Source organism: Dunckerocampus dactyliophorus, chromosome 19 (genome assembly GCF_027744805.1).
Source record: "Dunckerocampus dactyliophorus isolate RoL2022-P2 chromosome 19, RoL_Ddac_1.1, whole genome shotgun sequence".
Taxonomy (NCBI): domain Eukaryota; kingdom Metazoa; phylum Chordata; class Actinopteri; order Syngnathiformes; family Syngnathidae; genus Dunckerocampus; species Dunckerocampus dactyliophorus.
In genome coordinates, this window is record NC_072837.1 from 4,137,636 (window position 1) to 4,408,374 (window position 270,739).

Sequence of the window (270,739 nt, forward strand, 5' to 3'; positions counted from 1 at the left end):
GACAAGATGTCAGGATTAGGAATATATCCGCATCATTTGTGGCACGTGGCACAATATACGGTACTTGTGTCAAATTCCGATTAAATGCTGCACCCCAGGAGAAACGGTGCGTTCCTCACACGACAGTTCTTGTAGAGTGGCAGATGGCATTAGAGATATTATCTGTGGGAAAATAGCAGCGACAGCACAGTACTTCCTGTACTAAAGCTCATTGTGTACAGAGAAGGGATATGGTATGTTTTTATCAGTTGTACATGATAAATATCAGGATCACACTTGGCTGAATGAGCACAGTTAGCATAAAGTTAGGTCACTAGTTACTGTCACTTGTTTTTAAACATGTTTAACATTTTACATTAGCTTGTGTGACAGTTAATATTATATATACTCTATATTAGGGGTGTCACGAAACCCCTGATAAGACATTCATAAGACAAGACGATACACGAGATTGGTTCTACCAGAACGAGACGGGATGAGATTTTAACATTACTTAAGAAAAGTGCAATGAAAAAATATAATATATTGCAATCTAGTAATTAAATTTCTACTACGTTACCTTGCATTGCTCTTCCCGAGGCGACACTCTTCTGCATTCTGTGTGTGTGCTATAGCGGCCCCGCCTCCACCCACCGAGACAAAGAGACTGTAAGACTGCCTAAAGGGCTCACTCCGTTCATGGTGTTGTTCTATGGAACAAACGCGGCAAGGTGCTGAAACCAATGCACAGCGTGATCTTAGAGGCAGGAGATGAGGAAAACAGACACGCGTGCACATGGCAATATCAAGTTCATTTTCATTTATTGTGTGATTAATTGGTTTACAGTATTTATGATCATCCCAGGCCTAGTGCCCATGAGACAGTTTTTTTCTCTGAACGAGAAATCGTGTCACGTTTTAATCTCGCGAGATCCTGTGACATGAGACCTTGTGACACCCCTAATATATCTACACTGTATGTAATTGTAAACAATGACATCGTCGGCTTCATTGTTAAGTAAAACGCATGTTGAAATGTTACGTTTTTACACTCGTATGACGATAATGACTTTTAAAATGTTCCTGTACAATCCACTTTGCATGAATTCTCACTGTGGTTTGCCAAGTATCTGGAGATGTACTAGTTTAATTGACTTAACTGACATCTAGACATTTTAATCCATAGTCATAATTTGAAAATTAGATTCTGGGCCGTGCGGTGGCCTAGTTAGTTAGCATGTTGGCCGCGCAGTCAGAAGATCTGGGATCTCCGTTGGACATCTCTGTGTTGAGTTTGCATGTTCTCCCCGTGCGTGGGTTTTCTCCGGGTACTCCGCTTTCCTCCCGCATTCCAAAAATATGCATCGTAGGTTAACGGGCGACTCTAAATTGTCCATAGGTATGACTGTGAGTGCGAATGATTGTTTGTCTCTATGTGCCCTGCGATTGGCTGGCAGCCAGTCCAGGGTGTACCCCGCCTCTCACCTGAAGTCACATGGAATAGGCTACAGCATACCTCCGATTAAGCGGCACAGAAAATGAATGAATGAATTACTGAATTTAGATTGTACCTTCAAAGTTGTTGGTTTAGCATACTACCGGTAGAATGACTGCAACCAACAACGTAGGATTCTTTTTATCCGCGCAGCCGTCAGGGGTAATAATTTGGCTCATTATAGGCCGGCTGTAATGAGTCGGTGCAGACAAAGCGGCCAGTTTCCAGTGTGTCCCAGTCTCTCCCCCCAGGGAGCTGTGATCATAATGACAGCACTGTTTGTTGCCTGGTATCATAATCACATAAACCATAACACTCCTCTCACCAAAATAAATGCACACCGTTTAGTATATTAGAAGCCTGCCCTTTTGTTGGTTTAAACAGGTGCATCTCAATAAATTAGACTATTTTTGGAAAGTTAGTTTGTTTCAGTAGTTCATTTCAGAAAGTGAAACTTATATTTTATAGATTCAGCATGAACTGAACCTCTGAAATCAAATAACATGCCTGATACTCTAATTTATTGAGTGCATTCAAATTTAAGATAATAAAATGTTTTCATTTGTTTTTCTATAATGATTTGAAATAGTTGTGGTTAATTAAATTGTTTCTGCCACCATTATAAACATGAATAATGTTACATAATTGAGAGGGACAACAGTATCTAATACAGTACTGTACAATGTAACTCAAATGCGGTGACGTCAGAGCCAAACCCGCGACTCCATTGGTCAGAATATCAACATCGCGAAATCTGATTCGCTGTTGCATGGAGGTCAGAGGTTACATTGTTATGTAGCCACCTAGCTAGCAAAGGGCTGTTGTTGTTTGTTTTAACACCGCGACACCATAATTTATCTGTCGTATACACGCTTAAGTGTTTATCGGATGTTGCTATTTATTTAATGCTATATTATTGACAATACAATGTTCCCTGGAAGTTAATGTTAGCTAGTTAGGTGGCTAGCTCTTAAAGGGGAAAGCGTCTTCCATGTCGGCAGTGTCATGTCTCAAAAATTGACCTTGTTGTTAGCTGAAGAACGGCTTTAGAGTCGCTAGTAATGGCGTCAACTAGACTGCTTCGCTTATTCAGGGTTAGGACAGCGACTTGGTCCCGAGCCTGGTGCCTCCGAAGACATGTCAGCTCTTCACCTTGGCGCCTGCAGAGCACCATGTCTGCCTGGGTCATCGATCATTTTGGTACTAACGAAGTTCTCAGGTACTCTGAGGATATGCCCGTCCCCACGATCACGTCCTCCAATCAAGTAATGGTCAGAGTCCACGCTGCCAGTCTCAACCCTCTGGATGTGTCGATGAGGGGTAGGTGGGATATCACAATAGCAGGCACCTGCTGTAGTGTAACCATAAGTGTCACTTTGCTTCATTTTAGGAGGGTATGGAGCTAAGCTGCTCAAGCTACGAAAGAACCCATTATCGATGATGGACAATGACGGTGAATTTCCTCTGATCCTGGGTCGGGATGTGTCTGGAGTGGTGGTGGACTGTGGATCTGAGGTTGCCCACTTTACACCAGGAGATGAGGTACACAATGGAAAAAGTTCACTGGAATGCACTAACTTGTAGCAATTTTCTTTTAGAACAAGTAACTGGCTTTGTATTGTTGCTTAGGAAATGATGTAAATAGAATTCTCTGTTCTAGGATGAAAACTGTCACGATCATACAACCTTTATTAACCACACAGGCAGTGTAAGTGCAAGTGTGAAAAATAGTATCGCTAGCAGCTAACGCAAGCAGCAGCAGTTATGCAAATTGAAACGTGATGTATCTGTAATATGTGCTCATATAATATAGTTTTTATTTTGTATAATTCTGGTTTTCCCATCGTGAGGAGTTCAAGGTTCTTAATATTAGTGTCTGCATGACACAGGAATGAATGTGATACAATTATCGTTGTAAATATATCTCAATGAATGACGAACGAGCTTTCACGATCAGTCGATAACTAATAAGTGAGATTTAAAGTACCATGTGAAATGTTATGCTGTAGGTTTGGGCTGCTGTACCCCCATGGAAACAAGGCAGTCTGGCAGAATATGTCAATCTAACAGAGTTTGAGGTGAGCTGCAGAGTCAGGCACGGTTGTAATATGTTCTTAATGAGTTGCCACATCAACTGTTAATGTTTTTGTGTGGGTGTTACTTACAGGTTTCCCATAAGCCCAAATGCGTGAGTCACATGGAGGCGGCGTCCATCCCTTATGTCGCCAGCACTGTTTTGTCTGCGCTTGTTAATGCAGGTGGTCTTTGCAGAGACAGCTCCTCCAATAAAAGGCAAGCATCCACCTGAACGTGGGCACTCAGCTCCTTCCCTCAGCATTCACACACAGAACACTGTACGAACTAAACGGCGTAAGTCCATCGCCTCCTTACAGTTCCTTCAAATCAAACCAGTTGATTACACACACCTAATTTCTACTCATATAAATTTCCCTTTTTCACCTATTTTTGTTAGTGCCATCACTTCCTCAAGTTGCAGTCATTTAATGTGCTTTCTGGGGTTTCTTCTAGAGTTTTGATCACTGGAGGATCAGGAGGTGTTGGAACATTTGCTATACAGGTAAATCACAAGCTCTTTAACGCCTGCTGTGTCTTTGTGTATATACGTATCAGTGTTTTTTTCCCCCGTTTTCTGCCAGTTGGCAAAGGCCTGGGGTGCCCATGTTACGGTCACTTGCTCCCACAATGCAGAGGGCCTCGTTCGAGGACTGGGGGCCGATGAGGTGGTGGACTACGCTGCAGAAGATGCAGCAGACCAACTCGAAATGATGGAGAGGTATGTGACATTGCTACCATGTACTGCAGTAGGTGGTGTTTTTGGTGTACAGTAGATCTGTGCTTTTCGTGGGCGTTACTCTTTGGGACCTCCAGCGAATGATGAAAAAACGCAAGTAATTGATATGCCCATACAAATGTCATGAATGGGTTAACTTTTCCACCAACTGTAAGCAAGTTTGGGTGGATTTCTCAAGGATGTCCCTTGCAAATAATGGAATTAATAAAGCTAAAGGTAATGCCTGCTGTTGCGTGGTGTCACGCGGGACACAGTTGGACCGAATAACACCACTAACCGGAGGTGGACGTTAACCGATGTACCATTGTATACTGTAATATGTATAGGCACTCACTACTAATGAATGCCTGTTGTATTTCCTGTATGTTGTATTTTCAGTAATGACTTAGGATAATACAGTATATTAACTTGTGTTCACCATGCTGTAGGTTTTCAGGCTGGATGGACTGTCGAAGCCAGTGCTTCCATAGCCAAACTAACTTTTGCGTCTCGGCACACAATTATGGTGCATTCAAGAACCGGCAAACAAAGTGCGCAACCTCAAATCTTGACGAAAAAATATCAGTGAAGCATAAAGACAAACATGTAAAAGTTTAGGGCTTTCTAACTGTGGTGCACGTATGCTGTACATTTCACGTGTATTGTCATATATTTATAAATTATTACCAACTTACGGTGAATGAGTTGTGTTTTCTGTGGTTTATTTTTGGAGGAATTTGTGAATGTTGAATCGCGATTGTGCGAGGAGCCACTGTAATCATGTCTCCACCAGGACCATGAACATTATATTTAATTATTTTCTTCCATTTTTACAAATATTGTAATGTACTTATTATTAGTACAGTGGAAACTCTATGGCCAAACACAGTCCATTCCGGGACATCAGATGGCCCATAAGAAATAATGTATATTTCCCTAATATGACCCTAATGAGGAGAAGCGGTATAGAAAATGGATGGATGGATGGTTGGCCCATAAAACAGAAAATCCATCCATCCATTTTCTATACCGCTTCTCCTCTTTAGGGTCGCGGGGGCATGCTGGAGCCTATCCCAGCTGACTTCGGGCGACAGGCGGGGTACACCCTGGACTAGTCGCCAGACAATCGCAGGGCACATGTAGACAAACAACCATTCACACTCACATTCATACCTATGGACAATATAGAGTCGTCAATTAACCTAACCTGCAAGTTTTTTTTGGGATGTGGGAGGAAACCGGAGTACCCGGAGAAAACCCACGCACGGGTAAAACGGAACAATCCACAGAAAAAAAGCAATACACTTGTGAGCTGAAGTCTCTCAAAATGAGTTGAAGTCGCCACGGCAATGTTTCCTGTAGGTTTTTGAAGCATATTTTTTCTGAAAATGTCTTTCTTCATCTTAGGAAGACGATCAGAATGTTATTTTACTGCATGCTCAAACCTTTTCCTTTCAGATATACAGTAATAAACACATGTCTAACGTTTGTGGCAATTATAACAACAGGAGGAGGATTCCATTTAAACAGCCTCAATGTTCTTTGCGGTCACTGTCTAGTTTCCATGGCTACCAAGGCTTCAGGCCAGTGTGGTTGCTCCTTTAACCATCTCATTGCCCTCGCTGCAATATTGGTGAACTCTGGTTTAAGCTTTGAAGACAAAAATAATGAGTGGTGTTTTTCCTGATGTTGTAATTTTCTGCTCTTGCGTCACCAGATTTGATGTGGTTTTGGATGGCGTGGGTGGAGATACAGAGGAGTGGGTGGTGGGCCTGCTGAAGTCCTGGTCTGGGGCTAAATACGTCACACTGGTAACCCCTTTACTCTTCAAAACGGATTCCCTTGGCCTGCTGGATGGGCTCGTTCACGCTGGATCCAGCCTGCACACGAAGGCCATACAGGTGATGTCAACACAAATCACACAAGATATGATTTGTGGAGCTGCTTTATGTGCTGAGTCCACTTGTGCTGGTCAAACAAAGTATGTGTTGTAAGTGGGGGCATTAGTGTGGGTGCGGCGAGTGCGAGCCTAGTTGCCGGCTGCTGAAGCAGCAGTATTTGCTGTTTTTTTTGCAGCCAACTGTCTCCCACCCCCTCCCCAACAAATACCAGTGTTTGTGTGTTTCTTGCCAAGCCTCCGAGCCCCTTTTGTCCACGGCAGCAGCCGCCGTGTCAGTTTTGAGGGGCTCAGCTATCAGCAGCCACACCCCCGGAGCTTCACAGAAACAACTCAAGAGCGACATCACAGCTCAACTGAGCCCTCTAGTGTTCAACTACTTGGCAACATGAATAAAAAGGCTTCTAAGCACGCTTTCCTATACGTTTCTGCATGACCCAAATTACAAATGTGGTTTCCCCTCTGGACTCAGACATGAATCAAATGTGCTCCTGCTTGTCTTCATAACTATTTTAATTACATCCACTAGTCACAAAATTAGGTACAGTATACCTGCACAAATGATTGAGATCCTGTTCTTCCAGTATAAGCTCAATGTCACCACATAGAATATTGTTCCTAATACAAAATGTTGCTAAATACAAATAAGTGAAGAGAAAAAAGAAGCACTCCCTTCTCCTTAATGCAAAAACACCCGTAATTGGATTGTCATGGAAGTACCCCTTTACGCAATGTGAATTTTGTTAATTAATTGCTTTCCTTTGCTCACTTTTATAGAATCTAATATCAAATGGCGTCTTCTACCGCTGGGGATTCTACGCCCCAGATGGGCCGGCCCTGGATGAGGTCAGCAAGCTGGTGGATGCCGGGAAGGTACCCGAATGACTCACTACGGATAACATCACTTGCATTTGAAATTAAAGCAGGACTGGTGGTTGTAAAGGAGACTGAGCATAAACAAGTAGACGTTTCCTATACTCCTGTATTAGATTCTCCCCGCAGTTTTGTTTAGGAATGCACATGACATTCCTGCTGTGTAGGTCAGTTGGTGTCTGATGGAATCGGACGCTGAATGGATTTGTACACGGTGCTGAGCAGCCATTCGCACAGGCGTGTTGGACCTCAGTGCTTTTGTCCTGGAGGCTTAGGCTACAGCAAGCAGCCGATTTAGACCGGTGGCGGGAAGCTATGGACTCACCCACACACACACACACATACACACACAAGTCCCTCTCTCAGTCAGAAGTGTTTCCAGTGTGTCATCACCACCGCGCTGTCCATTCATTGTTAATGACGAGAGATGCTGACCAGAATAACAAGCCTGGCTGCGTATGTGCCCGGACCTGCTCAGGATTGTCCAGCCTCATCACATTCTATACCCCATCCCCCCCTCACTTTTCCCACATTTGAAGCTCTGGAATTCTGGGTATTTAGGCATAAACCTGTGCCCTGTAAACCTATAAAAACACATTGTATTCTCCCAAACACAAACATAATAAGCTAGTATAAAGAGCATCATGCCATCCATCTTTATCATCAGATAATGTGATGACGTAAAATGAGTATTTTATTATTTGACCATAATACAGAAAAAGAGCGGCGTCCGTTTTAATAGACTCCATTCAATTTTTAAAATAAATGAAATATCGGATGCCTCGGTACCACTAGGTGGCTCTAATTACCTTTACGGTGCTAGGACAAATACAGCCGAGTGTAGCAGTAGATGTTATTACCATTGTACATTGTGCATAGATGGCATATGTAACGCTGGTATTTTATGGTGGGGCTTAAGGCGGAAGTGCCACTTCATGCTCCGGACTTTGTTGTAGTAGTACGTGTTACACCTGATAGATGCTTTTGTAAACTTGTCAGTTGAGTAAAGCGAGTACATTCAGTTTTTCTACATCTTCTCCACGGACAACACTCTAGAAAGTGAACTCGTATATACTTTAGAGTAGCTTGCTTGTCTTTTAAAAGATGAACAGTCACCTTTTTAGAGTGTTTTCCTCACCGTGTCAGCCATGTTTTTGTTGACAGATCTTACCAGTGGTGGAGGCCACGTTTCCATTCAGCCAGGTTCCCCAGGCTTTTCAGAAGTTGGAGCACGGTCACGCCAGAGGCAAGACAGTCATTAGCATGACAGACGACCATGAGAAAGGGGAGGAGGAAATGGTCCAGAACAGTCGCCCTGAACAAACGGCACAAACGCAGAACTAACGACAGCGATGCCAAGGGAGTGATGCTGCACTGTTTGTCTTTACAAGGTCACATTGGGCAGAGAGAACCTGATTCTGCCAAATCCAATGACCATTCTTGAAGACTTCACAAGGTACCCTGAATTCTGATGCTTAAATGTTTATCTTATGGACAAACAAGCAATGATGCAGCTATCGTGTTGCTCTGATGTCAGAACGATACTGCGCACAGACACTAGGGGGGTATATTTGCACAGTATCTGGGATGTGCTGTGGTATGTGGTGGTCAAAATACTCCATTTTTTTGCCTACATGTCAGAGGTTATTATTGCAGGGAACACAATTAATCCAAAAACATTTAGGGAACAACATTTTGTATGTATGCTCTAAATTTATCTTCATTTGGTGCATGTCATTATACTGTAAAAATTACTTCCTTTATTGTGTCGTATAGTCATGGACAAAATGTTTCTTCAGTTTATTGATCCATTTTAATGCCTGATACAGCTAAAGGTACATTTCTTTGGACAAATATAATGATGATAACAAATACAGCTCATAAGAGTTTAATTGAAGAGCTGATATCTAGCAGCTTCCTTGGTTTTCTTGATAATAACCAAAATCACTTATGTTATTACATGAATAGCTATAGCGTTGTACTGCCAAAATTGTAACTCTTATGAGCTATTTTTGTTGTCATTGTTAATAAACAAAAGTACCTTTTAGTTGTACCAGGCATTAAAATGAACAAGAAACTGAAGAAATAAGGGCGGCCTTATCATTTTTTCCCTGACTGTGTGTTTGCACAAATGAAAAGTCATACAATGCAAAGTAAAGTAGATTTGTTTTATTGCTGGATACAAAGCAAAATTACATTTGAATAAAAATACATGAGGTGTTAACACTGTTTAAGTTAATTACAATGAAAAGACAAATATATAAAACCTTGAGCTCTGTGACTGGAAGCATGAATAAGGTTCTTTTTTTATTCAAGTTCAAACCTCACTGCTTGTATGTTAAGTGGGTGGTAATACATTCGTAAGAATTCTTTCGGCGGCTCTCCACAAAAAGGCAAAAAAGTTGCAGGAAAAGTGCACGTAGTCCTTGAACCTTTGTATGTCTTAGCAGCTGCACATGTGAGCCTCCTGCTAGCCTTTTAAATAATCTCCACATCCCACATCTGGTGTAGTTTATTTGGATCGAGGGTGTTGAGAATCACTTGGTTTTTGTCGTAATGATGCCCCCCTGTAAAAGATAGATGTGTTACTATCGCTTTAAAGCATTTGGGCACAGTTGCAACATTTAACCATACAGTACTGTACAAAAGTATGAAACCACATTTAGAAGTGTTTCATTATATTATTAGCAATGCTATAGTAGTTCTATACAACTAGAGTATACCTAATTGAATGATAATAGCCTGTGTGCCAGTATAGTTTCGTCCACAAGGTGTCACTGTGGACAATGATGCACAATAATGCATAATAATAATTTACAATTAAACTATTTCTCCAATGTTGCCTGAGTAAAAGCTTACCTTTCACCTCCAAGACCAAATTGGAGTTCGGCATGTAGCGAATGAAGCCCTCAGGGGTGATGCTCCACACATGGTTGTCCTGCTCGGGTGTGAGACCCATGCGGCACCCTGCGATAGTGACGCTACCGCTGGGGCTCAGGCAGCACTCCTCCAGCATCTGCAAAAAAAAAAAAATGCAACCTCAGTTGTATTTGAGCACATTTACGGTCACAGTGTCCAATAGGTATTCTAAATAACAGTACCTTGCAATGGAGATGCCCGCCGCGGTAGACCCAGACCTGCTCAAAACCGTCCGTCTCCTCGGCCTCTTGAATCCGCAGCAGTTTGACCTCCTCTAGATCGCCGGTCACTGACATCATAAGCCGTGTCTGTCTGTTCCTTAGACGGAAGTGCACTTGCCTCTACACACACACACACACACACACACACATACACACAATAATAAAACAAAGTTGGCATTATTATCTATTATTAGGATGTGCCCCCCCCCCCCACACACACACACACACACAAACACAATGTTTATTCAAGGATGATGCAATTGCAAATGAATTGGGGTGTTGTGTCTATTCAGACGCAGACCAATATTTCACTATTTAAGGAAATACTGCCAAATGCATTTCTTGAATAATATTTCATTTATTTTTCAATTAAAAAAAAATACAGTTTGATGCCTCTAGCAGTTAATCAGGCCATGGCATTTGTTAGAGTAGAGGCCACTATTTGAGGAAATATACACCAATGCAACAATGGTGCCATTGAAGAGTACTGTTGGGATCAGCAAGTGTCCCTAATGTTGTGGCAAATGAGTACTGTATTTCCTTATACTGTGGGTAGAGGGCACCAGACTATTAGGGGTAAGCCCTTCATTATAAGGGATAGTAGTGCTTTATTTGCACAAATGCATTTTAATTATACTGTTTTGTAATTTCACCAATATGATTTCTTCAAGGATGATGCACTTGGTCATTAATTGATGCATGACATCTGTTAGAGTGGAGGCCTCTAATTGAGAAAACACTAAATCCAAATTGTTGCATACCTGCAAAAGGGGACGGAGGGATCCAATATTATTCCACTTGCTGAAGTGACGCCAGTCAGGCATCTCACCAGGTTTCACCAAAATCTGAGCCCCCCGGTAGTTGTTCCCCTCGTATAATATCCACCTGACAAGACGGGAAGTAAACACAAATATCAGCGACTGGGTTTGACCTGTTAAATATAGTCTTCAACTGTTTTCTGCGTTTCCCTAGTCGGACGTTGTGAAAGGTAGTGAAATAACCATATTACTGGCACGCTTGTTCAGGTACCAATTACAGTAGCACCATCAGGGCTCAGTTAAACCATAACATGCCAAACTGAACCCAATTGTACTACTTGGGTTGGTTCCCTCACACACTGTAAGCTCTGTTCTTCCTCAAAGTTGGGCTCACACCCGACGTCTGAATGTCGCACATCAGCAGCGCGTTTCCATCATCATCATAAATCAACAGTTTTTACCTACACATAAAAATGTCCTCAACATCGAATGGATAAAGGTAGTATGATGGTGACAAGCTGACCCTGGAACAGATTATTTCCATTATTTCTTATGGGAGAAATGATTGTGAAATCAGACCTTAGGGGCTCCACGCTGTTTCTCTTAAATGAAGGTATAGTTTTACTTGTCTACTGTGTGAGTCACTCTTCCACGCCGATTTTTTTGCAGGGATCACTAAAGTATTTAGGTTGGCTCTCCAGTGATGCAATCTTCAGTTCTGAATTGCTTGTGTGTTAAAAAATAAAAAAGGGGGGAATACAAATGGAATATAAACAGTGCACACACTGCATGGAGCTGTCAAATTCACACCATGCCGAGATCTTGTACAGGCGTGGATGTATGACTCACATGCCCCCCTCCACCAGCACCGACTGGACCCGAGCGCAGCCTTCAGCCAGCTGAAGGTTGACACAGCCGTCTGTCAGAACCACCCGCTTTCCACGCAGACCGCAGCGCTCAAAAAGAATGATGGAGGGCTGCGAGAACTCCTGCCAAGGGGGAGAGAAGCGTTTAAGAACCTCGTGGTGGGTGGAGCGCAGCAGTCGGCCATGCTAAATCAAAGGGAGTTTTTAATCTAAGCGTTACCATGACAACAGACAACACTGACCTTTGTACCCACTGTTGTCTAGCAGAGGGGTGGCTAAGGACTTTATAGTAAATCATTTGTAATTTATTTCTATGCAACTGTTTTTGAAAAGAGGCAGAAAGAAACAAGAGTGTTCTAGTAGCATGAATGCCTGTATCCTAGCATGTACCCAATAGCATAAAAATACACATACACAATCCAGAATAGCACTCATTTAGCATTAAGTGAAAACATATTGATTTGCAGTAACAAAAATAAACAAGTGGGGAAATATACATTTTGCAGTAACAACGAAAACCAAAAAGCAGGGAAAATATTCACATTGAGGTTTAAAAAAAACGCAAAAATATAAATATTGTGTAAAAAAAAAGAATAGAAAAAAAAGATATTGCATGAAAGAAGTATGCCGTAAAAACAAATAACAAAGATTCTGAAAAATATTGAAATTGCAGTTAAAAAAAAGTAGAGAAAACCCTAGAAAATATATCAGTATTGCTTGAAAGAAATATAAGAAAAATCTGGAAAAATATTGATAATGCAGGTGAAAAAATTGGGAAAAAGATTGATATTACAGTGGAAAAAAATGCAAAAAATTGGGAAAATACAACAGTACATTGATATGATATTACAAAAAATAGAGAAACTGAAAAATATTGATATGATAAAAAAAATATAGGAAAAACACTGATGTTGATATAGTAAAAAAAAATGGAAAAATACTGGCAAAAGTACTGATACCACAGGAAAAAAATACATACCGTATACCATATACGAAATGCATTTGAAAAAATCTTTTAACAGTACAGTATTGATACACCAGCATCAAATACCAAATGTTGCTGCATTCTGGTGAAAATGTATAAATTAGCTCTGCCAATTTCAATGTAAAGTATCAATACAAGTGTGAACTTTGTGCAAATGTGGCATATTTTTATGGTAGTATGAGGGGAAATGATGTGTTATCGTTGGCAAAATATGGGGATAATATCATTACTGCATGTTGTAATCTAAACATCCACAATAGCTCACATTGAGTAGATTTATTTGAAGTATGTGGTAAGAGGTACAATAAAAGAATCATTAACTTACAAAGCCAACTGTCTGTAATGATTGGATGGCGGCGCTCGCGTTGACGCAACCCATCGCCCTCAGGTCGGGGTACTTTCCCTCCTCCAGCAGATACATCCTGCCAGTGAAGTCCTGGCCGTCAAACGCCAGCCAACTGAGGGACATTAACACAATAAGCTAAAAGGAGTCATGTGGATGATTTAAGTTGAATGCTGTATATGTTCCTCACCTGCCTACCAGGACCTTGCAGGAGGCCACAGTGAAGCCTTGCTGCACGGTGGCCATGCTGTCCTCCAAAGAAAGGATGCTGCCTTGAAAAGCTGGCTCGGAGAAAAGCTGCACCTGAGGCGCGAAAAGCATAGCAACAAGCATGAGTCATCACTGCCAGCCCCTCTCATGTTTCTCTGCTACATAAGCAGGTGTCACCTACCTTGAACTTGGCCATATTCTCAAAGTCATCCTGAAATACAATGAAAAAATGTCATTCCTCACTTTTTGTTTCTACAATAATTCAATAACAGGAACTTGTATGATTTTTTTATTTCTTGTACTTTGCTTTCATTGCCAAACAACTTTGGTTTGGAAACTATGCCAGTTCATCATCATGTGCTTTATAAAAAAGCCCCCGTGATGAGTCACGAAGAGCATATGACAGATATTTTCCTCTAACATTGTTTCATTTCTTCTGGAATTTTTAGTGTCACGTGCTCCAAAAGATATAAACAACTTGTTGCTTCCTGACCTCGGACTGCATGAGACACAAGCACGGACAATGTGACTCATGCACTCACTGAATCCCAATGTGTCATATACCTTTCAATTAATCATTATTTAAAAGATATGTGTCATATTTGGACAGCTAGCATGACATATACAACATAAACACTTCCGTACGCCTCGGTTTTCGTATGGCCAAACAAAGCATCCACGCGCGGGTGACTCGGTCTCTGTTAACAATGGATTGTGGTTCTTTCAGAGCTGGAACGCTATTGACAGATTTCCGCCAACTCGTATTTGTCTCCATTCTTTCTTCTAATACCAAGCGCTGAGAGGCGTTCAAAGGTAGCAACGTCTTGCAGAAGGAACAACTGAATGGAGCAGACAGTGAGCAGCCCTTCATTTTTGGGTGTCTGTAGCAGATTGATTGGATTTACATTATTGCATATGGAAAATAATGCTTTAATATTCTTACGGTTCGATTTTCGTCGGACCTTTCGGAACAACTAATGACGAATACCGTGATAAAACTTAACTTATCCGACGTAAAGCAAGTCTTTAAATGCATCACAAACCCGGAAGTGAATTTCCTGCACTGTTACAAAATAGCGCGCCGAACAAGGACAACAGTTTTTTAAATAGCCGCAAAATGGACTTTAATTAACAGCTTCTACGACGCCCAAATGTGGTAGACGGTAACCGAACCTAAAGTGACATTTGTGGAGATTAAGTTTTCGCAGCGTTTGTTTACGTTCGTTTGGCGCCAAATTTGAGTGTCTGCGGGGAATTGCACCCGCCAGACACTTCGATAGGCACACATGCGCAAACAAAATCGAAATTGTTCATTCTCATGCAGCCAGATAACGCAATAAATACTACATCCAGTGTTAATAGTTTTAATTTTTGAGTTGTTTCCGCTGCTTGGATAAATGCTGGCTCAGTGTGAGGAGCTGCACACTGTCTTACCAGCACAACGGGCATGGCAGAGGCGATCCGGTCCTGTAGTGCCCCCCAGTCTTCTGGACTTCCATAGAGGCCTTTTTCAAGGATGTAGGACTCGCCACAAAAGGCAGGCTCTTCAAACACAACCCATCTACGAGAGAAAACATTTCATTTGAATTTATTGAGTCTTTCTAATCCCCTATTATGCAAATGTGACTTTTTAATGATTCAAACTTTAATGTGTCCCTGCAGCCTGTCTATGAGCACCAAATGTGAGAAAAAGGTCATCATCTTCACTTGTTTTCCTCACTTTTTTGAGAAGAGGCACTGAAACGGACGTTTCATGACATCCTTCTTCATGGAGATGATACCGCCTCTGACACCAGAAGGTAGGTCAGAATCCAGGTAGTAAGCACCTCCCTCGTGCATGCTTCAACTGGCGAATGTTTGGCGTAGCAGTGTGTGCTTTGTGGGTGACACATGCAAGCGCTATGTTTGCATTCGTTGGCCTTTTGTGCTTGCTAACATACAAGACTAGTCTCGCAGAGATCAGCAAATAAGCTGCCACAGACAGGGTGTGGCGGCGTGACCTAAATGGCAACCTGTTCACCCGGGCTAATAAACACATTATAACGACACCGTTTGTGAAGATTGTCGTTACATCTCCGTACAGTCGATGGTAACTCTACGTCTAACACACCTCATATGCCATCAGAAGCCTGAAAAATCAACCACAGTTGACTTGGTGGTGCATTGTAACACATCTGCTCATCAATTTGGTGAGATATTGCCGCCTCATGCGACGTGAGTCATGACCAATTATGCAAATTAGACGATGACCCCCCTCCCCCCGACATGTGTCCTTTCACTGAGGAGATGACAGTCAGCATTGCCTGATCTGAATGCCGTTATCCGTATTATCTTATTGATTTGTTGTGCAGGCAGATAATAGCTGTAAAATAAGATTTTGCAGTTAAGGTCACCCCACGTTCATATTTCAATTTAAGACTGACATAAAGTTCAGTGCACCATCGTCACCCCCCAGACGCCTTCTGACGTGTGTTCCCATGGTAAGAGGGTGTAATAGAGCAAGCCCCGTGGCCAGCTTACACAGACAGGAAGCTGAGGTGTGGCATGTCGAAGCTGTGCAAATGAGCTAGCCTTACATGTGTTGACATGTTGGCATGGGTGTGTTGTTGCACACCTGCGCTATCCTTACAAAGCACGACAGCAAAGCACGAGCGTCTGCTGGAACTGTGGCTAATTATTGAGTTGAAATGCAGAATGTACAGGGTGTCCCAAAATAATGTATACACTTGCTGCAACAGTCTGCCATGACATTTTTTTAGAGTTTTATTTTCAGCAAGATGGAGCACACCTGCCCTACCATCGCAATGTTACATCCTTCCTTGATGACATCTGTAGACAGTAGTCTACTTTAAAAGAATACAGTACACTCCGCACAATTTGAGCGGTGACCGGCTTGTGTTGTAATGTTCATGTTCAGAATCCCGGGGTTCGCTGGCCGTCGGTGTGATTGATGGATAACGAGGAAGTGTTGTGTTGTGTTTTGGTGTGGAGACGACTGAGGAACGTGTGCGAGTTTGCAGCGTTGGAATTGAGCACTGCCGTTTGTGCATTAAGGTTGGCAATAAAGTTTAAAACGAGCGTCATGCTCAAGGCGTTACATGCACAATATCACCTTCAAGCACTTGTTGCAGGTAGCTGAGTCTGCGTTACTTTAGCACCGAAATAAGGTACAGAAAGCTACTTAGTATTTCGGTCCAATTACTACAATTTACGTTGGCACTGGTGCCATTATGATCCAGAGTTTCGGTACGCATCCCGACCCAGGAACTCCCAAATAACTTTTGAACGCACACTTACATGCCACTGATGACTTCAATAGACTGCGTCTTGATGCCGTAACCGGTGTGGTCCATGTTCATGACCGGCACAATCAGGTCGATGTTGACCCCTCGGTTGCTGAAATCTCTGTTGCTGAACATTTTGAGGTGCGGTGAGATGAAATCCTGCGACAGACGTCAAAGCATTTGTTAGGATTTCCGGCAAACTTTATGACCTTGTTTGTTGTTGATAGATTTCACACGCAGTTTGTTCAATTGCTTTGCATCACAGCAAACCACCTAAAGTCTCTTCACGGTCTCAAGGATGTAAAAAGGAATGTTTGGCACACAGACTACACAACCACCTTTGTACCACGGTTAATGCTGAACCGAAGACATGTTTGGTCTTATCTTTTTAGTACCCTTAGTCACATCTCCATTTAGAAACAAACCGAGTGGATCAAGGTTAGATGGCTTCTTCCTACAAAAGAACTGCACCAGAGTTTGTTTGGAAGCGTACAAAGATGGTGCAGATCGGTGGACCCTAGTTCAATACTGTGTTTAGATCTAACCCAACGAACTGCACCAAGGGTGAAAAATGAACTAGAATTCGATTAAAAGAGACCAGAGAGAAACCGTGTGTGAGCTGCCTAAAAAGTAGAAATCCCATGAAAGTTATTCCATTGATTTGTACTCTGCTGATGATCCTGAGGAACTTTTGGTGATTTTGACGTTAGCCCATGCATATCAGAATGGTACTCACAGCCAGGATGGGTCGCAGTGACAGTATCTGCCCCGAGCCTCCCCAGTCACTACAGTCCAGGTACTCTCCTTCCTCCAGCATGTACTGCTGCCCTTCAAACCCTGCTTCGTTGTAGCCGACCCAGCTGGATGCAAATATGTGCAGTTGGGTTGTTTTGTTAATGGATGAATTTTGTCTTAAAATATTATCACCAAAAGTCCCAAAAAATATATACTCACAATCCTCCGATTATCTTCAGAGAACCCACAGATTGTAGCTTGGGGGTGTCCGTGTTCGCGTCGTCTTCTTCGCCATTTCCAAAGCTGAAAACATCGCAGTCGATTTCCAAACAGGAGCCTTCAAATCCGGGTTTCTCGTACACCACCGCCTGTAAGAACATCAAAGCAAAGGTTTGTTAGCGAAGTTGATCAAGCGTGAGTACACTCCACCTTTCAAAAACCATTTTATGATGGGACAAATGTGGGTATAACTCAGAGTAGGCAGTTTACAGCATGGAAAGCAGAAGAATACCAGCCACTGGAATAGACATTAACCGATAAGTATCGGACCACAAGTTATCGTTCAGTATCTTGAAAATCTTACCAAGCCAAAACCTTTTTCATGTGGTTTCTGGTTCCCCTAGTCAAAGTGTTGATGATGTAGCTCCTGTCATCTCTAAATCTCTAAAATGCATTGTTAAACATTTTAAGGCAAAAACATCAACTGATTGTCATGGAATCGAAATGGAAACAGTTAAAAGGGCCATCAATGAGATCGCAGACCCGTTAACATATATCAGTAATTTATCATTTCAGACTGGAATATTTCCTAGCAAAATGAGAACAGCCAAGGTGGTTCCAATTTTCAAAAACGGCCACTTTCCTTGTTACCACAATTCTCTAAAATTGTGGAGAAGCTATTTAATAATAGGTTGGACAAATTTATTAATAAGAATGAATTATTTGCTAGCAGTCAATATGGATACAGAGCCAACATTTCAACTTCTATGGCACTGATCGAAATCACGGAGGAAATCACTACTGCTATAGACAATAGTAGATGCGCAGCAGCTGTATTCATGGATCTGACAAAAGCCTTCGATACAATTAATCACAATATCTTAATTTCAAAATTAGAAAGTTACGGAATTAGAGGATTAGTTTTGAATTGGGTTAAAAGCTACCTAGCAAAGAGGAAACAATTTGTAAAGCTAGGAGAATATACATCTGGGAGTTTATACACCACGTGTGGAGTACCCCAGGGGTCCATACTGGGACCAAAACTGTTTAATTTGTACATCAACGACATTTGTAAAGTAACAAAGGACTTAAAATTGGTATTATTCGTAGATGATACCACCGCTTTCTGTTCTGGTGAAAGCACACAAGAACTCATTAAAAAGGTCAAGGATGAAATGGTCATATTAAAATCATGGTTTGACAGGAACAGATTATCCCTGAATTTAAGTAAAACTAAAATAATGCTATTTGGTAATAGTAGAAAGGACACGTACGACCAAATACAAATTAATGGAGTGGATATTGAAAAAGTGGAAGAATATAAATTCCTGGGGGTTGTAATAGATGAAAAAATGAGTTGGAAATGTCATATTAAAAATATACAACAAAAGGTGGCGAGAAATATCTCTATATTGAATAAAGCAAAATATCTTCTTGATCAAAAATCACTCCACACTCTGTACTGTTCCTTAGTATTAGCATATCTAACGTATTGTGTGGAGATATGGGTAATAATTACAAAAGTCATCTTCACTCACTCACTGTACTGCAAAAAAGATCTGTGAGGATCATTCATAATGCCAAGTATAGAGAACATACAAACCCTTTATTTTTAAAATCGCAGATATTAAAATTTGCAGATTTAGTACACTTTCAAATCGCTAGAGTAATGTTTAAAGTTAATAACAACTCGTTACCCAAAAACCTAATAAAGTATTTCTTAATCAGAGAGGAGAAATATGATCTTAGAGGAAAATTAAACTTAAAACATTTATACGCGAGAACTACGCTGAAAACCCACAGCATTTCCGTGTGTGGAATTAAATTATGGAACGGATTGAGTAAAGAACTCAAACAATGTACAGAGATGAGCAAATTCAAAAAACAATACAAGCAGTTGATGTTTGCTAAATACAAGGCAGAAGAGTCCTGATTGTTCTGTCAGGTTTGTTATGTTTTTGTTTTTTTTGTTTATAAAAAAAATCCTCTTTATTTATTTATTTATTATTATTATTATTATTATTATTATTATTATTATTATTATTATTAATGTATATGTATATGTATATATATATATTTAATTTTTTATTTTATTTTTTGGGAGGGCTTTCTTACCGTTATCTATTGTGTATTATCCTGACTATCACAGAAAACACGACATGGAATGCAGGAAGTGAACTACATGTACTGTACTAGATGTAGAATGGAAGGGGGGTAGGATTAAATAAGCTTTGCTTCATCCTACTCCTTTTGGACATGTGGAACTGTCAAAGAATGATTCATGAGATGTATTCCATTGTAACCTTCATGTTCAAATAAACTAAACCAAACCAAACCAAACCAAAATGTTCTAAAAATCTGAAGGCTGCTGTTCTTTTTGAAAATGTACCAGTCAAGAGGAGTGACTCACAAGGAGACTGAAAGAAGTATTGTCTCATTCTTTAAAATGTCCAAGGTAAAAACACATTTTGAGTTTGACATTAAAATGAAGTATAACATTGGTCTTACCTTGACTTCATTTGGATTCTCCACTTTAAAACCACCCTGAAACATTGACACATTAACATGTGCAAATCAGAAACACATTGAACCAACATTTAAAGTTGGAAATACTACAAACCATCTTAAGGGGTTTGAGAGAGCCTACAAACGGTGACGGGAAGCCCCATGTCTCCGGAAATGGGTACACTCCTGTTTCCAGAACAGCAAGCATTCCCTGGAAACCCGGATCGCTGAACACCAGCCACCTGAAGGCAGGGAAAGCAGCCTTGTTGTTGTCCGAGTACAACAATTTGCTTCTCTGACGTCTTTCAAGATCTCACATTACTTAAATTTGCATCATTTTAAATAAGTCTCACAGGTCCCACAATAGTGTTTTGAAAGCGTGTTGGCCACCATCTAGCCTTCATGTTGGAATTTAGACAGTTTAAAAGTGTTTTAGTAAGCCCTACTGGGTACACGCCAGCTTGTGTGTCTGTAGCTTTAAATGGTGGTTCAGATTTTTTGACATGAAGTTGTATGACATCCCCATCAGCAGTGGAGTGTATCAGCGGTGACTTACCCCCCACTTTGCTCCGTGTGCGGAGTTCTGGTCGGGTTTCGGTGAGGAGGAACGTAGTTCCAGTGACTTGCTGGGGTCACTTAGGTGAAGAGTTTGGCTTCGCATATTGTTTTGAGAAGCCAAACTCTTTACCGGCACTACGTCCCTTTAACGCAAATGAGCTGTGTTTGTCCACGCCCGTCTCTGTGCTATTGTGCTCGTAATTCACTTTTGACGTATCCAACGTAACAGATGCCGTATACCACATACAACAACGTAACATTAATGAGTGGGAGAGGAGGACACAAACGTTAGCTGCTGTCGGCCACTCTCGACACCGCTAACCTGCTGCTAGCACTCAGGTAACAGTCAACTCTAACTAGCTGACGTCACACACACGTCACTTTCCAGGCCCCGCTTCTTAAAAGGCCACAGATACTGTGTTACACTTCATATCACTTCTTGTGAATGCCTTATCTTTCTATTTTTGTTCGTTTAGCCATTTTTACGCTTGAAAATGCTTAATTCAGGGCATAAATGCTTACAATTTTCTTAAATATGCAATTTTTAAGTAATAAAAGACTATACTCGACCACTTAACAGCGATCATTTATTAATTAATAATTAAAAAAAAAAAAATCAGTGCTATAGTGAGGGCCCAGACTGTAGTGTTCGATAACCCCCTCTCTGATGTAAATATGCACTTTATATGTCCATCACTGCTGTAAATACACACTCAATGTTTGCAAAAACAAAACTAAATCAAAGATGCCAAGCCAAAAAAAAAAAAACCCTTGTCATTAACTTCCTTTAGGCGTCAGGCACAAAATGTCCTGCGTGTCTCTCTCACGTGGTGAAACATTTTCCTTTTCACCACACCTTTCGTCTGTAGCTCTCATTCCACTGCGCTTTCAAAGTGGCTCCCACCCCTCAAGCACCCCCCTCCCCCACCACCACCACTAACAAGCCTGCTGTCTTCTAACAGGCGTGAGCACGAAGGACATTCCTGAGCGAGGACAAGTGAGAGTCAGCGCGACAACCAAGAATGAGGAAGCTCGGCGATGACTATGAGCTATTTGTCACACACACTGGCAAACATCCCATCATTCAAGGCCAAGTCTACCTTGAGCACAGCATGCCAGGCTTTCTGCTAGTCCTACAAGCAAAAACAACCCTCTAGGATTATTTCCCCCTTGAAATAGACCACCTTTCTACCATGGATCAATCTCAATAAGAAAGCTATGTGAGAGTTGGAAGCATTGGTCAATACATCCCACTCTCCGCTCTCTCCGATCTGACTTATAGATGAGCTTCACTTACAACCCGGAGTGCACTTGGATGGAAGCGGTGCTCAGCGGGATTCCGAAGGAGCCCGTCTCTATGGTGTCGTCATGGTAAGGCGTCACTCTACCGTGACCCTCCGGTTCTGTGAACAGATCAATATGGGGGGTGCTGTAATCCTGCAGAGAAAGGAAACAAAACACAGTCAACGAGTCTGTTTGTCCATTTCTCTCTCCGGGAGCCAGCAGTGAATACAAATGTAGCAGTAACACGTACAGTATTAGCAATGATGCCTGGAACAATGTGTGGCGATAGTGCCGATTATTAAAACAGCAAAAAGGTCAGAAAAGGCGGAATCATTTAAGCAGTGCACACTCACACAGACGGCAAGTCGAATGGAGCCAATTAGCATTGGCGGGGTGTTGTTTGGCCCCGGTTCTGCCCACTCGTTTGTCAATTCGAGGTCCCCCTCCTCCAAGGCGATACAGCGGCCCTGAAAGTCCGGCTTTTCGTAGAGGATCCAGCTAGGGAGAACAAAAGTCATAAATCAATGGAGAAAATACGTGATTGTATCGTTTTGATTTTGGCTATCTTAAACTGTCTCATTCGTGTGCTAACAACTGTTTTGGTTTACTGGGTTGACTGGGCTCAACGCCACTGTTAGACTCTATTGGTTGCCTCAGCAAAGGGCTGGAGTTTGCCAGACATGCTCTTTACCTCTGTTTATCTTTAAAAACATGTTTTGGATAGATACAGACAAACCTCGGTATTCGAACGGCCGCGTTTTCCTATGATTCAGTTTTGCCTCGTTTCTCATACAATATTGTGCGCAACTAACTGTTGTATTTTACCTTTTGTGATGTTGAGTCTTGTGGTATTAATAATGATGTGGATGGAGGATCCTCACAGCATTGCTTGTTTCTTCAGCCATTTTAGATCGCACACTTGCGATACTTAGTATATACAATAATACGGGATACTGGAAGGTTCTTTCATTTGGCAAACTCAAATGAAAATGTGACAGAAAGGAGCCCGTTCGCCTAGGGCACTACGATTTCCGCGTTAATGGAATCGCGGAATTGGCCAACAAAAACAGAATCTACCGTTAAAAGCGGAATCTTGCTGAAATTGACGTAATGTGAATCAGACGCTTTCGTCGTGAGAAGAACCATTTGGGTGAGGAAGCATTTCCCTGACGGACCGCTCAATTGTGGTGGAATCTCATCACAAACACTAACCCGCCACCTCCCGAAATAAACACATCGAAACGGTGACCTGAAACACCAGCGAAAGTTGGCGGAAAAACTCCTGTTAGGGAGCGTGAATGGAAGCTAGCTGGGTTAGCTGAGTTTAACAGAGCCTTCTAGTGCGACTGTGTGTGAGTGTTTCAGACTGTGTGTTTTAACCACTAATTAATGTAACCGTCAACAGACATTCTCCACACACACAACACACTTACGGCCTTCAAAATAAGAGCACCGTTCGCCACATCCTGTCTAATTGTGTAAACAAAATCAGGGTGTCTTAAAATATATGTTATTGGAATTGCATCGGTGAGTATGTCTTCCTTAACCACACGCATGGACATTACAGTTTGTTGAGGATTTTGTAGCAATGTGTGCAGAGGCTGACATCCCATTAGAAAAGTTATTGAAGTTTCTGAAGCACTGGGCAATTTTCCAATGATGTATTGCATCAATACAGTAAAGGGAAGGATCTTTGCATTTAATTAAAGGACACTTTATTTACTGTCACAAAAGTACACACTCTATGCTGGTAAAAATGTTCATTTATCCATTTTGTTTGTCACTTAGAATTATTTTTGCTTTGTTTTCTGCATGTAAAACTATATTTATTCCCTATAAAATGTTATTTTGTTAATATTTTGGGTGTCTGGATGGGATTAATTGGATTTACATTCTTTCATATGGGAAAAATCGCTTTGGCTTTTGTACGTTTCAGTTTCCGGCTGACCGAGGTACTGCTGTATTTCAGCAAACTTCATCTCTTAACTCGAAACAAGCCTTGCTTTTGCTTGTTCTCTCAGCCTTCGCACGTCCTACGTTTTTGCGATTGGGCATTAGGAACGATAATCATTTCCAAAACCCTGTACTACACAAGGCCAAAACAACTGCTTTTAGTTGGAAAACATAAATAAAATGGTCAAAAATTGTGTTAGTAACGCTGTCTTTTATTGATAACGTGTTTGTTATAGATGAAGCTGGGAGAGTGCGCATATTTTATGATTACGTAAGCCCAGAATCTGCTTCACTTGCTTACATTTCATTTGATTATGCATCACATTGTTTTGCGAAGCCTCGAGGCAACACTGCTTGCTGTCTGCCAACTACTAATTAGAGCACCACTACAGTAAACATTTAGTCTTTGATTTATTGTATCAAAAAAAGTCTTACCATCCTCTGATGACCTTCACAGATATGATGTTTGAGAGCTGCAGGTGAGTGGCATCTGCCATGTCCCTGTAAATCTCGTAGGCTTGGCCGCTGAACTGAGCTTTGGAGAACAGTACGATCTGTGGAGAGACACAAGAGGTCCATACAAAATGAATATGAGAATATATAGCAAGAACAGGCAAGTATGGAAAGTTTGTGTTTAGTGAAACCGAAATCTACAAACAATGGGTGACTCAAGAAAAAAAGTCTGGAAAAATACAGGTCGTCTTAGATTCCGAAATCAACATGTAGAGATAAACACAGCTTTTCCTCCGGTCACGCTCACACACCGGTGGCTGAGAGGTACGATGCTAATCTTAAATTAAACATAACCTTGAAGAAGAGGGTTTGTCTTGTTATCAGGGTCATATTGTGTAAAAACAAAGTAAATAAACAATGCTGATGAAATTCTCAACCTCCAAGTAGGAAAGACCTCCACTGATGGATAAATTTATTGTCTTCATGGGAGCCAAAGCTCTCTTCATATAATTCAAACCTTAGCTATATCTTCTCTGCAAAACAGTGTTTTGTAATTTAAAACAATATCAGGTACTTTTTTAATTTACGTTTAAACTGGAATGCTTTAAAGAGGAACTTTGTCCTGAAGGCAGTACGAGAACTTACTGGTTCCTGTGCCACTACATGTCAAAAGTTGCCGACTCATTCAAGTGTAACATAGGCAAATAAATAAGTGGGCAAACTATGGTATTTACTTCTATTTTAATGATGTATTGTGTGTTTAGCGGTGCACTGTCAGCCCTGATTGCCATGACAGTAATCACATCCAGTTGCGCTAAAATGTTCTTATTTATTTTTACCCCCAAGTACAACATATGAAAAGCAGATGTTTTCACTGCACAGAGTCAGGCTTTCCAGAGTTCCTTCCAAACACAGCACAATTACATGCGGGCAGCCGTTGCAAGTACTGTACCTTTCCAGGTCGCTTATGAAAACCCTTGGCAGTCCTCACCTAGGAGGGTAAAAGCACACAGGTATTATCATGACACATTGTGTGGAGGTTGACAGATATCTGCTGAAGAGGCTGGTCTGCATTTTTCTTGTGCTTCATTGATTGTTCCGACCTTTTCATTCTACCGCCTGGGACACATGTAGGCTGTCTTTATACAAGATGGCATTATTCTCAGTTTAAGTGACTTCCATGTATTTCCCACTGATTCTTAAATGGAGAAGTCTGAATTGAAGCTGATTGCCAGAGTAATAATATGTTAGCATGAGTTTGGAACACTGTGATTCACAAAGATTTGTAATGTAAATGCTTGAGAACTGCTGCGGGCTACACAGAGCAGTCTTTGTCAGATACCCAAAAGGCATCCCCCTGGACAATAGCTCCACTGTTTGTGTAATAGAGAAGCTTACACTGCAGCTAATGATGACTCTTGGCACACGACCTACACAGTGAACGGTGTGCAAATTCTAACTGCCTACTCATCTTACATTATGGACGGCAGATCATGTTCCCGGGGAAATATTATATGCGGCAGACTTACATTATTACTAAGAATCCTCTGGGGAAGAGGCTGCCGAAGCTCCGACTGTGCTGGGTAAATGCTTGGCGGATTCACAGGAAAAGATGAAGGCACACTATGAGGGTGGTTCGAACCTGGTTTTACAACCAGATCTGGTTCAAAGACGGGGGATGTAGTTTTTGCAGTAACCTGGCACATCAACAAAGAACATCAGAGGACTGGAGGGTTGTCACTAGTACGTACATTTAGTTATTAATGGGTTTAAAAACCTTGAAATAGTGTAGAAAACTAACCTCAGTTTTCATTTGCGCCTGTTCCTGCATACTTTGCCCTGTTTTTGCAGGTTCCAGAGGGAGGTACTTCTCCAAATAGTCAGGCAGCTTGATGTCGTTAAAGGAGGGAAATGGAGGACCTGAGTCACCGACCACAGCCCCTGTAGGCTGAATTTGGTCTTCCCTAACTTTGGTGAAATTGTCTGCAGTGGGTGAGGCTGACTCGGATAAAGGGCTAAGCTGCGGTGATACATCACCAAAGTTAGTGCCCTCTGACTGTGCCTGAACCCCCCCATTTCTCCTCCCCTTAGGGCTAGGGGCGGTGAGAATGTTAAGGACACAGCTTCCCTCTAAGCGAGACTTCCTGATCATGGGATCGTCTTTCTCTTCCTTGGTGTCCTCTTCATCTTTGTTAGACGTCATATCTTTTAGATGAGAAGTATCCAGACTACTAATCAACAGACATCTATCTACTATGCTCGCCCGAGCAGGCTTTGTGACAGTTTTGGCCTCTGGGTTCTGAAGTTTGGCCAAGAGGCTCGGACCTGTGTCAAAGGAGCGATTCCTCCTCCTAAGGCCAAATTTAAACTCCTCGGGGTCAAACGTCTTCTCAAAGTGGTCTTCCTTGATGGCCGGCATCGCAAAAGGGGGCTGAGGTGGCCGGATTTGGTTGTGTTTCCGTGGTGGGAGGGAAAAGGGAGCGCAAAGTTTCTGGATCTTCTCAATGAAATTTTCATCATCTAGCTCATCAGATGTGTCCAGAAGATTGCTTTCGCTCACCGAGGCGCTCAGTTTGGGCCCGGGGAGTTTAAGTCTTTGCTTTGGGAAGTCCACATCGAGCCAACTAGAGGGCGCGTCCTGCTGATGAAATGAAGAATCATCTCTGCTTAGTCCTCGTGGTGAATGCAGCTTCTTAGGGGATGAATGCTGGATTGGCTCTGTGGCTAGTTTTTTAGCCTTTGGGGATGGGGGGGCCTCTAAAGATTGTTTGTTATTGTCTGGGTAGTCTTTGATCGTGTCAAGTTGTGAAGAGAGATCCTCGTTAATGGCAGGGGGAAGCTCAATAATCCCTGGCGCATCAATCCCTTCATCTGTCTTGTTTATCACATTAACTGCGGCACAAGAAAGAACATCATCAGAGCGGTTCTGATCTGTTTTGTCTGAGCCTCTCCCTGAAGTGAGATCGACAGTGTTATTTACTTCCCCACACTGTGGTTTTGTTAGTGATATTTTATCTGTAGATGAGTTTGCCGCTGAGCTTTGTGTCTCACTGCCCTGGCTTTTCCCCTCAACAGAAATACAAGTCGTCTCTTTAACAGCTCCCATAGTGTCAGTGTGAGCCCTTATCAGCACGGGGGGGTCATGAGAGACTGCTTCTTGCTCAGGCTTTGCACTAAAGTCACCACCCAAATTGGGTTCATGCTTATGTGAGTCAGTGACTGCGCCCTCTAATTGTTCCACAGATGCAAAATTAGGCTGGTGTTCTTGTGTTGCAATAATTACTGGATCTTGTTCTGTCCTGACTCTTTCTAGTGACTTTACCTTCTCAGACACATCTACAGCTGTCTCTTCAAGGGAAGACCCTTGATCACTATCTTTTGCAGTCTCTTTAGTCTGAATGACGGAACACACTATAGCCTTCTCTAGGTTTGTAGTTAGTGTTTGAGTCGGGAACGTTAAGGATCCTTCTGAGTCTGCTTTATTTACATCTCTTATAGGCTGTGTTTTCTCTTGTGTCTCAGTCGGATTTGTCTGATTATCCATAGCAACACTTTCCTCTGTCCTCAAAATGTCTCGTCTATGCTGCAAAACTGTGTTCTGTGTCATGTTTGTATCTGGATTGATGAGTTTTTTTGGTGTTTCTTTGTCTTTTTTCTCAAGCTGTTTTTTATCCTGACATTCTAATTTCGCAACGTCGTTAGTTTTACCCTGACTTGTTGGCTTTGTGTCTATGATTTGGTGCTGCCTTACTTTTAGTCTGCTTCTCGAGCCAGGTTGCTTTGGTGGTTCTTCATCTAGTTTTGGGCTTTCACCAAGTGGTTTCTTGACGACTGGGGGAGTCTTCTCAATAAGATGTTCTACTGACTGCGACGGAGAAGGTTTGTGCTCTGCTGCAGTTTTGACCTCCTGTTTGGGTCGACGAGTTTCCCCCGCAGTTTTGTCCTCCTTTTGGGACGAACTAACAGAGACCTCGTCAATAGGTTTCTTTGTTTTCCTGATAGAAGCAGCAGTATCGAGTTCGTCTTTGTCGACTGATGATTCGGGTACTTCCTCCATTCTGTTGACTAGGTTATCAGTCTCTTTTCCAAAATGCGACTCCAACTGTTTATCAGAAATGTCAGACTCCTTTACAAATTTGCGTTTATCGGATATAGTGCCTTCTACGTCATCGGGTGGTAGAAAGACCACATCATCAACTTGTTTTACAGCAGTGACCTCTTGCTTACTAGAGTCTGCCTTGTTTTCCCGATTTTCGCCAACAGGACTAGTCGGCTCCTTACTTTTTCTTCGTTTAGACCGAGACCCTGATCTGCTAGGGACTTTGTAACGTGTGCTTATGTTATTGGTCAGTTCTGCTGTGTCACTTGTGCTTTTCGTTGCAACACTGTTAGGTTTTGTACCCTGGCCTGCTGCCTGTAAGGTCTGTGTGCCATATTGTTCTATAGGAGTGGAACGTTTCACCCCACCAGCAGCGGTATCCTGTCCATCTGGTTTTAGTGTTACTTTTGTCATTGCTTCAGTATCCAGTTTACCCTGACTGTCGGGTTCTGATGACTTTGATGCAGCAGATGCTATAGATTTTTTAGTAATTCCTGTCTTGGCTGACTTTTGAGGCAGCACTGATTTAAAATTTCTTGTAGCTCCCTCTGTAAAGTTCCTCGCCCTCTCTTTAACCGTCAGCATACTGTCCTGTTGGGGTGGCACAGGGCTGGAAGTTGCAGTGCCGTATCGCTCAGCTGATTTTGACCTCTGCGCCGGTGGCAGACAATCAGCTTTGAGTATTCCTGTCGGTTTCCTAGCGGGAGAGACATCGGCGCTCCTCGGGATTTTAAAGGTCCTTTTGAGGTCCGTCGTGGCCGCCTGGTGCTCAAATAGGCTGATCTTATCTGCAATCCGGCCGGCTGCTGGCTTCTCGGGTTTCTTCATATCTTGCTGTCTGCATGTGATGGTAAAATGTGGACTTTAATAATAATGGATTTTTATATATAATACATACACAATTGCTCCAGTTCTGTCTCCTTATCTAAGCTTATCTGAGCTATACATTCCGAATGCATAAAATACCATTGTACTGTAAGACTACCTTTACAATATTCTATGCCTCCCAGTCATTTTCTGTTGTGAGCACAAAGTTATGTGAAGACAACTGGATTGTATATAACATGTCATCTTTATAAATCACTGTTAAGCCTTCCTCATGAAACTATGATGCATCATTGACTGTTTTTTGGACAAATTACACACTCAAATAAAAACTTACCCTTTATCAGTCTCTGCATGGGGCCCGTCCTTTGTTACATTGTTGTGGTCCGGTGCAGACTCCAGGTCCACCTCCACTATTCTTTTCTCAGTGTTCAAAGGCACATTTTTAGGAAAAAGCTTCACTTCGCTCCGAGAAACTTTAATACTCCTACGTTTGGACTCCGGTGTCTCCGTCTTCCGTTCCACTTTGTAATAACTTTCGTCGTCCTCCATGTCTGCACCTCCATCAGCCGTTGCAGTGACTGCATTTGAGCCCAGGAATTTGTCTGCATTCTTGGCGGCATCAGGACAGGAAGTTTCGTTTTCCCCACCTCCAGGTGAGGTGAGGCTGTGCTTGGAGGAGGAGTCACTAGGTTGCTCTTCAACGTGACTCTGTGGACTTTCACCCTGTGGGCTGGTTGCTGAGCTTTCGGGGGGAAGGGATCCTTCTGGAACAGGTGGGACATTGACAGGCATTTTTCCCTGAGGCCTGCTCTCGCCATCTCCCTGAGAGTTTTTCCTCGTTTTCTTCTTAGCTGAGTTTTTACGTCCCATGCTGCCAGCCTCTGTTTGGTCTTGTTCAAGCTCCAACTGCCAGTCTTTGTGTAATTTCTGTGACACTCCCTGCTGTGTCGCTGTGCAATAACTTTGTGGTCCAACCGCAGGCCTTAAATGTACACTTTTGTTCTCCTCTGCTTTTGAACTTGAGCTTCTTGAGAGATCAATACTTGGCAACTTTGGTGATTTAGGCTTTGGGAAGACGGGTATCGTCTTCTCAATTTTGGTGAGGATCACTTCCTGTCCTGTTAAGGTGTCTTGGCCACAGTGAGTCACGCTGGTCTCCTCCACGTACACATGAAGCCTCCTTCCTGCCTGGACCTGTGGGTCTTTCTGGGCTAAAGGCTGGGTGTGGACCTGGTCAGAGTTCCATACCACACCCTGCTCAGTGGAGGATGAGGCAACAGAGAGATCTGTCAGATGACTGGCAACCCTGTCATAATTCCCGCCCGCCAAAGAAGCATGGCTGCCCTCCCTTGCCTGCTCTAGTGTCTTCTTTTTGCTGCCTAAAAACTCCTCCTCTCTTGGCCCTCCTCCTGCAGCCTCACTGCTGCTCACAACAGAGCGTTCTCTGTGGGCAGACTGCGTGGCGTCCACTTCTTCAAAGCGGAAAATGTCTCTTGAGGGACCCAGTGGCTTGGTATTGGAGCGTTGTTCCTTCTCCCCCCACTGGTGTTTCGTTGCCTCGGCCCTGGCAGGTTCCTCACTCTTGTCTTCCTCTGAGTTGAGCGCCTGATCGTGAGTTTGGGATGAATTTTCAGCGGGACTCTTGGGACTCCTTCCCCTCCATGGAGAGAACCAGCTCCCGATCCGGCCCAAGACCCCAGGACTCTGCTGCTCCTCCGGATTCTCAGACTAGAGCAAAGAAAAGAAATCAGTACATGGAATTTGAACACAGAAGCATCATAAAACATGCACTTTCATACAGTATATGCATTATTTGGAAAGAGCATAGAGCGCATTCAGTCTTTGATATATATATTGCCTATGATCCAATGAAGGCAGTGCAGGTTTAGGAGAATATAAGCAGAGATTTATTTTGTCCATAGACCATTTTTTTAGTATGGCCATGCATCTCTCAGCACAGCAATGACATGCAGGAGAGCAGATAACCTGAAAGCTTACCGTGGTAAATACCATATCATTCAGACTCTTTATGTAGGTTGTGAACATTTTGCTTTAGAATTTACAATCCTACAGAGCAAAGACAATAGAAAGAGCAGAAAATAATCCCAAACAGGATATTTTGCCAGAGCAAAGTGACAAATCGTTCCATAACTTTTGCCGCCCAGAGCAACTCACCCTTTTATCAGACTTGAGTCGTAAACTTTTCCTTCCTCTGGAAACAGATTAGCCGCCAGCATGCATGCCTAAACGACGAACGTTTAGTCCCGCGTCCAGCAAAAACATCCACAACTGTACAAGGACGGCAGTAAGTGTGGCATGTGAGAAATGCACCGCTGCTAGAAGTTCTGCCCCCTTTTCCAGCTCAGCAGCTGTGTGGTAACATGATGCATTCAGTGCTCCTTGTTAAACGGCTTGCAAGAATTAAAACCGGTCAGGTAACAAGAAATCACTTTTTCACTCCGTCGTCAGAAAAGAGACTAAGTTGATGTGTTGTTTGTGTTGATCAAAACAGTCAGCAAGCTGGTCTCTTATTTTACATCAATGCTAGCATTTGTTGTTGCTGTTGTTTTGTTTTGTTTTTTGCTTTTTTCTTCCCTGCTAAGTTGAGCCAAAAACTAATTTCATTTCAGCCTATTTTGCCTATAAGAGTTTTAAAAATGTTTTTTCATTTTAGTGAACTGTTAATGATGCAAAGCTTCAAGTGTGAGGCAGGTGTCCCCTGGGCGCAGCCGCTTGAGAAAAATTTAGCAAAACCAAGGCAAACTTCAAGCAAAAATCATTTATTTTCAGTTCCTATGATGACAGAGTAAACAAAGTTTGGCATGAGCAGGAAACTCTACAAGATACACTCCACAAAATCAGAGAAGGGATAGGATTAAATAAGCTCTGCTTCTTCCTACTCCTTTTCAGCCATGTAGAATTGTGCAAGTGTAAATGTGATGTTCTTTAATGTTTGTTAAGCACGTTGGAAATAAACTAAACCATGACGTTCCCGTTCCCATTCTCTGCCACCTGTGAAATACCCCTCAGATACAGTATGTAACATTTCACATCTCTCATTTTGCAGTAAATCCGGACTGCAGTTTTAACTGGAAGCAGTGGTTTTATCAAAATCAACGGCACGCTGTATAATAATAATAATAACTTGAATAAATTTGTAGCCCAATCCAAGCCAGCCATTGGAGATGTCCAGTGCTGCTTGCATGCCCTGATAAACGGGAGCGTTGCACCAGGAAGGTCAATAGGCATAAAAAGTAAGCCATAGAAATCATACGATCGATGCAAATGCAATTTTGTTGCATTTATGTATATTTGTCAACTGTGGAAACGACATAATAGGAGACCTGGGAAGCAAAGATGTACTGTTTATACATTTTTTTTTAATGTTTTCTGTTAAATTATCCTTGAGTACGCCAAAAAGTGCAGCCCGAGGGCCATTTGCTTTATTAAATTGGCTTGAGGCACTTTGTAGAAATAAATAATAATTTAAAAAAACAGCAGCACAATAACTATCAATAACACAAAGCTTTGTCTTTAAATATGTATATTTTTTAAGCCGTTTTACAAAATAAAAATTATATATTAAAATGTCAAAGTGGCCCCCACATTCTTTTGATTTTTCAGTATGTGGTCCTCGGTTGAAAAACTTTGGACCCCTGGCTTAGAATATGTTTAACGAGTTCTAGTGTCATAGTCATAAATAACTGAGAAACTAACAATTCCTATTTTTCCCTCAGCATGTGAACGCAGCATGGTGTCTCTCCAAAGGGGGGAAATGACGCAGTGGCTTGTGCCCTCCTGCCGCCTTTCCGAATCTGCTCGAGTTTGTTTTATCGGCCTGGTTTGTAACGACTACAAAAGTAACCCTTTAACGACCAACTGGATTTATTAATGAAACCTCGCACCAACGGCGGGGGGTGGTTTTCATTTTCAATGTAAATGAGGCTGACACCCTGCCTTTCGGGGTGGGAGCTGCTAATTTATTGCTCCATGTTTATTCTTCAAACAACAACTTTGCTCCGGTGACATTACTTGACGACTGCGCCTGAAAAACGGGATTATCCAACTTCCATACGAGGTCCCTTTAGGCAATCCTCCTCCAAAGTTGATTTTGCAGACTTTTCATGCAAAAAAAAAAAAAAAAGAAGTAACGGTTGTCTTACCATGATCACGGTGTTCTCGTGCCGTCTCCAGCAAGTCCCCTCATGGATTCAAAACAAGCCCACCGCTGCTTTATAAGAACGTGTGCAAAGCTGCTGTGTGTCATTAGGAGTGTATATCTTGGAAGGAGTGTTACTGTGATGTGTGTTGTTCCGTGGTAATGAGGAGCGCGGCTGACTGAGGAATCTGGCCTGCCCAGCTTAACACACCCCGGGGCGTCTAGCATGCGGCTCCAACAACCCACAACACACACACACACTTTGTTGTGCAACTAAAAGCAGACACACGGTGACGTGTTGTTTTACTTACTGTTGGTGCTGTATATATGCATGCAACAAGACACGTACAGTCTGATCATGTTATCAGACCGTAAAGAACATGAGAGATGGGTGGATCCAGTCAAAGTTCGATACCAAGGTTCGATCAGTATCGGAGCTATGCTACTGTATATGATGAGATGCATATTTTATGAGCGATCCATTTTTTCCCCGTACGAAATAATGTAAATCCAGTTATGCCAAAATATAATCAAAATACTAATTTTACAGAGAATATTTATAGTTTCACGTGCAGAATCAAACGTGAAATGACTATAAATGATGAATGAAATCTTCATTCTCTGCCCGGATGGAACTTACCGTTGATGTGCAGTTCCCATACACCATGGCAAGATCGGCCACACGGCATTTCATACTTCGTCTTTCTTCAATTCATTCGTGTTTCTCACCTTCTTTATCAAATTCCAGGCGTTTGCAATCATTTTGGCTCCGTGGTGGGTTGTTTTAGCAGTTGCACTCAATAAAAGGTATAACAAGTTGCCCCCATATTGTGATTCACACCAAAATAATAATCCTACATTTTTTGGAACAGTCTGTGATATTTTGTAGAACCTGTCAGGAGTTATATGCACAAATGCCGAAAACAGTCCGATGTCGCAATGTTAAAAAGAATCCGGGATCCAGACGGTGAGCTGGATCACCCCCAAAATCTAATCATTTCTTCCATATCCCATTTCTGACAATTCCTGAAAATTTCATCCAAATCTCTTCAGAAGTTATTTTGAACACAAACAACAGATAAACGCCAGCAATAAGGTAAGAATAATAATAATCATCATATGAAAACGGGTGTTCTATAAGCGAGGTTTGCCGATATTTCTATATTGTTATACTGTTCCCAAACGCAGGGAATACGTCATTGGACACAAAATAATGACAGAACCCCTGATCTAAAGTGAGTCCCTAAAAAGCACATGACTCCCAACATAAAGAAAACAAGGTCAGTTTGCGTGGGTGCATGCAAAGCATCTCTTTGTCCCTCATGACTTATTGACGTGAAATGGACACCTGACCCACTGTACACCTATTTAAACATTTAAGCGCTTCTAGCTCACACACAACCTATTATTTGTTGAAATGTTCGACTCGCAACATGCTTGGAAGTAGCTCTGACTGTGGAAGGAGAGAATGTACAAATCAATCGTTAAGAATGAACCAACCAACAGAGGCGCTGTCGATTCTGCAATATAATCCTAATTGCAACGTGAACGCTCATGAAGTCAGGGAGCCATCATGAGTCATGCGTATGCACAGTACGGGTATCTGTGAAAGTGCAGAATTGTTCTCATTTAGCCTTGGCGGAGGTCTGCTTTTATAAAATATCGATCTATTAAAAAGATGTCATAAAAAATGCTCCACGCATTAACCAATATAACAGACATCATCTGCATCATGAGAAGCACTGATTCAGCCTGGAAGGAGTTTCCTTTCTTTTCAGCGCCTCCCTGTGACACATCAGAGCAGTCAATGCTATCTTAACGCCTTTTTTCACCTCCACTGTGTGCTTAAAAAGATAGCTGTTAAATTTGGTTGTTTCTGTCTTTTTACAAGCGCAGACTTCACTTGCTGTTGTTATACTAGTTGGTCCATAGTAACCAGGTGTGTGATGTCAAGTGATAATTTAATGCCGTAGCTCAAGTGCCTCCTCACCATGAACACAGCAGTAGCTACGAAAATATTCTTTTTATAAAGAAGGAATCCTACTTTGCCGAAATTCATACGTTATTGTCATACATCTTTCATACAGCTTTACCTTGAAATACATACACTTACATATTTTCCTGAATATGTAATGAAACTAAATATTTAGTTAAGCTAATATCTCAGTTGTCTACTAATTCCAGTGCACCATATAGACAGCACACTAGTTCCTTGTGAGAACAGCCACATAGCGCAGGAAATGTGTCTGGAGAGGAGAAAGGTACGGGTATGTAAATGGTATGCCAAGAATTTTATAATTAATACTGGCTCGTCTGTCACATGTGAAAGCCTCTTTAGACCGACATAATTAAGGTTGATGGAGCATTCAGCGTTCCCAGCACATCCTTCCTGCCAGACAATGACGATAACATGCGCCGTGTTCCTTCACATAATAATGGCCACCTGATCATTTTTTGCAAGCGTGAAGGACTTGAAAATTGTATACATGAGAAAAATATCTTATATGTTACACAAGTGTTAAGACACAGGTTGGAACATAAGATATTCTAATTAGAATAAGAACAATTAACAAATTGGGGAAAAAAGATGATTGACATTGATTGACATTTCAACACATTTCAAGAAATTGTCTTTGTTCGCAGAGGAGACATGTCCCCATCCCGCAACATGTCGGGCCTCAAATTTTGTCACAGTTGAGGTGGAAACTGGTTCCAGAGCATTCCCCTCAGTCACGGACCCATGAGCGATCCCACTTCTGACACCAAATTCTTGTGGAAAATTTCTCTCAGCACCGGTGGAAAGAAGAAATAAAACTGCTCATCGACAAAGCTGCCTTTTGCCAATTTTATTCTGCGCAGAAGAAGACAGTTGAAACACACTCACAGCAGTCTGACACAAGTGTTTCCCGAAAGGAGGCACAGTTATTCAAACTTTATCAGGAGGGAAAAACTGGTGCAGGGGTGTATAAAGGCTTTTTCATAGCCCGTTGACGCAGAAACAGCATTTAAAAAACCCGTATTTTATTATTTTATTTTAAATAAGTTTTAAAATAAAATGTGTGCGTGGTACTTTGAGTCGGTCAACTCTTCGGTCACAGTGTTTTGTACTCCAGTTTCCCATCGAGAGGGCCAACATGCTGTTTAGCGTCTTCCACATTGAGATGTTTGGTTATGCAGCCTGTCACCACCTGCCAACTGCCCATCCGAGCATGCACGCCGGTCACGCTACTTGAACAAACTGTCCAAAATGCATTGCCAGAGACGTTTGAAGGATTTTGAGTCAGATGGGTTGATTGCATTGCAGATTTTAATCAGATTGATAATGACGTTGGATGAATCTGCATTAACGTGTCAATTTTGACAACCTGTTCTATCCTATTCTCGTAACTCTGACTTTATCCTTGCAATTCCCTCACTGTATATTTGTAGTATTACTGTATTTTTCCACTGCAACCCTTGTAGTCCTTTGTATGATTGGACAGGATGGCGTCACCATCAATAACTAGCAAGAGGACGATGGTGTCTATTTTAAAAAACGCCTACCGGTACATTGTGTGGTCATGATTGAACACCTACTGTGTACTGTCCTAAGGGCAGCTGTGAAATCATTTCTGGTGCTTTTATTTTCTTGCTGTTCAACAGGAAGCAAATGAAATACTCTAAATTATTTTCCCAATGAAAGCGTCATAGTTGTATTTTGATCCAAAATGGCCCCTAGATGCTATCGTAAGTAAATATTTGCAAGATGGTTGTTGGAAAAAATCATTTAATCAAGTTCTGAGGTTAAGCAGGTTCCCAGGCTCCTGTGATGTCCTCCAAGGAAGGCGTCCATGCTCTTTTTAAAGATTGTCTGTGGCTGTCACTGTGTGGATCACGCTTGTTCTGGCCGAGTGTCAGGGGCGGCTCACACAGGAGCTCATCCTCTCCCACCGAGGAGTTGTGCTCAAAGTTGATAAAGTTTGGGATGTTGAAGTGGGACAAGAATGCGCAGTCTCTGTCTGTCGTCCTCTCATCTACTAGACCAACGTCTTCGTCCTCCTGATCCATCACGAGAGGGGTGGCACCTCCTGCCTTTTGTGCCCCGGTCTGCTTCTCGTCTGGCTTTTGCCTCCTCTTACCATCTTCATCCTCACTGATGTAGAAGTTGAAGTAGGGGCGGGACTCTGGCAGGAAGGGACGAGAAAAGGCTTTGTCGTTGTCATCTCTTGGACCAGTGATGTCCACAAGACCACTTCGTGGACCATGGATGTTCTCAAAGTCAGGATTTCTGGCAGGAAACAGGGAATACTGTTGACTGATTGCAGCAGTCTCCAATTAACCTAACAAATAAGACATATTAGACATAAATAATATAACAGACTCATGCATTAGCAGTTCCTTGTTGTTTTTTTCTGATCAGTGTACTTCCTGTGGTGGCTATTGTCTCATCAGTGTATTGTAATGACGGCTGTAAATGGCTTTACACTCATAGTAGACCCAATATAGTAGACATAATAAGAGTAAATGATGTAAATAAAACTCCTGCTCGCGTGTCACGGTAAATGTGTTCCCTAGGGGACCCTTAGTGGTGGGTGGACAGATGTGTAGAGGACAGGAAGTGACGTCGGAGGTTCAGAGTTGAGTTTTAGCTTATCATGGGTTATGGCCCCAACAGTAGCCCGTGTTATTTTTATGATTATTATGTTATTATTATCTCGCCTGTTGTGGCACAATTTAAACTTGCAATAAATGCCTTCTGGCGATCACACCTAACACTGACACCTAGTGGCCAAGGTAGAATACTACATTGACAATTAGAACGCTTTTCCTGCCTTGTATTTCTATTTTAGTTCTTTAGTTGATTCATTTAGCCATTTTTATGCTTGAAAAGGCTTTATTTAGGCCATGAATAAGTACAATTTGCTTAAATATACATTTTTTTAAAACTAATAATAGGACGTATTCAATCCTGAAACAGTGATCATTTATTAATTCCTTTGTGGAAAAAAGCGATAGAGTGAGGGTGCAATGTTCGATCCGCAATGTAGCGAGACACGACTGTATTCATCTTTTGATGTCAAACCCAAATGTTGTCATTCTACAGCAGAAATAAAGGAATTGGCGTCACCGTTCCAATACTTCTGGAGTGAACTGTACTTTATCTTCAGCTTTTAAAGTCCGCAGGGAGGGTTTTGGCATTTTTATGAACTTTTATGTTTTCCTTTATAAAACGGTTTATATTTCCTTGGTTGGTTCTCTTTTTTTTCCATACCTCACATGCGGGAGGGTAGTTGTTTTTTTATTTTTACAAAGTACATTAGCACATTGGGCCTAAAATCACCCCAAAACCTTAAATCCAGGTGCATGTGTCATGAACCCTTCTTAAAATGTACAATTCAGAAACTCATGTACGAATTTAGCAAAAAACAAAGTCGAATGTAAAGAAAAATAATGACCTTAAACGCCTGGATTAATGACATATTTGCTGTTTGCAAATGTTTTTTATGCAAATGCATGCAAAAGAAGCCAAATTACGATAGTGTTGACATTTTGTTTAGTTTTCCCCTCGCAGGATAGCAAAGCATTTAACAATTCCGTAACGACAGATGAAAAAGTGTTTTTTGGGGGGAGGGGGTTTACTCACTCTTGGTGTGGCGCTCCTGTCTTGGTTAGCAGTGTGAGAACAAAAAACATAAAAATAACAAACACTGCAAGTCCAACCCAGAATCCGATTACTATGGAGTCTGCAATGACAAAAAAATACATACATAGGAATATATGAAACATAAACAAGTCCATTTTTGGCTTGGAGCCGCGTGCGTGAAGATGATGTCTTGGTTATCTGAAGCAAACGCCGGATTACTTGCGTGTTCCGATGAAAGCATGAGTGAATTTCTTGCAGAAATCTTACATCTGTGTGCTTTGAGTCCCTCAAAAGAGACGGGCTCCTCGTCATAATATTCATATTGCCACACGTAGTCGCTGCGCCGCGCACTGCTTTGGCTCCGGTTGTGCGAGCTCATGTCATCCAGCCTCGAGACAGGCGACAGGATGTCATTAAATTCAAATGAAACCAGCACGAAACAAAACCAAAAAACAACGGCGGGATGGACAAAATGACACACATAAAGCTTACCTTTCTCCTGTAGGGTCCTCCCTGTGCTGATGATTTTTTATCTGGTTAAGAATGAGGACATTTATGCGTGAAGATCATGAAAAACAAAAGGTCCGTAGGTGAAAATGAGTCACGTCATGCGTATCCTCCATTGGTCCCGCTTAGGTGAGATGCATGGAAGCAGATGCATCTCAGTGTGCATCAAAGTGGCGTGCAACAACTCATCCACCACGCTCAATGTGGGCGGGCAAAGACAATTACCTTAATGTGTCATACCGCTGGTTAACACATCAGAACATATCATAGCAGTCCCCAGATATGTGACAAACATTAGAAATTGGCACTTTATTATGAATTATATCAACAGATCATTCCCATCCTTTTGTTACAGACTTTAATCTATTGAAAATAGTGCACTGATCCAAATATAATACCCTTTAAAAAAAAAAGATACTTTCAATATCAGTGATTGCAACAAAAAAAAGATATATTTACAGTATTCGTTCAGGCATGGCCAAATATTTTTGTATACAATCATCCCTCATTTATCGCAGATAATTGGTTCCAAAAAAGTGAATTTCCACAAAGAAGGATTCAATATCAAATGGATATTAAATAGAAGACCTGTTTATGACTTTCTAAATACAATCTTTACCATTATTAGAGCCCTGTAGACATGAAATAACACCCCTATAGTCATCTTTGCGCTCCTATTATTTTTTCAGTGGCTTTAATCTTTAGCAAGCTAGCGAGTTAACTAGTTAGCCTCCAATTTATTGACTGTATTCTAAACTTAAGAAAGGGTTTAAAACTGAGTGGGAAGAAGGACAAAGAAGCCCAAAACTAACCACTTTCACACTGGATGGGAGGAGAACTTCTTTTCACTCTATCACGTTGGACGTGTCATGGCTGACTCCGTGCAGTGTAAGAATTGTGCAATGTGGTGTAAACAATAAATAGTAGGAGTGTAAAGGTGACTATGGCCGTGTTATTTCACGTCTACAGGGCTCTAATACTGTTAGAGATAGATTGATACTTTATTATAGTTATATTCTATATTATTAGTGTCCTTTGCTCTGCCACAAATGTATTTAGAAAGTCATAAACAAGTTTTCTTTGCTCCAACTACGAAAATATTCCATTTATTAACATTAAATCCTATATCGCGGAAATTCATTTATTGCGGTTGGGTTCCAAACCAATTAACCGCCATAAACGAGGGACAACTGTCTATCTATATGCATACATACTGTATAAATAAAAAAAAAAATCAAAATATTTTGAAACCTTTTCATGGAAAACATTGATCATATCGATAGGCCGATATTATCGGACATCCCTAGTTTTTCTTACAGAATGGTATGAAAATAATGCACATGACTCTTTGAAATGATGGCAGTTTACTTGTCCGTGTCCTTCGTGGGGTACCACCAGGCCATAAATAACACATTGTCTCACGCTGGTTCAGTGTTTTCTACCTTGCACACATTTCTCTTGGATCCCTTCCTATGCCGGTGGTTTGTGCAGGTGGTTTCCAAGGTAACACTCGGAACTTGAGTTAAAGCGGGATGTGGCGCAGCCCGACCCTAGCATGAGTCTTTTAGAAGCAGTCATCAGCTCTCCAGTGGATGCGTCAGTACATCATGCCCGGGTGGCATGTTGGCTTCATGTTCATCTGTTGTTTTTGTGCAGAACAAACTCTTTGGATGACAGCAGAATATCAGAGGAATCATTTGCCTCCAGTTTGAGGAGCCCATTTTGTGTTTGGAAAGATCACAGAGACACATTTGTTAGCTCGAAACGTCGATGAGGGATGGCTCATTTGTTGACCAAGCGCCCATTTGTTGTAAACAAAATGATATTTCTTTTTCATTTCTGCATCTGCTCATGTTTACATATGACCCCCACATCCCCAGCCCCTCCCACACCCACAAAGCTGACACATGTCAACATGTCATCACCCCCACCCCCACCCCCATCCCATTCCTTCTTCCATCATCCCAACCGCAGGGAGTGACAGGAGGACATGTGTGTCTTTACACCTAACTCTTAACACCCAAATGGCTCTCTGTCTGTCCGCCCATCTACAGTATCTATCAATCCATCCATCTGTCCATCCAGCGCTCATAAGGAAATGAAATGGACGACGCGTAATCAATATTAGGAACATCCAACTTCGGTTTCTTCAAAAAAAAGCCTCGTACATTGCTTTTCTTTATTCCCATCCAATTACAAACGATCACGTCTGACTCATTCATGGCAAACAAAGGGTCAGAGTTTGCCTTCAGATTTAACCTTCAGAAGGATATTGTGAGTCTACAAAGGAGTGAAAATAAAAGTAACATTTTTACAGTATTTGTGAATAATGTCATCATGTTAAAAGACGAAGTCATAATGCCAAGTTGAAAAAAGGTGGTTGTGTTGTAAGAACGTTCAAGTGGTAAATTTGCAAAGGAAAAAGTTGCAAGGTTACAAGAATAAAGGACAAAAAAGTGCATAATTCTGCACCAATAAAGTTGTAGTATAAGAAAATGTATTTTTAAAAAAATCATGAACATGTCATAATAGTACTAGTCGATATTTGAACACTTTAAATTACATCATATTGGTAATTTTAGGGGAAGAGTTGTAACGTTATGGAAAAAAAGGTTGTCATGTTATAAGAATAAAGTTAAAGTTGCAAAAATATCTTACAAGAAAACGGTTGAAATGTTATGGAAGCCACATATACTCATGGTAAGTCATAATTATGAGACACAAAAGCCATAAAGGAAATAAAAAAGTCGGAATTACGAGATGCTAACTTTGCCGAGTGCCATGTGACAAAGGCTCCGGGGAAGAAGACGGCACATGCAGTTTGTATTTGGTAATTTTGACTTTTTATCTCGTAAATTTGACTTTTTATGTCATAATTTCGAGTTTTTATCTCATGGTTATGACTTTGTCTCATAATTATGACATTTTATCTCATAATTATGACTTGCCTACCTCATAGTCAGGACTTTTTATCTCGTAATTTTTACATTTTATCTCATTTTTTACTTTCTTATCTCACAACTATGACAATTTATCTCACAATTTCAACTTTTTATCTCATAATTATTATGACTTGCCTATCTCATGATTATGACTATATCGTAGTTTTGACTTTTTGTCACACAATTATGACTTTCTTATCACAAGTGACTTTTTTTTGTGACTGTCATGATACTACAAGTAAATATTTGGAAATGTATTCATCGAATGACAAGAAAAAAATGGCAATTTTATGAGAAGACTTGTAACGTTATGAGAATGAAGTTAAAGTCATAATTTTGCAAAAACGTCTGTCAAGAAAAATGTTGAAATTAGGGATGTCCTGATCCCATCTTCAGGATCGGGATCGCCTGCCGATCCGCTGTATTTTCAAGATCGGATAAGATCCGCTTGCGCCACGTGATCGGGCCGATCCGGTTGCCGTATAACGTTCGTAACTCTGGGTTCTGTTTTTCAGTACAAGTATAACACTGCGAGGAAAAAAAAGAATTGTATAGAAGTTGTTATAATATTCCGAACAGAAAGAATTAAATCGCAACACTGTTGCGCGAGTAAAGCTTTAAAAATATATATTATTATTCTGTTTTTTATTTTTACAGTAACTCGTAATATTACAAGAAAAAGGTTGTAATGTTTTAAGGTGAGAAAGTCATAATTTAACAGGAATAAAGTTATAATATTACAAATGTGCAAATATGTTGTGATACAAGAAAAGGTCATGCGTATTAAATGAAAAAATGCAAAGAAATAGAAAAAAACTAATCCTGCCATTAGTCGCACTATTATGAGAAATGATTCATGAATAATGTTATCTTGTGCAAAGGACATTGTAATATTATGAGGAAGAAGTTGCTGAAATGAAGGTGCGTGCGACAAATCATGCTTATTTCATTGGGCAAACAATGCAATGTAACAATACAAGTGGCTTGTGGACTTTAATGTTAAACTTGTGCTGTTTTTGTCCGCAGATGCTGCAAGCTGGAAGACTCGCCTTGAAACACACACACACACACACACACACACACACACACAGTCCTCACCGCAGGACGTCCCGCAAATGTGGCAACCATTAACTCTGAATGAGGTGAGACACACACTGGCATAAACACACACGCACACTTATCTAGCCATCAATCACCTCCTATCCCAGCATGTAGCTTTGCACTGCCCCCTACTGATGCGCTGGGAGAAAACACCGCCATTCAACTCCAAATGGGACTTAATTAAATCAGTAGATTACACTTTGTTTTTATTTGTTAAACAGCTTTGCATCAATCCAAAATGTCATTACAGACTAATGAGGTGTGTGTGTGAAATGTTATATAAACACTCAACTTTTGATTACAAATCAGCAAAAATTTTGTTTTTAACACCGTAAAAGCAAATAGCAGATAAAATATAAATATATAACATTAATAAAGATATACACGATAAAAATGCAAAAGTGCAAATCTATCCTCTGCTGTTTCAAACAATAAAACACTTTAGTAACGCATTAAGAAAAACCTTTATGTGTATCGATTTCTTCAAAGCACACATCAGGACACCACCTTCGTGTTTTTTTGGTACATCTTGAATTCAGCAATGTTTCTCACCGCAAGTCGCCTCTTTTCTTATTGACTGCGGCTGCAAAGTAACCCAAAATGGAGCCAAAGGCAGTTGCAAGTGCCAACATTTTGATAAAGAAGGTGAGAAACACGACTGAATTGGAGAAATAACTCACGGCAAAACACAAAGGTGGTGTCTGTGTTGATCGTGCTGCCGCATTGTGTTTGTCTCGCGTCTTCAGTGAAGGTAAAAGCAAACTTAAATGTTCATTTATCGCTTTCATTCATCATTTGTATGAATGTATAATTGCTTTCCGCATGTAAAAATATAATTTAAAAGTATAAAAATGTGTTTCGTGTTAACATTTTTGTGGCATAACGGTGTTAGTTAGCAAAGAACCACACAATCAACCACTGATGACATCATAGACAGGTGACGGAGCTGACTTCTGCTTTCCGTTTCATTTGTGATCCAAAATACATTAAAAGCACAACTGCACTCACGCAGTGTATTAATAACACGACAAGTCGCACGCCATGTTGTACGGTAATCGGAAAATGTAATCTTCGGTACATGGAGGACTACAAGGAGGAGTAAAATACTACAACAGGAGCAATATGTTTTAACAAGGATACAAAAACGCCACAGCTGAACGGCGCCGGGACGAGGCACGTCAGAGGAGTGAATACGGTAAGTCACTTAATAACTTCTTGTGTCCGAGAGAGTGATCATTAAAATTCCAACGAAATTTGAACTTTGAGAGTGTTTAAACAAGAAAGAAATGTGAGAAAATGTGTGCCTGTCTCTGAAAAGTCTATGAAGTGTATGGTGAGGGCTTTTACAGCCTTAAAAGTTATTTTGGGACCCTATCCCCCGCGATAAACGAGGGAACACTACTACGTTACATCGACGTTTTGCTTAATGCGTTATTGAAGTGTTTTATTGCTTGAAACAGCATAGGATAGATTATTTGTACACGTTGAGTTGTGACGTTATGTGAATAAAGTCGCAATATTGTGCAAGTAATGTATTTTTGCCCTAGTATGACTGAATGAATGAATGCTGCGAAGTTGATGATGGCTTGACACTGGTCACAGGTTGACTCTGGAACGGATTATTTCCATTTCCACTACTTCCTATGGGAAAATAAATTCAACTCAGGAAAAAAATAAACTCTCTACAGTATGTATATATAGATTTATGTATCTAGCTATCTGATGGACGATTTTAGATCATCTATCCATCATGAAATAATATTTATGACCTATTAAGGAACCACCAGCCTCCTCGCTGCATCTCCACGCGGCTTTAATTAATGAGTTTTTTTTTGTTTTTTGCATTGGTGCTTGTGTACACAAAGGCTGACGCGTGTCGCCCCCCCTTCCATCACCCACACAGCTGGGGGGTCTGTCAAGTGGGAAGCGTGTGTCTTCACACCTTCCACCCAAATGGTTAGCAGATCGGCATCACGCAGCTTTTAATGGAAGGGAAAAGCTTGCAAATGTACTTTCATGCTTGGCTTTAAACATTTAAATGTAGCTGGGAGTCGGGGCACAGTTGGTAGTTTGTGACTTCATTGACGCTTTTAAGTAAGCGAGTTTTTTTTTGGCAAACTTTACAGTGGTGCACTGCAAATTGCGCAATTGCAACGCGCAAAAACGCACTCTAAGCGCTTTTAGAGCATGTCTTCATTTCATTTTGGTTAAAAAATGATGGATTTCCCTCCTAAAAACAACCCCACATCCTCAAAATGAAGCAAGTTTGGTCCATATGGTGTGAGGTTTGCTCAAGTGTGACCTCACACCTCCGCACTGTGGCGCATGGAGACGCGCCAAAAGCCCAATTTGGCGCTCGGCCCTGACCTGCTCTGATAAATAGGAGGATCCGACATCCGGCCTCACATTGCAGCACAACCTCTGGGGAAAACATCTCTCTATACTTACTGCAGCCATGGACATCGGTGGATTTAATCTTTTGGCTCCTCACAACAACAATGCGAACCAACAAGCTCACTTGTGGAGACCGTGGACCGGAACCGAGACCGGAACTGCCACGTTCACGGTAAATGTCACTTTCGTTTCACATTTGACTTACTTCTTAACTGTAACACACTGGATGTTTGTCCAATTAATATATATGTTCAACTTTAAGGCTTCTGCTGAACCGCAACCACCGAAACCAGCCATGTTCGTTCACCCAGTCAAGTAAGTTTATTTCATTCTGTTAAATATTCTATTAATTATCCTGCATGTTTCAGCTATATTTTCATATTTTTTTGTATTTAATAATGTATTTTCCTTTTCTTTTTAAAGGTTATACTGGCCAAAAACCAAATGCTTCGACTACCTGTACCGAGAAGCGGAGATGCTCCTTCGGAACTACCCGGTCCAAGCGACCATCTGCCCCTTTGACGACTCCTCCAGCAGTGAGGAAGACAGCGAGGAAGAGGAGGATGACTATGACGATGACGATTATGAGGAGGAGACGGAGATGGGGAAGGAACAGAACTAAAAGAACAACAAACGGACGTGCATAATGCCTTAATATATTTTTTATATTTATTTCTATGTAAATAACTGTAAATAGATCCTATGTCGTTTTCTTAAAACCCAACAAAAAAGTCTATAATGCGTTTAAGTTATTTTTTCAACGTGTCTACCTCTTTCGTATTTTCTGCTACTTTGCAATAAAATGCGTTCAATGAACCTCGTTTTTCTCGCCTTCTTTTGTGTGACGCTGTCAAACAAGCTGTGTTTATCCTTGTGAATAAAAAAAATAGTAATTAACGGCGAGTCTTTCTGCACGCATGGACCACCCTACAGTCCGTTGCTTTCTACTGAAGCAGCTATTTTCCCACCGAATAAGTGCCAGGTCGTAAACGCACCATTTCCTTCCTGAGCCACGTCGCCTGAGGTGTGCCAAGTCCGTGACAAACAGGAGGTGTCCCCCACAGGAGAAGGCTCCAAGATGGGGCTGAAGTGCATCGCACTAAGAGCTGTTTCTATTATTGTGGTTCAACGTTTTTCATGATTCACAAAATTCCCTTTCTCTCTGTTATCCAAACGTTACACCATCGTTTTATGCACAATAACCGTCAAAAGACTACACAAAGTACAAATTAGCATGTTGACATTTCTTTGGATGCGTTACAAATAATGTGTATTGTTATTGTTAAAGTTGTTTTAAATGTATAAATGACAAATGTAGCCCTTTTTTGTTGTTTTCTATTTATACTGTACATAATATAAATGACTGTAATCAACTATAGTTTAGAACCGTTTGTGGCTCGTGGCACATCTTTTTTTTTTATCAGCCCTTGGCAAAAATTACAATTAAACAAGAAATCAAACAAAAACAACAACAAAAAGGAGTAGTCATTTCACAAGAATAACGTAGAAATATTAAAACAAAAAAGTCACTTTAGCTCATAATTTGTCTAGAGCGTGAATCCTTCTCATGTAAACAGCCACGTGGGCCAATGAGGCAAGTTCACCGTGTCAATTTTGGGGCCCGCCACAGACAATGTACCCACAATCCAGCCCATATTATTACATAATGAAAATGCATGTTTATCGCTCTCATTTTAACGCAACCTTAAGAATTTTTTTCTGTCCATACAGTTGGGAACAGCATTTTAGCCTTTTGTCATCGTGGTAAAGTTAATATAGTAAAGACACAAAGTTATCAGCATGAGAGGTGTCCTGGCTGGTCCAACAATATTATCGCCTACTGAAGTAGAGCGTTGCCATGGTAACCGCACAGACAGGATTCTCCTTATTATAAGCCAGTGTAGCATCAGACACGTTCCAAAACAGACTAGGGAGACCTGCACTCACTCACATCTCATGCTAACTAATGCAAGACAGTAACCTATTCATGTAACAATATGTGTATTATACTGGTGTACGCATGTTTCAAATATTTTGGTAGCCTTATTTTGCTCCTGCACATAGACACACGTTCCTAATGTTGTGTTTTATACACTTGTGCCACTTATAGTAACAGTTACAAATTCAGGAATATATAATTAGCATATTGTTTAGCTCTTGTGCTGTTCTGACCTCATGACCTGAACTTTCCTGGCATCCCTAGCTGTGCCGCGGGAACCCTCAGGGTCCACGGTACGTGTTTCGGAGGGTGCCAACTCTACACACCTTTGTCCAGAGACTCTGTGTCCCCTGAATGCACCATTGCCACTGAACTCATGACCCTACTAGTGTGTGGACTAAATTCTTACCACAAAAAATCCCTTCAAATATAATTTTCACTCATTTTCATATCAGGCACTTTGAAGACTATCTTTCAAAGTCTGCAAATTCATGCTGGACATTTTGGATTAAACTTGCATTCATTTATTAGCAAGCTTCCATGTGCAAGCTGTGCAATTTGGTGTTTAGAAATAAACACAAAGGTTTCATTTCCAGTCCCAAACAGAATGTTTGAATGCAGTTTAATGACGCTCTGATAACCTCTTCAACTCAAGGCTGCCCTGCCTGGAACTTTCCCAGGACCGGGTGTCAGACTTGATGCTATCAGCGGTGTCACCTACTTGGGTGTGAAATGTGCTCACCTCTGCAGTTAAATATAAAACCAAGAGCCGATGCCCTGCCTGATGAACTTTAGGCCCCTTTAATACAGCTGCATGTTTTAAGATGAAATAGTAGTTGATTGTATGTTTGAACATCACTTGCAAACACATGAAATAAAAGCGATGGTGTAGTGTAGGTGTAGTTTCTTTGCTCTTGTGTAATATTGACAGTGTGATGCGTCGGGTTGTTAGCTCTCGCTGTACATAATCTTGTTGCTATTGCGGTTACAATGCGGTTACAATGACTTTTTAACGTTTGGCTTTGAGGGATTGCTTTAATAAACCTACTGTACACACACTTCAAAAATGACTAATATTGCTATGAACAATACAAGTATTTTCACTGCTCCGGAGGCCAAAATTGATATTTGCCATAAACCTAAAATATAGACACACAAGATAGATTGACTTTTCTGTTCCTATAAATCTGCAAAATGACTGTTGTTTGTGTTGTTCTTGTGTAATACTGTATTTAGTAGGGATGTCCGATAATATCGGCCCACCGATATTGGCATACAAATGTAATATCGGTATCATTTTTTCCCCCCTATAATAAAAGCTGATATAGCCCTTTAAGTGCCAAAGTCGCACCATGAATTTGCTGCTGTGATGCCTCGTGTAGTTAATACTTTACACCAGGAAATGGTAGACATCACTGTAACTTTAATCTGATAGATAGATAGAGCTGAAAGTCTTGTATGGTATGGTGAAGTCGAGTCCAAAGTCATCAAAATTGTTGCTCCAGTCTGACTCTAAAACCAATCCAATACAAGTCAATATTTGCTCAATACATTTCAATAAAAGACAGTCTACATCTCTGCTTTTTGTTCGGTGACAAATCAAATAGTAATAAAAGTCAACATTTCAACTTTTTTTCCTAAAGTTCTAATTTTGCTAGTAATGTTTCTTTTTTTTCATCATTTTTTTTTTATAGTTCTTTTAGTTTTAGGATATGTTATGGACCAGAGGAAAACGAGATGTGGGCCTCAAACGGCCCCTTGCCCGGAATTTGGACCCTGCTAGTTACTAACTGTAAAGTGTAAATGTTAAACCATCATTTTCAATAACTGCGGTTTGATCAGCAATTGTAGCTCAATTCAAAAGACTGGCGGTGGAGCCTTCCCCAGCGTGACATTGACACCGTGGGTGAACTCAGATTTAACCCTGGCGGCACATGCTGGCCTTTCTCAGGGGTGGGTGTGAATTAGCAAGGTGTCAGGAAGGCACACCTTTAGGGGTGAACAGACCTCCATAGACCGGTGCATGTGCCACGATGGCCACCAAGCATTGCCCCCTAAATTGTCCCCTGTTCTGTTAACTATTTTGCGTATGAAAACATTCAAGAAAAATTTGGTTCAACCCAGGATCTGCACACCATCTCGGTGTTTGGACTGCACATGGTCCGTTTGCCCGCGTATCATTTCACTGAATTCTGTCTGACTTTTTGCAACAGATTACTATCGGACACTGACGTTTCCCTGTAAATGGAGGTACTTGGTTTTCATAATAAAACATGGATGTCTGTCACCACCTACATTTTGGATCTGGTTGAAATCCTGAGTGACAAGCGTTTATGTGCGTTTGAGGAGGGAGCGTGGCGGCATGCTCCCGGTGAACTTTGTGACCGAGGCGGTCGGTGTGAGCAGTGACACCTGCGCAGAGGTGATGAAGTGTGACCCAAAGGAGCTGAAGACGCTTCTCACAGTCACACCTCTGTCTCTTCGTCGGTCTGAGGTCGAAGCAGGCGCGCTCGCCTTGAGTAGTTTGTTTGGACGCGTCAGCTTGCACGCACAAATGCGTTGAATGTCTTCACTTATCTCCAGTTGGAGTAGTTATCGTTAGCCTGAAGGGGGCGGTGTCACGTAGACGCCATAGAAGTGCTACTTGAACGTTGTCTTCATTTTGATAACATTAATGTTACTTTTGCATAGAAAGATAACCACGATTATTGCATTTCAGCAGCATAGAAGCCTCGTTGTGTTCATAACACTTAAGATTACACTTTTTTGCCATTTTTAGCCATTTTTTTGGTTTTGTGCAATAATGTAGGAAAACCCAAGTACAAATACAAATGTGTTGCCCAAAAGATGTGCTGAAATTGAATGTTGCTTTGCTGAAATATTAAGGTTTGACACACCTCGTATGCTAGAAGCCAATTCCCTACCAGTACAAGTCGCATATTGGTCGAGGTAGCAAAGCTAAATATTTTGGAGGTGCTGCTCGGTGCAAACAGCTTGAGAATCATTGGGATTTATGTTCTTTTATTTTATACTGTGTGCTGCTTTTATCTGTTTTTTCACCAATGGCCACCCCGTAGCTCCGCCACTGTTGTGTGCTGCAGTGAAATGCGTCCAAGCGGAAACGGCGGTTAGGCTGAACTAATGTTCCGCACCACAGATCCGGGTTTGTCAAAATTGACCTCCAGCCGCGGGGGTGGCCACTCGGGTGGCTGGGGAGTGACCAAGGGTGGCCACGCCGTAGCTCCGCCACTGCTCTAAATAAACAGAAATACAAAAAAAACATGACTTTGTGACTCTTAATGCGGAAGTACAGTACAATTTGCTGCATTTAAGTATGCTCGGAAATCCCAGAGAGTACACGCAACACATGTGAATTCAACTTAAATGATGTGGTGTCTTTGAACACAACCCCCCCATTGCTCATAATAACACGGTTAAAGTGTGAATCAGATGTTCTGCTATTAAAGAAACTACGTAAATACATTGTCAGACATGTGGGCTATATTTTAGCTTGATTTAAATTTTCAGTTAATTTGGAGCGGTTAATAAATGCAAGTTTATGTTATCCCGTCCTGTCATTTATCTTTCTTTCTTTAATCATTGGACAGCCCTATTTATAACATATAAGATAAAAATATCATATACGTTACATTACCAAGGATTATTTGCTTTTAATTATAACACAATTAATCTTCTTCAGTATTAACATTCTGGAGACAAATATATTGTTTGAATCATCCGGAAAATGTGTATTTATTGTTTAGAATGAAAACAGAAACAAATATTTCTTTACAGCAAACTAATGAAGATGAGATTTGATGATGCAACCTGATGTAACTCTGCACTCATTCCGCTTGGGGGCAGTGTTGCACTGCTACACCGTTTGGAGGCACTCTGGTTACAGAAAATATTAAATTAAAAGGAGAATACAAGTCACTTGGCTGAGTGGAAAAACATAGTTTATCATTTCAAGAAAACCCAACCTTTTTTTTGTATTTAGGCAGTCCACTGGTGTTTCCTGATCTCCATCCGTATCATGGAGCACAATTAAATGAAACAAATAGAGGCTGTCAAAGAGACATATCCTCCATTTAAAGAGTTAGTTTTCTCTCCTGCTCTCTTTGAGATGTGTTCACTGGAGATAATTACAATTTCAGCAACATTTGCTAGGTGATTACCTCATAATCCCCAATTTCATTTGATAAGTCACGCATTGATTTAACTGTGAGTTGGACCTAATGGAGTAGCTCGTGTGCCGCCACAGTCATTTGTATTCCGGGGCGAAAGGACAACAGCGGATTGAAGGCAGAAAAACAGTCGCTCGCCATCGCCTCTTCCTCTCAGTTAGCAATGAAAGCTTTAATCAAAGCAGCCTGAGTCCAAACAGTAAATCAGTGCTGATACAATGACGTGATACATAAAAGCTGTTCTTTTTTTTAAATATATTATTTTTATTTAATAGTGGCTTCTGTCTCCTCCTGAAGAGGGATGGATGGAATGATAAAAACATTGCATGAAGGGGAGAGCGAGACCTGCTTTGTATTCACCTGCCTCTCTGGATCAATAAAAGATAATTTGGGCTGATTCCTCCCCGTAGGCCTCTTAGCAGACAGGAGGCGAGAGGGGTCAGCCGCCGCTGGGCTGCCAGGAGCTGGAATAACTTAGAAACACACTGCAAATTACTGGCCCTTGTTTGACAATCTCTCATTCAGCTCTTCCTCTGCAGGGAGAAACAACATGGTGCAAAGTCCCCACTCTAATGTGATTGGAGGGAAAGGCTCTATAAGATCCAACACAAACCCCATTTCAATCGAAGGAGAAATAATCTGTTTCTGGGTCCTAAAACCTTTATTTACCATCCAGGCAATGTTTTAAACCGTCATGCCATAATTGGTTTCCTGTAAACTGTAAACACAATGCTGCAATGCGAGGAAGACATGTAGAAACAGTTTACTTGCACATTAAGACCACTAAACTGGAAATTGATGTTTTCTTTCCAAGGGGTGAACAAAAATACACATTCCATGCTTTTATTATAACAAAAAACAAAGGGTTATAATATAGATTTGCCATTAGAAAACTCGTCATTACGGGCGGCTGTGTAATGTTGGTGTGGCGATACTGAGATGCTTTCAAAGTTCGCAGTTTCCCAACTTTGACTTAAAAAAGAACATCATTGTCCTCACCTTTTGGACCTTGTAAAAGCCACACTGGTGCCCAAAAACAGTCAAAAAGGAGGGCTTGTAATACTCAGGAGAAAGTTGATGTTCTAAAGTGTTTTGCTTCACAGGTCAGGTGTTATAAATGAGCTGAGAAGCAGGTTGAAGGTGGAGGAATCTCAGCAGTCCGTCTCGCGCTGGGTTTGATTTTCGGCCTGTTTGCAAACTTCTGGTCCGACTCCTTGAACATTCCTTGATCCAAACCTGGGCCTTTTGTGTCTCTGGGGATGGCGCAGGGGTTTCAACGTTGGCTTTATAGGCATGGAGGTTGCCGTCCATCATGGAGGGTCACCAGTCTGAGAGGAATGCTCCATGTCAGGGATGTCAGGGTTGGAAGGGGTGTCCCTAGGGAGACCCAATACCCAAAATTTCTGCTTGATCACTACTACACGTGTGGTGCTCTCCCATCAAAGCAAACGTTCTCTTGCTATTTGATTAGATCCTTGTGTGTGGGCACAGGTGTAACCTGTTACCAGACACACTCACTGCATGATTCAGTCCTGGGCCATCACTTCATAATACAATGCTTCACTACTGCAACTTTTGTGGCTTTTTTTCGAGTCGTTGCGACGAGGCAAAGTGGTGGTTGTCATTGACAACTGGTGGGAGGAGACAGCACATTAGTGATATGACACGGCACAGATGTCGAGCATGCCCTCAAGTGAAGAGCTAAACACAGCAAATGAATACATTTTTGGATTTTTCAATGACTTAATTTGTAATATTTAACATTTTTTTTAATGTTGTAACGAAACTGAAACATGAGGCAGAATGATTGCAAAATGAAAAATATAAAAAAGGCAGTTCAAGTGCTTTAACACACAGTTGATCTGGATGACCTACTTTCCAGCTTTCTAATATTGGTGGACCAGCCTGGAAACCTGTTACATTGTGTTAGCATTAGCATTAGCAGAGTTGTACTCTACAGTCGTCCCTAAAACCTTTTTATGACCTTCTAAATACGTTTTTTTTTTTTTTTTACCATTATTAGAGATCTAGACATGAAATAACACCCCTACAGTCACTTTACACTTGTGTTACTCAATATAGTAAACATAATAATAGGAAATAAGCCATCTTAGACATAAATAATATGAGATAGAATCATACATTAGCACTGATAGCTCCTGTGGTGGCTATTGTCTCATCAATGTAACGCTACAACTCGAGACCAGTCTGGAGAACCCATGCAGTGAACATTCACACAGGAGCTGCTGTCGGCCACTCTCCACACTGCTAACCTGCTGCTCGCACTCAGCTACAGTCAACTCTAGAGCTGACGTCACACACGTCACTTCCCAGGCCCCATGTTACACTTCATATCACATCTTCTGAATGCTTTATTTTTTTTATTTTCGTTCATTTTGCCATTTTTATGCTTGAAAATGCTTAATTTAGGCCAAGAACACCTACAATCTGCTTAAATATGCATTTTTTAAAATACTAATAATATTCAACCACGAAACAGTGATCATTTATTAATTCATTAAGTTGGGAAAAACTGCAACAGAGTGAGGGCGCGATGTTGGAACCGCAACGTATCGAAGGACGACTGCATTCGTCTTTACAATTTATTATTATTATTATTTTACTGGATTTTTTTTCGTTTGCAGTAAAAGCTGGAATCTTCCATTTTATTATTTTTACTATTTAATGTATAATTTTGTCTGTAAAGTCTTTTTTTTAAAATGACACATGATTTTTTCATATGGTTTTCTTCAAATTACAATGTAGTGCATCCACTTTTATATAAAATCCCACTAAATTCCATTCAGCAAAGTACAGAAATATGTGAAAAGAGCAAAAAAAACAAAACAAAACCCAAAAACCTGACAAATAAATAAAACAAACAAACAAAAAATATCCAGAACTTGTCGGTTGCTGATTTGATTATTATTTTAACAATAATAATGAAAGCAATTGACATCATTTCAGGCAATCTACTTGCAACTGCACCTTATTCTCAGGATGAGGAGCGTCCTGTGCAGTGGTCACCACTAACACTAATGTAGCGTTTGCCTCAGGAGAAAAGCCACAGTGGGTTCAAAAGTCCTTTTTCAATTACGTCTTTGATGGAAAAATAACTATGTAATAAAGAATCACCTCAGAAATCTGATTAATGCTCTCCTTTTGCCTTTCATATCGCAGCTATCAAACATCAATTATATTTCAGCATCAGTCATTGTTTCTGGAGGGAGCGCTTATTAATAGTCCGACGCTCGGGGGCCCGGGCGGGGGGGCTGTTTGAGGCCCGACTTAGCCATCGAGTCATTTCCATTCTAGTAACCCCGGGTAATCACCATATCATATTAGCATTCACATGAAAACACTAATTACAAAGACAGGGTGAACCGGATTTATGCTAATGGAAACGTGAATGTGTGGCAGCCACATTCATCTGGAGTATCGGACCCTACGACGGTGTTAACTGTGATTAGCATGGCATTAGCATAGCATGGGTTAGCTCTACCGGAAGCAAACGGCGACTTAAACGAGAATGCGACTCTCTGACTCTCCAACTTTGAGTCTTGTTAATCAGTCAAAGTGGGTGATTTCGACTCATTTGTAGCTAAACAAAAATGTGAGGGGATGTGAGACAGGAAGAGATTTGAACTCTGTAGTTAATCGGATTGTCGCTGTCAAGTGACAAACATGTACTGTATGTCCATTATAATGATATAACAATGTATAACCATTGTAATCATATAGCAAAGAAAAACAAATAAAAATGGAGATACAGGCCAAAGACAGCTGGGATAGGCTCCAGCATACTCAACTCAACATTCTTATTCTCATCTTATTATGCTGTGCTACTTTATCAATTATGCTTTTATTCTAGCCTGTTTTTAGGAAGTGTAAAAAAATGTACACATATTTTCAATGAAAGAAAAAAGCTTTGATGTAGTTATGGATCTCTTAGCCTTCAAATATTTATATAGCCTGTTTTTGCACAATTTTAGTAGGATTTTAAACAAAACCACACTGCAATTAGTAGAACATTTGCATAAGAATCTTTGTTTTGTTATTATCAATACATATTATAGTTATGTTATGGTATTTTAGGTTATTTTATATGTTGTATTTTTATTCTAGCCTGTTTTCACATCATTTCTAGTAGGATTTTATACAAAGAGACAGTCAAACTTATTAGTGGTAACAGTAATAATAACAAACATTAACCGTAGTATCCATATGATTGGCAATAACTTCTTATTTGTTTGTTTTTTTAACATTAAGTCTGTATATGTTGAGCTATTTTATTTATTAGGCCCGTTTTCACACAATTATTGTTTGATTTGATTTATTTAATTACACTTAATTACACGGAAATGTACAAAAGAAGCTTTATTTTGTTATTAATAGGGATGTCTGATACTATCGGTCACAGATAATTATATGTTATTAGTTTTTTATTATTATTAATTAGTTATTATGGTTAGTTACTATTCCACATACACAGCAAAGCATGCTGGGAAACAGGAAGTGCTATTGTCAAAACCATATACGTAGACGCAGCATCGCTGAGCCGTAAACGTAAAAAAAAGTTATCAATCAAAATAATAATCAGCAATCAGCAATAATCAGTCCCTTTAACTAAAAATAAATGAAATCTTTCCAAAAATAACACAAATCAAAGCAAAACACAAATGTATTCTTATGTAAAATATGTAATACATGAATGATCTACTCAGAGATTGGTGGAGAAGCCAACAAAACAACTGTACTACTACTATTTAAGAGTATTGTTACTTTAGAACCATTTTACTCAAGAAAAAGATATGTGATGTTACATCGGTATCGGCTGATATCGGTATCGCAAATTGAGAGTTGGACGATATCGGCATATCGGTTAACGGCAACAAAGCCAATATCGGACATCCCTAGTTATTATCCATGAATGATATGAAGATATCACGTCTTGGTGTGAAACTGTTACAGCTGATACTGAACGCTGACTTAATGATTGTTTATTAGACCTGTAAAGCCTTCAAAGAGTGACATTTTCAACAGGGTATCAAAGCATGTCAGCAGTACGTGTTGCGTTACACGGAGTAAGGCCTTAAGCAGACGTGCAGATGTGTTAGCTTTTCCAAAGGAGTCTCCTGGTGGCGCTCCTCCGCGCCATCTGTTCCAAGCGCCAAGACCACCTCTGCGGTCTCTCGCCAACAAGAGGATGCGTTTGTTTTGGGAGACACGAGAGCACAAAGAGATGGGCCCCATCCTTCTATCCCTGCTTTGATCCCTCCAATGAAAGGAGCCGGGCGTCTCCCTCTCTCGGCAAGCCCACCACGGCCACGACCAGTCCCCCCCACCCCCAACCCCTGTCTGCGGCTGGTGGCTGACTTTGTTGCGCCAGTCACTACGCACATGGCACTCCAGCAGAATGAGCCCATTGACGAGGCAACAGATTGCCTTTGAGTGTACCTGATGGTTATCCCCCCCCCACTTCTCCCTGCCGCCCGCTTGCAAGCAAGCAAAGACAATCCCCGTGCTCTGTCATTCTCATACAAATCGCCAGTGTGTAGTGGATTTAAGAGAGTGGCAGAAGCCATTGTTGGCCAATCTGTATCAAAAGGGAGAGGTGATGTTGAGTGTGATCCTTTTCTTAGTCGGGATTAGGGTTGGTTTTGCTCCGCAAGCTGCCCTCTTTGGGGGTGCATTTGAGTGAAGCCTGCCAGAAATGTACATGCAGCTATTGATTCAGAAAAACGATCAATGGAATCAAAATATATGACTTTGTCATCGGGCGAGCGCAGGGTCATTTGGCTTTAATAGGCCTTCTCAGGTGTCTGCAGAGCGTTGGTGTCTGCAGCCACGCTGTTGTTTGCTGTTGGGAATCAGTGTCTGGCCCTGACCCTACAAGCCCCCCCACTTACACCTCCCCGACCACCCCCTCGGCCTCCTCCTCCTGCCCTCCTTCTGCCCTGCTCTGGTCCCTCATCACCCCAGCTAATACCAGGCTCATTACAGCGCTATCGATCGCCTCTCAATGCACACCAAGAGGGCGAAAGAACTTCTCTCTCCTGTGATCATTTTCCACCCTTTTTAATCATCCGGCCTTTTCTTCCCTGGTAACATGTTCCAGAGATCCGAGGATTGATACATCGGTAAATATTTGGATTCACGATTTTTACTTTTTATGGGGGGGGACACAAATTCTAAACATGAATGGTTTCAACAAAAGCAACATGGCGAAACGACGGAACAGACTGGCGCAGGGAAAACTAACATTCAAGCTAACATTTTCCCCTTCAAAAAACTTCAGCTCGCTGATTCTTGTTGAGAAATGAATGTTTCTACTTCCGAACGCAGCCTAGTCCAGCGCTAGCTTTTCACACGCTAACTTTGTTAGCCGGGGGAACCTCGCTCCATTTACTCTCCAGTAGTCTCTAACTTTGGTCTTTGTTTGTTTAGCATCTACATTTATTGTTGGAGCCCTTTTTTTTTTTTTTTTTTTTTTAGATCAAATACCGTATTGATCCAACTGTAAAATGAACCCTCTTAATGTCATATGTCTAAAGACTCTCCCAACGAAGTCAAACGTTTTCTGAACATTTGTATTCGTTTTTCAGCTGGACGGATCTCGATGTTGACAGATGGCGCTAGCCGTTCCAAACTTCGACATGCTTAGCTTTGGAAAGCCAGTGGCGGCTCTCATAATTGACTCTGCCGTTTTTTTTGCTTGGGTTTCACCATTACTTGAGTGGACTCAAGACTTAGACTTGGACTTAGACTTCTATAGCGGTTTGGCAGGTGGACAGCTCGTCCTCCTCCAGCCACGGAACTCACCATACGTAACACACAACGTTTTGACAATACTAGGATAACAAAATTAATGTTTTCACAGCCTACTCATACTCAAACAGACGTTACTCTGGTGTGCAGTGTTCTGTAAGCTGGGCTGAATGAAGATGTTATTCATACTTAAGTTTCCGAGACGTCTTTGAACGTTACTCATGATGTTCTATCTACCACCCATGGCCCAAAAATTTGAATTTGCCGCTGTGTGACACCGTCTTACCTAAATATTTAGACAGATGCAGATTGGATCGCTAAACGGCAGTATGGGACGGAGCCTTTAGCTGCTCGACAGGTGTTTGACGACTCATCAACTTCACTGGTCGCCATTGTTTTTTTTAAATCAGCATCATAACTCCTCCTCTGTTGTTTGTTAACTTTCCTTACAGACTCTTTCCCGGTTGCATTTCTCCCGGTCACTGGTGTGTGAGTGACAGGAAGAAAAGCACCTGCTGGTTTGCATAAATAAATGTCCAGACTTGGAATGTAAGGCGCTCTGTCAGGCTTTCTTCTCGGGAGCAAATGTCATCTGATGTTCGGGTCAATGCGGTAATTTCTAATTTCTGGTCCTCTATTGCGAAAGAAGCGGCCTTTGTTGTTTGCAATGTTAGATACATTTTTCATGTTTAATAGCGATTTAGCATCCCCTTTCCACATACATCATGACATATGTTGTGATAAAGTTAGCGCAATATTCTTGAAGGCAAATGTGCATTGCACCGCTCACTGTTGTAAAGCAATGAAATCAAAATCACATCCATCCACCCACTCACCCATCCCCTGCAGTCCAACCCCTTCATGCCGCTTTTATCCCCTCTATTACCGGTGATTTGGCGCCTCATATAATAATACCCAATTTATTATCCAAATCTCTATAGTTGTACGCAGCCGTGTGTGGGCTGAAGTATAAACACTGCGGTGGCGGCTTTGAGGGGAAAGCAGGTGTTGAATTACAACACTTCCTAGGGCAGCGGGCAGCATATTTCACGCAGATGCACTTAACACATGTATGGCGGCGTTCTGAAGACGGTTGTATCAGGAATTCACTCGGGAACATCCAAATAAGTCCAATTTAAGAAAGGTGAATCAAGCCACAGTAGAGTTTGTTGCCGTTTTCCTCATCCGTAAGGCATGTCCTCGTTGTTTTAGATCTTTCTGGCATTTCCTGTATCGTTTGTGTTCCTTCTATTACATTCCCAAATCTACCAATGCCCTTTAAGTACCCGACAATGAAAGAGAGAAAAAAAAATGGTACGATTTGGTTATTTTCATAGTCTCACCACCTTACCTTAACGCTAAAGCTAAAAACTACTGTTTTTTTCCCGCCCCCAGTTTCCAACATTATCTATAACAGTCTTCATCCAACACACGCGAGGACCAGTTGACATTGTCTATTATGTATGAATTAGGCATTGTTGTGTTCCAGCTAGTTAAGTGGTTCCCAGGTGAATCTTGGAGAAGGGTGCGTCAACGTTAGCTAGTAGCATTGTCAAGAGATGAAAACAACTTGCGCATTCCTAAAGGTTACTGATTTGATCCCCCAACTCGTTGGCTTTCGAGTGTACCTGAATAAAAGCGCACATGGTGCTGTGTCACTACAACTCTGAGGACCGTTTTGGGTCGTTCTGTTTATTTACACAGTGGAACCTCTGTTAGCGTCATTAATCCAATTCCAGAAGGGCTGACTCACACCGAAACAGACTCTAACCAAATTAAGTTTTCTCATATGAAATAATCCCATTAAACCGTTCTGGACTAACAAAAATGTTTTAGTTTACATGCAGTTTTACATGCAGAAAACAATTTGAAATGCACATAAATGATGAAAGGGATAAATGAACTTTTGAAGACTTGATTGAAGACTTGATTGTTGACAAAGACGCGGACGAGGCAGTGAGAGAATAAGTCCATCTCCGCAAAATAGGATTCCTTATTTATAAATGGAATATTTTTGAAGTCAGCGCATAGAAAACCTGTTTACGACCTTCTAAATGCGTTTATTTAACATTATTAGAGCCCTCTACGCATGATAATAACACACCTGTCGTCACCTTTACACTCGTATTACCCAATATAGTAAACCGTTTACGACGTAAATAAGACTAGTGCTCATGTGTGTTGCTGTAAATGTGTTCCCTAGGGGAGCCGAGTGGACAGGAAGTGACTTCAGCGGTTCAGAGTTGAGTTTTAGCTTGGCGTGGGTTGCAGCCGTGTTGAGGTTTTATCGTGCCTGTCGTGAGATAATGCGAACCTGCAATAAAAGCCTGCTGTTCCGGCGATCAAGTCTGGTGCTTGCGTGTCTCAACGAACATTGCAGTAACATTACTGACACCAAGTGACCAGTGTAGAATGTCTTTGAATCCGTCTTCTGAATGCCTTATAGTTGTGTTTTTACTTTTTTAGCCATTTTTATTCTTTAAAATGTTTAATTTAGGAGAAAACATGTAAAATTGACTTAAATATCTATATTTTTAGGCTGTATTCAACCACAAAACAGCATGATTTAATAATTAATATATTTAAAAAAAAAATGTGATAGGGTGAAGCCGCCAAATTTGAAGCACACAATGGCGAGAGATTACTTTATATTTATGGATGAGATACCGTCCACCTCTACTTGTTCAACACATTTGTAAGCTATTATTACACAACATACTGTGTGACACATGACAATCTAGTGGTCTAATTTTGCTTCAAAGAACAAGAGAAACATTTCAATCTGGAACTAAATATCCATTATAAATTTTCCATTATTGACTTCATATGTTTGAGCCAAAAAAAAAAAAAAAGATTAAAGTACTTTGTGTCTTTCTGGAGTCAGAATTATTTGCATTTCCTCCGCTACAGTAACTCAGCAAGGGGTTGTCTGTCCTCTGACCCCGCCGCTCACAATCTGCGAGGCCCTTTTTAAGGATAATTGCTTACATACCCTGGTACACCACCTCTTGACTCTGCATTTGCATCGCTCCCTCTGCAGCTTTAATAGGCAGCGTACAGTAGACGTTTCAAATAGTAGGGCCACAATATATGAGGTTCTGCTTGGTGTACCTTTAAGACACCCCCACCTATCGCTACCTCCACCTCCACCCAGCCCCTGTACCTCTACATCTTTGTTTCACGGCTGACAGAAGAAGTGCCAGGGCTCCTCCGGCTCGAGTGATTTATGACCAGCAGCTGCTTTTGCAGCCCGTGACCCACACAGCTGGGTGTCAGATGTGGTCTCCCCCTGTAAGCAGAAACTTATCTGGCAACCCGACATCAGTGGAGGGCTGGATGGAGGGAGCGAGAAAGAGGAGTTGAAGAGGAGAGTGGGAGGAAGATGGAGTGACCAGGCGGAAAATGCTGATGAGTGTGCTAGCTGAAGAAAAAGCACCTATTTGATCGTGATTGAAACAAGGAGGCATTAAGTCGTTTTCCAGTGAAAAGCAAACCGTGTGGCTCAGGACAATCGATTTGAATGCAGCAGCTTAGCTCTGCATTGATTTCCGCTGGTGTAGAGAAAGCAAAATGTTTGTATTATTTCATAAGCCAATTAGGTGCAAGGATACTCCTCTCCCTGTGTGCCTATTGACCCGCAGCCTGTGGCCGCGGCTTTATTGTCCGGGGGGAGCTCTATAAAAGATCAATAACAGGCGAGTGATTGGATTATGGGCTAATCAATGCATTGTGCTAATATATCACCAGAGTGATTACAGAGCACTGTCTAATAGGAGAGCGCTCAGGACATCACACTGCTTCTGGTAGTTGAAGAGAAAAGTCAGACGCTGCAGGGAGCAAAGTTGATGCATGTGCAGGTGCCTGTCACATGTGTACATGCGATGGTGTGTTTATACGGTGTGTGTGTGTGTGTGTGTGTCAAGTGGGGGGGTTGACTGCTAATTCTTTCATGATTCTTAAAGCAGCTGAAGACAACCAGATGGTGCATGATAGCTTCCTTAAAAGAAGCCATCATCACATCCTTGCAGTAATAGTGCCTCCTTGGGCCCATTGTGATGATGAACACATATGGAAGCTGCATTAGGATGGATGTGAAAAATGACCTCTTAGATATCTTGTGGCATTTCAGATTGCAAGTAGCATAAGATAGAACTTTAGACATCATCTTATTATTTTACAATTACAGGGTATTTCCTGAAATAGTGGCCCGGGGCTTTGATTTTCTCATCTGCAAAGAACACAGTCAATCCTTGGTTTTTGTACCCCAGTTTTTGTATGATTTGTTTTTTTGTCAAAAGTTTCTATTGTCGTACAATGTTTTGTTTTTCGTACAATATTGCACGTAGCAAACTAGTCCGTTTGCCCTGTGCTGTATCGTTCCGCGAAACAAAGCATCCTGCGCGTTGCTCACTTGCTGTCCGTGCTTTTTTTTAAATTGAGTGCGACTGCTAAATAACCTGCCATGGGGCCAAAGAAGGTTTGCATCAACAACAAGTTCCATCAATAGATTAGATTGTTTTCTGAATGTAAAATTATTATTATTCCCTATGAAATTAATTTTTGTTATTATTTTTTGGTGACAGGAATAGATTAATTGGCAGATGCAGATGGAATCGCTAAACTATGCATTATAATAAATTTATATAATGTGCAGTATTATATTATATACATCTTCATCTTATATACATCTTCCATAATTTTTTTCTCCTTTCTCTTGTTGTCCGGCTCCATACCATTCTCCCATTGAATCATTTGTGGGTTGTATCCTCCATTTCCCTTGTTGTCAGGGTGATGTGATCTTTAATATTTATCCAAATCATTGATATCTTTGACAACAAGCACTCTTGCCCCTGCTGGTTCTCCATTTAGCTTGATGTAGATTTTGCCATTGGTGTTCCAAGTGCTTTGTATCTTTCACTGCTTCCTCAAGGCTCATGCTTTCTTGGCGATGTCAGCATAAAAAAAAATGGCTAAAAGATAGTTCAAAATATAAAAAGATAGAAATAATAATAAAGTAATACTGTGATAAAATGTCTTTGATGTTTATTAATAAATAATAATAAATAATGACAAAAAACATTTGAAGTAAATCTATAAACACTGCAATACAAATGTGATATTTTTAAAAATCACAAAAAAACCCATAAGTTTTCTAAACTAAAAAATTTGAAATACATTAATTTCCTGTTAAAATATGGCCACATCTTTCACCCTCCTTGCTTTGAAATGATGATGATTATTATTTAATATACTGTGTCATGTCCACCATGTTTTAGAGATCAGCAAGTTCTAAAAAAAACTCATTATAGGGTGCTTAATATTTGTTGCTTTTTCAGGAGTAAATACTCCTGAGAACTCTCTCAACAGTAATGTTAGCACTACTGTCAGCACTAATACAAAATGACACGTGTCCTGGCTGGTCCACCAATTGGACATAAAGTAGCTATAGCTAAAGTAGTTGATCTGAGGTTGCCGTAGCGATGAGGGAGACACTGTTTTCCTTCGTGCAAGACAGCGAGCCATTGAAATGATTTAAAAGTTGCTTGCATAATGTCGTGTTATTACATATTGCTGCTTTAGAAGTCCATCGCGCTTGTGATAAAACACTTTTTCCCCCGGTGTGGTACAAATTCTTCAGGTCCCAAAGAGCCGACAGCTGCTAAAATTGTCCATTGTCTGCTGGGCTGAGAGGAGAAACGTGACTGGCAGGTTAATCTTGTTAGACTCTTAGCACCAGAAAGTCAGAAAATAATAATGTAATTATAATGATGAACCCTGAAGTAATTATCCTCGTTTAACAACACGTGTCAGGTCATTTATTATCAGCGAGTCAGCGATAGCCTCCAATCATCCTTGCTGACGTTTTTAATTTCTCTTTAATTTTTTTGAAATGATATAAACAATGAACGAAACCTTCCGCCTCTGAGGCTGTGTGGAAAGACTAGTGCTTTTGTTCCGCCTCTTTATCCATCTTTATTCGTGGAGACACAGGAGAAAGTGGGCGACTGAATGAGATGTGGTTAAACATCTCAAATCCTTTTTAAGGTGTCTTTGTTTGGTTTCTTCTTAGCTGCTTTGTCCCCGCGTCTCTTGCTCAAACACGAGCCCGAGACATCATCTGGTCCTGTGAGGCTCACACTGAGGAGCTTTGCTAAAGTTCCTGTTTGCTGAAGAGTTTAGGGGGGCTTCCATGTGACAAATTGTAAAAGAGCTTTTATGGAGCGTAATGAAAAGGCAAAACAGGCTAGAATAAAGGCAGGCATGAGCATGGAGTTGCTGCACAGTGGAATGTTTTGGTCAAATTAGGGACATTTTCATTGACTTGCGTCTTTAAATTAATCTTATCAGGACAAGGAATGACTTTTAATTAAATTTACCAAACAAATACACACTTGGAGTTCTAAACAATAATCTAAAAAAGCCTCCCATGCCTCTCCGTCCATACATTTCAAAGTTTTTGGTGCAATTTCTTAGCATTTTTATGTCTGTACCCTTTCACAAAGGCATCCGTCATCATATGCTGCATTCAAGAACACATGGATCATGTTGGCAGTTTGTGTGCTTAGCGGTGTTTACACTTGCACATGTTTTGCCTTCGCATTATCCCAAAATTTGCCGTGGCAATGCAGTAATTATTGTACGCTTGAAAAGCGTCAAGACTGCTAGTTTGCACACGGTTTACGTTGTGTTTGTGCATAAATTACGCACTCGGTGCGCAATTCGTGACTGAAAATGGCGCGCATTGGCACAAAATAACCACGCTCTCACACGACTTATTTACACCTTGTCAAGTGCACGGCAAAAGTACTGCGACACGCACTGCTCCTGCATGGATATGCATTGTCACCACCACTTCCCGCATCCGTGAAGCAGTCGTGGCATTATTTGATTCCACTCAACAGCAGGCACCACCCCTAGCTTAATGAATTCCTCTATTTGCAAATGACCTTCAAGATATTGAGCTGCAGAAAAGAAAGGTAAGTATATATTATCTTGCAGCTGCGCAAAGAGCAGGAAGGAGGCATAGACTAGAAAAAAGGAGGCACGGACAGTGTGGGACAGAGAATTGCTGTCTAGAAGACATCACTTTGGGCATTATGGTCACTTATGAACAGAAATTCACAAGGAAGATCTAAGAGGCTTCAGACATTACTTGAGAATTCCGACTTGCTCCATGACGTGGAATGAGACACGCTTTGGCGCTCACCTCCCGCATTGTTTAGGCGCAAGCCGCGGTGTGTTCACGCCTACTTCACGGAAATTATATGTGCCACAAAATTTTGAACGTTTCAAAATTTCCTGGGGGCACACATTCTGCACGTCTGCACGACTGATTACGACCAATTTACTTATTGGCACGCAAAATTGTGTACCACTGCGGGGACAAAATGTGTGCAAGTGTAAATGAGGCTTTTGTAACAGTACTTGATATTTCAACATGAGCCAAAAACCTTGTGTCTTTCTTTTTGATTTTTTGATGACCTTATGACATTTTTGCTAATAGATTCAATGCCATTTGAAATACAGTTCTGGGTTTTATTTGAGCTGACCTTATTGTTATTGGAACATAATTCATTGGTTGGTTGAACCTTTATGATTCATATTTAGTGTTGTACATAACTGGTGCCTTATGAGGAACGATTTTGGAACCAGAACAAATCAAAGTCTCCTCTAATTGATTGTGTACGACTTCTGAGGGTCCATTTTAAAAAAGGATTAGGATTTTTGATGAAAAAATAAAGGCATCAGGTGGTGGTTTCCATTTCATTCTATTTCCACAAGCTCCTAAAGTCTGAGGTGTGGAATTACACGCTCTATATGACACGTATCTATATGCTAAATCCTCCTCTTCTCTTTTCTTGCCTGGTTTCCTCACCGCTGTCACTTCCCTTGCTGTTTAAGTGTCCGTTTAAAAAGCCTCCTCCGTCCCCGAGGACGTGTCTTTTACCCATCAGCCTCGTTGAAAGCGCTAATCAGCCACCAAGCTGAAGGTGCGCGGCGTGCGCTTGTTAGCCGTCGTCCCAATCTTCCGCCGCATCCCCTTTGACATCCACACAGGCACTTAATTCCCCCCTATTATGTTCTTATGTTTCTATAGCCTCCTAATGAGACAAGAAAGGGGAGTATCAGGTTGTGTCCATTGATGCGGCCTGTGTTGAATGTGAGCGGAACCTCGGAGCCATCTGCCTGTTACAAGAAACGTGGCGGGTCATAGCAGAACCATGACCGTGGAGATCAGCGCCCCGGCAGGGAGTCTTGTATTCATGGAGCTTTGAAGGCAGCCAGCCAGCACTGATCTGACACGCCCCATCTCGTCCAACCCCCCTCCTTTCTATTCCCACTTTTTTACGTGCACCCCAAATCCAATGCACCCACTGATTCCTTCCCCGGGCTTCAGAATCCATGTTGCCATGGGTGATGCGGGGTGCAGGGTCAGAGGTTGCTTGTCTGAGGTGAGGTCCAGACTGCGGGCCCATCTGAGAGGACCATCTGGACGAGTGACCTGACATAATTAGTTATTAATTCTTCTGGAGGGGCGACAAGAGGGGAGACGTGTGCAATGGGCTAACCTGCAGAGCTGCTGTTAGCATCGCAACCACAATTTATACATATATAAGCACCCTCATTAAACACATAATGAAGCTTCTGACATGCTTGCTGGAGCGTCCAACCTTACATTACCACTTCCATTCATCCTGTATGCACAGTGACATCATATTGATAACTCATGCACGAAGCAGACATTACAACCCTTTTGGAACAGAAGCCACCTGTGCTACGAGTTCTTTCTCGACTTCAGTCGTGTTTCTCACCTTCTTTAGCAATGTTCTGGCACTTGCAGCTTTCTTTCTTTCTTCAATAAAAGAGGCACGCGGAACACTCGGAAATATGCGGAGCGCTTGGGCGCCTCGTCAGCGCTTGACGCACAGTTCTTATTAGAAGGAAGAAGAAAGGAGAAATGTGTTTTTGGAGAATATGTTGTTAAAAATAATCATCACGTGACTGTATGTGTGTTCATCAAACATACTTATGACACGCATTATATGATGCTAGGTGGTTGTGTAGAGTAAATGATTTAGTGGACAACGAAGAGACACCACTACTTAAACGATTGTAACAAGAGAAGGCCGGAGAGACCTCTGGTGTGGGCCAACTATTGTTATTCCTAAGTTACAACTGTGTTTAGTCTTGAGTAGTAATTTGATGCTATTCCTAACGTGACAAGCTCCCGTAAATAGTTGAAGTGTGAAATAAAACTGAAGAAAATCTACTGGAGTTGAGTTGAAAAAGCGTCCTCAAAGATCTTCTCAGTCTTTCCAAGTGCAGGCTGGCTTAAGTCCAAAAGAACTTGACAATGTGTGTTCTGTGAACAAATAAACCACCCACCCGCGCGTAATAAAGATGGCCCGAATCTGTCCATGGTGTCCACCATGTCTCATGTCCATAGCGTCCCAACTCCAACACAACAGAGGCTTCGGCTTTGTTCACACTGCACGTCAATTCCAATTTTTTTTGCTCACATGTAACCTGTATCTGTGAAACCTGTTTCATGTCAGTGTGAACAGTACAATTGCAGTTTTTCAGGCCTCGTTCGGATGTGGATAAAAATCCCATATGTATCCGATCTAGTGCAGTCTGAACGGTCAGGTCGCGGATGTCCGTCGTATACGTTAATGAAAGGCGTGGTTTGCCGTGCGAGACTTCAGTGAAGGTACTCACAGATGCAGAGGCAAAAGTTCTTCTTTTCATCCAAAGATTTTTAAAAAGTGTCAGTGAAGCAGCTCACGTCACCCACCACGTCTTGCTCCAGCATCCCCCCACGCGCTCCTTGATTGGAACAGGTGTTGCAATAAGTTCTGCACAAACTGCCATAGCCACAAGTCTTGCCCTCTTCCTTCTTAATCTTTGTGGAATCATTTGGTTAAGAAAATGTTGACTCCCGTTGCACAAAATCGTTGAAATTGCCTGACAGACGTGGCCAAGAGAGCGCAAACTGGGGCAATGTTTACCTCCGTAAACACGCAGCAATGCGCGTGACGTCATGATTTGCGCATCCTCCTAAATCGACATGCAGTGAGAGCAGCCTCCACCACTGCATTCACCTTGAATTCATGTGCCTGCAGTGTTCTGGTGCCGAGCTTTCCCAGTCCAAGCATACGGTTGTACAGTGTCAGCACCGCGCCCCCTCCTGCTGCTCTGCCCACCCCCCACCATCACCACCACTGTTGCTGCTGTCACTGCAGGGGAATCTCCTCATTGGCATGCAGGCGGCGACTAGGAGCTGCAGAGCACCGGCGCCCTCGCTCTCTGGGGACGCTCTTCTCCTCTCTCGCCTTCTTTCTCCTTGTCTGTTTCCTTCTCGCTCCCTCTTGGCCCCCCATCATGCATCTGTCACAATATCTAGCGGAGATGGCGGGGTTGGGGGCACAGGCACAGGAACAAGAGGCCGACTGATGTGTCGCTTTGAGTATTTTCTAAGCAAACGTCTCATGACAGCTATCTAAGTGATGCATGGTGTAGTCGCTGCGGCACCATGGGATTGTTCGTACAGCGCTGGGAAATCATTTAATCACGCTTTATTTTTATCCTGCTCAAGTATGACCAGCGGGCTTATTGTGCGTACATCCGCCGCAGATTGCTGAGATGTTTGCAGAGAGAGAGTGTAGGGGTGTGTGTGTGTGTGTGTGTGTGTGTGTGTGTGTGTGTGTGTGATGCAAACAAACAAACAAACACAGTTCCAAGACATGTGTCGGCGGCTTTTCAAAAAAGAGATGCGGCACAGATCCAGTGTGGTTCTGTTGATTTTGGCACGAGCGAAAGAAGTGAGAGGAAGAAGATCGCTGATAGCAGCCAGACTCAAGCTGTGGGCAAATCAAGCATGAAATCAGGAACAAAGGGATTCATGGGGATTGGAGGGCATTAGACTCACACTTTGTGAGCCCTGCTAGTGTGTGTGTGTGTGTGTGTGTGTGTGTGTGCGTGTGTGTGAGACTCAAGATATTGTAGTATTTCTTTAATAGCCTCATCAAGTTTCAAATCAGGCTGCTTTTGGAAAGGTGATAAAGCTTTGGTGCTTGATTTTGGGGAGTTGGTCGCTGGGCTATGTCATGTGAGCCCATAATGTAGTCGGCCTCTTGCCCAAAGACAGCTGGGATAGGCTCCAGCTCCCCATGAGCAGGACAAGCAGTGTAGAAAATGCATGCATGAATGAATGGCTGGACAGGAAGTTGTGTACACTAGATGGTAAAAACGTATCTGTACACGAGTCCTTGGTGCCCCATCCATTTATCCATCAATTTTGTTGCGCTTATCCAAGTCTGGGTCTCAGTAGGAAGTTCAGACTTCCTGGTCCCTGGCCACCTCTTCCAGGTCAGCTGTGAGACATAATCCCTCCAGCGTGTCCTATGTCTGCCCCGGGGATCTCCTCTCCACGCTGTCCAGGAGGCATCCGGACTCGATGCCCGAGCCACCTCAACTGGCTCCTCTCGATCTGAAGGAGCAGCGGCTGTGCTCTGAGTTCCTCCCAGATGACCGAGCTCATCGCCTCTGTGCGCCCTCTATTTTAATTTGTCATCTTCTCGACACATTTTTGACACTTCTTTGCCTTTGGGATGAAGAGCAACAGAGGTTGTGACATCCAGAAAGCCTTAGCAGAAGAGTGGAAGCTCTTAAAGCCGCAAAGATGGGGCAATGCCCACATTTCCATCCATCATGTAGGTCAGGTTTTCTATTGGGTTGTTGGTAGTTGTACTAAAACAAACGCTGTTGATTGTTCTCTTTTTAATTCATGTCTTGCAGTCAGTAGGTTTACATGCACTAAAAGAAATAATTATTGCATGAATTCGGTTGAAACCAGCTTTTTAGACCGTGTTTGACTTGTTCAGGGTTGGATTAACATACTAGATTAGGCGGTTGGAAACAAGTTCCCTCCCACATGAACAGTATGCACGAGCATCACCCGATCATCGGAGCCGGGCTGGCGACCAGTCCGGGGTGTCCCCCGCCTCTTGCCCAAAGTCAGCTGGGATAGGCTCCAGCATACTCCCACGACACTCGTGAGGACAAGTGGCACAGAATATGAATGAATGAAAAAATCAAATCTGACCAAAAATCTGCACATTTGCAGGGCGGTGAATGCTAAATGTGGGGAGAGCCCCGGTCTTCTTGTTTGGGAGAAAAACTAAACACTAATTATGGAGATACAAGCCTTTTATTGGACAGCTAAGACTATGGATATAAGTGGTACACTAACATCATGTGATCTGGTCTTTGTGCAAGCACTGCACGCAGCTGTAATATGGAATTAGGGCTAACAAAATATGGGAGGTGTCCTGGCTGGTCCACTAATATCATAGATCACTACAGGAGGTGGTTTGAGGTCCCCATGTCAGTTATTCCAAGCCACTTTACTATCCAAATTATTTGGAAACTGTTATTAGAATGTCAAACTATTACAGATTGTTGCTTTAAATTCAAAGCGTCGCTTTAATGTCTGCAAGGGGATTACTGTGTGTTTTTCTTAAGAGGCTGTCAGCATAGCTTCACAGCCGTAACTCAGGTGCTCCGACACAGTGAGGAACCTTATTTCCCCTCCACTTTGCAGCATGACCCCCAGTTTCCTGGCTCAGCCAATTAGATCGACCGTATGACCTCAATATCCTGCTCCAGCCAATCAGAACATCTAAATGTGCTCGGGTCCAGTGAGCTCTGCAGCCGGGGTGTCACTAGCTACCCCGACTGAATGTTTATTCAAGTCCCGCTGGCTTGATTCATTTACAAGCGGCTGACCACCACCAGGGGTGAACATGTGGAATAATTGGATGCACATTGGCTTCATTTTCAGTCCGGGCGCTCGTGTTTTACGACACTCTACTTAAGCTATCAGAAAGCGATGCGGAGGAATTAAACAATCGTAAAGTTTACGCTCACGGAGGTCGTAAAGTTCACACGAAACATGTTGAAACATTTTCCTTCTCGGAGGACGACTCCTTGCCAAGCAGCAGGCAGAGGAACACTTTAATTGGCGTATGAATATGCAAATGTGCCTCAATGCTAGACCTGAAATCAATCAAGTCGACACTGGGGGCTACTCTGACACTTGCCACCTGCACACACACTTTGTGTGGCTGAAACCTTGCCGTCTTGCCTCTTAGTTTAGCCATTAGAGGCGTTTTAAGGTGCCATCATGTTTATTTGCCTATTTACTGCTAGTAAACTACGCTGATGCATGCATAATTAAGACGGAGAATTACATCATATAGCAGGGCTGGTTTGCTAAATTGTTCAGGGGTGCGGGGGTCACATTTTCAGAAAGCTAGGGGTTGGAGAGCAGGGTTTGTTTTTTATATCTTAAAACTTATATCTTACAATATTGTAGTCAAAAATAAAAAATGAACAGAACCACTATGTTAACGCTTGTCAAAGATCTTATATATGACAGGAGCACTTCACAGTACTGCTTATAAGGACCCACTGCAAAAAACGCTAGTCACAGATCCGATATAGGACAGGAGTGCTTTGCTGTTTTTTAAGGACCTACTACAAATACACTATGCAAAGATTGTTTATATAACAGGAACATTTTTGTTTTTAAGGGCCAATTGCAAAAAAAACACTAGTCAAAGTTCATATATACAAAAGGAGTGCTCTGCTGGGAAAAAAACAGTAGTCGAAGATCTTATATATGACGGGAGTGTTCTGCTGTGTTTAAGGACCTACTAGGAAAAAACCCACACTAGTCAATGATTTGTTTTACATGACAGGAGTGCTCTGCGTTTTTAAGGACCTACTACGGTACAAAAAACACTAGTCAAAGATCCTTTATATGACAGACGCATGCTCGTGTTTTTAATGATTAGTCAAAGATCTTTTTATATTTCAAGAGCCACTGTTTTTAATGTCCTACAACAAAAACACTAATCAAAGATTGTTTATAGGACAGTAGTTCTCTTTTTTTTAAAGACCTAGTGCAAAAAAAAAACACAAGTCAGAGATTCTTTATATGACAGAAGCACAATACTGTTTTTCATGACCTTCTGCCAAAATGTTAGTCAAAGATGTTTTACGTGACAAGAGCGCCCTGCTGTTTTTGAAGTACCTACTACAAACACACTAGTCAAAGATCTTTTACATGTTTGCTATGCTGTTTTTTTTTAATGACCTGCTGCAAAAAACGCGAGTCAAAGATTTCTGTAACACAGGAGCGCTCTGCTGTTTTTAGGAATCTGCAGGAATGCGGGTCGCTCGCAAGTTTAGAACTGAACTCGCCCCCGGTCCGCCAGCTGAATAGCGCTGTCATGTCGTGTTTTATTATTATATCATATACTGTACTGTATAATATTACAGCGCTTAGCTTATTTTTACACTTGTGTGGCTAAAGGTTTGATGATGGTGAATTCATCTAATCGATGTTATTCTGTATTGTTTTTAAATGCACATTTATCGTGTTTACAATAGAGGACTTGCAGTGGTGGTGCATTCAAGTGCGTCTGGGCAAAAGGCCCATGTTGGGCCCCTCGTGAAGCCAACTGTGAAAGCCCCCAGGGCACATCAGTCAAAAACACCATTTGCCAAAAAGCAAAGAAGAGGTTTCGCAGTATTTAAACAAATCAACTGAAATACACATAAACACACAACTCTCTTAAACACACACACACACATTTTTTAGCATCTGTGAAGCAAAGAGCAGAGCGTTGCTGCTCCTGGAATCAGAGCAGCAGCGATGTCTGGCAGAGCTTCACATGACCACGTCAGACGTGACTGATGGGAGATGTGCATCCAGACTGTGTCCGGGTCCAGACAACCTGCACACATTCATAGAAATGCAGGGAAAACATATGCGACTTTAACGCTTCGGAGCGTATTTCTGCAGAAGTATTTAAGGCCTGCCAGCTGTGGTAGATATTTTACATTCAATATATTATCTTCTGTTTCAACTTTACAGCATATTCTTCTTACTGTTAACAAATCCCCCTGAAATGACCCTGTATATAAAAGCCTTATTCATGTCTCCCTCTATGCCATTCAAACCCATTGAACGTTTTTTCTTACTTTATTACTACTTTTTACCTAAAAAAAATGTTTAATTCTCATATCATGCCTCTTTTTTAGCAAATATGAAGAAATGAGGCACACTTGGCATTAAAAAAACAAACCCTCTTGGCCACGTAGGAGACGTGGCAGCATGCAACCATCATCCACGGTTGGAAAGTGAATGCAAAGACGTCAGCTTCCTGTCTGCTACCACATCTTAGCCCCGCCGCTCCTTTCAGACATGTTGGGAGCAGCACTTGTGGTGTCGTGAGCCAAACATAGTCGTATGATTATGTAAATCAAAGCACTTGATGTCATGGAAACTGAGAGCGCAAGGAGGCAGACAGACGTGTCGTCTTAATAGTCACATGATATAAATGATCAGTAAAGTACACTTAAAAATAGACTTGATAAAAGTGGAAGGGGTTGTTTTACAGCTACGACACCAAGGCCGGTAGTTGAAAGCATTTGTCCAGTTCAACTGACATATTGGAAATGAAGAAAAATAATAATAAAAAGATAATATTAATAATAATATAAAAGAGTTATAATAAAAAGAGTATTTTTTTATTTACTTATTTAATTTTATTTTATTATTATTATTATTTTTTTACAAACAATCAATTATGTGTATTAATAATAAAATAAAATTTTAAAAAGCAGTTGTGGGGCCACACTGACCATAAAATAATATAAAATAGAACCACAACAGAAAAAGTCCTATTTTTCTGAAAATATAAGTCAAAAATTTGTAAATCATTCAAGAATAAAGTGATAATTTGACAACAATTTTCTGAAATTTGAAAATGAAAGAGAAAAAAGTACGAATATTAGTTTTCTATTATTTTGTTGTATCAGGTTGGCAGTCATAATTTCACCCAAAATTCAACATTTTAACTCCAGAAAATTCGAAAGACTATTATATATGACTATTACTGTATATAAAAACCTTTAAAAATAAATCAATAAACATATATTTTCTTAGTTTTTAATTAATATCATGATATGTATTAATACTGCTATTTTTTCTATACAACACTACATCAAGTCAATATAATATACTGTAAATATAAGTAAATCCAAATAATAGAAATACATACTCACCAACTACTTCATTAGTTACATCTAATAAATTCAATAATTATGAATTCTGTCTTTAAGGAGATTATACTGCTCAGTTTTGATGGACATGTGCTCTACTGTGAGCGATATGGTGAGCATTGTGTGCCAGGGACAGGAGAATAAAATCAACACAGACATAAGGCTTTTTTTCCCAACTGTATTCAGATTGAAGCAACCTTTTTAAACCAATAAATAATCTCATCACTTCTTGTCCAAAGATTGTGAGATATTTACATTATAAATTAAATAGAAGAGAAGACATTCAGCACATTTTAGTTATGACAAACAAGTTGCGTGTGAAGCAGGATTTCAAAGCATGTTGCACTGCTATGCTAACGAGGTAAAAACATGGGGAGGTTTATATCCTGATATGTAAACATTGTTGTTTTAAAGTGATATATACATGAATAATGTCTCGGACGCTACGTTTGAAAGTTTTACAATCAGAAGCATTTCGCCTGCTGTGTTTCCACTGTTAGCCAAACACCGAAACTACTCTGTTTGGACAGGAAATTACCTAAAGACAAAAAAATACAAAGAACCATCAACATTATACACTAGTGAAACGCTTTCCCATGTTGCGTCAAACATTATTCCTACTCTTCTGTGCAATGGAGTTCTTAGGAGAAAGGGCGATGGAGCAACACATTCTCTTACAGCCACTGGAAATCCAAGATAGATTAACCAACAAAGCCAATAGCGCATGAGACATTCGTGCTGCAAAGATCAGCTTGATGTTTAACCAGACTCAGCACCTCGGTCGCCTCTGCAGGAAGAAGGGAATTCAGTTCACCGCCATTAAAATAACACTCTTCTCCCCATATTGTGGAAAAAACCTCGACCTTTGCCTCTTGGCTTTGTGAACATGAGTTCATGAACATTCTTGGAAAAGAGCATGCTCCAGTGTCAAGAACAATCCCTCAGCGTAGATAATATTCCCATGCTTTAGAGAATAGGACCTATCAGCATCAGATATTGTCAGCTCCCGTTGGTTATAATCACAGAGGTGGCTTTGTGTCCCTGCATCTGCTCCGCCTGCATCCTCATGTGTGTCGCCACATCGTACTGGACTCCTCCACAAGCAAGTCCGGAGTAACTCCGTAGGCTCTCTGGGTCATACAGGTGTTCCAGGGAGTACCCAGTCAATGCGTATGCCGCTTGCCTGTCTGGAGGCTGCCTCTCCTGGGATGGATAGAGCAGAAGGCTCCCTTGTGGTTGCGACGGATGCGGGGACAGATCGGTCTGCATGTAGTCTTTGGTGAGGGACAGACCAGACCTGGGGATGCCATCAGAGCTGGGGCTGCTGAGGCGAGACAGGGAGCCAGGACTGGTTGTGTTTTCATCATTGTTTTCATGAGAACCTGGCGGTTTGATCCGATGATGGAGGCGTTCAGAGGGAAGGTCGATGCTCGGGGCTCCCGGGCCTCGGCAGACCACGCTGCTGGGCATGCTGAGCTGCGACTGATGAGGTAGGGAGGAGGTAAAACACGGACTGTGAGCCTTTGTGAGGCTTGAAACGTCCAAAGGGGGTTTGTGCTGCTGCAAGCGACTCTCTTCCTCTTTGATCATCTGCTGTGTGGCACGAATGAGGGTCTCCATCTTGCTGGGCTCTCGAGGACTACCTTGGAAGTGGTCCTGGTGGTAGCGCTCACCCGAATCACTGGTGGACCCTCCGCCATCCGGAGAACTCATGACGCTGTCTTCATCCCAGTGGCCTCGTCCTATTTAAACAAGAGAAAGACATGAGTACATAGTGATAGATTACTTCCAGTCTGTATGTCTACATGGAATCGAATGGAATAGAATGTTTGCAATAGTAGTTACAAGGTATGCATTGTGAAATTACTTGGCTTTCAATTTGAGGTAATTTTTCAACAGATGGTAGCAATCGACACACTGGCAAGAGACAGCATAAACAACTTAGCATGTCCCATAATAACATTTGGAAAACAGCTACCAGGGCCATTGAGGCCAGAGCTATTTTCAGAGACAGATGGTTGCGGCCTCAACCCTAACACCTCACCGTGAAAGGCTCCGTGGTAGGACGTGATTTCGTAGCCTTCGCTGTTCTCTGCAGATGGTTTCGGTAGGGACAGCACGGAACGGGTGGCGTCCCACCACATCTCTCTCCCCGATTGGGGAGCTCCCAAAAAGTAGCGCCCGCTTTGACATCGAGCCCGATCGCAGGCGGTCGGGTGAGGGCGGGTCTGGGCGTGCGCGAGATCCTCCTCCAGCAGACCCAGACCGTAGCACAGGGAGCCCGACTCTGGATACAGTCTGTAGGCGCACGATGCCTCGGCGGCTTCGCTCGGATCTAACAACTGAGGCGAGGCCGACTCCGTCAGCGGGCTCCCTCCCCATTGGCTGTCCTGGTCTGACTCGGAACGCTCTGGGTTGAACGCTGAGAACTGCTGTAGAGACGCAAGGAAATTTTGATTGGAAGTTCTCTGGCTTGATTCCCTTCTCTAGTCTAGTCAGTTCTATAAAAGAGACTGTTTATTACCTGCGGGTAGGGTGACACTCGGGCTTTGGCCTTTGCTTGGGTCAGACGTGACTTTGTGCTCTTCCTGTCTTCATTCAGACTGTCAATGTAAGGGAAAGCAGGCTTGGTGGGGCTCATTTGGTCCAGGGACAGCTGCATTCCCTTGTATTCTGTGTCCCTTTATGCAAAATGATGGCAAACAATGTTAGAAATAGAGAAGGAAAGCCGATATTTATCCTAATATTCTGCGATGAATTGACTCTGTGAAGTGATGGGATAACATACCCTTAGTCCAGAACCCCTCTAAATGGGCGACAACTTTGTAAAATAATGCAACAATCAGGCTTCACTACACATCTTAAAATAAAGCTTGGTACTCTGCCAGCTGTCTGTCTGCTACAGACGTGGCTGCTGTAATTCTTATCTTGTTTTTCTTCAGCAAATAGGCTAACCTCGCATGATGTTGCTGTTCAAATGTGACTGTTAAGTTAGCGCAGTAGCTCACATACAGTATACAGTATATCTATGGTAGTGTTGCTAATGTTTCTGTCCTCACTTCTCACTCGTTGAACAAGTGCAGACTTACAGTGTATTTCTAAAAAGTGCACAATAGCGCTTTTTGGAGCCACACACTCTTGTCAGAGACACAGCTTATTAGCATTAAAGCTACATAGAAAACGGTGTGGTCTAAGTCGGGCTTACTAAAGGCAAACGGTCTAAATTCCAACATCAAGGCTAGATTTTGGGCGACACACTTCCAATACACGAATATCCTAACCCCAACTCTAACCTCCAAACCTTCTGAAACCCATTTAAACGTGCTGAGAAATTGTATACTGTTGGACTTTTAAAGGCTAACAGACCCAAAGATGGCGGACATGAATAATAATGATAATACGGTAAAACAGGGGTGTCACCAGACACTCAGTTCACGAGACGAGACGATACACGAGATTGGGTTTACGAGAGCAAGGCGAGATGTTAACGTTACTTTTGAGAAGTACAACTTAATTCCTTCTACGTTACACTCTTCTGCACTCTGTGTGTATGCTAGTGGCCCCGACAAAGAGGCTGTGTGACTGACAAAACGGCTCACTCCGATCATGCCGTTGTTCTATGGAACAAATGTGCAAAGGTGCTGAAACCAATGCACAGTGTGAACCCTCCTCCTGCCTGTTTGGAGGTGAGACACACATGGCAATACAGTACATTAAGGCCGGCATAATTATCGAGATTACTTTCATTTATTGTGTGATTGATTCATTAATTGATTATCGTCCCAGGCCTGGTGCCCATGAGACTTTTTTACTGAACGAGAAATCTTGCGAGACCTTGTGACACCCCTACAGTACTGTAAAGTAATCGCAATGATCATTTTCTACGATGCAGCCATTGCCACACTGTAACCAAAGGAGACCGTGGCTAATTTTCATCCAGTAGTTTTCGGGCTCGTGTAGATTTCATGTACGTGTATTTATACGTGCAAACTCGTTCACTGCTTTGGACGATTTAATCCAGCATCCTGAGGCGGAACTCAAGCCGAGGTGTCAGTGCAGGAGGGAGCGACAAGGCTCCTGTGTCAAGTGCTCAGCAAACATGAGCCTATTATAACTTATCACATCAACAGTATGTAACAGCAGCTGCCTGGCATTTTAAACCCTGCGCCCCATCGCTGACCCCGTGCAGCCACCCTCTTTAATAGAACTCTAAATACAACCCATTCTTTATGTGCAACACCTTGGGAGAAAGGCTGTGTTTGGATAGCCACCAGCGAGTGAGTGTTATTTGCTCTTGCAAGGTATAGTTGCTTTGGGGCTGCATCCTATCTGTGCCCTGCTGACTCCGTGGCTGAGCCAATAATGTCGGGCCATTGTGCAAACTCAGCTGTGTTAGCCAAATTCCACCTCGGGGTCAATGTCAGAGCACCTCAAACCACCAGTGAAACCTTCCATGTTTTTTTTTTTTTTAATGAGCCCTTGCATGTAATTGTTTTTTTTCCTTTCTAATGTTAAAATGCTGCTTAAGTTGCTTAAAATGGCATACATGCACACACTGACTAAAGAGAAACACGTGGATCAGGCAAACCTAACAACATGTGCACTAGCTGGGAGATGGCTATTGATTCCCAGTTCACCGTTCGATCGACTTTGCTTTCTTTACACTGCGGATCGATGGCCGCAATAGAGCTTTTTTGATGGGGTTCAACCCTGATGTTTGTCTTGCTGCCTCTGAGGCTCTGAGTTTGATTTGTGCTCTCATAACAACAACTTCCCTGAGCCCGCGGCTGCAGTGTTTTGTGGATTTGTTTCAAGAGGGCTACATATATAAATACACTCTATGTATGGGTGTTGTGCAGTGAGGTATTTCTCTGCTGGCCCAATTCCATTTTTTGGACGAGCTGTTTACATTTACTTTGAAGTGACCCACATTTGATATCACTGTGCTGACATTCACTGAAAAACCTGAAATAAACTGCATGGCCACACGCAGGTAAAACAACTACATGCCGGTAGTGCAGAAACAGAAGTGACATGGGCTTCGACACCAAGGGAGTAAATAAACAGAAATGGTTCAGCCTTTGTTTTCTTGTTTTTGCATGACTGTTTGCTCTAAATTTGATATATCATGGGGGCGTGTGTCACTGACATTCTAATCACGTCCTGTTAGGCAAAAATCTGATTCATATCCGATTTTTATCCATATACACTACCAGTCAAGTTTGGCCACATGCACGCTCTCATTCAGTAGCATGAGGAAGTGTGTCCAAACCAGACCTAATTTGAATCCCTGCATTCTTTTTCCCTGCGTACACTACCAGAACAGATACTCAAACCGTAGATTGGATGTAACATGAACGGGAGCGCTGCTTGTGTGTTTATACGCCATAGATTGTTGCTTGAAAACGATACATATCCAATTTATCATCTTACACTGCAGTCCCATACGCAGCTATCCTCGTCATATCTGTATTATATCCACGTATGATCACCTGTTTTCATGTATTATTTCCTCAAACGCACCACGTGCTGGTACAGAAATGTGCTATCAGATAGCGACAACACGGAAGTAAACAACCATTATAGTAAACATTATGTATATTGTATTCCTTATAGTCTATGCACCTCTGAGATTTTGCTGCTTTTGGATTTTTATATATCCGGTCCGTTTACTTACACTGCGTTCACATTGGAAGATTTGCATCGGTTTATTTGGCTCTCCGTGCATTTTTTTGTTCTGCTTACGCTGCCGTGATGTCTACCCAACACAGGCCTAAATCTGAATTGGGTCAGACAAAACAAGTCCACACAAGTGGAACACACAATGCAACTGCACCACACGGACTATGCAGGTATCAAAATAACGCTTACACGGTAACATGCATGCAAAACAATACCCGCATCTACGACACGCAAAGCATGCTGGGTAATCTTGTGGTAGCTACTCTTCACCTACCCTCCCCTTTCCAAGTACACCGTCCGTTCATTGAATATAACACATTTGAGACGTTTGAGTTAACAAAATTGCCTGACTTAAAGCATGTAGTGTAAATGCAGCCTCTGTCATAGCACGCGTTCTGATATGATGCCACTCGAGCCAGTTGCATCTCGACTGTTATTTATGTATAATTGTATAGTAACGCCATAACCATTGTCCATCCAGTCACTTTCCATAGTCACTTAACCTGCTCACGATAGATAAACTATCACGATAGGTAAACTACACCTCGGACTGGTCACCAGTCACTCACCAGACGGCCCCACGTCAATGCCAACTATGTTAAACACTACGCTACGTCTGGCTCCATAAACATCAGCTAGAATTCTTACGGCTTTAGGGTTACATCCTCGTACACAAATCACTGCGCAGACTCACGTAAGGACGTAGTTGACGCTGACTATGCAGTGGGGTCTCGACGACCTGCTGTTGTGGACGATAGTTGCGTAACTCTGCACCCACACCCATCCGCCTTGCTTGGCCAGGAACCGGTAATACTTAGTGGTGACTTGGCCCTTTACCAGCACTGAGGGGGGGATAAAAAGAATCACAGATGAAAAAGATTAGCCTGTTTGTGTGTGTAATGGTACACATGTGTCGACGCGTGTAGGTAACTCACGGAGGTGGTGGGCACAGCGGAGGTGGAAGATGTCACAGCTGTGGACGTGATGGTAAAGAGTTTTCTCAATCAGGTCTTGTGGCTCGTAACCTGTCAGCTCGGCAACCCTGCGGAGAAATAATTGCATTGGGTTTAAAAACTCCCCATATTTATTATTGTTTTAATAATATCTGGTTTTAAGTTGCCCGGTGATGCAAACTGAATTAGTGATCTTAAATGCAGTGAATAAAGCTCACCTGGAGTCAAGGAAGATGAGCTTCATGTCCAAACTGGCTCTGAACATGAACATGTTGCTGTGCAGTTTGATTTCTGTGACAGCGCTGGGGGGTAGAGAGTGTCCCACGGCCACCAGGCCCACGTTCTGGTAGCAGCCCTCAAAAGGTGCCATGTCCAAACTATACTGACGAATCTTCAGGTAGCCACTGCAGTGGATCACCTGTTGTAAAACAGCCAGTATTATATCGAAATTAGATTTGAAAACATGAAAACTACACTTTGTGTGAACGCAAATCCTGCTTTAAAAATGTTCACAGTTCTACTTTTTCATTATTGCTAATTTATGACATGAGAATACAGTATGTTGATAATAATAATAATACATTTTAAAAACTACAAAGATACTACTAATAACAATAGCATATAGTAATAATGTAAATGATTAAATCATGTAATCATTTAAAAAACAATTAATACAATGAATTCGCACCTTGTATCCACCACTGGTGAGGCCTGCGTTTCTTTTGGCCAGCACACATTTCATTCTCAGGAAAAAAGAGCGCTCCACTTCATACTCTGCAATAACAAATAAAATAAAAACACATTTTAAATACCCCATTATTTTCTGCAAATTAAAAAAAAGTTAAAGAAAAAAGTCAATTTTATAAAAAACATACATAGTAAAATTCTAAACAAAAATAGAAGAAAAAATACGACATATTAAATATAAAACGTTGCCCGTGTATTTACTGAGCCTATATAACACAAATATATCCAGAAAAAAATGTAACTAAATACTTCCAGATGTGTACATATGCTGTTGCGCTGACATTTGCGCACACTATGCGTCAATCATGCGTCACTTTAACACTGACTCTTCTGTTCCAGTGGTTGCAGCCCCTTGCCACGCTCATGACACAGTAAATAGACACGAATAATTACTTTGAATATGATTAGTTGTTGGATAATTACAATGTTTCATGTTTTTTTTTTTTTTTACCTTGTACAAAATGTGAGTGGTAGGGCTGATGTGGCGTCAGAACTGCTGTCATCTCGTCATGGTCGGCAGGGTGCACGTATTCATAAATACTGTTTCCGGTCAACTCTACCTGTGGAGAACAAGTCAAATTGTGAACACCGTCGATGGTTTAGCGCAATATAAAATGAAAAAGGCATAAATAGAATAAATAAAAATAGAAGCAGACCTGGGACAGTCCTAAGTGGACAGAAGCTGTCTCTGAAATGTACATTATTTTCCCATCTGGAGCTACAACGAATATAAAGCCGTCCAATGTCTGTGAATAAACACGAAGCAACAACAGTTACACCACATTTATTGATAATAATATGAATTAATGAGAATAATTCATCACGTTAGACCTGCAGTAAATGAGAGCCCAGCTCACGTCCAATGTTATCCAAAGATCTTGTTCGATTTGTAACACCCCAAGCTTCGCCCAAACCTGCAAAAACAAAATAAAACAATAGTAAGAATAATGACAAAACATGAATATAAAAAAACGCACAACAGTATGACTATTTTAAAAAACGAAAAAAAAACCCAGAATATCCGCAATGCAGAAATACATATGAGTAAAAATAATATTTATAAAGAAGTAAAAGGCTCACATTGTCGACCTTACTAAATGAACACAAGACGACCTCGAGTCGTCCATTTAATGGTCCTATTGAAGGAAATAGCACACAGTTTTGCGTTTACGGAGCGTGTCTATCGCGTTAAGACAGGACAGTCGTTTTTCACTAAATTACAATTAAGAGAATTATGAATAGCACAATTAAAAATAACCCTGCGCACAAGTAAACGACATAAAGTACAATATCACAATTTTTAAAATGTATTCAATAATTATTTTTGGTGGCAGGTTATTATTTTTCCATTATTAGCATACTTAGAATTTATTATCATCTTTTTTTTCTCAGGCTATATATTCTTCTGACTAAAATGAGGCCTGTATTAAAATGCCCCCATCTGTTTTCATGCGCAAAAAAAAAAAAAAATTAAATATCTATAAATCCACCGTAATGGTCCTGTCTGGGGGGGGGCTGCGTGTTATGTCGCGTGTTGATTGAATGTCATGAGCTATGTTATGTTTTTTTGTATATATAGAGCCATGGGGCCGAGCTTATATAGCACTGATGGTGTGGTTCCCTCCTGCTCGCAAGGCTTAAGGTGATTAGAAGCCCTGCAGGGCCTCGCCATAATAGCTGCGTCTTGTTCGCAGTCACGCAGCAGCGTGCAGCCTGCAGAGAGCTGCTTCACCATACAGCCAGGAAAAAAAGATGAGGATGGAGGTCTTTTTCTTGCTCCTCGATCAATGTCATATAGGGCATTTAGTCTTCATGCACTGATGGTATAATGCATTTTTTTCCATACGCCATTGCTGTATTAAAAAACGGTTACGTTTTGATTGACACCACCAGAGATGTTTTGTTGTTCCATGAATGCCTGTCTTTCAAAATCTAGCATTATTGTCTGTTTTTTTAAAATATATTTCTAGTATTGGGCCTTGTTGTATTAGAATAAGTGTCTATATTATTATTTTTAAAGTATTGTATTGAGTTTTCTCATGTCTTTGTTGGTGTTAATTGTTTTTTTTAAATATAAACGTGGGGGGAAAACTAAACTGTGGCTGCAGGAATAATATATAAAACGTGAATACAATGAATGGGTGCATGGTGGCTCACCCTGCGGGAAGACTATCCTCATCTTCAGGTAGCTTGTGGTCAGTCTAATGATGGACGCTTTGTCCAGTTGGGATGTGATGGCCGACGGTAAAGGCAGCATTTTGGCCAGTTCATAAAATTCACTGTTCTCCTTTTCCCGTCTAGTCCTTGCTGCCGTTTTGGACTTCTCCTTCATTTCTGTGCTGGTGGTCACTGGTGGCTCTTGGCTTGCATGCGGCTATGTTGCTCCTTCACATCAGCCTCTTCGTCATGGTGACTGTATTCTTTTTTTAATTGCTCTTGTCGAGAGGAAAGGTGTGCATTAAATATCGAATCCAGTGTGTTTGGTATTCCTTAGATGGGCTGTAAAGTCATGCATCCTAAGTGGCGGCTTGCATCCATCACCTGCAGCATAGAAACACAATATTATTGCTGCACCTGTGCGTTGCATGTTATTTAAAGTGCACGTGTGTATGGAGAAAAACAGGAATTTACATTATAAATGTTTTTTTTTTTTCTATAAAACACAACAATATAGCCCATGTCAAATCTCCAAATTGTAATACAGAAAAACAGTAAAGGTGTGGCGGGTAATATATGAAAAGAAACACTGAAATATAAAAAAATAAAAATAAAAATATCCCATTATCGTAAAATACACTCTATTTATTTTACTCAAATATTGCAATAAAAATAACATACACACACATTCGCTGATATACAAATATATTTTGTTAAAAAAACGCAATAATTGATATAGTTTAAAGGTGTATAAATAAGTTAATTTGGAATAAAAACAGCATCAGCAATGGTCGTCTACTTGGCATGGTTGCCGAGCAAGACGGTCCCTCGTCATGTGAATCGATCTTACAGCGCAGCCTGCTGGGAATTTCACCTGTCCTGATCCAGGTTGGCCGAGTCGTCCCAGTTAAGTTCCCCCCTCTTTTCAGCTCCTCCTGGAGTTCCACCTGGAAAGGCGAACACGGGGCCGTGCGCTGCATACACCTCCCCAAATTATAGGGACGCGCAACGAGTGGCATTCGTGCCCCAAACAAGCCTCCTCTCCTCCACTTCCTCAACGTCCCTCTCAGGAGCGGCTCCGGGCACGCCCCCTCCTCGCTCTGATTGGCCCCAAGCCCTGAACCCCCGTTTCTGATTGGATACTTCCTCGTGGGCGTCAGCGTTAAATGCTGCAAAGCGCGTTCACGACACTTGTGGCCATGTCACATCAGCACACGAGTGAGATTATCTTGACTTTTTTTTTTTTTTTTTTTTAGTATTTTTGTCATTATGTGGAATAAATAAATAAATACATGTGCAACAGGGGGAACTGGCGACTATAAAGGCTTTAAAAGCACGTCCTGTTATTAAAGGAGGGAAACATAAATAAGTGAGCATGATTCATACCTCATTTAATGAGCTTATTATTATTCATATGTATGCGTACTAATCGTGGTTGTTAGTGATGGAACTGGACCTGTGCAATAATAAAGAAAGCCAGCATTTTGTCACACGAGCATCGAGAAAATGTATAAAATATACTAGCATCATCAGTACGAAGAATAACAAAAATGTACAAATGTAACAGCAAACTCTTGACACGTGCGCGCACTTTTTCAAATATAACCTCATGCGAATACATCGTTCAACACGCACGTACTGTATATGTCCCAACCACGTGTTTTGTCTTATGCAGTTGGATTGTTGCGTGTAACAATACGTGCGATTTTAAATTTGCAATGTAAATCTTAAAAGTGGCTCACTATTATCCACCACATAAGACATTGTAATCCTGCAATATGCATAATTGAACTCTTGGCATAACCTTGTTTATGTAGTTGGGTTGTTGTGTGTAACAAGTGTAACATGACGCATGCATGCAATTTTAAGTTTGCGATATAAATGTTAGTTGTTGCACACACTGAGTTGCACACTGATACCCACCACATCAAAAAAAAAAAACTAACCTTGAATGGTATGAATAATTTAACCTCTGATTTTAATGTCACAACCTTGTTTTGTCTCCTGCAGTTGGGTTGTTGTGTGTAACGAGTGCTACATATTCACTTTGAAGTTTGCAATAGAAAGCTTAAAGTCACACCACATCAAATAATGCACTCTTGTAATCTATACACGATTTAACTTCATATTTTAACGTCACAAACGCTTGCTATGCCGTTTTGATGGGTTACAAGTGTAATGCAATCAATCTGTTTGCAATGTACAGTACGGTCAATCTTAAAGCAGCATAGCCACCACATAAAACAATATCATATCATATTGCAGACATGTCTCATTAGACCTCTGATTTTAAAGTTAATTTTGAGTTGTTGTTTTTTTTTGCCTTCAAAGTCTGAAATGCAAAAGAGTATGGAGACAGTGTGGGCCGGGTCCGGATCCCCTGCACTATAGCTGGGCCTCCGGCAAACACGTTTATGTGAGGATTAATTTCCACGGCGGGAATCAGATGAGAGCGCCGCTGTGCATGGACATTTTTAATTAGATAGCTGGCGCTCAGATGGAGAGATGGTGTGTGAGCACGGGGAGGGGGTGAGTGGAGGTGGAGGGGAAGGTGGAGGGGGGAGGGGGGTCTGTGACGGGGGCGCGGACGCATGATGGTGAGCTCATTACGCACATAATTAGCCCTGAAATTGATGCTGCATTGTGCCATAATTGGAGATTTCTCCTTCTGCCTCATTCTACACTTGTGCGCATGCGCGGGTGCACCTCGTTAAATGACTTCTACTGGTCTCGCAAGGATTCACCCCCTTTATTATTTTCTCATTTCTGTCACATAAATCAAACCATAAATTGGAAATTAGAAGAAGGCCCTGCTGATGCTGAGTGGACGAATGATTATTTCTTTGGCTACACGTCCACTCGTGCTCAACTCATTCTTTTTTATCAGAATATTTTTTTCCCATAATATTTTGACTTTATTGTATTTTTTCTAGCCTAATATTATCACTGTAGTTTTATTTCTTTCACTTATTTTTTCTTGAATATTTTAATTTTTAAAATAAAATGTGTTCCCTCCTATTGTTCAACTTTATTCTTGTAAAACTACGACTTTTGTCTCGCAAGCTTACCACTTGTTTCCCTTCATATTATGCTGTAATTCTCCTAATATCTAAATTTTATTCTCAAAAAATTAATGCTTTTTTCTTGTTTTCTTGTTTAAGTGTTTAAAAAAAAAAAAATTCCAATAGCCAGTAAAATAACAGCCACAGGCCGCAAATGGCCCTCAGGTCACACTTTGGACACACCTGATGTGAATACATTTACACTGTCAATTGTGTGCCAAAGCAACAGGTAGCGCTGTGACCCAGAACCATAATGCCATTTTAGAAAAAGAAAATTGATCCTGAATATCAGACTTAAAAATAAAAATCATGTATGTATTATTGTGTATTTATTTATTTTATTTTATTTAACTATTTATCTGTGATTGTGCAACTAATATAATATATTATTATTATTATTATTATTATTATTACTATTGAATAAATATATATATGTTATATTTAATTTTTTGAATTTGTTTTTCAAGTAACATCAATCAGTAGTTTTTGAAAACAGCTAGTTGATTGTTGACCCCCCCCGTCCCCCCCCCAAAAATAGTTAAAATATATATTTTGTAAAATATGCTTTAGTCAGCATGGCTGTTATGGCCACAAATCCCTCCGCTGCCGCGCTAATATCCCTGCTAATTTCTTACATGACTCACAGGTCATAGGTCACCCTAGTGAGTTGACTTCACTAGGTTCCTCACGATGCAAATGATTTGTTCCGGTTGCTTTTCCAAGCCCACTGAGCTGGCTGTTCTAAAAACAGTATTTTTTCTGATAAACAAAGCTGCGTCGGCAGGCTGAAAAGAGGTCGTATGAGCTGCAGGAGGCGGCCGCGTGGCTGAAGATTCACTCTCCCTGGACGTCCTGTTAGTGTCCCACCGCGGGGGAGCTTGCCTTGCTGCTTGTCCAATCCCACCCCCTCCACCCCTCTCCCTGTTTTGATTGTGTTTTTACAAATCGTGCTTCCCAGCAGGAGTCCACACCTGACATATCTGCCCAGCACGAGGGAGAAGCGATGGTATGGTGTATGAAGGTTATTTATCTTTATGTGTGCCTGTGTGTGGTTGTATTTGGTCTTAGAACGCACACAGAACAATGAAAAAGTCTGTTCCTGCACTCTGTGTGTATGCTACCCGCCCCGCCTCCACCCACCGAGACAAAGACTGTATGACCGACAAAAGGGCTCTCTCCGTTCATGCCGTTGTTTTATGCCAAGCGTGGACCCTCTCTTCTTCCTGCCAGTTTGGAGTCGAGAGACGAGGAAAACACAACGCATGCACATGGCAATGTATGGAGGCCAGCAAAGTCAAGGTCATTTTCATTTATTGTGTGATTAATTCATTTCTTTTTTTATCGTCCCAGGCCTAGTGCCAATCGTGTCAGTTTTGGATCTCACGAGATCTTTGACACCGCTATTCTCTTTCCTTCCTTTCGAACACCGTGCCGTGCGCTGATGGGCATTCAAGTGCGCTGGTATTTCTGAGAAACAGAACTTGTCGCAAAGTATGAAGGTAGCGTCTGTCCCAATAGGACTGTAATATAAAGGTAGGAACCTCCCTCCAGTCAACACGTTTTCAGTAAACTTAAAAGTAGGGACGTCCGATATTATCCGATGGATATAAATACTTTATATATATATAAATACTATATATAAATACTTTATAAATACTTTATTTACCTCCAAGAGAAATCCGCAATCTCCAAGCGTTCGGTAACTTCTATTATCATGGGAAACGTGAATTCACTACGGAACAAGATTGCCGAGCTGACAAAGAGCGTCGGGACCTTCAGGGATTGCAGCTTATTGGCTTCATGAAACATGGCTAACAGCTAGCGTCCCAGATGCTAACGTGGGGGGCTGGCGGACTTTAGCGCAGTCAGAGCGGACAAGGACACGAGAGCCTGTGGAAAGCGCAAATGAGATGAGCTCGCACTGTTTAAACAACTGGATGTGTCATCTGTACAGCATTTATAAATCGGTTTTCATTATTGGGAAAAAACCCGATACCGATATCTACGATATCACGTGTTTATGCCAATATCGAGCATAAAAAAGTGATGTTAAACGTTCATTTATCCATCATTTGTCATTTATATGTATTTCACATTGTTTTCTGCATGTAAAACTACCATTATTCTCCATAAAATGTTTTTTATTCATATTTTTGAGTGTCTGGAACGGGTTTATTGCATTTGCAATATTTGCAGTGACGAATTGGTTTTGTAGGTTTCTGATTTCCTTGGACCTTTTTGAACGAATTCATGATGAAAATTGAGGTTCCTATACTATAAAATCAATATCCTCATACATGCTCCTCATAAGATGATTCAGGGCTGGCATATGAATATTACACTGCCAGATACTGTAATGCTAGCATAAACATAGCGCTAATATGCCATGGTGTCCTGGCTGGTCCACAAATACAGTGTACCTTCTAAGGTCTGGTCGACACTTGAAACAATTTTTCCGACCGGACAGTCACCATCATAAATCCGTAAGTAAGATTTATATTTTCTGAACGGTCATGCAAGTGTAAAAGTAAGTCAAGCACTGTTAATATTTAAACATGAAAACATTGCCAATGTAATGCAAAAGCTTGCTTTGCCGATGCGACTCACGCATCTCAATCAGTGGCTCTTGATTGTCATACAAGTGTAAAAAGAAGTTAACCGCTGTTGTAATTAAGATGCGCTCTCTACCGTCAGTGTGCTAACAAGTGACGACGCATAGGCCGACGCGAGAGTCGCAAACTTCACGGAACTTTCTTCTTCTCTTGTTTGGGAACAGGTGTCGCAAAAGACAAAGACAGAGCAAAACATGCAGTAGATGTTGACATTTTGACGTCATGCATGACAACCTAGCGCCCCCAAATGTTGTCATTTTACAGGCGGAGAGCCTTGGACTGTTGGCATTCCATTGTATTTAGTTACTTGTAGTTACTTTTTAATGAAAATAATGGCCTACCACTTCCTGCTCTGCGTTTTTGGTCCAGCATTGGCCCGACTTTGAGCGTAAACTTGAAATTCTTGTGAGATCCTGCTGCTCACACGATGCCTTGTGCATATGAATGCATCTGTTGACCTACAGTGTCACATCACTTGCACAACGTGTTCCTATGTTGCACTTGTAAGCTCATGATGAAGAGGTGGGCATAAGCTAACGAGACGTTAGTGGAGGATGTGAAGAGAATTCATTCCAGTGAAAAGAGAATGAGAGCAAAGCGCCATGTTGAGTTCCACTCTGTGCTCTGAGATTGGAACAGTTGGGAATATGTAAACAGGCTGCCTGTGTGACCGAAGCTGTGTTCTGTGAGTTTTTACTGCCTCCATTTCCACCAAACGACTCAAATGTTGTTGAGAATTCCCTGTTCAATGCAACACTTGGCTTCTCCTCCAGCCATTTTATTTGGGGAGTGGTGTTTGGAAATGTCCTCTAATATGTTATTTTCCTCACATTAGCAGTGACTCTCAGCCACCTATTGTGGTTGTGTGTGTGTGTGTGTGTGTGTGTGTGTGTGTGTGTGTGTGTGTGTGTGTGTGCGCCAGCCAGGCCCTCCAATGAGCCCATCTGCTGTGTGCAAGCGTTAATTAAGCACGCTGCCATTTCCTACGTGCAGGCTCCATTTGAAGTTGCTTAGAGTGCACGAGTCAGACGCGCAAGTTCATCAAAATGCTAATTCCGCCCAAATTAAAGTTGTGATTAACATTACACAGTTTCCTTCCTGGGCGGACAAATTGATCCCTCCGTGAACTCTTCTCTCCTTCTGCGGGAGCAACGAGTGTCTCGGGGGGGGTGAGGAAGGAGATACTTTCCTCGGGGGTGCTCTTGTCCTCGTAGCCAAAGTGCAAAGACAACACAAATGTCCACATGGATCTTGAAGATAATTCTTTACTTTTCTCAAGACACAGTCTCTTTTTTTTCTAACAAAGAAAAATGTATTTTTTTCCTTACATTTCTCACGATTTAGCGTCTCCCCTGCTGTGCCTCACCTTTTTTGGGGGGTCAAAACAACAACAAAAAGTCTTCAAGCAGCTGTGCATCTGCTGAAGTCCACTGTTAAAACAACTAAACAATGCAAAAACCAAACCTTTTTCTTTATTTTTCTTAAACTGCTGCTCCTCCCCCACCCTGAAAAAGTATTTTCTCTTTATTTTTATTTGCCTGACATCCTCTGGAAATAGAAAATTTGTTTTTCTTTATTTTTCTCAAGCATCTAAGCCTTCACTGAAGATGTCCGATAATTGAAAAAAAACAAACATTTCACGCTGCTGTGGAAAAAACTATATTTGACAAGTTTTTGGTAATAATAATATTTGATCAATCTGCTGGACCTACACCTGCCCTGAAAAAGTGTTCTGTCTTTATTTTTCTCAAGCACTTGAGCCTGAAGTCCTCTGAAGTCATCTGTGGGGAAAAAAAAACATTTAAAAGAATTATTTGATTTTTCTTCATTTTTCTCAATATGCTGAGCCTTCTCTGAGGTCCTAATTAATAATTTTTTAAAAATCCTCAGACGGCAGCACCTACCCTACCCTCTTTATTATTTTCAGGCATTTAAGCCTCCCCTGAAGTCCATTTTTCTTTATTTTTCCTCCTCTGAAGTCTTAAGAAAATGCATTTACCTCGAGCTGCTGGGGTCCTCCAGTAATGAAAATAACAATAATCATTTTCTTAATTATTCTGAAGCTGCTTCACCTCCCTTTATACATTACACTTACTGGCCACAGCTGCTCCTGGCACAACTGTAACGCTTGTTTTGTGATAAAATCATGTATTAGTAGAAGCTCTCAGTAATGACACATGAACGCATAATGGATTATTTTTATTGCCGTTAGTGGAGAGCAGTGTCATTTTTGTGTGTCCCTTTTAATTACCATGAAAAAACTAAAACAAGTAAAACAACAGTGGGGATCAAATCATGTGAAAGGAGTATTTAATAACACCAGAAGTGTAACTAAAAAGAGCTTTTAACAACGACTTGAACAGTCTTTATCTCATTAAAATGTTGGATAATTGTGTTCTGTTCATTTTTTTTTTTTTTTAAACATCCACACACGTCCCTGCTGTCAACAAGCTGTGAAAATGTTAACCACAAAATAAATCTGTAATGTTGAAAAGCGGATTAGTATCATCTCTGGCTGGGCTATGTGTATTAATTCATGAGAGCCAATCATTGCACCATATGTTCCCGCTAGAGCAGAGGGGGTGCCGTATGCATTTGTGTTAAAACAACAGCAGCTTGACATTCCCGATGGGCAAATGACAAAGGAGGACTTATTTGCGTACGCACTATAGTCACACACACACGCGTATGAAGTTCTTGCGGTAATGAAAGCCCCTGACGTTCATCACTCAGTCTTAGCAGTGGTTATTGAGGCATTAAATATGTCTACACAGGGCTCAGTGAAAGGCTGCCAGATCACTGTTCTCCTCTGAGAGGGGGCTCTGTTTGCATACAGACAGCTTGGCTGGGTAGGTGTGGGGGGGGAGTTGAGGCATACGTGCGCCGAATGGAGCCTGGGAGTCATAACTGGGTGCCCACCACTCCGGCGTTAGTGCCATTATGGGATGTCAGTGCGGGAGAACCGCAGCTCTTCAGCGGGATTACGGGAGATTCTAGCTGGAAATTGAGTGGAATTGGAAATGTGGTCGTACGCGTCTGTCGGCGATGTGTGTGCAGACACACACACTGACGCAGATTTAAGTAGAACTTTTAAGTCCACTTTAGCATGGTACATTAGTGTTGTTTAAATGTGTGAAGAAGGCCGCCCGAATCGCTAAATACGTCTGCTTTTTTGGTACCTCAATGGTGGTCTTTTGGTGTCAGAAGTTGTTCGGCAAACTACTTTTTTCTGGCACTTGATAATTAACGCTAGTCTATTGCTATTCTATCACAACAGATAATGATACAATACTTTCCTGTATTGATATCTTGTCCCACCCCTTGCACCAATCGCGGCTGTCTGGTAATACAGTTCGTCCATTGGTCGACATTTGGTTTCAGAAGTTGCATGCTGACGTGACTAATCTCATTGGCCTTTAAAACAAGTTCTTTCCTGGCTTTTTCATCTCCCATGCAGGATGGCTTGTTAGAAATCCACCAAAATTCCCACTCTGGAGATATTATGCCGATGCTGATCTCACATATGTGATCTCACACATCTAATTATCGTAAATTCCAGACTATTAAGTGCACGTGAATATGAGCCAAATTTAAGGATTTTTTTTGTTGTATATGTATGTGTATATATATATATATATATATATATATATATATATATATATATATATATATATATATATATATATATATATATATATATATATAGGCCACACAAGCTGCAGGTGCAGGATAATTACCCTGAAAGTCACACTATAAACCTTGCAATCCTACCTACACTCTATGTTCCCAGCGTCACTAGCTTTAGCTCCGATGAGTGTAGTACAGACGTCCCTCGCTACATCGCAGTTCGAACATCGCGCTCTCACTCTGTTGTGGTTTTTCAAAAATTAATGAATAGATAATTGATCACTGTCTTGTGGTTGAATTGGTTGAATTCGAATTAGTCAAAACATGCATATATATATATATATATATATATAAGCAAATTGTACGTTTTCTATCATAAAAATGGCTAAATGAACCAAAATACAAATAGAAGATGATATATGTAGTGTAATATTTGTGTGCACCTTTAAGAGGCGGGGCCTGGGAAGTGGTGTGTGTGATGTCAGCTGAGTTGCTGGGTGTTTGCATGGTTAGCAGAGTGGAGAGTGCCAGTGACTGGCGTGAGTTGTGGCTGACAGCAGCTCCTGTGTGACTGTTCACAGCATATGTGTTTTCTGCGCCACTATTATGTCTAAGATTGTGTAATACAAGTGTAAAAGTGACTATGTGTTGGTATTTTACTGTAGGTCTAGAGGGTTCTATGAATGTTAAAAAATATTTTTTAGACATTCTTAAACGGTTTTTCTATGTTCTCACTACGACAATATTCTATTTATAAATAAGGATTCCTACTTCGTGTAAATTCACTTATCGCGGTCAGGTATGGAACCAATTAGCCGCAATAAACGAGGGACGACTGTAACTCGACACTTGATCAAACTTACTTAAGATTTGTCACATCAAAACGCGATCACTGCATAAGACTTGAAACCATGATATGTGCGTCAACTCGACTGCTTGTAGTTTTGTTATTTTAAACATTGACTATCAGATGTTTACACATGGCCTGTACAATCAAAGGCTACAAGGAAAAACCCTTGTCATGATACGGCAGGCATAGGCAAGCACAGCCTGTAAGCCACACGAGGATTTACTGTTCCTAACAGTACCGTGACAAGCTGAACTGGACCGTACCACTTGTTGCAAACATGGCTTCACAGCCACGCTCCAACAGACACACGTGCAGCTTTTAAACAAACATTTTACGACAACTTTCTTTCAATCGCTGCTTCTAAACATAGCCCGCCGTGGGCTTTTCGCAGCAAACGCCTCATCAACCAGCTCACAGCGTGATGGCAAAATGCAAAACAGCAGCGGTGCGCACCTCAGCAAGCTCCACCGGCCCCGTGCGCACGTTTGCATATAAAATGTGGCGGTTTGCTGTGTGTACAAAAGCAAATTCCCTTCATGCAGCATTACACATTTGAATTGCATTGAAATGAAGCAAATCCACAATAAAAGACTGAACGAATGATAATAGAATGAGTAGAGTGTATGCATTCTTCTCCAAAAACACTTATATTTACCTTGCGTAATAACACTGTAGTCTAAATACGTCTTGTCCGTGTTCCTACAGCAGCTTCCACGTAAGAAAAAGCCTTGCAGGTCAGCCGAGTCCATTCTAATGGGCTTTGGCCGGGGTCACACACCCCTGTGTGGGTGACTCTCCTGCGTCCATAAAACAAACATGCGGGGTGCGACCCTGGTCAGGGTGAACATTAACACCCAGCCACTGGCCCAGCAGGTCAGCCAGGGGTCAGCAGCCTGTGGTGGACAAGAAGGATGGGGATCACTCTTCCATCCTGGCAGCCAGTCAGGCTGCTACACTACCCTAATCTGTCTGTTTGACAGATTAAAGCAACAGTACGTAACAACGTCACTTTAACGTAACTGCTTTAAAATCGTGTCGGTGTTAAACTGGCTTTCAGTGAAGAAGACTATAGTCTCTGTCATTGCCATGGCAACTCTGCATCACCTCTTTTGTGGTGGACCAGCCAGGACATCTCCGGTGCATTATGCAAAATGTTGGCAAAACTTTTTGTGGAAAACTGGGGCGTTCAAAAACCGAGGTTCCACTGTATAAACAATTGGATGACTGAGCGGAATATGTTGCGGGAGTTTACAGTCATGTTTTTCTAGCTAAAGTGGAGCGCGGAATGTTTTGTCCATATTCAGTAACAATTTTTATTCACGTATATCTTCTCAACTGACAATACTACTGTATATACATGAAACTTAGATATATTATAGCAGTATACATTTACTGTCCACTGAGAATGACTCAACAGACAGCCATTACTGTCTGTTGTTTGAGTTACGGTGGAACCTCGGTTTTTGCTATTAGTCCGTGCCAAAAGGTCCGTCTAAAACTGAATCGTATGAAAACTGATTCGTTGGCGCACACAGTCAGGAGATCGAGAAGACGTGGGTTCGAATCTCCGCTTGGGCGTCTCTGTATGGAGTTGGTATGTTCTCCCCGAGCATGCGTGGGTTTTCTCCGGGTACTCCGGTCTCCTCCCACATTCCACAAATATGCATGTTAGGTTAATTCAACTCTAAATTGTCCAGAGGCATGAATGTGAGCATGAATGGTTGTTTGTCGATATATGCTCTGCCTTTGGCTGGCGAACAGTCCAGGGTGGACTGGGATAGACTCTGGCACACTCCCGCGACCCTAATGACGATAAGCGGCTAGAAAATGGATGGATGGAAGTATTATGTAGTATTCTGGCCCTGAGGCATCAGTAATGATAGCAAACATTGATGAGACATGACATTAGATTACATTAACACTGAATGAAGTGAGCCATAGCATGTCCGACATGATAGAGTGAAAAAAGTTCTCCCGTTTTAAAGTTTTTGGATTCTTATTTTGTCCTGCTTCCCCACTCCGTTTGAAACCTTTTCTTAAGCTTAGAATAGATAAATTTGAGGCTAACCAGTTAGCTCACTAGCATGCTATGCTAGCCATGGCTGTCTCTTGTGTCCCTGTAGTGATCCCGTAGCCTGTGCGTTAGCAATGTGTTGTAAACAAAAAATAATAGGAGTGTAAAGATGATTATCTATATATATGTTTTCTATTTCAAACAGGTTTTCTATGCTCTAACTATGAAAATATTCCATTTATTAATACTGAATCCTACTTGGTGGAAATTCACTTATCGTTGTCGGATCTGCAACCAATTAACCGCTATAAATGAGGGACAACTGTATGTCCAAGTTTCATTTCTATAGCATCGTATCTTGAGAAGGTAGAACAAAATGATGTGATGGGTGTACTTGCTTTTGTGAGATACTTTCGTTTGCGTGTTGATATCTCTATCTTATTTGGAAAGGATGCCACTTCCTTTTAATACAATATAATTGTGAAACAGCTTATACAGTATACTTGACACAGGCTATTGTGTGATGGCAGGGCTGACTAATGTGAGCTAGCAAGCTAAGTCCAATAAAGGGCGTTTGTGCACCTCGTGTGAACTATAGCCAGTGTAACATAAGACGTCTACAAAGACTTATATGGAGGCCAATTAATGGCAGCCAGTCAAGCATATAGCTTTAAAGTTTGCCATGTTTTGCACTGATATACTATAGTGATCCCTGTCAGCTCAACTCACATCAACCCATTCTCTTTTTATTTCTCACTTGTTGTTCCCCTGCTAATGTGAACAATGATTTATCTGTCCTATAAAACATCCCCCTGCTGCAATTAGGCTGGCGTAGATCACATTCTCGCTTCCACAGTGACCAGACAACGCCATAAGGCTCGGGGTCGTCTCATTGGCATCAGAAGATGCTTCCCCGGATGGATTTATATGTGCCTCCCGCTCTGCCTCGCCGCCGGTGATTGAATGTCTGTGTGCATGTGCTGAGCCGACGCTGTGTGAATGCGTCCGGGGACTCATAAGGCGGCTTTGAATTAGGCATGAGATTGGCTGAAGGTGTGTGACTGCCAGTGCTTTATGGTGTAAGAGCGTGTTAATAGTGAATGAGACATACGTGGTCTCATATGGGAGGAAAGAAATGATTGGGAGAAAAGGCAGAGTGGTGTTTTGCATACTGGAAGGTGAATAAGTCAAAACATATGTTGCACATTTCAATATTTAGTCATTTTAGTGGTATCACCGTCCACTTGCACACAGTGAAATCAAATCTGGGAAAAGTTCACCCAATCTTTTTCATGGCGCAGCTTTATACCTACGGCTTTAAACACCACGCACGCCATAAAACACGAGCTGGAGAGTTGTGGGAGACATAAAAGGAGCTCCTTTTAATGTAATATTGATTTACAAACCGCCACCCAGTCACGGGTTGTTACGCTGGGCCCGTAAAAGGGTTGCGCGGGGGGTTGCTCAACTTGGAGCCATGACTCGGGGAAAGTTTGAGACCCGCAGGCACTGGTTTTGGGTGTCCTCAAGTCTAGACAGTAGCATGAGCTTCAACAATGGACAGACACAGCGCATATTTACAGTATACAAATGATGTAGGTCCAATTAACCGCAATATCAAATCAAGATACAGATCTCCAAGCTTCAGCACATGTTGATTAGTGCAATTACAACAATCATCAAGTGTTTTCACAACAGGGAACATTTGACTCATTTCTTTAGTGGGTCTATAAAAAGGAAATAAGCACAGATTGAAAACGGGGTTTGCGCCACAGTACATCTTTAGAAAATGAAACAATAGCAGTACAGTATATAGTCAGTGACTACAGAAAAGCACATATCTCCAATACACAAAGGAAGATGTTTTTTTGTTGTTGTTTTTGGGATTAAAAAGATAAAAAGAAAAATCTAAATTTTCTGTTTTTGAGTCATTTTTCTGTCATTTTGCTGCATTTTGGATTTCGGGGTAGTTAATTCAGTGATATTATATTTTGTAAAATATATATATATATATATATATTAGTCATTATTATTGGATTATTACCTATTAATGAATTTATAATTTCCTACAATTTGGCAGTTATTTGAAAATATTTTTAAAATGATTATAAATATACTGTTTAATATTTAATATTTAACATTTAATATATACAGCATATTTAAAAATATAGCATATAACAAGCGTGTCCAAACTTTTTCCACCAAGTTTTTTTCATAAAGGCTTAAAAAAAACTGTACAGTCGTCCTGAGCAATATCGCAGTTCGGTTATCGTGCCCTAACAGATTTTCAGAAATGAATGATTTAATAAATGGTTGCTGTTTGGTGGTAGACTATGGTCTATTATGAAGTCAAACATATTGGAATACAAGTGATGTGTAGTATTCTGGTCACTAAGCGGCCTAAACTTTACATTACATTACGTTACCGTGACACAGCATGAAGTCAGCTATGGCATGTCCGACATGATAGAGTGAAAAAAAGTTCTCCTCCCATTCCATGTGGAAGTGGTAGGATTTTGCCGTCTTACGTTTAGAAGAAATCAATTTGATGGTAACTGGTTAGCTCGCTAGGCCGTCTTGAGTCCCTGCCGCCTAAGAGTTGCGCACGGTGATGTAAACAATGAATAATAGGAGCGTGAAGGTGACTGTAGGTGTGTTATTTCATGTCGACAGGGCTCTAATAATGTTAAAACACGTATTTAGAAAGCCACAAACAGGTTTTCTACCTCCGAAAATATTAAATTTATTAACATTGAATCCTGTATCGTGGAAATTCATTTTATCGGGGTTGGGTCTGGAGCCAGTTAACCGCGACAAACGAGGGACGTCTGTATGTATGTTTCAAGACAAAGCTTTGTTTCGTTACCAGTTGTTATCATCAGAATTTCAGCTTCTTCTCCTTCCATTTTGCCTTTTTGCTCTATTTTTCCCATTGTTGCTGTTTTTTTTTTATTTCCACAATGAGCCAACAATAAAACAAGCTGTGGGCCGCCAACAAACCCCCCCCCCCCCCCCCCCCCCCGGGCCGCACTATGGGCACCCCTGGCATTTATGACTATTTTGGAAAAAGTTGATTTCAAATGATCAAGTTGTTATTATTATTTATTTTATTTGTTTCATCTAAAATAAAACTTTAGATATCAATATAAGATTGATGCAAAAAATAATTAAAAAGAACGATTTTCTAATTTGAAAATGAGTTACACCTGCTCCCAGTAGTTTACAATAATATATATTTTATTTATTTATGCATGTACAGTTGCCTCGTGTCTTAAATATGTGCATTCATGTAAAAATATCTCAATGTTGTGATATTCTCTAGTCTATTCTACTATAAGCCTGTTCTGCTCACTTTACAGTGGAGGCCCACTGACCTGGCCTCATGCGCTCATGGAGGCATGCAAGATGCTGCAACAAATATGGCTTCCATTTACATTTCATCCCACCTTCAGGCTAAACGCTTCCATGTGCGATCACGCCACGAGGGAGACCGTGTGTTCCATATTGTCGACAAGCGCTTTATTTATATGCTTTCTATACAAATATGTCGTTATTTGAGATTCATTTATAGGCAGTAGCCCACTATAAACAGCAACTGGCAACAATAACAACCTCTCCCGTGTGTCATGCAAATCTGCGAAGGGGTTCACCTCGCTCTTCACGCTCTTGTTTTCTCTGCGGGCACAATAGCATTTCCATTTCATGAGCTCGCTAACCTTTTTTCCCCCGCGCCCCCTTTCGCATTGACTTGTCACCAGGCTGATTTAGTGGAGCGGTCATTTCCATGCAGGCCGCTGGCTTGCAGACGCTGTCCCTTTGCTTGCAGATGAATATTTACATGGCAGTTAACAGGTGGCGAGTAGTTTAATGGCGGTAATAGCTCCATGGCACGTGGAGCATGAGCGGAAGTATTTTACTCGGGGTTGTCCCACTCCTGCAACGATGCATCCCTGGGGATGCATATGCATGCGAAGCTGTGTGTTTAATGCGTGTGCAACATATTTCACACATTCAGTGCAATATTGTTTTTTTTTCCATTTTATATCTATTATGTTTTTATTGATGATTCAAATAACAAGTAATCCTTCTTTGCGTGTTTTTATAAATACTTTTAAGTAGTAGCAATAATGATTTTGCAACTTTTATGATTAATTTTTTATGATCTAAGCAAAATTAGGGGTTATCGGCCGTCCGACAGCCGTGCAAAGTGTTGGAATGTTCCGCAAACAGGAACAGATGCATTTCCACTTCAAGCCCCTCCCCCTCACTCTGGCACATGACATCACCACATATGGTCGCAGTGATTGTTCTCTCATTATGGAGGGGGGGGGCGGAGGGTGACTGGTTGAGTGGTAATAATGGGGAAGGCTTGGAGCAACAAGCGTCATGTTTTCCCCGAGCAAAATACATGAAGCCACATGTACATGTGTGTACATGTGTGTACATGTGTGTACATGTGTGTACATGTTTGTACATGTGTCTATGGGGCGACTGTGGGTTGCATTTTTTTCCCACTCGCCTAAGGCTTAGGCATCTAGAGAAAACCAAAAATCAACCTTGGCAATTTTATTTGACCGTTTCACATGTTTAAGTTGATTATTATTACAGATTTGCTCAGAATTCTATTAAATCTACTGGCTAGTCATGCACGTGATTACAAAAACACACATTTGCAAGAGATGCAAAGGCCTTCATAGGGCAAGGAGCCTAGAACCATGTGATTTCTCCCAGCCAATCAGTGAAGACAGCTAATAACATTCATGAAAAAGTTAGCGTTAATTAAATAAATGGAAGACGTTTATATTTGCCACTGAGTATTAGAGACACGTTGACAAAAAAAAAAAAATTGAGATTCCGAGAATAAAGTCGTACATTTACGTGAAAAATGTCAGAATTTTAACCTTTCACATAGGTCACATAAGCCCCCCCTTTTCATAGCTGTCTCAGGCAATGCCCGTTACGACAGAATATTAAAATAATCTGAGAGTTAGAGAATAAAGTAGTAGTATAAAGTAGTAGTATAAAGAGTATAAAGACTTTATTCTCATAAATTTACGACTTTTTTTGGGTCGTAAATGTACGACTTTTTTTCTCGGAAATGTATGACTTTATTCTTGTAAATTTACAACTTTATTCTCATAATATTACAACTTTATTCTCGTAAATTCACGACTTTATTCTTGTAAATTTACAACTTTATTCTCGAAATCTCATATATTTTTTTTTCAATGTGGTTCTAATACTCTGTCGTATATATTTTACTGGAAAATAAAATAAATAAAATCAAATACAATAAATAAATATAACTATAGTCAAATACGATACAATGCAAAGAAAATGCAGTAAAATTAAATTTAATTAAATTATTAATGTTCACTTTTCCTACTGTATTATTTTCTCTATTATTTATTTACGACTATTGTTTTCTCATCTATCTAACATAATATTCATTATCACTGAACAAATTAGCCACAAGGTCAAACTCTACTATCATACTGTTTCATTGTTTTCATTTACCATAAAAAAGGTCAAGTGGTACATGCTAAACACAGGAAGTGAACAACTATCGGTAATGGCTGAAAAACAGAGCAGGGGTAGGATTATCGGACATGTTGGATTGTGCATGGAGTTAGATTGTTTTGCCAATAAACCAAACCATTACCATTACCATGTATGATCAAAGCCATTATTAAAATCCAATTTTCCAAATATTTCAGTTTAAATGGTAAAATGAATAATAAGGAACAATCTGGCTTGCAAAAGGAGGAACAACATCTCGGTTGGATCACCTGCTTTTGTGGTGTTTAATAATGGTGGACCAGGCAGGACACCACTCATGTTGTGTGATTGCTATTTATGCTGTAATGCATGAACAAACTCTGCTGGGCATTGAAGTGATCAGAAGCAACATCCATACAACAGTTTCCCTTTTTTTTTTTTTACATTCGTCCAATTCCAATATTTGTTTATTATAAAGCACCAACCGACAACAAAAGTCATCTCAACACACAGCTAAACAAATCCAAACAAACACAAAAAGCAATTATCCCATATCACCGCTTTAGTCTCTGAAAAGTCATACGCCGCGACTGTGCAGCCGTAAGCCAAAACAAATGCAAACCCTGAATCCATGCATTCAAGCAAGCAAGTAAGCCAGCCAGTCAGCCAAGGGGATGGAGGAGGTTCAGGAGAAAAGCAATATGGTGGATATTCAGCTCCACAGGCCAGAATGGAAGCGGGGCGCTTGTCTTCTCCTGCTGTGTGTCTGGCAGCTTGCTATGGAGCCTGTCATTGCCAGCAGCGGGGTGTCCAGCCACTACATGGCATTCAGCAGCATGGGAGCTGAATAAATCACTGGAACACACACACACACACACACACACACACACACACACACACACACACACACACACAGACCAGTTGACAATTTGTTTGACAAAGCCCAGACTTGGCCTCTTGTTACAGCTGACGTTACACTCTCTGTTTAATTGACTTCACACGTCCACTTGTGTCACTACGAGGCTTTTGACAACCTCATAGCTTAACATCGTACCGACAGTGTAAACCAGGGCTTTTCTTACTCTAGCAAGTTGAAAAATATTAGTCTTTATTTTTGTTAAGCTGCCGCGCCTCCCTTGACGTTCTGTGGTCCCTCCCCATGACCCAAACATGCAAAAATATATATACTGACATATGAATGAGTGAGTTAATTGTCCCTCTATGTTATCTATAAAATGATACCTCGTCTGATCATTTCAATATGCATAATAGAACTTTTGCACCAGCAGCGAACACACCCTCAGAGGTGTCCTGGTGTCCACGTCCACGTCTTTTACCACTAAATTAGTGATCCAAGGTTGTGACAGCGACAGAGACGCTGTTCTACCGATTACAAAGCAGTGTATCGTCCAAATGGTGCATTGGTGTTAGGATTCCAAAATGTGTGAGGTATTTGTAGGGCAGTCGTTTGTAGTCATCTTGAAGATGCGTCAGTGCACATTAATCATTGGAAGAGGCAAAGAAAATATGGTAAACGTTAGTTTATAGTCATGGCAATAATGAGCATGCTGGGGGTCATCAAGTATAAATCAGTGAGTTCTGTTTTGCCTCACAAAGCAGGAAGTTGACTAAAATAAAGAGTTGATTGTCGAGAGAGGTATTTGAAAAGTTGCTTTTAGAGTTGGACGCTCTATTCAGACCGGTTGTTAACCACTGAAACTAGCTTGCAGCTAATAGTTTCACTTGCCGCTGTATGCAGTTCCAGTTTAAAATGTTAAAAGGACACGGGGATGCACATGTGCAATTGTGGCCATAAAATAATAGACTGCTGTCTTGGTTTGGATTAAGACATGTCTGTGATGACGAAGACAAAGCATGCATTTATATGAGACACGCACAGAAGACCTCCATAATCAATCTCTCTCTCAGTGTGCAAGAAGCTGCGTGTGGCATGGAAGTCACCCCTTTTAAAACCTTTATTTATCCACGGGCCGACTGAACCGACAATCCTTTCCTGCAGTGTCATGTGAAACACAACAGGCAAGCGCAGGCAACTATTTCCTCGTGAAAAAGAAAAAACAAAACGACATGCTGTTGCCTCAAAATCCTCTTTCCTCTGGAAAATATGCCAGTCATGGGAAGAATCCATTGTGCGATCAGTGAAGTAAAAACGAGGTATGTCCGATAATATCAACGCACCGATATTATCGGACGTACCTCGTTTTTGCCATAAAAATGTAATATGTTTTTTTTCCCCCTATAATGAAAGCCGATATGCGGCAAAGTTGCAAAACATTGCTGAATTTGCTGCTTCGTGTAGTTAATACGTCACACCAGGAGATGGCGGGCATCTGTAACTTCCAATCTGAGCAACATTTGTGGGCGTTTCTACGACTTGATAGACTTTGAGCCCCGCGTGCCTGCAGCTGCCGCAGCACCGAGTCCGCTCGACATAAAGTCCGCACGCAGCACATACCTGTACTTGAGCTGATGCTTTGCTGAGCTGGGTTTGTGACGGGTTGTCAAAACACCGCTAACGGTGAGGAGGGTAGCGGGAATGTAAACAAACATGCGGAAATAGCGTCAGGCAGACGCGGCAGGCTAGGCTCCTGCCATGCCCGATCGCAGTGTTTGCTTAGCAAGCAGCCACGGGGAGGAGCTAACTGCTGATGCTGTATCCATTAACTTCACGACAGATATGTGTTCAAATAGATATGAGACATGAGCGATAAGAAAAATAAGAAAACACGCACAAACGCAACAGATCACGTCAAATTTGTAGTGCAATAACACATAATGAATAATAATACACACATAATAAGGTAAGAAATCCAGTCCCGTCCAATCCAGTGCTTCCACGACAGGAGATATGTGATGTCACACTTATCGGTAGCAGTATCGGTTGATATCGGAATCGGAAATTGAGAGTTGGCCAACATCAGCATATCGGTTATCGGCAAAAAAAAAAGCCAATATAAAAAACCCCTTAAAAATGAAAAACACAGAGTTAAAACTTTAGAGGCCGTAGTTTTTAGTGTTGGACATTAGATTGACGATGAGGATTTTTTTTTTTTTAATTACGGGGATGGGGCACTCTACCTCTGAATGTACTGAACTCCTGTTTCCGTACAAAATAATGTTGCCATAGTGTGGATGTCAACTTCCCAGCGCTGACATCATGTTGCTCTATTTTCATTCAAAACATGATTAATCAACAAGAATTAATCCGTTCCACCCAATCGACCACATTCTGATCAATCAATTGATGGATTATTATTATTAATTATTATGCCCATCCCTGATTCATTTAGCAACAATTGATGAGTTGTACAACCACCAGCGACATGTGATTTTACAGTTTCCACGATAGTCTTTAAATCCCGTATTGTCGCTAAAACAACCTCCAAAGGCCTCAAATGAAATGCGCTGGGAGTTCTCTGCGTTTTTCGAGCGCGAGCGTGATGGTGAGACAGCACGGCGCTAATGTATGAGAAATGCATGAGCAAGGAACAAGTGGCGCTTTGGAATGACCAGTCATGAAGAGGTTTAGCTTGAGTGAGCGCTCAGGTGCCGTTTGCAAGCGGCTTCAGGCGTGACTCACGTGGGAAGCTGGCTTTTTCCGTGTGCAACGAGGAGGGAAACGTGAGATGTTGAGGCGTTAACGAGTGTTTTTATTCGCGTTAAGGACAAGCGGAAAGTGGTTCCAGCAGGTTTTTTGCTGTCACACGTTTCCAAAACGAGCTTTAAGAGCGACTACATTCGCCGATGCTCATGATACTGTGTGGATTATGTATTTGTGGACTGCAGAGAGTACTTGGCATCAGTTCTCTGTTCAATCATTTCTATTTAAAAAAAACCCATTTGACTATTAAACACAACATTATTCAAAAATAAAACTGACTGCCTTCAAAAACAGAGGGAGCGTTGCTTCCCTTTGTTTACTCAAGTGCAGAGAGTGGCAGACTTATTTAGGAGGAAGGCCTGTAAACATGTTTTCAAATAATAATAATGATTATTATAACAACACATCATATGTTGATAGCACTTTTCTTGTTTCCCCCCAAAGTCAAAATATTACAAAAATGAAAGTGTCATTTTACAAAAGTGAAGTCCTCATTTTAGAGAGAAAAATGTTTTACTGTTCTAAAGAAATAAAGTTGTCATTTACAAAAATAAAGCCAAACTTTTACAAGATGAATAATTTAACATTAAGAATATTTTTATTTTATTCTTAATAAATAATAATTCGTATATAATACAATTAATTTAAAAAAACTATAATAATGTTTCAGTATTACTGGAAATAAATGACATTTTTCATTAGGTTAATCATTTTCAACTTTTTGTATGAAGGAGTTAAAAATATATAATACTCTAGCCTAGAATAAAGTACAGAAATGATAAAAAATGAAGTTAACGTTTTACGAAAATAATCTCAAAATCTTCTGCTCGTGGTTTGGTTTTATTTGGAGCTCGAGTTTAAGCTGAATGACATCACATGAGTACACCTGCAGTAATGAAGACAGTACTGGACGTACAGTAATAAAATGACATCACATGAGTACACCTGCAGTAATGATGACAGTACTGGACGTACAGTAATAAAATGACATCACATGAGTACACCTGCAGTAATGAAGACAGTACTGGACGTACAGTAATATAGATCAAGTGAAACTGGAATTAAAACAAAAATAAAAAGGAAAATGTAGAGAAACATGAGAACCTCGACCGGCCAATGAGACAGAGACTGTTTACATGCCTCGGTAGGCGCTGCTGTTTTGGCTGGCAACACAGTTAGCAACGTAGTACGAGAGGCTTCACGCTTTACTGTCTGTGTGTGAGCACCAGTGTCTGTGAACTTGGTTATTTTTTGTGCTCTGTGACGTGAATATGAGCCTTGTATGTTGGCAGTATTGTTTTTGGTACTTCTTGCTGTTGTTTGAAGTATTTTTCACATACGTGTGCATGTGAATTCATCAAGGACTCGCCGCACCTTATCCAGCCTAGCGTGCTTCCAGATGGACCCTTGTCTGACACGTAAGGCGTTCGCTACAAAACGCAGCTGTGTAGATTGTTAATTTTGAATCAGTAAACAAAAAAGGCGAGTTGTCCACCTAGGCAAATATGATAATTGTTTGCGGATTATGGAGATCTGGCCGGCAGCTCGGGCCGAGGCTGTGAGTAAACGGGAAGAAAGCTCAGCTCAAACAAATGTACTCACTCCGCCAATGGAGCCGTAAGCCCGATGGCACACACGGCGACGTGATCCACGGGAGGGCGGGGTGCGGGGATACCCGGCCGCCGGGTCCCTGAGGGCCTCGGCAGGAAAAGGTCGGCAGAATCGTTAAGACAAACCCCATCGTTTGTACATAAATATGAGCCACTGAAAACAAAGTGTGGAAGAGGATTGGTGTTGACGTTGAAATGGAGTTCAGAATCCAACAGGAAGACTTTGGGGGAACCATATTTGGTTAAATGAAGGTTCTTTGACATGAGAAAGTGGAAAGAACACATATAATCCACACGTAATGTACGCATTATATTACATTCTTCTGTATTTACATCCATTCAATTTCATATGAAATGAATAACTTCAATCAGTGCCATAATTTTGGGGTAATTTTGTATTTTCTTCAAACTACTACTAGTCCTAATCACTGGAACCAGCAGGGGGCGTCTGTTTCATGAACTTTCACATGAAAGAGAATGTTTAGGGCAGGGGTGTCCAAACCTTTTCCATCAAGGGCCCGCATACTGAAAAATCAAAGGATGAACGGGCCACTTGGCTGTTTTACGTTCTGTAAATTAACCCATGCGGCTATTTTAACTGCTTTTACTGTGCATATGACAATAAAAGTCTTGAATCTATGCTAATAAGTTCAATGCATTGAAAGAAAAACAGCCTGCTTTGCGACATACGTGGTGAAGAAGACAAACTTTGCACTTTTTTGCTTGTTTTTCCATTTCTACAGTTGAGGTTTTTTTGCAAATATTTCAACATTTTCTTTTCCTTGTAATTTTATGACTTTATTCCCACAATATTTTATATCTTATAATATTCATAACCTTTTCCTTATTTGCAAAAATTTCAACTTTATTCTTTGGTTTCTCTTAATATTAGAACTTTAAAAACTATTTTCTTTCAAAAATAAAATTTTTAGCCTTATATTACGACTTAATTCCTGTAAAATGACTAATAACTTTTGTTCCCCTTGAGATGACAACATTTTCTCCTCATATTGTGACATTCGTCTCCTAGTATCATCACTTTTTCCCAACCTAATCTTCCAAAATGTGCAACTTTGTTCTTCTGTTTTGCTACAACTTTAGAAAATAAGGTGTTTTTTCTTTAATATTTCGATGTCAAACGTGTCACAATTCCATGTATTTTCCTCATAATGTTACAACTTTATTCTCAAATAAAATTATGGCTTTTTCTCGTAATATTCCTCTTAATATTATGACTTTATTCTGCTAATATTTCAACTTTATGCTTAATTGTATTTTTAGAATGTGGCATGGGCCAAGACATAAAGCAACTTTGGACACCCCTGGTTCAGGGGCGACGAGAGGCCGTATTTCTTGAACCGTATGGTGCAGATGGCGACTCATAATGGTGTTTTAATGGGCTAATAAATCGCTCTCACTAGTTGCCATCGAGCAGAGTGGGCATGGCTTTTGTGGGGCGTGGCCTACACATCCAGATGCAAGCAGCTTGATGGCTGTTAGCGCTCTCCCCTTTAGCAGATTCAACAAGTTCTCCCAGGCTGAAGCGTCCATTGCGACGTTAATGCACAACTTCTGTGCTCGTTAGCATCTTAATGCACGAGGACTGTGCTGGGAGCGTCCCCACAGGTTTGGATTAGTGTGCGAAAGGCTGCAAAATGCAAACGTTCCAGCACGACACGTCATCTTCTTAGTCTGCGCCGACCTGAAGTGCTGGCTGGAAATTGCTTCTCTGTTGCTTTTCGTTCCAATGAATGGCCCATCATTCTGGTCAGTGTGATAATCTGCAGATCAAAGCCTGCCAACATGGCGCACCCCCTCACAAGCCTCTTCCAAGCCTAAGAACAAAACGCCCCTCCCAACCCTCCCTCGACCAGATAATGGGAAAAGGAGATTTTAATGTGCGGAACGACGACGCTTGATTTGCAGGCCGCTCCTGTCATTGATACACACCCGTGTGTTGCGGAGCAGCGGCCTTCAAGGATGGGTGGTCCGTATGGGGCTGCCATCGGACGTGTGTGTGAGCCGCTTTTGTGTCAGGGGAGAGGGGCCTTTGTTCTCCTAACCAGGGAGGTGGGACCGGCAGATTAAGCCTTTAGAAGTGCAGCCGACCACCATGAGGGCGCGCCACAAGGGAGACAATGTGCTAGCATGTTTACGGCTCTCCGCGCACACGATTGGGAAGTTTTTGCGCACCGTGTGTGAATATGAGACGTAGCGGAGAAGCCAAATCTGCCTCGGATGGACGTTAAGGCAAAAGAAGAAAGTCAAAGTGGGTATTTGTAGCAATTTGCATGAGAATTAGCGTGAGCGAGGGAGAGAGTGATGCAGGTCAGTGGGTCAATAGTTCTTATCCATCTGTCCTTCTGATGGCATGCCTCCCAGGTCAGTTTGATTTCTCTGTGAGCGAGCTTAATCTTACCCCAGTGCTCAGTGAGCCTCTTCAGCATACTTAGATCGGCTCCTTCAAAACCCTCTCGTACACACACACACACACACCCCCCCACACACACACACACACGCACACACAAACCAGGATGGGCTAGTATACGGCAAGATTACAAATCAATGCTTGCTTCCTGCGTTACTTTTTATTACTACTCTAAGAGATTAACGTCATAGAATTACGAGAATGAAGTGGAAGTGTTCCGAGAATAAAGATGGCATTTTACCAGAATAAAATTGGTATAGTAGAAGAAAAAAGTTGTGATTTACTGTTACAATCTTATGACGTGTTATCCATTTTCATTGGCCTTTTTCACACACATTGTAATATGGAAGATAATCATTTTACCAGATTTTATTTGACCATTTTACCAGAAGAAAAGAGAAGATTTTTTTATTTAAATATGAGAATGTAATAAAAGATAAAGTTTTAATGTTATGAGAATAAAGTCCTAACTTTTCAGGAATAAAGCTGCAGTTTTACAAGAATAAAGTCCAACTATCAACACAAAAAAGTCACAATTCCATGTTGTGATATTATAAGAAATACATGATCATTTATGATGTGATTATACTCTTATTTACTGTATGTCCACTTTCATTAGTAGTACTACAAGAATAAAGTCATTTTACAGAAATAAACATGAAATAATAGAATCGCGTTGCCACCTCCGTACAATACTCTTGTAAATCTGTCCCATCGTGTCCAACAGATGGCGCTGTGATAAGCGTTGTTACAGTCGCTGGACACAGCGACACAATACACACCGTTTGCAAGGCAGACGGCACCTGTAAAGCTGATGTTTTCGAGAGAAGGTCCTGCCTCCACAGCAAGAAGCGACAATCATTTCAACACCCAAGAATTAGGAATTAGAAGGAAAGAAGAGATCTTCTATTCCTTCTAATAGCCTGGCAAGGTGGTCATTGAGGACAAAGCACTCCTCCATGTCTTGCTATCAATTCCCAGATTGGCCAACCTAAAATATTCTGTCAGTGTTTGTGAACGACCCCCCCATATCCCCTCCCCGTTGTCTTCTGCGGTGCATTTTGTTTGTGAGGCAGGCTAGGACATGTGCTAAAGATTAGCTTTAAATACTGTTTGACCCGTGTCTGCACACAGCAAAGCTTTGGGAATTGGACAAGCGCACCATCTGTGGTGGTGTATAGTCCGCCATCCATCCTCTATCTCATGAAAGAGCACCCCCTCAACCACCACCACCTCCTCTTCCTCAACTCTCTGCCCTTCATCAGTCTTCTGCCTTCCCAGTGTTCCTCCATGGCGGCCGTCTGAACAAACAAACCCGCTCGTGTTCGGTGGCCGAGGCAGACGGCGTTGATGCGGCGTTGTTTGCTTTCGGCCGCTCCGGTGTGGGAGACAGTTTTCTTACCAAGGAGGACCCACAAGACAAATATTTACCCCTCCTCACCCCCTCGCTGCCAACACCTGGAGCTTTCCTGTCTCCCTGACAGGAGACCCACCTTTGGTTCTGATAAAGTGCTGATGCTGTTTTTTGGTTCTTAATAGCCAAAACATGCACCAGGATGACCTCTGACCCCGAGCATCGTGGCTGTCAGTGAGCATTAATCCCAGTTTGTTTGTTTTTTAAAGTTGCATCATTAACAATCAAAAGGGACCTTGCTATGTCCACAACCTCACAGTTGGCACAGAAACAGCGTCAAACTGCCATCATAAAACCCTGAAGGCTACGTTTTACCTCAGTAACATTCGAAGAATAAGCTAGCCGCTGTTCTCTCTGTGTTCATCTTCTCTGATTGTTGTTGTCAAGTCAGACATATTGTGCTGAGCAGCCAGGACAGAGAGGTGTTTATTTATATTTATATGTTCCTTTTTATGGTTATTATCATATCCTTCCTCTTGTCCACCACTGGCACCCTTCTGTGGTAAAAAAAAAATCATTCTAAGTCTCTTTAAGGGACATTAGAGAAGTATTTTCCTCAAATTTCAATAGAATTCCAAAGTGTAAAACCTTTGGAGTCGCTTTCCTACGTCACATTACGTTCCGTTTCCAGTTCTATGGTTATCATCGCAATCATCCTCTTTGCGTTTTGCCGACAAAATTAGCGAAAGAAACGCCAAAGCACACTTGTCAAGTTCATTAAAACTATAGAAATGCTTTTCCCCCATGAGAAATAATGGCAATAGAAGTGATCTGTACCAGGGTCAAACTGTGCCATCATAAAACCTGTACATTCTTGGCTGGCATACAAGTGTAAAAAGAAGTTAACCGCTGTTCCAACTGTGTTCAATGTACTTTATTTTCCGGACTATAAGTCACACTTTTTTCATGGTTTGGCTGGTCCTGCGACTTACACTCCAGAGCGACTTATATATATATATATATATATATATATATATATATATATATATATATATATATACTGTATATATATATATATATATATATATATTTGAGCCGCTAGAGGGCGCTCTAGGCTTGTGTGCCAGTATCTGCCAGTCCTATCTCTCCCGTACCACTGAAAACGGACAATGTAAACATCAGCTTATAAAGACGCAACACAAACGCCCCCAAAAAGAAAATCTAAATTAGTTATGTTATGTTGTTTGGGCTGTAGTTACCTGAATAACTGTTAACATACCACCTATTCACGCCGCCTGGTGTTCTCCATTTTAGTGTTCTCACTATAACTTGCCTTTCAAGATGACATGTCTGTTGTTGTCTCGGATTTGATCAGATTAAATTTCTCCCCTAAAAGTGCAATTTATACTCCGGAGCGACTTATAGTACGGAAAATACGTACATAGCCTGAGGCCATATTGTAGCATCCGGGACAGAGAGTGTTTATTGTTTTTCTATGTTTCGTTTCTGTGGTTATTATCATATCTTTCCTCTTTTCCACCACTACACATTTAATTCAGACTTTGGATTTTTAAGCTTCAAAGTCTAAAGAATATTCCCTCGGAAAAAGTGATCAGCTCACACCAAACCATTTGTAGTCCCATCACTCTGCTTTGACTACAGTGATGGCTGCAGCTCCTGTTCACTTATCAAAGAAGCAACTTTTGGATTCTTGTCCGTTGTTGCAACCCCGCCATGATGCTCCCCTCCCGTGGAGCATCTTGTGCGTCTCCCTGCCTTCCTGAAGCCATCATGTCCAAATCAACGGACATAAGCCATCCCTCCGATGCCGTCATTAAGCTTTGCTCTTTTTTCAACAATTGAAAGGCGCCTCAGCCACTAAATATGCACATGTTTGACTGGGGGGTCATCCAGGAAGCACAGACATTGTCGGATGCACGCCGCCGCACATCACAGATGATCAATAAAAGTGGAGAATGTTGGTGGCAGGAAGTGGATGATTTCACGTGTTGATATCCTGCAGGAAAGGAAATAGTTGCGCACATTGCTGACCTCCAACGAGGAAGGGGCTGTCCTCAAGTTGGGCTTTGAATTCTTAACAGCACACAATAGTAATAGAGCGGAGATGACTTATTTGACTCACATGACAAAAGTGTATCATATAAATGCTTTTTTAGTGGCTGCATTCAAGTAAATGGTGAAGCAGGCCTGACTTGCTCTGTGGCAAACTGATGACAGTTGAGCAATGGCGCCCTCTTGTGGCCCAACTCAATACAGCAACATCATTATGGGACGCCGCTCGTCACTGATCTTTAACGGTAATTAAACAGCAATATAGAAATGATACTGCGGTTACCTTTTGTAAAATCTCATGTCAAAACATTTTTTAGGATGTTGTCGTGATGACTGATGATTGATTGTGCTTTGAAAATACAAAATCAAAATGAACTTAAAATGAAATACAGGGGGCCAGGGGCCATCTGTGGAGCGTGGTTCATTGTGGAAATAAAATACAAACAAAAACGCATAAAAAGTAGGGAAATAGAGCAAAAAGGCATATTCTAACTATAAAAATCTAAAAAGTCGATACCAATAACTAACAATACATTGAGAGACGAATTGCCTGTGAGAAAATACTTCGTCACAAACGCCAATTCCAACTTTACAGAGTAAAAGATGACATACTAAATGAAACATTGTAGTACAGTATTATGATATATTATTATTTATTATCATAACAGTGGCTTATTTGGTCTCAAAAAATGTAGACAATAATATTTAGCGTCGATTTGTGGGACATCTCATGTATAATCTCGTCTCGTGATTTGGGTGTCGCATGACACCCCAAACAAATATATATATATACTGTACATATATATATAGTTGTGTTGCTAAATAAAAAAAAGATAAGAAATACATTAAAAATGTAAATAAAATAAGATCACATTTAATAAAAGTGATAAAATCACTAGGGTCGCGGGGGCACTTCTTGGTATAATTAAGCCAACCAATGACATTCAATGGAAATATGCCTTGTAAAAAAAAAAAGGACTGTCTGCAGGAATGCATTTTTACCACTAGATGCCACTACAGTCTTAAAAAACGTTGCATGCACAACAACGCACGCCCACGCTTCCAGATGCATAATGTATATTTCTTTACGTAATACAGTAACTGTGTGATTTATGCTTACTCATTCGAATGGTGTTTTATGAACACTACTGAAAATGAGGATCCTGCTTATTGTAAACAACATATGGAAGTGTGACATGCGTGAGTTTCACACCAACAGCTGAGGAGTGCAACCAACATTTTAAAGTGCATACAGAGGTAGACAAGTCTACTGGATGCTGACCCTCATGATACTTCAAATGCAACTACTGCCATCTTGTGGAGCTTGTAAGAATAACCACAACAGGGGTTTTCCTACAGCCACAGCGGCTAATGCCAGTGAATGAATGGAGTAGAGATTTTAATTGGAGCGCTTCAGGTATTTGACTAGAGTTTTTTTTTTTTTATTCTGATATTATTTTTTTTCTCAAAGCGCACCACATCAAGCAGCGGTTTCAATACGGCAACAAAGTAGATTGGGGACGGGGAAACCGTCTCATCAAAGTTGTTTACAAGGATCACAGTGCTGGCTGGGATTCATTTAGAAAACAGCACCACCGCCATCTTTATCAGTCATGATTCACAGGAAGCGCAGACAATAGTTGTGAGTCGAATGAGGTGAGGACGGCTTGACATGAATATCAAGAAGACAGGAAATGATGAGTTACTCCGTTGCAAGAATACAAAAATACAGTTGTTGAGCGCTAACACAATGGAAGGGACTGCTTGGACTAAAGTTTAGGGACACCTGGCCATTACACCTTGGACGGAAACAGGGTAAAAAAAAAACATGGCGTTTGGAAGTATGATAGGGTAGAAACTTCCCCTCTTCTGTGATGTTGGAGGTCAAAGGTCGCTGATGTTGAGAGACTGGAGTCTAATAAGACAGAGAAAGACGTGCTGCAGATTGAAATTAAGATATTCAACAGTCAGTTCTCGTCATCTCTCATATGTCCCCGTCATCATTAGCAGGGAAATCATGAGCTGCATAATGTAACGTGCTCTATCGTGTGATTATCTATGTATCTATATATCTATCTGTCTGGCCATTCATCCATCCATGCGGCTTAAAAAGTGTTACTAGCCTCTAAACCACAAGAGGGCGTGATTTCCCACACTACTAAGCCATTTCATATAAAAAGACTCCAGCGTCATCACAGGATTTCTAATCAATCTTCTGATTAGATGATTTTATTGTTTGTTTGTTTTTTATTGTATAGCGGGGGTGAACTTCTTTTTACACTTGTTTAAGGAGTAAGAAAACAAAAGATCTGCGCACGTGACTCATCTTTGCAATGTGCCTCTTTAAAGACAGAGAGAAAGAGTGTTTGGTTGTTTTTGCGTTTTAATATTTTACAGTAGTTAACTTTTTTTTACACTTGCATGCCAGTTAATAATATTAAAATGTTGTAACGGCTAAAAAAAGAGAGAGTTCATGACGGCGGCAGTTTGACCCTGGAACTGATTGTTTTCCCATCATTTCCTGGGGGGAAATGCACCAACTTCCCCTCTAGGTACTGTAATTGGGCCTTCATCCGTAGCCTGGCATACATTGTGGTCATCTACAACCAAACATTTCTAGTTTAACAAACTCTCCAATCCCCGTGACCCTGTCCCAACCCGCTCGGTCGCTCCACCTCCCTGGGAGCCAGCGTGTGCCCGTCGGACTGCTTTTAGGCTGTCAGCTCATATGTACGCTTCCAGAGCTCATTAAAAGGGCTGTCGGAGTCATGCCGAGCCGTAAGAGACAGAGCCGGAGATAGAAAGCGGCATCACACAGGAATTCCATCCATCACGTTCCTCCATGACATTAATATCTATCACAGAGCTCTGACAATGCAATTCTGCATCCCTGGAGTGAGACGTTCTGCTGTCACTGAGCTGAAACATGAGCTTGCAAGGTTACTAAAATGTGTGTGTTCTTCTGTACTTACTTACATCCTGTATGTGCTCTAAGGAGAGACAGTGGCTTCTAATAAAACATTGACTCTGATGTTATTACAAGTGTGTTTGCGTTTGCAGGACAGAGAAGCTTCACACAATGCAGCATGTTTACAATGTGAGGGGGGTGCAGCCTTATTAAGGTGAAGGCACCGCACTCAGAGTCCTTGCTGCAGGAAGCGCCACAAAAACAGAACTGTCTCCAAAAATTATTGGTGAATTATTTTCTCCTGACACTTGATTCTCCGAGGGAGTGGTTAACTTTTGCGTGACTTTGCAAAGCCGTCTGTATTTTGGGCATTTTATATGTGTTTGGCTCAGACAATTTGTGTAGTACAGCCAGCTGCTTGAATGTAACGTTTTAATTTATGCAGATGCAAGGAATTCAATGGAAGGGGTCTCCAAAACCTTTCCAACAAGGCTGGCATGGAGTATTGACCCAAATATAAGCGTTCAAAAGCGGAGGTTCCACTGCATCAGCGTCACATGTATCTGGTAGATTGCAATTAAGAAGCATATCATTTACATTTCTTAGACGGTGGTTGTTTGACGGGATGCATGGTGGCGAGCGGTTACCATGTTGGCCTCACAGTCAGGACACTGAGGGTTCGAATCTCCAGTCGGGCATCTCGGTGTGGAGTTTGCATGTCCTCCCTGTGCGTGCGTGGGTTTTCTCCGGGTATTCCGGCTTCCTGCCACATTCCCAAAAACATGCTTGTTGGGTTAATTGGAGACTCTAAATTGTCTGTAGGTGTGAATGGTTGTTTGTATTAAGGTTGTCACAATGCCAAGATGCCCTGATGAGGACCAAGCGGCAATGAATAATGCCAAAATTTCAGTAGTTCATACCGATACCTGTCAATTTCCACGATTCTCAATTTTTATTTGATACCATGATACAAATAAAAAACAGAACTTATGTATTTTTAAATTCATCACTTGTCAGTTATTATTAAGATCATTTTGCCTCAACGTCTTTTTGTACAGAATTTACACAGCGGTACCAGTTGCTAAGAGGTAACTAATGGGGGTGCCATGAGACACTCAGTTCATGAGACGCCACGATACATGAAATTGGGTCTACGGGAACGAGACAAGATTTTCACGTTACTTTTAAGAAAAGTAAAATGAAAAAATATATGATAATATATTGCAGTCTACTAGTTTAATTTCTACTACGTTACACTCTTCTGCACTCTGTGTGTATGCTAGCCACCCCGCCTCCACCCACTGAGACAGAGAGACTGTATGACTGACAAAAAGGCTCATTCCGTTCATGCTGTTGTTCCATGGAAGAAAAGCGCCAAGGTTCTGAAACCAATGCACAGAGTGAACTCTCTTCCTGCCTGTTTAGCGGCGGGAGACGAGGAAAACAGACACGCATGCACATGGCAATATATTGAGCCCGGCAAAATGATCAAGTTCATTTTTATTTATTGTGTGATTAATTAATTAATTAATTAATGTTTCTAAATGAAGCTTTAGTTCAAATAACATAGGCTCAGAGAAAGTTTGATAATGTTGCGTATCATGACAGTATCGCACTTTGTTCAGTGGCCCTGAAACGCACCGTTGTGTGCTGCAAAGCGAAAGTGAAACTTTCGTAAAACTTACTCTGATGGAGTAAACCTTGGGCGGGGAGTGAACAGCGGCAGGCGGGTTTGGTGCAGTGAACGACTTCTACATTGCTTGCAGTTTAAGCCCCAAATAGGCAATAAATACATGAACTAATGGAATAATACAGTTAAAAAATAACTAGATAAATAATAGATTCCATTTGAAAAATAATAAACAGCGTGGCATCTTCATCAGATCAGCCATGACTGTCTGTTTGTGTTGCGGTTTCATACGGAGGGGAACACGCTCTTTAAGACATAATCGTTGCAGTTTTTCTGAGAAAAGCCAGGCCTAACTTATATTCTAATTCTACTCCACCAGGGTGCCGATTGGCAGCGGGAGGTGGCGTTCAAGGCGAGCGAGCGCCAACACGGCAGGAGCCGCAGATGAGAAATAACACCGAGCTGAGCTGAGTAAACACCATCCCCGAGTGTAATGAATCAGTTCATAGCACTTCCTTGACAACGCAAGCCTCATGGGTATAAATGAAAAACGCATGCATAATTATTCACCCTGGTTAATATTTCATCTGTATACGCCCGCCTCGCATCCCCGCCACAATGTGATGAACCAGCATCCATTTGAGGCTCTGACCATATGTTGCCGCTCATTTGTTGTCGGGGAGACACCTAACTTACTTTTCCAGCACCACGTGGCAATTAATCATCATTTTTTGGAAAGAACGCTGAAGTGTAAAAACACCTTAATTCTCCCGAGTGATGCCTTGTTTGCAAAAGTCTTTCAGCGCCCAATAAAGACAAATCCCGCAGCAGGATACTTAAATCACAGCCGGTGTAAAAGCAGCAGTGACTAATGTTTTCATAGGGAAGAATGGGGATATGCGCTGCTAATTAGACCACTGGCTATCTCAGTGGACCTCCTGTCATTGCCTATGCCCAAACGCTCCCTTTAATTACTCTCAGAGAAAAGAGGATGTCAAGTAAAAATAGCAAGTAGGCTCCTTCCTTGCGAGAAGTGCTGGGTGATTGCTGCTGTGGGGCAGCCGCGTTTGGGCGTACAGGCCTGGAAATAATTCTATGCGCATGCAATCCATCACGAAGACTGCCTGCAACTTTCAGAGTGTAATTACAGTAAATCCAGAATAGAAAAAACCCCACAAAAATGTCGGTTTCTAAGTTTGGAAAAGAGCACGCGCTCGTGCATCTTTTGATGAAATTTGTCTCCATTTATCATCACATCTGACACAAACCTCCATGAGAACCATTGTGGAAGCTTTTCCAGGACAAAAAACGATGGGAGAAGCCTTGTAGTGTGTGCGTGCGTGTGTGCGCGTATTTACCGACTCCAATATTTGAGACAGAAAAATGGTTAGAAAAAACCCACAACACAAACATCGCCATCTCCATGCTGGCTGGTGGGTCGCATACCTATCACAGTTGCCATGGCAACAGGTGTCCCGGTGGCGAAGGGTTCCAGTTGAATCTCGCAGGGGCTGGCGTTTGATTGAACTGTTGTCAGCGTGCAAGACAAATGATGACGTATGGCAGTCGTGCTGACAGACACACTTCACACACACAAAACACACACAGAGGAGCTATTAGGAGCAACACAGGCTTCTGGGGTATGTAAAGTGCAAGTAGTGGGAACAAATATCCATACTGCGGTCGTAATGTTGTCTCGCATGGTACGGCCTTGACACGCCAATGCCGACTACTTTTTTTCGATTTTCGTACGCAACTTGTTTTTTATTGGCCTGTGGCGCAGCACAACAAACAGCAAAAATGTAGCAAAAAGGATGTAGTAATGTAAAGAGAAGAAGCTAAAATGTTGAAACTAATACGAACAATAACTCAAAGCGTTGTCTTGAAATGTACAGTGGTGGGAAAAAGTGTTTCCTGATTTCTTATTTTTGTTTGTCACACTTAAATGTTTCAGATCATCACAAAAATGTAACTATTAGTCAATGACAACACAACTGAACACAAAATGACACTTTTTTAGAAGAAGAAGAATAATAATACATATTATAAATAATAATTAAATAATAACAATTATTATTATTAGGGAGAAAAAAAAATCCAAACCTACAATCATGCGGTTGTGATAACTTGCAGTCAGTCTCTTATAGCGCTGTGGAAGAATTTTGGCCCAGTTGTCTTTGCAGAATTGTTGTAATTCTGCCACATTGGAGGGTTTTCCAGCATGGGGCGCCTTTTTAAGGTCATGCCACAGCATCTCAATAGCATTCAGGTCAGGACGTTGACTAGGCCACTCCAAAGTCTTCATTTGGTTTTTCTTCAGCCATTCAGAGGTGGGCTTGCTGGTGTGTTTTGGATCATTGTCCTGCTGCAGGACCCAAGTTGGTTTCAGCTTGAGGTCACCAACAGATGGCTAGACATTCTCCTTCAGGATTTTTTGGTTTCATGGTTCCATTTGTCACAGCAAGTCTTCCAGGTCCTGAAACAGCCCCAGACCATCACACTACCACCACCATAATTTACTGTTGGTATGATGTTCTTTTTATGAAATGCGGCGTTACTTTTACGCCAGGTGTAATGGGACACACACCTTCCAAAAAGTTCAACGTTTGTCTCGTCAGACCACAGAGTATTTTCCCAAAGGTCATCAGGATGTTTTCTGGCAAAATTGAGATGAGCCTTAATGTTCTTTTTGTTCAGCAGTGGTCTTCGTCTTGTAACTCTTCCATGCAGGCTGTCTTTTTTATGGTGGAGTCATGAACCCTGACCTTAGCTGAGGTAAGTGACGCCTGCAGTTCTTTGGATGCCGCTGCGGGATTTTTCGTGACCTCTTGGATGAGTCGTCGCTGCGCTCTTGGGGTAATTTTGGTTGGCCACTCCTGGGAAGGTTCACCACTGCTCCATTATCCATTTGTGGAGAATGACTCTTACTGTGGTTTGCTAGAGTCCCAAAGCTTTAGAGATGGCTTTATAACCTTTTCCAGACTGATAGAGCTCAATGAATCTCAGTTAAGTAATGTTTTAATCACCTTTTCACACAGGGCCGTGTAGGTTTGGATTTTTTTTCTACCTTAATAATAAAAAGCTCCATTTAAAAACTGCATTTTGTGTTCAGTTGTGTTGTCACTGACTAATACTTAAATTTGTTTGATGATCGGAAACATTTAAGTGTGTCAAACATGCAAAAAAAAGAAGAAATCAGGAAGGGGACAAACACTTTTTCACACCACTGTGGATATTGGCATCTTGGATGGTTTGCTTCAACTATTCCAATTATTAGATAATTGCTGCATTGCGAAAATATTGTAATATCGTGTCATGAGTTACCTAATCCCTGCCCCAGCAGGTTGTACTGCATGTTGCGTTTTACAAAATGGTCCACTCGGGTGTCCGAAAGGATTACCATCATTGAGTCTTCTTGCATGCATATTTAATGACATGCATTTTCTCCGAATACATCGATGTACGTACAGTAAATGCACCCAATGGTAGCATAGCGTGCATCAGACGTTTACAGCAGGAATCATTTGCACTTGCAGCACACCCAATAACACCTGTTGATAATAAGATGCAAAGGTTCACCAAACACCACTGGGAAAAGAGTGCCACCATTCCTGGAAAATGGCTTCAATTATTCGTCGGTTTCTCGCCAGCGTCTCGCTCGCAAACTCATTAATAATGAATATCAAATATATAAGCAACGACTTTGCTCACACATTTGATGCAACCTTAAGAGGAGCCAGGCAGAGAGAGGGACACATTTAAATGTCAGATTATGCGAAATCTGCCTCCTAAGTGCTCTTTGTCCTTCCTCGCCAGTTCATTTCTTGTGATAATTAAGCTCTTACCACGTTTTCATATACTGCTACTTTGCATAATTATCCCCAGGCCACATTTCTATTGTATAGGGGACTCGCAGCTGGATCCACTCTCAAAGGGTGGAAAATGAACTGTACAGAACAGGGCTGTAATGAACAATCTAAGTATATGCAATTCATCAACCATTAAGGAGTTTAGAGCTTTAGATATGAAGGACTTTGAGTTTTGGATAATGTTGCAGGTTCCCCTTACAATTGAAACACTTATATTTCACTTATAGTTGTAGAGAAGCAAATACCTGTACTACAAATCATGTCAAATAATATGCAATAAGAGTAGGCGAGCCGGGGGAGATGAGTGATTCACTAATGTTATTGCTGCATGTATGACTCCCTAAACAGCACTTATTGTTGTAGGTAGAGAGTATTGGAAGGTCAGCCGTGTGGAACTTTAAAGGAAAACTGCACTTTTTTTTGGAAATGTTGTCCAACATCCAAATATGTGGGATTTGAACACACTTCTTTCTCTTTTCTGTGCCTTCTAAAGATATAAAAACAGCAAAAAATAGACAGCTAAGACTGCACATAATGGGATGCAACTATTCCGTCTATAAAGCCTTCTGAAAAAAACACCAAAAAAGGGGCCAAATTCAACACGATTAAGAAACATTTTTTTATTTACAGTCAGTCTGGAAGATCATATCTGGGTTCATATCTCCGTTTGGGCATCTCTGTGTGGAGTTTGCATGTTGTCCCCGTGCGTGTGTGGCTTTTCCCCGGGTACTCCGGCGTGAATGGTTGCTAGTCTACGTGTGCCCTGCGATTGGCTGGCGGCCAGTCCAGGGTGTACCCCGCCTCTCGCCCAAAGTCAGCTGGGATAGGCTCCAGCATACGCCCGGGACCTTAGTGATTTTATCACTTTTATTAAATGTGATCTTATTTTATTTATATGTATTTATTTATATTTATATATCTTATTGTTTTTTTTTTTATTTTCAAAGTTGTGACTGCATCTCTCCAGGCCACTTGTGTGTGTCTGTGAGTGACAGGAAGAAAAGCACTGAGCTTGGGGAGAAAGCGTTGGCCACCACCTGCTGGTTTTCACGTATAAATCTCTCTAACCCAAACCTGACGGTCTTAGGGGTCATACGGTAGTTAACGCTGTTAAGTTTAAGGTGACCCTAATTGAAGTTAAAAGTGAATTTAAGCAAAATGACATTAATCAGTGGCTTCATCCACCACCAGTGGATGGAAGAAGCATGTGGTTGGGGAAGGGGGGGTGATGAATGAGTCTATTGCGTTCTGTCACTTGTACTTTGGCATCTAGTCAAAGGCACAATTTAGTGTAAAATATTACACGGGCCACTCCAGATGACAAAGTTTAATGCTGATGTATGAAGAGACAGAGGGGGCTAGCGGTTCTTCTCAAAGGACAATTAATTCATGTGCTCTACACACACACACACACGAGCACGCACGCACACACACACACACACACACAAGCACTGCAAGGTGTGGATACTGAAGGAAGGACAGTCACACTCTTGTCTTAACAGTCAATGAGGGAAATCAAGGCTCTCTGCAAAGAAATATGCTTGACCTTAAAGCTAAGCACAGCCTGAGGAAAAAAAATCCCGGATCAGCACTTTTGTCCTCATCCACAGGTTCTTCTTTGGCCCCACAAAGTTGTAAGGTTTTTGCGAAATCCTAACTGTAGCTAGGTAACCAAGGTACAGGGCAAATATAGTAATAGAAAAGTAATAATAATATCAATATGTCACAGCTGTCATGAAATCTCTGAAATCAACATGAGGTGGCTTAATTCCCAATTCTACTTACATTTTTTGGAAAAATACGTTGCAATAGTTCTACAAAAATGATCTGCAATACTTCGGAAATTCCGCAAGTAATCAGTTAAGTTGTCCAGGTGTGATACATTGAATAACAAATCCAATGTAAGTAAGAATATGAAATAACTAATAATGCAATGAATATAAAAATACAATAACTTATCCTGGATGAGCTTGGGGATTAAGTTCCGATACGCCGTACTACGAAGCTGGCTCACGTTTTGGCAGGATACATCGCCATGGTAACGCATTCACTGCAGGTAACCTGCTCCACCACGACGACAAGACGACACCAGCAGAGCAGGTAGCGTCCAGGTGAGGGGGAAAGGGTGGCCCAACCAGTTATTAGGTTTAGGGGGCATTTACTTTTTCACACAGGGCCATGTAGGTTTGGACTTTTTTCTCCCTTAATAATACAAATGTTCATGTAAAAACTGCATTTTGACTCATATTTCAATTTGTTTGGTGAAACATTTAAGTGTGACAGACACCACCAAAGACTTTTTCACACTGCGGTGTACGTATAAAAACGACGTGCACGTGTATCCACAACCACACAAAGACATGCCACTCTCCTCCACTAAGTAGTAGCTGAAGTCGTAACATGTTATCTGCATAATCCGGTTCAAACACTTTACCGCTGGAGGTGACAGTAAAAACAATGATTATTCCCTGCGGCAACTTTCATATTGGAAAGACGAGTGTGTTCCTTTTCCATGCTTGCTTTGCCATCGCTGTCTTTGCCGTCGGACTCATAAAACTTCGGCTGTGACTTGTGAGGACCTCTGCTTCAACCTCGCCCCCGTCTGCTCCTCATCTACATGTTGTGAAAGACGGATTGTTACCCAACAGAAGACAAACTCTGCAGCGCTTCACATGGAATAAAGTATGAAGAGGAAAGGAAAGTTTTGCCACGCTCTGCTCTGGGAAGAGCTTGCGGGCTTGCATCAGTCAATGTCTGCCCTTATACGCTGCATGTCGGTGTCACATGGCCTGTGAGTATGTCCACTAAGCAGCCAGGGTGTGGAAGTTTTGCACAGAAATGGAATTTATGACATTTCACCCTACTTTATTAAAAGAGAAGAAAGGAAGCATCGCGCTGTGCAAATTGGAGGCAATCTGCAACGTCTACACTTCTTCTGATAAAACAGAATAATATTGAAATGAATTCAGCTCCACTAACACTGTGTTGGAGCCGGAGTGCATTATGGCATCCCGCTCTCTTCCATTAATCTCCCAATATTCCATGAAGACCGTCAAGTCCTATTTATAGGCCAGGGGATGATTAAGTGGAGAAGTGCAAGTGCCACACAGGGACCAAGGCTCATTTTATGTTTCCTGTCCTCCTTCTTGCTGTACATACCCTTTCTCTGCTTTACTGCGCTCCTTCTTCTTCCCTTAGAAATGTTTACACTTAAATAGTCGTCATAGATCCAAATTGTTATCACTCGAGAAAAGCTTGAAGGGTGCCTATTAGGGCACAGAGAGGATGAAAATATAAGCCGTGATGTTACAGCACTGCAAGGCGTCCTTGAGTGGATGTAGATCAGCACGGAGGAAGCTCCTTTCCATGTGTGCGCTAATGATTAATGGGAAAGGAGTCCAATATATATATATATAGATTTCTACTGTTGTATATAAATAACCCTCATGTATTTCTGTATTTTGGTTTTAAAGGAAGTTTCGGATGTACTCTCCGCTGAAAGAGGATTTGTGCAAAGAAGAGGAACTATAGGAAGTAATTAAGAAGACACCTAATGTGCTTCATTGACCAGCTTTGTCGGGAAGCTTGCATGATTCTTCATCTCTAATGAATACAGATAGTTTGTTTTTTTAGTATTTCTTTTGGACTCGTCTGTGTCCAAAATTGAAGGACGCAGGGACAAGTGTATGTGTTTGTTTTATTTATTAAACACAATCCAGCGTGGGACAAGATATGCTAAACCACGGGTGTCCAAAGTGTGGCCTGGCCCGGGTGGCCGTTTTCACACCGCAGCTGTTTTTTAATTTTTTTTTTTAACCGGCCCTCAGATATTACACTGATTTGCTCTCTCACGATAACAACATGTCAATGTTCTGTTCAGACAGACGGGCCTCCAAATATTGACCTCCATTGGATTGTTTATAGGATTTTTAATACACAAAATGTATCAAAGTGACTCTCAGCATCCTTCAGTTTTTCTGTATGAAAAAATGTGGACACCCCAGTGCTAAGCAGTTAAATCAATTTAAAGTGAAAACAGCTCAGCTTTATGTTAAAGTTGTCATAATAGTGTGATTTCTTGTAATATGGAACATTTCAACTTTTTATGACCTTGTATGATATTATATTATTATTATATGGATACAATATTGTATGCAGTATATGTATTAAAGCATTCATGGAAATTCCCTTTAGTTTATTTCTGTATTTACGCACGATTAACCTGCGCGTGTCCTCTAGTCCGGCCCGCACGGGTGAATAAAAGGTGAATGAAAATACATTTCTGGGGATCATGAGCTGGAAATCTCACATCAAAAAACAAAAAAAGGAAATCTCACATCAAAAATATACAACAAAAGGTGGCAAGAAATACTTCAGTATTGAATAAAGCAAAATTTGGTCTTGATCAAAAACACACTCTTTACTGTTCTATGGTATCACCATATCTAAATTATGGTAACATACAAATCCTTTATTCTTGAAGTCACAAATATTTGCTGATTTAGTCAATTTTCAAACCCCTAAGATAATGCACACGAACAAGAACAGGAAATGGACAAAGAAAAGGGTATTTTGAATGGCAAGTTTAGCTTCAAAGCCCTGGCAGATGGCTGTCTCGACAAGACAGTTATTTTTGATCTACTGTCGCTGTGAGTTGAGTTGTCACCGGAGTACGTTGCGTCTCAAATGCCACTTGCTGGGGTCAGCTCGGCTCAAGAAACTGAAGAAGTATTTTTTTATTGTCCTTATGCAGTGGTACCTTCACATACGAGTGTCACAACTAACAAGTGTTTTTTACATACAAGCCATCTCTCGGCTGCGAGATAAGATTTTGGTCACGAGCTGCTTGTTTACTGGCAGGCATAGCCGAAGACAGCTATTTGGAGGGCTTGTGTCACCTTAGTATGTGGGGCCAAAGGCGGAAACTTGCATGTTGCGAGACCCGCAGTGTCATACTTCCACGCCGCTGAAGTCGCCAGACCAAGAAAAGTGTGACAAAGTGTGTGTAAACCAGGCTTTGTGCGTGTATAAGTATAAGAAGTATACATCATATATATAATAACATGTATTGGACCTTCTTCCAACCACCACACAGCTGATGGATGAATTAAAAAATAATTTTACATACTTGTTTATCAGCTGTGACAACGTAGTATAACGACACACCTGGTAGTGACCTGCATGCATGAAGCCCACCCCCCCTTTGTTCCGCTCTCCTCTTAGTAATACCAAATGTGAGGCTGAGACGCTTAAAGTGCAGAACCCCTGAGAGGTGAACAGCAGAAAAGATTTTTTTTTTCCCAGAGCTATTAGAGCAAGTGAGAACAAAAGCAGGCTATTTTCACTCTGATAAGTCATATTAGTCGGAGCAGCTTTCTTTCTCCAGCTGCCTGAAATTTAATAGCTCCGATGACAATAGCTGACCTCTTGAATGAAAACATGCTGCGCGTAATCTTGATAACTTGGATGTCTGAGGTGCACGGCGGCGCCCTAGCAACAGTGGATCTTTGTTGGGAGTAGAGGGGTTTGCAGCAATGAAGTGTTGAGCTGAAAGTGAACATCAACCCTGTGCAACCCTCCCCTGTTGAACTCTCTTTGCACTATTTTAGGAAGCAGGAGCATGCGAGAATACAAATATCCCCAACATGGGTCAGCCATTTTTAGAGGCTATGTTTTCAATCGAGTGTGTTAACAAGATAAACAGCTGTCTGATTTGCAAAACAATCTGTTGATGAGCGTAAGGGTGGTTGATTAACTGATCGTTAAGAATGGCAGTGATTGTGTGGAAATGATGAAGCAATTGAAGCAAAGTGATGTGCGCTACTTGGCTGCAACCAGCAGAGGCGCTGTTGACTCAGTCTCAACTAGTTTGCAGTCTAAAGAAGCTACAGTACATCCATGCAGACCTCCTCTATGGTAGCATTATTCTGCTCAGACCTTTCCGACACAATAGTTTAGCCATAAATCCGATTATTTCTGGTGACTGTAAACTTGTGGTTCATCTTAAGGACATGTCCTTTTAGCAGTGTGTTTTGTCTCCTTACCCCCTTCCCTCTCCCTCGCTGCATGTCTTAATCAACACCGTTATCTGCAATCAAGCGCTCACCAGGACCCAGCGTTGTTGACTGTTGTCTCCGCCAGACACTCAAAATCCATACGTCCCGTCTGACATTCAGTTAGACTCATGGAGGAGCCAAATTTGCCCATTAACAACCTCACCACGTTATTCACCAACACTGATCTTTACTTCTGTTCTGCTGCTTGGAGGTGAAAGAATAATTATATTAAAATGACCACCATAAATCTTCCTTTGTTTTCTCACTTGCCCGACTTTTTTTTCTCCTGCACATCTTTGCATATCTTCAGGTCACATGCGTGAATTTAATTTGTTTCATTCGTTTCATTTTGCTTGTTGAAAATTGTGCTCCAAATTATCGTTGATAATCGATGTTATCGACAACATTTTTAAACCATTTTTTCATTATTGTTACGAGAGGTGTAATATACGTTTGAACCACTAGATGGTAATCAAGTATAGCGTACCTGTTTGAGCCGCACTAGCTTATTTATGCCATATAAGGGTATTGAATGGTTGCATTTCTTTTGCAATGTAGCGAGCGACACTGTCTGTGAGCGCGCACCATTTTGCAATGTTTTGTATATTTACTTTGCCAACCAAATGCCTCAGTAAGCGTTGACTGTCGGACGAAGGCTCCGCTGCCCGAGGCACTTCCATCGGTTGTTTTTTCTCCCAGTTGAGAAAACTGTCCATGTCGGTCGTTGGTGTTCATGTGCTCACCTTGTTCATTCACTTTAAAGCTAAAATATTCCCACACTGGGGCTGTCGGCTGTGGAATTTGCCTCAGAAACCATCGCTTCTGTGCCTTCATTCACGGGCTAAGTGCTAACCCTCTATCCACTCACTAGTTGGACTCACTCGCTCTGTCCATTCCACTATAGAACCAATGTGCACAGACAGATGCAGAGTGAACCCTCTTGTCATCCAGGCTGTATGGCACAACGAGACGAGCAGATGAAACACACGCATACACGCACATGTCAATTTATCGAGGGCGTCGTAATTATCGACATGCTGTTTTTTTTAATCCATCTATTAATCGTTTTATTGATTATCATGAGGTCTAGTCTTGACCATGCTGTCTCTGCTTGAATCTCCAAAAGGGAAAGTTGTTGTAAACCAATGTATTATTGTTATGCTGCACCCTTTGAACAACACATCCAGGGAGAACACAAACACGATAATGTACATCATAAAGTGGACTTAGGACAGCAACCATATGAAAACTCCTCAGCGGTAAACAAGAGTCCAACATCCATGTGGCGCATGTGGTGTTGGATTTATGCACGTCACTTGGGTTTTGGAGGCATCAATATTCAAACCCATCTGTTTGGCAAATCTGTCTGTTTTCTCCTGCAGATTAGTGTGTGACTTGTGGAGAGGAACACTAGGGTTTGAGTTGTGTATACTGTACATAGCAAACACTGTCGTTAAGGTAGCAACACAAAACTATGGATTTTGAGTCAGATGGAGCTTATTTTTGAAAGGTTCTGTTATCAACTATGGGGAAGATTTCCAGAGCTGCTCAGTATTGGCTTTTTATTGGCTGGATCAATATTGTCCAGCACTTCATGACCGATACCGATATTGGCAGCAGCTCTCCTCTCAAACTAAATCACAGCGCAGTGTAATGAATAAACACATTATGCTTCTTTTACTGTGATGCCATTGGATGTATTTCACAAATAAACACCGCAATATGCAAAGTTGTTGAAAAAAAAGTGCCATAAGTCATTTAAGAATCATAACCAGTTAAAGGAGGGTGCTTTACTTCCCACTCGCATTACCAGCGCTTTCACTGCGAATTGAAGCTATTTTTTTTTACTCTTGTTTTCTTATTTAGACCCTGGGTTACACATACAGTGCAGCCTTGGTTAGCATCATTAATCCGTTACACAAGGTCCGACTCAAACCAAAACGTACCCTAGCCAAATACATTTTTCACATAAGAAACGATGTAAATCCAATTAAGTTGTTCCATAAAGCACACAAAACCCGTTTTTATACTTTTGCAATTATTGTTTTGCATGCAGAAAACAATTTGAAATGCATATAAATGACATGTAACTTCACTTTTACCTTGACTGAAGACTTTATTGTTGACAAAGATGGCGATGAGGCAGGCAGCCAGCGAGGGATGAGCAGAGATCGACGCCACCTTTGTGTTTTGCTGTGAGTCATTTATTGAATTAAAAAGTGTTTCTCACCTTCTTTGTCAAAATGCTGGCACTTGCAATTTTCCTTAGCTCCAATGTGGATTATTTTGCAGTCGTGATCCATAAGAAAAGCAGAGACTTGGGACGCAACTGTGTTAGTCAACTGCACAGGCGACGAAGCTGTGGGACAATGGCTTCCGGTTCTGGTTTCCAATTTGAAGCATGCAAGCTTGGACGTTTTGTGATAAAAAGGCAACACATACTCAGTTAGACTCACACAGTGTATTAACAACACCACAAGACAAACCGGGAAATGTACATGAACCAAGGCATAATTTTTGTGTAATTTTTTTACATAAACCAAAAAATATGCTAACCGGAGCGTACGTTAATCAAGGCTCCACTGTATTTACAATTCCAAGGCCAAAATTGGAAGTAACTCCAAACCCTGGTAGGACGATATTATCGAACATCCCGAGAGATCAATTATCAATTAATCAATAAATATTTAGTTTTAGAAAAAAACAACTCGAGTGTTCTGAACTCCTGTTTCCATGCCAGTGTTGGCGTGAGCAGGATATTGCTGCTTGGAGGAGTTATGCCATAGCATGGATGAAGCTCAACTTCTCATAGGCTGCTGTTGTCATATAAAGACTTCTTTAGACGGCAAACTAGTGGAGATTGACTCCACAGCACCCCTGCTGGTTGTAGCCTAGTAGTGGCTCAACTGCTTCCATCCATCAACAATTGTTTTCACACAGTTAACAATATTCCAGACCCATAATTAATAAATGAATGCATACTTTGCACTTTGTGTGGGGTTTGCATGTTCTCCCCGTGTGTGCGTGGGTTTTGTACTCCGGTTTCCTCACACATTCCAAAAACATGCATGTTAGGTTAATTGGCGACTCTAAATGGTCCATAGGTATGAATGTGAGTGTGAATGGTTGTTTGTCTATATGTGCCCTGCCATTGGCTGGCGACCAGTCCAGGGTGTACCCCGCCTCTCGCCCGAAGTCAGCTTAAATAGGCTCCAGCATACCCTGGTGAGTATAAGCGGCATAGAAGATGGATGGATGTTTCTCCCACAAACAACACAAACAACACACACACACACACACACAATTTTCAGCTTCCTAATTATTCAGAGACGTGCCTTATACTGTATGGACATCCTGCAGACTCCACGCCGTAGGATGCTGTATAATAGTCAGCCTCCATCTAATCAACCTGTTTTTCTGCTGTGTGTGTGATGTTTACCCTCCATCAAAAACCGCAAGGCTCAGAAAACATATTTGTTGACCAAAACAAAAACAAAACGAACTTGCTTTGATTTGAATGAAAACTATTCCAACCACTGCTGCATGTATCAATTTCTTAACACGATACCATAGCTCTCCATGTGTGCTACCGTACAATTAGCACCCTTGTGGCTAAGACACTTTAGCAATGTCAGAGTAATTGCACATATTGATTGTGTTACTCGGCAAAGCAGATGCGCCGTTTGACTACGCTGGGCGATGCGAAGATAAATGTCTGTCAACATGCCATGGACTGCTATAAGCTTTGTATCAACAATTGGCTTCTATTTAACACCTGTCTAAATGTGTTACAAATAAAACAGGCCTTGTTATGGAGCGACATAAGGAATCCTCGTCAATGTATCTTTCAACAGTCAGTGTTCTTGTTCATATACATAGATTGCTTCTACTCTTAGACAGATAACATCTGCCTCTTCCACAGGAAAGAAAGAAAAGTGTAATTTACCGGCATCTTGTTCAATGGGGAGGAGTGCAGTACAAGGCAGCTTTCAGGAGCAGCGGGAACGCTGAGTATGAGAAGAAAGTAATGGAGAATAATGGCCAGTAATGGATACAGTAGATACGATAGATGGACGGATTTGTTCGTCACATCTTCAAATAGAGAACGCGATGCTACTTGTAAAAGTGCCTGACTGTAGATGCCACCGGGCGGTGATGTCGGTGGGGGGATTTTCAGCCGTCAGCGCTAACAGGAAGTGACAGAGTGCAGAGAGGTCTTAATTACCGTCTCACTTGACTAATAGTTGTTTCTCAAGAACGTATTCCCGCTGAAGACCTTGGGACTGAGCACACATGGTGCCTTCAGCCCAAATAGCGTAGCAAAAAGTCAAATACATATCCAGGAGAATGACGCATTTCAAGGGCAGGTGGCATTTGGTATTGTATATTTAATACAGAGCAGCACATTTAACTTGTCTCATGATTCCTATAGTGCTGTTTTTGGACTTGACTGTTCCTGTTTCTGCACTGTTAGCCCCTTGTCTGTCATTCAAACGGGCACAGTTGATCACAAGTGTAAAAAGAAGTTAACCGGTGTTGATTAGAAAAATGGCGTGAACTTAAATGCAGAATTTAAAATGCAAGCTATGTAAAAACAATAAAACCCTTCCCTAACTTTGATAACAAGTGACGCTGGACAAAAGTAGCAGGATAAGAGGCACATTTTTCCGGAAAAGTTTGGTTGTATTTGGAATTTGTCAACAGGGTTTCCACTCTATGTATTTTATACAAGTATTTAAATGGAGTATACATGTTTTCAGCCAAAACATATTAGAACGCCACCGCCGCCTATCGTATATGTAACCAAAGAGCAGACAAAAAAAGTATATTTTTCACAATTACAAGTTAAACTGCATCAAAACTGTCAGAAATTTGCGTTCGCCCACAGTAAAATAGCTGCTGTTCATGGCTGCCTGGTATTTACATTCACGTTGCTATGATATGATATGGCTATACAGTACATTCAACCATAGCTAACGTGAGCCGGGGAACCTGTTGCATACGGTCCCTTTAATCCAGAGCGATATAATTGTGTTCTGTTTTTAGAGTCATTTCCTTGGTGTCTGTGTGTCCTGTTCTCGCTGACTGTTCCTCAAAATGCGTAGATGAAGGCATGGCCTGCAGTTAACTATTTATAATTGTACTCTATCCTGTCGAGCTACGTTTTTGCACTTAAAAAAAGAGTATTATTAATGAATCGGAAGTGATTTGTGTGGTCTTTGTGACTCATTTTTATATTACATACTGTACAAAAGCACTACTGAAGCTCCAGTGGTGACCTTGTGTAAAGCGTTCCTTCACAAAGCGAGGCCATGATTAGCCGTCTTGACATAAGAGGCGGGTGATGACGATAGTTGTTAGCTTTTCAGGACCCTGTCCTGTTCAGATGTAATTGTGACATACTGAATAATGCAGCAGTGTGTAGTGCCTTCAGTGCAGGGGAATCAAACTGAATGAAAGTCTTCTCTGTCAGGGTTTACCATTCAAAGCGCATCAGCTTCTCGTTTCCATGGTACCCTTCTCTCTCTCTCACTGTGTGTGTGCGTGTGTGTGTGTGTGTGCGCGCGTGCCAGTGCTGTTTCCACCAGTGGGCAAAGTGAGAGTGTGAGCAAGCAAGGGAGGGGGTAGAGAGTGACAGACACACACACACAGAATAAGACTGAAGGCTTTTAGCAGTGGTTATCTCGCTTTTGCATAAAGTCCCCTTTGCATTCCGCAGCGTGAGGGTGGTTTCAGAAAAAAAGACACACCGAGCCAACTCGCATAGAAGCCCGATTGGGTTTTCTACAGAGTGGCTGTGTATAAACTCATGTAATGTGTATAAACACAACTCATTTGCATTTGTCTCATTCAACAACTGACGGGGTTTTGATCATGGATGCAAAGAGGATACAGCCCTTTCCAGTGGCTTAGGAGACTTTCCCTTTGAGTCACGGGGATCTCGAAGAGCGCCAATCAGTGGGAGCCAATACAGTGCGGTGATGAACAGTGCCCCCCCTTACTGTCTAAAATTTCAATATGTCTTTCAACAGCCCAACAACTAAATATTGTTTGTGATTCATGATGACACTTAAGAAGAAGGTGCAAGAATGTGGATCAACAGAAAGACACCACCGGCTAGCATATGTTATCATTAGTAGGTTGAAATAACAGATTGAAAGGAAACAATTTTATATTTTTCACAATATTTTTTGTCGTTCGGCCCAAATAAATGACAGGCAGTCACACGCGCACATGCCCGTGCCGCGTGCACATGCACAGGAGCGGTGCCAGAGAGGCACAAACAGTTTGCAGTCATGCTGTTGTTGCGATGGGCTGTACAGTACATTCAATGACCGCTCACGTTAGTAGCAAAACTTTGCCAAATCGCTATCATTAGCTGACAACAAGACAAGGCTAGTGCGTGTGTGTGTGTTGCGTGCAGCACGGCTTGCATGCTTGAAGCAGGAAGAGGGCGGGTTATGGCGTTCGTAAGTTAGCGCTCTCTAGGCACCTGCATAACGGTGGCAAACAGTGCCTTAACAGTGGCTTAACATAGAAAGTGTCTGTGAAAAATGTATACCTTCTTATAAAATAAAGAATCATTCTTGACATTGATTTCTGGTGGTTATTCTGGCACATGTATTTCATACTTGAATCACGCAATGGAGTCACTCTGTATTACAAATAAAATACATCCATTTGAACATCGATAGTTGAATTTACCCGAGGTTGTACAACTCCTAATATGACCAACATTTTTGTTGTAAAGGTTGCATGAAGCATTGAACCGTCATCCCTTTTTTCTTAGGTGTCCTGATACTTTTGTCCAGCTTCACCTTGGTCAAGTCAGTCAAGGTAGCGTTGGCTGACTTCTTTTTACACGTGCATACCAGTCAAGAATGTTACTTAAAACACCGCCTGCACAGTTAATGAATATTTTATGACGGGGACAGTTTGATGGATTATTTCTATTTCCATCATTTCAAATGGAAAAAGAATTACTTTGCAATCCAAATGAGTCTGAGTCATCCTTCATGGCTTGAGTTAGTCCAACACTGACCACACTGCGAGTACAGGGCATCTGTAAGGTTTCTGTGATAACGAGCTGAGAAGGCGAGCGGCGTTACCCACCTGAGTAAACAACACTTTGCCTCTCATCTATCATCCTTACACTTGTGCTATTCCAAGCAAAAAGACGCCGGCCTACAGCACAGAATATGCAGGCTGCAGGCGCTTTTTGTGAAATATGCGAGGTGTCCTCACTAAGTTTCACCAAGATGCTGGCTTCAACAGTCCTATTTGAGATAAGTGGATTCACTCTGGTGTGAGCCAACTCTCTGGGAAATGCAAAGCTGGTGGAATCTGTGTGTATTCATAAACCATCTCCGGTGCCATCTGTTTACTCTACAAGACAATCTGAAAGCCACGTGTTGAGATCCGCTGAAGGATAAGCGAGAATTTGGTCCAGCTGTGCCTAATGTACCCACACCGTCCACATTATTAGGTACACCTGCATCTACTAGGATAAGAGCTGATACGGACATACGTTCTGTGTATATATACGTATTTTGTGTTAACATCTTGGTTATCCAACAATGTGCAGTACCACACCTTGATTATAGGGGGCGCTGAGGCCTAAAGAGGACGTTCTTCCCTTTTTCTGCGCTCAGCGAGCATTCCTTTCATGCTTTTGTGACTTGTGCCTAAATCCTCAACTTCTCCCTAATTATGCAAATGGACCAGATGGCAACACGATGGCTTCCCATTCTCTTTTGATTTTTCTGACGCTGCAGATGGCTGGTGTGCAAGACCCACGCAAAGTGTCCCTTGCTCAAAGTCAATGCTCACACCGCGTTCTTGATCCCCCACTGCAAAGGAATCTCATTTCCACAAGCGTGCACCATCTTGGTCATTGAAACAAAAAAAATTGCTTGAAAAAAGGAGTTTCCTGACTCGGTCATGCAGTTTCTCCAGCGTGTGACAGCATGAAGGCCTTCTCCACTCGTTTACTCATGTTGTTTTTGCTCATGCTGAGAGACAAGCATTCACAATACTGAATATACAGTGTTCCCTCGTTTATCGTAGGGAATAGGTTCCCAAAATAACCTGCAGTAAGTGAAATCCGCTAAGTAAGTAACTATATTTTTGTACAATGATTACGGTATACGTATATGTTTTAAGGCTGTAAAACCCCTCACCATACACTTTATACACTTTTCTCAGACAGGAATTAATATTTATCACATTTCTCTCGTGTTTAAACACTCTTAAAGCTTCGTATCAATTTTAATGATCAGCTTGCGAGATTGGACACAAGAAATGAAGTGACTCACTCGTCTGATCGTGGCTTGTCCTGGAGCCGTTAGGCTGCAGCGTTTTTGTATCCTTGTTTCAAACATATTCCACCTCGTCGTCCTCCATGAACAGAAGATTCATTTCCAGTATTCCAGGCGCCCTACAGCCGCGTAACTTCTGCCTTCATTCAGCATGTATGATCGCTAGCAGCTAGCCATTATACAACAGGAAACAGGTAGTCCTGCACGAAAGATATTGAAGGATATCAGAACGCAGTGGGCACTTTTGGACACACTCAACTCTCACATGAGTAGCAGTAGTAAATACAATAGCAAAGCCATGCAACAGACCACCGATAGATCACTCAAATACACCACAAGGACGCAGAACACAGTGCGTGTTCATACACTGTTAAAAAGAAGTGCAAAATTGCACTTAAATCTGCGAAAGATGAACTGCAATGTAGCGAGGGAACACTGTATTCATTTTTCTTTCTCAAATTATTTTTGAAAAATTGGGATTGTTTATGACTTAAGCTTAAAGGCAAGGTCATGCACAGAAAAGCAGTGATGCCATGGCATTGCCTCCCGATGCCACGTGTAGGCAGAGGGCATGGTTCCGATCCTTAATTTCCTTCAAAGGCTAAATAAATCTTAACCTAAAAATAAAAAATAAAATGTGTATCTTTCTCTTTTTGTCTATCTGGTTTACTTAAACAAATGGTTCAGACTGGAGTAGATAGATTCCTAGTTTTGCTATGTGTATGATATCTGCTTTTTGTGTTGTTGGAAGTTCGTTTTAAAAGAAAATTGTATTTTTTTTTCAAGTTTTGTATTCATTTTTCTGGTAATAAGAGAGAAAAGTATTTTATAAATGGCATTTTATTTTCATGTAATAGCTTTATATGAATTTATTCGTTCATTTGATTTATTTTTAAAGTTAATTTCAAATGTTATTTTTAAAATATTGAAATATATGGTTTTGTAAAATGATTTAGATCACCTCGGTTGTTGTAACATGATGGCACCAAACTGCAGTGATCATATTCTACGAAGAGTCGTAGAGCAATTCCCACCCCAAATATGTCTGAAAGAGTCACCTAAAAAGTCCCAGCAATTTCAAAACTGATCAATTAAGGGGGTAAAATACACCCTTTCCCTTGATAGAGGGGCTTCTGCACCTATAGCTCATGTACAGTCATCGACCTACCGGAGAGATGTTCATTGGGGGTGGACGCTGATAAGGCACGCGTAGCGCTAAATCAATAACATGTAGGCCCATGCAAGTACTGCAGATATGCATCTTACTTTGTCCGACACATCCAGTGGATAGAACCTTGTTAATCAGAAAGATAAGCCAACTCACCGCCTCCATGAGAGATGGCTACACTGCAAGGGTTGTCTTACATATCAACCACGATGGCTCTTGCTCAAGAACAGTCCTTTTCTGCAAGGCTTCTACATCTCAAGTAGAGCGATTTGCATATTTCAAATAGTCTTTGCCTCCCTGCGGCTTTTTTAAATGTTGTTGATTAACAGTTCCATATTCATTTCAGTGGAACTTTTAATGTTGAAAACAGTTTGTACGAGGACGCTGGCCAAAATGACCCATTGTCAAAGTCATTACTCACTGCCGTCATTAAAACCTTTATTTGCTGGATGGCAAATTTAAGAATAAACCTTTTGTCATTTCTAATTGTCATAAAAGTGTAAAAATAAGTAACTTTTAATGACAAATAAAGGCATAATGCTCAATGAGTAGCATTCCTAATCTCCTTTCCATTCTTGTGTGACGAAGACGCCCGCGCCTTCTTCCGCTGTGGAACACACACGTAAACAAGATGGCCGCGGCGCTCCGTCGCGGAAGTAGATGCGAGCGTCTTCATCACATACACAAAAATGGAGAGGCGACAGTGCGCAGGGATACGGCGGGACACAAATATAACGGCTAGCGATTTGTGAGGTCTGATTTGTTTTTCGAGTAGGCATTTTTGTGACGTAAATGTATTACTCTTTTGAACGCATATTGTTTTGAGAAACTCCTTAATTGTGAAACCCCAGCGACTACTTGGAACTACTTTCTTCATCACCTCGATTAACGTAGACCTACGCCCCGGTTAGCGTGTTTTTTTGGCTTACAGCAGAAATTTAGGTTAAAGTTTTGCCTCGGGTTGTGTACATTTTCCTGACAGTGTACAAAATGGCGCACGCCTTATTGTGTTATTAATACACTGCATGAGCCCAACTGTGTTTTTATTGTATTTTTTTAATCACAAAACGTCCTTATTAGCAGGACTAAACTATAAAAACATGGTTTGTTTGAGCATTTTTGGCTGTCTGGAACGGATTTGATTTACATTATTTCTTATGGGAAAAACTGATTCGGTTAGAGTACCTTTCAGTTTGAGTCAGACCTTCTTAATGACGCTAACCAAGGTTCCACTGTATTGGAGTGTGTGACCTTTGTTTCGGGCCAGACATTGCATGGCTGTCCTGGCTGCTCAGTACAACATGGCTAAATCTGAACCAACTGCAGGTCGACCACAGAGATTCCACTAATATAATCTGTTCCAGAGTCAAACTATTGGTTAACATATTTAATTGGCACACATACAGCACAGTTGTATATGTTTTGTCTTTGGAGGATCCTATTTGATTATTGAAAAGATTGCGCTCAGGCTGATACCAATCCAACATTTTCACTTCTACCGTCATCCATCAATTGCTCTCATCTTCATCACCTCTCTCTCTCTCTCGCTTTCTCTCTCTCCACTAACCTTGGCGCCACGTCACAGGCTGTGCAGCAGTGCAGTAGAATGGGAGGGCATGCAGCCCACAGTGCCTCATAGGAGGGGGGGGGCTGCACATCGCTGCTGTATCCTCTGCTTGGCGCTCTCCGTCCCCGCTCCAGCGTCTTCAACAGCCCATGCTCGGGCTCCCTCTCCTCCCTGACAAACCGACACACACTTCCTCTCCTGTACTCGGAGCCCTTTCGACATGGATGTCCCATCTTCCCACGACCCGAAGGATTGTTGCATCTTGCTGCAGTGAAGAAGAAGAAGAGCAGAGAAGAACCATGCCGGGACTGCTAATGGATTTTGGGAGCGCGCAAGTGACCATGCCGTGATCTTGCGCATCCCAAAAAAAACAGGAAAAAACGACTGCGACGAGAATTAAGAAAGGAACGGGAGATATCGAACCCACGCGCCGGCGGGATTAAAACCACCGTGCATTCTTTTTTTTTTTTTTTTTTTTTGCAAACAACATGAAGATTACCTCCCGTCCTCTGATGATAAGCAGTGTCGTTTTCAGGTCCAAGCTTAGGCTCATTCCGCTTCTGCTGCTCTTTCTTGGTCACTCTCGCGGGATGCCACACGTTCTAAGATTCGGTAAGAATACACATATACACATACATACTACCTCGAATATGCCCATATAATCCCGTCCAATGTGTGATGGTCCACATTGAAATGACATTGAGGGAGGTGTGAGACTCCTTTTCCCCCACTCAGAGTTGGTAAAGCCCTGTTGCTGCTGCTTTACTTTCTACTGCATTCATTTCTATTGCAACAACACATATTTTGGGAAGCTGTATGCCTTTGTGGTATTTTTAACCACTTGTAAAGTAAACTTTTGAAAGGAAAGGCACCAGCAGCATGCACCAGTTGACTTTGCTGTATATTCAAACAAGCCTAATTGAAGTCAACAAAGACATCAGTGCCATATTTAGTCACATGCTAATTGGACATTTCCCCACTTGTCCTCTGCAGTAAATGTTTGTGTGTAAACAAGAAGCACAGGTGCATCTACACAATCACACACATCTACACTTTGCTCCCACACGCGACACGTGATTGGCAGTGACAGCCCTTTAGATTGTTGGCCCCCATATGGTAGAAGTGTTATATAATTGTTGCAGATCAGTAGTTGCATTGTTTAGCTTCTCATCGCATGTTTGTTGGTAGACTTGCATGGACGGGGCACATTTAAAGAGTGACAGCGCTGACAGAGGATGTCACAGGGTGTTGACAACACGTCTTTCCAATCCCCACTTGCCCCCGGGGGTCCTATTTGAGAGTCAGGCGGCGTCTGCACGAGCCGCCGCTATGACAACAACATGCGTTTTTGTCTGCCTGCATGCTGCACCCTCGGCCCGATGAGCGACTTCTAAGTATTACACACCACAGAGGCCACACATCTGCTCTGTGCTGTCCTGTAGTGATGGGTTCACATCAAAGTTTGTGTGCAGTCTGGGAGACTGAGTGAAGTCAGATCAATAAGTTATTAGAGGAGGATTCTCCAAGAAGGGAAATAATAGATGCTGCATTGTCATGCTTATTATCTGTATGGTCACAACAATCTCATGACATCCAATACAAGAACTGTGTCAAAATCTGCCTTCTCTGTTGATTTTTTTTAATATACAATTATTTCAAAATGGCTGTATTGTTGCGTATATACGCAACAAAAATATCAACGCAGCACTTTTTGCGGCTGGAGTAGCCCATGGTGGCGGTGGGGTTATGGTACTGGCAGGTGTATGTTATGGATAACGAACGCAGGTGCGTTTAATTGATGGTGTTTTGAATGCACAGATACCGTGACGGGATCCTGAGTCCCATTGGTTGGCATGGCCCCATGTCGTGAGGATCTGTACACAATTACTGGAGGCTGAAAACATCCCAGTTTTTGCACGGCCAGCACACTCTCCGGACATGTCAGTCATAGAGCTTGTTTATGGTGCTCTGGATCGGCATCTATGGTATTTGGGGCAAATTGTGGTCACACCAGATAGTGACAGGTTTTTAGACATGCTGTCTAATCAACATCTGGCGGATGAATTATACGTTATGAATACTCACTAACACAGATCCATCCATCCATTTTCTATGCCGCTTATCCTAATTAGGGTCGCGGGGGTGTGCTGGGGCCTATCCCAGCTGACTTCAGGTGAGAGGCCGTGTACACCCTGGACTGGTTCACAGATTTGTGAACAATATTTGCGAGAAACCTTTGAGTTGTGTGTTGTGTTGCGTTTATATTTTTGTTCAGTGTAGTTGCCGCAGGATTGTGTTTACTCGACGACAGAGGGTAATGGGAACCTATTAGGGTTAAGATGTTTATTAGATGGGATGCCTGTCCTGGCTGCTCAGCACAACATCAATAAATCTGAACAAAGGGCAGTTCCACCGTAAAGATTCCGCTAAAATAATCGTGTCATCATCATAAACCCTTTATTTACTATATTTACTGTACTTACATTAAAATTACTGTTTTACACCAACTGGATTTACATTTTTTTATTTAAGAGGGGGTGCATTTATTTGTACAAATGCATATTTTAATATGATAGTATTCAAGTTTTTTTTTCAAACAAAAATCTAATAGGTAGCCATACCCAAGTCATTATTTGATATTGTATTTTATGTAAAATTTCGAATTGCTTTAGGGTCTGTTAAAAAGTTTTGACCTCTTTTACAAGCTATATGGCAGCTTTACAGATGCCACCTCTGCTCTGCAGGGAGCATGTTTGTGATTTGTCTCTTTCTTGGATTGTTTTTTTCCCCTCTTCTGGCCATTCATCTTACTGAAAAAGTCCAAAAAGTAATAAAATCATCATCTGATGAGAGTTGTAATCCCTGAGTCATATTGCACGTGGTTGAAACAGAATAGCATGAAGCAAAACTCGTGTGTGTATCACAGTTAACACCTCCCTGGCTGTGTCAATCCAAACTGAGCATTGCAATGTTTGTAGAAGCAGATTTTTGTCATTTTAGATTAGATTGGCAGGTGTACCTAATGGCATGGCTGCGGAGAGTAATTACAATAGATAAGATTCACTCTCGCATTTGTCGCCTGTGCATCTTGATTAGAAGCACGGCAGGCGGTGTGCATGCTGCATCAGACAGGCATCAGAGTCAATATTCATGCCAGATAAGAGGTGATTCGTGTCACCGAGACATTTTGCTGCAGGGGTAAATCTGATAATCGTTTCCTCCGTGGCCCTCCTCCGGTGCCAGTATAAAGACCGTAAACCTGCTAAAAAATGTCAGTCTGATGCCTGTGAGACACTTTTTTCAGCACTTCGGACATGGGCCTTGCTTCCTGGCAGCAGGTCTTAAACTGCTGCAGAGAATTCTTATTATTCTAGGGTAGCTGTTTTTTTTAAACATCACCATTCGGATTTCGCATTTATTTTGTATCATTTGTGGGGGTGCGTTGAAACACTCGCGCAGTACATGAAAGTTCACTTTGATGCAACATTTGAGGCATATTGTCCAAACTGTCAGGCGTCAGTGGCGATCAACTTTAGAGGTTCTACTGTAATTTTTATATTATTTGTTGGAAGAAATCCCAACTGCCTTATAGGATGGCTTTACACAGAACACCTTAATGCCCATTTTTGATTTAGTGCCTATAACCATGTTTGGAGTTATAACCTGAGCTTTGTGGGGGGTCTCAGCAACCTTACAGTGCGTGCATCTCCAAACACACATAAATATGACGATCACCTTGAAAAAATATGACAGGCCGGGGAGCACCACACGACAACAACACACAAGAGTGTTTCAAAAGTAAAAGCTGTCATCTAACTGCAGACAGAGTCGACCGGTGACAGCGCCTTGTATGTCACACAAACAAAAATAGTAGTTTTTACACAGAACTTTTTTTAAAAATATAAATTCACTTGAAACTTGTTTTTTTTCATCAATCCACTGCATAAGGTCGGATGAAAACCGAAATGTGTAAAAATACTAACAAATGTTTCCTATAAGATGCATGGGCCAAAAATTCCTCCACAGTGCTGTAAAAGACTAACGGAAGGTATTGCAGTTGGCCCAACCAGGGTGGGCCGACCAATTATTAGATTCAGCGGGCAATCACTTTTTCACACAGGGCCATGTACTGTAGGCTTAGGGGTTTTTTGCCTCCTTTAATAATAAAAAGTTTCATTTAAAAACTGCATTCAGTTGTGTGGTCATGGACTAATATTTAAATTTGTTTGATGATTTAAGTGCGACAAACATGCAAAAAAAGAAAAGAAATCAGGAAGAGGCCAAACACTTTTTCACTCCACTGTACAGTACCTGCATTAGTGGTGTTGTCGTTATATAGACTTTAGTATTCAGTCAGTTTCTCGTGAGCATTCTCAAGAAAGCATGCTGCAGCAACCGCAGGCCATACGGTGTCCAAACGTGCACGGCTTAAGAACAAAAAATGACAAAAGGTAATAATCAGTGATAATGGTAATAAGTTTGCAAACAAAGGAATGCAGATGACAGATAAGGGTCGGGGTGATCACAAAAGGAAACACTGGAGCCCCATTGGTGCTATTCCAGTGCATGTCCTGTCCTGTTGGATGTGCTGACTCAGCAAATAATCCCAGCTGCTCCTGCAGAAAGGCGTCCTAAATGAGGAGGTCAGCTCCCCTGGGCCTGTCTGTTTCCTTCCGGTGCTGAATGGTGCTCTGCCAAGAGAGGCAGCTCAGCATGATACCGGTAGTATTGTTCTCCTGTCAGGCGGACGTCCTTACAAGCACACACAATGTTACACATGTTGTAACATGAAAACAATCACCTCGTCTGCCTTTCGTGTTCAGCCGCGTAGCTTCACCTTGTCGTGCAAAATGCATCGCGGGGTTTTATAGTCATCAGCTGAAGATACATGCATTTTTATAGAAAGAGCTACGGCTTTTTACACACTGTAATAAAACACACTTGTGCTTTTATATCCTGCTCACTCGTGCCTACTGAGGGCACTAAACGGGATGTTGTAGTCATGGATACGGCAAGGACGTCTCAGAGCAGCAGAAGTAAATATTTAGCCACTTCCTTTCCGCTTCTCATCCAAGAGGAAGAAACTGGAAAATGTCCACTTTGAATATGAAATAATCAAATGCATTCTTTAGAAGGTGCCGTCACTACTATTCAGTTATTTTGGGACGGTAAGAATCAAATGAGCCGGAAATTCAGAGAAGAGTGGCGTCATGCGGCGACTAACTGGTAGGCAAAAGGGAAGAGAGCTCATTTATTCATTCACATAAGCAATGAGTCAGAGTGGCAGATGTGATCTAATTTAACTTACGGTCATGCAGACTTGTTATTCATAAAATGCCCCCTGGAAGATATGAAAAAGGAGGAAAAGTCAACACTGAGATGACATATTTTCTTGTTTAATCCAATGGCCAAAGGTGGTCTGGGGCTTTGAATGATAACATTATCCTCAAATCCTCAAACACTGGCCTAAGCACATTTTCTTTGCGTGTTCCCTGCCCATGTTTATGCTTGCCAAGTCAAGACTTGTGGTAGTTATTACTGAATAGGCTCAAAACTTGAAAAACCATCAACCATCAAAATACTATTCTACGGGTAGCTGGTGTAACAGTAATTTTATCTAGGACATTTTTTTTTTACATAAACCTCAAAGAGGATGGAATGTTAATTGGAGTTATACATTATATAACCATGTAAAACCAAGGCAGACAAAGATCCTGGATGCTAACCACGCATACAAATATAGCTACTGCCATCTGGTTGAGACGCTACCTACTACATCAGGAGGTTGCCCACAGCCACAGCTGTTAATGACAATGTTTTGACGGCAGTTAGGTCATGGAAAAAGTTATTAGACCACCCGTGTTTCTTCAGTTTCTTGTTCATTTTGATGCCCGGTACAACTAAAGGTACATTTGTTCGGACAAATATAATGATGACAACAAAAAAAGCTTATAAGAGTTTAATTTTTTGGCAGTACAATACCATAGCTATTGATGTAAGAACTTCAGGGTTTTTGTTTATTACCAAAAAAAAACATGGGAATGGCTAGATATAAGCTGTGAAAGGCGTATGAGGTATTGTTTTTATTTTTTACAAACAATGGGGCGATCGGGCCTTTTCTGTAGCTGGTTCCAGGCTGTGTTATTTTGCTGTTTTTCTTGCACTGTTGTACAGCACTTTGGTTCAGCTACAGCTGATGTAAGAGGCCATATAAATAAAGTTTGATTGATTGATTGATTGTAGTTGTTACCACCAAACAAATGTACCATTAGTTGTACCAGGCGTTAAAATGAAGGGTGGTCTAATCATTTTTTCCATGACTGTATTTGCTTTGGCGGTCCACGTACCCGACAACTATAGGAGACGTTTGGTTGAACAGAGGCATTAATTGGAGAGTTTACGTGATTAGCTTTGTGTGGAGTTTAATTAATAAGAGTAGTCTGTATTCTTGTGGCAAAAGCTGCGTTTCCTCGCCGCATGCCGCATTGAACCTATCAGTCGGAGCGCGACAGCAACACCAATCTCCCAAAGTTTCGCAATGATACGTGCGAACAGGATTGTTTTTAAGCAACAATTTTGTGTCTGCAATCGCTTTTCCACTGTGTTCTAATTTGATCGCCACACTACAGGAAGCTTTGAAAAACATGCAGCATTGAACCCGTCAGTCTGAACAACACATTAACAAACAATGGCCTCATTTTTTTAAGGGAGACAAATTTTACCCAAGAGGAGACTGAGAGCAACAAGAAAATGGGCATGTGCAGCAAATATTTTGATATTTATATGTTTATATTTCACATTTCATGTCCCACAGTGATAACAAATCTTCTCAACCAATGACTGACCAGCGGTGGTTTATGTCACCTTAATGGAATTGACTCAGCACGCTTTCAACTCTGTCTGAACTTCGTTTGCCAGTAGAAAAGCATCAATAGCGAGTAGAGCCACGCAGAGTCAGGAAGGTACCCTTTATTGTTTTTACCTTCATCCCCTCGCCTGCGTGTGAAATTAAAGGGCTTCTGAGGACACGCAAATGGGGAGAGAAGAAGAGAACGCAAGGGGAGTAGTTAATTAACTCGCGTTTTGCTCTCTGCCAGCCTGAATTATCACCACGGTGGAATTTAGTTTGGGATTGCAGGAATTAGAGATAACACCCGGTGCCCCGGTCCCGGCCCACTGCCAGTGCATTCACAGCAAATACATTTAAAGAGGCGCAAAAGCTGCTTAGAATATTCATGTGTCACTTGGCCCTGTGTGGCGTAGCTTATAGAAATATGAAACCATCTCCTCTCTGCTGGCAAATGATTTCCACGGTTTAAAAATATCTGCTGTGGGTTTTCAAGAACAAAGAGGAGATTGCGCTGACATTAGCATGCAGCAGCACACATGGACCTGAAGCAGCGGATATTATCTGGATGGATTTCTAAAATGTGTTTACTGTCTTTGAAGGTGTCGCCTCAAACGATACATTTGATGGCAGATTCAAGGTACAGATTTCTAAATGAAGACTATCTCATAGGAAATAGTTGTTCTAGGCTCAGGTTTGCTCATCAAATGGAACCCAAAAGATGTTCATTTTGTATAACCTTTCACTTTAGGTGGCCGCCGCTCATGCATTTCCCCGGATAATGTTAGGGTGAAGGGTTATGTTTGCCATTGTTCTGAGAGAGCGTCCCTCGAGAGGAGCCCCTCTCTTGCATTTCTCGCTTGCTCACCCGTCCAGCTCAGCTCCATGTGAAGGTCAAAGCTGAGATCACTCACATGGAAGAAAATGGAGGACACGTGGAACTGTCCAGCTCATGGTCCTACCGGGGGAAGATGAGGAGAGGAAGAAAATTTGATGTCACGCTGGGCTGAATGGAAAAAGGAGGTGAGGGGATGTAAAGTGTGAGCAGATAAAAAAGAAGAATAAGGATAGGTAGGGCAGCTGTGGTGCAGTCGACTCACATTGCAGTCTTATGGTGGCTGTGTGGAGTGAAATTTGGAACAACACAGAAAAAAAGCAAAAATTGAAACGCATAAAAACATAATTTAGAATGCCACTTAAACAAAGTCTGTGTTGCTATGTATCACTTGTTTGCGCCTGAGATTGTACAATTTGGATTTTTTGCCACTTCATATCTTGTCTTTGTCAAATCTTGCACACTCAGCAAGATTCAATATCCATCTGCTGTTTGCCACTGCCTCACGTGGCCCCGATGCAAGTAGACTAACCACAAACAGTTGTATTTGTGACTTTCATTCGAGTCATCATCAAAATTGAATGGCTTGTCACCTTGATAATCCTGCTACTAATCCAGGGGGAATCAAATATGCAGATTAAAAATAAGATAGAAATAAAATAGCATATTTACATTACCGGTGCATATTGTGAAGCGATGCTAAGAAAATTTGCAGGAAATTTTTATTAGTGACATAACACCTAGTTTGCATGTGGATCAATTGACCACCAAAGAAAATACATACCTAAAATGCTGAAATTAAAGTTCAGCACAGGAGTTATTTATCTAAACAGGGACGGAGAGTTACTTGGAAGCAGTCGATAATTGGAGAGAAGCTGAAGAAGAGTGAGTGAACCCTCCTGTCACTCATTCAGTCTCTTTCTCCCAGTGGGGCGCTAGCAAGTGTGCACTCGCTAGCTGTGTGTGTTGTGTGCTACACGATCGAGTACTTTCTTGGTGCCTGTTGTGCATAAAGCACAATCTGATGCCTATTTCAGCTCGTTTGCGCACCATCATTTTGTGACATGGAAAAGTTTGTGATTAATGAAAATGAAATAAATAATACAAAACGGTGAAACTTCAGCTGCCGTGGGTCGCAAAGTATTACATCTCATTGTGAACCAAACGCATTTTGCTGCATCCAAAACATGTACTTTGATCAAACTCTGACAAAACGTGACACCGCATGAAACGTAAACAATGTATTCCACACACATTCTCTTGACATCATTATGCCATTACATTCATAAAAAATTAATTGTCTCAAAATAAACTCTCTTGAATCTTGAATCTTGAATCTTGAAAATAGTGTAGACAATAATATCGTTTATCTGCAATAATTTGTGGGACAATTATCGTCCAGCTGAGTGCAGGAATTTTGAGTGCAGGAAGTGACGTAGGTATCGCGCATGTGCAGTAGGCCTACGGATCGTGTAGTGACAGTGCCAAAGTTTTTTGACCCGGTGCTAAGTGCTTGCTTTTGTAGACCACGCACCCGATGACTAAAAAGAGGCTCCGCAGTTAACTGCATGGAGGCATTAATTGGAGCATTTCATGTATTTTTTTTAAATAGCTGTGAAATCACAAGGGAGTTAACTCAATTTTATCATCTTCCCACATAGTTCTTTATATTGAATCATGGCGCATTTCTCTGTTTCCACTTCCAATCGACTGTGAGACGTTCGGAATCTGTGAGGAAAAAAAAAATCAATGTTTGTATTGCTAAGAGGAGCTCATGAAAAAAAAATACTGGCAGCCGTTGCAAGTTATCGGCGCCAAGTCCTGCGTGTGTGCATCTATCACAGGTTACCATCTGTGAGAACGCAAACACGTTAAAGAATCTTATAAGGAGCGAGAGCGATTAAAAACGGAGTGCAAGTTGTGTTGCGACAAGCTGCTGTAACTTTGGTTCTGCTCTAGACATCACAGCTCTGCAGCAGACCTGTCTGGCAGCGTCCAACCACATGTGAGCCAACTAATTAACTCCTAATGTGATCCGACGGAGGTCTCTCTATACATACAGTATATTCATATCATATGTGGCGATGGCTGTGATTTACATCCGTTCCCTGAGCATGGATGCAGGCACATGAGACCTGTAGCTTCACACTGCGGTAATTAAACACGGGAGGTGACTGCTTGAAAAAGGGGAAACAAACACGACCTGACAATGGTTTATTATGAAAGCTGGTGATAGTGCTAATTGGGTGCCTGTTTGCCGCACGCTTGCTTTGTGATTAATACACCTAAGAAGTGACATTGATTGCTTCTTGTTTGGAGACACCGTAGCGCCCAGCAGTTAACACACATCTATACGTTTGGTCCCTTATTACTTGAGGTGAAACCCAGCAAACAGAGGCAATTACGTATGTGACTTCCAAGATGCCAAGCAAACAGAGGAGAAGGCTTCATAAATGAAAGCATCTAAGCGGCGGAGGTCAATTGATTACGTAAAAAGCCCTAGGGCTCTGTTGCTATGATGTGAGTCATCTTTGGCCGGAAGGAGAATTAAGAAAGAAATGAGAACTTGACAGCACTACCGCTTTGAATAGAGTACCAAGGACACAGGAGGGGAGCTATTGAGGCACTTCTCTGAAGCAGTGTGACCTCCTTTTGTCCACCATTCACAAAGAAAAACAACCTGCAATTCAGAATTCTTGATTTCCGTCCTTTGTTTGGTGTCATTTTAATTGTGTAACCAAGTTTTGTCCCATTAGTGAGTCATGTTTTGAACACGTCTGACTGCTATGGCTGGGTTTCAACACCGGAAGCCTTCCCAATGCAACCACACCATTTGTCCAGGCTTTGAATATCAGAACCTGGAGGCTGGTGTGCCAGTACAAACTGCTGAAGCCTGAAAAGGGCAGGTAACCTATAAATATAATTGGACTAACTTTTTATCTGTCACATCGATTAAAGCAGCAACAACGACTACGCAAAGAGTGTAACTGAGGGACGCAAAATACAAAAAAATCCAATGACCTGTTAGGTTTTTTCACTAAATAATAGGCACTGAAACATTACGATGGTCAAAAAGAAACAGGGATTTCCACCTACAATTTCTATGAAAATGCCGATGGTCATTGGAGTTCTGTTCCTAAACTGTGATGCAAGTTGACTGTTGGTGTCGGTTGGAGCTTATACCGACATTATGTGTGTGCTGAGGGAAATGTGGGGCTGGTTGGTTCCCACACGAGAAGGACGACATTAGTGGGTTTAGTTCCCATGCGAGGACGAGGACAGCGATGAATGGCTTCTCTGGTAGTCTCCTGTTTAACTAGACGTATTACACGCACTGTTCGGCACTGTTTAAAAATTTTTTATTTAATTAAAAGTTTTTAAAAATCTTTCTGTGTACTAAATATTCCATATTATGACGTGCGGCCTATGTATGTGTTCATATATATTTTTTCTCTTTAAATTTAGTGGGTGTGGCTTATATACTGGGGCACTCTATAGTCCGGAAATTACGGTAATTTTATTTACATTTTCTGAAAAATCCAAAATGATGATTGACTTAAAAAAGACCTCCGCCATGCTTGCCTTTGTCCAAAACGGTTGTATCTCTTCTTTGCAAATGTTTAGATCAGCTATTCGAAAAGTACTTGACTAATGTCCACAAAATGTTGTGAATAGTTGGAGCCCATGATTCAGTATTTTATCATTGCAAGTTATTGCGTTATTTTCTAATATTTTGCCTAATTTCTGAGTGATGAATGCCATAATTCTTCATGACAAAATTGAGGCGTATGCAGGAGGAAGCTCTGCCCTTTACTGGAAGTGAATCCCATCACAAATATGGTATAATTTTTGAGCAGATCTGAAGTCCGGTCCCTTACGTGACTGAAATTAGTTAAGCAATAGATGCTTTTGCCCGCTAATGATCTTTTCACCACTTATTCGCCACTGACAGGTATATTCTTGATTTTCCCATCTTGCAAGCTGGCAAAGAACAACAATGTCGCCTACTCGTTGCTTTTGTAAGACAAAAAGCACCGCATTTCCCACCCAGCAGGGTGACAATCAATGTGAGACACAAGTTTTAAAAAAATCTCTCTCTCTTTTTGTTTATCTTACTGATACATTTTGGATCAGTCCCCCCGGCTCATTTCGGCTATAAAACTATAAAATCAGTGCCTGTGCTGCTTTCATTTCTGATTCTCTTCACTGCCGCAAATTGCTGCAGTTGTTCTTTTGTATTGCGAAGAATAAAAAATGGACACACCTTAGCTGCGGAGTGCACTTTATCAACCTGAACCTGTACCTGTAGTTGTGTTTGTCAGGTAGTGTGCAGCCTGCTAGGTGGCTGGATAACAAGAAGGAGCTCACAATTTCTTGCCCTGAGGCTAAAGGAAAGTGTGTGTGTGTGTGTGTGTGTGTGTGTGTGTGTGTGTGTATATAGGTGTCTGTGTCTTTTCAGCTCTAATGGACCATCCATTCAATCTTTTAATTGAGCGTCTTTAATCTGTCTCCCGTGACCTCTTGTCCATTTTAATCATTTTTCTCCACTCTTGTCTATTTTTTCCCCTGGCCCATTCACTCTCCTTCCTCTCACTATCGATTCCTAACATACTTTTTTTTTTTTGCGTTACTTTGTATGACAGCTTGTTTAGACGATCACCTGTTGACACCATGTGAAGTCGAGGTGCCTCTGAATGAATGCCGAAATTACAGGACATTGGACTGTGATTTTGCAGCACTGCAGCACTCTGAGTATCTAAGTCTTGACGGTGGTGGAGATTGATGCTGTTTCAATAGAAACTGTTTGGAAAAGGACAGACAAGACTTTGAAGGAGATTTAATTAACTTTCTGTCACATTCATTAGAAGTACGAGTAAACAATAGATCCTTCAAAGTTGAGTCGATTTCCTATAGGATATCATGGAAATAGAATTAATCTGTTCCAGGGTCAAACTATTGCCATTATGAAACCTATGTGCATGCTGGAGCCTATCCCAGCGGACTTTGGGCGACAGGTGTTAACCACTGGTAATATTGAGAAAATTAGGTGTTAACAGCGGTAACTACATTATTTAGTTAATGACTGTTTTAATGGGGTCGCACGGTGGCCTAGTGGTTAGCATGTTGGCCACACAGTTAGGAGTTCAGGAAGATCCGGGTTTGAATCTCCGTTTGGGCATCTCTGTGTGGAGTTTGCATGTTCTCCTCGTGCGTGCGTGGGTTTTCTGCAGGTACTCCGGTTTCCTCCCACGTTGGGGTTGAGGGTGAATGATTATTTGTCCATATGTGCACTGCGATTGGCTGGCGACCAGTCCAGGCTGTACCCCGCCTCTTTCCCAAAGTCGGCTGGGATAGGCTCCAGCATACCCCTGCAACCGTAGTGAGAGAATGGGTGGATGGACTTTTTTAATGACATTTTTAACATAATTAAAACCTTTTCCGACATGTGTGGTAACTTTCTTGGTTGATTTAAATTTTCAGTTCATTTGGATCTTTTAATACATGCAAACATATATAATCGTGTCCTGTTATTTATTTCTCTGTTCATAAAATACGGTAAAATTGGGTAAATTTCAGATGTAGTTGCAAACTTTAATTCATTCATTTGAAAACTGTGATTAATCTGATTAAAAATATCATTCATTTGACAGCCCTAATTAAGACGCATTAAGAGTCTTAACTCGATGGAGGTGTAATGTGAAGGTGATTGACTTGCAGATGCGCCGAATGTAAGAAGAAGTCAAGGAAAGAGTCACATTTTAACGTGCGGTTGTTGCTGTGTAAAAATAAGATAACCACTGTTAAGAATAGCACAGAAAAATAGTCCATCCTAAAGGGATAAGTTGGAATTTTTTGACATGGAGTTGTATGACATCCCCATCAGCAGTGTAGTGCATCAACGATGACTTAACCGTGTTCTGGTCGGATTTCGGTGATAAGGAAGGCAGTTCCGGTTAGTTTCTGGGGCCACTTAAGCAAAGAGTTTGGCTTCCCAAAGCTGTAAACGTTCCAAAGAATAATACATTTGCATCACAAAAATGCCTCCTCGAAAAGAAATCAGACCTCACGATTGCTTGGCGTTACTTTCTCTCCCATCGTATCATTGCGCGCTATATGTTCCACGGCGGTGCTGTCGTAACGTCAAAAATCCAACCTCTCCCTTTAACTTAACAAGTAACGACACATATGGCGACGCTGAAATTGTTCACTTCACGCAACTTCCTGTGAATATTCTTCTTCTTCTTCTCTTCTGATGTTCTTCTCTTAACACCCCTTGGTGAAGAAGTTCTTTCTTTTGCAGTCAACGGCACATAAAGCTCCAAAAAGCCAAGGAAACAGCAGAACACACACCCAAAGACGGAGGTCTTATGTTAAGTGCTGAATGCTGACATCTCACAAAATGTCTCGCATGACGAACCGCTGACTTTAGAAGCATATTTTCTCTGAAAATTGTACGACCTCAGGGGCGTTCGACCGGGCGTTTCGAGGTTCTACTATTAGCATTCATTTGACAAGCAGCCAATATTTAAGCAAAGGGTGAAAACATGAATTCATGAAATCTATGTATTTGTACTCTAGCTGCCAAGGTTACTGCTTTCTCCCTTATTGTTGTTTCTTTCCCATTTGTCCTTCACTGTCCTTTGTCTGTGTGCCGTCTTTGTCTCAGCTTCTCTGCTGGTCCTTCACTGCTTTGTACCCGGTGCCCCTGTGTGTGCAGCTACAATGTGTCATACTGAGAGCTGTACAATACTATATGGCATGACTAATATTTTGAAGTCATTATTATCCCTATATTAATAGGTTAGTCTGTTATAGGGATAGAGAGAATCCTTTTAAAATGTACAAAAAAAAGAAAAGAGCTGCTGTGAACATTAAATAGCTTCCTACTGAATTAATTCTTGACCTCTTGGCTCTGACGATAGATAACATCTGCCTCTCGACAAGAAAGAAAGTCTAATTTTACAGCCATTTTGTTCACGTTACAATGGGGAGGGGTGCAGTACATGGCAGCTTTCATGAGCAGGGGGAACAGTGAGAATTGGAATAAAGTAAAGGGCGCAAAGAGGGTAGATGAAAGGAATGGACTATCGCATAATTACAACATAAATTGATTTTTATATGCCCTGCTACATGGTCGAACAGGGTCAAAATAATATGTGTTGTATAGATAGCTATGTAGATAGATGATACAATGTAAATGAAGAAGGGGTATTTTTTAAAATGTATTAAGTTTTTAAATTAAATGAAATTGAACTGGCTCGGAAAAAAAGGAATGACAATTTTAATTAATTAAATAAACCAAATCAGGTATCAATGAATGAATCACTAATAATACATTTTAATTTGATTTATTTCTATTTTTAATTAACTAAAGCACCGCACAAAAGACCGGTCTTCGAGTATAATGCCTGCCCATACATCATAGCATAGCATAGCCAACTTCAACAAGCTTTGGTGTGCCTGCTGCAGATCCTGCTTGCAACCCTGCTGCCTAACTTTCCGTTTTGAGATTTACTGCAAGTCAAGTTGCCATCTGTATTTATTCTGTTGTTTGAGGGTGTGCTATCCAGGGATGCTGGAGCCTATCTCGCCTCGCTATAAATAGCTCAGTACCCTGATGGCTTTATAACGGTGGGGGTCGGTGACTATAAAAACACCAAAATAAAAATTACAAAAAGGAATATAAAAACGTCCTGCTCTTTCCGCTTGCAGTGGATAATTAGCATCTCTGTCTTGATTAAAAGTGCGTTTACCGTGAGCCGTACTGTGAGGTTGCCATCTGTCACCTGCAGAGGCCATCAGGAAACATACTCTGTACAGTGGGAGGCTGTGTGTGTGCGCGTGTGTGTGCGTGTGTGTGTGTGTTTGCACCATATGTGGCCACACACAAAAAGATGGGGCATACAAGCAGAAATGTTAAAGCCAGCCAAAGTGTGAACATTATTCCAACAGTCATTTCCACTCTTTTATGGCTTATGTGTATTTGGGCGCACTCACACTGGGCCATTTCAACCGTGCCGGACTTGGACGCTAATCCCCTTCCCTACCCTGTCCCCTGCTGTCCCATGCTGACACTGCTCTGCAGTGCCATTATCACACTTGCTGTATGACTGCATCTTTTGAGGTGTTCTCTTTACTTCTATCAAGCAATGTGGTGGCTACCAATGATAACTGGCGGGCCGAGCAATCGCATTACAAAATGTTGCCTCGGTTTGTGTACAATACGGCGCGTGTTATTAATGCACCGCATGAGTTCAACTGTGTCATTAATGTATTTTCATCACAAAACGTCCTTAGCTTCTTACAAAGAAGCTAGCTTGCTACGGAAGTCAGCTATGTGGCCCGTCGGCGGTTGACTCAAAAAATGTTAACAGAAAACATGTTTTTGTAGTTGTACAGGCATAAGACAATTCTAAATGCACATACAGTAAATGATGAGTGAAAGGGATAAATCAACATTAGAAGTTATTCTTACCTTCTTCGTAGAAGTGATTCTTGATGCGAGTGTTCCCAAAGACACGATGTGGCAGCGAAACACAAGACGGACACCATCTTCCTGTTTTGTCATGAGTTATTTCTTGAATTCAATTCAATTCAGTAGTGTTTTTCACTGCTACTTTGTCAAACATCTGGCACTTGAAACATTCTTTAGCTCCATTTTGGATTACTGAGGTGAGAAACACTATTGCATTCGATAAATAACTCATACCAAAACATGAAGTGTTGTCTGTGAGGTGTCTCGCTGCCACATCATGTCTTTGGGAACACTCACATCCAGAATCACGTCTTCAATGAAGGTCAAAGTAACCTTAAATGTTCATTTAGATTCAAGATTCAAGATTCAAGAGTTTTATTGTCATTTGCACAGTAAAACAGGTAGTTCTGCTATGCAATGAAATTCTTGTTCTGTTCATTCTCCCAAGAAAGAAAGAAAGAAAGAAAAACACAAGAAAATGAATAAGAACAGAAGAAACATTACTACCAATAAATTAAGCAATTTATTCCTTTCATTCATCATTTATATGCATCAGTATGCATCTGGAATTGTTTGCTGCATGTAAAACTATAAAAAAGTGTTTTGTGTTAACATTTTTGGCTTTCTGGATGGCTATGGTCCACCTCTTCCAAGTGTGGTGGGGCCAGGGAAGTGTACAGTGGTCGAGTACGGACCAGAGCACTGACACTACTTCAACAAACCACCAATTATATAATTTGGTGTCTCCCCGCTGCATGGTTGACATTTGTATAAGGGTATTAACTTGAACTTTACAACCTGCAGTATTGGGAATTTCCATTCAAATGCATAGAATGTTACACACTATAATACCTGCTCACCTCTCCCAGGTCGTTATTTTTGCCTTTTTATCAACTTTTCACTTATGCACTGGCTTTCACTTCCTTCGGAATTCTGCTCCACCTCTTCAGTCTATTCAATCATCCTCTCTCCTTCACTGCACTCGCTTTGCTTCATTTCATTTGTTGATGGGGTCCTGCCCTTGATTTGGGATGTATTTTCACCCATTTTTCGATATTCTGTGGCTGGACCTGCATAGAGTAAGCCATATTTAATAAATCATTTTGAACACAGTTTCACAGTCCTTTCTTTGCTTGGTCCCTAGTCCCAATTAGAATATTCTTTCCTCGCAAACTACTTCAAAAAACCCTTTTCCGCCCCCATAATGGCAGCAATATATTGCAGGCTAACTCGCGCAAGCATGGTGTTACCTAGGTTTTTGTTGTTAATTTGTTCCAAAAAGTCAAACGACAAACCAAAATGTACAAATACCGAGGCAATATTTCGCATAGGAAATAATGTAAATCCAATGAATCCATTGTAGACACACAAAATATTAATAAAACAAATTTTATAGAGAGTAATTATAGCTTTACACAGTTTTATATGGTTTTACATTACATGCAAAGTAATGATAAATGACGAATGGGTGGAATTGCCCGTACATCCTGGAAAGATCAAGTCCAATGGTGTTTCTCACCTTCTTTATCAATTTGCTGGCACTTGCAACTTTCTTTGGCCCCATGGTGGGTTGTCACACTTCATTAAAATCTGCATGGACAGTGAGTCAGCAACATGAGTGCTTTGTTTGGGCACTCACAACGATACACTGCAGGGCAAACTGACTAGTTGTTACATGCAAATCCAATAAAACATTTTCGAGGAAAACCAAATTATACGAAAACTGGGGCGTACACAAGTTCGAAGTTTGACTGATTTGAAAGATTTCTATTTCATTATCCATTCAGGGCTTCCCAATTCCTCAATCATATGATGTATACATAAACAAGTATTCCTGCAATAATCAGTGCTAATTTTTAAATTTGGGGGGGAAGCACACCTTTTGTGTGCGTTTACTGTTGTTTCTTTATAAAAATAAAAAAAAAGAAACGTTTGATCGGTTACTTACTGAAGGACAAACTTGAATGTGAGTTTATTCTGCTTCATAGTTCATTTGAATTCATTGCCTTTTATCTTCTGAAACTGTGAATGTCAGAGACTAAGCAATCAACTTGATATTCTATGTGTGTGTTAAATCATACCGCACAATTGCTTGTAGGGTTTCTTTATGAGCTCTTTTGATCTCAAGAGCAAGAGCGTGTGTGTGTCGTCTACGTCTTTGGTGTTTTTATTCAGCGACATTCGCAATCTGAATGCACTGAAGAGGTTGCAAGCGGCACAAGGAGTCATTTGGGAATCTGGCAATTCAAGGCTCGTGGAAGTGTACTCACAATTTGGCACAATTAGCGCCAAAAGGGGTCCCTGCTTGACAAATTAGCACACAAAATGTCAGCTGGTAGTTTAGCGCATCCACAGTGAGCCCCTTGCAAATTAGCACGTATTTAGAGGAGTTAGCTGGCACATTATTGGGAGCGGAGAGAGCGCCGCAAATGAGCACATCTGTTGCCGGCGCTAGCGATGAATACAAGTTATATGATCACCGGTCCCACTTCTTGGAGCTGGGTCAGCTTGGCAGCGCACATTTTTAATTGAAGTGTGCACACTCTCCTAATAGAAAATTGATGACAAGTGTCGTTTGGCAGAAGTTGAGCTGATTATGGCTGCGGTTAATGCCACAGGTGTGGGCTTTAAACCCTCACCTTGTCCCCAGACTCCGTTGTTTTCTGCCTGACAGCTCGGTTTAGGCTCAATCCTGCCAGTGCGTGATTGTGTGTGCTCGCATGTGTCACTTCAAGTGTGTGAGTCAGCTGGAGGCTTAGCGTCCCCGAGTGTCAGGGGACAGTCAAGCTCGGTGTCAAAATGCTTGAGACTGACAGGAGGAATTGTGCTCTTTCTAAAACCATTCTACTTACTTATCATAACTCTACACTCAGCGATAAAGTCAAGATTTTAGCATTAGTGAGTGCTATTTATAAGTACTAGTTAGTGCTGGGTTGCTATATAACAGCTGGAATATATTGTAATAGCTCCATCATATACTGTAGCTTCACTTGCCATAGCTGATACTGTATGCTGTACTTCTTTAGACAGCAAAGTCATTAATACTGACTCTGCTGGTTGCAGACAAGCAGTGCGCTCCATTTTGCCTCAGTTGCTTCAAGACAGTCGACAGGCTTCCCAACATCAATTAATGCATTATGTCTGTCCCTATTTGTGACATCGGATAGGACTGAAACTGCAATTCGTCAACTCCTCCGCTAGATAGAGCAATCACACTCAGAAACAGCTTTTACGTGTTTAGAGAGGAACAGGAATATTAATTAATAATAACATTTAAATGAAGTAAAGACACTAGGGCAGCAACTAATCTGATTAATCTGAAGGTTGTTGTTCGATTAGTAGACCAGGGGTATCCAAACGGTTCACAGTGTACTGAAAAATCAACGGATGCGGGGGCCACTTTGGTATTTAACAGTATGTAAACCAACCGATGCACATATGCTAACAAGCTGTAAATATTTAAAGGAAAAGCAGCCTTCATCTCAGCTTTGTGTTACAGCTGACACAGTGAACAATAACAATGACGTGGATTACCAAAACATCGTCCCTCCTTGGACCTGTTGGCAGGACATTTTGAAATCACATAACATCTGGAACACATCTTGTATAACTTCGGTCATGATGGCCTCCCCCTAAGTCACGTAGGCCTGAGTTCAACTGACTTTCACAGAACAAAAGGTACTCTGGAGTTCACAGGACAAGAATCATTTTACAATAAAAGCGCATTATTATTATGACTTTTTCTCTTCTGCTTGTTTTTCCTTTTTTGCTGTTGTTGCTGTTTCATTTGACAGATGTTTGTACTTTCTTCTCGGATTTTTCCTCCAAAGACTGTGACTTTAGCCCCATAATGTTTTACTATTTTAGTAATATTTCGCTGGTGTAAGAAGTGTCCTGGTCATATTTGTGGGGGTCTTCCAGGAGACAGTGTAGGAAGGTCAGTCCACTGCAAGGGGAGCGTCAGATTAATGAGCAAGAGTGGCGCCTCTCTGCTGGCTTTCATGCTTCACATCGCATCCATGGGCAAACATGAGAGAGAGCATCCCCAATGGGAATTTCATGGGGTATTTATGGGATGGTGGTGGGAGTTCCATCAGTTGTGCCTCCTGTTTATTAGAGGAACTTAGAGAGACCCCAACAGACCGTAAGGGGGTTGGTGATGGGATCTTTTACAGCCTCACTGAGAGGCTGCATGTGCTTACCTGGGCCACTTACTCAAACGACAAGCTTGCTCGCAGGTTGCCATGGCAGCGGCAGCCCAGCCGCCATCCTGCAGCTGCACTGCCGGTCATTAGTCACTGAGGCAGGCGGAAACAGGCCATCCGCACTATCTTAACGTCCTTCCTCTACCAATCAGCTGCTCGCATTTTAAAACTGCGGTTGCCTCTCAGACACGACGTGGATGCGCGAGTCGCCATGGCAACATATCGGACTCCTTGAGTATAGAAAACTAATGGTACTTATGTGCATTATGCACCTTTTGCTTTCAGTCCTCGCTAGAAGTCACACAAATGTGCTTTTAGATCAAAAGTAATAATGTCTATTACTGCTGTGTCTCAACTAATACGGGAAAAAAAGAAAGAAAATAAACCAATTTTCTTTGCTGTGAGCAAATAAAAGGGAGTAAAATACACACATATGAAGACACCCTCCCACGCAGCACTTTCATTTCCACTCTCCTCTCACTCTTTCTCACTCACAAACACACACACACACACACACACTCTCTCTTAGGGAGAGACTCAAATCAGCAGGCCTGTTTTCTCGTCGGGGTGATTATCTCCCTCATAACTCACTCAGAGCTTTCATTTGCACCATAATTCACACCCGTCCCAATGATGGTGGCTCTATCATTCACACACACATACACATACACGCACACACATGCACACACAGTGATTATCGCCGCTATAATTCACACACCTGCAGTCCTTTGGACCATAACAGCGTGTAGTGAAAGGATGGTACAGGACAGAGGCTATTTTACCTCAGTGATGAAAGTGCACTTTGTTTGGCAAAAAAAAAAAAAAAAATCCAGCCCCACATAAATTAAGTAAATAAAGGCAATTCTGCATCTGTTTGTTAGAAAAGTAGCGCACAGCTCCTTGTAGAATTGAATTAGCATGTTATTATCTGATCATTTCGCTAACTAATTAGATTTTCGAGTTCCTGGATATGCCTAAATGAAGTTTCCCACTCTGGTGTAATTGGAAATGATTTGATATGATTCACTTGTTACAAAAGAATTGTCATACTGCTGTTTGTCTTACTATGCTGTACATTGCTACCGGCTCTTCCTGTCCTTTCTCTGCTGTGTGGGGCGGTGGCGTCTTCAGCTCCAAGATGCCTAGTGAGCATGCTGATATAAAGTTTGGCATATTTTTTTAAGAGTTAGGGGGAAAATAATTGTAAATATAAAAAGGCAACGATGTGCTTCAGTCATCTTTTAAATTTTTATATTACATCACAATTACTTTCCATGGAAAGTACTCAAATTTGATTTCTTAAAGGAATATCGTCCTTCTAAATTATTACGGTAGTATAGTTAAATAAGTATAAGAATTTGTATAATAAATCAAATTAAACAGAATTTCTCAGCTAAACGACCCGTAATACCCAGAGGATTCAGGAAATTTATCAATCATTCCCCACCACTTCACACCTCTACTTTCATCCATCAGATTTGGAAGGTAGAATGTCACGTCTTGATGCTCATTTTAAGTCTGGCTGCACACACCAAGACAGCTCCATCTACTCCCATGAGGCAATGCTGTAATGATTGTCTATTAGGTTGGGATTGATGTGATTCCAATCATCTTCCATGATGACTTTCAGGCCTTTTTTTAGATGCATGTGAGATGAAAAGATTCTAATCACTCGGCCTAAGATGTGTGGAAAAAATCTCATTAGCTCACCCAGTGACAGCGTAACACAAAAGCCTGTACTTTTAGTGCAGTTATGAGTTAAAAATCATATGCTGTCACATTTGATCTTTTTCACTGAGTCAGCCCCTGCAAGTCTTTAAATGAAGGGAAAATGAAATACGAAAGCTCGATATACATTCATCTTTAGAACCTTCTTGATTTAAACTAGGTGCAGTTACATGCCTTTATGAAAAAATGACAATACATCACTGCCTATCTGCGGTTCGGCATTTGCTCCCATACATATGTTTTTTATGGTAACTTAAAGAAAAACCTGGTGGATGGCGCTATCTGCAGTAGAAAATGCTGCAGCTATGAATCCAGCAGAGGGTGCTGCCGCACAGGTCAATTTACTCAACATTTTCTAGCAGCTCAAGACAAGTCATGATATGTTGCGCAACAAGTACAAGGCTGTATACCTGTAATTGTTTCATAATGTGTAAAACTGAATTTAAAAATGTGTTTAATAACTGTGAAAAGCACACCTGCCAACAGCACGCATTTTGACCCTTGAATATGCTTGAACACCTCGCTGCTCTCCAGGGGCACATTTTGTTGCATTTCGCCAGTTTCAGCTCTAAGTTCAGTCTCTGCACGTAGCATGACATGCACCTCCAAAAAAAAAAAACGCAAACCGTTAAGGCTGTGATTGGTCAGCTTGTAATACAGTGTTCCCTCGTTTATCGTGGGAGATAGATTCCCAAAATAGCCTGCAACAAGTGAAATAGCCAACTACAGTATGTATTTTTTTACAATTATTATATACAATGTTAAATATGTATGCTCAACACGTGGGTATCCAAAGTGCAGCCCAGGGGCCATTTGTGGCCCATGGCTCATTTGTTATTGGCCCGCGGCACATAGTAGAAATCAATAATGAGAAAAAATATGTTGATAATAATAATAATAATAATAATAATAATAACAAAAAGCTTTGTCATAAATATGTATGATGTTTTTTAGCCTTTTTACAAAATAAAAAAAAAAGAAAATCAGTGCTGACTCGACAGAAGGATTATTTCACCGCTGTGCCTTCGGCTGGCCACAATAAAAGGCCACTCCAAAATATGCGGTTTGACTGTATGCACGTGTGCTCGTTGTCCATAAAAAACACCTAACCATACCATAACCACACCACCACCACGGGCCACTCCATCCAGAACGCTGACATCAGCAAATCGCTCGCCTACTCAACACCGTACACGCTCTCTACTTTCTGCCCTTTACGTGAGTCATCTATGAATAGAACACCACTCCAAAGTGCCAGACGACATCAAATGTGAGCATTTGCCCTCTCAGGTCAGTTACGACGACAAACTACAGTCAAGTCCAGACTCCGATGAGGACGATGAGCATGCAGATGAGCTTCCCTGAGACGGTTTCGGACAGCAGGGATTCTTTGGTTATACAAACCGATTGTTGCAGCAGCTGTCTGGGTGGCTGGTCTCAGATGGTCTTGGTGGTGAAGATGCTGGATGCGGAGCTCCTGGGCTGGTGGGGTCTGCGGTTGTGAGGCCGGTTGGATGTACTGCCAAATTCTCTGGAACGAGGAGTGAACATTCAATTCACAGGCAACAGCTCTGGTGGACATTGCGGCTGTCAGCATGGCTATAGCACACTTCCTCAACTCTTGCAACATCTGTGGCATTGTGCTTTGTGATAAAACTGCTCATTTTGGAATGGCCTTTTATTGTTGCCAGCCTAAGGCACACCTGTGCAATAATCATATTCTCTAATCAGCATCGTGATATGCCACACCTGTGAAATGGATGGATTATCTTGGCAACTCACTAACTCAGATCTAATAAGACATATTTGTGAACAATATTTGAGAGAGGGGCCTTTTGTGCACATAAAAAAAGTTTTAGATTTTCGAGTTCAACTCATGAAAGATGGAAGCAAAAACAAAATAGCTGTGTTTATTATTTTTGTTGAGCGTATTTATTTCTTGTGCTCTATTTTTCTCAAGTTATTAAAACGCGGCACATACTTTTGTGCTTGTTTTTATTTTTTTTTATATTAGATTCATCTTTGATGTCAAAAAATATCTAAGGCGGATCAATTCAAAGCATTTCTTTCCCTTATTTAACACTGCAAACTGCGCTGAGGGGACCATTTGGAAGTTTAATCGCTTCAGTTCAGCTCAAAATAATAAACACGTCTGAGGGGAGCTGTTTTAAAATTAACTGCACCTCAGTGGTGATAATTTAGTCTAAAACAGCATGGATTGGTGGTTTATTGTTGTGGGGCTTTTACTTTGGCGATTAATGAGTAGCGGCACAGCATGCCCCCCTCATTAACATCCTGTCAGACTTTTAACATCAAGCAAGAACAACATTAAGATGAAACGTCGGCGCAAGCTGACATTTAGAAATGATGTTTATGTTAAATCTTATGTGAGGTTTACTTGCCGTGCTCTCTGTGCTCTCATTTTCTCCCTCTCATTTGATGATTGATTGAAATCAATGGGAGAAAATAGAAAAGCGAGCCCTTCCTGTCAAGGCTGAGTGAACAAGTTCAGGAAGGTCACCCACCACTGAACTCACCTTTCATCACACATCATTAATTACACTGATGACTGCCGCACACGTCTATATCAGCTGGTAACCAAATGTGTTGTATGTCACCTTAAATCACTATTGGTAATCATCATTTTTTCCCCATAGAAAATAGTGGACATGTTGTTAATCTGTTACAGGGTTAAACTGTCACCCTCATGTAAACTTTATTAACTGGCAAGGATTTTTTTGAACGGCTATACAAGTGTAAAAGTAACTTAGCAGCTGTTAATAATGACACGAAAAATCAATAGCATGTGTCGTCACAGAGGAATATCCCAGTCCCCTCTCTGCCATCACAATTTCCGTTGTATAAGCCGCTACCTTTTTCTTAAACTTTGAACCCTTAAACAGCGGTGCAGCTAATTTATGGCTAAGTTCTAATCTCGTGACATCTCCTTTACTTCAGAAGTACTACTCCTCATTTAAATACTTTGCCACTCACGAGTCAGTGAGAAAACTTCTCACTCTGGCTCCCTCCCAGAAGAGCCTGAATGAATCAGCTTTCAAATGCTTTAAATGAAATGCTTTGCTGGAACGAAATCTGTTATGGGAAGAAGTTAAAATAGTTGTTTTTTTATTTTTAACTCGTATTGGTACTTGTATTGTATATTTCTTATATATGTTAGGTTGCTGTGTGATGAGTTTAGCTTTGTAATATGACAACGTGATGACACCATGAGTCAGTCTATTGAGTAATGACCTCCTGCGATTTCCAATGGGTTTCCAAGCTCGTCATGAGTTCACTTATAGCTCGTGATTGGCTCCTGCCAAAGAGCTGGCTGGCCCTCACAGACTTGTGCTCGCCAAAATATACAATTTTAGGACGTGGACATGCGCGACTTATAGTTTGGTGCAGTTTATATATGTACACATTTGTTTTTCTCTCTAAATTTAGTGGGTGCGGCTTAAACACCGGTGCGTCTTATACAACCGAAAGTACGGTATGTCCAAAAAAAAGCCAAAGAAAAAGTTTAATTTGTTGTTTATCTGCATGTAATTCAGATTGTGCCTTTAGCGCCCATGTAAATTGTCCACTGAAAATGGCAATTAACATGTTCAACCTCACTCATTTTGAAAAGTTTTAACAAAATTATCTGTCTATGCAGGGTCAGAAGTCCAGATCAAGATAACACATTGGCAACATTGTAAATTCATCATGGAAAAAATAAAATAGCATTTAACATGTTCATACATTTCTATCTTGGTCTCGTCAGATTACACTGTAATTTGTTGTTTTATGTACCGTTTTATGTACTACTTAATACACTGTGTTACCGTCAAACCAAAAGTAATTTTGGATTTAGACTAAACTTGACCATTTTTTGATGTCTAACACAGATGTTTACTTGATTTCAAAGGTGACAAATGTTTATTATAAGGGGTGCTTCTATCAGGGTTTTACCTACCTATTCCGATACCGATCATTCATGCATGAGATCGGCCGATGTCGATCAAATGGATTAACTGTCAAATTTGCAATTTATTCATGAGTGCTATCTGGAAAAAAAATAAACAAAACCATATTTTACTTACTTTTTGAAGAGAATATATAACGCATTGTCTTATAGAGCTCTTCATGGCAGGACTTCCAGGTATCACATACTGTAGCTGGGCTCCAAGTGAGAGAGCAGTCGGCGAACCCCGCTGTCTTCCGCCGCTGACAAAAGCCTGTCATCTAGTCCGATGATTTCAATTATTTTTTGGATTATTTGCTTAGCCTTCTGACTGTCATGCACATACGGGCGAGTGTTGACTATGTTAGCTCCACCGCGAGCCTGGAAAACTCATCATACTCTGTCAAGTGCTTGTTCTTCAAATGCCGTGTTAAATTTAAGCTTTTCAACGTGCTACTGCCACAAGATATTTTTCGTGGCATGTGTTGCAGGATGGAAACTTTACATCACTCTCACAAATCGCTTATATGGTGGCATCCTTATTTACTGTCAATATTTTGTTCTTACCTGCAGGAGGAATATTTGAATCCATCGAGAGTGGCCCCTCGGGAGCGGAGGAACTAGCCTTTAAATTTGCCTTGAACACAATCAACAGGAACCGCACCTTGCTCCCCAACACCACGCTGACCTATGACATCCAGAGAATAAACATCTTTGACAGCTTTGAAGCTTCCAGGAAAGGTTGGGCACAAATGTTTATATAAACTATAAAGACTGATAAAGATAAAATAGTCTGACAAACCAACTTGTCACTCTTCATTTTGAATTTCCTCACCTAGCATGCGACCAGCTCTCCCTGGGAGTGGCGGCCATATTCGGGCCGTCCCACAGCTCGTCGGCCAACGCGGTCCAGTCCATCTGCAACGCTTTGGGAGTTCCCCACATCCAGACCAAGTGGAAGCACCAAGTGTCAGACAACAGAGACTCGTACTACGTCAGCCTGTACCCGGACTTCTCCTCCCTCAGCCGAGCCATCCTGGACCTGGTGCACTTCTTCAAGTGGAGGACCGTCACTGTGGTGTATGACGACAGCACAGGTACAGGTAACTGTTCATCTCCTTTTTACAACAGGAGAGCAGCGGTATTCGTTGGTGGTTAAAAGCATTAATGTCCTGACTTTAAAAAAAAAGAAAAAAAAGAGCAACAGGGACGCTCAGAGTCCAGCAAGTGCTTTGCAACCTAATTCATAGATCAATAGCTTACTCTTCTACCTCTGTTCTCCAGGTGCAGCTCATGTCAGTCGTCCTGCAAAGAAGGCAGCGGCCAACCCAAAAATAAAAGCACAAAGAGCGACAACCACATTACCCACAATGAGCCAGTGTCTCTTCAGATTAATGCAATGCAGCATTGTGCTATGTGTGCTGTGACAGCCACCATTAATAACATACAGACACTTGATCTCCAAGGGGGGTGGCGAGCTATGAGCCATTTTGTCTCTCCGTACGCTTTGTGAAGGGCCTCATAATGTGCGTTTTAAGAGGCCAGTTGTATTTTAGCCGCTTGATATTTTTATGAGCATAAAGGTAATTGCTCCGGCGAAGGTAAGAGTGTTCAAATAGTACACAATTTACGAGCTTTTTGGCGAGATGGCAGCTTAATGCAAGTGAAATAGACCAAGTTCTGAGGTGGTTGACAATTGACGCAATGAAATTATTAAGCTCTTCTGTTCAAATAGCATCAATCCTTTCATTCTATCTAGCAGGGTTTTTTTCCTGTTTATACAATTTTAGATGAACTCGCACAATCTAACGAGATCCAATACAAGAACTCGATACAAGAAAAATGATGCTTTCATAGAGATAATAATACACATTTTGATTGCGATTATTATTGCGCTTGCCAAGTTTGGGTTGGCCAATTTTTCTTTCACTTTTGTGAATATTGACATACCGTACGTGTACATCCTTCCCCCTTCTCGTATGAAGTTAATCGAGATATTAGAAACGACACTCAGTATGATGCAGTAAACTACAATCACATTAATGCATGTATTGTTTAACTCAGGGGTGTCCAAAGTACAGCCCGTGGCCCATAGCTCGTTTTTTATTGGCCCACAGCACATTGTAGAAATTCTAAAAACAATGGAGAAAAAAAGAGCAAAAGGTGCTGGGGAATGCTGGGGAAAAAGCTGAAATGTTGGTATTACCACTTAATATTGATACGTCATCAATAACACAATATTTAGTCTTTAAATACATTTTTTAGCCTTTGTACATATTCACATTCTTTGACTTTTGCATATGCGGCCTTCATTGGAAAAAGTTTGGACACCCCTGGTTTAACTACAATACTGCTTGTGTCGCACAAACCTAATTGTGGATATGCAACCACTTGTACGCGTTTATAGACGTAAAATGCGTATCCCGGAATTTAAGGACATTTTTCTTGGCTTGGATGCCACCTTGTCACAAAGTTCCCTAATTTTCAGTAATAATCCTCCTAAATAACAAACAAAAACATGACATAGAAAATTCCATCCACCTGTTTGACAGCAGGTAGTTAGAGCATAGAAAACCTGTTTATGACCTGTTTATAAAATACGTTTTTACCATTATTAGAGCCCTGTAGACATCAAATAATAACATTGCTAATGCGCAAGCTACGGTATCACTGCAGGGACAGAAGAGGTGGCCACGGCTTTAAGCATAGCGTGCTAGTAAGCTAACCAGTTAGCCTCCAATGTATTTATTCTAAAGTTAAAATAGGGTTTCAAACGGAGTGGGGAGGAAGGACAAAGTCAAAAGTCCAAAACTTACCACTTCCACACGGAATGGGAGGAGCACTTTTTTCATCTATCATGTCGGATGTCGGCAATGGCTGACTCCATGCTGTGTTAAGGTAATAGCTGTGTCCCATTTTGAGGTCTGCATCTTTCAAGGACTCAGCCTATGCGGTCAAGAATGCTGGGTCCTTATGAGAGTCCTCCAGCCTCGGCTAAAGCGATGTAAAATGGGACGGTCTACCCTTCGGAACACTTCTGTGTCACGTGATCACACCCGATCACTTCTTGCAATACGCCACCAAGTCTGCAAAGTAGAGAAAAAAAGATGGACAGACCTAACCAAATGAAATACTGGATCCAGACTTGTTTTATATTTATTTGGGGATTTTATGTGTTTCTGGAAAGAGAATAGCAGCCATCTGTCGGCAGATTCATCTCAAGTTCAGAGAGAAACCTTGTATTTTTAACCATAATAAAAATATTAACTACTTTATTAGCTTTAGCTATAAGCCCATTTGTACAGCTAATTTGGTCAACGTGGGTTTGTTGTTTTTTGCCTTTATATATTGATTTTACCGCCGCCTACAGCATTGGAATGTAATAGTAGTGCATCGTGTTCTGTCATGAGTTTTCAGGCAAACAAGTCAAACAAACATTTAGAATTGTTTAGCCTGCGCAAAATCTAGAGGCCTCTTTGCTGTTTTTTAGTTAGCATCCTTAAACCAGGAAGTGTCCCTCTAATATGTGGACAATTAAACACAGTTTTACTTTGTGTTCATCCTTGCTCTACTGAGTGCTATGCTACCCACAGTATCGTCGAAAAGTTTGAATGTATCTTACAGCTCTGTTGGATGTCACCGGATGTGCAGGTGAAGCTAATGCTGAGTGCCAGCATCCCAGCATGCTAGCCCCTTGCATGTTAACCTCAGATGATATCCCGTCCCAATGGCCACATTTATCTGGAGCGTCTCCTTGACCTTCCTTCACTGCCCGCCTGGGAGCTCAGCATGTTCTGCGGCCAACAACCGCAGTGTGATGCCAAAAGGTGACCTCTCACCCCCGCAATCCCTCTCCAAAGGGAGAATTGGGGAGGGAGGGCGTGCCCGCATGCATTGGACACACCTGACGCCCTGAAAAGTGTCACAGCTGTGTAGCCTCCCTGCCTTGGTGCTGCTGCTGCTGCCTCCACCTGGCCCCAGGCTCACAAATCACACAGCGTCATGCTCCAGGGCCCTTAGCTACTGATTTGGAGCCTATCTGACGGCTGGCGGGGAAGACTATCGGAGGGGATAAAATATTCACACACAGCCGTTAGACGATCCAGGGGGAATGTCTGAAGGCATTAGCTAGAACCCACAAATATCTGCACTGACAGTGTTTCGCAAACGTTCAGCTCCCTTGACAGACTTTTTTTTTTCATTTGAAACTATGCCCTCCCAGAGTGACGGTATGAACAAAGCAGGATACATTTGTGAAGGTTCTCAGGCATCCTGGTAATGGTAATCCAAAAAAGTTGAATACAAGGCAACTGGACTTCTTGAATGTCTTACTTTTAACCTCGCGTTTGTCACCCGAGGAGTTTGATCACCCCATTTTTTAAAAAATTGCTCATTATTCCTTGTTGGCAAAGTTTTTCCTTGTTGCCCGTCCTTTGATTGGCTCATTTGTTGTGGGATTGTTGTGTGTGTCATGCTGGGGTGTCCAGTTACCTGCAGGTAACCAACGACGTGACCTGATAAAAAAAAAAAATGTTGACTTCAGATTAAATGCTTGTAGCCCCTAGAGGCCGTGTTGGTGTTTTTGTGTGGGGTGTCTTAACCCCCCAGTTGACTAACCATGCTCTAAACTCCAACGTGATTAACACACTTCTACCGTTCAAAATGTTTGACATTTTGACATTTTTAACATACTATACAAGTGTAAAAATAAGTTAACTACTGTAAAATAAAACTATAATAAAGTAAAGGTAGTCACCGTTTGCCTGACACAAACATAATGGGGAGAGAATTGGAACAACGTGTGGTGGCGAGGGCCGGCGAGGGCCGACTGTATCGCCACAATGGGTGTATTGCATGTACTGTGTATGTATATACACACAGATATATATATACAATCATGGACAAATTGATTACACCACCCTTGTTTCTTCAGTTTCTTGCTATAGCTATTCATGTAAGAACTTAAGTGATTTGGGTTATTATCAAGAAAACCATGGAAGCTGCTAGATATCAGCTCTTAAAGTTATATTTTTTTGTCATCATTGTATTTGTCCAAACAAAGGTACCTTTAGTTGTACCAGGCATTAGAATGGATCAATAAACTGAAGAAACAAGGGTGGTCTAGTCATTTTTTCCATGACTGTGTAAGATTCTTTGGTCATGTTCATGCTAGACATTATTCTTTCAGCTGATGAAGAAAAAGCAAAACGCACTTTTTTTTCCTGCTGTTTCATGTGACGTCACTCAGGTTTGGTGTTGTTTGACTTGTGAGGCATGTTTTTCCATAAAACAACTGTACTGTACTGTTTAGGTTTTATAATTAGAATGTATTAGAATTGAATACATACGTCCAAGAAGAAGTCCAGTTGCCTTCTGTCCAATTTTGTTCTCTTAAGAATGGGAATCTATTCCAGTTCCCTTTGGAGAGCTTCCGGGATGTTCAGTCTCCTGGCAGTGGTTTCACTTTTCACAACAAGACCTTCGTGTTCCTATTTCACACCTCCTACGGAGACCCTGTCCCACACCCCATTATAGTGCTCACACAGCAGTTCATTTCAACATAAGAAATAGGCTCAGCTATCTTAAAGTGGGTCCATAAAAAAAAAAAATCCTATCTCGCCCCAGTTCTCAAAATACCTTCACTCCTCCATCCATTTTTATAGCCATGACAAGTAATCATCTCTCCCATCAATCCCACTGCTTTCATCACTGGACTCTGAAGTTCTTCTCACCGGGCGGACACTCATTGTGATCTCATCACAGGGTATCTTTCGACCCGAGCGTGTGGTCCAGACTGCAGAAGGTGAGAATGGCGAGAAAAACAGAACCTGACTAATCAAAGCGTGTTTGAAGAGACCACCAGGAGTCATTTCAACACACTCCAAGACCAAAAGCAAATCACAATTTCTGAGGGTTCCAAGGGAGTTGAAACTGTCACTCGTTCTCTGTTCTCTTCTATTTTGGGAATAAAAGAGAGCAACATGCTGGCTTGGCGCGAAATTCCCTTGATAGGTCTGTATTGGCACGTTTTCTCGCCAAGAATGAGAAGGAGGATCAATAGTGAGGATAAGGGGAAGCATACATATGAGTCCGGAGAACCTCTTGTTTTGTTATGGCCTCTTCACAATCGTTTCAAAATGGCGGCAGATCAAACACTTGTCCACACCATCCTGTCTTTTAAACATTCGCGTTATGTTGCGTCTCCTTTGTCTGCAGGACTTATTCGACTGCAGGAGCTGATCAAGGCGCCGTCACGATACAACATTCGTTTGAAGATTCGACAGCTGCCCACTGAGACCAAGGACGCCAAGCCACTACTGAAGGAGATGAAGAAAGCAAAAGAGTTCCACGTCATCTTCGATTGTGGACACGAGATGGCTGCCTGGATACTAAAACAGGTATGAGTGCTTGAATAAGACTCACCAAGCACAAAGGGTAACAGACAGAGACATTGCATCCTGCAGCATTTTGAATCCAATGTCATGCCTATTACAGGATGTTTGCGTCAAATTGTATGAAAAAATGAAAAAAGCTTACGGTTTAATTTGATGATTGTCATGTAAACATCTTCCAAATCTGCTAAAAGTTCCAGTTATTACTCTTCTCTCTTTCAGCACTGACGATTCAGATAATATCCTGCCCCGTGCATCTATAATCTCTTTATAAAATATGAGATCTCAACGGTGGACCCACCCGTCTTCATCGCACAGTAAAGGGTTTTAATTACAATATCTAATCTCACTCACACGCATGCTAAATTCATTTAATGGGGCCACATTCGTTATGAGAACCGCGGGGCTTCTTAATGAATGGACTCCCCCACCTACCAGCACATCGTGGGTTGAATTGTCTTTACAGTCACATCTCAGTAGGAAGCAACAAAAATGATGATTTATCGAGGAGTTAAAGCAGCAGAAAGGAATATGTTTTGGCTACAGGGCTCTCTTTCTCTCTCTCTCTCTCTTTCAATTTTAGCCACTGCGGTAAATACCAATCAAAGTGCTGGTGAAGCCAATGAATAAAACATTCACACAACTGAGCAACGTTATAATATCGTATCGGGAAATGAACAAAAGGCCTAATGCTAGCACTGATACTCGTGCTTACACAGCGTAAGAGTTGTCCTGGCTGGTCCGTCAATGTGACACACTGCTAAAGTAGATGGCATGAGGCACTTTATTGAAAGCAATTCAAACGATTCCAAAGCTGTTGTTATGATAGGGTTTTGTAATGGAAAAAATAAATAAAGGCAATGTATCTCCTTTATTAGCTTTAGCTATTTTCAAGATCGTTGAAAAAGTCAGTCTCCTTGATAATAGAAAGAATAAATATAAGAAAGGAGCTGGGGTGAAATAAACAAAAAATACTATTGAAGATCATTCCCATCCTCTCATGTTCAGCTGTTTTTTTATTTTCGAATGCCTAGGTTCTCAAAGTGGGGTACGCGTACCCCCAGGGGTACACCAATTGTCATGGGGGTACGTGAATAATGAAAAAAAATTAGCACTAACGCTCAGAATTACGGAGAGCGGAGGAGAGAGCATGAAGTTGTTTGTTGCTCTGTGTGTATTACATGAATGAATAAGTAAGTTTGATCATTATTTTGTGTGTTTTCACTCGAGATTGAACATTCCACTGAAGATTCAAGATTCCACCTTGTCCCACAACAGAAAAGATTTCATTTATATCGGTGTTCCAATGGCCGCACGGTGCAGCTGTACTGTACAGTGACAGGCTGTACTGTACTTTGGATACTGCTTTATCATGATTGTTAAACTTTCCCCTTGAATTTGGTATAAAATTAATATGCAGTCTTATAACATAGCCACTGTCAGTGGACAAAAATGAAGCTCAAATTCAAGCCATTCGTACGGAAGGATACCAACATCAACCTGGAATAAAAGATATGAGGGATGATGATCTATCAGTGTCAAACTTAAATTGTGACCATGCAAAATACACATTTTTCACCCGGATTTACTGTAAAATTAATAAACCAATTAATTATGTTCCATATTTCATGTTAATTAAGATAAAAAGGTTTATGTTTTAAGTGTACAGGAGCAGGGGGTACATGGCTTCACGTCAAATGTCTGAAGGGGTACGCCAATGTAAAAAGTTTGGGAACCGCTGTTCTAAAGTGTCGCCGCTTTGAATTGTATGTATTTTTTTCAGGAAAAGCATTACATTTCTTGTAATTATAGAGGTGGAAATGTGAGATGTGAAGGTGTTTTCCGCTCAAAATCAGTCTCGAGTTCTTCTTCTAAACATTTCTCTTGAGATGAAATAACGTGGATGAATTGTAGGAATGAACAGTGGTCTTAAGTGCTGTTCACGTTTATGATCTTTTCTCCTTGCAGGCTCTGGCCATGGGGATGATGACAGAGTATTATCACTATATTTTTACCACCCTGGTGAGTCAACTGACACTTATTTTTTATGTCGCTCTGATTAAATGATGTGTTTTGTTGTTGTTGTTATTGTTGCGCTGCTCCATTAGTCGAATTGCTCGTCCAATTTCCACTCTGTTTACCTGCTGTGCGTTTGGTTTCTGAGAATAACTCATCCAAGCGCCATTTCAAAGACAACTTCCAATTATTTAAACCTGAACTCTCACCTGACATTGTTGTGATTGACAAGGTTGAACTTTCCCAACGCAGGCAGCTTCCTATAAATAACGCCCATGTGAATTTTAAACGCGTTCATCTTCAATAATTTTCTCAAATCTGCACCACCCCTGTGCACTCGCGGTCAGGAACCTCAAGAGGAGGAAACAAAAGCAGTTTGGAAATATTTTACTGCGCCTCTGACAGCATTTGTTGTTTGATCAAGCCTCTACAAAGACGGCCGTAGATGAAATGCGGCCTGAACCTCGGCTGAACCTCGAGAGAACACAGGAGGGCTACGAGCTGGACTAATAGCCTCGAGTCGATGATTCTGTCAGCCATTAGGTCCATTAGAACCCTAATAAACACACAGCGCTGTGTTACCTGAGCACATCCTAAATGATGGCGGTTGGACAAGGCTGACCTGGAAATGGCATGCAGCAGGAGCTGTCACTGGAGAAAATTCAATAATTGAGTGATAACACTATATTCTGACTGAAACAGGATTTAAAAATACATGTAAACACATTCGTCTTGCGGTTCTCCAACTTTTATGAACATTCTCAAGTCCCCGCATCCTGATACACACACATTTTTTTTCTAACTCTACTGAAACGTATTTTACACATTGGAATTAAAAAGAAACACACGACTGAAAGTGGAAATAAATAACATGTAACGTACACACGTACACATTTGATGATTGGATTGGAAAGTCAGTGTACCTTGCAAGTGTACAGTCAGGTCGGTCTGAAATCGGACCAGGCTTTCTGCGTCTGTCTCCACAGCAGAATTTGAATGAGTAGGGGGATATCTTTGGTAAAGCTATGACAAAACCTACATCTTGAATTGCCCGTCCTTTGATTGATGTACTGTGCAAAACTCTTAGGCCGCCATGACAGTTTGTCATTTTAACAATGCTATCATGACCATAGAACAGCGACATGCAGTCTGGGGAGGCAGAGCCTCACCTCATGATGAAAACTAATAATAATAATGATAGAATAGTATAAATATTCATATTTATCCATTGAACTACATTGTAAATGTATTTTCTGTATGAGTCCAATTGTTTTTAACATTTTTAAATGTATACTATAAATTGCTGAATATGCACATTTAGTGATTAAATACAGCTCAAAAGAGGCTGCAGTGATCGTCTCCTTCTTCCACGGAGAGCAAAAGCGAGCTTTTTTTTAATTTAATTTATTTTACAGCCTCTACAGCTGAAGAGCAGCAAGTCACATGCAATATATTTCTATGCTCTGCTGAAGGAATGATTGAATTTGACTGTCAAGATGGGGGATTATATATCCAAACTCACCAAATGGTGATCACAACTTTTCCTGAAGAAGAATAAGGTGCATGTGCTTCAGATACAGACAAACGATAAGACCACATACGAGTATATTCTTTCAGTAAATAAAACGAATAAATAAATGGGATTAAGAAGTATTTGAAAACATTTTTTTCACAAAAGTCAATTATTCTTTTCTTTTTCATGAAATTCTCTCAATGAGAAACCATGAGGGTCACCAAACCCATCCATCCATCCATTTTCTATGCGGCTTATCCTCACTAGGTATGCTGGAGCCTATCCCAGCTGACTTCGGGCGAGAGGCGGGGTACACCCTAGATTGGTCGCCAGCCAATTGCAGGGCACATATAGACAAACAACCATTCACACTCACATTCATACCTATGGACAATTTAGAGTCGCCAATTAACCCAACATGCATGTTTTTGGAATGTGGGAGGAAACCGGAGTACCCGGAGAAAACCCACGTATGCAAACATGGAAACTCCCCACAGAGATGCCTAAAGAGAGATTTGAACCCAAATCTTACCGATCTCCTGACTGTGTGGCCAACATGCTAACCACTCGGCCACTCGGCCATGTGCTCACCACACATCACTCCTATATATGTATAAAATATGCATTGTAGGTTAATTGGCGCCTCTAAATTGTCCATAGGTATGAATGTGAGTGTGAATGCTTGTTTGTCTATATGTGCCCCGCAATTGGCCAGCAACCAGTCCAGGGCAAGAAGTACCCCGCCTCTCGCCCAAAGTTAGCTGGGATAGGCTCCAGCATGTAATGAGGACAAATGGCATAAAAGAACGGCTGGATGGACAGTAAGAGGACGCAGCTTGGCTTGAGCGGAAAACACAAAATAGTCCCCAGAAAATATTTTTCAGGGAGTTGGAGCCCTTTAATGTTCTGTTAGCGGAGGGTCATTGTGCCAGACTTTGAAATCCCATGGCCCTATAACTGCATTCTGTCCTACTATTTACTATTGCACTGCATCAAAATGACTGCGGTGGTAAAGGTGGCTAAAATAACAAACTGTTGTGGCCTAAGACTTTTGCAGAGTGCTACAATTATACTGAGCTACAGCACGAATGTAGCACAGTCAGAAGCAATTCTAGAGTCTGTTGGGGCCCTAGGCAAAAATTCACAGGGGGCCCTTTTGTGTATTGCACCACTGCTGTGGAAGTTCAAAGTGTGTCAGCCCTCGGAGGCCCCACGCAGTTGCCTGCCTTGCCTGGCAAGACCACAAAGGCATGATCGGTTGTGGAAGAACTTGACTTAAGCCCTGACCTTAACCTCATCACACAGCGTTGGGATGAACCAGAAGCAACATAAATGACCTCTGACCTCAAAAATGTTATTCTGGATGATTGACAAAACTCTAATAAAAAAATGGACTAATTACGTATTTTCTGTTCTAATATTGTTGTCCATATAGTGTACTGTATGTCATTTGCACAGCAAGCAGAATAGGACTGCATGCCGTCTTCATCATCAGTCGGTTGTGTGGCGAACTTGAAGGCCAACCGCTGTACCCTGGTAGGCAGCCAATGCGGCACGCTGCTTTCAGGTTCACGCAGCAAACACTGACCGCAGCGCTCCATTTCCGGCTGCTCCGTCAACTGTGTTGTTGACTCGGATGCCAGAAAGCAGGACAATTGGGTTGTCCTTCTACTTGTGTTTGATAAATGGCATAGGACCAAACGCCTACCTGTAACCTTGAAAACGAAACAAAGAAAAACACCTACTGCCTCGGTGAGAGGCAACATAATCACTGAAAAACCTTCAAATGTACTCTCCTATTCTTTACTTTTGCTTTTGTTTCACAAATGAGCCTGAGACACCTGCGCTGCATTTGCTCAATAAAGTATTTTTGCACATAACTCTACTTTTTGTTCTTCCAGGACCTTTTCGCCCTGGACATGGAGCCGTATCGTTACAGTGGAGTCAACATGACCGGCTTCCGAATCCTCAACACTGAAAACCCTCAGGTGTCGTCCATCGTTGAAAAGTGGTCCATGGAGCGGCTACAAGCTCCGCCCAAACCGGACTCAGGCCTATTGGATGGATTCATGACGGTAGGCCAAAATAAAACATTTTTAAGTTTGATTCTACGAGACCACATGTGTCAAACTCAAGGCTGGGGACCAGATGTGCCTGTGAATAATGTGTGTCAATAATGCACTTCACCTTTTTCCTTCGAAATGTAACATTTTACTTTAATATTATCTGATTCTGCAACTAGATATTCCAAGCATTTTTTGTTATTAAAAAAATAAATGCTTGAATATCTACTTGACACCTTGACATTCTTACTTCACTTCTCATTTCAAAGCAAGTTAACCATCAGTTTGTTGTATATAATAATCAAATGCATGGGCAAGCTGTAATTGCAGTGTGGCCCTCAATGAAAATTAGTTCATTAACAAGTCCAATTCAGTAGAACCTCTACAGTCCAACACCCCTGAGGTCGTACAGCTTGGAGCGACATTTGAAACGCCATCACACACGATGTCACAAGCATCAAAGTATTGATCATGTGATTTGCTTTTCATTTGTTTTGTTTCTAGGACAAAAAAAACATAATATACTGTTCATTTACCATACAATATACAATAATATATACATATATAGTTATATATATATATATATATATATGCAAGAATACAAATGAGACATTTGATCCACATCCGCATCATCTTTGCATTAGAGCTTTGTTGTTTGTCAATAAATTTTTTTTTAACCTTGTTTCACCATTAATAGTGGCTAACTTATTTTTACACTTGATAAAGCTTTTTAGATGGTAACAGTTTGATTAAGAAATATTTCTGATCCCAGTATCTGCTACGGGAAGATTTCTGGCCAAAGTGTTTCATTTTAAAATCCAGACAGCAATTTAAACAAGTGTGTGAAAGGTTGTGGCTTCTAAGTGCTTCTGTGTATATTCATAGAGTTGAATGTTATGTTCTGTGGTTGTGGTATCTGAGAATAACATGAAGGTACCCTGCAGGGAGCTTAGTGATGGTGCTCATGGGTCTAAATGCTCTGTAATGAGCTGGTGTGAGTGGTAATAGGCATTTATCTACCCTCCTGCCTCTCACATCTCCCCTCTGGGAATATGGCCAAAATATGACAATCTGTCAATGTTCATGCAGAGAGAAAAGGGGGGTGTACCGGGGTGGGGGGGGGGATTCGAAGGCGGGGGGGCAATTGGATGGAAATGATGGCCTTGTTTTTTTGGGATGCTGTCCAAGAGTGCGTGGGATAAGGTGATTTGAAAGTGAAAAGGGGGAAACTGAGGTTATGGTGAACATTCAAGGTCCCCCCCCCCTCTCTCTCAATGTTTGTTGTTGGAAACAGTCAATTTACTCCATCAACCTTCACAGCATCCTCCCTATAGACACACACACACACACACACACATCTTTCAACAGGTCTGGCCTTCATCTTGGCATATTTAAGATCCAATATCTGATATACAGCAATTACATTACACTGAAGACCTAACCTGGTGGAATGTGTTCCAGGGTCAGACTGTCATTGTCATAAAACCTCTATTTAACTGTACAGTCAAAAATAAGTTCAAACAGGCTATAACCCATGACACATGACAGAGTGGCTTTAAAATTATGTTTTCAAAGCTCGGTCATGACAGGTGACATGGTGATAATGTGCAGAGGGAGGATTATTGAGGATTATTGGGTCTGACTGAGAAGTGAGTCTCTTCACATAAAGACTCAACATGGCTGACTTTGCATTGTTCATTCCCTTTTTATTTTATTGCTGATGTTGACTTATCATCGTTTTCCTGCTTTGACAGAGATGTGTGTACACGAGACACTTGCTTGGTGAGACGAGACCATACACAAGATTTTTAACTTTACTTTTAATAAAAGTACAATGAAAAACTATGACATTATATTGCAATCTACTAATATATTTTATACTACATTACAATTTTCTGCACTCTGTGTGTATGCTACCGGCTCTGCCTCCACCCACCGAGACAAAGAGACTGTATGACTGACAAAAGGGCTCACTCCGTTCATGCCGTTGTTCTATGGAACAAGAAGATATGAAGATATGCTTCCTATAGCCGATGTTGTCTTGTTTAGACAGCCAACTATTTCAGACAGAATCAACAGTAGGACGTGCCATTTTGCCTTAATTGCCTCCATGCAAATGACTAAATTCTTAACAATCCATTAAATGATTATTATGCCCGTCGCTAGCCTTGCACAACTTCACACAAAATGATGGTTTGACCTTCATGTTTCTAATTCTACGACCTTTGGTTCTTAAATTTGGAGGTTCCACCATAGTGGCATTTTTAAATCAGGTCATTCCCACCTGTCCTGGTGTTAATTTGAAGAAGCAATTTGTGTGCACTGTGGTCTACAAGGTTTACAGAAGGACAAATACATAAGGCTCACAATTCCCCTCCCCTTGAAATAAGTATGGAGTTTGAATTGATGAATTAACATTGCTTGAGTCATTCGTCAGCGTCTATGGCACATATTGACATATCTCAGAGGACTGTAGACTCTGTGGGCCGCTTTTAAATAATCATAAGTCCAGAGGCTCATGTGGGCTTGATAGAGTATTTCATTAGTGTGGACTATTTATAAATCCTGACGTTCATGTATTTTTTTTGTTCCAGCCTTTATAATAGAGAGATAAGAGCATAAATATAAAACCCTAATTTTAATGATATATTAAATATATATTGGGGAGCAGCTGCTGCGGAGGTGATTAGAAATGTGTACCTACATTTACAAAAAGGACGTTTCTCATTCGTTTCTCAAATTAATTGGTAGATTTTTTTAATCATGTATGCTGCAGAGCTCTGAGCCAAGAAGCCACCTTGAAGAGGAGGCTGTAGCAGAAGCCACGGCATGACCTTTCACCCTTGTCCCTCCCTGCCTTCCTCTAGCCTTTTATTTCCTCTCCCTCGTGCCTTGTTCTTCTTCTCTGCCACGCAAAAAAGCTTCTCCGGGCTCTGAGAGAGCAGGCAACAGTTGTATAGCAATGGTTGCCAGGGCAACCAGCGTCCATGTCACCTTGTGATTTTGCAAGAAGGATTGATTGACTGAGATGAGGGTAGTTGTTGATGGGGGCAGGGGCGCTGCAAGCATCAAAAGGCTACACGCAGTGTTTTTTTCGGTCCACCGCTAGGCTGACATTATGCAGAGAGGTGTATAATCTCAGTGACACTCCATGCCTTGGGTGAGGCCGAGTGTTGTCTCGGGGAAGGGTGCATAATGAGAAGCCCTTCTTTAACCCCGCAGCCATAAACAAGCTCCGCTGCCGCCTCTTAACTCTGTTTGACCAAGGACGAAGCTGATTAGTCCGCTCCATTTGTGCATTTTTTAAAAGCGTATCTCAAGAGACAATCCAATCAAAAGTGAATTAAACACCATTAAAGACCCACAACCTGTGGATGGATGGATGTTTGGATCTATTGTGATAATTATTTTCTCTGCTGCCTATAATGGCTGCCTTCAGCTAATGAGATTCTTTTTTCTATTTGGTGTGTTGGATTCTTCTAAATCCCCATTCACTGAGCTCAGAACATACTTGGATTTAATTGAAGGAAAAAAACAGATTCCCAGATGTGTGCCTTGCCGAGGATTAAAGCGCAACCATTTTCTTCATCTGCATCATTTCACTTATGTCGGTTTCATTGAGCTATAATTACCCACCGGGCTGAATGTTCTCCAGTGTCATCCGCACAATAGGAAATTCTGGTGTAATAGCTCATTATAATGTCTGGCTCATTAATTGAGATCAGTTATTTGAATAATAAATATGACATGATGGGGCTGCTCCCTCAGATCCTATGGGATGCTGCTAAAATGGAAAGCCGTTAGATGAATTAAGATGATGCCTAACACATTTCTACAATAAGTGCGGGAATTACAGTATGAGGGCATATTTGAGAAGTGTATCTTAAGGCAGGTGTGGGATGGTTTATCACATTCAACATTTTAAAATGAGGTGATTTCTACATTTTCCTATTGTCGAATTATGAAAATACTGCTTATATACTGTATATACTATAATCCAACAATATGATTGTTACATTACATATTAATTTGATTACCTTATTTAGGTGGGTGCATTTACATATCTACATACAGATATACAATCAGGTAGAGAGGCCTTGAACTGTATTATATGGATACTAGACATGCTATAATGTGATTGTTTCTATTTTGGATTTGCATGTAATACAACAGTATCATGTGGTTTACAGCCAACATGGCATTAGTAAATACAATTCCATGCAATGCATCTGCCTCCCTCTGTAGTTCTGTCCTCCGTAGGAAACAAATTGCTTCCTGCTTGCAAGGGATCCTCAGGAAATGATGCGCGTCCTGGCAATGTCCCATTGCACTCAGTCTGCAACGTACAATCATTTACGCTGCTCTTCGTTTTGCGAAGTTCCTTCATGCTTGAGATGCATGCAGATTTATGTGCAATTATTACTGAGCTATATAATTGTTGAAGATGGGACACTGCAGTCATTTGCATTCTACGTGTACGCACTACTTGCAAAAATAATTTGTTGAAATAGGACCCGAGATGTTACTGTGGAATGGGGAGCATGTGTGCATTTTTGCATAATGTGAATGACAACTGTGAATGCAGTTGCAATATATTTTTCCCTCACACTTTTTCTGCCCTCTTGGTTGTTATTTAGATGTTTGGTAATTATCTCATTTACTGTTTTTTTGTATTTAGTTATCAGTTTTGTAGCTTAATAAATGTCTTTGCCTTTTTATGTTTATGTCCAAGTCTGTGGATGGTTTCATCAGTGCTTCCCTTTCACACTCGATTTCCTTACCGCCCGCGTTGTGCCTGTGTATGTGTGTTAGGAGTTAGACCTATTTTGCTATTACTCTGCTGACAAATTAGCACGGTAGGAAATGTAATGCACTGCGCAGTTGTTGTCAGAGCGCACTCTGCTGATTGCAGAAACTACTGCTCACCCCAATGTGCTAGGACAAACAACCACAAATACGGACCTCGATGGGATTTTTGTTGCACCAATTGGTTTGTGTGCAGTCTGTATTTTGCTCCCTGGGATCTGACAATGACACAAATCAAGAAAATCATGGTCCTCTGTGGGTGGTTAGCCCATTCCGGTTGATTCCCTCCCGGTCAGAAGACATACGCTGCAATTTTGCCTGAAATGAATCAATGCACAAATAAGATTTAGTGGATATTAGAGTCAGCATTTATTTTATTTGTTCAAATCTTGCAGCTTAAATTAAGTTTTCGACAGCACAGGGTGTGCTCAGGTGACGCTTCCACACCTAATATAATTCCGTTGCCATTAAGGGCAGAGCTTGACTGACAGCTCAGCACTGTTATCAGCCTCTAAGCTTATCATATGTTGCACTCTGCCAGCTCATAAGGACACCTTGCATTGCCAGCCTTATGCCGTAAAATGCAAGGTTAAGTACAACATCCCAGTGCTAATTATTTACTGTTAGTGCCGGATTCGTTAATGTGTCATCCTAAACCTCGCCGGACTTTTTTGCAGAGGCACGGAAAAACATGTTGCTTCAATTTTGCAGGCGGGGGGGTTAAGGGTAGTGCAGGACTGTGTTGCCGGTAAGCCGAGAAGAGAGAGAGAGGCTTTTTAAAGACGCTGACTGTGGAGAGCAGACACTCAGTGCCCTGTGCCGGGCACCACCAGCTGGGGTTGGCACAGCATCAACATCATTAGCACCAATGCTCCCTCAGCTGGTATAGAAGCCTTTTGTGGGGGTGTACAGGCAGGAAGAGACAGGCAATAAGTAAGATTTCCTTCTGTGTCTTATATAATACCATCTTAAATCTAGAAAATGGAACAATTCAAAATCAGCTGGATGGATGGACTTGGAATGGGAAGAACAGCATCACACAGAGGGCCTATTTAGGTGGACCAGCCAGGACACCTCCCATGTTGTGAATAAAATGTTTATATTTAATGCATTATACAGTATTTAATGTTTAATTTCTTTATTTGTTTATTATTACATTTATTTAGTATTTCTTTAATTTTCATGCTTGCACAAAGGCTGTGAGAAAACAACTATTTGTTCCTGCTGTTCCTTTAATAAGTGTAGATAATGTGTTGGCTTGCTTTCATTACAAAACAGCAGCACACTCGTCTTAATAGATAACATACAGCATATATGGGACATATACCTGTTTTTGATGTGATGCTGTGATAGAGACCCTTAGAATGCTGTGCAGCCATCAGGAGTTGAAACAGTGGGGGGTAGAGGGGTCATGGTCACACACTCCAGAATATTGGCTTGCCTTGGGGAGGGGCGGAATGGGCCGGTGGGTCGTGACAAGCCATCTTCCCTGTGGGAGCCGGCCCTCCCACCGACACACAAAACACACAAAAAGGCAAGCATACACCAAATACCTGGAAGAATATGAAGTGTCATCATCGCACGACACGACAGCAGCGCCCCGACAGATGGCGCTGTATTTCTTTCTTTGTATTTCAAACAGAGCAATGTTTGTGTTGTGAAATCAATTTAGTCCTTGTAATACTGCTTTTTCCAAACAACCCAGTGGCATATACTGGCATATTTATTTATTTGGACTGTGGGCGATTTAGGATTGAGAAGTATGAATTCCTCCAAGCAACAAGTGGAAGACATCACCAGGAAAAAGAATCTCTGCAATAAAATAAATAATAATTAAAAAACAAAACAAAATAAATTAATAAACTAAATAAAATAAAATAAAATAAAATACCTATAAAAAGGTGATCATCTTTCTTAGCTCTTCAACATTTACATGCATTTATTTGTTATTACAACCCTCCATCCAGCCGTCTTGTATACCGCTAATCCTCATTAAGGTCACAGATACACTGGAGCTCGTACCAGACTGTCACAGAGCATGTCTAGACAACCAACCACTCACACTCATGGACAATTTAGAGCAGGGGTAGGGAACCTATGGCTCGGGAGCCAGATGTGGCTCTTTTGATGACTGCATCTGGCTCTCAGACATTTCTTAACACCATCAAATTTTAACAGTATTAAAAATAACGTTTGTCATGCATTTTAATCCATCCATCCACTTTCCAGCGCCATGCGGGTGGCCATAGCCAATGCCAGCCGTCCTTCCCATATTTTCCAGCTCAAACACCAAAACTTGATTATTACCCGGGTCATTGAGAGGTGAAGAAGTAAACTTCCCTCCTTTAAACAGTCAGCTAGCTAATTCTGCACAGCAAACCCTTTTGATGAAGAAGATGGCAAAAAGAAAGACCGATACGGCGTACGATGTAAAACCATACGGCACCAGAAGTTGCATTGTGTTATCAAAAAGAATCAATTCAACGACTTATTGTTGGTCTTGCTTAAAAACGCACACATTTAGTTGTATTCAGTGTTGCAAAATATGATGTGGCTCTCACGAAAATACATTTAAAAAAAATGCGGCTTTCATGGCTCTCTTAGCCAAAAAGGTTCCCGACCCCTGATTTAGAGTCTCTAATTAACCTACATACAACATATTGTTGTATTCATATTACCACGAAACATGCATCAAGTCAAATCGTATAAAAAGAGCCTTTAATGGGTCAGTTGGGTCCTCAAGATGTGGCAGTCACAGCCGCCCTGAGGGCCCAATGTGATTTTTCTTATCATGGGGCCCAAATATATTCTGCTTTGGGGCACCCCAGGGTACGCTGTTGTGGCCCACTGTCGATTCTAACAAGGTATTTTACGTTTACTGCATGTTTTCCTTATTTTTTTCTTTGTTTTTCCAAATAGTTCCATCTCAGGGGTATTGAGGGTTATAGGTGCCGATGTATTTATTATTTTTCTACAGATGCACACATGCAAGTCCCCACATTGGTTTGTTTTCAAGAGTTTTGTCGTGTTAACAATTATACAACAGCCACCTCTGCACCCTTCCAGCTAAACCGGCCTTGAGGCAGTTTAGAGCGGAAGAAAAAGGTCATCCTGTTAAACAGCCTTTTAATAAGATATACCAGGCACTACCATGGTGGTGGTAATTGGTGAAAAGGGAGCAGCCTGCTGTCATGCAAGGATCCACACCGCAGCTGTTAATTTTATGATCAAATGAATACGATGTTCCAGAAACTAATCAGAACATTTGATCTGTGCCTTGGGTGTCAGGAGGCAACTTCTTATGTATTGCATGTCGGCAAAATATACATTCCTCTCATTTTATCCCCTCCCAGCAGTGTTCCACACGCCTTTATCCACTTTGAAGCATACTTACATTTGAATGTGCTTTCACATAAAGCCGCGCCATCAGTGGATCTATTACCCACGGGTCCTTCTTTCCTGTGACAAAAAGGCACAAATTCATAAATAAAAAAAACTGCTGTCAGACTGTGGGAATACAAAATGAGATAGTAGGACGCCAAAGACACCAAAGAAGACAAAAATGAGGTTGTGGTAATGGAAAAGTCCCTTTCTTTGATAATGTAGTAAAAGCAGTAGCAGGAAGGATAGATGGGAGGATATTGGAGGAAATATGAAGAGGGTAAAAGCAGGTATTGACATAGCTGCAGTGAGAAGAAAAGGAGATATGCTGCTGCGTGATGCTGCATTACTCACCTAAATCATCTGACAAGTGTCCGCTTAGAAACCTGAAACAGCCACAATATGCCTTATAAATCACTTCTCTTTCTCACATTTCAGCTTTTTCAACACATTCTTTCAGTACTGTGCAAGCGCTCGCAATGCAGCAACTCACTTTTATGGGCAAATGTGACTCACACAGTAAGGCGCCGTACGGCTGAATGGCTACATCGATAGTGGAGCAGAGCCAAAAAAACAACAAACAATGAAACGAGGTGTTAGAAATAATGTTAACACGACTGCAAACCCTATGGAATGTTCTTTTCACTCACAGCTTGACAGTTCCGTGTGTTTAGCAGATCACCCCATCGCGGTTCCAACATCGCTCCATTACTCTCACGAGGTTTTTCAAAAATGTATTAATAAATGGTCGCTGGCTACAATACAATACAATACAATACTACAATACAATCCAGCTTAAAGCAATAAAAGACGTTGATGCGCTGTAGTCTACTGGCCACTAGGTGTCACTAGTAACATGCACCAAACTTGATCACGACAGGCTTTGATTATTAATTATAATTATTTATTGCGCAACAGGCGCAATAATAACATTGTAATAACATAATTATAGCATAATGATAACACAGGCTACTTTTGTGGCCATACTCCAGCTAAAACTCTAAATTCCCGACTGCGCTTCCTGTTCACACATCCGGAAAGCATTTATTGAAACACACACGAGCACGATTCCTATTTATGTCTTAAATGGGTTACTTTCTCTAAATATATCTACTATATTGGGTAATATGAGTGCATAGTGTGACTGTAGGGGTGTTATTTCATGTCTAGAGGGCTCTACTAATGATAATCATATTTAGAAAGTCATAAGCAGGTTTTCTATGCTCGAACTCCAAAAATGTTCCGTTTATTAATATTGAATCCTACTTCTCGGAAATTCACTTATTGCGGTCGGGTCTGGAACCAATTAACTGCGTTGAACAAGGCATTACTACAATAACAATAGGTAGTACGGAGTTATTTTAGTAGGCATTTCAGAACAATTCACTTTTTGCATGCGCTAAGCAGCCACTTTCGCGCATATGCAGCAATCCTATTAGCTACCCTGCAGGAGACAGTGTTCTTGCCAAATACCAATCGTGTGCAGACATTTCCCACCATGTAAACACCACATCCAAGAGTCCAAATATTGCTTCCATCTTTTTGCATTAATAATTGCTGTATTGTACAGCACATACTGCTCACAGTCATACATTTTAAAAACAGTATTATACCCACAGCGGTGTTTGTGAATTAAATACCGGCATCCAGTGCTTAGTGGAGCGACGCACGTGCATATGAACTTGCTAATGAAATGAATAATTAGCCCACTCGTCTAGTAAATCATCAAGTCCCACGGGTGCGTCTGTGAAGCGAGAGCGACTGCAGCTCAGAGAAAACAACCAGCTTCCTTCTCGGTGGCAGACTGTGATGCTGATGGCCGCTGTTGGTGTGGTTGTATGTGTGCGGTGTTGTTGCTATGTGGCTGGCAGCTGCAAAGCACTGATGCATGGTGAATAACGGGTCAGGCTTAATCTCGTTAAGGCTAATCAGATGTATATGATATGTAGAAATCACTGCAGCTGCACTACATGTCCATCACTGGACTGGTAATGTGTGTGCGTGTGTGTGTATACACTGATGAACGCTGGCAAGGCGAGGTGAAACGAGAAAGAGGGATGTCATTTTTCAGAGTGCTACATTATCTGAGGAATTATGGAATTATGCACAGGTGGATGGATGACGTGAATACTGATGCACGGGAAAGGAATATATTTGTATAAATGTTCACATAGCAGACAGCGCAGCAGAGTTTTCCCTCTTCCTATTCCAAATGAGGAAGCCGGATGCACCTTTGCTAAATGAGGCATGCTTCGGGGGAGTTGGGTTTTGTCATAGAGTGCGTGTGTGTTTGTGCGTGTAACATACACACCTCTTATAGAGCCATTATTTGTTTTGTGTCTCACATATGCTGTGGTTTTTTTGTATGGATGGAAAAATAGGAGAAGAGGTGAAGAACCAACCACTTACGCTACTGCAATTTTTCCTCCAACAGTAATGTTAAAAAGAGCAAATTCAACAAAAATCCTGTCATAAAAGCAAATAAAAAAGGAGTATATCATATAAATGTATAGCACAAACGCCACTGTAATGATGATTAGGTATGTTTATTTTTACACATGACAGTGGTACCTTGAAGTCTGACCATAAATATTACATGCGGAGTACACCTGGGGTCAATCCTGGGACCAAAACTATTCAACTTACATGTTAATGACAGAAAGGACACGCACGCGCAAATATAAATTGACGGTGTGGACATTGAAAGGGTGAACGAAAATACATTTTGGGGATCGTAATAGATGAAAAAATGAGCTGGAAATCTCGCATTAAAAATATCTTGACCAAAAATCGCTCCATACTCTTTACTGCTCTCTGGTGTTACCATATCTAACTTATTGTGTGGAAATGTAGGGTAACAACTATAAAAGTAATCTTCACTCGCTGATTCTACTGCAAAAAAGATCAGTTAGGACAATCCATAATGCCACATATAGAGAGCATACAAATCTTCTATTTAAAAAATCACAAACTAAATTAAAATTTGCTGATCTAGTAAATGTTCAATCAGCTAAAATTATGCATAAAGCAAACAATAACCTGCGACCCAAAAATGTCATGCAATACTTTTCAACACTTATATGCGAGAACAACCCTAGAAATCCACAGCATTTCGGTATGTGGAATCAAATGATTGAACGGATTGAGTAAGGAGCTCAAACAAAGCACCAAGATGAGCGATTTCAAGAAACAATACTAGCAGTTGATGTTTGCAAAATACAAGGAAGAAGACTCTTGAACCAGTGTGTACAATATGGTATGTCTAACCACTACAACACTCATCACTCGTCATTCTTGTGAGTATTTTTATGTATTGTTATACCGATTAGTACAGTATATATGATTATTATTTATTATGATTGTGGAAAAACCTTGACAATTATATTACCACATTGTTACATTACCTTATCATTTTCCTACTGTATGTATTAACTGGCAAAGACCACAAATTAAATACAGGAAGTGAATAAATGTATTGTAGTTGATGTAAAACGGACGGGGGGTAGGATTAAATAAGCTTCTTCATACTCCTTTTGGACGTGTGAAAATGCAAATTGCACTATGTGATGTATTTCACTGTAACTTGTGTGCACGTTCAAATAAATTGAACCATTACCATCACCATGGCACAATTGAATTCACACGCACATGCACGCGAGCAATGGTGCAGACTTGTAATGCGATTGTACCTCAAGTTCTCAATGATAACTAACACATTTCATAATATACAGTAAATATATAGAAACAGTCTAAATAAACAGTGAATACCCATGTCAAAACCCATGGCACACATGCTCACTTGCAACTGCATTCTTGTACGTAATAAAGACGTAGCATTTAATAAAAGGTAAGTAACAGTCAAAATCTGATGTCGACTCAAACGCCGTAATTGTGAGGGATATAGTGAGGGAGCGATATTTGAGGGACGACTGTATTTGCTTTGCCTATATAGTTTGTGACCTCATTTATTTTAATTTACTATTCTGACGCCTAAAGTATATTTATAGATAGTTCTTTACAATGCGTCTTTTTTGGAAGACATACACACACACACACACACACACAAAACACACACACATTAGTATAAAGTGGAAAGTGGGCCAGTTCAGTCTGGATAAGCACTAAATTGCATCCAGGCGATGAGAGGTGGAAGAAAAAGTAGTTCCTGCTGACACTATTTCATTAAAACTCTGTAGCCGTTTTATTTTTCTTATCAACACAGGATAGCTAGCTGAAATTGAATCATGTCACATGACCAACTGCCTCTGTCAAATACACCGTTCCCCCAGATGTGTCAAAATATTCTACTATTGTATAATGAGTGTCAGAAACCTTTCTGCCCATGCAAGTGTAAGCACACTAATACAGTGGAACCTTGGTTAGCATCATTCATTCGTTCCAGGAGGTCCAACTGTAACCGAAACGGACGTAAACCGAATAAAATGTTCTCATAACAAATCCAATTAATCCGTTCCAGAAAGGTCCATTCCAAAGATGTTAACACAAAACATGTTTTTAGAACTATACAATTATCGTTTTACGTGCAGAAAACTATTTGAAATGCATATAAATACATATAAATGATGAATGAAAGGGAAAAATTAACATTTAAGGTTACTTATACCTTCATTGAAGATGTGATTCTTTGTGTCTTTGGGAACAGTAGTCTTCAGTGAAGGTAAAAGTACCCTTAAATGTTCGTTAATCTCTTTAATTTGTCATTTATATGCATTTAGTAATGATTTATGTATGTAAAACTGTTATTGTAACACTATGAAAACGTGTTTTGTGTTAACATTTTTGATGACAACATAGACGGGCGACATAACTTCCGGTTCCGGTTGCCATTTTGATAGCTGCTAATAAAGAAGGATGTTTTGTGATAGTAAAAAAAAAATACATTAAGAACACAGTTGGACTCACGCAGTGTATTAACAACACCACAAGACGTGCGCCATATTGTACGCGAATCGGAGAATGCATGCGAACCGCGGCAAAATTGTGGCGTGCATTTTTTACGTTAACAACACGTGAACGAGGGCGACGCTAACTGAGGCTCCTTGTATTAATGCGTAAAAAAAAAATAAACACTGTCTTATTAACTGTCGCACAAGTGAAAAAAATCTATCGCTAATGTGAAAAATGTGTAAAATAATAAGACAAACAGTTGGCAGCTTGTGCCTAGCATGAGGAAAACTAACATCGCAGCTTACATTTGTTCATTTCATCCAAATGAAAGTCCTTCGTTCACACAAACACCTCTCAATACCAGCTGAGAGTCTTATCAAGGTAAACACAACGCAGCTAAACCAGGAAGTAGAAACCGAGACCAAAATAAACTACCTTAACATCCACATGGCTACAACTCGTGATGGTCTACGACTATCATGGCACTAACGTCAGACAAAGGCACATGAACTCGATATTGTACAAGTCCATGCTGCCGTTGTAATTTTGCCAATGAATGTCTGCTATTAAATATAAATCACCGCTGTCGGTGTAAAGATTCTTCTAGTAGCTTCTCTTCTAGTAGTTCCGATATGTGTGGAATTGTGTGATTTCATATGTAAGACGGCACAAGAGCGAGCCATCTAGTCTGAAACCTTTCCCCTCAGCGTCTGAGTGTCCCCGGTGGTTGGAGATTGGTTTCACTTAAAGCACTTAAAACAGCCCTCAGGAGCCTTGCTTGGCTCTGAAATAAATATCCAGATAACACTTGGATTGTTTTCAAATGGAACGCAATCTGCCAGAGATGTTAGCCATCATTTCGCCTTTTTTTCCCCGTGATCTGTCCCTCTTTCACTGGATGCCAGCCCTTTTTTGTTTCCATCAGAAGCCAGTGCTTTGAGGAATTGGAGGAATATAGCAACTATGTACTGGGAATGCAAATAAATAGTAAAGTGGCTAAATTATTCCCAGAAGTCGCGGTGTACACACACAGAAGCAGCAACACACAGAAACACAGAAATGATTTGAATAATTAACAATGGAGCAAGAGAGGTTGGGGAATAGTAAGACTGATGAACACATTGCTTCCTTTTGTTTCTCTAAGGGATGTTTACAGGAAGGACACTATTTACTTTAATGAGCCACATCCGTCAAGTGTTGTGTAGTTTAGCGATGACTCTGTCAATCACTAATGGAGCTCAGACCAAGACACATAATCCAAAACATGAAATATAAAATGAATGCACATATTAAACGTAGCTATCATTATATCAACAACGCGACCTGGAATTGGACAGTTTTCCAGTAACTAATATTTTTATTAAACAATGATGTGCATGTACAGTATCTCCATATTTGGAAAAACAAATATTTTTATTGTTTATTTTCTTTTGTTTGCTTTGTGGCTCAAGATTTTAAAAGTTGGAGGTCCTGCTTTTTGTTAGCCAGTGAGCAAAAAGAGGCCACAACATAAGAGCTGGATCAAAAATTCTGCCTTTACAAAGATAAATAATTTATGCTCTCATGGAGTTACGGATTTAACAATACGTTTATTATTGTGGTTTCAAAATTTTTGGCGTACATTATTTACACCACTGCAAACAACCACAATAATTAATATGAATAATACTTTGTATATATATATTAAAATTAAAATTGCAATAATTTATCATTATAATATCATTACATTTGTAAAAAAAAAAAAAAAGTTAAATATTTTGTATTATATTCCATTTTCAGCACATTTTAAATTTTAGGTTACGGTTCGAACATCGCACCCGCACACAGTATCAAGTTCACAGTGTCTGTAACCTATGTGTGCCTATAAGAAGCGGGCAGGTCTTTGTTGGAAATCCAATGACTAAATGGCCGCACCTTTGTGACAGTATGTATTTATTCAATTAAATTAGGGTGCTGTGACGTTCCAATGGATTAGCTTTTCCAGATTGCTTTTATGTACAGCTGCTAAAGCCCCTTCTCTCTTAGACCAGCACCACACACAAAGACTCGATGGCTGCAGATACTCCACTGTGCTTTTCCTCATTCCCTCATTGCTAATTGTCAAATAAGATCATGACAGTGTGCTTCATCTCCAATATCCCCATATCTTATTTTTTTATGATGGAGCTCACAACCCCCTTCTGTACCCTGCATGTTACATGGAGTCTGCCACCCTGGGTTGTCCCGTCTGGACTGGTTGCCTGGCTTGTGTTCCCATCTCTCTGGGGGACAAGAACACCCATCAGGAGTCATTAGTTTCCACGGCGACAAGCTAACCCAGAGATTCTCCCTGGTGCCTGGTTTCTCATTGCCACATTGGGCAGCGTTCTGGGAATTTTACTGACATGATCATCACACACTGTGCTGATTGCGTGCCATTTTTTTCTGGAACAACTCCTAAAAATGTATTTACGCACATTATTATTCTAATACTCCCACAAAGGTGTTTAAGGCTTGTTTTTATGCGGAGGAAATTGGAAAACCACAGCACAGACTTCCACGGGAATGTACTAAACCACAACAAGATTCATTATAACTAGTAGTTAACTAAAATGTTAGACAACTTGTCGTATTTTTCCTGGTCATGGCTGATGTTCGCATGACCCCTTATTGCTGGGCAGATTTTGTGGGGCATAATAATTTGAGCCCCTAAGCCTTCTATAAAAATGAGCAAATGCCAATCACGCTCATTTCCTTGGCAACTTGCAGTTGAGGGTTCAGTTGCTAGACAAGCAGAGAAAAAAGCAAAAAGGACAGTCGGCAAACAAAATCAGGCATATACGTATAATAAGGAAATTACACTATATTGGATATGAAAACACGGCTATTTATTATACTTTAATTCATGGGACAGGCAGGCTGATGTTAAATGTTGACTTCTTTCATATTTTTCAGAATTGATTTTGATTTTGACCAAAAATTAGAGGCAGCGCTGTGCTTACATCGTACGGTATGGGAAATAATCTCCTCTATTCAAGACAGTGCATGATATGCTGCCTGCTCACTCAGGAAAATATAAAACTAAAAAGCCAAATGCAGTAGACTTTCCGAGCCTATCAAAAATCTGTCCACACTTTGTACATGTAAGTATATGTAAGTATATGTATGCCGTATAGGCTATTATGTATGTTTTATAGATTTTTTTGTACATTTTATGCTTTGCTATCAAGTATTTATTATTGGCTTTGAGAGTGAATGAGATGTGTTTTCTGCGGAAAAAACTAAATTTGTTCTGAATGCTGAATGGTGAATGTGTGGGGACCTACTGTATGCACAAATCTGATGTTAAATAGAAGTGCGATAATGTGATCTGCTTTGGTGTACTTACCTCACATAATCAGTGCTGCTACGCGGGGGTCATGCAATGCTACGCTATTGTTCTCATCACTTCACATTGCCATTCTAACAGCTACATTTCAAAATTAAATGTCAACTGTCCTCGTAATACGCTATTTTCACCACAGCGCCGTCTGCTGGATGTGCAATGTTGCTGCAGATATGTTTCGAATCCATAATCGTATGCCCTCCCTGCTTGCAGACGGACGCAGCTCTGATGTACGACGCGGTGCACGTGGTGGCCGTGGCAGTGCAGCAGTCGCAGCAGATCACCGTCAGCTCCCTGCAGTGCAATCGCCACAAGCCGTGGCGCTTCGGAGGGCGCTTCATCAGCCTCATCAAAGAGGTACTGTAGTGTGTCGCCGACCTTTGACCTGCAAGCTGCTGGGCCGTGTTACTTTGATGAGAACAGGCTTCTGTGCGGAATTTCCACAGATTTTTTTTTTTTTTTTTTTTTAGATGTGACTAAAAAAAAGGATGAATACATCTTAAACATCTCAATTACTTTCATGAACATCAATATCCATGACATTACTTTTCTATCTTCAGTGCACATCTCCATCCATGTTTAAATGAAAGCCTAATTAATTCTACTGCGGGTCAGCGGCTTGCTAGCTTTGTTCTTCCAGCTCTTTCATTCTCTGGATGTTATCATTGCAGGTAATTTTCTCTATGGGCCCTTGTAGTATCGGCCCACCTTTCCCACCCTCATCATGCCACTATCGCTCTCTATGCACGTCTGCTGATTCTGTGGCTTTAAAGTAAAACTTGCAGATGATGAACTCATCACGGTTTTTCCCCCTCACAGCTTCACTGTCTCTCGTTAAATTACTGCGGCAGACAGCGAGGGGAGAGCAAGGCCCAGTGCATGATTGGGAAATAAAATGAGGTGGTTAGAGGTTAGATTGATATTGTTGGAGAAAGACGGCGGTTCAGGTTGATGAAACGACTGCGCTGAGAGTCTGAGGATTTTCATTATCATTATCAACATTATGTTTATAGGCTCACTGGGATGGCTTGACCGGCCGCGTTCTCTTCAATCAGACCAACGGACTAAGAACAGATTTCGACCTGGATGTCATCAGCCTGAAGGAAGACGGACTGGAAAAGGTGCGTTTGGGGATTTTCATGTTGCATAAATGTCCTAGGGCAGGGGAAGTAGGATTCAGTCTGAAAAGTAATAAACTGGTGTAGTAGAAATCTGACATATTTTGCAATATTATATCTGTTTTTATCATATTAAAATAAGGAAAAAAATATTTTGGTGAATAAGTGAAGGTGACAGGATAAAAAATTAATTGTACTGTAGGAATGTCACAAGATCTCGTGGGATTAAAACGGGACAAGATTTCTTGTTCGGAGATTTCTCGTGGGAACGAAGACTGCGATGAAAAGAAATTCATAAATCAATCACACAATAAATGAAAATAAACTACATTTTGCCGGCTTCAATATATTGCCACGTGCATGTGTCCTCATCTCCAGCCTCTAAACAGGCAGGAAGTGGGTTCACTCTGTGCATTGGTTTCAGCACCTTCACAGGTTTCTTCCATAGAACAAGGGCATGAACGGCATGAGCATGTTGACATATGTTTTTCATATTTTTTCATTGCACTTTTGTTAAAAGTAATGTTAAAATCTTGCATCGTCTCGTTCTCGTAGACCCAATTTTGTGCCTCGTCTCGAGTGTCTTGTGACACCCCTATACTATACAGTAGATTAAAACAGAAAACGACCAGAGGTGGCTCATTATATGTGTTTACAAAAATAATTAACTATTTTTGGTGGCCCTGGAGGTCACAGCGGCCTTAGCATCTGCCCATATTGCCTAATGCATCAGTCAGCTCTGCACCGAGGTAGTATTTCTAGTACCTAGTCAGTCAGGCTTCCAAGAAAGCACGGCAAGAAATAACCAAAATAATTCAACATTAATGTTAGCATATCATATTGCTGTGCCTTAGCTCCGGATGCTGCAGTATTACTGTCTACTCTTTAATCTCCACTTTGCCGCAGCACGTTTTCATGCTGCCCTCAGTCCCCTTTTGGATAAAATGCATTTTTTACAGTGGCCAACAACCACATGCCGAGAAGTAAATACAGGAACCCCCATTGTCTTCTGTTGTTGTTGTTCTTTGTTGTACAAGTTCCTACTAATTTCTTGTGAGAACATATTTTGTAGCTGAGACAAAACAAGTGTGATGCTGAGCTCTCTTAACAGATTGGGACATGGGATCCTCCAAGCGGTCTGAATATGTCTGAAACTCACAAAAGCAAGACGTCCATCACTGATTCTCTGGCTAACAAATCCCTGCGTGTATCCACCATACTGGTACACAAATCAAGCATAAATAATGTCAAAATTCATACAAAATGTCACAAGGTTTCCTCACATAATGAATTCCCTTTATAGGAAGAGCCATATGTCATGTTTAAGAAGTCGGATAAACCACTGTACGGAAACGACAGATTTGAAGGTTACTGCATCGACCTGCTAAGGGAGCTCTCTGGAATACTGGGCTTCCAGTACGAAGTCCGATTAGTTGAAGACGGCAGGTACGGGTCCCTGGATGAGGGTACGGGCCAATGGAACGGGATGGTGCGCGAGCTTATGGACCACGTGAGTTAACAGTTGCTGTCCTTAACCTAACGATCCTCTGAACACATTAAAGAAACATTTTAACATTTAACCTACCGTGCACTTGTTTATGATAAGGGGAATAGCAACGCAATTATTGCTATAGTCACCCCCGTTAGATAATGTAGCCATCTTTAATGTTTGTGGACCAGCCAGGATGCTGATGTTGTTAGCATTAGCAGCAGTGCTAATAATCCTGTGCTGAGTTGTTTGTTTATATTTAGAAACTTAGAAATGCATGTAAGAATATGATTCATTTTAGCATGGACTTTTTTTATAATGAAAAAAGTCAATATCTTTTCAAGTCTTTTGCCATTTTCTTTACAGCTAAAAAAATACGAATATAGTCACCAAATAATTCACCTTTACACAGAATTTACCCAGGGTATGAATCATTTTTAGGTAAAATAATATATTTTTGATAATTACAAAATAAAATTGTCATGTTTTCTTATTTAAAAATAAATGTACAAATTTTGTTTTAGTAAAAAATGTTTTTTATGTTTAAGTTTTTTTCTCTATTACAGTATATTTTACCTTTTTTTACCGATATTTCAGCTGAAAATAGTTTAATTAAAGTATTCTTTTAAAGGAAATAATGACTCTAAGGCAGGGGCAGGTGAACCTTTTGACTCGCATTGGGTTAAAACGTTTGGCCGACGGGCCGTCTATATATCGGTGGTCATCAAACAGAAACAGAACGACGTGCTTACGGTGCAACGAAATAACAACACAACACATCGGCACCAATTAAAGCATCACATAAATCAACTACTGCGTGGGTAATAACAACAGCTAAGTGCTAAACACAACACGTAACTTAAAGTGTTATTTATAAGTGCCCGCAAGGCATGCTGGGCAGTCTAGCGGCATTAACAATATGAACTGTGAATGATAAAACATTGGATATCAGGAGTACGTGAACTTCCCGTCCCTCCTTGTTCACTTCCCTGACGACCTCAACATGTTTTGCAATCATGTAAAAATGCAACAAACACGGCAACATGTTGGGAGAAAGAGTACCACATGCTACCCAGCATGCCTTGCGGCGAGAATATATGGGTGTAATTTAGGCATGGGTGTTGTGCGTGCACTTTTATTTGTATGCCCACACTCGGTAGGTTACATTGTGTGTCATGTGTGTGTTGATGTGTTGTGTTGTTTGGATCCCTTTTGTGTGCAAGCTACAGATTGCATCTGACTAGATTTCCTGCGCGACTCAAGCGTGCCACAGTAGCATTGCAAGTCAAAATAGTGACTCTCAACTCTCCAAGAAGGAAATTATAAATCTACAACATATACCGTCTATATATTTCTTGAAAAGATTATACATAACAACCTCAGTGTGAACTCTTTGCACTGAGGAAGAAGCTCCAATTCCTCTCAGATGAATCTAATCCCGAAAGTGCTGCCTTTGTGACTCACCTCTGACACCACTTAAGGAAGATCAAATATATAAGCTGTAATTTCCATTAAAAATAAATAGAGGGCTTGCTAATCTAACTGAACTAATGACCCTGATTATTTCCCCCGTCTGCCTCCACTCTTCCTCCTTTACGTACTGACCTCACTGGGTGTCGACAGAAATCAGATGCTAATTTGATTTGTCGCTCCGGCTTTTTTTATCGGTGGAGTCAAACATATAACCGCTTTGCCCCTGTGGTGTCACTGCAGAAAGCCGACCTGGCGGTAGCCCCCCTCGCCATCACCTACGTGCGAGAGAAGGTCATTGACTTCTCCAAGCCCTTCATGACGCTGGGGATAAGTATCCTGTACCGCAAGCCCAACGGCACCAACCCAGGGGTCTTCTCCTTCCTAAACCCCCTCTCACCTGATATCTGGATGTATATTCTGCTGGCTTGCTTGGGTGTCAGTTGTGTGCTGTTTGTCATAGCCAGGTAACATGAAACTTTCCCTACCTCCCTCCCTTACATGGCTTCCTTTGTGCTGTAAATGTTTGCCACAAATCTAGATTGCAGATATCATACCAGGTTCTAAACTCACCACAGGAAAAAACTTTATGATGATATTTTGTAATGTTTATTCAGTAGTTTAAAAAGTACAGCTTCACCACTAGCAGTGTTGCTTTAAGGACCATTTTCACACCAACCATTTTCACAAACAGTAAACAGGATAGACACTGTTAGCAGAAATGATGCTAATAATATTAAACCACTGTCGACAAGAGTTTGTAGAGGGGTGGCGCATGGGCCGAAGAGCAACCCATTCAATTTTGAGAATTTTAAAAGAAAATGTCAATGGAAACTTCCAAATCAAAATGGCACTGCCACTCTGTGAACCAGGAAGTAGCTTGCTAGCTCACAAATTGCTGCGAGAATGAACACAAATTGAACTGCTTTTAATTCTGTTAGAGTAACTTTTCTGTTTTGTTAATTGCAGTGGAACTGCTTTCCAATAACGCACAAAACAGAACACGCTTACAGCGATCAGCGTAATTAAGCCATTCATCCGATATGAACTACTCCTCTGACACTACAGTATATTTTTAAAAGTGGAAACAATGTTGTGTAGAGCACGAAATCCACAACCAGTCTTGATAAGGGTGCCTGATTCAGACCAAAAGTCAAAATAATTTAACTGTACGCATTTTAAACGACAGCACTTTAACTATTACACCCTGTCTATACAAAATAACTTCTTAAAGAGGTATAACCCAGTCAACAGTGATCATTTTAGCTGTAGCAAGGCATGCTGGGAAACACGTAATACGCCCATTCCGCAATTCTTCTGGGTTACACACCTTGCAGATTGTGATGTTTTTGTGTTGATATAAAATACTGTAGCTTTTGGCCGCATACTGAGAGAATGACAAAGAGGTCAACAATCACTCTATTGAAATGAACCACGCCAAAACAACCATAGTCGTGTGTCCGCAGACTATCAGAAACTACAAATTTCAAGCAGGAATGAATGGACACGAAAAAAACGCATATTTCCCCCTACTCCAATGCACAACAATGTCCATCCACATGAGTGAATTGAAAAAAAACTGTATGTCCACATGCTTACTTATCTATGCGTCAGGGCTAATGAGACATTTTCTCAATATATGACCATGCTAGCTACTATTTTTTTCAACCTGGATTATTGGGGCATGTCCTGTCATGTTCGCAACTTCCAACGAGTATCTGAGTGTGCTTCATTCCGCAATTATGTTGGTTGTTAAAAGGACAAGAAGTTGTGAAGGTTTTTAGTAACTTGAATATGCAGAAATATACAAGTGTTGAAAGTTTCATTATTAATAATAGGAAAGATACAAAGTTGGGGGGCTGGGGGGTAATGTCCAGTTCGGCCCACAGCCGAATGTAGGCTTTGAGTTTTGGGAAACTGTGCAATTGAGTTTGACACCCCTGCAATAGAAAAATGATCCATCCTCTATGAACCAGGAAATAGCCGCATCCACGAAGTAGCCTTCCAGTTAACAAACACAAACAAACAGTAAAATGTCGCTATCCCCTTTTTTTCTCTCTCTCTTTTATTAACATTTTCAGCTTTTGCAAACGTTTGTGCTCCATTGAGTGACATTTGTGTTATGTACAGTATCGCAGTTATAGCTATAGTTATAGCATTGCTAAAAGTGTACCTCTAATGGTAACACGGTGTTTAATGTAAGCAAATGTGTGATTGTTCAAGTTCTTCTAATGCAGGAGTGTTAAACTCGTTTTCACTGAGGGCCACATTGCAGTTATGGCTGCCCTCAGAGGGCCACTTCATTGTAACTGTCAGTATGAATATAACATCGTGACATTATTGCACAATTGCCCATGCATTTGATTATTACATTTTTACGAACATATTGATGGATACCTTGCTTTGAAATGAGAAGGGAAGTGAGAATGTCAAGGTGACCAGCGGACACTATAAGTAATTATTTTGGATAACAAAAAACGTTTGGAATATCTTGTTGCATGATTAGATCATATTAAAGTCTAGAAGAACTGCATGCAGTCCAGTTTTTCTGTCAAAATGAAACAACAAATACATTTATAAGGAAAAAGGCTGCATAAAACGATGTGGCGGGGCACATCTGGCTCCCGGGCCTTGAGCTTGACACATGTTTTCTTATGTAATGATAACAACATTAAGAACAGAATAAGAATTTCATTGCATAGTATAACTACCTGTTTTACTGTGCATATGACAATAAAACTCTTGAATCTTGAATCTTGAATTAACATTGTTAAATTGTGATTGATGCAGTTCCACTCCGGTGCTGTAGGTGGTGGTAGTGTGCATTTCCAATGAAGAATAAAGGAAAAGAAAAATCTCTCAATCTGAATCTAAATTGTCTGCATTTTATGTTGTCCATAACACACCCCTCTACAAATTCAGTGACAATTGGGTAGTTTTTGCTTAATCACACTTGCCATTGCAAAGATAACAACTTCTTGATTAGCGTCATTTAAATGCACAGCTAGGGAATTTTTGGATGTGAAAATAAAGACAAATATCTGAGGATAAAAAAGGCAAACTATTGTTATGGTTTAAAAAATAGACTCATTCCTCACACTACATAGAGCCAAAAAGTCTAGTTCTCCTGATCAGCACGAAGAGCTGTATAAAACAAATTGCTGACACTGTACAAAAACTTCTCCCTCCTGAAGCAAACCCCAACCCAAATGACCTTTGGTAGAGAAATGTGCATTAACTCACCAGGATTTGGAAGGTATAATGCACATTTGGCCAAATGTTACCGGCAAAATGATCACAAGAGTGGAAAAGCAGCAACTGTCACCTAAGTTAGTTCAGAATATGCAAATTTGACTGAATATTTTGCAACCACGCTTGGGTAAGTGACGAGCATGCAATTATATTGATATCCATCTCATGAATCTGCCAGGGTGCTTTTATTTAATTGTGTATGCATCGTGATTTTAATTGCGAGCCACGGCGGTAAATATAGCGCTTGCACGCTATTTGACTTGAAAATGCTTGCTTACTGCACGGTAAAGTCGTTGTTCCAGTTCAATGGGCTGCTCTTTTCATAACTGTTATCGATCAACCGCCTGCCAATTGATTGCACAATCAAAAAAAGAACAGCATTCATTTGCTGCAAATGCGTATTATGGCCACACTCAAATGAAAAAAAGACGATTATTATACTCTATAGTATGATGTTCATTGGAATTACTTTTTTCTTGTAAGACTTCAAGTTTTGTTCTTGTAATATTCAGACTTTATTCTCAGAACATTACAGTTATTCTCTTGTAGTATTAGAACTTTATTCTCGTATGATTGCATAGTTTTTCAGTCATATTGTAAAACTTTTCTCATATAATTTAGACTTGATTCTCACAACATTGCAACTTCATTCTCAAAGCGCTGCAAGTTTTTCCGTGTAATATGAAGCTATTCCTGCTTGATCATGACTTTATTCTTCAACTTCACAACTTTATTTTCACACCTTGACATTCTTCTCATTTCTCAGACATCATCATTTTACCTCATGACAGTATGACATTTTTCTCAGAGCATTCTGGCTTTTATCTCAAAACTTTCTGACTTGCAAGATTCTGAATGTTCTCATGAAAAAGTAGCACCATTTTCAAGTAACATATGACATCATTCTCCTAACATGACAAAACGTGTCCAGTAATATCACGGCACAAGTTCTTTTTCACGAAAAAAAAATAGAATCTTACGAGAATTGAATTGAATTTACTCTGGTAAATCTTTTCTCAGAACTGTACTAATTTTTTCCTCATAAAACCTTTTGGTTTTGTGAAAAGATGTGACAATTTCCTCATAATACATTCTCGTAATCTTGCGTTTTTTTGGCAGCATTACAGCTTGTATTGTATTGTATTGTATTGTATTGTATTGTATTGTATTGTATTGTATTGTACTTTATTAATCCCACAGCAGGGAAATTCACTTGTTACAGCAGCAAACAAGATACGCAAGTAAAGAATACATAGTGACTACAACATGGTTCAAGAGGTGCAGGTGTTGTAGAGTGTCATGTAGGGGGTGAGAGGTGTTGTCCATGATGGACGTCATAGTTTACATAGTTTACATACTTTTACATAGTGATATCCTGATGTTTTATTTTTGTAACAATACAACTTTTTCTCGTAACGTTATGGCATTTTTCATGAAACATTATGCCTTTTTTCTCATAATATCATGACGCTATCCTCACAACCGTAGTCTCGAAACATTACCACTTCTTTAGATTTATATTATGACACTATATTTCTGTAATAATGGAACTTTTCCTTGTAATGTTGTGTAATGTATGTTCTCCCCATGCGTGCGTGGGTTTTCTCCGGGTACTCCGGTTTCCTCCCACGTTCCAAAAACATGCATGTTCGGTTAACTGGTGACTCTATATTGTCCATAGGTATGAATGTGAGTGTGAATGGTTGTTTGTCTATATGTGCCCTGCGATTGGCTGGCGACCAGTCCAGGGTGTACCCCGCCTGTTGCCTGAAGTCAGCTGGGATAGGCTCCAGCATGCCCCCGCCACTCTAATGAGGAAAAGCGGCACAGAAAATGGATGGATGGAATAAATTATCGCTGTCCGTGAAAAAATCAAAAAATATTGAAGGACAAGTCATATGTAGTATTTTGGTCACTAGGCGTCAGTGATGTCACAAAGCATTGATGAGACATGACATTACATTACATTACCGTCACGCTGCATGGAGTCAGCCATGGCATGTCCGACATGACAGAGTGAAAAGCAATTCTCCTCCTATAACGTGTGGGAACGGCAAGTTATTGGCTTCTTACTTTGTCCTTCTTCCCCAATCCGTTCAGAGTCACAACTCTATCCTTTAAACATTATCACCTTTTTGGAGTAATACTATGACACTTTATTTTTGTAAAATTACAACTATTTCTTGTAATGTTATGACGCTGTTTTTGAAACGTTGACTTTTTTCTCGTAATATCAGGACGCGGGTCTTACATCATTGCAATTTTATTCTCGAAACATTATGACTTTTTCATTCGCTTTTTCTGGAACAATCCAACTTTTCTCTTGTAATGTTATTACACGACTCTTGAAATGTTACAACTTCTTTCTCATATCATGAAGCTATTCCCATAACTCTATTCTCAAAACTTTGCAACGTACAACGGCTCAATCAACAAGTTATATTATGACGTTTGATCTTAAAACAATGCAACTTTTTCTCGTAATGCTATGACACTATTTTTGATACGTTGCTACTTTTTCCTTATAATATGACGCTATTCTCACGACTCTATTCTCTAAAAATTATGAGTTTTTCAGAGGTAATGTTATGACACTATTTTTTAAACGTTTATACTTTTTTCTTGTAATATGAAGCAACTTAATCATTGAATAAAGTGACTTGCGTCTTGTAATATTATGATTTTATTTGGTAACTCGTTACTGCGTATGTAACGTAATGTCTCATAATGGTACAGTTCTTGTTTTTTTTCGTTTACGTGTGGTTCTAACACTTATTTTTCCTGCGCAAATAAACTGTTTGGAGCTCATGACATTGCGGTCTTGCACAATAAAAACGCTGAACACTTCAAGCCCCTGCTGGGGATTCACAACATCTTTGAAGCACTTCTCCCTCACACACACACACACATACAGTATATATAGCTAGTATATATTTTTATTTATCCCCGACGGAATACACGAGCCGATCTGAAGCTGGAGACAAACACTTCTCCCAGAGGACCCTTCCAGTTCTGTTTGTGCTTGAACGGATTTCTCTCGTTATTAACAGCATAAAATGATTTTCTCACATCGCACGCCTGTTTCAAGGTAGAAAATGTCACCCTGCACAGGAGAGTGGATGATTTAAACAGCATCTTTAGTGGTGACTAGTGCTGTTTTGAAGTCCACTGAGTGGCCGTTTAACACCCTTAACATTAAGTCCTCGGTCGGCCCGAGAGAGAGTCAACAGATCTATAAAAAACAGGCGGAGTAATTGAATCCGGCCGACAGTTAAAAGTGAGTGTTGTGTTATTGTGCAAGTGGAACAGAGGAGGCAGAGAGAGAATCCTTTTAGCATTCTGCGTGCAATTTGACATGTGCTCGGTTGCGAGGAGGTGACCTAATGTTCGCGTGCTCCTCATCCGCTTCTTCACGGTGAACGGCATGCCGAACACAGCTTGCAGGAATATAGACCCTGCTTCAGGCAAAGGTCATATAGAGGAGCCTGACACCCGCATGTAGAAGCTCAGTGGGTGGGACAAACCCAATCCAATCAAGCGTGTGTTGTGCAGATTTACACCCACACCTTTTATACAGCTCAGCACAGTCGCTCGCATTCACACGTTCACCTACAGCGAGCCTCGGTCTGCAGGTCTGTATTATACTAACATCTATGGGCTGCTACATAAATAAACCATCCCCTCAAGCAGCCGACTTTGCATTTAATTGAGCCGATACCGGCACCGGACAAATGCGCACTGCTTGCACAAGCACATGCACAAAACGTGCACGCGTCACCGCAAGGCCATTGTGCATTTTCACTTAACTGTGACTCCAAGGAGACGCAGCTCATTGACATTCTAGCAAATCAGCAGCTGCGATGGCGTTGACAGGAAGAATTATAGTATGTAGCGGTGGCCATTTGCAACAAGATGGTTTTCAAGGAGAATGCTAAGAAAAGAGTCGATAAGGATACACAGTCTGGGGGCGGGGGTGGGGGGTGGTGTATGCAAAAAACTTGCACTATTGTTCCACTCCAGTCCTGTAGGTGGTGGCCATGCCATGCATTTTGAACCACAGCTCCATTTGTTGGATCTGGTGGGTCTCTTAGCCCCAATGCAAGTGGACTGTGATGGCAAAAAGTGTTTATCTAGAGCTGCACAAAATGTACAATCTACTTTTTGTGGAATCCTGCTCAATAATGTGTTATTTTCTTTTTTTAAAAAAAGTAATTACAAATCATTTTAAAAATTACGAGTAAAAACACTACAATAAACTGGTGTTTCATATTAAATTGTGTTGATTAAATAGGCTTCCTACTGTATGATATGGTTGTTTATATTGTGTTCCAAATCAATAAACAAGACCAAAAAAAAAATTACCGTGTTCCCTCAATTATCACGGGGGATAGGTTCCCAAAATAGCCCGCAATAAGATTCATTTAGCCAGTTAGCTTCTTCTTCTTCTTCTATTGTTTATTTGTGGTTAGCAAGCAGTTCACACAGTTAGCTAGTTTGCTAGTTTGCTAGTGGCTATTGACCACAGCAGGAAACAGCACGAAGGAGATTGAGTGACAATGATTTATTGCCAATCAGTACGCAGAACACAATATGCGGGTTCTCCCTTAGCCAATAAGGACTGTTGTTTAGCCGGCTATTGCCTAGTGTGGGTTCCTTACAGGCACGTAAACATACTGAGATGAGGTGGAGCTGTCTTCAACTCTCACGTGAGTATAGAACTCCCTCTGCTGGTAGCAGTAGTAACTACAATAACAGACACATACAACAGAGCACCCATAGAGCGCTCTAATACACCACAAGGACGCAGAACATAATGCGCGTTCATACGCTGTAAAAAAAAAAATGCTAAATTGAACTTCCGCGAATCAGCGAAAGGTGAACTGCGATGTGGCGCGGGAACACTGTACTGACAAACTTTACACCTTGCAGGTGCCACCACATAGATCGGTTCGAATACTGATGTGTTGCTAAGCAGTTTTCATAGGGCTCAATCACAACTGCCCCACTGAGCAATAATAAACGGGATTTGAATGGTATATGAGGATTATGAGCAAGTTCACTTACTGGAGAAAACTAAAAAGCTGCGTTTTTAAGGCTTGGAGTTCCTGAACACCTGAAGGGCCCCTCGACCTTGTGTCAGCCATGTATCAAGCACTTCACCACAAACTCAGTCAGCTCCTTGATGATTAACACTAACCCATTCACCTTGCACTAATGCTGTGCCACTTTTACTGAAGCTAATTAATAAGAAATGTCCACGACCGACCTGAAGACACTAACAATCAGCCAAGCAGCCTGAAGGGGACAGAACTAAAAGTGTGTGTGTGTGTGTGTGTGTGTGTGTGTGTGTGTGTGTGTGTGTGTGTAGGTTCTTGTGTGAGTAATAGCCAGTAGGCCCATGGCTGGATAGAAGACACAACAGCTCCTGAGTCAGGGAATCCAAATAAGCTCCTAAGATCCTCACGCACTGCGACATTATCACCAGTGACAGTGTTATTCCACACTATTGATTTGTTCTTACAATAAACTAAAGGCATTTGAGAATGCCAATAACTTGATCTCAGTGAAAGCCTGAATGATTTGGTCTCTGCACAAGTTCTGACCCCCAGGCCACGCTACTGCATGCCTCACACACACGCACCTCACACACATTTTATTTATTCTTTCTCGCCTAAATGCGTCTTCAATTATGAAGGCGCATTGAGGCTGCTCTGAAAACGAAAATCGTTATCTTACAAGAAAAAGTCCTGGTATTACAGGAGCAAAGTTGCAATGCTTAATATTTGATGCACAGAGTGTGAGCAAACATAGCGCGCAAGGACAAAATTTCCTAAACAGTTAACAAAGCCTGAGAAATTATTTATTACTATTTCAGTCTTTTTTTTTTGATAGAGTACAACAATAAACACATATTTGCACACTAACAGTGTAATAACAAGCAAAAACAGAAAAGACATATTGTTGTACAAATCATTTTTACTCATGAGGAGCCCACTTGTATAAACACTATATGAAAAACAGCACTGTTTTATCCTAAAGTGCACCATTTTTAAATAACATGTCTGCAATTGTGAGTTACTTGGTGGGTGGAAGCGTCAAAGAATCCGTCTATCACGCTCTTGTGACTCAAATGGTGAAACGTGTCTTTTCCGTTTGATATCACTGGAAGACTGTGAAGTCTTTTCTGACCCACTGATGCAGCCAGGAGTGCAGCCAACGCAGTGCGCTAAAGGACTTTCACATGAGCAGCTGCTTTCAGGCACTGTTAGGGCAACTCGGGTGCTTGCCTTTAGAGAGGGAAACATGTCTGAGTCAAGGAGGTTGTGCACAGACGTATCTTCTGGTTAGCATCCAGCCTCTGTTTTCCCGATAAGGAAGTTGCGTACTGAGCGCAAGCGAGATCGCAGGGAAAACTGGATTTTCAGTGACTTGTGTGTTCTTTGTGGATGGATTGGATAACGACGCACTGAAGGGGCTCTTTCTGTCTTACGCTGTGAATTGAATGAAGGTGACAGATTCATGATTGTATTTCTGTAAATATTGACAATTTATATGATTATTTATTTAAACTCATGTTCTGGTCACTTTATGTTCAATTTGTTGACACTTTTTGTAAAAATAAATTTATTTTTACTTTTAGGTTTAAAAAAATACTATTAAAATACTGTTTTATTTATATTTATATTCAATTTGGTTAAGGACACAGGATTATTGATTTATTTGTTTATTTAAGGGGGGTTTATATTTAAAAAAATACTATTTCAGAAAATAATAAAACAACACTAGATTAGTAAGGGGGGGCCTCAAATAGGCCTAATGACACAACCGATTACAAGTATAAAGATGGAATCTGATATCCTTTCTTCTTATTTAGGCTTGTAATATTATTAATATTATTGATCACGTAATATTACATTATATTACTATTTTCTTGTAAATATGTTACTTTATGTATGTAAAATAACGTAATTCTTGTGAAATGTATATTTCCCTGTAATGTTACCTAATTGTCGTATTATTGTGACATATTTTTGTCATTTCAGGGTAGCCCTGATACTTCTTCGTATTTAGTCCAGGGCAGGGAGCATGTTATGCTTGTTTTGAATGTCACTAACATGTTTCTCTGTGCTCTGTCCTCCACAGGTTTAGCCCCTACGAGTGGTACAACCCGCACCCGTGCAACCCAGACTCGGATGTAGTGGAAAACAATTTCACGCTGCTGAATAGTTTCTGGTTTGGAGTTGGGGCTCTCATGCAGCAAGGTAGTTGCCTCAGCCTGTGGTTCTCTCTGTATCCCACTGTCTCTCAGGGTTGGGGGTGTTTTGATCCAAGCCACTAGCGACAGAGAGAAAGACCACTGGGGTCCGATTAAAAAAAAGACTGATGTATTAGAGTGTTAATTTGATGATACCCAGTGTCCTCTCTGTGTTTGTGCTTGGCCCGTCAGCGCCTAGAGATCAGTGGGGTGTGGAGTCAGGACGTGAGGTTACCTTGGGTACATGACTCTCTGGCCCAAACAGCCCTTCACCTCCTCACACTCACTGCTGAATGCATGAAAACAACCTGTCTCCGGGACATGTTCTGTTTTTTCCCTCTGCATTATTCAAAGCACTCACTTGTGTCAGCAACGGGGGGGAAAAAATAAGCGTGTTCGAAATTCAACAATTATCTTTTCTGAGAGCTTTTTTTTTTCAAGTGATTTCATCTTGAAGCGAGCGCCCCAACCGCCTCGACTGAACAGGAAAAAAAAAACAAACCTCAAGAGAGTTCTTGACTGTTTGACTGTTTTTGGAGCAAGAAATGTTATCTCGTTGTGTTTTGTTACGAGGTGCAAATAGAGCTCGACAAGTGAATGCGAGATGAGTGGCTGCAGGGATGAATACATTTCGCAGCTTAACTCCTGCCGCCTCCCTCACCTTAGGCTCAGAGCTCATGCCCAAGGCACTGTCGACACGAATAGTGGGAGGAATCTGGTGGTTCTTCACCCTCATCATCATTTCCTCCTACACCGCCAACCTGGCTGCTTTTCTCACTGTGGAGAGGATGGAGTCGCCCATAGACTCTGCAGATGACCTCGCCAAGCAAACCAAAATCCTCTACGGTGTGGTGGAGGATGGTGCCACCATGTCCTTTTTCAAGGTAGAAAAACTATGCTGTGATCATTTTGTGACTTTGCATTTATTTGGATTTTTGAATATGTTTTCCCATTTTATCATTCTTAATTGCCATGTAAGTTTGCAAAGACTGCTAGCTGTTGTTAACCGTAAGTTTTAAAAAAATCCTAACGATAACATGCACTTTTTAATGTGTTGCTTTTTTTTTTTACTTCTGTCTTTGGTATCATGTTTTGTTTGTCATCACTGATACAATGCATGCACGCAAACACACACAACACCAAAAAAAGATTCTTTTTTTCATTACAAGACTGAGAGGTCACTTGATTTTTGGTCCCACCGCATAGGACCCCTCTTTTTTTAAGACCTGTTCTGTTGTTTAAGACAAAGAAAAAGACAAAATGCATCTTATATCATCCTTAAAATCATAGTCGTAGATTGCAATAGAAAACAAAAACTAACACAAAATGTGTACATTCTAAATCTCAAAATTAGCATGGTAACTGTCTCTCTCAGTTCCTTGCTACCTTGTCCAACATTTGAGACACATTGTCTGAGCGGGTTGTCTCAGTATTGAGACTACATTTCTCCAGGTACACTGGCGTGTGATAGACAGGAAGAAAAGCTCTGGCTTGCTTGAGGAGAAGTCCTTTAGTGCCACCTGTTGGTTTGCGTGTATAAATCTCTGCACCCCAAATATAAGGCTGCTCGTAAATTGGAGAAGAAATTTGGGGTTGAATTGAATGAAGTTGTTCAGTATGTATACAATGTTTTTTTTTTACAGTATATTTTTCACGGGGGTTACATACCGTGCCTACGAGCAAAAGGCAAAAATCTGCGCATAATTGATCGCTCCTCCCCTCCAAACCCTCCTGCGAGCTTGACGTTGTCCTCCGATTTCGGATCAACGTTTTCAATAAAACTGAAAGATTATTATTAGATTATATTTGGCTCGTAAACGCTCTCTCTCCATTGTTCATTAGTGACAGAAGCTAACAAGCTAAATGCACAATCTAGATTTAAGGTCTAAATATGCGTCACGCACATTTCGAAGGCATTTTAAATGGTAAAATGTGTAGGCACTCATCACTAATTAATTAGAATCATGATTGCTAGAGCAGTTGAATCTGAATTTTTTTGTATTTTTTAGTTTTTTTGGGACAAAACTTATGACTCCACTTTGACTCCAAAAAGGGTTGAGTTTCCTATTAAATACATGCCTCATTTTTTACACAAAATCTGACTAAATACTTAGTTTGTTCTGTGCCTTACATCCTTTTTAGAAGACCAAGATCTCCACCTATGACAAGATGTGGGAGTTCATGAACAGCAGGAGGCAGTCAGTGATGGTGAAAAACATGGAGGAGGGCATCCAGCGTGTCCTGACATCAGAGTACGCCTTCCTAACGGAATCTACCACCATTGAGTTTGTCACCCAGCGCAACTGCAACCTCACTCAGATCGGAGGCCTCATCGACTCCAAAGCCTACGGTGTGGGAACGCCAATGGGTAAGTAATTCAATACTCAACTTTGGTACTATTCTGGAATTTGTGTCATGTCTTGAAAGCAAAGCAAATGGAGTGCACTACTGGTTCTGAAGGCCCTGGGCAGATTACAGTGGCAAGGCAACACATAGAAGCTGAAATGTGATTGGACAAAAAAAGTCATACGTACACTCCTGGAAGCGGTGCAGCCCAGAGACTCGCTATGGAATTACTGTTCGTAATAAATGAATGCAATTTCATGGAACAATTTTAAGCTTCTGATCATGTTCAGGCCAGCAAAGAAGGCACTGAGTTTGACTTTATTTCATTTTGATTTAGTTTTACTTAGGAATGTTAAAATGTCACTTAAACACATTGCTGGTACGTACAGTGAACATGGCTTCTACATGATGACAGTTTGACCCTGGAACAGATGAATTCACTGGGAAACAAATGCTTTGAAAACCTCCTCGGGTCATGGAACAGACTGTGCTCCACTGTACAAGAGTGGCTTTGAAATAGGAATTCAAAATATTCACAAGCCGATTCTCCCATCCCATTAAAAATATTTGAAAAAGATAACAGTTAATTGTTGAGTTAATCATCACTTTGAAAAGCAGACGGCTTAGAAGGTTGGATAAAAAGTACAAAATAAAGCTCCTTTGCGCATGTCACTTCATATTTATTCAGCAGTAGAGAAGCAAAGCCTTAATGTTGGCAAACCCTCCTAATGGTGTGATTTACCCTACTTTCATGTCACAAAGCTGCGACGCTGTGAGTGGAAGACTCGTAGAACGCAGCTCCAAAGTCAATTTAGTCCCACCCGCCCCTCGTTCCCTCTCTTTTGACACCATCTGAATTGTAGCCGGGGCATTAAAGTGCAGACGACAAAACTCTTCAGCGCCAAACAATCAGATGACAATTCCACTGCTAGCGTGTCTGTTTTTCTCATCTACTTTTGCTCCTGTCAAAACATAAATAAAAAAGGAGGAGATATTTCAAAAGCAGACGACATCAAACTTTTCGAATGCAGCACTCGCATCATTTCCACGAGGGAGTGTTGTGTTGTATGCAAAGCAGCCTGAGTAAATGCGTCCCGAGGGTGCTGGACCCAAGTGCTGCTGATGATTTCTGTCCCACTTGCCATAAAGGTTAAAGTGGTAGCCACGAGGCCAACGGGAGCACTGTGCCCGAGGCGTTTGTGTGGGGGTTAATGGCCGCATCCATCACCAGCGATATGAAGGCCATCAAAATACGGATGATTAATTCCGGCCATCCACATCTGGAGCCGGCTCGTGCTGATGAGTGCGAGGCCGTTATAGATCTGCAGAGATGCGATGATTGCCGCGGCTGTAACAAAAAAAAAACAGAGGCGGCGTCCGTGATGTATCGCGCTGCTGCAGAGCGGCGTTAGCGACTTCACACGGACGTCCTTGAGATGGACATCAGACCTCTCCGAGTTCCTTTTCATCCGCGCCATGAAGCAGTGTATCAAATATGTCCCGCTATATTTCAAACCCCTCATTTCCGTGATAAGTGCTACGCTGATAAATGCATAAAAACGACTGATTAGGATGTCTGCTGCAGGAGTTATTACTTCTCACTAATTCATTTCGCTCTCATATTGAGGGTGTTCATTACGCAGTATTTCAGAATAAAGCTGATTACGCCCCCTAAAATGTTTCCCCTGTGATAGAAAATGTCTCTTTTAATCGCTTAATGCAGAAGCGCTCTTGAAAGAAAAGGATTTTTTTTTCTCCGACTTTGTGCGTCCTTGTCGCAAATATTTCGGCGACCTTCTTGTGCCTCAGTTCTGTGTCATCTGATTCTCTGGCGTGTTTTTGCAGCAGCGTTTGGATTAACGCATTGCAAAAGTAACTCAGTAACACATGTAATTACATTACTAACGGCATTTTACTGCAATGTTAGGCATTACTAATAACATTTTTCTTATACCAGGGGTCAGCAACCTTTACCGCCAAAAGAGCCATTTTGCTTCCTCTTCCAGTAAAGAAAAACAGTCTGGAGCCGCAAAACATTACACGGCTTATGAACGTTTTATAACGTTTGAATCTTTGACAACAATAGAATTCAACTAACAAACGTGTAGCGTGCATGTGTAGGCCTGCTCGGAAATGATATAAACACTGAACTAAAAAATGATGAGACCACCCTTGTTTCTTCACTTTCTTCTTCATTTTAATGCCTGATGCAACTGAAGGTGCCTTTGTTTGGACAAATGTAACAAAGACAACAAAAATGGCTCATAAGGGTTACGTTTTTTGCAGTACAATACTGTAGCTATTCATGCAAGAACTTAAGTGACTTTGGTTATTATCAAGAAAACCATGGAAGCTGCTAGAAATCAGCTCTTCAATTCAACTCTTATGAGCTATATTTGTTATCATCATTATATCATCATTTAATAGCTTGGTGGAAATAAATTCCCCAATTAGATGTCATCATTTAAGTAGCTTGCAGCTCGTGATTGGCTCCTGCCAAAGAAAGCGTTACCATTTGCTCAGTGGTTCATGAGCATGCATGATTAGTAGTGGTTCTTAAATATATCGACAAGTCACAAGATTGAATTAGCCTCACTGCTGAAAAAGCGTCAGGGTTCAAAGTTTAACCGGAAATTACAGAGCAACAATTTAAACGCAATACATTTAATCTGTAATCACTCAGTAATATAAATTCTAAATATGGACATCAGACCTTTTGGATTCAATGTTTTAAGTAACATTTGAACATCGTGAACACGGTTTTATTCAATGTAATACAATTGAAATTAAATCAAAAATACTCCTTGTTTGAGGGCAGACATGTTGTGCAGAGGGAACAGGAAGTCACACATAATAATGGTTTGAACTCTGAGTTTGTGTTGGTTGAACTCCAAATTGTACAATTTTGGGGGTGTTCTACTAAGAAACTAAACACGGAACTAGTTAACAAACCAGATCAAGCAAACTATGAGAGTGAAAGAACCCTGAAACTTTAAGGGTTTCCCCAAATCCTGTTCCCGAATGCATCATCCACAGCTATCGCCTCAAAAGTGTGATCATAGGAGCAGCGTGGCTGAGTGTGGGAGTGATGGATGTCTTGCGCTTTTCAACATCTGTAAGGTAGTTACGAATGCACACGCCGTCAAGCTGCTCGCTCTTTTCCATTTGCCGCGGCTGCCGCTCTCCATATCCTTGTCTCTAAGGACTCATCCTATTAGCATTTATCCAAGGCCTCTTTTGTTAGGCCATCATTTATCATTTGAAATATGATGGGTTCGGTTGAGGGGGTGGGCTTCAATCAGGCGACTGTGATACTTGAGAGATCTCCAATCTTCAACTGAAGCATATGCGAGAACACGTGAGCATGCAAGTGTGGGATAAATGTACTTAAACATGCACCGAAGCTGGACTTTAAAGCAATAACATGTGACGTTTCCGTTTCAGCCACTTCAAATCCTTGGTGCATTTGTTTATAACAATGCTGTCTCTGTCGTTGCCATGGCAGCCTGGGATCACCTAGTTTAGTGGTGTGTATTATTGGTGGACCAGCCAGGACACAACTCATATTGTGTTTGTTTAATGTTACTATTTAGCGCTGTGTGCAGTGCTTGCACAGAATTGGCCCCACACCAAAACTGTAAATATAAAATATTAGTAGTAGTAGTAATTAGGGATGCTCCGATGGATCCGCCACCAATCAGCCGATATGCCAAAAAATGCCTTTCAAGCTAATCACAAAAACCGATCACCTCTGGCTTGTACTACAGTATTGCAGCCTACAGCCTGTAGCGGTCCCTGTCTGCAGTCTTGCCCTAACGTATTGGCTCGCATCCCCCTCCCACTTTCCGTCACACCGCGCAGGCCTGCCAAAACAAACATGTCTGCCGTGTGGGTGTGGATCTTACCTGCCGTTTTTGAGCGTGATATAACGTTTCTGACCTGCAAAATATCTTGCGGGGGTAGCGCGTTAAAAAGCTTGAATTTAATCCGGCCTTTGAAGAACAAACACTTGAAGGAGTTTGGAGTTTTTGAGGCTCACGGTGTCATCATCAGTCCAACGGCAGCTAACGCAGCCAGAACGCTGCACAGCACTCGTGCGTATGTGCGTGACAGTCAGGAGGCTAAGCAAATAACCCGAAAAACTCTGTGCCCCATGAAAAAATATATTTTTTACACACCACCACAAATTAATATGGAACACGCAGTGAATATGTGACAGACGTGTGCTTTAATTGGAGCGCTTTCACAAAGTATGCGTCATTTAAAGGGATAGTTGAGATTTTTTCACATGAAGTTGTGTGACATCCCCATGGGCAGTGTAGTCCATCAACGTGGACTTACCCCACACTTGGTCCCCTAAATCCAGTTCTGGTGGGATTCTGGTGATGAAGAGCGTAGTTCCAGGTAGTAGCTGGGGTTACGCAAACAACATGCGTTCAAAAGAGTAATACGTTTGCATCACAAAAATGCCTCCTTGAAAAAATCAGACCTCACAAATCGCACTGTCGCCTGTCCATTGTTGTGTATGTGACGAAGAATCTTCTGCATCTTCTTCCGCGACGGAGCGCTGCCGCCATCTTGTTTACGTGTGTGTTCCACAGCGGAAGAGGATGCGGGCGCCTTCGTCACATACACAAGAATGGACCCGTGTCAGTGCGCAGGCATACGGCAGGAGACAAATAGAAGGCAGAGTGATTTGTGAGGTCAGGCATTTTTATGAATCAAATGTATTACTCTTTAGAAGACATATTGTTTGGAGAAGCCAAACTCTTTACTTAAACGGCCCATCAACTAAGCGGAACTACGTTCCTCGTCACTGAAATCTGACCAGAAGTGGACTCGTGGGACCAAGTGTGGGGTAAGTCACTGTTGATGTACTTCACTGCTGATGGGGATCTCATACAACCTCATGTAAAAAAATCAGAATTATCCCTTTAACATTTAGGAATTAACAACCTTTTTTTTGGTTACGTATGTGGATGTCCGATAATGGTGCTGAGCAATATAGGTATATCAGATATTGATGAGAAAGCCAACATCAAGCACCTCTAGTTATGTATTATGTGTAAAAAGTGGCATTAATGTAAATATAAAAGTCATTGCCATACTGGGTTTAATCAGTGTCATCAGCTTCTGCCATTTCTGTGTGCAAATGGAGACAGCGAGATGAAAGGATGATGGATGATAACAGGAAATGATGGATGACACCGAGAGTAAACTGTAAAAAAAAAGACATCCCGCCTCCAAAGCCCTATTAAACATATATAGAATGATTTGCAAATCCATCAAGAAATTCACTGGAAACGCAAACCTTGCATTCTGTTTTTAATGAAATTATGTTTCACTGCAGCTCCTTGTTCACTTCGACTTTAGAAATGGAAATAGATGTGCTTTCACACGTGGTGCGCTGAAAAAACAAATGATAAATGAATGAAACACGCTCACCGTGTCATTTAGTTTCTTCTGGGACGCGTGTGTGAGTGGTACTATTCCGTGGAAGCAGCCGGAAAGAGACTTTGCAGTGATAACGCCTCCTTTGATCCCCCCGAGCAGCTCCCACTGTGTCACTAATACCACCATCCTCCCACTGGCTTCTCTTTCTACCACGCATCACGCCATTAAAAGTGTACACAGCCTTATCGCAGATATACAGTATGTGTATATCTGAGATGTGCAACACGTACATCCAGCTGGGCCTTTGTTTACTGTTGATACACCCCATTTGCGGCGTGTGATAGTGTGTGCAAACAGCAGCTCATTCTACTTTGTTGCCAACTTTCTGTGTTGTTAATGGGAATGTGGAGTGAGAATGGACTCACCCTGTGAATATCAGGATTAGTGGCAACTAATGGAGGGTTCCCTCTGTGCAGCCATCTGTAACGTGTCAGGTTCTATGATGACAGCAACATAAATAGCCACGTTTGCACCAGTGGAACCTCCAAAGTCCAACAGTGACGCTGGTCCATTTTTGAGTTGAAAACAAATGTTTCCCGAAGAAATAATGTGAAGCAATTTTAAGTAACATTCTTAAATGTTAGACAAGGCAACGAAAAGTTAACCACTTTATCATGAAAAACTACTGACTCTTTGTCGACGTCTGTGGAGATGTGCAGATCAATGCTGTCACCTAGTGGCATTTTATAGGAATTGCTGGAGCAGTTGTGTACTAACTGCGTACTGTCAAAAGCTCATAAGAGTTACATTTTTGGCAGTGCAATGCTAGAGCTAGTCATGTAAGAACTTAAGTGGTTTTGGTTGTTATCAAGAAAACCATGGAAGTTGCTACACATCAGCTCTTAAATTAAACTCCTATGAGCCATATTTGATATCATCGTTATATTTGTCCAATCAAACCTACCTTTCCTTGTACCAGGCATTCAAATGGATCAATAAACTGAAGAAACAAGGGTGGGCTAGTCATTTTTTCCATGACTTTATGTTGTAAACAACCGTCGGCTGCGGTTCACGGCTGCTTTGTGTGTGTGTCCCCCGACAGGGTCTCCATACAGGGACAAGATCACCATCGCCATTCTGCAGCTGCAGGAGGAAGGCAAGCTGCACATGATGAAGGAGAAGTGGTGGAGGGGCAACGGCTGTCCAGAGGAGGAGAGCAAAGAGGCCAGCGCTTTGGGCGTGCAGAACATCGGAGGCATCTTCATCGTACTCGCCGCCGGACTGGTGTTGTCTGTCTTTGTGGCGGTGGGGGAGGTCCTGTACAAGTCCAAGCAAAACGCCCAGCTGGAGAAGGTACGTATGGATGCAAATCTGGCTGAAAATGAGAACAGAGGAATTTATTTTCATTTATCTTCATCATTTCAGTAACAATGGAATTGTTCCTTTCCATCCCAGAATTAAAAATGGTACCGTCCCGTCATTTTGTATCATTCTACATAAACCAGGAAGTGGCCTGCTAAGATTACAATCAAACATGACTCCATCTTTCACTTTTCAGAAACATTTCATTTATGTTTTTGCCATTTTGAGTTGCGATAGAACCCCCGTAGAATTAAAAATGGTATGGTCCCATCGCGTTATTACACATAAACCAGGAAGTAGCATGCCAACTAACAAACATTGTTTGGCGCTATATGATTTTTTTGGTTAGGTATAGGAGTTCCTTTTCTGTTTTTGCGGTTTGAAGGATCAAATGAGTCCATGTTTTCCTGCAGTGCATAAAGCCTGTAAGACAGTGTTGCTTTAAAGATGGCCTAGATGCATGCCTTTTTTGTTTGTTTGTTTTTCAGCCCTGTCTGCCATCTCACCGTTGATTCTGTTTTTTATGTTGTGCGTCTGATTCCGAGCACATCTCCGCTATCATTAATCACCATCAACGAGACCGGGTCACCATGTTCAGATAATTCCAAATGCCACCACATCCGTGCTGACAAGCTAGTTGGTAATTTACTGCCTCCCGCCTCCTCTATTCTCACTGTCACCTTCCTCTTACATGAAACCAACAGCATTTTGTGGGTTTTTTTTGTTTTTTGCTTTTTTTGTTTCCAGCCGCCTCCGTTTTCACAAAAGGCAAAACTATATCATTCATGCAGCAGTCAAATTGGATGTATAAATGGGCGAAAAATACCTGCCGTCCAAGCCGCCTACAAGTCACACTCCTACACACTGAATGGGATTTAGCATCTGAGAGTGCAATTTGTCTTGGCAACGTTGCAGCCGTGAACATTTGATAAGGTTGTATGTCGTAACGTACATCATGCCAGGACGGAGGGTTGACATATTGTCTGGGTTGCATAACACGCCTCCCTTTAAAGAGTAGAAAAGGCTTTGTTTTTAAATGTCATCCTTTATGCTTCACAACAGAAATCGTTCTTCACCTTCTAGTCCAGGGGTGCCCATTAATTACGTCGACAGTTTGGGTCGATCGCATAAACGTCACTTTGCAGGCGTCATATGACATCGGTCAGCTGACATTAAGCTCCCCTCCTGATTCGCTCTTGCTCCCCCGCGGCAAATGGTGGACAGATGTCTCAAAGTACACACAGAGATGCAACTTTCATCTTCCGATTTTGGATACGCTAACTGAGCGCTACGACGCCTAGCTCTGTCTCGAACAAAAGTTATCCGTTCACCTGTAGGGGCTCAATGTGGAAAAAAGGGAATTGTTTGAGGGGTTTGCTTGGCGTCATGAACTCCACTGTAGAAATGAGTGCTTTTCTACTCTTCCCTTTCTTAAAGTATTATTTCATGATGAATTGGAAAAGGTGCCCGTTGCTGAAAGCTTTCCAGTATGTTGCCTTGACTTCGGCTGCATCACTTTCATTTCTTGTGTATCAGTAATGTCTGATTCCGAGTTTTTACTGGAAGTACAGTAATACATGGAGTGTGTGTCGAATGAACGCCACGGGGCTATTTTGACCGGCATATTACTGACTTATGTACACATCTTTATTGACATATTGAATTGAAGTGTGAATTATTTGTCAATCTGAACCTGTGAATGTGAAATATGAATTGTTAGTATTTAGGATAGCAGTTTAAACGTTATGTGTTTTATAGAAAGAGATGGATCATGTTGGCTTGCATGCTGAAAAAGTGCGCACACCCCGATATACATGTACAATGTACATAAATACTCATATTTATAAAGACAGTAAATATATATTTTCTATATTTATAGTAGGAGGTGGATCTTGGTCGCTTTAAAAGTAGCTCGCAGGCTGAAAACATACGTAATGTAGCTCTCTTTGACCGCATGCTCATTTTAACAAGTAACGAAGTAACAAGAAGGCATTTTAGCATAACTTTTAAGAAAAGTACAGTGAAAAAATGATACGACAATATATTGCAATCCACTAATTTAATTTGTACTACATTACACTCTTCTGCACTGTGTGCGTATTCTACTGGCCCCGCCTCCACCCACCGACGACATGAGATTTTAGCATTACTTTTAAGAAAAGTACAATGAAAAAATGTACAAAGTGTATGACAATATATTGCAATCTACTAATTCATTTCCACCGCTAATTCCATTTCCGCCGCACGGCCATTTTAACAAGTAACAAAGTAACAAGAAGAGATTTTAGCATTACTTTTAAGAAAAGTACAGTGAAAAAATTATACGACAATATATTGAAATCTACTAATTACATTTCGACTACGTTACACTCTTCTGCACTGTGTGTGTATGCTACTGGCTCCGCCTCCACCCACCGAGACTGACAAAAGGGCTCACTTCGTTCATGCCTTTGTTCTATGGAACCAACGCTCCAAGTGAACTCTTTTCCTGCCTGTTCGGAGGCACGAGCTGTAGTGCCAAAGTGTGAGCGCTGTGGGTGTGAGCAGTGCGGCATAAACTCTCCTTTCTCTGTTTATTTCTATGCAGCGATCGTTCTGCAGCGCCATGATGGACGAGCTGCGCGTCTCTCTGAAGTGCCAGCGTCGTCTCAAGCAAAAGCCTCAGCCGCCCGTCATCGTTAAGACGGAGGAAGTCATCAACATGCACACGTTCAATGACAGGAGACTCCCGGGAAAGGAAACCATGGCATGAATTTAAAAAAAAAAAAAAAAAAAAAACTCCCTTCGGTGTGTGGGGAGAGCAAAAGGGGGGACGAGGGTGACATCATGGCCGACCTCACCGCTGTCTGAGGTTGGCGGTCACACCAAGGAGGATTCCTTTTTATGGATTTGTAGAGAGATGTTTCCTGTGGAAATAAAGCTAGCTGAGCAGTGTTACCTCACTGTGAAGTTCACCTTTTGAAGGCAGCTGGAAACGCTACAAGTGGACTAACACACACACACGCACACACACACGCACACGCACACGCATAGTGACACAGGATGTAGTTTTTCTGTTCATGTCTAAAAGCCCCTGTGTGACCCCTATATGCCCCCTTCCCCTCCCTCCTCCTTAGTTTCTTTAGGGTCATTTGGAGAAGAAAAAAATAACAAAGAAGGAGAAAAGTAGTTGTTGCCAAACACGTTTTACTATGAACTGCTGTGTATATTTCGGACATCATCTTTCATTGTAGTTTGTCTTTCTTCTCGTGCCAAAGCTTTGGTTGAAAAGCCTCAATGTAAACGCTTCAATGGTCTCTGGATAAGTTGTTGTTTGAATTGATGCAGGATTTCTACAACACTTTCTTTTTGTACAAGACATTTTATAGGACTTTGTACCATGGTAGCCCCCCTCCCGAGGACACAACATGTAGCAGACGCAAACGAAGCCTTCGATCAGACTCTGACAACCGATTCCCCCTGAGAGGCTTCCTCGTTGCTCTGTAGGATTCATCCCCCCCCTCCCAGTTTTTGTCTTTTCATCTTATGTGTGTTGGAGAACATGTGGCTATGTAATAAAGCTATGCTTGAAGTCACAAAGTGTTTGTTTCAGCGCGAGAGAGAACCGCCGTGTTTGTGGAGTAAAGTTGCACATTTTGGGGAAAATTAGGTGACAGAAAAAGTTAGAAAGTCGCAAAGATCACAAGTCAGAACAATATGGGAAGTCAGAAGAAAGTTGAAATAGTTGGGGAAAAAAAACAGCAAAAATGGAAACAATTTATTTAATTTTATGAGAATAAAGCCAAAATATTAAGTCACAATTTTAAGAGAATAAACTCATAATGTTATGAGGAACAATACTGTCATTTTTGTAGCATAGAGCTTGAAACATTAAAGGTGAAAGATGTATTTTTTTTTGTTAAAGTCGTAATACCATGAGAAACAAAACAACAAATAAAGTTGTACATTTTTTTCCAAAATTAGGTTACAGAAAAAGTTCTATCATTACAAAAATAAAGTCAAAATATTATGGGAATAAAGTCATAATTCTGAGAACATTTACAAGAAGAACGCTGATATAGATGGGAGAAAAAATGGAAAAATAGCTTTCAGTTTATGAGAATAAAGACAATTTTATGAGGATAAACTCCTAATATGAGGAAAAATAACATCATTTTAGTTGCATCAAGTTGAATTATTAATGATAAAACTTTTTTTTTCTGAGAAACAAACAAAACAATGAATAAAGTTACATGTTTTTTTTTTTTAATTAGCTTCCAGAAAAAGTTATAACATTCCGAAAATATTAGAGGAATGAAGTCAATTCTGAGAAGAAGAAGAATATTGTGAGGAAAAATAACATCATTTTAGTAGCATCAAGTTGAAATATTAAAGATAAAACATGTTTTTTTTCTGAGAAACAAACAAAACAATGAATCATATTTGTGGAAATTTAGGTTCCGGAAAAAGTTATGAGCCAAATGTATGACAATAAACTCCTAATATTGAGGAGTTTATTGAGGAAAAGCTGAAAGATTAAATATAAAACATGTTTTTTTAGAAACAAATAAAACAATGATTACATTTTTGGAAATTTAGGTTGCAAAAAACTTAAGTGTGGATTTTATGGGAATAAGTCATAATTCCAAGAAGAAATTTTACAAGAAGAAAGTTGAAATAGTTGGGAAAAATCCCAGCAAAAATGGAAAAAATTGCTTAAATTTTATGAGAATAAAGCCAAAATATTAAGAGAAAAAAGTTGCAATTTTAAGAGAATAAACTCCTAATATTGTCATTTTTGTAGCATAGAGCTTGAAATGTTATCAAGATAAAAGATGTTTGTTTAGTTTAAGCCGTAATACTATCAGAAAGAAAACAAATAAAGTTATACACTTTTGGGGGGTAATTAGGTCACGGAAAAAATGATAACATAACGAAAATAAAGTCCAAATATTATGGGAATGAAGTCATAATTCTGAGAAGAAAATTTACAAGAAGAAAGTTGATATAGTTGGGAAAAAAATGAAAGACAAAAGTTGAAAAATTGCTTTCATTTTAGGAGAATAAAGGCAATTTTATGAGAATAAACTCGTAATGTTATCGTGAAAAATAACATTTTAAGAGCATAAAGTTGAAATATTAAAGATAAAACTTTTTTGTTTTTTTTTTTACAAACAAACGAAACAAAGAATAAAGTTGTACTTTTTGGAAAATTAGGGAATAAATCCTAATTGAAATCCTAATTTGGCCAAACGGCCACAGTCAGGAGATGAGGAAGATGTGGCTTCCAATCTCTGTGCTGAGTTTGCATGTTCTCCCCGTGCGTGCGTCGGTTTTCTCCAGGCTCTCTGCTTTCCTCCCACATTCCAATCCATATGTGCCCTGCGATTGGCTGGCGACCAGTCCGGGGTGTACCCCGCCTGTCGCCCGACGTCAGTTGGCCCCCGCGATCCTAATGAGAAGAAGCGGCATAGAAAATGGATGGATGGATAATGAGGAACAACAATGTCATTTTTGCAGCATCGAGTTGAAATACTAAACATAAGAGAAGCTTTTTAACATGATGAGAAACAAACAAAACAAGGAATAAAGCCGCCATTTTTGCAAAATTAGGTTGTGGAAAAAGTCCAAATGCGATGGAAATAAAAGTCATGTTCCGCTACCGTTAAAGCGGGTAACTAGATGGTGAGGTAAATCGATCTTCAGACTGGTGTGCTGTCTTTGACAGTATAATTCTGTCTTATATCTTCCTTTCAATAAAATACAGCAACAATTGGCATATTTTACACATAGTTGCAATTGGTGATTAATCATGATTAGTTCATTGGTTAACTGTGATTAATCTGATTACATTCGTAATCATTTGGAATCCCTAATTGTTATTCTTAATAATATGCAGGTATTCGGCATACTTTCTGCATTTTTCATACAGTGGAACCTCGGTTAGCGTTCAACCCGGTTAACATGTCAATCGGTTAACGTTGGAAATCTACGCCCAAGTTTTTGCCTCGTTTTGCATACAATATGGCGCCTGAGTGCAGCTATTTTCTATCACCCACCAAATGAATCTGCTTTTTATCTCATTTTGTTCGCACTTTCACTCTACAACTTTAAAAATGTTTGAAAATATTGCAAGCTACGATGCAGAGTGCGTGCCCTTCCCCAAACTGTTTGTACGGCTGTCCCGCGTTGTCGTGTGTAATAATCCATCAGGAGTACACAACTCCAGATGACCACAGCTATTTGGCTTCCATAATGATGCACGGCTCCACAATGTTCCACGCTCGCTGATTTTCTATTTCCTGATTGTTTATTGTTATTCACCTCCCGCCGGCGCTGAGCGGTCAGACACCTCCGCCTTGTCTGCACAGGTTGTGTGTGTGTGTGTGTGTGTGTGTGTGTGTGTGTGTGTGTGTGTGTGTGTGAGTGTAATGATGAAAGCTGTTTGTGGCGCCGATAAGCTGTGCAGCCACAACAGTAATGGCCGCCAATGGCCGCCCTCCAGATTGACACGGAAGGTCAGAGCAGACGTTAGCGCGCTCGCAGACGATCGTTAAGCCTGTCACACTTATTTCCATCATATTACCTCCTTCTCCTAAGTGCTGTTCGGAAGGAACGCTATCCTTGGATAACACGCTGCTCATTAGGCCATTCAGGGCTGCGATGGAAGCAAAGATGGCTGAACCAATGTGACTTTGCTTTGGCGTACACACACTGTTACCCAGCGCAGCGACACGGGAGGCTTTTCTGCTCATTTCACACTTGATTTAACCACAAAGCTCAGATTTTGACATACAATTCAAATTAGAAAACAAATGCTTTTTAGCATTTGGAAGAAAAACGACAAACGTTTATACACCTAGCGAAGTCGACTGTCCGACATGGAATAGAATATTAAATAAAACATTTTTAAAAGTCAAATAAAATTCACATAAATACATTCAGACGTGGTATAGTTAAATGCCGCGAGTATGCGTCACACGTCAACTTCGCTGTTTTCCTTTTCCTTTTCCGGCTTAGACTGAAACAGACATCATTGATCCACAGCGGAAATTGCTTTGTTTACAGTCGCTCAACTGCAGAAGAAAAAGACAAACACTCTAAAATAAACATGCAATGCAATATGAATAAAACATAAAACAACTAAAAGAATATAAGATAAATAAGAAGAAGATAAGATAAAGAAGATCTGCATCGTGTGTAAATATACGCTAAATACTGTACAAGGACATTTACACTGAAGACAGTGTTATGAATTATTCAATTAAAATCATGAAAATAAATAATACAATAAATAATAACATGTTTGTCTCACTTCCCCTGCGTTCCGTAGCTTCACTCAAAACCTCCCCAAGATGCAACAGGGCAAAATGCAAACTCCTGCAACTCTTCAACACGTCTAAAAATGTTTTGTGATACATCGTGGGGTAAACATTTTGAAATGAACTGACCCAAATTTTGATCCTTGATGAAACCCACACGTGTTGGCCATTTATTGTTCGGTGTGCGTGACATGATTACAGGCAGGTGAGGTGTTGTCCAGCTGGACGGCACCAAGAATGAACGAAGTCCTGCAGCGTTCACTTTGGAAGCGTAACTGGAAGAGTCTGTTGGAGCAAATACAAACTTTAAAAATGGGAGGAGAACAAAATATGAATGTTGTGGTGGGTTTGGCCCACCTCCCGGTGCGGAAAAGCGCCGTTTCAGCAACTTCAAAGAAAACGTGATTTCGTGACAGCCGCAGACTTGAAAAAACAGCAGAATATTGACACATCTGTGGGTGCCGCCGGTACCCCCGATGAATGTTTGGGGGGTTTGGGCCACGTCCCGGGCCGGAAAAGTGTCGTTTCGGCAACTTGAAAAAAATGCCATTTCGCGACAGTGAAAAAATGGGCGAAAATCGACCCCTCGGAAAAGTTGGGTTTTTTGCCATCTTTGAGTCCCGCCGGGAGCCCCGATGAATGTTTGGGGGGTTTGGCCCACCTCCTGGGCCGGAAAAGTGTTGTTTCGGCAACTTGAAAAAAATGCCATTTCGCGACAGTGAAAAAACGGGCGAAAATCGACCCCTCGGAAAAGTTGCCTTTGCCGTCTTTGGGAGACACAAACCTGATTAGATACTTTAATAGCATAGGCAAACAAATATGGGCACGTCAATATTTAAGTGAAAAAGAAACCAAAATGGCATGATGTTGTGTCTGGAGACAATCTCTGAGCGTCCATATTTTGTTTGATGTGGAAAAAGCATGCGAATGAGGATTATGTCCACATGAGGACAGTGCAAGGTGCAAATCGTAAAACCGTTTGGCCCACCACCAACTTGTCTAATTGACTTAAGAGCGCTTGCAGCGGATTCATTCTCTCCCATCCACCACTAAGTGTGTTTCCAGGAGGATAAAGGCTCAGTGTGTGTGTTTTTTTCCTCCCCAGTGGCGAGTGTGTTGTAGTGGGCGTCAACAGCAGCAACAGAATGGAAGAGAGCAGCTTAGAATGATTCAGTCTGCTGCGTGCCCCATGAGCCTTTGCCTGACACTTCTATTTGCTCTATGTCTATTAAAGAAGCATGCTGTGATGCTTCCATCGCCAAACGTGATCGTTGTAGAAAACAACAGCCATTATTGTAAATAAGGGACTGTAGGGTTTTGTATTGATCACCATCCATTCAGGTCAGGGGAGCCTGCGGGCCATTTTTTTACGTGGTAAGAAGACAACAAAAAGGCGTAATGTACTGAGAAACTTAATAACGCTGATATCTTTAAATATATATAACGTCTGAGCACATCGACATGAGTTAGTTAGTGTGAGTTTCCCAACAATTCACTCATTTGTGGTGGTCTGCCACAGATAAATTTGCCGCTACCTGTCCGCGCTAGCTCATAAACACATCATAACGGGACTGTCTGTCATCGTAACTGGCAGCGGGACGCTAGTAGGAGGAGGGATGAGTGTTGTCAACTTAGCGACCCCTCAAGAATCAGTGTTCCCAAAAAGCGGCGCAAACAGATAGCAGTCATGTGGGGAACACTGGCCTGTTAAAAATATACGTGTGCATGTGCAGCGGTGTGAAAAAGTGTTTTCTCCCTTCCTGATTTCTTCTTTTTTGGCATTTTTGTCACACTTAAATGTTTTAGATCATCAAACAAATCTAAATATTAGTCAATGACCACACAAATAAACGCAGCATGCACTTTTTAATTGCAACTTTTTATGACAACAAGTTACTTTATGACTGAATGACAACAATTCTGCAAAGATGAGTGGGCCAAAATTCCTCCACAGCGCTTCAAAAGACTCATTGCGAGTTATCGCAAACGCTTGATTGCAGTTGTTGCTGCCGAGGGGCCCAACCAGTTATTAGGTTCAGGCAATCGCTTTTTCACGCACGGCCGTGTAGCTTTGGATTTTTTTTTCCTCCCTTAATAATAAAAAGTTTCATTTAAAAACAGCATGTTGTGTTCAGTAGTCATTGATTCATGTTTCAATTTGTTTGATGATCAGAAACAATTAAGTGTGGCAAACATGCCAAAAAATAAGAAATCAGGAAGGAGACAAACACTTTTTCACATCGCTGTAAGTCAAAATGGCCCCCACATCCTTGCCCCTGGTGGAAATAGTGAGTTAGTACAGTAAAACCTTAGTTTTGTACGCCCCAGTTTTTGTATGATTTGGTTTTTGCTTACATTTTTTGCCCCAAATTTGACCTTGGTTTTCGTACAATATTACAATAACAAACCAGTCCGTTGTTCCGTATTGCTCCGTGAAATCGAGTGGCCAAGCAAAGCACCCTACACGTCGCCGACTCACTGTATGTGCATTTTTGATGGAGTGTTGCAGCGAAATAACCCGCCATGGGGCCAAAGAAAGTTGCTGAAGGAGGTAAGAAACACTACAATTCGATCCTTCGCTCATTAAGAATTATTTCAATGTTTTCTGCATGTAAACCGAAAAGCATGAAATATTTCAATATTTTGGGGTGTCTGGATCACATGAATTGGATTTACATTATTTTTCGCAGGAAAAATTGCCTCAGGTTTTGCACGTTTCGTTTTTTGTTGAAACTTTTGGATTGAATGAATAACAAAAAGTGAGGTCCCGCTGTACTCGTCACTTCTTTATGTGACTGTTGGGTGCAAATCTGGATTAAGGTGCCGATTGGGGGAACATTTTTGTTTGAATATCTTATTTCCAAATTAGACTCGCTGCCAAACCTCCATGATTCCGTTGAATCACTCACACCGGGCCTTTTGCTTTCATCAACTGCGTCTTTAAAGTCATTTCCCCGGCAAAGACGTGGGGGCGCAAATGGCCGAGAAGAAGACGTCCATTCTCTCGTGTAACATTTGATGTGCTCCTACGTCAACTCCCAAAAGGCACGCACGCTGAATGGGCTGTTTTGGTCTTCCTCTGGAGCACGCTTGATCACAGAAAATGGACGAGAAAATGACTGGTAATGACCCCTGTGTTTTAGCCTGCACAAGAAAAGAAGAATAGGGCCCAAAAACACACTCTTGGCTGTCATTACTCATAGTGCATTTTAATGAGGGATGAATAATTCAGGTGCAATAGCGGTGGATGGAATAGTCCTGCATTAAGCCACCATGGTGCCTCTTTGATGGAGAGGCGGCCATCTGCATGTTTATGCGTGTCGCACAAACACACGCGCACACATCTAGGTTTTGTGTCGTATTCCCAATGTCTCTGCGGAAAGGTTAAAGCACACAGCCTGGAGGCGACGCAGCAAAGGTCAACATTGAGTTTAGGAATGAGGAATAGATGGAATGTGCTGTATGTGCAGCTGCTGACCTTGACAAAGAGATGCTTTATGGGATGAAATATGTGTATGCTAACTGTAAACAAAGACTTTGTAACACGTTGAGGCCGGCAGCTGGTTATAAAAGATGTTAAAAATCAACAAGGGAAGCTAAATGGCCGCAAAGGCACAGCAGTGAAGTGAGTGAGTGGGATGTGTGTGTTTGGTCATTCATCTGTGTCCTTCAACAGCATCGCTGGCAGCGTGGCGTCAGCCTGCCCTCTAGTGGACACGGTGAGGATGTGCTACCGAACCCTAACACATAGAAAAAAAGTGAACTAAATCAAAAACATAGCATTGGTATTTATGTGTTAGCTAGTTGGCTTATTCATAAACAGCTCCTGTATGTTATCACTTGGTTAGCGAGCTGTTTAGCTTGAAGGGTGGTCACATGAGAGTGCGTGAAGCTGCCCTCTAGTGGACAAAGAGTTAGATCGGGGACCGAGTTATCAAATGAAGATTCATCGAGTAAAACAAACTTAAATGGCTAAGAAACTTGTATGACTTAGTTAAAAGTGGCTCGCTAAATTGCTGTTTTATTTACTCATTCGTTCTATTAGTTAGTGATATTTGTTTGTGTAATGAATTGGTTAGCTAGCTGGCGTGTTTACCCAGTGACCAAGTGGGAGTTAGAGTCCCTCCATATATATCTATATCTATATCTATATCTATATCTATATTTACATGAAGGGACTCTAATGGGAGTGGCGTAAGTCTGCCCTCTAGCGGACACAGTGGTGAAGTGTCTGTTAAATTCAGTTTCTCTTTTAAAATTATTCTTGATGGGAGAGTCAACTCAAAAGACTTTAAACAATTATTGAACCTTATCGAACAAGTTAGTTAACTATAAATAGGCTGTAAACCATTTCTAAAGCTGGCAGCAGTCACAAATCAAACTGTTCCGCCTGGATTTGATCTGACAATTAACACATTTGTCAATTGAAAGGATGCCAGGGCAATAACATATTTGATTGAGTGCACAATTTTCTAGCGAGCAAACTAAAATCTGTTGTTCTGTTAACCAACTAAATCATTTTTAAAAACATGTCAGTACTTTATGGATTTTCAGCATGTGCTTTTTTATTTGCACAAATATCTTCAAAACTTACTACTTGAAAACGTCATAGCTAATTAAATAAAGCCGTGTGTAAACAGTTTCATGCTAGTTCTGTGTTTGGAGTCTAAGAGCACCAAACAAGCTCAAGAAATAAAGTGAGGTGTTCAAGAACTGCTGGGAAAAAGCAGCTCTCTTTCATTTTCAGCATTAAAAATGAGGAAAAACACACACACACAAAACAGTGAACACTAAAATCACATTAGTAGTAAAAAATTATACATACTTTAATGCCAAAATAATAGGTTTATTTTCCAATCAACATTTCTGACATATTAAAAAACAAGATTTACACAAATAAAAAGGCAGTACACTTTGAATAAGGCTAAAATAATAATAATAATAATAATAATAATAATAATAATAATAAGTGATCTGCACAAAGAACACTTTCCCCCACTCAATCAGTGCTTGGCTTTAAACGTCCTCCCAAAGCAAGAGCGCACACTGGCAACAATCACAAAAAAAGAAAAAATGAGGTCATTGATCAGTATGAGGAGGTACTTTCCTGGCCCAGTTGGAATTGGAGGAGTTTGAAGATGGATACGTGGACACATCGGGCCATAATGTGACACATAACATTGAGTACTTTGCTCTACAGTGAAGGTAAAGTATGTGGAATAAACACGGAGCTTTGGAGGGCAACCATGCTGTGTTAGCCTTGGGTATCATAACACGACTCCCTTGTAAGCATGGCGGAGATTGTTTTTAGGGGGGTTGTGCTAAGCTAGCCAAAAACCTTTGCTGTAATACTGTATGGTATTCATCTAGTCTTGCACTGACACCAACTTTTACACAAAAGAAGCGTGTGCTCTGTTCATGTTTATCAAATGCAGTACATTCATTGGACTAATTTGCTATGTGCTCGTAAAATGCATGGAAAAGTAAAAGTGAATGAAATACACTTTGCAACTGTAGGGGGAGCGCTAGAGCAAAAAAAACCCAAAAATAGCACTACTTAAATCTGATCTAAGAGTACTGAGTTGAATGTACGTCAGGGCTTCTAGGTTGTGCTTAACATCTTATAAGACATCATGGAAATCAATCAGTAGTTACATTGATTGGAAAAAACAAACAAACACATTTACAAGACCAACAAAAGCACTTTGTTGCAGGGAATGGCTCCGTACCATGCTCAAGCACGCTTTAACACACTGAAAGTCTGGCTTGTTTGACGCGGGCGAGCGCTCCACGCCAGCATGATTTTTAAAATGTATTTGTTTTCTTCTCAGAATTTTACCAGTTAAAAAAAACCTTTGTTGTTGTAACAATATGTCTTTATTCTTGTAATTTGATTTTTTATTTAAAAAGCTTGCATGACTTTATTGTTTTTGTAAAGTTGCAAGATCAAATATGCAATTTGATGAGAATAGCCGTGCTTTTACAAGGAAAACCAGATTTTTCCAAGATTACAGTGAAAGAAACAAATGATTTTCATTCACTGGTTCAGATTTTGGAGAATTATATTGAATTTGACTTTATTCCTGGAATTCTGCAAGCTCAAACATCTCATTTCACGGGATCGGTCATCATTTTAGGAGAAAAAATCTTTTTACGGGATTACAGTGAAGGACAAAAAAAATCTGGATTTTTTTCATTTACTGGTTAATATTTTAAACAGAATCAAATAGAATTTGATGTTTTTATAAACTGATGACTTTATTCTTTTAATGTTATTCTTTTTTTTAACGTATTCTTGTCATTTTACAGCTCAAACATGTCATTTTACGAGATCGGTCATCATTTTATGAGAAAAAAATATTTTACAGGATTACAGTGAAGAAGAAAAAGGGGGAAAAATGATTGAATTTTTTTTTATTTATTGGCTAATATTTGATAGAATTAAAAAAAAATTACAACTGAGTCAAAAATTGCAATTTCTTCTTTTAATATTACTATTTTTTCATGAGAAAAACTCCACCATTTTACAAGATTACCGTACAGCTTTAATTTTACAAAAAGTAAAAAAAAAAAAAAAAGTAGATGACAGTGGTCATTCAAAGGATGTAAAAGACTGTAAGCTTATTGTATTTATTTTAATATTTATTTCATTGTTTTTTAATTCAATGCATTTTTTATTATTTTTACAAGGCAGCCATCATTTTACAAGAAAAAAAAGTGTTTTTTTTTCTTTTTTTTTTTTTTACAAGATTACGGTGGTGATTTAAAAAGTTTGTGATTTTTTTCAATGGCTTGCTAATCGTGCAACTTTGTATTTTATTTACTTCAATCTTGCATCTTTACACCTTTATTTTTGTAATTCTATGACTTTTAAAAAAAAGACTTTAAGTCTAACGTTACAACTTTTAATATTACGATGAAAAAAAAAAAATCAAGCAATGCTTCTTTTTCATTTCAGTGTGGCCCAAATTGTCTTTGATGACCAGAAATAAGCCACAAAGTCAGGGAAGTAGCTGAAATCCAGCGGGGGACAAAGAGGGCGGGTGGTAGCCGTGCTTGAGCATGGTAGAGGACAACAGGGCCAGCGTGAGGGCATTTTCATCACAATCAAGTCTGAGCTCAATGTCGGCCATTGCATTTACAAAAGTGTAGTCTGTTAGTTCAGAAAAAGACGTTGAATGCAAACATTGGTACAAAACTGAGTGCCTCACAAGAGGGCATCATCTTTGATTATCCACGGCCGATATAAAAAAAACAAAAACAAAAGGAGGTACGTGTTTGGTCAAAGACAAACAAAACAAAGAGGTTCATCAAGAAACAGTTGTGATAAAACCGCGTCATCCCAGAATGCAGCGAAAGCAACACCTTCCCAAAGACGGCTACTGTGTTGAAAACGTGAGGAGGAGGTAGATGTGGAGTGGAAAAGAAAGGAGAACTTATGAGGTAGGTTCTTTTTGCTGTAAACCAAACAAAATGAGAAGGAAGACCGTTGAGTGTTTGGCTCCTGCGTCTCGCACAGCAAAGAAAACGGACACCAAAAAAAAAAAAAAAAAAGCGAAAAGTCAAACTCAAGAGGTAGATCACGATAGCAGTACACGAACGTCTCTCCATTGAGTGGATGATTCCCAAAAGAATGAAATACGCTTCTTTTTCTTTCTGCCTGTTTTTTGTTTTGGTAAATTCCCTGAGAACATTTCATCATCCTGAGAGAGGAGCGCTGTGTCAAAATGTAAAAAAAAAAACATCATACAAAATGATTTGTGTGTGGGTTGGAACCCTGCATTGTTGAGATACATTTCCTGGCGCATACATTCCAAAATAAAAAAACAATAGATCCCTCTTATTCTGAAAGAGCAACGATAGTGAGCCCTTCGACAAATCCTAACTTTGGGGTAAAATAAAGATAAACTCTTTGGTATAGAAATACCGCATTTCCTTTCATAGTGACCCGAAAAACACCCTCTCCTCAAACTGCACTGTCAGCTTTACAGATGCCACGTCTAAAGGCACATTCATAGCATAGGTAACACCTGTTATATATATAAATATACACACACACACACACACGTATATACAGTATATATACACACACATGTATATTTATATACACATGTACAGTATATACACACACACACATATATAGTATATAAGGGCTATCAAATGATGAAATATTGTAATATACTTCATCACAGTTTTGAATTCATCATTTGAAACTATCTGTGTTATGAACAGAAATATAAATGACACTACATGAATTCTCTGTATTTCAAGTGACCTGAACATTTTAATTAAGCTTTCACGTCTGAACTTCTGTTTTCCCAACACTGGTCTGTTTAATATTTGCAAAACACTTTAATCACACTTTGACAGCGCTATAAGGTGGTGGTGTTTAAAGACGCCACCACGTTTTGGGTGTAGATGTATATCATGGGATTTCCGAGCATACTTAAATGCAGCAAATTGTACTCCCGCAGTCAGAGTTACGTTAGTGAGAGATAAGAATATCCACTTATTGCTTGTCTTTGTCTTTCTGTTTATTTAGACCACACGTACACGCATAATAAAGATGATCTTGTTTGTTTTAACACATTGAACGTCACAAGATCATCTTTACTATACGCATAATAAAGATGATCTTGTGATGTTTAGGGTTCCCTGAATGCAACTCGCGGTAGTCTAGTGACAATGCGGAAGTGTCGTTCCCTGGAGGGCCGGACTAAACACGTGATTGTTTGGAGTTGGTTGTTGGAATTGCGCTGCTATTGATGTGTTCAGGTCAGAATAAAGTTGTAAAAGAGCGTCACACTCTTGTGGCTCTACGGGGACGCTACACTGTGCCTATGTCTGCCGTCATAATAGTGAGGCGTTGCTCGCCATGATGCGCATGCGTTAGTCGTAAACGCGCTATTTTTGACAGCCCTAATACACACACACACACACACACAGAGTAATCCCTAGTTTATCGCGTTTAATTGGTTCCAACCCGCATTAAATACATTTCCGCTTTGAATCAGTGCTAATAAATTGAATATTTTCATTGTTAGAGCATAGAAAAACTGTTTTTGACTTGTTAAATGCGAGTTTTAACATTATTAAAGCCCTGTAGAGATTAAATAAAACCCCAATAGTCACTTTTACACTCCTATTATTCTTTGTTTACGTATCATTGCTCAGGCTACGGGATCACTGTAGGGACATAACAGATGGCCGGTGCTAGCATAGCAAGCTAACTAGTTAGCCTCTGCACTTTACTAATTGTAAATATAAGAAAGGTTTTCAAATGGAGTGTGGCAGAAGGACAAATGAGACAAAAACGTACACCTTCCAGACGGAATTAGAGGAGAACCTTTTTTCTACTCGAACTCAGCCATGGCTGGGCTCAATAGCCGGTCTCCATGCAGTGTGAAAGGTAATAACGTCATGTCTCATAACTTTACTGATTGCCTAGTGACCAAAACACGGCAGAATTCTACAACTTGTCTTTCAATATTTTTTTGACTAATAATAGACCATAGTCAAACACGAAACAGAGATCATTAAACGAGGGATTACTGTATATATAAACAGGTATGTTTTTTACAATCTTCAAATAGACATGGCTGATTAACTGGGGCACGGTGTGTCTATTAAAGCAGAGATCACCAAGGAAAAGCGGTATACCAAATAGTTTTTTTTAAGTTGGTGTTGTATATTTTGGTGATACTGTATCCATTTTTAAAAAGGACACCTAACGCTAGCATGATACAAAGTCATTTGACTTGTCAAAACATTCCGATGCAACTCCATAGCGACGTAACTTTGGGGCGGAGTCGACTTCAGATACGCTCTTTTCACATTCAATATGGTCAGAGAGGAGCTGCAGGGGGGGGGGGACCCCAAAACAAACGGGAGACACAACCGCAACAAAAACGGAAGAGAGTGCACAGCTTGTGACCTCCATTTTAATAGTGTCCAGTGCCTCACCTTTAGTAACGTACGTTATGTGCTACGGAAGTTTGGGGGGGGGAATGTAGGCGTGGCTTCATAAAAATGACCAAAATAGACTAGCTTGATTTGTCTAAAACAGGGGTGTCCAAAATGCAGCCCGGGGGACATTTGTGGCCCACAACTCATTTTTTTATTGGCCCTCGGCATATCAAAAAATTTAAATGACTTCTTAATTCCTTCCAGAACGGCCGTGAATTTCCGCAAAATAAGAGTCCTTATTCATAAATGAACATTTTTGTAGTTAGTGCATAGAAACCTGTTTCGGGCCTTTTAAATGAAGTTGTTAACATAGCTAGAGCCCTTTAGACATGAACTAACACCCCTATAGTCACCTTTACACACTCATATTCCCCATTATAGTAGATGGACATGAATAAGACTCATGCTCTTGCATGTTCCCAAGGGGGATTTTATTATGAGGGATTTGTTGTTGCGCCTGCTGATAATTCAAGATAATTCAAACCTGCCAAAAATGTCTGTTGTTGTCTGGTGCTACTGTGTCTCACCAAACATTACAGTAAAATTACTGACAAATGCAGAATACTACATATTATTACGCCTTTTCTTGTGTTTTCTGAATGCCTCATATTTGTATTTTAATTCATTTAGCCATTTTTAGGACTTAAAATGATGAGACCATATTAAATTACTATCTTTTTGAAAAACCGTGATAAGAGTGAAGCTGCAAAATTTGAACCGGAATGTGGCGATGGACGACTAAATCATTTGATACAGTCAAACCTCGTTTTTCATACTCCCCAATTTTCGTATGATTCGGGTTTTGTCGATAGCTTTGCCTCTGTTTTCGTACAGTATTGCACGTAACAAACTAGCCCATTCGTCCTGTACTCTGTCATTCGGCAAAATCAAATCAACAATCAAAAAAGCACCCTACGCGTTTGACTCACTGTCCGTGCATTTTTTTAATTAAGTGTGACTGCTTAAAAAAACAAAAAACCTCCATGGGGCCCAAAAAAGTTGCGAGTGCCAACAATTTAATAATGAAGGTCAGAAACACTTGAATTTGATCTAGCCATCTACATCAACAGTAAGCTCCATCCATTTGTCATTTCTAATGATTTTGAATTAGTTTTTGCATGTACATCTATAATTATCTGTAAAAAAATAAATATCTGTTCATATTTGTGGGTGTCTGGAATGGATTCATTGCTTTTACATGATTTTCTATGGGAAAAATTGCCTTGATTTTCATACGTTTCCGTTTTCATCGAACCTTTGGGAACATATTAGTCATAAAAACCGAGGTACCATTGTATCACACTCATTTGCTTTTGCAACCCGCATGGTTCAGCCAGCCCCGCGTTCCGTCGAGCGAGCAAGCAGTCGAGCCAAAAGTTTGTCAACCCAACATCCAGCGAAACCCTTGAAGGTGTCAGGGAGTGAGGCTGACCAACGTACATTCGCACAGACACATCTTTCATGTCCAAAATGTATCGAAGTGGCGCCCGTGTTCTTTCATTGTTATGTATGCTGCCCTCAGAACAAAATTGGACACCCCTGGTCTAAAGAGCGGTTTTGTTCACATGAACATCCCATGGTATACACACGGCTATCAGCTAAATTACAGCAAACTCCTTCAAAATATGTCATAGAATCTCATTTATACAATCCTGACTTTACATATATATTAATGATTTTCAAGCCTTCATGGTCGTCTCCACAGAATGGATTTCTACGGATTCATCGCGCCTGACTCTAAGCTAGTCGAGTTATATGGCGTCCAATCTAAGGCGCATCTATCTAGGGTAATAACGAAAGGGTTAATAGTGTTGACCTTTGCAAGCATGCAAACGCTTTTTTTTTCTCCTTTTCTTTCAAGTGGAAGCACGCACACGACGCAAGCTGAGAGCGACAAGCCACTCGTTCCTGCAAGAGGCAGGATGCACGCATACTGGCCACAACATTCTATGAGAGCCAATACGAAAGCTGCATGAAAAAATGCTGCCTTTGCAAAGATAATAATGCTTATTGTTATTGATCCATTAACATTATTTTCATTGTTGCAGTTGTGACTTGAAGCACACTTAGGTGTTCCTAATATCTTGGATGTCTTAAATAATTAGAAACAGCCCTCAGTGCATTCCTACACCCCTGCAAACTACAACAACAAATAGGCGATTTTGAATTAGGGGGAACCAGATCCAGCAGGTGGCGCTGTGGTGATAAAAAAAAGGTCGCCTTTTGTGAGTTACAATACGGTTGCAAAATGTCTATCAATGGTTTGTCCTGTAATTGCTGCTTTTGCTAAACTTTCTGTCTGACGATGCCTGACTGTTCCTGCCGTCTCTCCCTGTCATTTCCCTGATGTGTGAGGCAGGGGAGCACTGTGACACAAGCTGCAAAAGTGCCAGCATAGTAAGGCTTTTTGTTTTTTTGCTTTACAAATTCTGGATAAAGAACAGGAGCCGCACCTGCTAGCTACACTAGTAACAGACCATTTGCTGTCTGTGCAATTAAGTAGGGATTATAACTAAAATAAGAACCACTTTTATCTGTTGGAAGCAGAATTTTGACAGGACTCTTGTATTGGATGCTATTACATAACATTATTAGTCAGCTAATCCCCCTTTTTTATCTAAACAGTTCCCTGGAATCCATTAAGATTCCCTTAAGATGTTTCTCCAAAGCCGAGCTAACAGTCGTAGAGGTGTGGATTATCACTTACAGGTTGTGCCTTTTAAACATCGTCTCCTACACAACCCTTATTGAAATGTGCTGTAAAAAGACTCATTTGGGAGGGACTGCATTAGCGAGGACAGTATGTACGTTAAAAAAAAAATAAAACACTGAGATGGAAAAGCAAACCAAGGCATGATTGATGCACGTTTGCCTCCTGAGCTGCACTGATTGAATACAAGATCATCCCTTGCAGTCTCCAGCCCTGTGGTGGTTGCTATGGCGCCACCACCTGTCTGCAAGGCAGGTACACACACACAAACACACACACACACACGCACACACACACACGTGCGTACCTCTCTGTTGGTTGCCATAGTTGCGATGGTTAGACAATAAAATACAAATAAAAAAAGAAATTCAGACCTCCCATTGTGTCACAGGTGTGAGGTAGATGAAGCAAGGAGGGGGGGTGCTTTTAGGATTTCCTCCACCTCTGGGTTCGGTGGTGACTTTGGGGCTCTTCAGGGGAGGAGGATGAGCCTCCCAGTGGAGATGTGCCGTAGCGTTCCTCCTCCTCTGGGGGGTAGAGGTAGGCCGACGACCCCGGGCTGGAGGCCGAGGTAGACGCGTATTGGTCCTGAGAGACCGCGGAAGGCGTGAGCGCCCTGTGCGGGCACTGAGCCACCATGTGCGTGATGCTCTGGCAGTAGTGGCATTTCTTTGGCTGGGGGGGCAGGCCACACTCCTTAGCGTGGTGGTCCAGACCTCCACAGTTATAACAGCTACAGGGGGCGGGAAGGACATACACATATTGCTTTAAAGCTGTACGTCACCTGACTTCACTGTGATGAGAGAAATGCTGCGGGATGGTGGGGTCATCTGCAATAACACCGACTCACCACCAGATGGAAGTATGACACTATTGGCAATTATAAAGCCAAACGAGTGCAAGGGGACACAATTTAAAAAGATGTCGCCAACTGTTTTGATGCCATTTTGCCATCATCATCATCATCATCATTTACACTCCTGATCAAAATTTTAAGACCAGTTGAAAAATTGCTAGTATTAGCATTTGCACATTTGGATCTTTTAAGCTTTTTATTTGGAGGTTTTGAGTAGAGCTACAATATGCAAAAGCAAGAAGGGGGAGTGAGACAAAAAGCATTTGGAACTTGTCATTTAAACAAACAAAAAAAATCTAAAAAAAAATCTAAAACTCTGCTCAAAATGTTCATTTTCTGGCATTCACACTGCCATGCCCTCCTGATGGCTAACGCTAAGAAGCGTTCTCTTTTTCAACGTGGTCGGATTGTCGAGCTGCAGAAGCAAGGCCTCTCGTAGCGTGCCATGGCTGCTGAGGTTGGGCGTGGTAAGACAGTCATTCTACATTTTTTGAAAGATCCTGAGCATTATTGAACAACAAAAGTCAAGGGGTAGACCCAAAAAAAAAAAAAAAAAAAATCACACCTGCGCTGAGCCGGAGGATCCGATTGGCTGTCCATCAAGACACAGGGCGGTCTTTGACCCAAATTAAGACCCTTACTGGTGCGCCGACTGCAGCGCCAATAACCATCAGACGGCATCTGGGGGAAAACGTTTTAAAAAAACAAAAAACAAATTCAAAGACCTCGTCTCCCTCAACGCCACAAAAGTGCCCGTTTAGACTTTGCCAGGGAGCATCAAACATGGGACATTGAAAGGTCCCATGTTTGTTTATTCTCTGATGAGAAAAAATGTAACCTTGACGGTCCAGATGGCTTCCAACGTTACGGGCATGACAAGGAGATCCCACCCGAGATGTTTTCTACCAGGCACAGTGGAGGGGGGGCCCATCATGATCTGGGGTGCTTTTTCATTCAGTGGAACACTGCGGGGTCGTCAAACGGCGGTGCTTATGTGCAGATGTTGCAGCGGCCATCCCTCATGACTGAGGGCCCTCGTCTGTGTGTAACAGCTGGGTTTTTCAACAGGACAACGCTGCAGTTCAAAATGCTCGCTGGACCCAGGACTTCACTCTTTTGGACCATCCTGCATGTTCCCCTCATTTAAATCCCAGAGAGAACATTTGGGGATGGATGGCAAGGGAAGTTTATGAAAATGGCCATCAGTTCCAGACAGTTGATGTCCTTTGTGAAGCCATCTTCACCACTTGGAGCAATGTTCCCACTAGCCTCCTGGAAACACTCGCAAGCACGCCCAAAGCCATTTTTGAAGTGATTAACAAGAACGGTGGAGCTCCTCATTACTGAGTCCTACTGAGAACATTTTTTGATCTGGCTTGGAGAGTTCTTTTTGTTATTTTTTGAGCGATGGTCTTTTGATCAGCTGATAGTCAGCCTATTTCAGTTGAATTGTTGTTTTCAACAAATTTCTTTTTCAAAGTGTTTTTGTCTCACTCCCCCTTCTTGCTTTTGCATACGGTAGCTCCACTTAAAACCACATTAAGATCCAAATGTGCAAAACGCTAATTCTAAATTCAAATTTTTCAACAGGTCTTAAGATTTTGATCAGGTCTGTATAGGTTTGCATATGTGAGCATATAGTTCATTAAATACAGTAACTATATTAAAATGGTATAGCTTTATAAAAATCAAAAGGATAATGACTGAAATGTGTTTTAAAAGTTACATAAAAAGTACAATAGTGCACTACCATAATTTTATAATAAAACATTTTATATACATTTATGATTTTTACTGTAAATATTGTTTATCATTTTTAATGATTTTTTTTCTCAAATATATTTTTATTAAAAAAAATTCTGACACATAAAAATGAACAACAACCATATACCGTATAAAGTAATGCTTATATTATTCAAAATGTGGATGAACGTCCGAGACGTACAGTATTCAGAGGAATTAGCTCAAATGGCACAGCGGGATTGATGCCCACATTCTCCAGTATACTTTAATCATAATTTCCCCTTATGGCACTAATAAAAGCATCTTTATCTAGTCTTATCTTATTCTCAAAAAGCTATAAGAAAGATTTCAAGTTGCAATAATTATATCTAAACTACTGCTAAAGTGTTAAATGAACTGTGGTGTATGCTGTGTAGAAGTAGTTCTTCCAACTGCTTAAAAAAGCGGCATTACCAGTTTTCAGTAAAACAGTGGTGACAAGTAAGGGTTGGTATCAAAAATAATTAAAACGCAAATCTAATTTATTGAGTACGGTGCTGCAATGTTGCGGTTTAACTGGATTCTATATTTTATAACACAATAAGAAATAAAAACATCTGCAGGGCCAAAGCTGCCTTTGACAACATGCATTTAATGCATTGTTAACCTTGAAGAGTACAGTACATGCATGGATTTGCACCACAATGCCGTATGGTGTAGCAATCAATGACTATTATGTCTGTATGGATCACCTTGAACGTTCCTCTGAAGTGGTGGTTTTGGTCCTTTATGCTGCGGATGTATGTACATACAAAGACACCACGTGAAAACATGACAGATTTACGTCCGTGCGGGTCCACATGTGACACTCTTTATGTTGCCTCCTCCTCTGACAAGCTGTGTCCCACCTGTCTATGAAGACTGTTCTAGAATCGTAATGGCCTTCATGGAAGCACCAATAGAACTATTCACGACTCTCTATACTTGCAATTAAAAGAGGATATTTTTCATAATTAAAGGACCCACAGATCCAGAGAAAAGAGCTATAGAAATGTGGTGTATTATCATCATTACCAAGAATGCTTCTAAATGGCCTTCACGCCTGTTCCAGTATGACACGAAAGAAAGGCCTATACATACACCGTTTGATTGAAATTCCCCCAGAGATGTCGTGGAAGGACTTCTCAATGAAACCAGCAGGGGGCAGAGCAGTGGAGACTAATATAATAGGACGATGAGGTCACCTAGCATCTCTGCATGCTGCGAGTGCTGCCTTTCTCCTGAGTCACAGTCACTTGACCACTGACACAGGATCAGTTGTCCCCAAATAGGCTGAATTATTCAGCCATGTAAAAGGACCTTCTTCCGGATAGCGTTTCCTGCCATCGAGAAGGGACTGTCGAGAAGGTTCTTCCACAGAACAGGTGTGATGCAGCTTGTGAGAGGCGACATAAAGAGCATCACATGTGGTCTCAAGCGTACATAAATCACTCTTTGTTTTTATGCGGTGTCTTCATGTGTACATCAGTTCTGCATCAGCGGCCAAAGGAACCTCTGGAGGAGATCCATATGGAGATTAGTCATTGATTGTGTGATACACTGCAATGTGATGCAGATCCTTCCCTGCGCTCTTCAGCGTCAACACTGCAAAATTGATTTTAGAGTAGCATCCATGTCGGGCATCGTGTTTGATTCCTTGGCATAACCATAGCAACAGTCATGTACAGCTGCGTGTGGGTTTCAAAGATAGCTCTGTTCAGCAAGACATGCTCTACATGCAACATAAGGATGAAAGTATTTGGACACTTTTATTCATCTGTGAGATTTGAGTTGAGTTCTTTTACCAAGAAGTTTTAGACTATTCTACTGTATACTTCATGCCTGCGTTCCCTGCAGGTCTAATGGTCAGGTGTCCCAATACTTTTCACTCACACACTTCTGTTTTATGTCATTCATACTGACCGGTCTCCCTTTGGTTTGCGCTTCTGGAGTGGGACCTTCCCTTTTGGTCTCTTCTCGCTGCCTGCGCAGGGTCCCCCACCCGGTCCCGTCACCCGCAGGGACTCAAGGCCCTTGGAGGACTTCTTGTAGGTAAACTCCACTTGCACACCCTCCTTTAAGCTTCGGAAGCCCTCCATCACCAGCTTGCTCTGGGGGGAAGGGGAACATAAAGTTGTGAAAGATTTAGCTTTTTCTTTAGCTTTTTGCCATCGATATGTCTTTTACGCATGATATCAAAAACAAACACATCGTTCATATCGATATATCCTCTATTTGCGCTGTAGCTCTGGAAAATCTACACTTCGCTACAGGTGTCATCTCCCGCTAGCAGCGGCCTTTGGAAGCAGAGGCTAACACTGAGCGCCCCTGAACAGCTACCCCTCGCCACAAGCGTCATCTGCAGCTGGCACCGGGCCTCGGAGTGACTGCGCCTCACACCTGGCTAACACCGGGCTTCGGAGCAACACACCAGGAGTGGCTGTGGCGGGCTAGCACCAGGGTTCAGAGAAGCTACGACTCGCAGCGGCGAGCACCCGTGCTCCGGAGAAGCTACACCTCTCACCAAGCACCATCTGCGGCAAACACCGGGCCGAGGAGTGTCTACATTTAAGCCACATTTAACTGACTAACAACATTTAGGTTGTCACCAAAAGGTAAACCTACGAAAACTACAAACCCAGTTCATGTAAATGATGGCGCGTCATCGTTTCCTATGGAAAATGGAGACAATGAGCTAATTGTACCCTTAATGCTGTGAAAGACGTGATTAATCAGGCATTAAACCAACAAAATTCCCCCAAGTATTTTTGAGTCGCTGCTGACATTTAAAAATGTCCTCTTAAACGGGGCACTTTGTCATATTACAGTATATTGTCATGATATAATTGGATTCTTATATGCAATTTATTAAGACTATCCTGTCTTACTTGTTGATAGAAGAACATGTTATATTGATTCTTTGACTTGTTGAGCAAAAACATTTTAAATAAATATGGCACTTTTTAATAACTTACATTGCATAATGCAGTATTTGTGTGTTTATTTGTGAAATGCATCCAGTGGCTTCCAAGTAAAAGAAACAATGTATTCATTCATTACATAAGATGTCACCTGACATACAGTAAGTTTGAGGAGAGAGCTGCTGCCAATATCTGTATCGGAAATTAAGTGCCAGACAATATTGGATTAAGGTAAGAAAGCCAATACCGAGCATGAAACGCTGCTGAATTCTCGCGAGAACAAGCTGACTGAAGATAAGATATGCACCAACTGCCGCAAGAGTGTCCACATCGGGATTTAGCTCACAGTGCTGCGTTTATCTGCTTTTCACAGAGGCACCACTTCCTATTCATTCCCCTGGGGAGGAGGGGGAAGATGTTGCAGCCATTTAATAATTTTCTCCTGTGCGTTACAACCACCATCCATCCTATCCGCATCATCACCGCTGATTGATTTAGTTCCCGCTGAACCATCGAACAACGATTTATGTCTTCCTGGTGGCACACAACAGATGCCTGATAAAGGGGGGGCCCTGCATCCGTGACCTTGGTGAACCACAGCAGATCACAGCGTTCTGGAGGTAAACACACACCCCCATATAAAGACCCAACGCCTCTCAAACGCCTGCTGTGAGCACGTGTGTGTGTGTGTGTGTGTGTGTGTAAGAGACACACTATGGTGCAGGTGATGTCAAATGTAAAGAAAGAAAATGTGCTCAGTAACATTCCCTCATTATGGCCGTTGCCATGACGACGGGACAGTATACATGAAGCAAAAGGTACTTGAGCGATACTAATGTATCTTTTTATTTACCTTTAATAGGCAACAAAAATACATCTCGCTAAGGCCAATATTTAATAATCCTAAATAATATGTAAAAGTGGAATTAATGCAGTTCATATAATTTGCCAATTGGTGAAAATGAAAGCAAATGAACGCTTTTCCCCTCACCACATCACTGCAGCTTGTTCATGTACTGTCAAACAGGCTAAAAGATGACGAAAATAAAAGAAAGGATCTCCATATTTGTTTAATTGCCATTCATCTAAGAACAAGTGTGTATGTGATTTATTAAAAGCATATTATTACATATTGTTAATGAGCATTTCATTTCAAACACATTTTACGGTAACTTTGACCTTCAATTTACAAACTGCAATACACAAAAACCGTTTGTCCTCATTTTGTTATGTCACGTGTCCCTCAAATTAAAAAAAAAAAAGGATCATCAGCATTCACAAGTGCACGTAAGAATCCATATCAACGTACAACAAGGTGGACATGTCTCATTTATCTAAAATCTACGCATGTGTGAAATGTTTTTATTGCCAATAAGACATTCGGAGAGGACAACCTTATTTATTCTCCATTTAAAGTTCAAATCCTTGCCACAATTGGCATACGTACTTAACGCAAATGTATTTATTGCATTCCCTCTCTGCAACTGGAGCGCAACAACAGAGTATAGGCCTGTCAATGGCTCGCCTATTTCGGCCATTCATGTATTGGATTTGGCTTAAGGGAAGAGTGAAGACTGCAGGAGTGTGCACAATAAACACAAGCAGTGAATGAAAACCGGAGGGATCTTGTGATCTCCTGTCACCTGTGAAGACCAATGCTTAGCATCGGGTATCGTCATCAAACTAAACAAGAAGAAGCTGAACCTTTTCCTCATCACTGGCAGGTGACACACGCGCGAGTCCTTCATAAAGCATGCATCATCTCCAGACTAGTAGCGAATAATCATTGCTGTTTAGTCTCTCCAGGTCAAAGTTGAGCGGTTTTGCCCCCTCCCACCCCCCACCTCCCCGCAAAACACACCCACTCCACTCCAAGCACATGCTACTTTCACAATGCATCAGTGAGGAAGCCACACAACCCCTTTTGTTCAGCAGCAGCGCACACATGCTGCATACGCTCCGTACAGGAAGTGGAGTATCACTTCTTCCTGTCTGTGTAAAGCTTGTGCGGTGTTTGCTTGAGTAGGAAATACAGTAAGAAAGATATGATTTACTATATAGGCCGATATAATCTTTACTTTGCACAAAAGCTAAAAGATCAACTGTGGTAAATATATTCAAATTAAAATACATTTAATTCATACTACATCTCTGCCATGAAATATATATTACTAAATATCTATATTATATATATATCTATAATATACTAAATACTAAATATCTATTATATCTATTACTAATTACACTTTTTTGTTTGGTTTTGTAGAAATTGTTTAAGATGTTTTGTATCTTTCGATTAATCAAGCATTCCTACTTTAGTTACTTTTTTTTGTTCGAGGAACCTCGAAAATCACTATTCATTGTACCGTGGTTAACTTGTATGAGAGCGACAGTTTGACTCTGGAACAGATTGTTTTTTTGATTGTACAAAGAAAGAAACTGGAGATCCAGCACCCCACGTTAAAGGTTCTGTTCTAAAATATGCCCCTGTGGTTTCAGAAAACACTCCAGATGATTTCATCAGTTTGATGGATTGTTCTCATAATTTAATCAAACCTGCTTCATTCATTCTTATAAGTACACAAACAACCAAAACATTGCATCCCGGGCAGAGGTGATCACATCGGCCGAGTGTTTGTGGGAGGGCTATTAAAAAAACAAATCCTACCCTGTAATTGGAGTACTGTCCTCCGAAATGACCTGGCGGGTGTCCTGACCCCCTCTGGAAGTTTACGCACAGAGGTCACGAAAGGGCATGGAGTGAGAGAAAGACGGGCGGGGGGAGGAAAGAGGGGATGGAGGAGTGGCCTGGAGCAGTGGAGGAGGAATGAGTGAAGGAGGAGGAGGAGGAGGAGGGAGGTCATGGAACGCCTCCAGTGCATTCTGTTCAGCTCCAGTGGAGGAGCAGCTTCTGATCAGTAGTAGTGTGTGGAAGGGGTGTGTGTGAGCGGGGGGCAGCCTGGGGACAAAACCCACATTTGATCAGGAGTCCAAAAAGGTCAGAGGTAGAAGCATCCACCCCCCACCTCTGACCAGCAGATTCCTAAAAACTAAGGAAATTAGTCAAACAATGCGCAGTGGATTCTGCATTTTTCAAATAAATGCTTAGCCATGCATTTTAGCCTGTATCCCTGTGTGTGTGTGTGTGTGTGTGTGTGTGTGTGTGTGTGTGTGTGTGTGTGGGAAGGACCGTACAGCAATCAATACAGGCTCCGACATCCTGGCTAGAAATAGCCCTCCTTTTCACCAGCCAGAGCCCTCATCATCACCAGAGCCGACAATCAATACAGGAAGCAGTAACGTGAGGGGATCGTGGGGAAGCGGAGATGACCGCCATCCTCCCCCAACCTCTTCCCCCTCCGCACCCCCCTCTCTCTCCATGGCGACCACCAGCTATGGCATGGCTAATTATGAGATTCTTTGAATCCGAGGTGGCCCAAGCACACGCGCTCTACAGCTGCACGGCGTGCCTGCAGCGTCAAGAGGGAGAGGGAGGTGACATTCGGCGGCTTTTTAGCGCACAGGAAGTGGCAAAAGCAGAGGGACAGCAGGACGTGTACGAAAAAGGGAAACACACACAGTCACATGGCTGAAAACCACCAACAAAGCCACCCTTAGGAAGCTCAAGCATCCTCTGCATATTGTCATTAGCATCCATGACCCTTGACCCCGGCCCAACGTGCCCTCCCCCATCAAACACTTAACAGCCTTCATGTTCTACTACCTCAAATTAACACACCTTCCATTAAGGGTGCATGGGCCAATATTTAATGCGAAGGAACCTGCAGAGTGACTGCAGCTACCAGAACCCCCAGGCTGATATAACGGAGCCCAGTCTCAACAGAACCACACCATACATTATTCAGTAGGAATGGCGAAGAATCACTACTCATAAAAAATGGAAAAACCTCAGGAAAATAATGACTGCTAATTCCTTGAAAAACATGGCATGCTTTGTTTTTCAATCATGAATCTGAAAAGCGGCATCGAAAATGGATGGATGGATGGAATCTGCATTACAGATCATTAGCATAAGTAGCTGCTATTTTTGTTATCCGTTAGACAAAAATGTAAGTGTGACTATGATTATGGAGTTATAACTCATCTCTACACATAGCCAAATGAGGAAGATTTTGTCATATTTTAAATATTGCTTTGGAAGTTTTTTTTCTGCAATTTGAAAAGCAGGTGGACCTGCATTAAAACACATCTAAAAAACATTTAAGCACTAATTAGAATGTGTGTTATATTATTAAACAATAAGAAGTCAACAGAATTAGCCATTTAGCTCCGATTCATTTCTTAGGCGATTGATCCGAAGCTTGTTGTTGCAAGTAATCGGGTAACTGGTTCGGCCCTCGACGAACCAAATGATTATGAACCAAACAGTTAGTGGTTTGGTCTGCAACATATCAGAAAAGATGCAAAAATATCGATCCCTTTTTTTTTCTTAAAGTAAAAGCTGATATGTGGGAATATCTTGTTTTGCCTAAAACACAAAAGACAATTGGTCTGCTTTCATGCATGACTAAAGAAATGAAAAATATTCACATCAGAGGATATTTACATTTTTAAATTAAAAATGATTACTCAAATACCAAAATGGTTGTCGATTAGTTGGCTAATCGAGTCATCGTTGATTAATTGTTGCAGCTCTAAATTTAAGTTCAAATTAGAATGAGCTATTATTCACAATTAGCTTTTATCTTTGATTTATTATAATATGTAAATCAATACAAAAAAATAATAAGAAATACTGCTAATAATACAATTACAATTTTTTTTGTGTGTTTGTTCTAGCTCATTTATTTCATGTAAAAGCTATTTTAAGGCAGTCTTGTTTTCAGACGCTACTTAACATTTCTTATATTTTTGACAATTCTGTTAGTGGGTATCTTCTATACTATGGAACAAATTATTCCTTGCCCAAACAAAATTATTAAAAGTCAAATAATTAAATGTTCACAATTTGCTTTCCTCTTTTATTGATGATATTCATTAAATTGGGGGGAAAAAAACTAAATGCAAATAAACAAATATATTTTTTGATATATGAAATGACCATATAAAACAGGCATTCAGACACTGATATGGATTAAAAAAAAGATACAAATAAGTCTCATTTTAAACATAAGGCCGACTGATACAGGATGGCGTGCTTTGCTTATTTACAAGCATCACTTTTCCAGTGGGACAAAACATTTGCACAGGATTCTTTCCCATTACCGCACGAGCATGAATGCATCACAGTGAGCTCCATGCGCGTACACAACCCTGTACCTCAACGATGGCAGACAAACACGTCACGTAGCCCCAAGAACATTACATTTGGACATAAGTTCGTGCTTGAGGCCTGTTATTCTCATAACATTCATCGAAAAAGGTGTCAATTTGTAAGTAATTACAACGTATGACTTCTGCAGAATCCTATTAAATTCTCACGAGAACGTTCCTGTTTTGTACTCTGCCAATCAAAAGGAAGTCACGTGACCAAGTCCTTTTTCCTTGTTTAGCATTTTTCACGATGTGCAAAAGAGGAGATGGGCGGCCTGATGCAAGGTAATGTGTGTACGTTTGTGTGTGTGTGTGTGTGTGTGTTGGGGGGGTATAACATAGAGACAAAGCCTGACACTGGCTATCTGGAGGCAGAAAGTGGGCGGGGCCTGCATGCCAAACAGTGACATGGACCAGAGGTTAATCTCACTAGGGGCCCACTTTAACCTCGCTGCCCAAAACATACTCACTGGTTCTCTCTCTGGCGTGCACATATGCGTGCGCGCGCATGCACGCACACACCGGAGACATCTTACAACAGTCCTCATGCATCCTGGTTTGAAGTACACACACACACACACACACACACACACACACACACACGGGGGCCGTAAAATGAACACACACTCAGGAGGGGCAGCCCACACACTGTACAACATTTCAAACTGATTACCGACAAAGGGCAAACAGCATCCCTGCCCCCCACTCTCAGCTCACCCCATCCAAGCCTCCTGTCTTTTTGTCTTTCAAGTCTTTCAAGAAATTCTTCTTTCCCCCCCCCCTAAAAGAATTCCCAAGAAGAGAGCACCCCTTCATGTCCCAGCGGGAGCTTAAACACACACACACGCACCTAAAAGGAAGTGATCAGATAGAGGAACCCTGATGAAGACACCTCCCGCTTGCTTACTCACACAAACACACTTGTCTTTCCCCACTCGTCCTCAACGTCTCTTTTTCCACATCAATCAGCAAAGCAAATGATTAATTATTGCGTTACATCTCCTGCAAACTGATGGACGAATGCAGGAATATACACCACATTTCTTTGAGTTCAAAATGACATAAGTTGTCTGATCATCATTTAAAAGAGAGCACATTAACACTGCAAATGCAGCATTTGAAGTACAGCTCTTGTACTGCAGCTCATTGAACTGTGCAGCTTTACTTCAGTCCGTGGCTCTCAGTTATTTTGTGTCATGCCCCCGCTGGGGGACGCCCACCCCTGATTTGAAATGCGATTTAGAACCTGATAATATCTATTTATTTATCTGTAGTGTGAAGACTGAATTCGAAAATGAAACCAGCAAAATGCAACAAAATGGAGAGCAGTGACGCATTCAAGCGTATTCAAGAGTCAAATCGCGGGCTGAGTACGACAAATTCATACATGTTGGCAGGTCTGCTCATAAGATTGAAAGTCCTCCCTGCCTCTCACGCGCCTACCCCCCCTACCCCCGCCCCGACAGTTCACTATTTGACAAGCAGTGACTTAAGTGAATGTGAATGGAGGGGACATCATGACCAGGCCTGTTAAGAGGCAAATCCATACATTACTATTCTCTTCCATTTGCTCTTGGTGTTACTTAAAAAGTATTTAATTCACATAACTGTGGATTGCGGCCAAGGAATAAAGATTTTTGGCACAAATCAGGATAAAGGTGACTATCAGGAAGATCTCGCAGTGAATCTCGTTTGATTGTGCAGGTGCACCCATTACTATGTACACTACCAGTGAGGCAAGCGTTTCTTTCCCAATGCATTTAAATGGGTTAAAGATGCAGTGTTGTCCGTGGTGACAGCATAGCATATAGTGAGTAAACCTATGAATCACAATTATGATAACATAAAAAAACTAAACTGCTTTTGAAACAGAAGCAATGCAGGCTGATTATTATGACATTAATCATAATATGGAAGCTACATGCTACTCTCAGTGAACCTTCTTTCTATTTTTAGACGCACATGCCATTCGGAGAGCCACTGCATGAAGTAATGCAGTGTTGGGGGGGGGGGGTGATGGATGAAAATGAATGCATATGATGGTCAATGCTGAAGGCCACCCGGTGCCAAGTCTTGCTTCTGCTGTCCAAGGTTTATTCCCTCTAGAAAAATAGGTTCTCAGAGCTTTGTTGTTATCCAGCACTATGTAATGTAGATAACGCACATTTGCATATCAGCGTTTCAGCATCCATCAGGGATGATGATGGTGTTACAACACCACGTCTTGCCCATAATGCCCCAAACGAGAGATCCGAGCAAATTAAAAATAAACAGGGAAACAGCGGCTCATCATCCTTTCCACTTTCCACATTAAAAACAAGGCTGTAAAAGGGGCAATTTAACACAGGAAATAGGATACAGTAAGATTGGCTGCAAAATCCATCGACTGTACGACCAGCGGGATGAATGCCATCTGCATGTACGGCGACACAAATAGGCTACGTATGAGAAGTATAACTAAAGGTCAAGAACAGCACCTCATGGAAAAATACAGAGTATTAGGACCACACTGAAATTTTTTAAAATGGGGAAAAAATGTCATAATGTTACAAGGATACAGTTGCGATGTTACAAGAAGAAAATCGTAATGTTACAAGAATGAAGTTGCGACATAACAAAAACAGTCAGACTGTGTTGTGAGAATAAAGTTGCAATGTTACAAGAACAAGGTCATAATTTTACCAGAATAAGGCTCTATGCTATGAGAATAAAGTCGTAAGATTACAAGAATAACATTGTAATGTTAAGTGGATAAAGTTGAAAGATTACAACAATAAATTCCTATTTTTTAAGGAGACTTATAATTTTACTAGACTAACGAATTTAATACATTCATGCTCACACAAATTTAACTGCACAGGAATAGAAACAAATAACCAAAACAAGAAGTATTTTTATACATTTCTGAAACACATCAATTGTAGTGCAAAGCTCAACACAAGTATTCCACTTTATTCCACTTATATTCGGACTTTATTTTCCTAAATGTATGTACTTTTCTCATAATATAACCACTTTATTCTCATGACGTTAACAGTACAACAGCTTTCTTGTAGTAATTCCACTTCACCCTCATATTGTTAAACCTTTTTCAAATTTTATTCTTGTGCAATTCCAGCATTTTCTTTTATTTCATTACAATGCTTTCTCTTACAATTTGCCCTCATAATTATTTTTTTGCCTTGTTTTCTCTTCTCAGTGTGGCCCAAGTACTCCTTTGTACCTTGCAGGTGTGATTAATGACGCATCTTTGCCGATGTACACCAACTCAAAATGACCGCTTTCCACCAGCATGTAAAAAAATAAACTAACCAACAGGCTTCATGAACCTTTTCAGGCTCACATTCAAGCACTTTTAAAATCTTCCATGAAGAATTTAAGATTTTCCATCCCCTAAAGACAGCAATTACTGTACATAATTATATCAGTTGATATAATATAGATTTAATGCCATAAACACAGAATGTCAACCAACAGGGACTCATTGATGTTTTGAGGTCAAACTCAAAATGATTGCTTTAACAAATCACATTAAATGAGCTCATATTGTGCGATAAACAAGTGCAAACCAACTTTCAACCGACTCACAACTTTACACCAATTAATCATGTGCGGTGACGGAATGGAAATTAAGTAGGCAAATGCTGTGGCTTTTTCAGCGCCATTAAGTGAAACTAAATGACATTTTTCACTAATACATATTGAAATTTAATTATTTCGCTCCACCACATTAAAACAGATATGCTATATGCAGGCACAATTTAACAGCAGATGGGAGAAACCATATTACACATTTTTATCACCATCTGTTTTATTATATTTAAGCAAGAGTCGACCAGCTATTTGTTTTGCAACTAAATGCTCTATTCTTCTTTTCAATTCTTGAAAATGCTTGGCATTTTCAAGAATTTCAAGCACCCGTGGGAATCCTGGAGCAAGTGTGGTTGGGTCCAAGTAGACACTTCTCCTCCTCCCTCTGCAGGCAGGAGGTAGGAGGAGGAAACTACACTTCATGCATGCGGCTGAGAGAGGAAATAAGGCGTGTTTTCAGGCTTCATGTTGTCTAGTGTAAAACTTAACACATGGGCCTGCTGTTGGAGCATCATTTTTAAGGTAGCAGTTTGTGCGTGTATACGTGTGTGTCCACTTACTTGGTGCACAAAAACATCCAGAGGGGGGTCTACAGGGGTCCCCTCGCTGCTGGTCATGGAGATAAATCCAAAGCCCATGCGGACGTTGAACCATTTGCAGAAGCCCGATCCTGACAGGACGTGGGGTCGAGTCCGGTCCCCCTGCTCAGTGGACCTGGCGGGCCCTCCTACAAGATAAAATGCACAGTTTATTTAAATTGAAGCCTCACTTGGGGGGGGGGGGGGGGGGGGGGGGGGGGAATTCCCTCCTTGCCCGTGTAAGGTTCACGGGCGGTGGTAAATCCCAAACTTCACAGTCTATCTTCCCTAAAAACATTTCCCCACTCTACCACGCTTTACCTAACAGATCCTTAAAAGTTTGCCTTCTGTTTTGTACATGTAGAGGACACACAGTCCGCTCCGAGTGTGGAGTTCTAGGTGGTACTGGTCCAAAAAGGCAGGTGTACACATGGTGATCGAGCTTCACTGGTGGCCAGAAAAGTGCGTGAAGACACATTGTTCTTTCAGAAACGCGGATGTGTTACCAACAAGGAGATGCAAATGGAGCATTTTAAATCGTTACAATCGCATAGTTTAATTTTTTAGTATGAAAATGAGGGGAAAAAAAGTAACCTTCGGCCATGTTTCCCCGCGAACCCTCTGCGGCCAAGTTGTGGTCGAGAAGCTTCTTGTGCAAGCACTCGCTGCGGTGGTCACCATGAATCCGACGTCGTGGTGCCCATCGCTCACCAGTGGGGCTCGCATGGTGCGGCCTGCGTGGTTCCGCTGGGTGTCGGTGTCATGTCTCCTTCACGACTTCCCTTCGCGCCCCCGTCTTTCCTCCTAGCAGGCTGCACCCCCCCGCTCAGCAACATCCCCACGCTCACTCTCTCTTCTTCACTCTCTCTCCATAGACTCCGCCCCCTACACCTAGCTCCTGCGCTCTGATTGGCTCTCGAGCTGGCTGTGCCCGTTCTCGTCGTAGATACACGTGACCTTGTCAATAGCTGGCTTTTTTTTCCACCCAGCAACGCTTCCCTCATTGCTACTAAGGAGCATGAGGAAAAATCCAACTTGCACCTTTCATTTTGTGTTTGCTGTATTAGTTGTGTAGGTTTTGCTCAGAAATGTCAAAAAAAGCTCAAATGTTGCATGATCTAAAACAAAGCTACATGTTCCAGATGTATAACATAGTGAATATATCTTGTATTAAATATCATTTATTATTTTATTTTTGTATTGAACATGTTTTGGATGGGATCTGCAAAATCTCTAAAGATGTTTGATGCACAATAGTTGTAGTCATTCCAGTGGGGTGCATATGGCCAAAACATACAAAACAGGGGTGACCAAAACTTTTCCCACTGAGGGCAGCATACTTAAAAAATAAAAAATCAAAGAATACCGGGCCATGATGATATTTACAATTTTGTAGGAAGATGCTGAAGCGATCCAATATGTTAACTAAAAGATGCTAAAGTAATCCAATATGTTAAGAAGTTATTTAAAGAGAAAAATCAGCTTTGTGTTATTAGCAGCAACATTTCAACTATTTCACTTACATTAGAGCTTTTTGGTCTTTTTTTTCTTCCACCATTTAAAAAATAATTGCATTTTTAGAATGTGGTGCACACTGCACACCCCTGACAAAAAGGCACATCATCTTCACTGACTAATTATATTTGTAATCGTGCTTATTTAATCTCTGTTGGAGAACACGTCCTGATTGAGTTATCGATAAAAGCTGCAACAGGCAGACATAGAGCTAAACCGATACTGTAGATATTATACAAGCGCCCTGAGGTCAAGCAACAGCGATGACTTCTTACTGTGGGTTTAGGTAAGTGCTTAAGTGTTGAATATCTGCCATAATTTGTGCATCTTTCTTCCAAGAACCTTTTCTACTTGTCTACAGAGATCAGCCATTTGAATATGACGCATGGCAGCAGAAAAAACTAAATGAATGAGTACAGCCTTTCACTCACCGACTAACCATAAAAAAATATATTATTTTTAAAATTGTGTAGAAAATATGTGAAATGGTGCCACCTTACACAGTTTGCCTTTTGATTTCTGTGTATATTTCATTTTAAACCTTACAAGTGATGCAAAAGATCCAAATGGCCGTCCTAATATTTTTTTTTATTCAGAATGTCTACTAAAAGGAAACAGACTATTGCACCAAAACCTGAAGGGCGCAATCTTTTCTGTGTTTTTAATTTCCTGTATGCAGTCAGTCCTATAAAAGGAATGCTGCTGTTTCTTTAAATATCTTCCTATTAGGTCTGTTTTTCTCAGTGCTCTCTCCATGTTGTTTTTGAGCTCCCTCGGCATGCTCAAGTCACCTCCTTGTATCTTTTTAGTGGGCACCGCAGCGCAAGACTGAACTCACAACTTTGGAATGCGACTGCAAACCCAGAAAAACAAACCTGCTGAAAACTGTTATATGGTCTTTCGCCTGTCGCTTCCCAAATCAAGCCTGGGGAGTGAGTCACTTTGGACCTGCACATTTTCAGGAAAACACACAAACAAAAAAATATTTTGTACCACTTTGCAGTAAGGGGGCTGTTACAACAGTGTGTGTTTCAACGTGTGACCATGAACAATTGTGGTTTAGGCAGGTTCAAGCTGCTGATCCTTCATGATTGGGCTCACTATTTGGCAAGGATGAGGGAAATCTCACTGCTCTCATCCAGTGACTTACAGCAGTTGAATATGCATTTTTAAAGTGTTAACACAATTTGCACTAACCATTATTTAGTTGCTTGCAAAAACAAGGAAAATGTATGCCAATGCAATTTGGATCAGGACAATGTGGAAAAGAGAAACTTCCTCTCCTAACTCCCATCTCAATTGGTGCAAGCTTTCCCGAGATGTGTTAAGGAAAGGGGGGGGTGGACACGCTGTTAGGAATGGAACAACAACAAGCCCATCTCCACCCACTAAAGACCTACAAAGACCCACCCTCCGGAATTCACAAGCTCTACCCCCACCCGCCCACACACACACACAGTTAGGCCCAGCCCAAGCCAGACCAGGCTAGCCTAGGCCAGGCCAGGCCAGGCCAGGCCAGGCCCAAACCGGCCCAACCCCCGCACAAACAGGGCCTGTTTTTGAAGATGCTTGTAGTGGAGGCCAGACGATTACTGTTTGGGTCACAGGGCTGGATGCCAGTGTCACATGTGATCATGTCCTGCTCGGGCTCATCATGCCGCTAAGCACAAGGAGTCATTAAGGGTGACTCTGAGTGGGCCTCTGCATTTATTCAACTAATATTCACAAGCACGCACCAGGGGACACCTGGGCGGATGCCATATACTTGTATCATCCAGAAAAATTGACTAATTTTGCAACAATTTTTGAACACTGTTTTTGTTTTTGCTGCAGCGGAATAGCTTCACTTTGTTTTTGTCTTATTCATCTCATTGGAGGTTTACTGAAATACCTGTATTATTTCAAATTGAACAAGTTTGCAATGTAAACTCAGTTCTATTTAACGTTAAAATAACACAAATTGATTTTTTTTCAAAGTGAGATTTTACAAATATCCGAAAAAATACTGTTTCAAACACTGCAAATTTTAAAAATAATTTTAGTTAATTGGGTATTTATGACAACTAGTAACAGAAACCAACAATAGCATAATCATGTCAAATGTGATTTTTTTTCAAAAGCTCAATTAAATCAAAACATTTGTTTATTTTCTACTCATCTAAACGTCATTACTTATAATATAATTCTTTGTTTTTCTGTTTGCCAGGTTTTTAAAAACATTTTTTTTACATGTCTAAAATTAAAATGAGAACTTAAACCAGAAGGGCCCAAAGTCCTGCCCTGGGGCCATTGTGGCACACTACATGCTTTCTATTGGCCCCACAACATATTCTAAAAATGAAATGCAACATGACCTGCATCAAACTAGGATTAGGGCCACACTGAAAATGGACAAAAAAAAAAAAAAGTTCTAACGTCAAATATTACAAGATATTAAAAGTACTTATTAAATATCACTATTATCTTTGTCACATACAACACAAATCTCAGATGTTTTTTCATTATTAATTTTTGAATTACTTACCGCATCTCAACCTATGTTAAATTAGTTTCAGGGTGTCGAATAAACAAAAGGTTAAAGACACAAAAGTGGCCCTTCCTTTCTGATTTTTTTTTCTGTATGTGGCCCTTGGTGACAAAAGTCTGGACACCTCGAATTTAACCAATTAACTATGGTGGATTACAGATGAAGACCTTCATTTCCATCTCAATTATTGCAGATGAAGACCTTCATTTCCATCACAATTATTGCAGTCTATCACACTAAGGGGTGTGATTAAAACAAGGTTAAAAAACCTCAGCCAACCTTCTGCCTTAGCTATACTATATTACTTGGAAATGATTATAAGGTGGTCAATTAATTTGCTGACACCTGCCTAGCTCCCCATCAGCAATTCTGACAGAACGTGAATGCTAAAACACGGATATAATTTAAACTTGATATAAAGGTCTCCATTAATTACGGATTTTATTATTTACATGATAGCCTTGTCTGTTATGAATAAGTCTGACAAGTAAAAAGGCTATAAATGTCAAGTTCCGTGTCTTAATTGTGCTTTTGGGGCATGTGTTGTAACCAAATGAACCAAAATTAAGAGCGACAAGCTAAAACCGGAGGTGAAAAATTAAGCGAAGGTTTAAAGATACACTTTCTATTGAGAAAAGTTTAGTTCAAAGTAACTTTTTAGCAGATTATTCTCTAGAATAAACATTGGAAAGTGGAATAATGTGAGATCACATGGTACAAAGTGTAGTTTTTAGCAGTAAAATTAGAGTGTTTCATTGAGATGAGATTCCTGTGCTGCTTGAATACTATTCCAACCTTCCTAAGGAGAGACTTTGGACTCCCTCACCCCAGTTAACCCGACCCAACCCCCCACACAATACATGCATGCATGCAGGCAGGCAACCCATGCAGCCAGTAGGCTCCCAGAGGAAATGTGTCTTTTTTACCGTGCGTTGCTGTCAATGCAGTTCAAAGGAGTTCATTGAGTTCGTCTCTCTTTTCATTTTTTGGTGAGCAGAGGGGGTTGTTTTTGTCGCTTATTTCATGCATTCCAGCCACCAATCCTTCACCTTTTTTACATCCACTCCATGAGAATGCTATAGCTGAGTTGGGGAAAGCAGGTAGCTGGCTCTCACAAGTGTTTGGAAGTTTATTTTGACGTTTTTCCTACGCAGAAATGTGTTTGTCTTGATTTTTAACTCTTTTATCCGTAAAACTCAATTTATTGACTCAGCCTTAATTAACATCCACTTATGCCCTCATCCTGTGCTTTCTCACACCATTTGTTGTGTTAGTCAAAGTTGTAAAACTTCTTCAAATGTGTAACTGGGAGATTTCGTTCATTCCAACGTTAAATGAACGAATAAATTGCTTCGTTCTTAAAAAAGTACGCATGCGCTTTGCTGGCTTGCATGCTCGACCATACGCGTCAATTAAATAAACAAGTTGATTACGCAGTATTTTTCCCACATATAACTTAAAAACACATGTTACTCGTGGTTTAAAATCATATTTTACATTTGTGCAGCATTTTAAAGCGTTTTTAAACACAAATATAAATTAGTAGGACATTATTTTAACATTTTGTCGCCTCCCGACTTACATTTAAGTGGACAAACCAAAGGTAAAAAAAATATATATATACATTGAACCTTTTCTTTTTTTTAAAACAGTAGTAAACATTCTTGGTGGTTGAACGCAATATCGGTGACGTCATAAGATGGGAAGGGCGTCTTAGAAGAAGCCGGTAAAGCCAAAAACTGCGCACAATTCTCCACTAAGTATCTACTTCCGGCTCTTACAACGTTACTTTTCGTTTAAATTTCAGACTTTAAAGGTTCGTGCGGCTTCTTTTACTTTATTAATGTAACTTTTGACTTACCTTTCAGCCCCAAATGACATGTTAAAATTGTTTTGGGGGTGTATTTTTGAAAAAAAAAAAATTAAGCCTCTCGAGACGAGGCCACCGATTATGTTGTTTCCTGTGTTGAATGAGATTGTTAAACATTATATTTGGAAAAACAACAACAATAGAATGGTAACGGATTTGGTGTGCCCTTTCACTTGCCTGTGCCCCATGTGGTTACATTGTGGTATCACTGATAAATAAAAGTGACTTACCTGCAGGAGATGACGCCGACATCCTTCCCGCAGCTCCGCAAATAAAATGTGGCGCTACAAGCTGCACGTTGCATTGGGGCTGCCTGCCTGCAATTAAAGACATTTTCCATGCATTAATTTTTAATCGTCACATTGTAAGATGAGCAGCCCGGTCCCACAGTCGCCACATTTGTTAAGATTTAAAGTCGGCGTTAAAGCATCCACACAAAACGCTCAGACACTAAACTTTAAACTGTGAGGGAGTCCTTCAAAAGTTTGGGGATTTATAAGGGAGATAATGAGGTGCAAAATAACTCCCCCCGCAGTGTTAACATGTGCATGGTATCCCTCCCAGCATGCCGCTTTCTCCCAACCACCCCCTCTGTTTTTGGGCTTGAATCACAAATTCCGTTCAAAAGCACCAATGACTGGGTGCGATTCATCTGCATTCTCATGCATTTGCAAAACGACGCCCCTTGATTCTCAGCCTTTTAAATCATAATGTGAATTGGGATGGATTTAAATGACACAGCGCCACCCATAGGTTAGATATAGAGATTCAGCAACACATAAAATCGCGTCTCTATTCTAAAATGAGCAACTTACCATCACTGAAAGGATGTTGCATTAATACACTTTTCAAGTAACACACACACATCACAAGCATTTGGATGTACCCTGTACACAAAAGGTGAATGTCAGCACTTTTTCAGCAAGTAAAAACGCAACATATATGCAGTTTTATGATTAAACACAACTTACCAGGATAATAGTCACATCCTGCCAACAGGTGCTGCAGACATTTGGTCCAAAGACTCCTTTTCTTGTTACCACGGCGCCACCTGCTGGTGAGTTTCTGAAAGGCTAAAGAGTCATTATGATTCAATACCCGATGAAGGGAAACCATCAAAAATGTGCAAAGGCAAAAGTGAGATACAAGTTCCTTTATTGTGCATCATCCCATGTAGGTAAATGCTTAAACCAGATTTCAAATAATCTGCTAAATGCATCTTTGGGTCAAATTCAAGTATATTTGAAGATTTTCACAGCACCATAAAGATTTGTTGGATTATTCATACTTTTTTTTTAAGATGGTATGATAGTATTAAGAGATTTTCCTTTGATTGTAGTGGTGTAAACCCTGAAGGCAGGTTACTGCAAAATGTATTCAACGTCTTATTTGGGCTGAAAACCTAAAATGAGTTCAAATTGTTCTTTTTAAAAACGACTTGAATTTGTGCAGGGAATAAATGAAATGCTCAAATCATTGTTGCTTCGTTCTATTGCAGGTGGGATACTCCACATATACTGTATATCTTTAAAGTGACAGTTCCCCTGTGCTGTCATACAGGGGATGCTTTACTATATGGTTATGGGTTTGTAAATTGCACAAAGTTTTAGTGTTCCGAGGTGCTTTGACTTTGGAGAAGAACCAACACATGTATCACTGCTTAAAAAAGATTTTTATTGTGGCTGCAACATTGTGTTTTGCTCCCTTTCTAAAGGTTAACAATCAGCATATGTCAAGAGGTAGAAATCTGTCTGACTGTATGGGGAATGACGCATGCACATACACACACATACACACACATACACACACACACACACACACACACACACACACACACATTTGTACTAATATTTGTAGCGATGCTGCCAACATGCAGCAGAATCACCACTTTGCACAAAGTAGTGTCATGACAAATAAGTAAACAATAAATAATATGTAGGCGGACCATCCGGTGACACAGGAAGTTACTACACTCATGACAGCATCTGATTGGCTGATTACAGTAAGTCTGCCTCCAATTTCAATCATCAGTGTTGACATTAGGAGAAAGATGTGGATGTCTTGTCCATAGACTTGGGGTTCTTTCAAGTTCTTTTAGTTGGGGGGACTTGGGCAGTAAAAGGAAAAGGCGGGACAAAAACACACGTTGAAGGGAGGCGTGACTTATTTAACCCAGGAGATTTTGAGACAGCGAGCGATAAAAGCGTAGGTGTCGGCCACCTCCTGGATGACCTTGCTGGTGGGCTTGCCGGCGCCGTGACCCGACTTTGTGTCCACGAGGATGAACAGAGGGTTGGCCTGCTTGGTGTTGCGGCCCACAATGTGCTGCAGGGTGGCGATGTATTTTAACGAGTGGAGGGGCACCACCCGGTCATCGTGGTCACCCGTCAGCAGGAGGACGGCGGGGTACTGGACCCCGTTGTCTTCTGGGACTCGGATGTTGTGGAGTGGGGAGTATCTGAGGTGGGATGGGATGGGGAGGGAGCATATATTCCAAGAAGTGTAGAGGAAGTGTGGGGAAACAATGCGAGACGAACATTAAGTGTGTTTTCCTTTTATGGAACTAAAAAGGTTCCATGCATGTACAGTAGACCCTTCATATGTGATTACATAGTTTGTATTTCAGAAAGTTTGCAGGGATAATATAGGGAATCAAGTGGAAAGATGTTAAACTGCAGGTTAACCTAAAGCAACTAAAAATATATATTTTATGCAATATTGTGTCGGTTAGCACACTATGTGGAAAAACACTTAGTATTTTCTGCCATCTAAAATTGATATAACTGATTGTCTATGTTGAAAAAAAAAAACAATCAATTAATAATGCCCATCCTGATTAGCAACCATTAAATAACTGATAGCTTACTGATTTACTCAAAAATGAACATGGCCAATTGCTAATAGGTTGGCTTTATCCTGGGAGAATGGTACTTTCAGTCTACCAGTATTATAATAAGAGCAAAAATGGCTCCATGGTGACCATGTGTTCCACTTACTTGATGAGCCACTCAAACTGATTTTTGTCTTCCGAGCAGCCGAAGTCAGTGGTCCAAGCGTGGCCGATGGTGAACTTGTGGAATTTGAGCATGTCCATGACGCCGACCTGAGCAACAGCGCAGCCGAACAGCTCGGGTCGCTGGTTCACACACGCCGCTGGGAGGGAGGAACATATGTCAACGATGGATGAGGCAGAAGAAGGAGGTAGTTTCGTTACACCCTGCTAGTGACATACCTACAAGCAGGCCGCCGTTTGAGCCTCCGTTGATGGTGAGTTTGGATGGAGAGGTGTATCCCTCCTTGACGAGATACTCTGCTGCACACTGGAAGTCTGTGAAGCAGTTCTGCTTGTTGGCCAACATACCAGCTAAAGAGAGAAAGAGAAACTAAATTATGTGATTTACAAAAATCAAGCAGCACTAAAACACTCAAGATTGTCAACAGGGTGTGCCCTCATCAACACAAGCATATAAGATGCATCTTTGGTCATATGCCAAAAGCGTCCCTCTATCCTCATCACCTTTGTGCCAGGTCTCGCCATACTCGCCACCTCCCCTGATGTTGGCGACGGCCAAGACTCCGCCCAGGTGCCGCACAAAGATGAGACGGGAGACGCTGTAGCTGGGCGTGATGGAGATGTTAAAGCCGCCGTAGCCGTACAGGAAGCCCGGGTGGGAGCCGTCCATTTTGATTCCCTTCTTGTGAACAATGAACATGGGGACTTGAGTGCCGTCCTGGGAAGTGTAGAAAACCTGGAGAGGAAACATCACAAGATGGAAATGGCAGTGCTGACAAGACAGGAGCGCCACATGACCACCATTTATTAATATTACCTGGGTGGTTTGGTAGTCTGAAGGGTCAAAGCCTTTGACCGTGACCTCTCTGAAGATGTGAGGCTGCAGAGGCTCCTTGGTCAAGTCACAGTGGTAAATGATGGCTGGATGCCAAAAGAAAAAAATATATATAATTATTTACATCTAATACAATTATGAACTACCCAAGCAATACAGTAAAAGCCCTGGTATTTTTAAAAGGAGTTTGAACTAGTTACGACAATTGTTTAACCAGTATTTGATCTCTAGGAATTTGGTGTGAATCATGTGCGACATGATGGATTTCAGTACTTGGTAGCAACCAGCAGAGAGCGCAATGAGTTAAACTTTTACTTAAAAATTCATTGGAATTAATTATTTTTATTTATCTATTTCTATTTATTTCTAAATGGCAAAAAATGTTTTGAAATCTAAATAACATCATCACAACATCTTGCAATCAAACCAATATAACCACAGGTGAGTGGTACCTGGAGAGAGGAAGGAGGTGAAATAGTAGAAAATCTCAGAGTCTCTCTTCCGTCCCGTGAACCCGACCACAGAGCCCACATCCAGAGGAAATGTCCTGAGCTCCTCCCCCGAGCTCAGGCGATACATTTTTAGGACATTCTTTACGTCGTGGAGGAAGCACACAAACAGGTAGCTGGAGTATGTGCAGGTGGCGAACACTGCGAGTACGGGAGAGCAGAACATGTGAAATGAAAAATTCAAAAGGATTTAAGGCGTGTTTCAAAATGCTGCTCACCGATGACGTCCTTGTCATGCTGAGCGATGAGCTCGGCCCACTTGCTCTGAGCCGGAGAGGCAAAGTCGATGTTGATGAGGCGGTAACGTGGGGCGTCCAGGTTTGTCTTGAACGTAAAAACTGTGCCTTCATTGGTTACGTACTCGTACTCGGCATCAAAGTTGTCGATAAGCTTCACCCATGGCAAAAGTCCTGGATTTACAAAGAGGAAAGATGACCACATCAAGATAGAACCATATATTTGGATCACACAAAGAATTAAAAAGGATTAGGGATGTGTACTGAACCTCTGTACTGTAATGACACGGTGCCAACGTAAACGGTGGTAATGAGCCAAAAAACAGTTATTGTGCTTCATTTAATTTAGAGGCGCTGAAATGAGTCAAAAATGAGGTATAGTTACCGCCAAGTCAACTGTTTTGACGGTAGCTTTTCACCTGTACAAACAACGGTAAGCGTCGAGCTAAAATGCTCAGGCCGAAACACTCAAAAGGTTGGTTGTCCTTCACCTCAAAAGATGCAGACTGTACAATATCACCTGCAACAAGTGCTTTCAGGTGATATTGTACAAGTAACGTCTTGTAAATAACTTCATTTTGCTCAATTAACACACGACTCTTGCATGCAGGATTAATCGTTCTAACGGTAGTCTAACATCGCCACAACTGTGCGACAACTTGCTGCGTTGTGTTCAAATTTTCAGTTTAATTTGCATGGTTCTGTATAGTTGCTGGTTTTGCTATGATAATTATGACAATTTATTGTGGATTTTATTTTATATTGAATGGTGAATTTATTACTTAGTTATTATTTACATATTTAAATTACTTTTAAAATTATGTTCAACTTGCATGTCACAAAATTCGGTAAAAATAAAAAGATATGGAATAACATGTAAAAAATACCCCACTCTACGTAAGATGAAAGCGTAATGGCAAACATGCCTGTAATGCCCTGAGGGGTAGTCTTGAGGTCGCAATACCACAGTCTGTTGACAGGATCACAACCTTCCCTGATGGACAGCAGCACATAGCGTCCATCGTCCGAAACCTGCACAGTTCACATGTGCGCCATCAATCACCTCTGAACACACAAGTTCCAACTCATTTTAGGGAAAGAAAATACCTCAGCTCCACTCATCCACTTGGGGTGATCAGGAAACTCGGCGCACAGCACGTCTTCGGACTGCGGTGTTCCTAAAATGTGGAAGTACAGCTTCTGGTGCAAGTTGGTTGAGGTCTCCGTGCCTTAAAATACAATGCAATATGGGTTAATGGTGTGAATAATATGAATTACATCTGCAAAATGGGAAAATTAGGGATCATCTTATTTTTTCTCCTTGTGGTTCCTGAAGAAATTTGTCTTGACCTCACCATCACTCTTGCCCTCCTGCTCAGGGTAGGAGTTATAAAAAAGGCCCTTCCCATCATGAGTCCAGGACATGCAGCTGAACTTGACCCGCTCCAGACGATCGTCCAGCGGCACGGCACCCTCCACACGCAGGAAGTGGATCTCCACCCAGTCCGACCCGCTGGCACTAGTGCCATATGCTAAGTACTCCCCATCTTCTGAGAATGCGTAACCTTACAGAAGGTGGGAAAACATCACCACAGTTAGGAAAACGAAGCAACAAGCAAATGTATTTTTACAAGTCTTGGTTGTTTACCTCGCAGGGCAACTGTCCCATCATCAGAAAATGTGTTTGGATCCAAAAAGACAGTAGGTTCTGCATCGAGGCTCTCCTGCACATACATCACACTCTGGTTCTGAAGGCCAGTGTTGTAGAAGTGAAAGTATCTGCATAACAAGATAGATGGTCATTAGACAAATGGAGGCTCCATCAGGGCAATACAGGAAGCCAACTGTTTTTCTGGAAGTTCGGTCTGGGAAAGGGTGCACTCACACCACTCTGTGCTGGACTTATTATAATCTTTAATAAGCAGCAGGGGGCACTATCGCATCAATTACATAACGCATCCAGGCTGGTCACCTCTTCTGAACTTTAGGTGTCAAGTGTCCCCAAGCATAGAGCAGACTGCCTGGTCTGATTTAGGATGCTCAACTCACCTGCTTCCCCTTTTGAAGGGACAGCTGTACTTGGGATAGTCATACAGCTCAGTCATGCGCTCCTTGAACAGATCTCGCACCTCACAGCGCTCCAAAAAGGGCAAGGTGAGCTGGTTCTGAGCACTGACAAATGCCTGGTGGATGAACACAAAATTAAAAAGTATAGAACAAATCGTTCATGTCTTGCATGAAGCTTTTATCATGGAAATGTATACATAATGCTTCATTACCTGTGTCTTTTCACTGTCGGGGTCTTCCAACCAGCTGTAAGGATCCGGTATTTTGTAGCCATGATAATCATCCACCTAGGATAGACATTATATACTTTTGTCAAAACAGCTCGTTTCGCAATTCAACTTCCAATTATTAAAAGCAAGGGCCGGTAAGTGTTTGCGAAGTGTGTGAGAAGCTGTCAATGTGCATGCTAAAAAGGACTCTGTGCTAAGCTAACTAGCATGCTGAACAATAGTACAGCCCCAATGAATGAAACGGCACAATAATGACAGCGTGCTAGGCTAGTCGGCTATCGGTACTTACAACCGCCTCGTCACGGTAAGCAGTCGGGTACTGAAAGGCCATTGTAGAAGTCAGTTGTCGGGAATCACTTAACAAAAAATGCCCCAGAGACCGAAGTGGGTATTTTGAAATAGCTCTCCGGAAGAAGAACATAAACTTGAGGAGCAAAGAATTTTGGTACAGGATGGGCTACTATGGCTGTAGTTCGATTATCCAGTCAACAAGCACCGTCAAGAGGGGACAACAGTCAGTTTTGATGAAGGAGAAAATGTAGAGCGCCCTCTAGCAGCAGAAAAAAGATTGGCAAAGTGACAACGCATTCGAATACCTTATCGAAAGTACGTAAACCAGGGGTGTAAAAATAAAAGATTCAACTTCGATATTTTGTAAAGCAACAGATATGCTACAAAGTTATATATTTTTTAAAATGAATCTCAGCTTAGTGATATAGGTATTATTAATATCAACTTTGGCCTGTGCTCTTTTTCACATTTTTGTTGTCGTTTATTTCATTTTCAAAATATTTCAACTTTCTTAAATAATGTTGATACATTTTCTTCTTCTAATATTATGACTTTATTCCCATCATACTCTAACTTTTCCCCAAGCCCAGTTTCCCCCAAATTCCATCTTTATTTTGTTTTGTTTGTTTCTCATAATATCACTTAAATATATTTAACTGTATGCTATTAAAATTAATTTTTTCCTCATAATATGATGTTTTTCTTTTAACAATTTGACTTTATTCTCGTAAAATTACTGCTATTTTTTTCCATTTCTGCTGTTGTTGTTTTTTTCTTTATTTTCCAGCTGTTTCAACTTTTTTCTTGTAAATTTTCCTCTTGAAATTGTGACTTTATTCCCATCATACTTTGACTTTATTTCGGTAACATTAGAACTTTTTTCACGACCTAATATTACAGAAATGACAATATTATTTGTTGTTTTGCTGTTTCTCAATATACAATATATACAACTCAAAATAACATTTCTTTTCTTTAATATTTCAACTTTGTGCTCCTAAAATGCTTATTTTTCCTCATAATATCACAACACTATTCTTGTAAAACTACAACGAGATTACAACTTGTTTCGCGTAATGTTTTGACTTTATTCCTGTCAAATTACTGCTGATTTTTCCATTTTTGTTGAGTTTTTTTCATTTTCTTGTTAAATTCTATTTTTAGAATGTGCCGTGGGCCAATAAAAGAACAGACGTGGGCCGCAAATGCCCCCCACACCGCACTTCGGACACGCCTGGGGTAACCGGTTGATTTGGTAAGCTATTTACCCTTAAATACAGTAGACTTTGAATTTTGTGGGTTGTGATTGTAAAAAAAAATAAAACGTACACGCCTCATGTGTTTATCCTACGCAGCGTGAATAGTGCCGTTGTAAATGCTGACCTTACACCTCCAGTTAAAGGTTATCTTTGTCCACTGGGGACCTCCATCATCAACTCTTATCTATGTGACAGAGAAGGAGAGAGACCTCAACCTCTCTGCTCCGCTTTCTTTCTGCTCATCTCCACCTCCCATCCCTCCCTCCCTCCTTCTCTTCCTTCCTTCCTGGCTTGATCAATCAATCTCGATTAGGCTATAATTATCACTGGCGCCCATTCTTACACAAGGCAGATAGAGACAGATAAGGCGAAATGAAGCAACATATAACTGGAGGCATTTTGTAAAAGGCAAAACACGTGTTGTTGTCTGCGACATGCAGGCGATGTTTTCAATGGCGTCCTTACAGCTATGCAGATAAGACACTGGAAACAGGTTTTTATGACACTGTCTGTCTCGGCTGTAAAAAACAAAACACACACATTGTTTGGATACCAAGACTGATCAGACGGTGGATATGTCCTCTGGCAGGTTCCACACTTTCAGATATACTGTAACTTGACACATGTCAGATTACGGTGTATTGAAGTGAAAGTGAATGAAGAGGCCACGGGGAGGAATGTTTCCAATGAATCTGGCTTGTTTTTGCTTGCTCCTGATTGGTCGGTATTAATGGTAATGCTCTAAGGTGGACGTTTTGGGTCAAAGGATGCTCTCGGCCTCCCATGCTCCACCCACTTCTATTCTTCTTCCCTACTTAAAATCAGGAATACCCTACTATGCAAAGAGGATGTTTGTCTCTGCCGGATGTGGGTCACGGAAGCTTTGTCCTCTGACGCCAACCTGGGGGAGAAAAACACTGACACTTTGAATGAGTGTGTTTGCCTTGAAAAATGGACCTCTCATTCTCATTCAGGGAAGGGAAGCAGGGTTTTGACACGGGCTGGTAGCGTGTGAATTAAAGCTTCTTTTTCCGCCATTATAAAGAGTCAACAATGATGCCCCCCCCCACCCACACACACACACACACACACACACACAACATACATACACCCCCACAGGAGGAAACACCTGTCCCTGGGGAAGAGGATGAAGAAGGACGACCACCTGTTGTGTTTTGGGGCGATGGGTCACCACCAGGTTAAATTGAATGTCCTCAATCTGACACAAAATGTTCTCACAAGAATTTAGTCCGATTTTGTCCAAATAAAGACAGTATCATTGGTCAAAAACAACATATTTTGGGGAGTTTATATTTAAAAAATTACAGCAAAACCTTGGATAGTGTCATTCATTTGTTCCAAAAGGTCCAACTTTAACCAAATACATTTTTCCCATGAGAAATAATGCAAATCCAATTAATCTGGTCCAGAAAGCCAAAAATGCTAACACAAAACACGTTTTTATAGTTTTACAATTATCGTTTAACCTGCAAAAAGCAAATTGAAACGCATATAAATACATATAAATGATGACCGAAAGGGATAAATGAACATTTAAGGTTACTTTTACCTTCAATGAAGACGTGAGTCTTGATGTGACTGTTCCCAAAGGCACAAAGTGGCAGCAAGACACCATACGGACAGCTTCTTCCTGTTTTACCACGAGTTATTTCATGAATTCAATAGTGTTTCTCACCTCAGTAACCCAAAATGGAGCCAAAGAACGTTTCGAGTGCCAGCATTTTGATAAGACGGTGAAAAACACCACTGAATTGAATTGAATCCAATAAATAACTCATGACAAAACAGGAAACTGATGCCCGTGGTGTGTCTCGCTGCCACTTTGTGTCTTTGGGAAAAGTCTCATCAAGAATTACATCTTCAATTAAGGTAAAAGTAACCTTAAATGTCCATTTGTTTCTTTCATTCATCATTTATATGCATTTAGAATTGGTTTGTGCATGTAAAACTATGAAAATGTGTTTTGTGTTAACATTTTTGAGAGTTATTTACTGATGACATCATAGGAAGACTACATAGCTGACTTCCAGTCCCGGTTCCCATTTTGTAACTTAGCAAGCTAGCGTTTTTGTTAGAAGCTAAGGAAGTTTAGTGATAAAAATACATGAAGAACACAGTTGGACTGATGCAGTATATTAATAACACAACAAGGTGCATGCCGTATTGTACGCTAACTGGAAAATGTACGTAAACCGAGGCAAAATTTTGGTGTACATTTTTTGCATTAACTGAAACACATGGTCGGATGCTAACCGAGGTTTCACTGTATATTATTATTATTATTTTTAATAAATTGTTTTTTTATTTTATTAACTTTTCAACACCACACCTGTTGTTCAAAAATGTATTCATAAATAAATGACGACTGTTTCGTGGTTGACTATGGCCTATTACTAGTAAAAAAAAAAAAAATCTGCATATCTGCAAATTTGATGTATTCTTGGCCTAAATGGAAAATTGCCAAGCATAAAAGGGACCAAATGATCTCAAATTAAAAAAACAGGTTAAGGGATTAAAGGACATTGACAAACAGTAGTCTACACTGGCCACTAGGTGTCACTAGTAACACACACACCAGACTTGTTCGCGGTCAATGCACGTTTTAATTATCTCACAACAGGCACAACAACAACCATCCATCCTTACCCTAATTAGGGTGGCGGGGGTATGCTGGAGCCTATCCCACAGTAATAATAATCATCATCATCACAATCATAATAATAACATGGGGTACTCTTGTGGCCATACTCCATCTAAAACTCAACTGTGAATCCTCAACGTCACTTCCTGTCCACTCGTCTGGAAGACATTTTTTAAAACACGCACACAAGCACGAGTCTTAAAAAGCTTATTGTCTGTGATTATATCTACAATATTGGGTAATATGAGTGTAAAGGTGACTATAGGGGTGCTAATCTATGTCAGGAGGGCTCTAATAATATTAAGACCATATGTACAGTAGAAGGTTGTAAACAGGTTCTCTATGCTGAAACTACAAAAATACTTGATTTATAAAAAAGGAATCCTACTATTACGCGGATATGAATTTATCGCGGTCAGGTCTGGAAACAATTAACCGTCGTAAACGAGGGTTTACTGTATTCCTAAAACAACTGCAAACCTCATCGCTAAGCTCAGATATGTTGTTATCAGCAGCAAGGAAACGACTCATCTCGTCTCATCTAAGCTAACAACCTATTTTAAGTTTTCTTTTTAAGTCCGGCCTTCGTTCTAATAACAGTAGTTTAAGGGGATGCCAACGCGACACAACAATGCTCAAGGATGCTTTTAAATACGGAGATCACAGAGGACAGCTTCCTGCCTGTTTGTCTCATTCGGCTGTCATTAGCCACCAAGGGCCAGGACAACAGTCTACGCTCTGTCCTGTCCCCATGCGCGACGTGCTCCACGGTTGCTCCGACCCGTTCCTGTCGGATGTCAACAGGAAGTTACTGAGGGGAAATTACCAAATACACAATAAGGTTTTCCACTGCACGGTACCTACTCGCTTAGCAACGTACTGCTCGCTATTGACGTGTTACCATTAACAAAACTAGCGACTATATCTGCAGTTCGAAATGCTAAAAACAAAGATTAACGTTAGCTTACCCTGTTATTGTGCTTTAACTATGAATGCTAGAGTGTTATACTCCACTGTCCACTGTGCTGCCCTCAGTCTCCTGTTGGATAAAATGTGTGTTTTGCTGTTTGTTTCAGGCGTTGCCCCTCGGGATCCGCCGGGATAAGCTGGACGAAGTTGCCGGGGAGAGGGACGTCTGGGCCTCCCTGCTTAGGCTGCTGCTCCCGCGACCCGATCTCGGATAAGCGGTAGAAGATGGATGTGCGGATGAATGCCCTCGGTGGAAAAAGTTTGGACCCAACACATGTACATATGCTAAGAGGTGGCCAATAAAAAAACAGCTGCAGATGTCCCCCGGGCCGCATTTTGGACATCTTTGACTGATCAAAAATCAAGTTACCATTAGCTGAACCTGCACCGAAATTGACTGTGTTATTCCTTCATCTACCCCCAACCTTTCCACAAAGTGTTGTGAAAATCGCTTTAGTCGTTTTTGTGTAACATTGCTCATAAAGAAACAGTAATGACAAGTATTTGGCGGAGTCTTGTCAGTATCTATTCAGTCATACACGTCAGACAAAAACATTACAAGAGCTACAATGTGAACCTGTCAATTACCCAGAGTGGAAGGGAAGTTTGTCATTGTTTGTGCATGGTAATGTTGAAAGGGAAGCTACAGAGCGCTCGTGTTACTCAAAGCCGGCTGGGTGAAAGACGCCAGGATAAAAGGGCAGTTTGTGCAAAAACACGACGTTAGTTACAGGTGTGGGTCGCATGAATGCATCATTGATATTTACACAGCGCTGGCACGAGTGTTGAAGAAGAGCTGACGCAACTTTTGGGAACT

At 41.0% G+C, this 270,739-nt stretch overlaps 8 protein-coding genes across 15 annotated transcripts; 3 read left to right on the plus strand and 5 right to left on the minus strand.

The window, feature by feature from the left end:
• The first annotated feature begins 2,250 nt into the window (after window positions 1-2,250).
• Window positions 2,251-12,814, plus strand: LOC129172139 (reticulon-4-interacting protein 1 homolog, mitochondrial-like). The gene is made up of 9 exons (XM_054761583.1): window positions 2,251-2,794; window positions 2,865-3,016; window positions 3,484-3,552; window positions 3,642-3,766; window positions 4,004-4,052; window positions 4,132-4,268; window positions 5,983-6,166; window positions 6,940-7,035; window positions 8,200-12,814. Exons 1-9 carry the CDS (start codon window positions 2,536-2,538, stop codon window positions 8,377-8,379), a joined length of 1,251 nt encoding a protein of 416 aa, XP_054617558.1. The 5' UTR covers window positions 2,251-2,535; the 3' UTR covers window positions 8,380-12,814.
• On the minus strand, window positions 9,196-33,626 carry LOC129172138 (uncharacterized). 2 transcript variants are annotated; one of them, XM_054761582.1, is made up of 22 exons: window positions 33,419-33,625; window positions 29,590-30,983; window positions 26,130-29,265; window positions 25,858-26,025; window positions 25,281-25,319; window positions 24,311-24,429; window positions 22,276-22,420; window positions 21,936-22,075; window positions 20,196-20,322; window positions 20,084-20,119; window positions 17,576-17,724; window positions 17,358-17,481; window positions 16,635-16,780; window positions 14,772-14,898; window positions 13,519-13,548; window positions 13,318-13,430; window positions 13,110-13,242; window positions 11,783-11,922; window positions 10,937-11,060; window positions 10,137-10,295; window positions 9,895-10,051; window positions 9,196-9,602 (listed from the first exon to the last, which is right to left on the minus strand). In XM_054761582.1, the coding sequence occupies exons 1-22, from the start codon at window positions 33,419-33,421 to the stop codon at window positions 9,514-9,516; spliced, it is 6,798 nt and encodes a 2,265-aa protein (XP_054617557.1). In that variant the 5' UTR covers window positions 33,422-33,625; the 3' UTR covers window positions 9,196-9,513. The 2 variants fall into 2 exon arrangements, 1 of the variants encoding a protein (XP_054617557.1); XR_008566925.1 differs by lacking the exons at window positions 9,196-9,602; window positions 9,895-10,051; window positions 11,783-11,922 and having other exon boundaries at window positions 10,149-10,295; window positions 33,419-33,626.
• Window positions 33,627-36,273: 2,647 nt separating this feature from the next.
• LOC129172140 (melanocortin-2 receptor accessory protein 2-like) lies at window positions 36,274-39,727 on the minus strand. Of its 2 annotated transcripts, XM_054761584.1 has the most exons (4): window positions 39,530-39,727; window positions 39,305-39,426; window positions 39,038-39,137; window positions 36,274-37,681 (listed from the first exon to the last, which is right to left on the minus strand). In XM_054761584.1, exons 2-4 carry the CDS (start codon window positions 39,414-39,416, stop codon window positions 37,198-37,200), a joined length of 696 nt encoding a protein of 231 aa, XP_054617559.1. In that variant the 5' UTR covers window positions 39,417-39,426; window positions 39,530-39,727; the 3' UTR covers window positions 36,274-37,197. The 2 variants fall into 2 exon arrangements, with proteins under 2 accessions (XP_054617559.1, XP_054617560.1); XM_054761585.1 differs by having other exon boundaries at window positions 39,305-39,727.
• A 6,255-nt stretch (window positions 39,728-45,982) lies between these two features.
• On the plus strand, window positions 45,983-46,662 carry LOC129172454 (protein ripply2-like). The gene is made up of 3 exons (XM_054762186.1): window positions 45,983-46,153; window positions 46,244-46,296; window positions 46,405-46,662. The coding sequence occupies exons 1-3, from the start codon at window positions 46,043-46,045 to the stop codon at window positions 46,601-46,603; spliced, it is 363 nt and encodes a 120-aa protein (XP_054618161.1). The 5' UTR covers window positions 45,983-46,042; the 3' UTR covers window positions 46,604-46,662.
• Window positions 46,663-75,265: 28,603 nt separating this feature from the next.
• On the minus strand, window positions 75,266-139,847 carry LOC129171979 (single-minded homolog 1-like). Of its 3 annotated transcripts, XM_054761221.1 has the most exons (14): window positions 138,816-139,847; window positions 136,078-136,280; window positions 131,709-131,769; window positions 84,549-84,932; window positions 83,223-83,305; window positions 83,048-83,137; window positions 82,843-82,951; window positions 82,333-82,418; window positions 81,863-82,062; window positions 81,627-81,733; window positions 81,386-81,533; window positions 77,534-77,690; window positions 77,054-77,441; window positions 75,266-76,751 (listed from the first exon to the last, which is right to left on the minus strand). In XM_054761221.1, the coding sequence occupies exons 4-14, from the start codon at window positions 84,721-84,723 to the stop codon at window positions 76,009-76,011; spliced, it is 2,286 nt and encodes a 761-aa protein (XP_054617196.1). In that variant the 5' UTR covers window positions 84,724-84,932; window positions 131,709-131,769; window positions 136,078-136,280; window positions 138,816-139,847; the 3' UTR covers window positions 75,266-76,008. The 3 variants fall into 3 exon arrangements, with proteins under 3 accessions (XP_054617196.1, XP_054617197.1, XP_054617198.1); XM_054761222.1 differs by lacking the exons at window positions 131,709-131,769; window positions 136,078-136,280; window positions 138,816-139,847 and adding an exon at window positions 85,423-85,553; XM_054761223.1 differs by lacking the exons at window positions 131,709-131,769; window positions 136,078-136,280; window positions 138,816-139,847 and having other exon boundaries at window positions 83,249-83,305; window positions 84,549-84,636.
• LOC129171978 (glutamate receptor ionotropic, kainate 2-like) lies at window positions 138,852-220,571 on the plus strand. Of its 2 annotated transcripts, none has more exons than XM_054761219.1 (16): window positions 138,852-139,427; window positions 165,426-165,593; window positions 165,692-165,955; window positions 171,069-171,250; window positions 173,213-173,266; window positions 176,675-176,848; window positions 193,509-193,652; window positions 194,309-194,416; window positions 195,525-195,635; window positions 195,717-195,923; window positions 197,616-197,839; window positions 207,768-207,886; window positions 208,546-208,763; window positions 210,022-210,247; window positions 216,722-216,972; window positions 219,569-220,571. In XM_054761219.1, exons 1-16 carry the CDS (start codon window positions 139,304-139,306, stop codon window positions 219,731-219,733), a joined length of 2,739 nt encoding a protein of 912 aa, XP_054617194.1. In that variant the 5' UTR covers window positions 138,852-139,303; the 3' UTR covers window positions 219,734-220,571. The 2 variants fall into 2 exon arrangements, with proteins under 2 accessions (XP_054617194.1, XP_054617195.1); XM_054761220.1 differs by having other exon boundaries at window positions 138,853-139,427; window positions 165,692-165,949.
• Window positions 220,572-230,915: 10,344 nt separating this feature from the next.
• lin28b (lin-28 homolog B (C. elegans)) lies at window positions 230,916-258,866 on the minus strand. 3 transcript variants are annotated; one of them, XR_008567064.1, is made up of 6 exons: window positions 258,823-258,866; window positions 258,082-258,168; window positions 251,922-252,088; window positions 241,499-241,686; window positions 237,333-237,691; window positions 230,916-237,202 (listed from the first exon to the last, which is right to left on the minus strand). XR_008567064.1 is itself a non-coding variant. In XM_054762727.1 (5 exons), the coding sequence occupies exons 2-5, from the start codon at window positions 258,101-258,103 to the stop codon at window positions 237,385-237,387; spliced, it is 684 nt and encodes a 227-aa protein (XP_054618702.1). In that variant the 5' UTR covers window positions 258,104-258,168; window positions 258,823-258,866; the 3' UTR covers window positions 230,916-237,384. The 3 variants fall into 3 exon arrangements, 2 of the variants coding, with proteins under 2 accessions (XP_054618702.1, XP_054618703.1); XM_054762727.1 differs by having other exon boundaries at window positions 230,916-237,691; XM_054762728.1 differs by lacking the exons at window positions 258,082-258,168; window positions 258,823-258,866 and adding an exon at window positions 252,534-252,645 and having other exon boundaries at window positions 230,916-237,691.
• Window positions 258,867-259,504: 638 nt separating this feature from the next.
• prep (prolyl endopeptidase) lies at window positions 259,505-265,225 on the minus strand. The gene is made up of 14 exons (XM_054761789.1): window positions 265,031-265,225; window positions 264,724-264,798; window positions 264,494-264,627; window positions 264,093-264,223; window positions 263,800-264,009; window positions 263,552-263,673; window positions 263,371-263,476; window positions 262,427-262,618; window positions 262,152-262,349; window positions 261,682-261,785; window positions 261,369-261,600; window positions 261,084-261,215; window positions 260,848-261,004; window positions 259,505-260,309 (listed from the first exon to the last, which is right to left on the minus strand). Exons 1-14 carry the CDS (start codon window positions 265,160-265,162, stop codon window positions 260,015-260,017), a joined length of 2,220 nt encoding a protein of 739 aa, XP_054617764.1. The 5' UTR covers window positions 265,163-265,225; the 3' UTR covers window positions 259,505-260,014.
• Between the last annotated feature and the right edge of the window lie 5,514 nt (window positions 265,226-270,739).

What these genes read in the sequence shown, in the direction of transcription:
- LOC129171978 (XM_054761219.1), top strand. Translation starts at nt 139,304, where the DNA reads ATGAAGATTACCTCCCGTCCTCTGATGATAAGCAGTGTCGTTTTCAGG. An exon ending in CTTTGAAGCTTCCAGGAAAG is followed by an intron (nt 165,594 to 165,691) that starts GTTGGGCACAAA and finishes TTCCTCACCTAG; the next exon opens with CATGCGACCAGCTCTCCCTG. An exon ending in TGCGCGAGCTTATGGACCAC is followed by an intron (nt 195,924 to 197,615) that starts GTGAGTTAACAG and finishes GTGTCACTGCAG; the next exon opens with AAAGCCGACCTGGCGGTAGC.
- LOC129172138 (XM_054761582.1), bottom strand. An exon ending in AGAATCCAAATGAAGTCAAG is followed by an intron (nt 17,725 to 20,083) that starts GTAAGACCAATG and finishes ATGTTCTTACAG; the next exon opens with GCGGTGGTGTACGAGAAACC. An exon ending in TTTGGTCTTGGAGGTGAAAG is followed by an intron (nt 9,603 to 9,894) that starts GTAAGCTTTTAC and finishes TATCTTTTACAG; the next exon opens with GGGGGCATCATTACGACAAA.
- lin28b (XM_054762727.1), bottom strand. Translation starts at nt 258,103, where the DNA reads ATGTCGGCGTCATCTCCTGCAG. An exon ending in GTCGGCGTCATCTCCTGCAG is followed by an intron (nt 252,089 to 258,081) that starts GTAAGTCACTTT and finishes TTTATCTTGTAG; the next exon opens with GAGGGCCCGCCAGGTCCACT. An exon ending in TGGATGTTTTTGTGCACCAA is followed by an intron (nt 241,687 to 251,921) that starts GTAAGTGGACAC and finishes CCTTCCCCCCAG; the next exon opens with AGCAAGCTGGTGATGGAGGG.
- LOC129172454 (XM_054762186.1), top strand. Translation starts at nt 46,043, where the DNA reads ATGGACATCGGTGGATTTAATCTTTTGGCTCCTCACAACAACAATGCG. An exon ending in CCGGAACTGCCACGTTCACG is followed by an intron (nt 46,154 to 46,243) that starts GTAAATGTCACT and finishes TTCAACTTTAAG; the next exon opens with GCTTCTGCTGAACCGCAACC. An exon ending in ATGTTCGTTCACCCAGTCAA is followed by an intron (nt 46,297 to 46,404) that starts GTAAGTTTATTT and finishes TTCTTTTTAAAG; the next exon opens with GTTATACTGGCCAAAAACCA.
- prep (XM_054761789.1), bottom strand. Translation starts at nt 265,162, where the DNA reads ATGTTCTTCTTCCGGAGAGCTATTTCAAAATACCCACTTCGGTCTCTG. An exon ending in CCGACAGTGAAAAGACACAG is followed by an intron (nt 264,628 to 264,723) that starts GTAATGAAGCAT and finishes TTCATCCACCAG; the next exon opens with GCATTTGTCAGTGCTCAGAA. An exon ending in CAGTTTGAGTGGCTCATCAA is followed by an intron (nt 260,310 to 260,847) that starts GTAAGTGGAACA and finishes ATCCCACCTCAG; the next exon opens with ATACTCCCCACTCCACAACA.
- LOC129172139 (XM_054761583.1), top strand. Translation starts at nt 2,536, where the DNA reads ATGGCGTCAACTAGACTGCTTCGCTTATTCAGGGTTAGGACAGCGACT. An exon ending in TTGGAACATTTGCTATACAG is followed by an intron (nt 4,053 to 4,131) that starts GTAAATCACAAG and finishes GTTTTCTGCCAG; the next exon opens with TTGGCAAAGGCCTGGGGTGC. An exon ending in AGCTGGTGGATGCCGGGAAG is followed by an intron (nt 7,036 to 8,199) that starts GTACCCGAATGA and finishes TTTTGTTGACAG; the next exon opens with ATCTTACCAGTGGTGGAGGC.
- LOC129171979 (XM_054761221.1), bottom strand. Translation starts at nt 84,723, where the DNA reads ATGAAGGAGAAGTCCAAAACGGCAGCAAGGACTAGACGGGAAAAGGAG. An exon ending in TCACCAGTGGTGGATACAAG is followed by an intron (nt 82,063 to 82,332) that starts GTGCGAATTCAT and finishes GTTTTACAACAG; the next exon opens with GTGATCCACTGCAGTGGCTA. An exon ending in GAGTGTCACCCTACCCGCAG is followed by an intron (nt 77,442 to 77,533) that starts GTAATAAACAGT and finishes GCGTCTCTACAG; the next exon opens with CAGTTCTCAGCGTTCAACCC.
- LOC129172140 (XM_054761584.1), bottom strand. Translation starts at nt 39,416, where the DNA reads ATGAGCTCGCACAACCGGAGCCAAAGCAGTGCGCGGCGCAGCGACTAC. An exon ending in GGGACTCAAAGCACACAGAT is followed by an intron (nt 39,138 to 39,304) that starts GTAAGATTTCTG and finishes TTGTCATTGCAG; the next exon opens with ACTCCATAGTAATCGGATTC. An exon ending in ACAGGAGCGCCACACCAAGA is followed by an intron (nt 37,682 to 39,037) that starts GTGAGTAAACCC and finishes GTTTCCTGCCAG; the next exon opens with AAATCCTGACTTTGAGAACA.